Below are 211,470 nucleotides of genomic sequence, written 5' to 3' on the forward strand. Positions count from 1 at the left end.
TACTCTATACTCTATACTCTATACTCTATACTCTATACTCTATACTCTATACTCTATACTCTATACTCTATACTCTATACTCTATACTCTATACTAATACTCTTTCACGTTGTGAAAGGAAATAATTCATTTTATATTTTTTGTTTGAGATCTGCTGCTTCGGCTGAAACAATGGCCATTAGTATCATTACCTTGTGTTTCACCGTAAAACATAATCACGACAACCAATTTATTATTTTAATATTTTTGCCATCCATATTGGAAATCATTTTGCTGGAAGAAATTTAACAGGAGATCTTCAAATTTTGATAACAAATCAAATGTCAAAATTATGAAGTGACTTTTTCATCTGAACAAGGAAATAATTCCAGTGACTTTTAAACCGACCAATATTTTGGAATTAAATAACATTCTTAATAATAATTGTGTGAGTTTTTTTCTCGGTTACAGTATTTCTGTCCTCTTCTATTACTAAGTCAATTTTCAACTCCAAGACCGTACCGTAAACACCTTGTATACATAGGGTAAACATAGCTACCAAAAATTGCATTATTTTTACATTTTTTGTTCATAGTTATAAGCTTGTAAATTGTAATTTTAAAAAATTGCATTGAATTTCACGACTTGGAAATCTTTTCCCTTGAAAAAACTTCTAGAAAAGAAGGGAAATGTTTGATCCTTATTTTCTAGGTTTAAAGCATTCCGAAGTAAAATTCCGCCACGTTCGAGCAATTACTTACTCTCTAGAATGTGTCACGTAACATCAGACTTTATTCAGATTGGATTCTAAAATGGCAAGACAAAAGTGCTGTTGCCTTCAATATATTTTGTATAATTCAAATTCTTTCAAATTTTCAATAAATATTTTTTAATCAGGTATATAAACAATGTGGTATAGACCTACCTATCTGGTGACATCGATTTTTAATTTTTTTAATAAAACGATATCTAACTCACTACCGGGTAAAATACGGAAATGTCTCCTATAATTTCCGATTACAAACAATTTTCTACCTCGAAATATCCATCCATTCAAAAACATTCCTAGAATTTGTATTATCTGTTCCTGTTTAGAATCATAAAAGAGTATTTGAATATAGTTTCATGCTTGTGATTAATGCTATAGCTTATGCTTGAAACTCTTGAAAATTTGATATTACAAGAGTACTCTGTAATATCTTGCACGCTTCTTGCTAGGTTAGATAATAATGAATTCAGACAACATTAATATAGGTAAGGGTAATTTTAGGAAGTACTAAATAACGTACACAGCATTATCTGCAGCAGTTAACCAAAGTATGAGAAACGGAAACCAGACTATGCTTGTCACAGATTTATTAATGTATGAATATGTAAATTTACTGTCCTATCCTTTTTTAAGAAATATTGCTCTTATTTCTGATCAAAAATTTTTGAATTTTTTAAATTAAATTGTAATTTATTATGTGAGCATACACAAAACCTGCAAAACCTATAAATTACGATCCATTTCCCAACCTAAACCTAATATTTCAACAAATCAATTGTTAAATGAAGTTGAAATGCCATACTTTTGTGTTTTTACATGCAAGGTAATCTGATTATTATTACTTTATGATTGTGAATATACAAACACGCATTGCTTTCATTGTTTCAAATCAATATTTAATGTTAAATTAAAATAAGTTTCAGTTTGTTAATTTTTCATAAACAATACCTTCTATCTGCTATGTTCATTTAGGGAACATAAAAGTTCATTTTGAGAAATAATCTAATATTCCTCGTAATTTTATCTCTTATTATAATCTTACAAAAAACGTTTCTACTTTGTTTGAGGCCTACATTTTTATTGCCTTTAAATATTTAAAGTTTAAAGCTCCAAAATGTATTTTTATAATGTTGGAGCAATTATAAAGTTATAGGTATTTAACGACTGAAACGTTGTTAAACATTTTGGGACAACAGCTGGTTCTGAAATATTAGCATTGGACAGTTGTAATTATATTAAGGTTTTTATTTTTCATTTAAAGTTTGAACATTTTGAGCAATTGTTTTAACGTGGATAGAAAATTTATTATTGGTGTATTATTATTAATTTTATCAATTTTAATGAAATCATACGCTAACCAATAAATAACAACGATAACGTATTTTTATTTTTCTGGATCGTGAGCGGAATTGATAAAAATAGAAGCAACTTGAAATTTATAAGCTAAGATCTATTTAGCGACTACTTTGTTTTTACTACAAAAATAATTTAGCAATGGTAAAAAATATTGGCATTGTGTGCAGATAGACATTGTAAACAAAAATTTTTGTGTAAAGCTTCCCATATCAACTGAGTATTTTTAATTTTTTTTATAACGTATGTGGTACCTTATAATTTATGCTTAAAATGTAAACCTAACGTTAATACAAATTAATAATTATAGTTTCACATAAATTATTTATGTAGGTATCTAAAAAATAATATGGGTTGTGGAAACGCCATTTCTCGTGTTAGACTACTGTATATGTAGTTTCACGCACACATTTTTGAATTCTTAATATCACAGAATTAAAAAATAAAATTTTCTATTTACTCACAATTTATTAGTTTCTAAATTTAGTTAAAGATTCATAAACTAACTTGTATTTTAAATCAGAATATACATACATAGGTTTACAGTTAATTATAAAGAGGTGAGCTTCCAATTTACGCTGCTTAACCTACTCCAACCAAATTAAGGTGTAGGTAATTTCTATCGAGATCAAATAAATTAATAGTCATACGGAATATTGCTTCATATGCAACAGGAAAATTAATATTTAACCACTTTGTAAAGTAGCAGAAACTTTGGTAAAATCCAATAAAACAGTTTATTTTCCTTTTAAAATAAATAAATCAAACTGTTCAGAGACTATAAAAAAATAAAATACACATACATTTTTGGCTCAGTTTTTAGTTTATAAACAACATTAACAAATCTGCAAAATTAATAAATCAATTTGAACTTTAAATAATCGACGAGTGATAATCTCAACTTACACCATTGTTGTTTTCGCAAAATTATCTATGGTACGTAGTAACGAACTTGTTCCTTAAATAACTATGAGGCGTTCAATATTAATAATAAATATCAGTAAAAGTTGTGATTAAATTATTTAAATGCAGCGAAACTATGCCATAGATGTTGTTTACAAATAAACGCAGCGGTCTAATGCACTTAACGCCGACAGCTACTTTACGTAATAAGTGAAACATCGTTAAGCTTTCTGCTCTCTGCATCGAGTTCATTGTTGTTAAGTTTTGTAAACGTAACATGCGATTGTTGGATTTTAATACTCAATAATAAAAATTTACGGAAAAGTGTTTTTAACGCAAAAAAGGAAAAAACGCGTTTGGATACTCCCAAAGCATAATCCAAAAATTACATCCTCAGCAAATGTTTTAAATTTCACAGATTTGATATATTATACAAAAAAACATAAAAATTCTTAGAATTTGTGATGGAAAACTCGCAACTTTACGCTAGTTGATTACTTGAAATTTTATAAAAATAAGTGTCAAAAACGTGAGAGTAAATAAGTTATGACCCATTACTCACCTAATATTTAAAACACACGTTCATGTTTAAAAAATATATACAATTTAAAGTTTAAACTTGAGTTGTTGTTTACAAACGCCTTCAACTGCAGGTTGTAAGCAAGATTGCTTTAAGTTTAATTTCAAAATTTAACATAAATTTAATTTTCTCACCTCAATTCTTAACTAGTTGTCTAGACTGTTGTAAAAGTACATTTTCGCCGTGGTTTTGAATAAGTGGGATATATTACTTTTCAAAACTCAAGACCAAAAAATCTAAATTGTGCTAGTACGTAGAAAACTTACATAAACAATTGCACTTTAGAAGTCAACGAAATTGTTATTAAAGATCACGAGTATAAAACTGTTATGGTTATAAATTTTATTTTAAGTTACATAGGTGCACAATTTACAAATACGCCTTCAAATTATATTAAAAGAAACATTGCGTAGGGAAAAAGTCATCCCTATATTACTTTTATCAGATTTCTTAACAATTTAACAGAAAACACTCAACTGAACTGTTTAATGTTTTCACTATCACTTACAATAATAATAATGGGAGTAGTCAAGAAAACAACAAACTTTGAAATATTCTTTATAACTTTTAAGAAAATGTTTCATTAATAAATTAAATTTAAATATCAGTTTGAATCCAGATACTAAGATTAGTTTTCTTAATTAATTACAGTGATTGGCAATTACTTCCTGTTTTCCTAGTTCCGGAAATTTAGTTATCTTGTTTGTTGATTTTTCTTACAACAACCAATCTATTTTGGAAATCACAACACAACAGATATGTTTGCGAAGTGTGGAAGCCCTAAAACTAAGAAATGTTTGGAATACAAAGAAGTGTCTTAACAGATCAATTCGCATTAAAACGATAAGATTCCAATTTATAGATGCTTTTACAGTTTTCGTCTAAACTAAAGGCTTTTAAAAGCAAGCAAAAGAAGTGTTAACATACCTAAATACTTAAACCTTAAAGCTGAAACCATTTAGTTTTTTTACATTATAGAAACTTAATCGATAAAGTTTAGATGTTTAAAAGAACTAAAGCAAAAACGAGTGATACATTAGTCTCAAAAGACAGACAAAAACCGACTTTATTTATTTAACGATTTGTCATCAACAAAATAAAAGTTAAAATAGAAATTAAGCTATTGTCTGGCTTTTTATTCACAATTTTAATTTTAGAATCAAGACAACGTACTGCTTTGAGATTTTCTTTCTTTGTTCATTTAACAAAAATTGGTATCAACGTATCTTTGTCTAACAATAGCCTGTTAAGAATCATAAGAGCACTTATGTGATAAAGTTTGAGAACTAATACTTTCTCATCGTATTAAAGAAAAGAAAGAAAATTTGTGCATCACACGTTCAGAAACTTTTTGATTTACGAGTGTTAGATTTGAATTCAGCTTGTTCGAACTCCCAAAAATTTATTAAAATCTAATAATAATAATATAAAGTCTATATGAAAAAAATTACATATTACGTAAAATAATAATGTAGCGTTTAATAAAAACAGACAGCACGCTAAGAATGTAGTTAATATTAAACAGACTGAAACACAGTGTTATGAAAGAAATGGTTAAAAAATATTCCCCTAGTTTTATGTGAAATATTAAAATATTTAAAAATACCATATTTTAGAAGTAATGAGAAATACAATATTATTTTCTTAGTAAACGTAATAAAGTTTTCCTTTATTATGTCATTAATACCACGCAGACTTAAGATAAATAACATTTTTCTTAAAAGTTTAGCAGTTTGTAAACTGTCGCGTTAGTTCTAAACTCCCATACCAGAATCGAGATTATTTGACTAATAATAGAGAAACACACTTGTAGTCTAGATTGATGTGCTCTGTCTGCAAACAAAAGCAAAGCTGTAGGCTAATTAGAAATTAATATAATATTTTGTCTTGGGAGTGTATAAACCAACAAAACATAAAATTAAAAAAAATGCGTAAAATCATTTTCGGTTAAAATGTAAAAACTATGCTTTATTAACGTATGCGTCAAAAATGGTGGATGCGCCGGGATTAAGAATTAAAGTTATAAATCTAGTACGTCAAATATTAAAATACGAATAAAATGTTTAAGAACGAGGCAACAAAAAACTAAATTCTGAGTAACATGAGTATTGTAAAAAGCTCACCGTATACAAATGTATATCGTAATGAACTGTAAACTTTTTTGTTATAAATCTTTCGAGTCTATTTATACTATAACAATTGTTTAGCAGATTTCAAAGTTATTATTATTGTCAAAATAAATCATTTATACATTTTTAAAATAAATTTTACCTACAATAAAATTATAGTGATTTTAGTCTTTTATCTTCATTAGAGTAAAAAACGTTTTTTTTTTAGTTGTTCGTATTTATTTTTTTAAAACGTAATTTTAAAAGTGGCAAAAAATTTTAATCAAGTTAATTATTCTCCTTTTGAAACAGAAAAATGGGAAACTTAAAGAGTTACGTTTCTAATTAAATTCCCATTCTGCCTCTAATCCCTTGACAACTTCATCAAATCAAAATGCTCGTCTTATGTTAATTTTGGAAAACAGATTAAAGACATCTGGACAGAACAATATAACCGAAAATAAAATGACTTTCTCTTAAAAAGTAATCAGCTAATTGATCAATAGTAATGATTACAAACACTTATCTTTTTCAAAAATAAGATTAGATATATAAAAAATATTATGTACATATATCGTTCTGCAGTATCAATAAAAAAATGTCAACTTAGTAATAAAAAAATTACTGCAAGCTAGGTAGTAAAATCTGGATTAGTTGATTCTTTATAATATTATCAAAATTGGGTGTATACATCTACTGTTTTCCATCAATGCATCTAATAAAAAAATAAATTTTATAAACCCGGAAATGGCAGCAATAAAAGCTTGGTGTGAGCCTCACTGCTTTTTTAACGAATAAGAAATGCAAAAAAGTAAATTTGTAGAAGCCATTATGTAAGACTGAATAATAATTGTCCACTTTCATCTCAAACTTTTATATCAGTATTAAAACTGATAAGAAAAGTTTCAACTTTGCCAATATTAAAATTGAGTAATTGACGAGAAAACGCATTTATAGCAAAGTCGCAAACTACGACAATAAAACTCATGTTACACACCGTTAAACTCAAAGTAGGTCTAACAAAGTGTCTTGTAGATGATAAAATAAAATGTTGCATAAGATTATTTGACGCGGTTTATTTAAGTCTTGAGCCTTGTTTTAAAAATGAGAATTCATTAAACTTAATTGAAACAACGCGATTCTAAGTACACGATAAAATAATTTTTGCTCAATTAAAACTAAAATTTTTCCAAACAAAATAAATCTTAAGTAAAAATGTGAGAAAATTTCCCACTAAGATATTTTCTTTTATATTATTGTGCTCTATCGGGCGGAAGTTACGACAATATTTCATGAAATACACGAAGCAAGGAGGTGTGGGATTTCCTTTATGTGGCAGTGCCTCGCAAATTGTTGTAATCAAATTTTCTTACAAGTTAGAATATAATGTCGAAGTAATTCTCTTTTCATATCTAATTAAATAAAAATTTCTTTTCCAAAAGCAAATTGAATTGATTGTAATATTAAGAAGAATGAGAATTTTGAAGTGAACAAATTGTTGCTAGACTCTTGGGAAATGAAATAAACATAATTGGCTTTGTAATTCGCTGCCGAGAGTTTTAAAATATACAAAATAATAGAAAGAATTTCTATTTTTAAATCTAAAGCCATAATTATAAATACACATGGGGTTATAATAACAAAATAAGAGGTGTGCATATTTTACTCAAATGCAAAAAACACGAAAGTCCTTACTAACCTTTTGAACTTAAAGACGCGACCTAAAAAATATCGCAGGAAAGAGTTCCAATTGAAAAGACAAATTACTGGATTTATTACGCCACTGAAATGTAATGTATATTTAATATATTGTAGCAGAAACTGCTTTTAATTTGTAAAGTCTCGGGTGTCAAATACCCCAGGTTGACGCACTCTAATTAATTAAATGCAAAAAATTATATCAATTGCTTTTTTATTTTTTGTAATAAATAAATAAATAAATATGCTTACAATATTTTTCAGAATTTTGAGTGGAGTGGCAACTTTTGAAAATTTTTGCAACCAGTTGGTACTAGTATATGGGGTAGAAGTTTTTTTTTTGTTGCAATGTTTTCCTTTTTTTTTCTTTTGCCTTATGTGTTGTGGTTTTACAAAATTGTAAAATTTATTCGCAAAATAACTATTTATTTTGTTGGTCATAATTATTTTGTTTCCACCTAAGACCCAAAGCTTTTTAAATTATTGCCACAAACAAAACCATCAAAAAAATTGACACAAAATGTAATTTCAGAACATGAAAGAGCATTTACACCAGCTTAACTTAATTATTTAGCTGAAATAATAAAAAATGTGGCTTTAGTACTGTGATGTGTGCTTTTGTTTACCAGCGTTTTAATTAAAAGCGTTTTTTAAAATGAATTGTCGTTTGGTGAATTATTAATAAATTCACCGGCCTAAGGTTTGCCACAAATCATTTTTAACATACTATACACAAGTAAAGTTGTCTCAATTTTTATTTGTTCTTAAGTATTTCTTTTTTTTACTATCATGTGGCTTACGAGACTTTAAATAAAGATTTACCTTGTTTTCTCTCAAGTTCAAAAGTTATTACTAATTTATGCCAAAAACTTTAAACAAATTTCAGGAAGAAGCAGTAAAAATTTATGCTTCGTAGGATTTTTGTTAATCAGAAATTTTTAATAATGCAAACTAATTTAGTTCGCAATATTTGATAATTTACATATTCCAAAGTTGCTCTTATTTTTATTGCTGTTATGAAAATAAATAATTCCTTCTAGTGATACAATTTCAATTATGTATGTATTGAAACAATATTATACAAAAAACAAAACACTTTGTCCTCGAATGAGTGTTTTTAATTAATGTATAATAGAATAATTTAATTATAAGAAAGTATCTGTTTATATTGTGGCATCTTCTAGTAAAACCAAAGATAAATCATGTTTGATTACTGGTCGTTGTTATCTTTTTGAAGGTTACATAAAACAAAATGTCCAACTCTATAAATTACAGATTATCGAGTTACTCGCTTCAGCTTAAAATCCACGAGTGCTGGAAAGAAACAGAAGATTAAAATGTTAAAATATAATAATTTTAGAATTGCATTTTATTATTACATGTTACTTACTATAAATATTACAATAAATATGTACAAAAACGACATACCACATAAAAAGTACAGACAAATCTATTTTTTGTAATAATACAAATACCTACTTTGAACTTTTTATATAAAAAATGAAAAGCAGTATTTGGGTTAATTGAATTTTAAAATAATAAGCATGCAACACAAAATAATAATTCAGGTTTTTGAAATTTTATTTTAAAATACTGACAACGTAATGCTTATGTGAATGCAGGTTTTAAAACTTATTTCACGTTTGGACGCCTTCTTGTAAAAGTACTTGCCATAGTTAAAAACATAACTTGTTTTTAAAATAATAATACGTTAATATATTTATAAGAAACTAAGTATTTCATCTTTTTTACTCTAATCGGCAAAAATGCTCCATCAAAACATATTTTAGTACTTAACTCTTTAATATCTGCTTCGGTAACATTAATTAGTAGTAATTTGGTTTTCGGTTTACTTTCCTAACTTAAACTTTTTAGACAAGAAACTTTCTGTAGTCCAACTCGAGACGACATAAATAAGATACTTCATTACGCATTAATAATTTTTAAAAATTGTGAGTGAAAGTTGAATCAAAGTTTCTTTTAATTCAAAGAAAACTTAACACAATTTAAACACAAACAAATATTCCACTGCAAAGTTTATAAACAACAAGTTTTAGATTATGTTTATAGTTTTCTTTGTTTGTACGTTGTAATTGAAGCGTGGGCGCACATATGCAAAAGCTGCCAAAAACAAAATGTTTTTCCATATGATTTTTAAACGTACATTATTATTCCTAAAAGTAATATTATTGAACAAAAGGTTCAATTTCCAGCTAAATCGAAGTTGCAAAATTAGAAAGTGTGCAAATATTTATATCACGATGTATCATTTTTTGTTCGAAAATCGCAATATTAAAGAATATTGCATAGCACAGATGCACTAAAGTATCTTTTGTTATTACTGAATAAATCATAAAATGATTATTTCTACTGATAAATAAAGAAGAATTGCAATTTTATGCTGTGACTTTTATTTTTTTCAGTGATTAGTAGAAACAGTTTGCAAAGATGTTAAAAATTTATAGACGTATTGAATTTATGGCTCAACACAATAAATTTTATGCACTCGAGTTTAAGTCTCGTTTCATTTTAACCAACCACACAACCATACATTTTAAAAAGTGGCAGATTGAATTTGGTTCGTAAATTTTTTGTTATCAATGAATACGTTTTATTGGCTCGATAAGTACTAAAAATAAATCAGACAAATTTGAATTTTTTAGCTAAAACTGCCACGTTTTGTGATTAAACTTAAAAAATAGCTGTCTTAAAATCTAACACAAGCTTAATTAATTAAAATACGGCTTACAAACTATGATTCTAATGACAAACGCATAACTTGAAGCGAAATATAATCAGTGTTTATTAAATTTAATTTGCGTATTGTCGTCATCACGTGTCACGCTTAGGAACATTTCAAAATTTGCAAACTGAGAGAGTATGTACTGTTTTAGTAGCATGTAGTCTTGACTCTCATGCATCTGTTTCCACATGAAATTCAATCAATTATAAATTAATAAAATGAAAATAAAAAATAAGTACAAAATACTAAACAAACACCAAAAATGTGTGTATTGTTGAAACTTACCTAAAATGAACATGATCTTGTAATAACATGAGATAAGCATTCTTGACAAGAAAACGTGGGGTAAATAAAAGCATGTTAGTGTAAGTTCACCTTTGACACGGCAACTGTGCCGTCACTTTCAGAGTTTCATATCAAAAGTTACAATGTGATGTATGAAATGGAATTAGTAAGTGAGAAATCTTAGCGTTTGATCGAATGGATGGTAAGTAAATGTTAACTATACATTTAATACGATACCAATTGTATTAACTTTCTACAATATTTGTATTAAAAAAACAACTACTTTAAACAAGAATTATTAAAACACATTAATGTTTAATTTTCAATTTAATTGATTTAATTTAACTGTAAGTTCGGTGTTTTTGTACATACGTATATTTATAGTCTTCACTGTATAATAAAAAAACTTAAGATAATTATTTGTTCTAATTGTAAATGCTACATTGTTTTAAAATTGTATTATTTAAAATTCGGTTTTAAACCGAAATACTTGTACTACTTGTCCCGGCGCATCCACCATTTCGACTAACTAATTATTTTTTATAATTGTTTTATGATCATATGCTACTGCGAGTGATATTACAACAAAAACTATTATGTTTGCTCACATTATAACCATGTTAATATAAGGTTTCATCATAAAACAGCTATTAAACCGAATTTAACAGCATGATATAACATAATGCTCCATTTTTTGTTTTAAAATATAACATAATATGCTGTATCCTTTTCCATTTAAAATTCTGATTAAATTTTGCTTATACTCGTAATAAACACAAAATATTTCTATTTCTTTGTAACAATAAAAGTATAAAAGTAATGACTATAAAATTACCAATAAAATTTGATAGGAAACTACCTCAGAAAACAGGAGTCTATAATATAAAATCATTATTATTACCTTTTTCCTTATTGTAAACAATAAGTTTTTTATACCTTATGGATAGGTCAATGTATCATATTTTTTCAATTCAGCAAATCAACGAATTTTTTAAACAACGGCACAATGACGTAAGGTTTTTGCTTTACTATTATTTTTTGGAAATTTTGTCATAAGGAGGAAATTTTAATTAACTTAATCTACATTTTTATAACTAATAATTCGGGGAACATGTGAGAATTTCGTTTTAAAAAGTGAATACTTAATTACAATGTATCCAGTTTAATTAAACCAGACTTACGTTGAATTTATCGCAAATAGCCTGTAAGCTTCTGGTTTTATTAAATATTCATTTCCGTCTATTTCAAAGAACCATTAAGCTATTTGCATTGACTACATCGTTAAATTTAATAATTTGTAAATCACATTTTCCAGCACATTTATATAAAATTTTTACTTTTATTATTTTTATTATTAAATACAAACATTTTTTGTAATCAAAACAATACGTAAATGAGTAAATTATTTAAAATCAATCTTCTAAAATTTAATTAAAGAAAAAAGATTTGTGCTGTTACTGTAAAGGACAAATTACAGTTTTTTTTTGTGAGTTTGGAATGTTATAAATGCAGAAATAATTTCCTTTCCTTTTCCTTTTATAGGTACAGAATGAAAGTTCTTTGTCTTTATTATGCTTTTTCAACTGTGACAGAAACATTTGAAACAAATTTTTATTAATTTCAATATAAAGCTACATCTCTATATCTACTAAAGTAATTTGTAATTATACTGTTTTTTGTTAAAAACTGTTGAATTACTTTACTCTCGTAGTACATCTTTTACTTAGATTTCTCTTTATTTGCAAAATATGTATGTTTTCAGACAAGAAATAAATGTATTAACCAAAAAAGAAGTAAGAATTGATAAAGCAAAAAAGTGAAATTGATAAAGTGAGTACAGTACAAAAGACAACTCTTCCTATTATTATCAAAAAAAAACTTACGATTATACCTCACATCTAAAGAATGTTTAGACGTAAATAGCAAGCGACACAACATCCTGACGTTCATAAAAATATCTGTTATTTTTCAGCTAAACTTACACAGGATGTAATAAACATAAGTGAAACAAATAAAATTGTAATTTCTTAGAAGCTTTAAGGTCTTTGAGGTAAATAATCTAAATTAATTTTATATAATTTTTATACAATTTAGGTACTACACACAATGTTTGATCAACCCTGTGTAGATACAATTCCATCGCTATTCTCGGATAAATTGTGGACTGGATAAAAGTTGTCATCTGGTAGCAAAAAAACTCATTTAATACAAAACGTAAAAGTAGAAGGAGCGACATGCAACCACTTTGCTCTCGTGAGCTCTTTTATATTCATAATTGGTTTTCTCGTGTTTCCACTAGTGATTAAATCATTTTATTTTTTAATATTACTAGCTTCCACATTTTTACATTTTCAAAGTTGTTAACGGATTTGTTATCTTGACAACAAAAATCATTTTAGAATCTTGAAAATTTTGCTTTATGGCTGTTTTTTGTTGCCAACTGTACGCGACGTATAAGGTTCCTTTAATTTTTTGTGTCGGGGTAGAATGAGCTTTCATAATTTAACCACCGGTGCGAAAAGGAGCTTTTATTATTATCACATCTGTGTTTATTTTATTGGGTCAACTTAATAAACAGTGGGTTTTATAACATTTTGTCTGCCTTTCTCACTTTCATAGCACATTCGTTAAACGAATATTCCTTTTGTAAAAAAATAAAGGTTCAAAAACTAAGTAATTTTCAATATGTCTGAAAAAGTATTTCAAATGCAGCTTTTAGATGCACCATACATTTTGGAAAAAAGTACAAAAATTATAAAAATAATTACTTTTTATGTATGTAGTAATTTTGTTGCAATAATTGTTCCATGACTAAATTAAGTATTCAAAAAGCAACACTGATACCTCACAGTCATCAACCGAAATGTACGAGTATTAGACGTGACAAATACCTGACGTTTGTGTAATGAAATAACAGGGCAATTGTCACGTAATTGTCTCGTTGTTATTGAAATATCTACATCTCTCTTGTTTAATTATAAACTTGTCGACTTACATTGATGTTTACACTTTACGTTGGTAACTTAAAACTGAGATAAATCTCGCTAGAAGGTCGCAGGTAATACAATAATGGTTCTCCGTTTTGGCACAATTTTGCGTACGTCGTCAGTTTTGAGAGAAATGAGATTTGATTAATTGTTTGTCCTTCGGCTTGAAAAGAGCAGATTAATGTATATACACACAGAACATAATGTATTTAACAACCGAATTAAAGGTTTAGACATTTACGATCGCGTAAATTGTGATTTATCGTTAACGAGAGGCACTTTTTCATTCCCCTATTTATGGACAATCAATTTGCAACGCTTATTATTGAATAAAAAGTAATAGGAAAATATTTTATTTTAGCTATTTCAGTTAACAAAATGCATCAAATAATGTTGTACAAAGTGTTTATTTAAAAAAATTGCACAAAAAGGTGTAGTGGTAGGTATAATTTTTTTTAAATAACTTGCACTTTTTATGTATGGTAAGCTTTTATTTGCCATCCATCTAAAAAAATAAAAAAATGACAGAAATCTTTTGTAACACCTATTACGTAAAATGGCTTCATTTAAAATAGGTACAAAATTTTATACTTCAAAAACTTTAACACAAACACACCTATTCAATAAACACGAGCACAGATACCTAATTGAAATGAGAATTTTACTCGTAGTTTTTCTTTATAAAAGAGCATTCAGTGTTCTTTTTAGACGATTCAGTCTTTGGTAACGAATTTATACTTAACCAAAAGCAGCTTGTAATTCGTTTAGTCTGTTTGAATTGACATCATCTAGTAAATTTATTTAGAGAAAACGCATAAAGAGCACACAAATTCATTTTCAAACGCAAAAACTTTACAGCAAGCCTAGTTAGTGTTTTCCATACTTTGTACAGTTCAATCAATACACGACGAGGAGTCAACGTTATCAACTATTTTCAACTCCAGGAAAAACTCACAACAAATATTTCCCTCAAATATGTGTACAATTTAAATTGTATTTCAATTAAGTCTGTTTAATTAACTACCTATTTTAACATGTTTTACATTCCCTTTCGAATTTTAGAGATACCAGTTTGAAACAAACTTGAAAATTTACGAGAAAACTCAAAACTAAGAACTCAGGAAGTTGATAACCATCAGGATGGAAAGTAATGTTCCAAATCAAAACTTGTTGAATTTGGGGAATTAATTCAGTCGATTACGCAAGTACCTGACGTTTATCGAAAGGGCAAGGCCCAGAAATCGAAAGGAAATCAGACAACTGCTAATAAAGCTAATTGAAGCATATTATTTGCTTCAGTAGCTAGGCTTTATTAAGTATACAAAATTGTTTGAATGAAAATGTAAGGTTCTAATTCTAATTAAATATTTAGATAAACTATTTTTATTGTATGTACCCTAACTTTGTCAGTTACTGAAAATAATTAATAAAATAGATGAGATCTAAATAAAACTTTTTAATTTTCGGCTACATCAACTAAATTTGCGTCGCAACCGTCTACCTGGAATGCATCACTGTCGAGTGTCGTGCTTAAAAGCTCTGTACTGCTTATGCTCGAATATGTGTATGTGTCAAGACCCAGTTATTTGTCACACGTTTCAGGCGTTGCAAATAAATTATGTTCGCTGAAAGTCAACCCAATGGCAGTTTTTACGCAGCATTTTTTTTGTTCTAGGGGAGGAAAATGTCAGAAGTGGAAATGAACTTTACAAATAATGTATTCGGTTCTGAATTTGCTGTAAAGTCAAATGTTCAAATATCAGTTGTGGATTTCCACAATTTCACAGGAAGGTTTAACAAAACGAGACAAAATAGTTCGTCTAGTGGGGTGTTTGAAAGCGAACTAATTATACCATTATACGCCATCATATTCGTCTTGTCGATTGTTGGAAACTCTTTGGTACTTGTCACGCTGATGAGGAACAAGAGAATGAGGACTGTCACGAATGTTTATCTTCTGAATTTGGTGAGTTTTAATAAATTAAATTAATCAATAAAATTTGCGTTTTTAAAAAAAGTGACATTTAAAAATTGAGGTCTTTTTGTAGAAAATTGAGAAATTTCTGTGATACTTCTATTTTTAAATGTCTTTTAATAGAAACCTATGAAATTCATTCTTAAAAGCTTCGTTCGATTTGTAATATCAATAAAGTTTTTAACTTTACTGGCGCGGTTCCAAACTGTCAGTAACAGATTGAACTTCCTTTTGTGCAACACTGGTTCTAATGAAATAACTAAGTATCTTCCCAGACTCCCACAATTAACAGTTAACCGCTTTTCAGGCAATTTCAGATTTGCTACTTGGAGTTTTCTGCATGCCGTTTACTCTCGTGGGTCAAGTTTTACGAAATTTCATATTCGGCGCTACGATGTGCAAACTTATCCCTTATTTTCAAGGTGTCTGTCATTATCAAATTAACTGATAAAACTAATTGTTGATTTTCAGCCGTTTCAGTCTCTGTTGGTGTTTGGACACTAGTGGCGATTTCACTAGAACGTTATTTCGCAATTTGCAGGCCACTAAAGTCCCGTCGCTGGCAGACTCAATTTCATGCTTATAAAATGATTGCAGTGGTGTGGCTAGCGAGCCTTTTCTGGAGTGCCCCTGTATTAGTCGTATCTTCGCTCAAGGCGATGAAGGGTCGAGGTGGGTTTTATTGCTTCCACACAGGATGAAAACGTTTAAATTTTTCTAGGACATAAATGCAGAGAGGAGTGGCCGAGCAAAAGCAGCGAACAAATTTTTAATCTGTTCTTGGATGCGATGCTGTTGCTGATTCCAGTGCTGATCATGAGTCTTGCTTATTCGCTAATTATGACCAAACTCTGGAAAGGCCTCCGTAGAGAAATCCAACATAACAACTCTTTCCAACAACAAAGTGAGCTTATTTGTGTTACTGCAACACCTGATAGTAGAAATACCAGTTCTAGTTATTACATAAGTAGATATTTTTTTAATTAATCTTTTTTATTAATAAAGAAAATTTAATATTTGCTTTTGACTAATAAAGCTTCGCTGAATTTTAGTGGTTTCACCCTTTTTTAAGATATTTACATTTAAAACAATAAAATTTCAGTGATTATTCTTAGATTTCCATCTGTTTAATTTGTTTCCGTCATTACTGGGTTTATTTAATAATTTTCTTTAACTCTAATAAATCAAAAAAAAATTTACCTAAATCTATGTATAGCAGAATTATAATAGAAAAATAAAAAATTGACATAAATCATATCAATTCTATTGCATCAATCTAAATGAAAAAGTTCACGTTAAAAAAATGGGAAACAATCATTAAAATTTAAATTTTTCAACATTATCTTAAAAACAGGGAACAATCAGTGAAGTTTTAGCTTTTTAAAGTACTTTAGAAACAGGTATAACCACTAAAATTTAGCGAAGTTTCATTAGCCGAAGGCAAGCATTAACTCGTCTATACGCTAGTTATTAGTTAATAAAAAAGTTTAATTTTTGTAGTGATCCACCGGTCTAACAGTTCTCCAACGATAAACGGCGAAGTGAACAAAAACAATAGTCCTCAAAGTACCTCAGAACCTTCTAATATCAACCTTCTTCGCCCGACAAATCGTCTTCTTCCTCCAAGTCATAAAAAAACACAGTCACGGACCAAAAACGTAAAAAATTCGAAAAAACCCGGATCTGTAAAAATGTGGTTTATGAAAGGCATAGTCCAAGTCCGTTTACCGTCTTCGATCAAAAAAGGGTACACTTGTAATACTCAAACCAAAAGTACTTTAGTTCCACGCTGCGAACTCACAACACCATCTTCAGAACACTGTTCATACAACGAACTTTGTCCATCGAATGATGCCAGTTATGCCACTTCTTCGGTGGATGAAACCACGTATCATTTTACACGACACGCCATTAGGTCGAATTACATGGACAAAAGTATCGAAGCGAAGAAAAAAGTAAATCTATAAATTACCAAACTTCGTTTTATTAATCCGCCTGTTTCAGGTGATACGAATGTTGTTTGTGGTTGTTGCCGAATTTTTTATTTGTTGGGCGCCTTTACATATTTTAAACACTTGGTATCTTTTCTATCCAGAAGATGTGTATTTGTATGTTGGTTCTACGGGTATTTCTCTTGTACAACTTTTAGCATACATCAGCTCCTGCTGTAATCCAATCACATACTGTTTCATGAACCGAAAGTTTAGACAAGCTTTCTTAGCGATCTTCAACTGGTATAAGTGAGTACATTTCACCCCATTAAACTTAAATTTTACGTAAATATTTGACCGAGAAATTTGAAGTGAATAATTGATACGTTCAAGAATTAAATGGAATACACATTGTGTGTTGACAAATCGGCAAACACTGAAGCGTAATATTATTCATAATGAGAAACAAACTGATATTTACTTTTATACGAAAATTTGTATTGAACCATTGATATGTTTTCTTTTAACTAGTCAAGTTAGAAAATATTGTTACACCTATAATAATGTTCGCAACTAAGAGTTTCACGGTTCCCGACCTGACTAAAATAAACAATAAATGAATAAAAAAATTGCAGTAAGACGGAAATCGGGCGTTTTATCTCCTGTTTGAAATGTGATCCGCATTTTGCGCCACTTGTACACTCTTAATTGGTGCCTGTGATATTGACATATCTATTTATGTTATCGTTGTTTTTAGCGTGTGTTATTGCTGTGCCTGCATGGATTCGAATTCCCACAGAACTCGTACAAAAACAACCCAGAAGAACGGCATTCATAAAATTATTCAAAATAACTCCGACGTCTCGTGCAACGAATCTACAATATACATAGGGCGCCAAAGTACCATCGGACGATCCGGTAAGTTTGTATTTAAAACACATATTGGATTAAATTAAAATGGTTGATAGAAGTAGTCGTTTTGGAAGCTGAAGATCGTGTTTAGCAGCGGCTCAGAATACGCTTGTGTGTCATCATCAACGAGTGGGAGTCGTCTTGCTCAAGTTGTTGCAGCTGATCCAGACGATGAAACTTTTAGGTATAGGATCACTTGGGTACGACCACCCAATATGCAAAATCATTCTATAGTTGCCAATCAGAATCAACTTTATTCATAAAAGAATTTCTGCTGTGCCAAGCATTTAAGCAATATTGAAAATCGACATGATTTTGACACTGTTGTGGGCTTTTAAATCATGTTATAAAGGAAGAGTAAAACGAGTTACCTAAACATTACAATCATTTTTAAACAACGAAATTATTCAATCTGTATCGTTTTAGTTGAATCACTGTGTAATAATAAAACTATCAAAAACAAATTTATTTGTTTCCTTATAAAAAATTACTTAAAAGGTACATTTTAACTTGGTTTATAAGCCCATTTCTAAATAAGATACAGCTACATAAAAAAAAACGTTTTGCTCAATTGTTTTAAGTACAAAAGTGTTAAAATATTATTGATATCTTTTTGTTTAACAAAGGCCCGGTTTCTAGAAACATATTTAACATAGAGTATTTAACAGAGAGATATATTTCAAACCTCAGTTAAACCATGGTAACACCAATCAGATCAACACTACTATCGACAGTTAAATTTTATGTGATGTTTAATCGTACCAGAAATCGGGCCTTAATAAATAAATATCTATCTTGTAAAATATACACCAATAAGATAAGTTTTGTATGTGCAAAATGAATAAATTGTAAAAAAAAATTTTAAGTTGTTATAAAAAATTACAATTAATTATTTCAATGTAAAAATACTTGGGTTGTATTTTCTACAAATCTGTTGTTCCTTACTTGGGAATAACTTTTAAAAAAATATTATATTATAATTCAACGAGCAAATGATGATTAAAAGCTTTACCTTCGTGAATAATAGCCATTATATCCGAGTAGAATACTAGACTAAATATTTTCAATTTTTTGTAGGATTAACAAAGTTGACGGTGAAAGTTAATTAATAATAATAACAAATTGCGTTCAAACAATAGATCATACAAAGAAGAATCGTAGAATATGACTTTATATTCCACGGAGTGTCCAGATAAATTACTTATTTTGATTTATTTTTGCTATAAGTTATTTTTATATTGTAGATTAAGGGAAATATCATTGATTCTTTTCTCTCAAAATGTTTATTTGCTACAAAATGCTACATGTTTTAGCTCATTTTTGTAATGGACATCTTCAGGCAATAATTTTATGATTTACGATTCACAGTTGAGAATTAAAGTGGAATCCTAATAAAAGTAATTTTTACTTCCAAAATATTATTTTGTTTTAAATACACTCACTTTGCCGTTAATATTTTTTGTTCAAAACGTTATACGCCAGTGTTTTACTCAAAATTTGAATAATAAGTAGTTTGAGAGTAAAACTAAGTTAATAAATTTTGTGAGTTAGGCGACTCTAATTCCAAACACCTCACAATTATATTGCCATTATAAAAATGATCCGAAAGATGTAGCATTGTAGCAAATAAACATTTTGAGAGAAAAGAACCAATAATATGTCCTCTTATATAGTTTTCTCACAAAAATGGATCAATCAATAATATTTTTATATTTTTTTCAAATTATTACTGTTTCATACAATATGAGTACCTAATTATACTCGTATTTATACCTCCTAGTTGTTAAAATTTATAATTACTACAATTGTATAATCTAATAATTAGTTTTTTGGGACATGTTCATATAAATGTAAAAATCTATATTTTTATCTATATTTGATACGGAATTGATGTTTTAAAGACTGATTGTGTAAAAAAAAACTGTTAAGTATATGTGTGTATTATATTTTTTTAATTATGTAAATAAAAAACAGCTTATTGTTTGTTGTGATTATTACACATTAAACACGGTTACAAGCGCAACAAACAAAACGCTTACTTAAAAATTACATATGTATATAATAATTATGTGTCAACAAAGTCGTCCTATTAACCTTTACAAAAAGTACCGTTTCTCGATATAATAAATTGTTAAATATTTTGATGTATGATTCTTATTTCCACATATTCATAATTTTCTACACAAAAATATTGAAATCCACATTATTTACACAAAGAAATTAAACTAGCGGTTGTGAAGTAAGAATCGGAATAATCCGTCACTACTACATGACAAAATATTCGAGTTAATAAATACGTTCTCAACTTTTGATTCTGTAAAATGATATCAAAATTGTACTAATTCATAAACTACTAATCATTTTTCTAAAACTGAATTTCGGTTTGTATTTTAAGTCTAATAAAATAACAAAAATCAGATCAAACTGTCCAATAAAACAACGCAACAATTTTTTGGTCTTTTAAACGTTCATTAGATTTGTGTGAAGGTAAATAAAATTTTAACGTGTTGATTTTTGTTAAATGATTTATTCATGAAATTTATTATCAACTAGAACAAGCAGCATCAGAGCAATCGCACCAGGGATTCCAAACAAATTGAAACAGTTTAGGATCAGCATTTTCAATATCAATCATCGTCTCAATTTGTGGAACTAATCCTTGCCTGTAGTCCACCAAAGTGCGTTTAATTCTCCTCACAACACTCGGGAAAAACTTGGCTAAATCATTTTCTTCGCACGGGTCATTCGGTATATTATACAAACAGACTGCTCCACCTAGAACAAATCTTTCAACAACTGAAACCACACAAGACTGAAACACATACTTGCAGGATCACATGGGTTTCGTTTTGCTTTCGCATCAAGACATTTAAGAGTAGCAACTCGCCTTAAACCATCAAAGTCGTTTTCTGAAAGTGGATTGTAATTGATTTTTTTTGCAATGCGGCCCACAGGACTGTCGTTAATCGCTGAAGTGTTGTATTCTTGTTCGTCGATATTTTCATTGAGTGGCGCCCCGAAATAACCATTGTAACTCCCGTTCCCACTGGTACCTTATTAAACCACGTGTTTTAACAAAACGCACGAGCGAAGCGAGTATCATGCACTCACCAACAATCAATTTCCAGTAAGAGAATCGCAAAGCGGCATTTCTGGTTTTTTCATCAATGTTTAGTGGAATGTCGTTTCTGGCAGATGGTAAGTCGTAAACTAGACTAGACCACTGGTCTATTCCGTCAAGGTCTGGGTCTAAAACACTTAGATCACCGCCTACTGCAGTAAAAAGAGTCGGTAACCAGTCGGTTATGTGGATAAGGTCAGTTGAAACGCGTGACGATTGGACCAATAAAGGACTCCATATGCATGCAACTGTACGAACTCCACCCTCAAACAGAGTGTCTTTGATGCCTCGTAAGGGATAATTTGACCCCCAGTTGTGGTATGGTCCTACAGTCGGCGCTCCGTTGTCAGAAATAAAAACAATTATTGTGTTTTGCAACATGTTTTTCGCATCTAAAGCTTCGAATATGGCACCGATGCTGTCATCAAGTTTGGAAACCATTGCTACAAAACACCAAACAAAAATCTCTCTCAGCTGTCTATATATAATATTTCAACAGCAATATTCAGAAACTGCTTTTGATTTTTTTTTAATTGGATAAAAAAAACTTAACCATAAATTTGACTCTTCATTTAAGAAATAATTTAAAGTTAATTTTCTTGCGTTTTTTTTTTTAAGAAATATCTCTACAGTTGCACATATTTTAAGTCCACTTTTTTATTTTGTTATGAATGGTATTTAAATCCTTAAACCGGTTGAAAGTCTGGCTTCAGTTTTTTAAATAAAAAGACAAATTTTTGTCTTCATAACATCACTAAAATTTTATTGTCCCACAGCTGTTTTATAACTTTGTTGAAAGAAATAAATTTGAGTCTTGCTTTTCAAACAAGATTTCCAATTAGGTAATTGTTATTGTTGTTTTTAAAACAACTATAAACATGAAATAATGTATGCATTTTTTCAACACCTATTAAATAATGCTTAGTTGTTACTCTTCTAACATCATTTTCACAAATATGAATATAATTACTACTTAGATGAAATACGAGTAGTAAATTTTGTTTATTGTGGTAACTCACCTGCGTAGGTTCTTCGATTGGGATCTGGGATATGTTTAAATTTATTAATTGTTTCTTGAGGAGCTTCCAACCATTTTCCTTCATTTCCTACGTGTACGGCTAGATGAGCAATCATCATAAAAAGAGGAGAATTGACATTGTGTTTTTGGATCACGTCAACGGCGTGTTCAGCAAATAAATCCGTTGCGTATTTTCCAGCATCATTCCATGATGGTGTTGTGTCTCTTCTCAAGTCAAATCCGCTATACTCTTTATCATTAATCTAAATGGCATGATTATTAACGTTTTTAACATTTGGTGATTTTGATACCTTCCAGTTGGAGACATAATCGTAATAACTGGTGAAACCGTTGTAGAATCCGAAGAAATGGTCGAATCCTCTGAATGTTGGAGTGTCATTCCAACGGGAGTGTCCCAAATGCCATTTGCCAATAAGATAGGTGGCATATCCCATGTCCTAAATAATACAAAAATGTGATTTACAAAACAATAAAAATACAGTTTACCTTGAAATATTCAGACATAATTTTTCCTTCGGGTAAGGATCGTCCTTCAGCTGGTGTTATTGAAGGTCCTTGCAGTCCTTTAATATTTAATAAACAATTTGTTTACTTATCGTTTTATTGGATATTTTACCTAATTTCATTGGATATTTTCCTGTTAATAAAGCTGCTCTAGAGGGAGTACCAAATGATTGGCTGTAGTGACTATTGAGAATTATACCATTATATGCAAGAGCGTCAATGTTAGGTGTTGGAATCTGGTTGCTTCCGTGGAAACCCACATCATTCCAACCCTGAAAATAAAGATAAATTCAGATAACAGCAATTTTAAAATCCAATGCAATACGTGTTTTTAAAACGATAAAAAGTTGGAAGTTGCAAATAAAGAAATATACGTTGAATTTTGAAACTCTCTGTGAATAAAGTATGTACGTATAACATAACGCAGAGATTTATTTATTTCGTTCTCAAGACGTAATTTTGTTTACCTAATTGTAACAATTAAAAAATAATTGCTGCCGTGATTATTGTTATTTAAATTTATTTAGTTATTTTCTTATGCAAAACCGTGTAGGAGGTTAAGGTTAATTACAAGACAACTAGATTTAAATTCTTCGAGCGTTCTGCACTTCCGTAAAGATAGCATCATGGAATTTATTATTTTACCAGACAATTGCAAGTCAGTCTTGAAAAAAATAATGAGCTGTTATTAACATTCCAGATCTTTTTAACGGATTTTTAAAGTCCACGCTTTTTCTAGATCGACTCTTTCAAATAAAATTCGTATGTTTATTTTAATTATAATTAACTATTATAAGCTTTTAGATAAACGCAACATTTATCAAATACACTCGTAACATAATTTTGAAGCAAGAAATTTTTTGTTCAAAAAACTTTTGTTCAAAAAATTTCTTTTAGTTATAAGGAAAAAAGAAAATATTGATAAGTCAATAGAAGTATGTTATCAATATTGCTGGAAAAAGACTGGATAAAATATAAAATGACAATTTAATATTACCCAACTTTATGTTCATTTCATCCCGTCCTCCACGTCTGTTAAATAAAAGTCAAAGCGATGTTAATGTAAGACAATAACATCTAATTTTGCTTATTCTTTTTGCTTTGTAAACAAAAAAAAAATGATGATTACATAAAAATATATAAAACTAAATTCATTTCATTGCAACCGCCTTCAACATTTATTCGTTTAACAAGTACTTACAGTATCTAGCTAAATTTAACTTTGACAAAATTAAGAAAAAAGGAAATTATATTGTATAACATTTAATATACTTTGGTACGTAAATAAAAAGACCATAATCTTATACAGGGTGTTTCACACAATTTTACGAGACTTGAGTCAAATGTACGCATCCGAATATGAAAAATTCACAAAACACTAGATACAAAAAATACACATTTAATTATTTAATTTTTGGAAACCCCGTGACAGTAGTTGTCAACCTAATCACTGTTTCATTTTGGCTCCAAACCCTCTGAGAGCTGGCTTATACCTATACTACATGTATTTATGTATGTACATGTAGGTATGTACAAATAAATGTATATTTATTTCATTGTTTTTAGCCGCAAATTGAGACTTGAAGAGTTTCTTGATGTTTGTCGTGTTTCTTTAACGGTAAATAGAGACCCGGATAATATTACCGCTTTAAATAAATTAATAGATATTTTTTTATTGAATAAAATGTGAATCTCCACTGCAATTTGACTATTAGAATTAGAAAAATATGACAAATAAGAAGTGATTAAAGCTGCAAAGACGCAAGGTTCTGCTAAAATATGAAGGTGAACTATAATAATTTTATACATAAAAAAAATGGACATTTAATTTAATTTCAACAATAGCATTTGAACCTACTAATCCATCTGGTGTTGCACCTAAAAAAATTTTCTTCGTCAACAAAAGAGCCGCATGGGTCCACCTTGAAACCTGTGATTTGTTCAAACTTTGCTTTTTCTTCATTATCAGTACCCCACTGTAGAGGTTCAGGCAATTTATTAAATTTAGACACACCTACACTATATAAGATATTTTTTACAGTATTTGCTGTATTGGTTTTACATTTCATGTTTATAATTCTTCCAAAATTACTAGCTTTCTTTCTTTATCCCACTGCTTATTATTACTTTGACCAATTGTTTCAATATGAATTTTTAAAATATGGCAAGCAGCCAAATCATTCAAAAACTCACTTTTTATTATTTCATATGTTTCCATTGCCACATCTATCTATTATGTCATCAACTCATCAACCGCACCATATTCGGAATCTGCACTTTGAATACGAATTTTTCTTTTATTTAAAACATCTTCCATGATAAGAACCGCGATTTGAAAAATTTATTCTTTTCCCTCCAACAAGTTTGTTAACTACTGAATTAAATGACTCAACAGAATTATTATCGACATCGTACAAAAGACTTGAAGATAAATTTGCAACTCTTTTTAATGCCCGCATGAACAACTCAAACAAAGAACTATTTAAAAAATCAGAATATGCAACTACATTTGTTATTTGACCAACTGTTTTACAGAAATACGAAGCGCAATTGACAATTTGAATGATCACCAAAAATATGTGCGGGTCCATTTAAAATATCATTTTTCATGTTTTCTGTTTTTTGATCAATTGTACAGCTTTCAAAACAAAATATTTTCAGTTATAAGACTATTCCATAATTTTGCCGCTCATCTAAGGATTACAACTTTATATGTTTTATTCACATTTTATTGATAAAAAATGTCATATACCTAAGTTACGAGTACCATTTAAAAACAATTGCAAAACTCAAAAACAGAGCACTTTAATTTTTATTATCATTTTCTAAAGGCAAATATTAAAAAAAAAGCGAAACATTTTATGCTTCACTTGAAACGAGCAAATCTGTAATTAAAACTTCATTATTCAGATTCAGTGAAAAGAAAAGTTAATTTTTTTTTAGATTTTGTACTTTATCTTTGCTTTAAAGTCCTATCACATTGGCGGTTTTATTTATTGACAACTATATGTTACTTTGACAATTATTTTATTAATTATATAATGATAGCTTTTGTTAAAAATGACTTCGTTTTTTATCTTAAAGCTGTTTCTTTGAGTTGCTATTTATCAAAATTATGTTTTTCCCACAATTTTTTTTTGTTTTTTGCTAAAACTCATTTGTCAAAGTGAGATTATTGTCAAAAAAATAAAACCAAAATCAAGAAAAAAATGAACTTTTTTCTATTTCGATGTTAGAATAGGTCTATTCCAGCACCCAAATGACGTCATTTGCGTGCTGGAATCGCGGTAATTTAATTTTAGTGACGGCCTTTCTTCACAATTCATTTTCAAATGTGGAAATAAGAATAATTTTTATTTTTTACAGCCGCCTAAAATTATTCCACACATAAATGTCGCCAACCGTCGCAAAATTCTATAGACAAAAAAAAATTAATTTTCATTTTTTTATTTATAAAATGATATAAAGCGGCGAAATAGAAAAAATAGTATAAAGCACTTGTTGCAGAAGGTTCTTCAAGCACTCATTCGTTCCTCAACTCGCCGCTTCGCGGCTGGTTTCGGAATTTCAAATTTGTGCTTGAATAGATAGATACCTTCTGCAACTTGTACTTTAATATACTATTCTTTCTACTAAGTTAGAATCTGAATCTCTGAAATAAGAGAAACTCATCGATGGTGAAAACCTGTTTCCTTATTTTATTTCCATTTTAAGACTAAAGCGACCAGGCACCCCGTAGAGAAGGTCGGATGATTGACAGCTGCCACAGAATACAGGTCTAAAAAAAGTATGCAACTTTCAGTACACTAAATCTGAACAGTTCATTCGGTACCCTAGAGCCTAAAGTCATAAACTGCCGTTTTTCAGAAACAATTATCATTTGTTCTATAAAGAGACGGCATAAATCTGATTCTAGTTTATCTATTTTAATCACTAACTAACTAAAAACGTTGTAATTTTTAAAAGGGTGAACAAACTAGAGAAGATTATCCAATTTTTTAAAATTTATAATCGGAATACGTATTACTGATTGCATCTTACAGGCGCAGGCCTCGTAAAAATAATTTTACATAAGTAAAACACCCTGATGTATTGTATCCTGTATCTATTTTTTAATTTTTTAGGAGTTTGTAAAAGAACTATAAAAAGCAAAATGTGTAAATCAAGGATCAGTAAACAAAATTATTAAGTACAAAAATAAAATACTGTAAAGCTTTTAGATAAACCTTGTTTTATTAAAAAATCGTATCTACGACTTTCATTAAGTATTATTAGGTACATTTTTTTGTTATAGATGTTATAAATTCCACTAACAAAACGTTTTTTTTTTACAAATATAAAGAACTTTCGAGCAAATGGCGTGGCAAAACGTCGCACAAGAAATAAAGATAAATATTAAGTGTAAAATTACGATTGTTGTGCAGTTTGTGTAAAAATAAAATCTTGCTACAAAATTTTCCGTCAGAAATTTAGAACAAAAATAGAAAAAATACCGGCAACTTTACTGAACAAAAATTTGTACTTACCAAATCATCAGCAACGATGAAAACAACGTTTGGTTGCCCCGTCGCACAATGAATTTTTTGGAAAAAAACACAAAACAAAACACATCCAAAAATCAAGTTCCATCTCGATTCCAGCAACATGCCTGTAGTTGTGTGTATCTATAGAGTGGATGTTCAAAACAGGACTGAATCCGCAAATAAAACATCATCTTAATTTATACACTTTTATCTGATGATCAATTAAAGTAAGAATCAGCCACGGCCAACTTCGTTAACATGTTCAACTGCCTATGAAGTTCGTTGATTTGCGGACATTCCATTCAAGATAAACAAGTTTTTTATTGTTTTGAAACAACATCTAATATATTCTCATCTGAATAGTTAAACATTTTAGGAAACATAAAGAGACTAAAGAGATATTGCCACTAATGCCTGCAATTTTCCAAAAATTCTTTGCAAATACCAAATTATAAATAGGTACCGGCAACTAATTAAATTTTTTTAATTTTAAAATATGCGAAAAAAAATAAAGACAACATTTCTCATTAGAAGTGTTATAGTAACATCTTGCCATTACTTGGAAATACCCAATTATGTAAGGAAATGAAGGTTAAAATCTAATCCAGCGTTTTTATATCGTCACTTAAAATAATATGTTCATAGACGAGAATACAATTATATGAAAAATTAAAGAAAGTAATTCATAATTCAACGTTTTGTGATTTAATCATTAGATAAAGCTGTGACCTCAAGACGATTCATTACGAAATTGTTAATGAAAGTTTATTTTTTGTTTCAAAAATAAATAGACATTGTTTTACAATTAAGAAAATAAAAATAGTCACTTGTGATTACTTGATCAACCTTGAGAATATTAGCCAACTAAAATTTTCATTGAACCTTTCAGCAATTAATTTTAATTTTTCCATAATACATATAATAATGTCTGAACACCGTAGCAGTGAAATATTTGCTTTGTTGGCTTAGATTTTGTCCAAATAAAGTTAAAATTTTTCACAATTTTTTTGACACGGTAACTTTTTCCCTGTTCAATTTTTCAGTAAGTACTTACAATAGTTAAAATTTTAAAGATTCTATCCTGTTTTTAAAGTAAATTAAAAACGTTAAAATATCAAGGCGGCATTTCAGCCTACTTTTAAGGTTGCTTTTTGCACTAACTAAATGAAGAACACACAGTTCACTAAAGTATTAAAGTTATTTCATTACCAACAAATAATTTAGGTTTGTTTCTTTTAGAAAAGAATTACATATATGATAATTCAACAAGCGTAGAGATAAAAAGCCTATTAAATGAAAATAGAATTAATTAAAAATAAAAAACACGATGCAAGTGAAACTTTAATTATTTTATTTATCAACAATCACTCTATAAAGAGACTTTATTCCACACTTTAAATGCGTATAAAGTACCACTTTATCCACTAGTGGAATAAAGTAACTTTATTCCACTGTTAGTAACCAGCACACCGCGCAACAGCTTACTACGTTTAACCGAAAGCACATTTGGCGTGACGTTTAAATATCAGTTTAATTTTTAATTAAGTTTGGAATAATTTGGGCCTGTGATTGTGGATAAAACGTTATATTGCAGTCGTGTGTTAGTCGCGTTTTATCCACTTAAGGCTCATCATCGTAGAAGATAACGGTAAATCCTGAACTGCAGTTGTATGACGTTCTCGCGGTTAAACATTCTTGCGTGGATAAAACACTATCTAAAACACTCTTACAAAAAATAACTATTTTTTATTTTATTATTATTATTAAAGTAAATTTTTTATACACAACTAAAGCCAAGTTATCTGTGAGAATGTATTTCGGGTTGCGTGTGAAAATTGGTTAGGGTCTTTATTGTAAATGACTCGCCCTGTATTTATATTTTAGATTATTTATACTTAGCACCTGTTATTGCTTAGTAAAAGTAAATTATATAATCTCTCAGAACAAAACTTTATTTATAAAGAAAAAAATACATAGAAAGTAAATTATTGTATAAAACCAATGGAAATTAAAATTAATCAATATTAGTATTATAGTATTTAAGGCATATATTTGAATGCATATTTCTTCTCTAAAGGTTTACACAAAGGTACGACTTGTTGTTTCAGCTTAATAACCTCTTTTTCATCATCTACATCCAAGTCCTTTAATTTTTTTAACACATCACTGCATTTATCGTAAACGTCCTTGTGAGTCGCGACAAGCCCTTTTTCTTCAAAATTATACATAGCCCTAATACAGTACTTATACACAAAACCCTTAATGTCTGCAAATTGTCTGAAACGTTCATCCTCCGCCGTATTTTCCTCAGCTTCAACCACAACTTTCTTAATATCACCATCGCTTCTACTCCCTCTAGTATACACAATCTTAACATCCTTGGTCCTGTTGCTTACGGTTTCGGTAGCTTTAACAGTCAAAATTCCATTCTGATCAACAGTCATAACTACTGTCACCCCACACTGACCGGGCGGAGCTGGTGTAAGATCGGTGATCTCCAAGTGGCCCAAAAAATAATTTTTCTTTGCGTTGAGTCTTTCCCCTTCATAGATGTCGAAACTCATATTTGCTTGATTGTTATAAACTGTTACGCGTTTTGTTGTTTTGGTGACAGGGATTGGTGTATTACGCTTGATCATGAATGTCATAACATCAACAAAATCGCTAATACCCAAAGACAAAGCAGTGACATCAGTGATTTTGATTTGACTTATGGTTTGTGATGGATTTTTTGATAAAAGCGCTGCTTGAATTGCGGCTCCTTCAGCCACACATTCGTCCGGATTAATGAATTTGTTTAAAACTTTGCCGTTGAAATACGCACTGATCATTGACTGGATCTTGGGAATTCGAGTGGATCCCCCACTTAGAATAACCTCCTTAATATCGCTTTTTTTCAAATTGACTTTTTCCAAACATCTGGTCATAATATCGATGGTTTTTTGGAACAAATGTTCTGCTTTTGATTCAAACTGTCCTCGGGTGATGGGGATTTCAACAATGTTTGAATTTGGCACAAACGCGTTCAGAATGATACTTGTTTCTTCACTCTCTGAAAGCATCTTTTTCACCTCTTCACATTCATTGTTTAGTCTACGCATGTTTCGGCGATCATTTTTCGGGTTGTAGTTGTATTGACTTATTAACACTTGGCACACGTGCTCAACTAGTAAATTGTCAAAATCGTGTCCTCCCAAGTGGGTCTCACCGTCAACCCCAAGGATTGTAATATCGCTACCATTTCTTTGCAAAATGGCAACATCGAAAGTGCCCCCTCCTAAATCGTAAACAAGAGAATATCCATCGCCGTCACTACTTTTGTGTTCGTAGTAATAACTCAGAGCAGCAGCTGTTGGCTCGTTCAAGAGTTTCAACACTATAAACCCGATTGTTTTGGCTGCGGCTAAAGTCATTTCTCTTTGAGCAATATTGAAATAAGCAGGCACTGTAATCACAGCTTTGTTGATAGGGTGACCCAACTTGGCTTCAGCGTCGCTTTTAATCTTTCCTAAAATGTAAGCACATAACTCCTGAGGTGATCTTTTAAAAACTTGGGTTTTGGTTTGGACGACTACGACTGGATCGTTAGAGATGTTGGTAACTTGGAAAGGTAAATAGTTTAAATTCTTTTTGATATAAGGGTCGTCGTATTTTCGTCCTACAAGTCTTTTGATTTCTGGAAAATGAAAATAAGCGTTTTTGGAGTTTGATTTGTGGATTTTTTACCATAAATGCCGTATTCCGGTTTGACGTCAGCCATACGTTTTGCATATTGGCCGACTATGACACTGTTTTGCTCAGTGAAGAAAACATAAGACGGTGTTGTTCTTCCACCTTCTTTGTTTTCAAGTATTTTCAATTTGTTGTTGAGGTGTACACATACACATGTGTTGGTTGTTCCTAAGTCTATTCCAATCACTGTTTCACTCATGGTGGAAAATGACCTGTAATCAAAAAAATGTACTTAAAACTTTTTTTTAACCCACCAGCACATTTTGTTACAAGATACGTGCAATTGTAACATTATTTTTCATTTATTTGTCTATTTTATTTTGAGTTTTTTGATCAATTCTTATTAATATCTATTCCCCGTTTAGAAGCATTAAATTTTTTTATCAAAAGTAAAGCACTAATTATAAGTATATTACGTACTACCAAACGTAGCGAGTTACATAAAACATTCCAAAACTTTGATTAATTCATACGCTTTACTTTAATTATTAGTGGACAAAAGGTGAAAAAAATGTAATTCCTCACTGATCCTAATCAGTAAACCTAAGTTGCATGTTTTTGAAGAAAGAAATAGGTAAATAAAAATCAAATCTAATAACTGGTTGAAAAGTTGGCCATTCCCCAATTTCTGGGCTGCACTGCAAATAAATCCCCACGATATGATCCGATAATTATTTTAATTTTAATTATATCTAGGTACATAATACGTAGGTTTCCCATCTTGTTTCTTGGTCATAAAATTATAACCTATAAATCTCAGTAATCCAGGAGTGAAATTACTTAAAAAAATAGGATTATTTAAAAGAAAAATAAAATAATAAAATAAAAGAAAAAAACTTGTTTGGTACAATATTATTCTGTTATACATACCTTTTTCTGAAGATTACCTTTTTAGTTTATTATTACACAAAAACAAAGTAGATTTAATCTTATCTTTAAAGTTAACTACGTGAACATGTGTAAAAATAATAATTCAAACGTGAAAACTGGATAAATAAACAGCAACAATCGATTTTTTGGCACAAGACTTTCGGTTAACTGACAACTCTAACCTTGACAAAAAAGATAAGGAATTAGAGAAATTAAAAAAAAAACATATTTGCTTAAATGCAGTTTGAGTTCTGGGAGGTTTCTTTGACAATTTTTTGTACCTATCGTTTGTTAAGACAGAAAAACAGAAATTATTATGCATTTTACATTAATAACTGCTTTCATGTTGGCACAACTGCGCCCCCTTTGTCCTATAAAATGAGTAATTCCCCTAAAACTGACACCGATATCTGTACATAAATTAGTGTCGAGCTTACAAAACGGACGAGAATTGGATCAATTCGGAAAGGATGAGCGTCATTTCCACTGAAATAATTGCCAACACGCAAAATAGAAAAATCTTATTTAATGGAGAATAAAACCAGTACAATCAGTAAATGATAGTTTTTCTTATTAAGTAATCTCGTGGCAATTATAAAACAATACAAAAAAACAAGCGTTCTTATTTACACAAATCTGACCACTGTGAATAATTAAAATATAAATCAAGACAGATTTTCATGAATTGGTATTTTCTCCATTATCAGAGGCATAGTTATTGGAAGTTCCGTTTACGGCAAATGATGTACCCAGCCCGTACAGATGTCCAGAAAATTTAGAATCATCGATTGTATCCTCAAAAAACATTTCCTTCATTTTGAAAAACGCCATTCCGGTTAGCAGCGAATCAGATCCAGCTTGATGTTGTGGACCCACTCTTTCTAAATCTAACTGTTCTGCAACTTCTTGTAGCCCCCCTTTCAGGTTTTTACACGATTTCATCAAATACTAAAAAAAAACATGTTATTTTTTTATAAACAAGTTACCTGTGCTTATACCTTTACGTCATAAATGGCGGGGAAATACAGTTTAAGCAGTTCAAAAAATTCATTTTCATCTTGAGGCAAATGGTTGTCGGTTAAAAGTTTTATTAAATAACCAAAGTCATAACCGGAGTGAAACGACAACCATTTGATGTTATCCATAAGAACAATACCTGATGTCATGAGTAATTCAGCAAAATCTAACGGTTCTATACCTTCATCTTCGTGTTTTTTGAACTGAATTCCGGAATTTGTTAATAAATCAATGCTGTCTTGTGCATACATATCTTCCCTAAAATTTGGTTACACATCCTGAATTCATCTCAATTTCTCACTTACTGTAAATTAAATTTAAAATTGAATTGCCACGTTGTATAAGCACCCCCTGGCGTTTTCCCATTGTCATCTAAAAACGTGAGCCCCAATTGTATAATTCGCAGCAAATCCACGTTACATCTCAGCATTTGGTACTGGTAGTCTGCTGAGCTTTTAAATTCGCCAATGGGTCGTGCAACCACCCCTGGAAATTCCGTGTCCATGGCAACATAATGGTATTTCTGTACAATCTGCAACTGGTGCTTAGTACAACTTCCAGAAACTCTCAAGCATACCTTTCTTATTGTTCTAAACTCCTCTTCCAAATTGTGAGCCCATACGTCCCGAATGCCGCACTCCTCGTTGCTTGAATGGTTAATGCAACCCACAGCCGCTGGCATTGCACTTTAATATTGCGACAAAACGGGCTCTTCTACAAAAAGGAAAATTTTATAACCTCACTCACGAAAGGTTTTGGCGCAAAATAGTCGCAAATTGCGTGATTTGGATTTGACTAGTAGATTTTTACCTTTAAAATCGATCAAGAAATAATGAGAGTTTTAAATTTTAAAAAACTTCATGACTAATTCGATATTTCCAACATGCTTTTGTCAAGTTGTTTTCAACCATCCAAATAATCAAAAATGATCAAAATCGATGACGTTGTGGGTAATACAGATGTCTAAATTACCGACATTTGTCCGCGAATATTGGAAAATTTAAAAAAACTTTTTGACAGAACTAAGGCCAATTATTTATTTTTATTAATTAATCCTAGAAAACAATTGTTTCATCATCTACATCGTCTTCACGTAAATATTGATCTCTGAAAAAACTCTGATAGGCATGTTTCTGTGCAGCTGTCGCGGGAAGATAATGACCACCAGGGTGTTTTACAATCCTTGGTTCAAGAAAAGCCTCACTTAGCGTTCCACTCATTTCTGTAACATACAATTATTTAATTTTATTTACGCTTCCCGTAGCAATATTGTAACTACCAGTAGGAATGATTTTATCACTTTCTCCATATACATGTAGACTTGGCAATGTAATAGTTTCAATAAAATATTTTAAATGAGGTAAACAACCTGACTTGAAACCAGACGCCATAATCGCGAAATTAAACTTACATTTTGTTACTGAAAATTATAAGACAATTATAAATTATCGACATGTAAAATACAAACAGTGTCTTTGCTGCAAATCGCACAAAAGCCCTACAAAACAAGCTCCTTGGGAAAAGCCCAAAATTCCATCAAAAGGGCCTTCTTTCTCAAAAACCTCTTCTACAAACTTTACACTGTCTGCAAATCCAATCGCGGGTCCCCCTTTTCGTATTCCTCTGAACGTATGATCATCTCGATTGAAAAACCATCCATACTGTTCTAAAATAAGTTTATGAAAATTAGAAGTTGGTTTAAAGTGCACCAACCCTCATCTTGACTTTGGCCAATATTGATATCATCTGTTTGATTAAGGTCATCAATTAGAGTAACTTTATGAGGTGCAGTAATGTAGGTGAATTCAGCCCATTTATGTACCATTTTTCTAAAAGACCCGGTTTTTTGTTTAAAAGTTTCTGCATTTTGGCGGTATCCATGAATTGCGAGGATCTTTAATTTAGGTTTTGTGTTTGTTTCTGAGCATTTGCACGTTTTATTGACTGAATCGGTCATATCTTTCTGAAAATTAAAAAAATTAGACTGAGCGGTTTGAGATTAAATCATACAACCACACCAAAATTTCTTTTTAAAGTAGACAACGTGTTGAGTAAACACTTCATTAATTTAAAACTACTCATGTGATTTCATAATAATTTTTCTGGTGAATATTCAGGTTATTTTCCTTTTAGAGCTGGAAAGAATTCGCGAATTAGATAAGTCGAGCATATCTGTCAGACGTATATTCAACAATCGTCTTCCAAAGTCCGAATTATCACATATCCGCAGTGTCATTCGCACGAAAATACAAAAAAAAAATGTTAGGCAACTAAAAATACACCTGTTATACATGATGATTTACGAAAATAAATAAGCTTTATCAAATTTTCGACAATTACAAGGTCTCAACTTACTTTTTAAAAATTATTTGTAGAATTACCAATGCAAAAACGTTTCATTCGTATCATACCACCTTGGTCCACGAGTTTAAAAAAGCAAGTTATCCTAAGACTTTTGTCGATTTTTTAAAGAACAATTTTTTTTTGTAAAATGTGCTTTTCAGTGCAAAAATTACAGAAAATAAATGCACTTATCATAAACCATACCTAAGTATAGTAAAATACCTACACTTACTTTTGATTATATTTTTTTAACTTTTATTGATACTGATTCAAATAATACAATTGAAATTCTTTTCTAAAAATGTGTAGGTACATTTCCTACTAGTAAAATATATGAGACATAACTAAAAGTAATTTTAAGGGTAAAGTAAGAGTAAAGTAAGTGTAATGGAAACATTGTTTCTGATAGTAATGTTTTATTACGATTACAACAAACAACCAGTTTTGGGATACAAACGTTATGAGAAATGATGGATGTGCCCGAAGTATCACAGCTTAAAGCCAAAAATACCAATCTAAAAAATCTACAACTAGAAAGTCAACAAAAAAAGTTTATTGTCACAATAAGTTCAAGATTCAACTGTGTTTATTAATTATTTTAAGATTGTTTTCGGTAGGTACAAAGTGACTACATTCAACATATAAATAGAATTTGAATACATAAATATCAACGGTATTATATTTCAAACCAGCATAAAGGCTATTTATCACATTTATGGAAGTAGACACTTTGAAAGTGTGTATTTTTACGCACAATACCGGAAACAGTTGAAATAACAGTTGAAGCCCATCGAAAAAAAGTCTTTTTCAGCCATCATGCTATTTAATTTCGTTCTAAGAGATACGTATATTTTTTGATAGGCTTATAACAATCAATATTACAAATGGATTGTTAAATACAACAAACAAGAGGATGATTATTTTCGAAGGGTATGCCACATGGCGACGGGTTTTCTTAGGGCAGTTAACATTTGGTTCCAATGATTCAACGATCTGCCAGTAGCTTGAGCTCCTACTATTACATGACCTATGGCATATGCTTTTGCTGTGGGGTTAGGAGGGGCCTCGGCCACAGTCAGACGTAACTGGATTGTCTAAAAAACAGATATTTTCTAAATTATTTTATATGAATGATTTTGACAAGTGAAAAACATGAATATGGTTGAAAGCCTCTTGATCAAAATGTGAATACAAGTACAAACGCAATTAATAATGACCAATTACACGCCGCAGTCAAAATCAATACTACCTCCACCACAAACGCTGCATAAAATCAACAGGGAAGTATTTCAGTTAATTACCGATAAGGTGTGAGCAGGTACACTAAACATCATTGACTCGTTAAAAATTGGGCTTCTTTCGGCTTTCTTTGTCGACGTTTTTTTCTTGTTGATTTTTTTACTTTGTTGCATTAAATAAACCTGAAAAACAAACATGTGCAAGTTTCAGTTCTATACTTTTCACTTTACTCACTTTGACAAAAGAATCACCAGGCGAGTCGTTTTGAAACTTCAAGTTTCTCGCCTTAACAACAACGACTGTCAGTCTCTCAGCTGTAGGCAAATAGCTGAGCGAAAACATTATTTCGCCAAACTCCGTTCCCTTCTACAGTAATTAATTCAATCAAGGTTGCATTAACCGGAAATAACCCTCTGTCTTTACCTGTCCCGTGTCGGTAAGGGTGACCCATGTAGTAACCGGTTGTCGCAAACTTATGTCTCCCAGACGAATCTCTCCTTCGCCGATCAATGTGTGCGACAATAAATCCGTGCAATATACATGGAAACAAAGGGATCTCTGCGATTGCTCCCTCGGATACATCGAAAAAAGGAAGCGTTCTTTATAACTGGGACTGTTTGAACCTCGGTAAACCTTCGTCTGAATTGTCGCTTCTTTGTCGGGAAGAAGGAATACGCGAACGTAGGAATCCGACACGTTTTCAGTGCGGTTTGGACCGATCAACTCTTTGGCTTCCAGGACGTTTACCACCAAGTCGCAACATTCGCTTGAAATAAAAACCACAGAATAGAATAATAAAAAGACATAACGCTGCCCGAGCGCAGCTATACAACAATTTTTTTCTTAAAAAAATTGAATTAAATGTAGATAATTGTAATCCTTTGATCGTAGTCTTTCAATTTCAAAAAAAAAAAAAATGTAAAAATTTGATGCAGGACACAAAAACAGAAAAAATTCGAAAAATATTATTCTTGAGAAACTTCACATTTTCATAAAGTGCTTCATCAGTCATCAATTAGTTTTTTCAAAAAAGGTTTGGTTTTATACTTTTTCGTTCACCTGGTATACACAAGTACTTTGCTAGGTTTTTTAAGAATAAAATTTTGTTTTGTTTTTGAGTTATTCGATTTTTTTTGCAAGATAGCAACTTATGCAATAAATTTTTTCTTTAAAAATTGAATAAAATGTAGATAGTTGTAATTATTTGATCGTAGCCTTTTAATTTCGAAGAAAAAAATTAAAAAAAATTGATGCCGAACACAAAACAGGAAAAATTTTATTCTTGAGAAACCTCACGTTTTCATAGTGCTTTATCATTCACCAATTAGTTTTTTCAAAAAAGATTTGGTTCTATACTTTTTTGTTCACCTGGAATAAAATTTTGTTTTGTTTTTGAATTACTTGATTTTTTTCAAGATAGCTGCTTATGCAACAATTTTTTTTCTTTTAAATTAAATAAAATGTAGATACTATCTATTTCAGTTGATAGTAGAATTTGATAAACAGGGTTTTTAGCGGTTTTACCAAAGTTGTGTTGACTTTCGTAGCCATGATTTTCGATTTTATTTTTTAAAGGTGGCAATGATGTTTTTTTCTGTCACATTGAAATTAAAGGTTATGTACGATGGTTTTGGGGTTTAATAAAATTTTAAGGCACAATCACGTGCTTTATTCAAAACATCCAACAGCCGAAGCTTGTTTTTGGATGAAACATCAGTGAATAACTCAGATTACCTCCGATAAAAAAGTGTCGATCAAATTAAAAGTTGGAACACAGAACCCAAGTCCAAGAATTTTGTTCAAAACGTTGATCGAACCTCTGATATGAAAGATTTGTAAGAAGAAAAGCATCTTCTTGTTAGAATTTGTTAATCATGTCCATGGTGTTTGTGGCAGTTATCAATTTACAAATAAAACTTTTGAATGTTGCACAAAAGGTTGGTTCTTCTTAATAAATCAAAGATCGTTATTGATAATAACAAACATTTTAGCTACACCCATAGTTTTTATTAACAAAATTGTTATGAAACACCTTGCACCTTGTACAAGGGTAATGTGCCTCACAACTTATTGTTCCCAAATGAAACGCAGTTGCCTCAAGGAAACTTTTAGTGGTGCAGTGGTTTAGTTGATTAACTAAAAATCGGAAAACCCTCCAAAAATTTCGTAGATATTTGACTTATACTGGATAACAAGATTGTTTTATTACCTTTTGGTAAATTTCAAAGGTTTGTTAAGGACTAATAGTTAACCATCACAAATTTAGTTTTGTGCTTCAGTGATAGGAGTTTGTGATACAACGTGTTTTGGTGTTGGTATGTTGGAGGATTAGCATAATTATTTATTGTGACGATAGTTCTGCAGTTCATCAAATCATTTAAAAGAAATTTTTGCTCCTATGAATAAGGTCACAAGCAGGCCTATCTAGGGGGAAGCAAACCCAAGTTGATCCTTTCTTTAGTTTTGCGCAAGAACGAATATTCTTGGATAAAATTTCCAGATTCTACTGACTTTGCCTGCAAATGCTTCTATCTGAGTTGATTATATCTGATAGATTTGCAATTACCTTTTATAAGTAAATTGAAAATAAAAGTATTTTTCATATACCTTCGAGTGATTTAACCAAAATTGGAGCTCAATAAAACTCGTTCAAATACTATTCAAACACTCATGTGTTGGGTTATTTTAAATATCCAAATCAAATAGTATGTATTGTAGTCCCTTCGGTTTCCGTTAACGAGCACATTAAAATCAATTTAAATAAATAAACTCAAGATTTACTAATTAAAACACCAGCTGTTCGTGGATTGTCAATAAATGTCAAAATGCTGTCAAAAGTGATCAGTGTATTTGTCAAGGTTACTTCGTTGTGCATAAAAGTTGAGTACACTCGTAAATTGTGACCTTGAGAATTCTACTATCCAGAGAAATATAGTGTACTTAGTTGTAATCGTTTGATCGTAGCCTTTCAAGTTCGGAAAAAAATTAAAAAATTGATGTAGAACACAAAAACAGAAATAATAATTAAAAATATATATTTTTGAGAAACCACACATTTTCATAGCGCTTCATCATTCATGAATTAGTTTTTTCAAAAAAGATTGGTTCTATACTTTTTGTTCACCTGGTATACACAAGTACTTTGCTAGGTTTTCTAGACTTGTCAGGACAAACGTTTGGCGCTGCATATTGTAAAACCCAGTAAATAACAGTTTTCGAGAAGTAAATAAACATTAAACATTAATTTTGACGTTGTAACAAATAATTTGTTTGTTCCACATGATCTAATTCTCATAATTAACAAAATATGTATTTCTTGTATAGGCCCCCAAAAATAGCTGTTTTAGGAACTCATTTAAGTCTCTAAAATAAGTCTTTTCCGGACCAAAATGTCAATTTGGTTACTATGGTGGCGAAATGTTTTTAATTAGTAGGAGGTGTAAATTCGTTTTTTGGGAGCTTTAACAAAAAAATACCATACCAAAAACGTTTTTGCAAACTCATCTGCTATTCGTTTGCAACGATTCGATCGCAAAAACTATATTTTAGGGACAAAGTTAACTATGTATTTAAATATTCAAAATTAAAAAGCAATTCCGTTACGTTGACCTTATTTTTTTTGATTAAATTAAGACAGAGTTGTTAGACAATAAACAAAATTGAAAAAGTGATTAGATCATGACACACAACTACAAAAAAAGTTTTTTGTAATTCGCACCGTTAGCGAGAAATACACAGTCACTGACACACAGTTTTTGGCTAGAACAGATTTTTTTACATTTTTTCTGGATAAAGTTTTTCGACAAATTTGAATTTTTACAAAAATCGATGATATCGAAATAAATTAATAAGTGATTTTTTTGACCAGTTTGTCGTTTAATAATTATTATATGGTGACTAGAAATTAAAAAAACACAAATAAAGTTAAATCAATAAAAAAAAAACCTCAAAAACTACAACTTTTAAAATTGTAAAAGAATATTTCATACGTTGTCATATCTGTTGATGATTTGATAGTTTTCATTTTTTTGTCGTAATTAAAGCTATGAAAAGCTCTGCAACGCTGCAAAACCGTACGATTTTACTTTTTCGTAAGAATAGAACAGTCTGAATAAGCTAACGCATATCGATTAACTCTGCACGCTCTGAGAATTCTGGGAGGGAATGTTGGAAATGGCGTGTATTCTGCGACTAAATTCCCGATTGAGATCAATTTCATACTTACTTGAGAACCCTTTCGATCTGTTAGTTAGCGCAAATCTCTACAAGAATTTAATAAAGCAGAGCCAGCAGTTACTTACCTTTCGTATTCTAGTCCGATGCACAAATACCCTGTAATATTGACTTCTTCAAGATCTCCTAAGGCAACAGAAGTGTCCGAGCAGACACTATCGCAGGAGAGAGCTCTTTTCAGGGCAACCGAAACGGTTTCAACTTCTTCGACTGGAGGTTCCACTTGTTGGGTAGTGAAATGAGACGGAGTGGAAGGAGTCGGTGGTGGCGTTATATAGACAGGAAATGATGATTGAGAGGCTAATGTCGCCATGTTGACAGAAGATACTGGTCGGGGAATTGGCGAAATTGATGTCCTCTCGATCGAATCTTCGCTACTGAGGAAAAAATAATGAAAACTAAGAAAAAGAGCCTCAGCATTGCCGATAGCAATAAGTTTCAATTATAATTGATTAAATATTTACCTGTTCTGCTTTCTGGTTAAAGGGCTCTCTTTGATTGTTGGCGGAGGTGATGGTGAAGGAACAGGTGCTGGTCGAAGTGGTTGTGGAGGTATTGAGTTGTCCTCCTCATAACTATTCCATTCACCCATAAGGCTTGTGGTGGCAAGTGTGATTTTGAAATCTCTATCAACCGAATCAAATCGTTTGAAACTGCCTGTCGAATCTAAGAGGATATCCGAGTCGGAATGAACCTGAAAATTTGACTACAAATAAATATTTAGTTTAAAAAATCTTATACAAGAACTGAAATTTATAACCGTGGACAATGCACTAATGTCTCTTTATGACGGGATGAGAATTTCCGAGACTGAAATTGTAAACCAACGCTCAAACAAACTTCCGCATTTAGCATTCACTATCTGCAAACAAGCGACCTGTGTTAATCTGCTACAAGAGATTTATCCACTATAAATAATATGGTATAATTTGTTTAACAAAAGAAGGCTTAAATTTCAAATTACAAACTAACTGAATAGCTTTATTATTACGCATTATCCAGGTTCTATTTATCAAGTAGAAATTAATTGGATGTAACTCATAAAACTTTTCATTAAAACAAAATTTGTAAACACGCGATATTTGCTCTGCAATGGTAGATACAGATTTATTTATTTTCATATAAAACATCGTTTATTTTGTACTCAATGTTAAAGGGTGCTTTTATTAGCCAATTGAACTAGATAAAGTAGTCTTTTATCTTCTAGTAAAAATAAAGTAATTTTTATCTACTGCACTTTGACCAGTGTATTCATCAGCCAGACACAAGTATTTCTGGTAGGGGAGAACAAAATAAAACGAAATATTATACACGACAATAAAGATTGTTTATCTACTCGTAAAAAAGTCCATTCGTGACTTGTAAACTTAACCTTTTAACTCCTAGATAAACAATTTCTTTATCGTCTTGTATAATAAATAACTATTATACAGAGTTCATAATAGTTATTTATTCGACGAGTTTGAGTGTAAATCGGACTCTTTATTTGGATTCTTAAACCACGAATGTAACGAGTGGTTTACCATCCACGAGGTGGAATAAAGCGTCCGATTTACACTCAAACGAGTGGAATACAACATTTTATTCTTCGAATTAGAGTCAACAAGGCTTAAACATGCTTTAAATCTGTTAAAAATAATTTGACGTTTTGTATTGAGAAATGCCAAACAGTTGTCAAAACTTCCTTACACGGGAGAAAAACCGTAAATTTTGACAGTGTCGAAGAATAAACTAAATTTATTTTCTACTAGTCTATAGAATGAAAGATGATTTAAAATATGACCTTTACATAAGCATTACGACTTATTTATTATGCTTGCTGTTCACTTACCAAATATCCGTTGGCATTATAGTGCCCTTTAGATCTAGTTAGGCCGACCTTTTCTTCTCGGTTTGAACACACCCAGGCGGTAATCCACGTGAAAACATCCATTGAATAACAGAAAGCCAAAAAGACTACCAACAGTAAAATAGCCATAACTAACAAAATTAAAACGGAGATTTGTAAATTTCCCATCTGTAAACAAAAACTCCAAAATCAAACACAAGCTTTTTATTTATCTGTTAAAGTTTGAGCAAAAAGAATGTGAAATTAAAAAAAAAAGGCAAACAAGAATTTTTAAATCTAATAATATTTTAACGCAATATAAAAATAAATTATTTTTAAAAGAAAAGAATAACGACAAAGCAACTTCCATTTTAAAATTTTATGATTTAAACAGATGGACTTTGTGATTTACTGCATGTTTTATTGGACTTGGTTATTATTCCCTGCTACGCTTTATTTATTTGTTTTAAGTAAATTTTTCTAAAATATTAAACAGTATACTGCAGTTGTTTATGTACCACCAATCAATATAACAGTACAAAAATTAATTGAAATATGGTGGATGCGCCGGGATAACAACTGACCATAAAATATGATTTCTAAATATAAAACAAATGTATTTCATTAACAATGTTGTTACAATAACAAATAACAATTTATCAATTTTTTAAACCGAGAGTTTCATATAAAAAAATGGGAGTAAATAAGAGTATGCATTTGACGTTTTAAAGTAACGTTTGTCAAATTAATTTTTATTCGGAAGTAAGTAGGGCTAATCACAAGACGGTTGCTATTTATTTTTCATAAGACCCGTGTGTTTTATTGATATCATAAGACGTCTTCTAATAATAGACTGGTTGTAGACACAACAATATAAAAACATAAGTTACAACCTCTCAATACATTGTAACACTCTTCACTGCGTGGCTCGTGTCACAATGAGTGTGTTTGTAACACTTGTTTTTTAATATTTTATTTAGTTAATTGTTTGACAATTAAACTCTATTTAATTTTCATCTTTTTTATCAGAATTGCTAAATTGTTTATAATTAGAATAAACATAATTTATTTATTTTTAATAAAAATTGTAACTTTGTACAAACGTTTATCACAAATAGATTGAAAACTATTTTTACCCATTTAAGGCAAAGCAAAATTTTACGTTTTCAATGCGAGACATAAAGTAAACGTGAATTGAACATAAATCACACCAACCTGTGGTATGTAGGCCTCTATTTCTCCATATCAGTCTAATATAAGCCACAGTTTGCAATCAGGTAGAAATCCTATCATCGCATCTAAAGAATTTCAGAAATATCAACCCCATTTCACTCACACCACCATCACGTGATCACCACACAAACAATACACTGATGATATCTAGCAAAAGATCCCAATTTCCACGTAGTGCGTGCGAAACGCTGGAGTAAAACCGACACATTGAGAAGGCCTCGTGAGATTGGAAGTAGCGCAGACTCAGGGTTGGCTTTTCATTAAATAAACCTCAAACTACCAGTCTAAAACAAGTCGTTGGCATTTACATCTTTGACATTTTTGAAAACGGCTATCGAAGGTTTCATCGTTTGTACATCTTAATCGATGATTTAACTCATTCTAAAATTAGATCAACTTTAATTGGGTGATTTTAGAGAAGACGTCTCTGTGAACCGCCCCCGGATATGGCATGCGCATTTAGCTGGCCAGGCAATAATGCAGTGTTAGAAATGTGCCCTAGGTGCTTTCATAATGCAATAGTTACACAGCTAGCGTTCACAACTAGAATAAAAAGTATTCTTCGAAAAGTGGAGTAGATAGAGAGTTAGTTAAAGTAATTAAACTAAAAGATAATAATTGTCTTAAAAATCTCAACTTTTGTTCTTTTAACCGGACTTAATAAAAATTTAATCAATATTTTAGATTATTGCTTGATGAATTTGTTGACATTTTAGGATCAAAAGAAAATTATTAAAGTTTACTGATTAAAGTGTGCCTTATGAAATCCTTGTCGTAAGTAATTGCGTTTTATTTGGCACTTCAAAAAAATCGAATAATTTTTTTTTATATTATTACATATACAATAAAGCATAAAATATTCCTAGTATTTTCTGAATCACATCTAAAAATCAATACTTTCATTTTTTATGTAATTGTTTTGATATTTATAAATAATATTTTAAAATTGACCTATATGAAGAAGGTATTTTGACGTTGTTTGTGTTATGAACAAAGTGAGTTGCTTGTTAATCTGACCTTACAACTATATGGACGCACTAGATGATGGCGTTATTTAAATTAAAAAAAAAATAGAGTGCAAGTTTTTACACTATAACTCGATTCTGTTCATAACAAAAGAACCTACTAAAATAAAATTATGAAATAAAATATCTACCACATTTATTGCGTTTCAAATTGTATCATAATGATAAGAAACATGTAGACAGTCTTTAACATATCTAATATTGTAGATCGACGAATGTGGAAAAAGTTTGCAGCAGTAAATTTGGGCAGATTGTTTGAAATTATCTGCGAAAATGACTCAAATCTACACACGTCTTCAAAAGTTTTGTTTTGCAAGTGTAGCTTAAATGATAATGTTAAAATGTTTTCAGCTTCTTGTTGTACAAGATCACACAACATAATTAAAGCCATTGCTCCCACCTAAAATACATAATTATGATAAATATCAACAAAGGTGTAATAAAGTACCAAATTCCACGTGAGAAAACCAATGTTCAACATGATAATATCAAGTACTTCGAATCGATTACTATAAAATATTGTGTAATCCATATAGTTCAAAATGTGCAATGTGGTAAAGCATATGATCAAAAATATAATAAAACCAAATATATCGTTGTATATGTCCACAGTTTTTTTCAAAAAATGTACGGCCATTTTAATTTGGTGCAACATTTCTAAGGTTGACTTACAGACTTTTGTTTTTTTCTTTTTCATTAACAAATTCAATAAAAGAAGTTTTACTCCTTTATAACGTAAGAATAACATATTTGTTATGACACACAGAAAAAATATACAGAAGAATTTTAAATATAACTGTATAAACACAATGAAGTATTTTTTGATGTAATAGTCGAAACTAGTAACGTGATACCAAACTATTATTTCATAAATAGCCAAAACCAAATAAACAATATTTAGAAATAAAAATCCAAAGTAATAAGGAACTTGGTTTCCCCTTTTCGTATTGATTAGACTTTCGGTTGCTTCAAGATTTTTGATCAATTGACACCAATTTCTTTGCTTCCAGAGATTCAAAACAATTGAAGTGTAAAAATTTAAAGAGTATAAAGAAATATCTTCTAAAAAAGATATTATTATTTTTATGTGAATATACCGTAAGTTAGCATTTCTTGTATATAGTTGACACAATTACACCCACAGTTATTATTAAAAAAACGCCAAGTGTATACGTTTTTTGTAAGAGAACCATTTTTTCGTTTCTTGTCGACAATAGAGGAGTTACTCCAAGAAACTTTCCGATACTCAACAAAAGTTTTAACAGTTTCAAGCTCATTGTACTTATGTCACAAGTTTCCACAAATATATTTTTTAGAGGTTTGATAATGTGTAACTTTGTGATTGAGTAAATCAGATAATTTTACAATTATGTCATAATTTTTGTTCTATCTGATGTTTTGCTTGTCACATACAAGACTTTTATGTTAAAAAAATTCTACACATTCCAAATTTTAACTTTCAACAATAATTTTTTTAATTGAGAGTTATGAGAAATAAAAAACTTGTTTCTTACAATTGAAAAACCTGTTGCAAATGTATTCCCCTCACTTTTAAAAACAAAAATTCCAGACAATTAATTACGGACCATTTTATAAATGATTTATTAATTCGCGTATTGTAAAAAAAACAGCAAATGAAACAAAAGAATTTATAAATGCCGTTTTTTTTTGTAAAATAATGAAAAAATAAACAAACTTTTAATCTGTGAACGTTTTATTTAATAATAATATAAGAATTTAGGGATTTGTTACATTACATCAGTAGTTAAGTAATAAATTCACTATTAAAATGCAAAACAATGAAATGAATGGCACACTAAAACTTTTATGAAGCAATTGTAAATCGTAAACTCAAAGTATAAATAATAATTTTATTCAAATGAATAAAATTTTATTGTTTTCGAAACTGAATGAGAATAATAAGAAACGTAGAAACTGTGCCTAAAATGCTTAAAATCGTAGATCTTTCGATGTAGAAAAAATTTGCAGCAGTGAATTTTGGCAAATTTTTAATAAGGAAATTTGTAAATTCTTGCATTTTATAACATTGTAAATTCAAATTTCCAGCCAATCTCAGTCTTATATCGTAGGAAATTCTCACAATTTCTTCGGCTTCTTGTTCCACGAAACTACAGAGTAAAATTAGCACAAGTGCTCCCAACTAAAATTATTGTAAGAAAAAATAAAAAAAATTAACTACATACCTACTTACAAAAATCCATGTGACAATTGCTATAGAAAGAAGAACGACTTGTACCTGACTTGATTGGTCTTCTGTGTAATAAATTATGTGGTCGATGTAGTTAAGAATTTGTACGGTTGTCAAAGAGATGATTAAAAATAATGTCCAACCAAACATGGTATTATAAACATCAACAGTTTTCTTCAAGAAAAACATGTTTTTTTCAATTTTGCTTGTAAAATTTAAAACTGAGTTATTGTTTAAATGAGTATGAGATTTGCATTGTGTCATTATTATTGCTTTGAGTCCCTTATAACGAGCCAGTATCATATTTGTAACAACACACAATAAAAATATACAATAAAAATTTAAATACATTTGTAAGTACCTGATAAAATGCTGTTTCAAAAAAAGTATTCCAACAGATCGCGCCCAAAAAATATATTCGTAAGTGGCAAGAGAGAAATGAACGAGGTTTGCAATAATAAATTCCAGGTAGTAAGGAAATTTCCTCTTATTTAATTTGACAAAAATTAAGTTTTCAGTAGCTTTGAGACATTCTATTAGATCTTTCCATTGTTTACGTTTGCGTAAACCCAAAATATTTACAACGTACAGATTCAGACTGATCAAGAAAGTGTCTTCGACTAACCACACAACTTGCTTGATGAGAACAAAATCGGAGTAAAAATTCTGGATATATGAAGTAATTATTACACCAGTAATTATAAACGCAGACATTGCAAAAACGTAAAATTTATACACGCAAAGATTTTGCTTTTTTAGAGGTGGTATTATGGCTAAATATGTGCCGCCATTTAACAAAAGTGTTAGCAGTTTCGTACTCATTGTGTTAGTGTAACACTGCTGTTAAATATTATAAACAATTTTCTATAAAATTTTGAGCCTCGATAATTTAATTGATATATTTCGAAGCAAATTCATTATTTGTAACAGTTATAATATTTATTATCGTTGGATAATCTCTCGTGCCAAGCGTAAATAACACTACATGAAACATGCAATGTTATAAAAAGCCAACAAAATGTAACGAAAATATTGTTAATCTACTAAATTTAAGGTTTCTATGCCTCATAGTAAAACAAATTATTATTTTTTGTGTATATATTTAATCTAAATTTTAAAAATAATTCCATAAAAGCACTGCATTTAATTTTTATTTTATTTTATTTAACCAGAACAAACCAAATGCTCACTTAATAAGAACAACTAGGTACGTTGTCAAATGCATTTTCAGCACTACCAACAATTCTCCTGACACATGACTTAATCAAATGCACTTGAGCTTCTTTTTGTTGTCGACTAGTATTGACGTTTGCATCGATCACCTTCACTACTTCAGCAATTTTATCTTTAACGTGTTTGATAGCAGCATCAAGACAACCTCTACTTAAACCACACAGAATAATATGTTTTTCTTCCTCATAAATTGCATTCCAGACCTGTTCATTCAAAGCTAGTTTTTGTGTGGCTAAAACATTGATAATTTCTGCACGCTGATGGTCAATGCAACGTTGAAGATCGGCAATGTTTGATTCTTCCAGTTGGTGCAAAAGATGTTTTCTTGAACCACGACACTTGTGTGAAATACTGTGATCATGGTTTAACTTAGCTTTCAGGTTGTTAGATTTGTGATGAATTTCATGATATCCGTATTCGCTAGCTGCCTTGGCTGTTGAATCAACTTCTTCAGTGATTTTATTGTACTCCAAAGATGTAGCTTGGAGTTTGTCAGTGGTCAGTTTTCGTAGCCTCTTAAGCTCGGTTTCTGCATCTTCGACAGTTGCAGAAATACACAACTAAATTCATATGCTTAAACATAATTCTGTGGTATTATAATTTAAAAATTACCTGAACGGTGTATACAATCAAAAATACAAAAATTATATTTCTCATATTACTGAATTTATAAGCACAGTAAGTAGCACTTACAGTTTGATTCGAACAACGTTTTAACACCTTTTATACCTTTTATAGACTAACATTGTTTTTTGTTTTATTTATTAATTAATTTAATCAAAGTTTTAAACTGACTAAAATAAAAGGATTACGTGTAATTACTAATTAGTCAATAAATTATAAGTTAATCTTTTTGATTAGCACATATCGTTTACTCTTAATTATGATTAAAAATTTTTCAAAAATTTAAAAAAACACACTTAAAATTGTTATTAAAGTAACTTAATCCTACAAATAAAAAATTTCCAATTAATTAATGAGTTATTTGAAGCATTGATTAGAATTTAATTTATTTTTTTAATCAACTCATATCTAATGTAGCTTTAAAAAATAAAAATAAAATAATTAAAAAAACACAAGAAAAACTCATACGTGTATAAAAAAATAAAGCAAAAACGAAAATATTTTTAGCTGAAAAGAATCTTTAAATGAACACTTGTGAAATTTTGTAATTATCTAATATTCGATTTTTGGTAATTTTTTGTCAAATTATACAAATTCTAGATTTGGTTTCGTCATAAAAACTTTAAGTTGTTGTTACATACCTAAATGTTTAAATTATCTTTTGTAATTCGAATATGTGAGGTTAACTCTTTTTTAGAAGTTTGTTTTTTGTTTAATTATGTTTGAAATGTATTTCTTTATTTTGTATTTTTTTGGTTTGAACCTATTTCGTTTTTTTGCAAATTCTTTCTGGATTGTCTTTATCTGAACACCCAGTATCTTATGAATGGATGGTCTGATTCAATTTTGGTTAAAACTTTTAAAAAGCTTGTTAAAATAACTTTCATTTGATGTGCCACCAGTAGGGTAATGCTATTTAAATTTTTTAAGTTGGGGTGCGCGGTGGTTAAAAGGTTACTGGGGATGATTTAAAAATTTCGTCAAAAAATGTCCCATTCGGAAAAAAATTGACCTGTTTTGGCGATTTTGCAAAATCTTTATAGTTTCTGAGATATTCGTGTTCATTGAAACACCCTGTAATGTATCATTTATGAACTCTATAATCCGGAAGTTTTGGTAATCCGAACGGGGTCTGCCAACTTTCTGTTCGGATTATCCATACATTACTGTAATAACTAGGTATTTATCAAAACTGATTTTAGAGTATGTATTTTCATAATTAATTAACATAGGAAGTTCCACATACTGCAGAGACTCAAGAATCAGTAATAGAAAATTTTACTGAAAATACTTAATATTAATAAGACACATTACATTTTCTCAAGTTTATTTTTGTAGTCAAAAAATTGCTTAATATTCGAGGCTAACCCGTATTATAGAAACAAACATATAACCATATTATTTTTATTGACATTCTAATAAGTACAATTAGAAATAGTTTTCAGAGACAAGTCTGTATTCAATATACTTTGAAAAGCACAGGTGGTTATGATATCTAACTGCATTTCCACTTCATATAAACTAACATCAATTTCATCTTGAACAATCTCATCTAAAGAATCAATTTTATCTTTAATATTCGCAACCACACCATCCAGACACAAATAATTGGACCGACCACACACTACCATGTTCTTTTCTTCTTCATAAACCCCTTTTAAAACTTTTTGGCTAAGTGTTGACTTCATTTCAAACAATAATTGCAAACTGTTAGTCGCGTGATTTTCTACACACTTTACCAGTTCTTCGGTGTGTGTTTGTTTTATATGGTTAATGGCATTTTCACGTGATCCTTTACAATGGTGATTTGTTATTTTATCAACTCTTGTCTTAGCTAAAAATTTTTTTGCTTTTTGATTTATTTGTTTATGGCCTAGTTCTTCAGTCCAAAGGGCAGTAGAGCTAATTTCGACTGACATTCTTGAATGTTTTAAAGAGGCTTGGTGAAGGTGATCTTCTGCTGTTTCTCTAAGTTTGGTTAGTACCGTTTTCACTTCTTGTATTGTTGCACAATAACTAAGCTAACGAAAAAAGTTAGAGTAATATTGAAATTATTTTAAATAAAATTACCTGAAGAAATACTGCTAAAAACAAAAATATCAAGTCAAAGAAGCGTAAATTCATTTCTTTTGATCAATAACTTTAGTGTATACAAACATCGCGAAATCCCGTTGTTTTAAATAGTTATAATCAGTAGCCTAATACCAAAATAAATCATTAATTTAGATAATACTATCAGTGCATTGTTAGAGGATCACTAATAATTATAATCTAATAATGTAATAATAATCTATTTAGTTATCTATTAGTTAAATATTAGAAAACAAAATTTATAACTGAGCCACTCCCAAATTTTTTTTGTAAAAAATCTTGGAACAAAAAATTGTTTATTTCACCACTGTTAGTAAAAAAAAAATTAGTTCTAGTGTTAAGTAATTTTTTGATGGGTCATATTTAATATACGACTAGATGCCCAATCCAATTTACTTTGAAAACTGATCTTAGATTTTTAAAAATTGTATATTTTAAACTTAAAATGCTGCTATTTTTTGACAAAAAAAATGTAAAAAATTACTTCGGAAATAAGAACAGGAATAGTAACACCAGATAGTTCATAAATGTTCTCTTTATTGTGACAAACAATTCAGAAATAATTAGTAGTTACAAGTAGGGATTGTACTAAACACATGTTCAGCATGTGCAATACTGTTACTTGCACATGCTTTAATAACCTGAACCTGAACTTCTTTGTTATGTTCACTGATATCAAGTTCAGCATCAATCACTTTCGAAACTTCTTCAATCTTATCTTTAATATCTGCAACGGCAGCTTCAAGACACTTGCTGGATTGACCACAAACAATAATTTGCCTTTCTGCTTCATAAATCGCATCCCAAACATACTGTTGTAACGCTCGTCTTTGTCTTGAGAGAACATTAACACTTTGACTTCCCTGTTGATCGACGCAACGAATTAAATCATCAATATTTGAATTTTTCGTGTGTTCGTAAATGTGTTTTCGTGAGCCTCGACATCTGTATATTAGGGCTTTGTCAGCTTGAAGTTTCGCACTGTATTTATCTGTCTTCTTTTGAATTTCCATTTTCCCGTATTCTTTAGCGGCGAGAGCTGTAGCATCAATATCATTTGACATTCTTGTCTGGTTTAAAAACGCAGTTTCTAATTTATTTGATGTTTTTTCTCGAAGGAATTTTAATTGCGTTTCAGCATCTTCTACTGTAGCAGAAGTGCAGAACTGGAAAAGTTGGGAAAATAAAATTCAAATCTTTGAATAAACAAGATTAATATTTACCTGAATTCCAGTTGCAAGACAAAATAGCAAAGAAATATACCTCATGTTGATAGTTCTAAAGTAATAACTTTTCAATATTGATTTAAAAATTTGTTTTGTTACCAGCTTTTATAGTAACATTTCACCTTTCGTAAATCTATTAATTAAATAGGTTTTGTAATTTGATTTGATATAATTTACGAGAACTTAATGATTTATTTGTATAAATTAATTAGTTCATAATAATTTAATCCCATTAAAAAATAATTAGCTGATTAATTAATTCGCTATCGGATATTCTTGTTGTAAATCAGTAAGGATCATAAGCTTATGTTGTAATTAATCACAGAACAATACATATTTCTATACGAGTAAAACAAATTATTTAGTTTTAAATCGTACCATAGTACATATTAATATTATGAACAAGACACTAACAGAAATTATACTTTTCTCATATCTTTTGTTTCTATATTATTCAGACTAGACAACTTAACTTCAAAATCACAGGATAAATTTTATTGAAAGCACGGTATAAATCGTAACACTCATGAGTTTTATAAGACTATAAGTTTCTAATAAAAATTGGTGCGTCAATACGTTATACATTATATTTTGCATTCAAATTTTCGAACTACATTTTACAACATCGATTCAAACGATACTACCACTTTTTTGTATACGCACCCGAAAACAACTGTTTTAGGGACCCATTTAAGTCCCTAAAATGAGTTTTTTGCGGACTCACTAAAATAGTAGGTACGTAAAATAGTTAGTCTCCAAAAAGAGTTTTTTTGAACTAAAAAATAAAATTGGTTACTATGATAGCAAATTTTTTTTTAATTAATAAGAGGTGTAAATTCGTGTTTTAAAAGCTTTAACAAAAAACTGTTTTGTAACACGTAAAGCGTTTTTACGGACTCATCTGCTATTCCAGACTCGATTTCACCTCATCCGGAAACAGCAACGATTCGTCCGCAAAAATTGTTTTATGTACTTGAAACAAAAATAACATTTTTTTATAAAATTTGAAATGAGTTTCAAAGTAGAAAAACGTTACAAAAAACTGTTCAAGTTAAGTTGTCGTGGCATTTCTAGATATTATTCTTCATATAGAAATATTATTTTTGAAAAATTATCAAAATTTGCCAACCTTATATACTTATGTCAAAGTTTACATTTTGCATTTAAACCTCAAACATCTAATGAAAAATAAAATCACCAGAATTTTATTATCTCTTTTTTGGAATTTTAGTGTTAATTCTAAAAAAATATTTTAAAACACAAAAAATTAAAGATTACACAAAATGGAAGATATTTGTGTTTGTTGTGTTTCAATTTCGCCAGAAATATAAAAATTATACAGGGTGTTTACAGTCTTGGAGTTGAAAATTGACCTAGTAATTGAAGAGTACAGAAATACTGTAACCGAGAAAAAAACGCACACAATTGTGATTATCAAAAATGTTATTTAACTCCAAAATATTGGTACACGGTTTGCGGGTCACTGGAATTATTTCCTTGTTCAGATAAAATTGTATTGTTGCAACAGATTAAAAAATCGTATCCATGACAATGAAAGAGAAAAGTCACTTCATACTTTTGACACTGTCATCATTTGATTTGCTTTTACTTTAATTTTTATCAAAATTCGAAGATCTTCTGTTTAATCTCTTTCAGCGACTGGTTTCCAATAGGTTTGACTCGTTTTTCTTAATTTTTCTCCAAATTTATGACCATGTATAGCAAAACATTAAAATAATAAATTGGTTGTCGTGATTATAATTTACGGTGTAACACAAGGTAACTAACGGCCATTGTCGCAGCCGAAGCAGCAGTTCTCAAACAAATAGTGTAAAATGAATAATTTCCTTTAATATCGTGAATTTTTGTTTTATATAGCGTATTATTTTTCTTCTACCGTGAATATCATCTCATTTAAATTTCAACCTCAAGACCGTAAACACCCTGTATAAATATATGATATATGATATAATATAAAAAAATTACAACTCCTTGTATTTAAGCTATTTTTAACTAGTTTTAAAGCAAACGCCCTTCTCTTTTTCTAAGAGTTGAGCATAACACTAAAAAAAACACAGAAAAAAACATAAATATTGTACTACATACGCACACATAAACCGTTTCTACTTTATTTCATTCTATCAAATGTCATAATTAAAAGTATGATTTCTGAACAAACTGTGGGTATGTAAATACTGATTAGTTTCTTATTTTAAATTACTACTTTGTTTTAAGTAAGTATGTTGAAGTATTTAGACTTAATTAAATATGGGACACAATATAAATTACAATGTTTCTTGTTATTTTACTTTATTGTGACAGAAATACATAATACATAGTCGGATAATTAAAATTAATACATGCAAGTGGGTATAGTGCTAAGTTCATGCTCAACATTTGCAATACTCTTACTGGCACAAGATTTGATTATTTGCACTTGGACCTCCTTGTTGTGCTTACTAATTTCAACTTCCGCATCGATCACTTTCTTCACCTCATCGATTTTGTCTTCAAGATCAGCAACAGCGGCAGCAAGACATTTGCGATTTTGACCACAAACGATAATATGTTTCTCTTCTTCAAAAATAGCGTCCCAAACGTACTCGGTCAATGACAGTCGTTGAGTAGCCAAAACATTCACACTTTGACTTCCAGCGTGGTCAATACAGCGAATTAATTCGTCGATGTTTGATTGCTTCAAATGGTCAAAAATGTGGTCTCGGGAACCACGACATCTTTGTGTCAAAGCCTTGTCTGCTTTTAGTTTTGCAACGTATTTGTCAGTTTTCTTCTGAATTTCGATTTTTCCATGCTCTTTGGCAGCAAGTGCAGTGGCGTCGATTTCGTTAGACATACGGGTGTGGTCCAAGAAGGCAGACTGCAGTTTGTGAGATGTCAATTCTCGTAAACGTTGAAGTTTGGTTTCAGCATCAGTCACGGTTGTAGATCTGCAAACCTTAAGAAGAATTTTTGTGTTTGGTTTTACCTGAAATAATGAGTTCAAACCTGAAGTGCCACTAACGCAAAGCATACAATATGGAAAAAGAATTTCATCTTGGTTTATCTCTTCTCAAAGGGTACAGCAGCTACTGACTATATTTGTTTTCTCAAGGCAATTTATATTAGCTAAGAAAATCATTTAATTAATTAAGATTTGAGATTTATCTAGAGTTTTAATTAACAAAATTAAGCCAAAGATTAACACAATCCTATCAGTAATAATTGTTATTATTATTTCAAATTTAATTTTTGATATTATTTGTAGATATTACACGTAAATTTATGGCCATATTTCAATTAATTAAATTGGCAGTGAATAATTTTACATTGAAAGATTAGTTGTTTTGATTCTGATTAGTTGAATATACCAATTGTTATTGTGTTGACGCATATTCTTAAAAAAAAAACCTTTAAAAAAACTAAAAAAATATTATTATTATTTAAAAACCTTATTGATGTAGGGTGCACAAAGCTGAAAAAATAAGGGAAATGTAATTTTTCAATAGTAAACCACTCTATCGTCTAGATATAAATATAACATTCAAAAAAATTTTTTTTTTCTTAAGTTGAAAAATAAAGTTATGATGGAGGAATGGACAGTATTTTTCTCTTGCAAATGGCCTAGAAATGATTATTTTTAAAAATTAACAAACCGATTTTTGAAGACCAGAGAAGTGGGACTAAGAGGTATAAATGTTGAACGAAATAATTCTGTTGATTTTTTTATTGCTCTCTGTTTCTGGATAGATTACATAAAAATGCCCTTTCTGACTAATAAATGTATAAAAAACAACAACAAATCCTAAATTTGTAAATAATAAAAAAGGAAACAGTAACAATGATTGCAATACAATAATAGCTTATTTTATAAAACAATGTTCATTAATAAATTCGAGGAATGAAAATATATTTAACTTTTTCTGTATATTTTTCCCACGCGTAACCATACTTTTCTTTGCAAAGTTTATTATCTCTGATAGAACGATGAATCAAGAAAGGTATTTCCATTAAAGGCATTATAGCAGGCGCAGTTATTGTTAATCCGGTAAAAGAAATATACATCATAATATCTCCAAGATAATTAGGATGTCGAACGAATCCCCAGAGTCCGGAACACAGCAATTTTCCATTTTTTATTTCTGTCGGAATAAATTTCACACCTACAAAGTTTCTTCGGATATTGGGTAAAGTTAAGATATCTCTCTTACCCGGTTTCAGGACATTTACTTTAAAATTGTATTTTTGGTTATTTGCGATTCTGTATAGTAGAAAACCCACGATAAATAAAAATACTATGATTGGTATTTTCCAAGTCGCAAGCTCAGTTTTGGTCAGAAGAAAATGATAAGGAACAGTGGTTATCAAAAACGGATATATGAAATAGCCAACTGAACAAATGTATCCAAAACCTTCTTTTTGTGTTTCTAAAGAATATTCAAATGTGTATTCTGTAACTACGCCATCTAAGCAAAATATTATATGCATTATTTCGATAATAATAAAGCTTTTATTTACGACATATGATTGTAATGTCCAATTTCTTACAAATTCTCGATACAAAAAGGCACAATCCAACAAAACCTGTGACAAATAAAGTGATTAAATTTTATTAAAAAACGAAACTTACCGCAGATACTACACAAACTCTATTAACATACATCTTCAAATCAAGATAGCCGAAAAGTCGTGGTCTTACTTCTCTTCCCATAAGATAACAATAAATAGTGTCTTTTCCAATTGTTTTGGGATTTATTTCATTGAGAGGTAAGCTCAAACTGCGAACGTAACACCACAATGCAAGTAGATTTCCTAGTACTAAACTAGCTACAGCCATATGAACCAAGTGTTGAAGAAGATAATCGACAGAATTGAAACCAGAAATTTCTAACACAAAAAATACTAGCAGAGATATTATTAATGAAAAAGTTCCAGACGTTTTGTTATAATTTTCATTGAAAAATAAGGCCATCACAATTAAATAGGCTGAATAATAAAAGAACGCTAAACAATCAACAAAAATTAAAAAAAAGTTCTCTCGGGTTATAGATTTTTCTTCAAAATAAATAACACATAACGATAACGAATATAAAAGAAACCCCAAAATACTAAGTAATAATAATAGAGACTCCTTTCCGATAATTGTACTTTTTTCTAAAACCGTCATTCTCTGACACCTTATACACCTAATAAATTATAATAGATATGATATCAATGTCAAAAGGAAAGTAATTACTACATACCCTTACTTCTGGACAGATAAAATATTGCTGCTTGTAACTCTACTAAAATAAATATACTAACAAAAATAGTTTTTGAAATAATTGTTAATGTTGTTATGTTAATTAACATACCAGACCAGATTCTCCAGAACAAGATTTCATTTATGAAGAATGTTTGAAAAACACTTCGCAGACAGCACGTTTCTAACCTGCGTGATATACAAATAGACGGATTTCCTAAAACTGGAGTAAAGTCTTTTTGACTAATAGAAATTTGTTAAAAATAAAAATACGATTACAATGTTTAACTAATTAAAACGAAATATTTTAATATCCACGTTACGAGTATCTATGAAATGTAATGTTAGTTGCTTCAAAAATTTTTGAGGCTCATTATTACTCGTGGGACACCCTGTAAATATCAGCAATTCGATGATATCTCAATTTTCAGTGCAAATCCGTATTTTATTCATCTTAACATTTTTTACAATAACAAACAATTTGTTTCTCATAGCTAAAGGCAAATTTCATTTTTTCCAATACCTTATACTGATTAATACTGTGTGCTTGCATGTTGTTGAAAGTTGTTTTGGCCCATTATCAAATTCATCTAAAGGTGAGATTTTTATTACGTGTCCTTAACTGCTTCGTGCTTTTTGAAGGTTGCAGAAATAAGTAATATCGCTCCAAAAGTAATGTTTTTTCGATCTTTAATATTAAATTACAGTAACGAGGTGAGTCCTCCTATTATGAAAATTAAAAATGTTGTTTATTTTATGTTGGATCATAGAACTTTTTTTACTAATATGAAGTATTAGACTTGATGTACAATATTTGGAATGTTTACAGTCACTCCATCAGCACTGTTAAGCGTAAGACTAAAAGAGTATTCAGGGTTATTAGCGAACAGTTATAAGCAAATAGTTTTTATTTTTCAAATAATAAAAAAGTTTCTAAATATATATAAAATCAAAATCACATAGTTTCATTGTAAATTTGTTTTTTGTTAGTACGAAGATTATTACTTATTACTAATTTATTACTAATGACACTGTATAAGCTTGTTGAAACGAAAAACTTTTGATTTCAGATATGTGCATGGATTGGATCTTATTTGATAATCATGATATTATTGATCAATTTTTATTTGATTCCCCGTAAAGTAAACTCTATCTGAAGCGACACGCATATGCCAACGTCAATCATAAAAACACTTCTTATAAACAGCGGAAGATATGGCTTTCAGTTCTTTTTGCAATTTTTTTTATGTCTTTTATGGAGTCAAAACGTCTTCCTCGCAAGGCAATTTAAGTTTAAGAAATGGCAAAAGGTCATATAGGGCCATGTTAGCCAAATACGGTGCTTGATTGATGACATTTATTGAATTTTTAGCCAAAAATTTGTGCTGTGTGTGCAGACGCACTGTCTTGGTGCAAAATCCCAGAGTTGTCTTTGCACAAATCTGGCCTTTTCCAGAGAATATTTTTTACAAACATTTCACAACGGCAAAATAATTTTACTTTTAAACCTAAGTGATGATTTACAGTCACCATTTCTTTGATTTTCTTGACATTTTCCACCGTCTTTGCTGTTGACGATCGTCCAGAACGATGAAAGTCGGTAACCTCTTTTCGGCCCAATTGAAATATTTTGTACCACTCATATGCTTGTGTTTTTGACGTAAATGAGTCTCCAAAGGGTTTTTGCAAAATTTTCACTACACGAATTTTCGTTGGCAACACAAAATTTCAAGCAAATTCTCTGATCGGTAGTGGAATTCATGACAAAAATCGCAAGTCTGACTTAACCACAGGTTAGTAAAAACAATTTTAAACAAACCACTTGACTTATAGTGGTAAAATTTGGCATGGTAAGAGGAGTATGGTTGTACCAATATACCAGATAAGAATAATTTGGATATCTTCTACGTAAACTCTTTAAATCGAAAATTCTCGATACTTTTTTTACAGAGTAGTATGTTCAGATCTTCGAAACTTGTGTTTATGATAATAATTTAGAAATGTGGAGTGTATGAACACCAAAATATTCGTGCAGTTTTATTTATTGTTATTTAAATTGCAAAATGTCACTGCAGTGTATTGATGTGATTATACTAAAGACTCAACTTTTTATAAACAGAGATATAAAGCATGACAAATTGTTTTTTGTTTTGACTGTACTACTGTAGTAAGAAATTCACATAATATTTCTACACACTTTAAAGTAATAAAACTAAACTAATAGTTAAATTGCTTGTGTGTGAGTTTATGCATAATTTGGTAATCGAAAATCGAAATAAATTCTCATACTAAATAATCTATTTAGTGCTAATAACATAATATTGAATGGATGTTGACTATAATTAGTTGAAGCCTGATGCAGGGTCAAACATGTGGAAAAACCAGTCTTACAATTTTTTGCAAGCAGCAAACCGGGCACAAATTAGTTTGCGTTTGTTTTCATCGAATCAACATGCATGTCCTCAATATGATTACCTTTTTTTCAATCGGGCTGTTTTATACTGAGACCGATTCGACGTGTCGACACTCTTATATGACGTTCTGTGATAATTTGAGCGACCTTGAGAATTACAACGTTGAAAACTGGACTGAACTTGTGGTAGGAACAGAATCATATGATGACTCTCAACTTAGAACAATCGATTTTGATTCACTTTCATTGGACAGGCTGGAAAAGTTAGTTACTTTCATTATTATCGGTCAAATTCGAGATATCAAGACGTATACTTTTACCCTAGATCCGTATTTCAACAGGATGAATTATTTGCAGTTGTATGAAAATGATATTAAGCGAATAAGATTTACCACTTTTGACACAATGAAATTGACAAAGTTAAGTTTAGTGAACAACAACATTGAATATATTCATAAAGGAGCATTTTACAACTGTGAAATAAAAACTATAGATTTATCACACAATAAATTGGAGTTAATTGAAAAAGACGTGTTTTCGGAGGAGTTCTTTTACAATTCTACTATAGAAATGGTTATTAGATATAATAAAATTGAAGCAATTCAATCCGATAGTTTTCCTAGCAGCTTAGAAATACTTAATTTAGATTACAACAATATAAAAGTGTTAAATGCTGATGTTTTCGACAATCTGGATAATCTACAAGAACTAACACTCAGCCACAACCAATTAACATCATTAGGATTCATCAAAAATCTCGAAGAGCTCAAATATATTGATGTTTCCCATAATAAGATTGTGGTTTTCACTAGTCAACATTTCAACAACCTTAGTCAACTACAAGTTCTAGATCTGAGTCACAATCAACTTGCATATCCTCAAATATTCCAGAAGTTTAATATTCCCGAAAGGCATCCACCTCTGCAAATATCACTCGCTTTTAACAAATTGACACATTTAGTAATAGAAGAAAACAACTTTCGTCACCATGTAGTGTTTTTATATGGAAATCCCTGGAACTGTAAGTGTTGGCAAATGATGGAAAAATTTATGCTTGACAATAAAGTGAAAAGAAATGTGTGTGATTTAAAATTTTTCGGTAATGGTGAGGTTCCGTACTGTATTCAGTACGACCAAATTGACTGTAGAAACGGTGACTACGTCAAAAATTCGAACATTTCACAACAAGATGTACAACATTTTATGAGCGTTGTTAAAAGCAGCTTAGATAAAATAAAGTGTAGGTTAACACCTAGAATATTGTAGATTTTGCAATACATAAACAAAAACTTCACATTTGTTATCTCTAGGTTTAGTTCATAAAACTTATTAATTATCGCATGGAATCTTTTCTTAATAGCAGGAACTACGTTTTTATTTATACCAACATATGTACAAATATAATGCTTTCTGCTTATTAAGTGTGTTATTTCAATTTTTAAATTAGCAATAAAAAATGGTGGATGCACCGGGTTAATACCCAGAACTCAAAAAAAATTAATAAAAAATTTATAAGTAACAAACAAATTAAAAGAGCATATTAAGATTATGCATTTGTGTTTCTTTTCATAAATTTAATACAATCATCTAAAATACACAATTTTCTTAAAAAAAAACAAAAAAAACAAAAAACGCAGCCCTATAATGTATTTTATACTCCAATATACAAATATACATACAGAATGCGTCAGAACTCGCGCCCCAGAGAAAAATGCCATATAAGGTAAGATATCAGGAACATGGAAAAAATGTTAAAAAAATTCTATCTAAAAAAATTTCGAAGTTATGAGAGTTTAAATTTTGCACTTTGACAATATTTATTTCTGTTGGAAAAATGATTTTCCAAGTTTTTTTGCTATAAGATATTAAAAGAGGAAACAAGGGAGCTGTATCTTAAATTGTAACTTTGTTCAATGTTATTTGTGGCTTTTATTGGCAAAATTTTTGTCCCTTTACTAAATAATTGTAAAAAAACATATAGAAGATCATCAGTATCATTAAATAGATATAAAAAAATGTCAAATGTCAAAAAAATTTTACAGATAGAATTTTTTAAACATTTTTTTCATGTTCCTGGTATCTTACCTTACTTGAAAATTTTCTCTGGGGCGCGAGTTCTGGCGCACCCTGTATACTACAGTAAGCGGCAAAGTTATGGAATAATCTTATTAAAACTGAAAATATTTTGGGTGGCCAAAAAGCTCGAACAGGTCAATTTTCTTTTCAAAAAATACACAATTTTCAACTTGTTGTAAAATCTTCCCTTTTTAAATTTTTAGCCAATTTGATAAATTTTTTGATTGTTCAAACCTAAAGTGGTAACGCAAAGAATACAATATGGAAAAAAAACTTCATTTTGTTTTGTCTCTTCTCAATTACTGACTATACTTGTTTTCTTAAGACAATTTATATTAGCTGAGAAAATCATTTAAATGCTTCTTAATCTATTTGTTATGTGAGGTTAATCTAACGTTTTAATTAACAAAATTAAGCCATAGCTTAACCAAATCCTATCAATAATAATAATTATTATTATTATATCAAATTGTTGTACTTACGTTTTTAATTTTTGATATTATTAGAGAATACTACAAATAAATTTATGGTCGTGTTGCAATTGATTAACTTGCCAGTGAACAATTTTACATTAAAAGATTAGCTGTTTTGATTCTGATTAGTTAAATATACCAATTGTTGTGTTGACGTATATTCTTAAAAATTACTTTAAAAAAACAATAAATTATTATTTAAAACAAAACTGAAAATGCAATTGGTTGGAAATTATTATTTTTAAAAATAAACAAACATTTTTTGAAGTTAATTTGTTATTGCAGAAACGTAGGAATAAGAGGTGTAGATGTTGAAAAAAATAATTCTGTAGATTTTTTTACTGCTCCCTGTTTATTTGTGTCTGAATATATTACATAAAATTGCCCTCTCTGATTAATAAATGTACAAAAGACAACAACAAATCCTAAATTTGTAAATAATACAAAAGAAAACAATAACCATGATTGCAATACAATAATGGCTTATTTTATGCAACAATGTTCATTAATAGATTCGAGGAATGAAAATATATTTAACTTTTTCTGTGTATTTTTCCCACGCGTTGCCATATTTTTCTTTGCAAAGTTTATTGTCTCTGATGGAACGATGAATCAAGAAAGGTATTTGCATTAAAAGCATTATAGCAGGCGCAGTTATTGTTAATCCTGTAAAAGAAATACACATCAGAATATCTCCAAGATAATTAGGATGTCGAACGAATCCCCAGAGTCCGGAACACAGCAATTTTCTATTTTTTATTTGTGTCGGAATAAATTTCACACCTACAAAGTTTCTTCGGATATTGTGTAAAGTTATATATATATATATATATGTATATATATATATGTCTCTTACCCGGTTTCAATACATTTACTTTAAAATTGTATTTTTGATTATTGGCGATTCTGTACAGTAGATAACCAACGATAAATAAAAATACTATCATCGTTAGTTTCCAAGAGGCAAGCTCAGTTTTGGTCAGAAGAAAATGATAAGGAACAGTGGTTATCAAAAACGGATATATGAAATAGCCAACTGAACAAATGTATCCAAACCCTTCTTTTTGTATTTCTAAAGTATATTCAAATGTGTATTCTGCAATTACGCCATCTAAGCAATATATAATATGGATTACTTCGATAATAATAAAACTTTTATTCACGACATATGATTGTAATGTCCAACTTCGTACAAATTCTCGATACAAAAAGACACAATCCAACAAAACCTACAAAATAAAGTAATTTAATTCGTATATTATGTAACTAATGCTATAATCGCCACAAGTTAAAGAAGTTTATACACGTGTTACATACTATACCCTTGCTTCCAGCACAACAGCAAAAAAATTAATTAAATTTGGAATTTGTAACAACTGACTGAAAGCTAACTTCATCCTGTGACTAATACGACAGTTGCTATTAGCAACGTAACTAATACGCATATTAGTCCCGGCTTGTCAAGATGTATGTAAAAAGTCACTTAGCGTCGTGGAAACGTATACGATAATCCGTGTTTTAGATGTGAGAGTAGAAAAAAAAAACTTACCGCAGAAACTACACAAACTCTATTGACATACATCTTCAATTCAAGATAGCCAAAAAGTCGTGGTCTTACTTCTCTGCCCATAAGATAACAATAAATTGCATCTTTTCCAATCGTTTTGGGATTTATTTTATTGAGAGGTAAGCTCAAACTGCGAACGTAACACCACAGTGCAAGTAGATTTCCTAGTACTAGACTAGCTATAGTCATATGAACTAAATGTTGAAGAAGATATTCGACAGAATTAAAACCAAAAATTTCCAATACAAAAAACACTAACAGAGATATTATTAATGGAAATGTTCCAGATATTTTGCCATAATTTTCCTTGAAAAACAAAGCCATTACAATTAAATAGGCTGAATAATAAAAGAACGCAAGACAATCAACAAAAATTAAAGAAAAGTTCTTTCGGGCAATAGGTTTCTCTTGCAAATAAGTAACACATAACGATAATGAGTATATAAGAAATCCCATAATACTAAGAAATATCATTATTGACTCCTTTCCGGTAATTATACGAGTATATTTTTTTGAAATCATCATTCTCTGATATCTCAGACACCTAATAAATTATAATAGATGGCCTTAATTTTTTTTTAAGTAATTGCTACGTACCCGTTTAGCCGATAAAATATTGCTGCATTTAACTAGATTAAAATAAAACTAACACTAGTTTATAGAACAGGGAGGAGTGCTACTGGCTTATTTGTATGTCACAGTATTTCAGAGAGAAGACCCGGGTGTTCACTGGGTACATACGTATAAACTAGTACTAGGCATAGTTTTATTTTAACCTATTATTCAGGTACCTGATTAATTTATAACCGAGGTTACCAAGTCTAGTTTTTTGTTCTGTTGCGTATGCAGTGCAAATTATACTAATATTTATATAAAAATAAGAAACAACGTAAAACGTACTTAATATTTGTTCATGATCATAAAACTGTCATGTGAGCGCTACAAAATATTTTTTCAGTGTTGTTCACATTGAATAGACCATGAAAATTTATTTAAAAAAATAAAAAATAGTTTTTTAAATGTAGAAAAAATGGTGTCTCCTATACCAGAATCTCTCAACAGAGTAATAAAACTCGGTGGCGCAGAATGTTTTGTAGCAAAATCTGTTTTACACTGTAGTAGCATTGAATAAAATAACTTAAAATTTGAAGCACCCAATTTTTTTTTACAAAATAGTGGGCAACAAAGCGTATCTGACGCATTTTCAATTGTCGTAGCGCACGCTTTAATAGCAAGGATTTGTTCTTCGACTGCTTTACGGTCAACTTCGATTTCTTCGTTCACAACATCGGGTACTGCGGCCGTCTTTTCTTTAATATTTGAAATAATACCATTGAGACAAGCATCATCGGCTTGCCCACAAACAATATTTTTTTTTTCTTCATCATAAATGGTTCTGAGAACTGTATCGGTTAAACCAGAGCTTTTGGTGTAATTGAGATTTACAGCTTTTTCCGCTTGTTCATTGACGGAAGTTATCACGTCATTGACAAGTTTTTTAACTATTTTTTTACTTTGGAATTTGTCTTCAATTTTGTTCAAAGCGTTTTCTTTAGTGGCGAGGGAGACTGTGTCTACTTCCACTGACATTTTGATGTGTTCCAGAAAGCCACCATTTAGATTATCGCTAGTTTCTTTCTTAAATCATTTAGTGCTGCTTCTGCATCATCAACAAGATCGGCCTTGCAATCCTTAAGGAAATAAAATTAACTAAAATCAAAACGAATGATAATTACCTGAAGAACAAATGAAGCAACGAAGAAAAGTTTTAGCACGTTGATAAACATTTTGTCAGCTACCTCAAAAACAACTTGTAGGTCAGAACATGTTGGGTGCCTTTTATATAGCCAGTTTTAGTAAACATTGCATTATCGATTTTTTTAATACTGATTTTTATCTTTTTCTTGAGAAACAAAATACTAGTAATTTTTGTAAACTAAAATTAAACATAAAACAATATAAACATTTAATAATCTTGTTTGTGCCAGTACTTAACAATCAAAGATTTTTTGTCGATAAAATGATATTGCATTGCACCAATATGTTTATCTGATTTTTTAATAATTAAAATTAGGTCATATTTACGAGTACATAATTAATAATTTAAATTTGATTTAAAAACTTTTAAACTTTAAAAATTATCACGTTTTACAGCCGTTCTTGCTTCTTGTTTGTGCCAGTACTTAACATCAAAGATTTTTTTATACAAAAAGATATTGCATTGCACTAATATGTTTATTTCATTTTTAATAAGTAAAATTGGATCATATTTACTAGTAGATAAGTAAAAAATTTCCAAATATACCCTCAATGATAATAATATCAATAATAATTTAAATTTGATGTAAAAAGTTTTTAACTTTAAAAATTATCAATTTTGTACCAGGTCCTTGGTCAGAAAGTGAGCGTAGAAACTCTTCTTATGGCATATCTTATATTATAAGGCCACTCGCCTTGTGTGTGGTTGAAACACATGTCGTGTTAGAAATTTAAAAAAAGTTTGATAATACTGTGAAAATAACGTCCTCAGATCTAAGTAACAAGGTTGAAAATTTTACTGGTGGACAACTTGTTTTAATTCCTATAAGTTCTCCACCAGTTAATTTTCAATCCTGTTAAAAAAAGTTTAGTTTGGTGTTAAAAAAAAAAAAACGAGTTTTAATTTATGATATGCATAATTTAGTAATTACGATTTTATGATAAAAAGTTTAATTATATATGAAATAACGAATTAACACATTCTTGAAAACCATTAACGTAGGATTTTCCTTGACCATCAGCAACAGAAGTGAATTTGACTCCGCAAGTGGTAATTATAGAATGATAATACTGCATTTTGCTAGCGTCAACTTCAACAGCGTAATTAATTTTACTAAGTATTGCAGCACTGGTTCTGGAAATTTCTCCAGTAACTGCACTAAGACAGGCGTCGTCTTTACACTTTAAAACTTGTTTTTCAAATGAAAAAACTCGGGAAAGAAAGTTTCCTAACAAGATAGAACTACTAGAGCCTATGTGGTCTATAGAGGCATCTGTCTGGGTATCAACACAATCTATCAATCCCTTTATATTAACTGACGCCAAATTCTTAAGTTTAGCTTCAAAAATTTCAACACATTTGCTAACATCGACACCAGAGTCTTCAGCAGATTTTTTTATTTCTTCATATCGTGCAAGATAATTATCACTTGATGAGGAAATTACTTCAGAACCGTTGGTTCTTGTAACTTCGATCGTAGAATCTATTTTTTGGGCCATAACTGTGTATCCGGTTTTAAGAGCATCATTGAGACCATTGTTTACATTTTCTCTCAAATCATTTAATGCAGCATTCGCATCATCAATAGCACTGGATAGTACCCCAGTGGGGTTGTAGCTCTACATTAATAAACATTAATACTACAGTTGTTGTTTGTTTAAAAACTTACTTGCACCACCAGAAAAACACAAAAGAAAAATTTCGGACTCAGTGACATTTTACAAAAGAAGTAATTAGGTTTCTTCACTTACAACAAAATATATTTAAAATGTGAAATAATAAAAATCAAATTTTCTTTTATACTACGATAAGTGTGTTATCATTTTCAATGATAAGAGTTATCTATAATTCATGTTTACACTCTGTTTTAAAATCCCAAGTGAATTTTTAGGAGTTACAACACGTAAGTCACAAAGTAAAGGTATAAAAAATAGGAGTATTCAACACCGTCAAAACTGTTACGCCTATTTTTTAAATATTCAATTTTCTCTTATGATGTCATTAAGTAGAGTATATTTTTTAATCTTTCATTAACTTCATAATTTTTAAATAAATAAAGTCCTCAATCATGAGTGGTTACAAAAATTAAGCTTTATCTATAAAATATCTAATTTTTCATTTGATAAAAAATGCATTCCCTAGTAAGTATTTCAATTTTAGTACTACTACAGTTATAGTTTCAAAAAAGTTGTCAAATTTAAAACTGAATGGTCATGTACTAAAACTGGAGTAAAACAAAATTCAAAATATTTTTTGTAAAATTTAGAAAAACATGTTTGGGTCTTCTATCCAAAAACGTTGATATTGCATTCTTCAAAATGGTTTGGGAACAGCCCCATTAATGTATGTATGTACCAAATATTGACAACATTGGTTATCCGCTAAGATCTCTGGTTTTCATTTTTTAAATGACTAGTGGTCTTATAGCAAATATTTAATATATATTTTTTTTAATTTGGAGTTAATTTAATAATTTGAAGCCAACTGTAGATTTTTTTTTACACTTTTTAGACAATTTAAAATTGGTGGGACCAAAAAATAGTGTGTCACACGGCCACAATAGTATATTAAAGTACAAGTTGCAGGAGGCAAGAAAGCACAAACTTGAAATTCCGAAACGAGCCACGAAGCGGCGAGTTGAGGAACAAATGAGTGCTTGAAGAACCTTCTGCAACAAGTGCTTTATACTATTTTTTCTATTTCACCGCTTTAATTCATTTTATAAATTAAAAAACGAAAATTATTTTTTTTTTCTAGAGAATTTTGCGACGTTTGGCAACATTTATGTGTGGAATAATTTTAGGCGGCTGTAAAAAATAAAAATTATTCTTATTTTCACATTTGAGAAAGATTTGTGAAGAAAGTCCGTCACTAAAATTAAATTACCGCCAACGACTTATTCCAGCATGCAAATGACGTCATTTGGGTGCTGGAATAGACTTATTCTAACACCGAAATAGAAAAACTGTTTTACAGTGTTTGTACTTATAGGTCCTTGGGCTGACGCCTAGGCCCATAAAAAGCGAAAATGACAGTTTCTGGCCGTGTGATACAAATAACTATTCTCTCATTGCTTAATAAAAAAAACTATCAAATTGTAGAAAAAATCTTGATAAATGACATAGTTATTAGAAAAGATAAAAAAACATATTTCAATTACGTATATTTGTATATTTTTCAGAAACTACTTTAGACTAACATTTAGATCTTTACAACACAATCTTGAAAACCACTTACATAAGATTTTCCTTCAGCAACTGAAGAAAATTTTACTCCGCAAGTGTTAACTGATAACTTTTAATTAATTCTAATTCTAATTCTGCATATAAGTTGTACTCCTAGCTTCAAGCTGAAGACCGTAATTAATCTGGGTAGCAATAGCAGCGTTGGTACTAGAAATTTCTCTAGTAGCTTCCTTCGTCCCTGAACTTGTTGCTCGAATGTAAAAATAATGCCAAGAATACTTCCTATTAAAATATTGACAGTAACTTCCAAATGATATATAAAATCATCAATAATTTCAACACAATGGTTGATATTACGACCAGAATCTTCAGCAGACTTTTTAATTTCTTGATATTGTGCGAAATAATCATTACTCGTTGAAGAAATTATTTCAGAAGCGTTGGATCTTGAGACTTGAATTTTTTTAGAATCTACTTCTTGTCCCATAACTGTGTAGGCATTAAAAGTCTCACTGAGACCATAGTTCAGACTTTGTCTTAAAGCATTTAATGCAGCATTTGCATCGTCAATACACTAGATAGCTCTACATTGATAAATCACAATTAGAAATATTTTATTAATCTTGTTTCTTGTTTACCTACACTAATAACAAAATGTAAACAAAAATTTTCTACTCGATCTCATCTTTAGTATCTCCCTTTTTACTCAAGTAAGTAATTATATTAACTATTAAATAGCCAGAAATCACATTTTCTTGTTATAAAATAACAAACTCTTTATCGGTTTCAACGATAACATTTTATTCAAAAATACTTGTCTACACATTTCATGGACAATTCATAAATCAAGTGTATAATTAATAATCACAAATATACTGCTATACAAAAAGCAACAGGTTGGGGAAATATTCAAAAACACGCTATTAAACATTTTGCCATCTTCAATTCTTAAAAAAATTATTAAGTGAAAGCTTCAAACTATTGTTAAGTCTGCCATAATCTAGGTGCCAACCTGCACTTTACTTTATCTAAGCTGCCTTTAACAACATTAATAAAATTTTGTATATCATATTGAGAAATATTCGAATTTTTGACGAAGTTACCACTTCTACAGTCACTTTGGTCGTATTCAAGACAGTACGGAATCTCACCATTACCGAAAAACTTCAAATCACACGCATTTCTTTTCACTTTATTGTCAAGCATAAATTGTTCCAACATTTGCCAACACTTACAGTTCCAAGGGTTTCCGTATAAAAACACTATATGATCGCGAAAATTGTTTTCTTCTATGACTAAATGTGTCAATTTATTAAAAGCGAGTGATATTTGTACCGTCCCTTGTGGAAAATTGAACCTCTGGAAGACTTGAGGAGAAGCAATTTGATTATGGCCCAAATCCAAAACTTCTAGATTAGTAAGATTGTTCAAATGTTGACTGTAGACAACAACAATCTTGTTACGGGAAACGTCAAGCCATTTAAGTTTTGTGAGAATTATAGTGAATCCTATTGATTTTAAGTTGTTGTGGCTGAGTGTCAGTTCTCGTAGATTATCTAAATTCTCGAAGAGTGGTGCATTTAACACATTTATATTGTTGTGATCCAAATTAAGGATTTCTAAACTGCTTGGGAAACAGCCGGATTCGATTGACTCGATCTGGTTATGCCGGATTATCAGTTCTTTGGTAGAATTATACAAGTTTTTCTCTGTAAACACGTCTTTTTCAATCATTTCTAATTTGTTATGTGATAAATCTATAGTTTTTATGTGGCAGTTATAAAACACTCCTTTCTGAACATGCTCAATACTATTGTTCACCAAACTCAACTTTGTTAACGTCATAGTATCAAAAGTAGTAAATTTTAGTCGCTTTATGTCGTTTCCGAATAGTTCTAAATAGTTCAAGCGATGATAAAACCGATTTAGCGTAAATGTAAACATCTTAATCTCCTTAATTTGACGGATTATAATCAAAGTAACCAATCTTTCCATCTTGTTTAAAGGGAATGAGCCAAATTGGATTGTCCGAAGTTGGGACTCATCACCTGACTCTTTTCCGACCACAAGTTCTCTCCAATCTTCAATGTTGTAGTTGTCAAGGTCGCTCAAATCATCACAGAAAGTCATATAAGAGTCTCGACACGCCGCATCAGTCTCAAAACAGAGCAGCACGATTAAAAACAAGGTGATCGCCTTGATGATCAAGTGCTGCATGTTGTTTCAGCGAAAGAAATTCACAAACTGAACCACTTTTTGGCTTCAAACTGTTACTACTGAAAAATTATGAAACTGGTTTTTCCACAAATAGGTATGGACTGTCGGGAGAAGAGGAAATACTCGTACGTCATTTGACCCTGTTGGCGTCTTTAATTAACAGTTAATGCCATAATTTTTAGGCTGTTAAACAATTAAATACAACACTGACAAAATAGCAATTTCATAAGCAGTTATTACGTAGAGAGAGTATTTTTAATATGAATTACCTTCCCCAAACCCCATTATTTTATTTCACAATAAATAATTTCCTCCAATAACTTAACTTCTAAACTTTCACATAATTTCTTAGTTGTAAAGTTCAGTAATAACATTTTAGTAGTTATCTACAGTTTTCAAAATGAAGACTATTCACCAACCGTTTTTAACTTGGGCAAAAATATTTGCGTTTAATTCGGCTAAAACCTCCAAAACGTCGAATAAGTTTCTTTTATTTTATAATGTGACTTTAGTAGCAATGTATGTCCTAATTCTTTATTACCGATTTATCGACGATTCTGCTCAGAAGAAATTAAATTCGATGAATTCAATTGTGATGCATTTACAAATAACCAGTTACATCTTCACATTTCTGGCAAATTTAACTGCAAATTGGTTGTTTTCGAGAAAATATCTGAATTGTTTAAACAGACTAGCAACGTTGGATGACTGTTTGTACAAGTTTGGGTACCAAATCAATTACAAAAAGATCAATCGAGTCTTTTATTTGACTTTATTTTTGTCGGTTGTTTTGTTCTTGTATGTTGCTTTAGTAGACTGTATTATCACTGTCTTCTTAAATCAAAATATCTCTTTTGTCATTTGGTTATCTGTTTACGTCCCGATCACGATAAATTATTTTTCTTCTTTTTTTATTACAATGTCTCTATATTTTCTCTACGTTCGGTACTCGTATTTAAAACAGTGTTTCAAAATAAACTTGAAACATGATAGATATCCTAGGAGCGACCTCACAACTTTACAAAACATTGCTAAAATGCTGACTGGCATTATAAATATCAGCAATTCGATGATATCTCAATTTTCAATGCAAATCTGTATTTTATTCATTTTAACATTTTTTACAATAACAAACAATTTGTTTCTCGTAGCTAAAGGCAAATTTCATTTTTTCCAATACCTTATACTGATTAATACTGTGTGCTTGCATGTTGTTGAAAGTGTGTCGGTTGTTTTGGCCCATTATCAAATTCATCTAAAGGTGAGTTTTGTGTTACGTGTCCTTAACTGCTTCCTGCTTTTTGAAGGTTGCAGAAATAAGTAATATCGCTCCAAAAGTAATGTTTTTTCGATCTTTATTACCAAATCACAGTAACGAGGTGAGTGCTACTATTATGAAAATTAAAACTATTGTTCATTTTATGTTAGATTATGGAACTTTATTTACTAACACACAACATTACACTTGATGTACAAGTATTTGGAATGTTTACAGTAACTCCATCAGCACTATTAAGCGTAAGCCAAAAAGAATATTCAGGGTTATTAGCGAACAGTTATAAAGTGAATAGTTTTTTTTTTCAACATAATAAAAATGTTTGTAAATTTAAGTAAAATCACATAGTTTCATTATTAATTTGTTTTTTGTTAGTATGAAAAGTTTGGCATTGTCACTAATAACCTGTATAGGCTTGTTTATATATAAAACTTTTGATTTCAGATATGTGCATGGATTGGATCTTATTTGGTAATCATGATACAATTTACACCAGACGATGTTCATATCGATGCTTTTAATTGGATACAACGAGCTCAATCAAATTAAACAATTCGAAATCTGTGTATGTTCAAATCTTCGAAACTTGTATCTATGATAATAATTTAGAAATGTGGAGTGTATGTACACCAAAATATTCGTGCAGTTTTATTTATTGTTATTTAAATTGTAAAATACAATCAAATGTCACTGCAGTGTGTTGATGTGATTATACGATTATACTAAAGACACAACTTTTTTTAAACAGAGATGTAAAGCATGACAAATTCTTTTTTGTTTTGACTGTACTTCTGTAGTAAGAAATACACATATTTCTAAATACTTTAAAGTAATAAAACTAAACTAATAGTTAAATTGCTTGTGGGTGAGTTTATGCATAATTTGTTAATCGAAAATCGAAATAAATTCTCACACTAAATAAATCTATTTGTTGTTAATAAAATCATATTGAATGAATGTTGACTATAAGTAATTAAAGCCTGATGCAGGGTCAAACATGTGGAAAAACCAGTCCTACAATTTTTTGCAAGCAGCAAACCGGGCACAAATTAGTTTGCGTTTGTTTTCATCGAATTAACATGCATGTCCTCAATATGATTTTTTTCAATCGGGCTGTTTTATACTGAGACCGATTCGACGTGTCGACACTCTTATATGACGTTCTGTGATAATTTAAGTGACCTTGAGAATTACGACGTCAAAAATTGGACTGAACTTGTGGTAGGAACAGAGTCATATGATGACTCTCAACTTAGAACAATCGATTATGATTCACTTTCATTGGCCAGGTTGGAAAAGTTAGTTACTTTCATTATGATCGGTCAAATTCGAAACATCAAGTCGTTTACTTTTACCCTTGATCCGTATTTCCACCGGATGAATTATTTGCAATTGTATGGAAATGATATTAAACGAATAAGATCCTCTACTTTTGACTCAATGAAGTTGACAAAGTTGAGTTTAGTAAACAACAACATTGAATATATTCATAAAGGAGCATTCTATAACTGCAGAATAAAAACTATAGATTTATCACACAATAAGTTGGAGTTAATTGAAAAAGACTTGTTTTCGGAAGACTACTTTTACAATTCCACCATAGAAATGGTTATTAGACATAATAAACTTGAAGCAATTCAATCCGGATGTTTCCCAAGCAGTTTAAAAATCCTTAATTTAGATTACAACAATATAAAAGTGTTAAATGTTGATGTTTTCGACAATCTGGAGAATCTACAAGAACTAACATTCAGCCACAACCAATTAGCGTCTTTAGGGTTCATCAAAAACCTCGAAGAGCTCAAATTTATTGATGTTTCCCACAACAGGATAGTGGTTTTCATTAGTCAAGATTTCAACAACCTTACTCAACTACGAATTCTAGATCTGAGTCACAATCAACTTGCATATCCTCGAATATTCAGAAGTTCAATATTCCCGAAAGGCATCCACCTCTGCAAATATCACTCGCTTTTAACAAATTGACACATTTAGTAATAGAAGAAAACAACTTTCGTCACCATGTAGTGATTTTATATGGAAATCCCTGGAATTGTAAGTGTTGGCAAATAATGGAAAAATTTATGCTTGACAATAAAGTGAGAAGAAATGTGTGTGATTTAAAATTTTTCGGTAATGGTGAGGTTCCGTACTGTATTCAGTACGACCAAATTGACTGTAGAAACGGCGACTACGTCAAAAATTCGAACATTTCACAACAAGATGTACAACATTTTATGAGCGTTGTTAAAAGCAGCTTAGATAAAATAAAGTGTAAGTTAATACCAAATCTTGTAAATATTTTGCAATAAATAAATAAAAACAAACTACACCTTTTTTGTTATTTTTAGGTTTAGTTAATAAAACTTATCAATCATCGCACAGAATCTTTTCTTAATAGTAGCAACTATGTTTTTATTTATACCTACATAGAGGGTGATTCAAAAATGTCGAACCAACTCTCGAATAGTGATAGAAGACTTTCAACTAAGCATAAAAATGAATTCAGATTTTTGTATCAAGCTTTTTTTTGATAAAAACAGAATTGTCAATTATCATGTAGTCCCATCTTCAGTCTAAATAATGTAAAAATATTAACAATGTGTCGTAGAAAATATACAAACTTACCTAGACTGTTGTTATAAACATAAGTTTATAACGATTGTTATTAACAGCCTAGGTAAGTTTGTATATTTTCTACGACACATTGTTATTACTTTTACATTATTTAAAATGAAGATGGGACTAGATAGTGCCCGAAATATGTTTCAATATTTTTAACCAATATAATTTTTAACTTTTTTGCAAGAGGACGTTATTCCCTGTACCTCCCTTGAACTAATTTGAAAATTGGAATAACGCAATCAAGATGGATTATAATGCCCGACACATGTTTCAACATTTTTAAATTTTAACTTTTGCGTAAAAAGCCGTTATTCCCTGTACCTCCTTTAAACCACAATAACTTGCACCAATGATAAAATCCTTTTATTATTTCAAATTATCAATACGAAATGGTGGATGCGCCGGGTTAATTGCCCAGAATTCGAATAATTTTAATTAAAAAAAAAACAAACAAAGCAAAACCACATATTGAGATTATGCATTTCTGCTTCTTTTCATAAATTTAATACAATCATTTAAAATACGTGATTTTCTTTAAAAAAAATCAGCCATAAAAAAGATAAAAAATGACATGAACCATCTGTTTTCCATTTTTGGCACCAAAAATAAGCAAAATTCTTCTTAAAACATTAGCTAAATTAAAAGACAGAAACAAAAATGCTCTTGGATCTAGGAACTGTTACGAATTACTCATATATAAATTAGCAAATTTAAAAAACCGATTTTGTTCAACATTTCAATCGATTTTTTTTAATAGTGATTTCTATCTTTTTCTTGAAAAACAAAATACTTAATCTGATTTGTAATTTTTGTAAATCAAAATTAAACATGAAACAATATACATTTTTAATAATCTTGTTTGTGTCAGTACTTAACAATCAAAGATAAAAGATATTGCATTGCAACAATATGTTTATCTCATTTTTTAATAATTAAAATTAGGTCATATTTACGAGCACATACTTAAGTATAAAATTTCTAAATGTACCCTCAATGATAATAGTATTTTAAATAAAAAATAATATTTAAATTTGATTAAAAAAGTTTTAAACCTTAAGAATTATCAACGTAGGATTTCCCTTGACCAACAGCAATAGAAGTGAACTTAACTCCGCAAGTGGTTATTATCGATTCATAATACTGCATTTTACTAGCGTCAACTTGAACAACGTAATTAATTTGACTGAGTATTGCAGCACTAGTTCTGGAAATTTCTCCAGTAACTGCGCTAAAACAGGCTTCAAAACTTGTTTTTCAAACGAGAAAATTCGGGAAAGAAAGTTTCCTAGCAAGACAGAACTACTAGTGCCTATGTGGTCTGTAGAAACATCTAGCTGGGTATCGACACAATCTATCAATCCATTTATATTAGCTGACGCCAAATGATCAAGTTTGTCTTCAAAAATATAATATGTATAAATAAAATAAGCGAAATTCTTGTTAAAAGACTGAAACAGAAATGTTCTTGGATCCAAGGACTGTTACAAATTATACATACCAGTTGAATAAAAAGTATGGAACCAAACGTTTTTTGCTTAAACCATTTATTTTTTGAAAAAACTAATTGATGAGTGATAATAGTTATTTATTCGACGAGTTTGAGTGTAAATCGGATTCTTTATTTGACTGAGTGGATTTTTAAACCACGAGTGTAACGAGTGGTTTACCATATACGAGGTGGAATAAAGCGTCCGATTTACACTCAAACGAGTGGAATACAACATTTTATTCTTCGAATTAGAGTCAACAAGGCTTAAACTTGCTTTAAATCTGTTAAAAATAATTTGACGTTTTGTATTGAGAAATGCCAAACAGTTGTCAAAACTTCCTTACACGGGAGAAAAACCGTAAATTTTGTCAGTGTCGAAGAATAAAGTACTATAAAAATGTGATGATTTAACAAGAATAAATTTTTTCGAAATTACCTTTTGTTTTTGAGTTCTACAAAAAAAAATATTTTTTTAAATGGCAACCCACTATAATATCATTTTCTCATAAAAGCTATACCCTAAGGATTACAACTATCTGCTTTATATTTAATTTTTTCAAAAATTTTTTTTCACATAAATTGCAATTTTGACAAAAAAATCACTCAAAAACAAAACAAAATTTCGTTCTGAAAATACGATCTCATTTTTTATATTACTCTATTTATATTAATTATTATATTTTCTGGACGCAAATGATTAAAAATAAAACCGCTTGGTTTAGGGCACATTCATACAATCAAATCATGTTTTAAAACCAAGATATAATTTTATTGAACAGAAGAACACGCCTTGAATGAGTTTTAAAATCTATAATTTTACAAATTTTATAACGGGGATAATATTCGAACAGGACACCACAGATGTGTCGCTTATAAAAACTGTAAACAATTCCCAGAAAGACAGGTAACTGTTAAAACCTTCTTGAAGGTCGTCTTTTATGCAAACCAGTCAAGGCAGTTCTGTCGGAAGTTACGTTAACAAGCATCTGGTCAAAAAATTGCATTTTTTTAAATAACTAACAACTGTGATACCTACAGTTTCTGACAAAACCACAACTATTTTGTTTTGAACTATTTTGTTTGGATTTTAGATCCCTTAATCAGTTTCAGCCACCAGAGAACATGAGAATCTTTTCGGATACTGAACTGTATAAAAAAAAGTCTAAGGAAACAATCAAAATAAATGTTTTCGCAACATTATTTCTTTTTCTAAATTAACACTTTCAAGTTTAAAAAAAGTCTTGTCGCATGAGTATAATTACCAAAGATAAACTAACTGCCGCCTCAAGCACACCTAAGTATTTTTTTATTTTACTATAAACCGACATTTTAGCTTGGTGCGTCCCGTTATAAATGTTTAATTTAGGTAGTCGCATTAAATTTTAATTTAGTTTTTTGATGTATGGCAAGGCAAAATGAATGTGAGCTTTAAATTTCGTTTAAAAGTTTAAAGATATATTGCAAAATTAACATTCAACTTTAGGTTACATACAAGGTTGTTTATTCTATAGAAATTTTGCATTCACTGAATACAAAATGTGGACAAATTAGCAAAAATATTTTAGGTCATGAAGATCACTGTGGGAAACTCTTATACTGTAAACTCTAAATAACATCAAAAATCACCATAAGTTATTTTGAAAAGAATTTTAGTTTAAAAGTAGCTAGAAGAAAATACGTCGAACTTTGTGTAGTAGTGTAGTTATCTAGAAACTTTAGTCTACTAGCAAATGATAGGAAAGTTTGTAAAGAAATAAAATTCACTTGCCTTTCATAAAAAGTTTGCAACTTTAATAAATTAAATTAATAGCTTACAAATAAAAAAACCCATAGTCATAGAAAGGAAGCCCATTAAAAATAAACATTTTTATTGAAGTAAATACATATTCTAGACCACATATGTAATTAAATCCCTAGAAGAAAAGTATTATCACACAACTGTGATTACACAAATACCACTATTCAGTCTAAAGAACCCAAAAGTATAAAAAGAACACGAAAACAACAATACATCCAGCTGCTGCTTTCACATACATTGACTTGGTGTTTAGATAAGTTGCATCCTTCTTGTATTTCTGCGTCAACATCGAAAGATTTTGAGTTTTAGTGTCCAATTCTGCAAAGCGAAAATATTACTTATTCAATGAAAAAAAGTCAAATACCAGATAACACTGTTCCTCTCTGTAGAACATCATCAATATTTTGAACCATAATTCGTTGGACATCTTGCAACTGATTGTTAATAGTGTTTAAATTACGACGTGATCTTGAATCGGTAAAAACTTTCTTCGCTTTTTGGATGTAGGTGTCGAATTCAATAAACGTATATGGTCTAGTGACTGTGTTCACTTTTTTTCCATATTGTGCATGAAACTCCTGAGCTATATCCTCTAAATACGAGTACGCCAAGCGTTTTGAATAATTTTTTTCGCATAGCACTAAATAACAAACGTCGTACTCAATCAAGTAACTAAAAAAAACGGGATAATAGGTACATCATTTTTGTTTTATTTTAAATATACTGAAACAAGTATGGTCCAGTTTCTATCGTACATCTAGGAGGTGATTGGGGGCCTAATTTTCGAAATAACATTTTCGCTTGATTCTGGTAGTCTAAAATGCTATGACCAAACTGGAAAATCCGACCTGTGGTAAGAGAAAATCGCTTTTAATGTATGTTTTACCTGTTCATCTTCTTGCATTGTTGCCGCTAACGGGAGGCCATCAGCCACACGAGCTATCATAGTCATCAGAACCATTGTGAATTATCAAATCACAAATTTAATAAAACTAAAGTAATTGCTTTTATTGGGTTTGATGATAATTTAGGTTATTTGGTTATTTACACGTCACATTTCAAACGTCAAGTGTGACAGCATAGAACCCTACTCTACCGATAGAACGAAAACGTACTATGGCGCGTAAATGCCTCATTTCAATTTGCTTCTGGTCAAAAAACAGGAATTTTTTTGTTTATGACTATTATGAGACATTATTCATGATAAAACGTAAAATAATGTTTAACGTCTGCAAAAATATTTTACAATTATTAAAGATTATATATTTTACCAGCTAAATTTTACTTTTAAAAAATATTCCCGCGAGGTAATATGACGTGAAACGACGTCTTTAATTATATTACTCCTAGTATTATATTCATTATATTTATACATAGCAACTTACATAAAACTTCGAGCTTGACTAATTTTAAATGCAACCCAAAATCCACATTCATCTTTTGACACTTATTTAAATTTTTCTAAAAAAATCAAAAAATTCAGGGTAACGAAAAGCTGTTTTGGTTTTTAATGCTCTTATACTCTCTTTTTTATGCTTTGCTCTGTTATTTGCTCTTATACGTTAGTGCGCTTTTTCTCTCTTATTTGCTCTTATGCTCTTTCTCTTTTACTTATTAGAACATGTGCACATGTTTTAAAGCTCGCGCTCTTATGCGCCCGCCATTTTTTGACATTTATTTAAATTTGGATTAGAGAAAAATTGCTGACTCTGGGGTTCGAACCTTGGACCTACCCGTCGGAAAGCAGACCCTACACCACCATGCCACCGACATTTTCTCTGCTCAAAAATTTTTGGAAAATTTATTTCTCGCGTTTCTACAACTTTTTTTTTCTTTCTTGATTGTAGAAAAATATGATTTGTGAAACAAAATTCAGAAACGTTTTATCCTTTTTTTGTTCCAAAACTAGTTCTACAAAATAAGCAATTTAAAATAGTCAACATTTTAGACCCATAATTATAAAACATAAAATGTAATCGGTGTATTAAAGTTCTTGCAGTAGTTTTACTTGTAGTAGGTATCATTTAATTGCTGGTATTTGAACAAGTGGAAAAGATAATTAAAATAAATAATAAATTTTCAATATTGCGCTGCATTTACTCGTTTACTAGTTTTTAACAATTCAACACACTTCCATCAAAAATTATGATTATTTTCCTGAAAATTTTCATATTTGTTATCCCTCTTACCAGCTCCCAGATAAACAATGCTTGCAAAAACTTCGAAAGCTACTTCAATATCTATTTTAGCTCGGATTGTTTTTACATACCTGATAACCATTTAAGCGCCGTAAGTAATGCAATTTTTGTAACCACTGGGTACCCGGTTAGACCTTTTAGCCTGAAATAATAAAACATCATGTAGGCGTATTCGAACACCACAAAGTTACGACCGAAGATGGTTACATTTTGGGCCTTTTTCGGATTCCTCGAATTAATCCAAAAGGCGTAATTCTTTTACAACACGGTTTTGTACAAGATGCCACGTGCTGGGTGTCTCAATATAATAAATCGATAGCCTTCTGGTTCTGGAACGCCGGTTATGATGTTTGGATGACCAACAGTCGAGGCACTTTTTATTCGAAAAAACATATTAATCTAACATCCAGTGATGAAGAATTTTGGAATTTTACGTTTCACGAAATCGGATATTATGATTTAGATGCTGTTATAAAACATATTAAATTGGCAACAAATCGCTCCAAGCTAATTATTTTGGCAAATTCAATGGGTTTTACTTCTAGTCTAGTCTATGCCTCTATGAAATGTGAACAAGCCGCCGAAAACGTACAAATTTTGATTGGTTTGGCCCCGGTTTGGAGCCTGAAATATACAAAAAGTTTGCATAAATGGATCACTTTCCCCTATGTCCATTTCATACTTGTATGAAATATCTTGGTCTTAGACTCTGTTTTAGCTTTGAATGAAATTTATTATTTCAGAAAAGTGGGTTAAATCGCGTAATTAATTGGTACAGTTTTCCAGAACACGATGAATGGATGCTGTGGTCAATAAGACTGTTTAACAAAATTTTCCCTTTTAAAAAATTATATGTTTACCTTGAATCTCTATTTTATGGCTGGAGCAAAGATGAATTAGATCCTGTAAGTAAGATTTACTCCAATTTCTAATTTGTTAACTCGTTATATTAAGAGTTTTATCAATATGGTGATTGACCATTTTGGAGCTCCAAGTTCTTTGAAAAATTATGAACACATTTATCAAATTAGCAACTATGGAGAAGTCCGTATGTTTGATTATGGAAATACTAACAATTTGGTTACTTATGGATCGGAAACGCCTCCACCATATGCGTTAGAAAACGTTTCAGTGCCTATTCTTTTAATTTATGGCACAAATGATTATTTAACTCAAGCTGGTGTACGCATTTATAGTCATATGTCTAGTCAGATGTCATATGGTTTCTGATTTATTCTGTTTTAGGATATAGATGCCTTATATCAGAAACTCCCTGAAAAGGTTAAAGTTTATGAACATCAAATGGCAATTGACGGATTTTCTCATACAGATTTTTACTATGGCAAGCACAGATATGAAATGTTGTACAAAAAACTAATTGAATTTCTTGATACATTAGTATAATCATTTAAAAATGCAAAATAACATTATAATGACAATGTTGCAAGTAAAAAGAATTGTCCTTGGATCTACTAACCAATTGTTGTATATTTTTGTTTTATTTTAAAACACCAATGATAATGAAACTATTTAGTATTAAGAAAGTGGAAGAAATAAGTAATTTTTGCAGTAGACACCATTAAACTCTATTTTGGGATGCATTATTTATATTTTTTTAGGTTTGTGATTGTTTTTTGTTTCATATTTCACTCAAAATTTTTGTCATTAATGAAAAAGTATTGACATAAATATAGTTATTTATTCGACGAGTTTTAGTGTAAATCGGACGCTTTATTTGACCGAGTGGATTTTTAAACCACGAGTGTAACGAGTGCTTTATCATCCACGAGGTGGAATAAAGCGATACACTCAAACGAGTTAAATACAACATTTTATTCTTCGAATTAGACTCAAGTCACTCAACAGGGCTAAACTTGCTTTAAATCTATTAAAAATAATTTGACGTTTCGTACTGAGAAATGCCATACAGTTGTCAAAACTTCTATACACGGGAAAAAAAACCGTAAATTTTGACAGTGTCGAAGAATAAAAAAATATATTGACAAAAATAAAAGAGGATGGATTCAAATTCCCAAACACTTTGTTTAAAAGTAACATAAAGTCCAAAGCAATACTTGAGTTTTTAAATATTTAAAAATTTACTGTCGGCTCTTTTCACTAAACAGTAAACCACAATTTTTCACTTTATCTTATTAAATAATTGCATTTTCTTGAAAATTATTCATTTCCTAACGACGACAAACAATAACAATGTTGATAAAGCAGCGACAATTCTCCAATTTATTTATAGAAAGAAGGCTAGATCGTTTCAAAAGAATAATTAAGGATGAAACTAATCCAACAACTTTAGTTGTTAACAGCCCAGTATTCTTAATATTCTTCGCTGCTTACAATAAGATGAAGCTTCCTTTATTGATTTTTGCAAACATCGCAGTATGTTGTAAGTAGTTAGTAATCAAACTCAATAATTATTTTTGAAAACATTTCCATTCCAGGTGCAATTCCTGCTACCAATATTAGTTTACAAACATCCATCTTTAAAGCATTGTTTCTGAAGTTAGTCAAGGAGAAATGTTATCCAAACGCTACAGACGCAGGATTTCAACAATTTATAGTAACAAATATTATATTAATTTAAAAAATACTCAGTTTCTTATTTTAGAATCTGTCGGATAATGCGACAGAATGTTTGAAAGTAAAGGCAGAGCAAGCACCAATTTTAATTACTCCTCTCCAGGAATTCAAAGATAATGTGCAAGTTTGTGTGGAAGAGCTCGTCACGCAACTGGAAGAGTGTCTTCCAGAAGAGTTGAAAGACTGGCCACATGCGAATATAGAAATAGTTTACAGCGTGACTGATTTCTTTTACGAAAACAAGGACCAACTTCTTTGTTAGTAATAAATTTACTCAAAGCAAAATTTCTAGTCGAAATTTTAGCTACCAAATTTCGCAAATTTACGGAACATTGCATGGAAAACTTGGATAATACAGAGACTAGAGTGGAAATTGCCAAATGTTTAACAAGTGATCCATTAGAGACTACAGACACGAAGACTCTTTGCCGGTTGGTTATTTAAAATTTTATTTAATTTAAATTTTATTAAAAAAATTAAAACTTATTACAGCGGACTGGATTTAATGGAAAAATGTTGTTTGGAGCAACTGGGGAAAAGATGTCCCGCTGATGCAAGCATTAAAAAACTGGAAATTAAGTTTTTTGCAGCAATGAAAGAAACATGTGCTGAATATACAACCACTGAAAGTACCACTGATAATCTCTTGACGTTGTACCCTCGTTTAACCCCACCTAACATAAACCCTGAACTGATGTAACCCATTTTTTAACTCTTAGAAAATAATTCTTTTAAAAGTAGATATATTCACAGCCTATAACCACTGTAATCACAAAATAATAAAAAACATATCCCAGAATATTACCTTATTTAAATAGATCATAGATTAAATAAGAATAAAAAACTACACAAACTTTTCCATGTTCCCACAACATTTCTTCCTTTAATCGTTTCACCAACAAGGATGTCAAAAAGAAGTGTGCAATTATCAAACAAATATGACTTCTTATTTATTTACTGATGTCTGTAGATTTGAAAACCATTTTAATGAAACAAACTCATGTACTCGTAACAGACCGTATCACCCTAAGTAACGGTTTTTTTTTAATTTGGCGTCAAAGCCCATGAAAGTGCGATTGTGAACGATTGCGATTGTGAAGTTATTAATCTGACATTCCGCTCACAACACACTCATATCACCGGCAACTATGAAGCCAAATTGAAATAAACACCCTTTATGTATTTTATTAGGTTGTTACACGCAATATTGCACCACAAACCTCAAATTGTTATGTTAGCGTAAAAAAGGACAATAATTAATGGTATCAATTGTCCTTGAGGCAACATGGTCACGAAAAATTACAATTTTAACGAATTCTTTAAACATATAAATTAAAGTAGACAGTTTTATGTCAATAATAATCTACATAAAAGCTTCTAAGAACATATTGTGTGCTCAACAAATCCGTTTAAATATCATCTAATTATTTTGTCGTTAATTGTTACCATGCATGAATCACATGAAAAATTGTTATTTAAACTAAAACAAGATGTGTAACTAGAGCAGTTACAAGAAAAAGTATCAAACTTAATCCCGTCCTAAATTTTAAAAAAATGTTTCTCCTAGTAATTACAATCTTGAGCCTTTTAGTCTCTTTGCAGATGGCTGCAGTGGTGAACAATGAAAGTAAGTTTTTCATCTTTGAGTATTTTTCCAATGTCCCTCTAGATCTGTTTCAATATATAAATCCCACTCCTGATAACAAGTTACTTCGTGAAGATAAACATTTCTGGTACGATATTGGTAACCACTATTTGGAAAAAAACTTGAAATATGACCAAGAAAGTACGAAACGAGTGGCTAAAAACGTTGTTATTTTAATTGGAGATGGGATGGGGATTAATACCATAACAGCAACACGAATCTACAAGGGCCAAAGAAGTGGAAAAAGTGGTGAAGATCACACACTTGCTTATGATAACTTTCCCAATGTTGCTTTAGTTAAGGTAAAGTTTTAATAGCATTAAATTAACGTTTTTTTTAATAGTTTACTAACCAAAAACGGCTTTTGCATGTGGTTTTCGTAACTTAACATTAACAACTTTTAGACTTATAATGTGGATATGCAAGTGCCAGATTCTGCCGGAACTGCCACTGCTCTCTTTACAGGTATCACTTTATATAAATTTCTGTTTTTCATCTTTTTTTTAATTGTTACTAATTATTTTTATTCGCAGGTGTTAAAACCCGATATGAAGCTGTCGGTGTCGATGTTAATTGTCATAAAACAATTGCAAATCGAACAGTCTTTGAAGCAAGCAAACTCGAAGGTATTATGACTTGGGCCCAACTGTCTAATAAAAGCACTGGAATTATTACAACCACAAGAATTACTCATGCTACTCCCGCCTCAACTTATGCTCACGTTCATTTTCGAGAATGGGAGTGTGATAGTGAAATGCCTCAAGAGTTTAAACCTTTCGTCAAAGATATAGCCAGACAACTTGTTGAAGACGCGCCTGGTAACAACTTCAAGGTTTATATTGTAATTCCAGTTTTATGTTTAAATAATATCTACAAAAATTTCTAAAGGTCATATTAGGAGGAGGTTACCAGCAAATGGGTTACATTTTTGAAGATCTTAGTGATGGTGAATGTGTCAGAAATGATAAGTTGAATCTTACTCAAACGTGGATAGATAACCACAAAGGGCTTAAGGCTTCATTTGTGACAAATAATAAGCAACTTGAAAATGTTGGTGACGTGGATTACCTTCTAGGACTTTTTTACCACGATCATCTCCCATACGAATTACTGCGTAACAAGAGTCCCCAAGGCACCCCCAGCTTGTCTCAAATGACTAAAAAGGGTCTGGATATTTTGAAAAGAAGCAAAAATGGGTATGTCCTGATGGTTGAAGGTGGTCGTATCGATCATGGCCATCACGATAATTACGCAAGACTAGCATTAGAAGAAGCAGCAGAATTTGAAAAAACTGTTTCTCTAATTGTTGAAGAATGCGGACCTGATACTCTGATTCTGGTAACCGCCGACCATTCGCACGCCATGACATTGAACGGTTATAGCCGTCGAGGAAATGACATCTTAGGTAAAAACTTGATTTTTTTTCCTTTTCCCCAAATCACTTTTACAGGATATGGAATCGAGACAGAAGATGACAAACCAGCCCTCACTTTAACCTACGCCAATGGTCCCGGATTTGCTTACCACTATACTCCCAATAATTCGTCGATTTTGGGTCCTTGGCGTGATGTAAGGCAGGATCGAAACCTTCTCAATAACCCCAAATATCAACAAATGGCGACTTTTGAGATGGATGATGAGACACATGGAGGCGAAGATGTTGCTATTTTTGGGATAGGACCTGGGTCCCACCTTGTCCGAGGAGTCTTTGAGCAAAATTATGTAGCACATTTAATCAGTTATGCTGCGTGCATCGGACCTAGATCGAAAATGAATCCGCTATGTGGGAAAAACGTGGAAAGTCAAGGGGAGTTTTCAGTACTCGTTAATTTTTATTTACTGATTTCGATGTTGTTTTTCTTAAAGTATCTCAAGTGATTTTATGAGGAATTGTAAACCAATTTAAATAAAAAGTCAGTTTAAAGTTTTAAGTACAATCTTTCACATTAAGTCAATAGTCTAGACTAGACAATACGCAAAATTAAAATTAAAAGCAATACACATAAAATAACATCAAAAGTTTCTTTTCAGATCTTATATACATATGTTGGTACCTACGTTGGTAGCACTTGCAGAACTTTAGAACAACGTAGGAGAATTACTATTCTTGCTGAATTTAGTGAACTTAATAAGTATAATAAAACATTTAAAAATAATAAAATTTTACGTATAGTGCAAAAGAAAAGAACAATAAATAATAGTAAAAAACCCAAAAGTGGTAAATAAATATTACGATAGAAAGTAGTACAGTAGTACAATATAATCGCATACACTGCAAAAATCAAGTAATACAATTTTTTCAATGTGTAAATTTGTCTTTTTTTGAAAATTAAAAAAAAATTATACTCCCTTTTTGTTCCCATCTTTTCTTTACTCTTAAAAACTGTGCTTTGGTTTAAATTGTATTAGTCTGTTACAGTTCTTATGCTATAGCCCTCTTCCAGTTTGGAATTTTTTCAGTTTCAGTAAATTTTAGCATTTTTACTACTAGCCCTGACATGCTAATACCTAATTAATCCAACAAAAAACCAAAAAAATGCAAAAAGCTTATTATGTAGAATTTTTCAACAGAATAAATACGAAATTCCAGGTTTTTATTGGCAACTATTGTTATATTTTAAATTAAGCAAGAAAACATTATTTTCAATAGGTGTCCCGGATCCATTAATAAATTTTAATGGGTGCATTTGCCTCGATGCACCTCTGTAGTCAGCGCCCATGGATAAACCTGCAAAAACACAAAATTAATAAGGATGAAACATAAATCTTTCAAAAAATTTATTCTTTCAATATTATTCAACAGGTGACTCTTCAATTAAACTAATTTACGTTTAAGTTATTATATTATTATAATAAATACCTTAATTTACTGTCAATGCCACACAAATATTTTATTTATTCCGTTTGTTTCTGTTGCATCACTTAAACTTTACAAGTGAACATTGGACTAGCAAATAGGATTTTTGCTTGTATTTGATTTTAACCACCTGTAAGAGTGGAATAAAGATTAGTTTAAGAACGAAAGTCTTTAACCCATCCCTCGTATACCTATAGTAGTTATAGAAATACCTAATATTTAAATTAGAGCGGGGCTATTTATAACTTCTAATTCGCCCACACGTATTTACGTAAATTGTCATTACCAAAACCCAATTGATTATGATGGGACAAAATGGACCAAACTACACCACACTATCAGCTAATCATACAAATAAAATCTATTACTTTACGTCAATTTATCAGTCGATAGTTAGGTATACACCTACCTACCTAGTCCTCGTAATATTTTAAATAATAGAATACTCGGTGTAAAACCGAGTTGAAGTGGGCCTCAGATTCCAATTGATTTTCTACAACAGCCTTGCTTTCCTCGCAATCGTCCAACGCAGTAGCTCTCATCCGAAACATCGAAATCTCGACATGACTGCAGTGTATTTGCATTTTATCAATTACGCATTGATTCCAGGTATGTTGTGTTGAATCATGCATTAAAAGCATGGCTTATTTTCCGTTTATCAAGATTCGTTCTTTCATAAATTTTAGTTTAACCCTCGAGAGAAAAACTGTCCGATTGTAAAGCCGTGGAAACGCGATGCTGCGTAGCTTGCAGTGAAAAGCCAGGACAAAATTTTCACTGCAATCGTGAGACCAGTCACGTGCATTGTAAATAAATAATGCGGGAAAAACGGTACTTCCGACGCTGTTAATAGACCACTATTCACACGCAAATCATGCGAGATATTTCGATTGGGATACCAGACGTTGGAGTGGCCCCTGTTAAAACACGCACGTGGAAACTGTTTACACGATGACAGCAGCTGGAGATAATACCAACAAGTCTCAGTGGGCTAGGTTTTGATGGACGTTTAGTGACAATTTCACACATGAAATGATTCCGAAGTTTGATTTTAGCCTCAAGAAGAGGGTCATAATGATAGGAGGACTGCATGGGGTGAGTTTTTTTTATGTTAAGATTTATGAGCTATCCGTTTTTAAAGAGAGGTAAAGCAGAAGTAATCTCTTAATTGTTGGAGTTATAGACTTTCTAGGGCTATATAATCTTATGGCAATGTTATACCGTTTCTTGTCTTGCTCTGTTGTATGTTCTATGGGTAGCAGCTGTTCGTGATAAGAAGATAAATAAGTGATCACAGCATAGTTTGAAAGGGTAGGCAACCAGGTTTACATGTTGCGGATTTTCTGATTTATACAGGGCGAGTCATTTGAATAATACATTATCACAAATAACTTAGCTTTTTTGTGTTAGAAAAATTTCGATTATTAAATTTAAATCAAAGTAGTTGTTCATATACCATTAATTAAGTTTGACAGTGTCATCAATTCCACTTTTTTCCCCTTGAATTCAAAATGTACTCAAACGACGAAAAACTGACGTGATCTTGATAAATGGAGAATGTCACAAAAATGCTGTGGCTGAATCTGTGCCGTCAAAAGCACACTGTAGGTCGCCAATTTAAAACTGTCAAAGCTATTACAGATACAACATCTAAATTTCAAACAGAACATCAATTATCGCATAGTGGTATCTGAGAATGTATTTTGGGTTGCGTGACATGGCTCAAATCGTTGCCATTTTTATAAAGGGTTTGAACCAGGGATCAGAGAGAGAAAGATTGGAAACTTGGCGACCCTAAGTTAGTGACCTATTGGATGTAGCGCCATCTTACGTCTCAGGTGTTCATTACAATTTCGGATTTACAAAGAGTGCCATTTTCAATTTTTTTTTAGTTTGTCAGAATCTTTGACCTTGTGATTATTACATAAATATGTTTGTGTTTTTATACTAAAAAATAAGTCACGGCAATTACTGCATTGTCAAATCCTGTTATAATAATAAATTGAATAATAGCGATATCACTTTTTTTCACTTCCCACAGATTCGTCATTGTAAATAAAAATTGTAAGTATTGTGAGCATCATTTACGGATATTCGAAATTTTAGAGCACGGAAATGGCTAGAAACTGTAGATCGGAAAGATTTACTAGAAGTAAATTATACCAAACGAAATTTTCGGGTTTGCAATGATCATTTCGCTCAAGAGCAGTTGGCAGAAAATGGTTAAGATTTGTATTATTACGCGGTTCTATACCAAACATAAGTTATATAAAAAATGTGTAAGATTTTTCACATAGGTTAGTACCTATGAGTACTTTCCATACTTATTGATTTCAGAACCAGGAGAGGAAACAAATATTGAGAAGGCCATTGAAATTGATAATATTATTAATTCTGATACTAATTTCCCACTTATAATTTATAATTATAAGTTGTAATTGAGATGATTAAAAACATAGAACACATTATTAATATTGTCAGTTTATGTAATGAAGATTCGACGAATTTGTTCTTGAAAATGTTTTTAATAATGCGGAACCTGTGGGCTAGCAGATTCCAAAATAAAATTAAAGTTTCAAGTAACAATCAAATATGTATTGAAAAAAAATTTTGTTCATTAATATTAAATAAGTTTGTTTGGACTAAAATGTGTATTTCTCACTAATAAATTCATTATAATAAAAAAATACAATTCAGTAACAAGCAATACAACATTACCCTCTGTGTTTTTGAATTTGGTGCGTTTTTATTTTTTCAACTGGTTTCTGCGCCTCTGGTGAGTCAGGTGTTCATTAGATTTGAATTAGGGGTCGTTTTTTTATACAGGAGGCTTATGGCCGTTTCCGATTTTTTTCTCTCTGATCTGTGGGTATGAACATTACACGTTACAATAACTATGAAATGTATAAATACTGACACTGGTATGAGAAAATTATTCCTATGATTTTTAGGTGTTTGTGGCGTATGGGTTGTTTGAGGCTATTCGGAAAATCATCGAAGAAGAACGACCCGCGACCCAAGGAGATATTATTTATCTGTTGATACATCTTATATTCCACCTATTTCTAATAGGAACCTTAGTAGTGGGTGCTCTTTGGGTAAAATACAAGTTCCATCAGGTATTGATCTTTTTTTTTTAATTTACTGTTTCAGGGCAATGCTTTACTTCTTTTACCTTGGTTAGTAGTGAGTTGTCCTGTTTTTGCAGTTCTCTCCTATTTCATCATAATATATTCCACTTTGAGTTACGTTTCTCAGTTGTTATTCAATGTATTTTTCATAAGTAAGTACAATCAAAAATATTAAAACATTTTAAATAATACGTTGCTTTTCAGGTGTGAGTTGGTATTTATGGTTTAGCGTATGTCAGTATTTTCGACAATGTAAAAACTCAAGTCACAGAATAGAAAATAATTATAAACTATTAAGTGTTCATTAATGCCTTAAGAAGGAATCATTTTTAGATATTTCTAACCACAAATTAGACGTGCCTATACAGACTGTGATCACAGACAATACGTATTAAATAAAATATAAGTAGTTTTAGTAACATAGATTTATGCAATACACCTACTTTAAACTGATGTTTCGTTTATTCAATAAAATCAGTTTTGATGTGTTAATCCGTTTTTTATTCCACCTTATATTTAAATGCTTTTTTTAAATATTCTAAAAAAAAACTGGCCAAAACTTAGCGTTCCCAATAATGTAAAATTATTTGATTTTTCTAAGCTCGTAAAGCTGGTTGTCTATTGGCACAGATTAATGGAGTCCCTCTTCTTCTTATTCTATGGTAACCTCTAATTTGTACTACTGGTAAATTGGTATGTGAAAAATGAGAATTGAGTAATAATCAACAAATTAATGTAAAATGTCTATCACTACTGCGCCAAAAATAATTCAAGTGCCCAAAAGTTCTATAAAGTAAGCCTTTTATCTGTTTATACCTACTTACTTTCCTTTATTTCCAATTTGTTTATCCTTAGATGCATTCATGTCTTGTCTTTTTGGAACGAGTACTTCCCAAATGACCCAGAAACGTACAATTTAAGGATTACGGCTACCGGTTTGGTTATAATTCCAATCACTTTGAAGGAAAAATGTGTTAAGTTCGTTGATTTCAGATTCTGTCGTTTTTAGCGGTGCATGTTGTTTCCGAGAAACTCAGTGATTCTCGTTTTTTCGATGCAACTGGAATTTTCTTAATGTGTGGTTACATCGTGATGGTAGCATGGGTTAGCAATGAATTGTATAATGGTTTAAAAATTGTAAGTTTTTTCTGTAACGGAAGTTTGGAATAATGTAATTTTTAACGTGATTGGAGGCCGATCCGAAGCGGTACACCACGTGGATTATAGTAAAGGTGTTTGAAATTTTTTTGATAGTAGCTTCATGTGTCTATGGTATTTTTGATGGTATTTTGCCGATAATGCTCGTCTACAGTGTTGTTGTCCTGAGTAAGTAAAAAAATGGAAAACAAAGTGGGTTATTCAAGAAACATGAAACAATAATAATAGAATAATGTCGAAAAAAGGACACCATTCACACATTTCATTTTGTTGGCTTTTTAATCGTCTAAACCAAGAACTGTTTTCTTTCTTTAATAACACTTCCAACTACCTAAGAAAAGACGATTGTTCACAATGTTTTCGTTTGTAACAGAATTAAAAAAGTTTGCCTTTGCAGTGTTTGATAGTTTTTCTACTTTTATCGTCATCAAATTATGGCAAAAGCAATTGCATCAACATGGAACTTGTCTTAATATTAAAAGAAACAAGACACAGAGCATATCCTTGAGGGTATAGTAGTTGAGTGTACCTATATACTCCAGATTAACTAAATGTACGAAGTGGAAATTCTAAAAATTATTGTTTATAATTATGTTTGTACTAATGATTCTTATGTTATAATCTATGGTTATTGTCAACCTAACTAAATAAAAACCTTTTTGACACCTTTTTGTCATTTATCCTTGTCAGAATGGTACGTCTGATTGAATACAAAATATTGTTATTTACGGTTTCTGTTACATCTTTGGTAAGAGAGAAAACTTAATGGGACTTTAAAAGGTAAAAAGTAAACTTGCAGACAATTTGTTCTTTAGTAATTTCAATTGGAGGTGTTGAGATCTTCGTGGATGTAAAAAGTCTTTCTTCAAAGGATGAAGCTTCTTCTTTTAAAACACATAAACTAGTATCTTTCACAATTCTGTTCACTGCAAATATTTTAATTTTTGTCAATATGGCATACATGTCATTTCATGCTTTACGTGTAAGTGTTGAATTACTTGACCATAAGAAATTTTAAACGGGTTTTTAGGGAGAGAGGTACAACTGGTATGTTAGTTGCCATTACTTTTTATACATTGTATGTGAATTAGCGTCAGCTTTAGTCGTTTTTACCGAATTTAACGCATTTAACTATCCAATAGGAATTGCAAGTTTAGTTGCTGTACAGTTTGGTAATTTTAAATTAATTTACAATAATTGTTGTTATTTCTCTTCTCTGGTCATTTTAGTGTTGTTGTTTACAATCACCTGTTTTGCTGAGTTGATTTTTGACAGAGTTGAGCAACTAATTATCGAGGGAACTGATAGTTTACTACATAAAAGGACTGTCGCAACTGTAAGGAGACGTGCCAAAAAGCGTATGCCGTGTGTTAGAATTGATTTGCACAACACAAGTGGTGCAAGTACTTCTCGTTAAGCAAACTGATTAATAAAAATTATTATTAACATAAGTAGAAATTGTGGAATTTTATTAAAGAAACATTTGTTGTGAACGTGCGGCTACTTTAGAATACATTAATTATTTGATGAATTCAGGCAAAAACCACAAAAAAAACGGTAACGTGTTGCAGATTAAAATTTGTAGAAATATAGAACATAAATCCAGACTTCAGCTTTTATTCTGTCTAGTTTTGCTAACTGCAATAATAATTAGTGGGAAATGATGTAAAATCCAATTGGCAACAGAAGAAACATGATTTTATCTCAAACTTACATAGGTACTGATATCTAATGTATGATATTCAGCTACCCACTTTCATACTTTATTAAAAACATTTTCTGAGCTCCAATGAAAAATTTATAACTCTTGATAACAATAACTTTCTGGCGTGATATAAGCCATGAATTGATCTAGACTGTTTTGAGTCGGAAAGCGTAATTCAACAGAAAAAAAACATTAACATCACGGATACGGAGTACCACTCGATCCGGTGTAATTGCTTCGTAGGCCATTATTATGTTTTCTAATGGTATGGATTGCCTTTGTTGGTTATAGGACCAGTAAAATTTTACTGCTGTACGGCGTCGTTGTATTCTAGATTTACCAATCTTTTTGATAGATCTTCATTGCTATGGATCCATTTACATCCCACGTGGTTAATTAGGTTACGCAAATTCTTCTTCAAGTAAATTTATTTCTTTTTCATTTATTTTATCAGCTTTACATATAACTGTTCATAAAATTTATAAACTAACTTATATTCTTCAATCCTTTCTGATATTTTTAGTCTCTTATTATCTAAGATTTCTATTACCTCTGCACCAAGAGATAAACAAACTAGTGGAGGTAGAGCTAACGAAGATAATCCCGATGCACTAATTAATAATTTACTAATTAGATAATCCGATTCCAATGTTATAAAAATATATGTAACTTTCTCTGTATGCATGCATACAAGCGTTTTTGTAGATATTTTTCCATTTATAACATACTAGAGATAATATGTATATATGTAATTTTTTAATTACATTCAAATATTGAAATAACATTTGTAATGGACTTGTCTCCATTTGACCTAAAACAAAAAGCATTTCGTTTAATTTATCTTTAATTTTTTTTAGAAATAGTATTATCAGTTCTCACGAAGGGTGCGGAGCACAAGTCAAAGACGGTTCACGAGTTGGCAAAGGTGAATCTTTTCTCATTTAAACACACGGTATCTGTTTAATATAAGAATATTATATAACAAAAAAATCTTTACCTTTGTTTAGAGTATTTATTACATACTATTGTATACAGTAATGACCACATAAAACAGAATAATTGATTTGTAGTTGTGTGCTGTTCCTCGCAATATTTTTTCCGCTACTTAACAAATATTTTTTAATCTTTTCTGGTGAAGAAATTCCAAAACTGTGAAAATGTAAAATATCTTAAATATGGTTTGTTTATGTAACACACCCAATGTGAGCCATAACAATTGGATGGTCGAAAATTAATTATACCTGATTCATCTTTTCTAATTTTTTTTTGGTAACAAGTCAATAACGACAATTTTCTCATTTTTTATAATATTAGATATTTCAGTATTACTTAAGCCCTTTTTCCTATCAATTTTATTCCTTGTCCATATGAGTTCGGCTTTTTCTCCGAAGGTTATTATATATTATTTAATATAATTATTATTATATTATTATTTATTTATTATAATAATATTAACAATTATTGAAATATTATTTAGGCATGTGTTCTTACGCCCTCCCCCCAATATTCCTGATCGCACAAGCACAATTAATTGAAACATTAGAAGCCGTCATTTATACTTAAGTATTATGTCTGAAAGAGATATAAAAAATTTATATAAATTGGACATACTTTGTGTGTTGATTTGATTATCAGTTAGTAGATTCCTCGCCAGTCATATTATGTTCTCTAGTAATTATAGCTACCGTTCTTCTTAATTTTTTTTAGATAATTATGTTTCAATAGTCTGTATACCTAATCTAGAAAGGTGAATTTTATACAACAAACTCAAGCAAAATGGTTGATTATTGCTTTGAACCTTTAACTAAAAGTTAATTAAATCATTGTCTAATCTTGTTTTTAAAAACTTCAAATTTTAGATGATTATCTCAAGACACTGAGATTTATTTGTTCTGATGTATTTGAACCGAAAATTGTAAAGTTGGCTTTATGGATAGTTTTTGGAATACATTTAGTTGTAAACTTTGTAACAATTCGTGCATTATTACTGTACAACTTGACAGCAAACGAGTTCGTTCACTATGCACCTATGTTCATTGGAAGCTTTTATGTAGGTATATCTTTTGTAAAACCAGAATTGTTTAAAATCGCATGTAAATTTAGGGTCTGTTAGCAATTTTGACCATTTTATTTCGAAGTGAAATCGTTAGAGACGTGAGAAAACAGTTTAAATTTTGGACCATTGATTGTGCTGGAAGGGAAGTTCATTCGCGCATTAAATACGAAATAAGGATTACAAACATATTGTCTGTATTAAATGTTGTTATTACTCTATATGCTTCCTACTGGTATACTCACCCAATTGACGATGATAAAGAAATCTTCTATGCGTTGAGATTTTTCGAAGAGTATTGGCCACGTCAAAAGAGGGTTCTTAGCATCATTTATAGAGCAACTTTTCCATTGTTTGCTTATGTCATGATTGTGCACGCTTATCAAGTCATCTATGCCACCCAACACTTACGATTTCAAGCAATTTTATTTATTAAGTATGTTGTAAATATTGGAGAACAAAAGACAAAAATCTGTGACGAAAAGCTCTTTTATGACACCGATTATCAAAAAATTGTAGCAAAAAGGCTCAAGTTTTGCATAATAAGGCATCAAGAGTTTCTAGCGTAATTTTAACATTTTCGGTAAATATTTTTACTTAAAACTATTTCTAGGTTCCATCGATTGAAATTAAAAGAAATACGTAATTTTATAGTTACGTTTTCGATACTTGGAGGTTTACTGTTATTCAGCTTTGGCCTTCATCTTTTGATAGTAATATAAGTAAATAATTAAACGAAATGCAAAATTTTAATTTTAAAGGGCAAATTTCACTACGAGCATTACGTACGTTTTGGTGTCGGAGCATTTGCTGCTGTCTTCACATTTGGGGCTTTAATTCTAGCCGGGCAGTCAATCGAAGTTCAGGTAGATTCATTGAATAGTATCATCGAATCATTTACTTCAAAATTTGTAGGCTGCTAATGTCGTACATTCATGTAATTCAATCAAATGGTATACATTTAATGAAAAGAATAAGAGAATTTATAGACTTATGCTAATCAATATCATGCAGCCTTGTAAGCTCAAATTTTCAGAAAATCTTTCAGTTAATTACTCGTTAGGAGTTTCTGTATGTATCAAAGTTTTTAAATGTAATATTAACATTTTTTTACAGATCGTTCGTGGAATTTTTTCAATACTTTCAGTTGTAGCTAAAGTTTACTTCGACCTTTAGAACCACATTTTAAAACAAGTGCTAAGAAGTAATCTTCGAATTTAAATTAAAAAATAGTAAATAGCACCATTTTATGTAGCTAAGTCTAAATAATGTTTTTGTTCTTTTTCTTTGATAAACGTTAAAATACATACGAAAAAAAATTCAACAAATACAATCTACGCTGCTTCTGGGTTAGAAATTTAGCGTCATGTGTCTAATGATCTATTTTTAAAATACAATCATTAAACTAAATATTAAAATAATCTAGTAACAGCTGTGATAATGCAATAAATCGTTATAGACACAACAGTATCAAAGTAATTCACAAAAGAACTACATTTCCACAGGTACCAATTTTATAAATAACAAAACCAGGTAAGTTCCTAGATATGTTTTCAGTGATAGAAAAAAAATTCCTTAATTATAACAAAAAATTGTGCAGCAATTAGTATTGATCAACTTTTCTTGACTGGCTTGAACATCAATTCAATATTAATTTAAATTTCTGAACATAATATTCATGTTATATATCTTATTATTCATATATTTTGTTTAATATGTTAGTTGTCTTGTTTTATATTTGAAGTAATTATTGTTTTCATTTTGTTACTCATGCTACGAATTTTTTACTGCAATTTTTTATTAATTATTGTGGAACGTTTAGATTATTTTTTTTTAGAAAATTGAACAGAGGTTTCCAACAATTAATTATACAAATAAATATGTAAAAATTATAAATAAATCAAAATCATATTTCACTAATCCAAATTCATTAGCTTTATTAGAAACTGGTTTTAATTTATGGAAAAATTAACTCCAATTTAGATCGTTTAGGGGATAGAAAAGCGTGTATCATTGACAAATACCATTATGTTTTTTAAATTTTTTTGTCAAATTCTTATTCAATTGCTTGTACCATTGTTTTTTAAATAATTATGTGTTTGGGAAACATAATTTTCATTCATTTCTAGTATAACACACTACGCTCCGTTGCACTCATTATAAAAGTATCAGTGAACACTTTCACCTATGATGATGTTTAAATGGTGAATAATGTGAGACTGTAAAATTAAATTATTTGTCTGAATTAACATAAAACCAATTAATTTTCTTATCAAAAAGTCAATTTTGGCACTCTTGGGGTTTCCAGGCAGGTGCATGTAGTTTCACATTTTGTACCAAATTTTGTAGATGATCAATGAAGTAATGTGATGGTAAAATTATAATTGCATTGCCTTTTTTGCCACATGTTATCAGTGTTTCTTATCAAGAATGTGGTCACTATGCTCACGACCTACTCTCCAGACAAGAGAAATGCTTTTTCTTCAGCAGCTATGAGTATGACATGCGTTGTACTTTCCTCTCGCTCCCACTCACACCTTGCCTCATAAATTAAGAGAAAGACTATCTCCAGACAAATCATCTATAATCACATTACGGGGTATAGAAATGAAAGTGATCCGTGTGTTTCCTTCAGTGCCAATGTTAAGCTCTTAAGGCAAGGTCGACCAAAAAGTGCTAGTGAAACCCAAGTCAAAATGTTAAATCAAAATGTACGTTTCAAAATTTTGTGTTAGTGATTTATTTACACATTTTATATTTTGTAGATTGCAACAGTTTTTGTTTTGCTTACACTGCAAGTGGTGTTAGGAGTCGACCCTCAAGTGTACGAAAATGTGGACGAGACAATTCACTCAGAATCAAATACTAGAGTAGCACGAGATCCCTTTAATCATCCAAAGGATAGATTATACAAACCTCAAACTTTCAATTTTCAAGGAGCAATTCAACAAAATCAAAAAATGTTTCGGTACGCTAAACAACAACGTGTTGACATGCAAAATATTTTGAAAAAGGCCAAATCACAAGTCATCGACCCTGCAGTCTCTTCATCACGAAAACAAGAAAAATACAAGCTTCCGCAGGAAAAAACCAACAGGAGTAACACGACATCTCTCTATTCCATGTGGCAAAAAATCTCGCAATTATCAAGCACGAAAAAACCGGTAACGAGTCGCAAATTGAAACCTAGTAATCATTACGACGACTTTGATAGTAAAATCAAACGACAAGATAGCAACCACCTTGTATACATCAAAAATCAAAGATCTGAGCACGATTTAAACGCTTTGAATGCATTGGTAGGCCAACCTCCTAGTAACCAATTAGAAGGGTTGAAACGGCTCCTTGAATCAACCCAGTCTACGCTAGTCCTGCCTCCAATTAAAGGCCCTTTACCTACACCTGTCATCGAGCATAGTGTTGATATACCAAACCCTCGCACTCACCCAAATGTTGATCAGAATCTCTCCCTTGAAGCACTTCAATCTCAACTGGACGAAAACGCGAAAGCTCAACTAGCCAAAGCCTTAGCTGATGCTCAACAACAAGCTCTTGCCCATGTCGAAGCTCAACATCAGGCCATTGCGAAAGCTCAAGTTGAAGCCCAGAAAAAAGCTCTAGCTCAAATTGCTCTTCATAATCAAGGGATTAAAGCAGAACGACTTCCACAACCTCTACCACTTAAACAACACGTTTCACAGCCATTGCCAATTTCAGTACAACCTCTAGCCGTGCAACTGAAACAACATCAACGAAACGAAACTGCAAAAACTAAGTTAAATTCGCAGAAGATAAATCCGAAGCCTCGTGAAAACCCTAACGACTATCAACAACTCGTTTTAGAGACTCAAAGTCAAAATCAAAAAATTCTTCCTGAAGTTATTCATCAGTTAAAACTTGAAGGTGTTGATGATGTAAGTAATTTGTTAAGAAATAAGAGGGAGCTTGTAGGTAATGACACCGATTTTGATTATGATTATGATCAAGTCCTTGACAATGATAACAGCACTGTAATTTCTAACACAACTCAGCCTGAAGCTTTGCGCCGTTTCCGCAAACGGAAACGAAAACATCACAATCATAGTCCACATTATCATCCAGTTTATCATCCGATTTCTAAACATAAATTTCTTCATCCGGTGCAAGAGAAATCTAAAACAGATTTTTTAGATAGCGTAAACAAAATTTTGCCAATTAACAAAAACCACGAACCGTCCAATTACATTATCATTAATAATTCAAATGATCATTACAATAAGGGGTCTAATGTTTATGCGGGTCACAGTCATGACTCTCATCGTCCTAAATACTCGTATAAAAGGCATCGTGTACGCTCCTATCATAGGCCCAATATCAAAAAATTATTTAAGATACAGAATAAAGTTGCATTAGCATTAACGAAAGTGAACGAGCGTGTATAGTTTTCAATTATAAAATGTAGTTATTAACATAAATGACTGGTAACAATCGCGCAGATTTATCTTAATCTACGACTTTTATTTTTTAAAGCTGTACTTTCTACTTGATGTTTCATGCTTGTTTAATATTGAAAAGAAGAACAACAAAATTGTGTAAATATATGTGTTATTCTTTTTTTTATGAGAAAACGAGTGATGAAATTTGGTTTTGTTTTGTTCATATTTAATGCCATTACATTAGTTTAAACACTAAATCAGCTTTCTTATATCGTTATTAGTAAGTTTAATTTATTTTACCAAAAATGTTAAAAGATGATATTTAATTTTTTTGTTTTTTTGCTTTATTTATGTGAACAAACTGCTAAGGTTTTAAAATCTGTTTTTTCTTTAAATGGAAATTACCAAGTCAAAATTTTGGTGAAAAAATTGGTAGCAGCTTGTCTCCATAGCCACAAATTTTATTTGCTCTTTGTTTTTGTCCCTAGAAATTTTGTTAAAAAATTATGGTTATGTTTTCAAATTGACATGTTGTCAAAATTTTTACTTTTATGAATCTTGTGTGTCTGTTTGCTCTTTGAAAGCGCTATAATTGAATACCTGAGGACTGACATCATTACCTAAGTTCTAAACTTTAGACTTTAGACTCTAAAGACAGAATTAAGTGGTAATAATTTTTATAGAAACACACCGCTAGTAAGTACAATGTTGTAGACAAAAATGAGGTTCTTGCTAAAAAAACTTTAAAGAAAAAGTACGTTTATACAAAAAAAAGTTATTTAGCAAAAGATACAAGTAGGTATTATGATGATTGGCAATAAATTTTGTATAATTTATTGAAATGAGTTCAAAGTTTGTAAATCCTTCTTCAGGTTTAGTTTCAAAATTGTTACTTTTTCAACTCGTTCCTCAAAAACGATGCACAAGACACTAATTTAATTGCGTTCTTTCCGAGGTTCTTTCTCATTCATGTTTACTTTGTATTCTTGACAATTTCTTGCTAAAAATTGAGAATGTTTAGCAAACCTGCATTACAAATTGCGTCTACATTTTAACGGGGCCTTTTTCTAACTTCCTGCTTGCGAACTATTCGTTTCCAAATTTCTAAAAACGGTTAGTGGTACCGAATTTGTTTCTTTTTTGATGTTTCGTCTCTAAATTTTCTTACACGATTTTTTGTGTTGACGTTTAATGACATTGTTTTCAAATTTATTCAAAAAACTGGAACTGCCAAGTTTCTTTATTAAAATTACCATGAATGAATTTACTAGTGGTACAAACGTTAAGACTGTTTTTTAGTTTAGTTTACAGGTTTTAATAAAATTGTCTAAGTTATAACACGCTTCGAACAGTAAATATGATTTAATACACTTTTTTATATCTAGGTTTTTAACTTTGTTGGGCAAGGCATTATAAAATAATAAAACCAATTATATATAATTAATTAATTAATTAATATAATTATATAATTATAAAAATAAAAACAATTCATTTGTAAATTACGTATTTGAATAACAGCCCCAAGATATACATATGTTCAATGTTAAACAAATAAGGAGATGGGGCTTTTAAAAAAATTATTTATCCGGTACACACTTCTAAAGGGTACTGGCTTCAACAATCGTCATCTTCATTTATATACAAGTCACAAAGACAGTCGCGCATGTCACCAAATCAAACAAGCAAATCTTTACCAAACAATACTTTCTGACTCTACCACTTTACCAATAATTCCTCAATTGTTTGAACTTTCTTCCGAACAATGCCGAGATTTCTACAAGTTCAGTTTAAAAATCGACTATATTTTTCAGCATACATATGCCGCACGATACGCTTTCGGCTACAAGATCCGAGACGTCAAAATGGGTAACGAATTCGGACATGAAGAAAAACGAGAAGGAGAGAATGCCAAAGGACACTACCACGTTTTGCTACCTGATGGCCGGATGCAGAAAGTGGAATATTTTGCTGGTCCAAGCGGATATCACGCGAAAGTGACTTACGAAAATCTCGCACATCATTAATTGAGTTCGTTTACTTAACTCGAATCATAAAAGGTAAAAAAATATAGTATCTAATGTAAAATCAAATAAAAAGACTTATCTCAAGATAAGTAGCCTTTCTCTTGTTCAAAACATGATATGTGTCTGGTTTTATTTTATTAAACGTGTGTAGGTACATAAGATGCTATAGTTTGTGGAGAACCAAGTGATATTATTAAGTCTACTCATATTTATTTCAAATATTTCATTTAAATATCGTTTCACGTAAAAATGTTGTGTTAATTAATTTTGTAAAAATTTACTAAGTCCGTCTGTCGTTTGATGATTTAATAGAAAGTAGATTATAATTTGTTGAATGCAATACTCAATTAATCATCTGTAGCGTCTAGGTGTGTTTTTAATTGCTGTTATTTGTTCTATAGGCACACTAATGCAACGGATGGTACAAATGGCTTTAAGCCAATTTATTAAATAGGGATTTGTGCAATAATGTTTAGACTGAGTTAGTTAAACATTGGTTTTAGTTCTAGTATTTATGTTTGTAATTAAGATTGTATGTAATTGACCTTCTTCAAATAAATAAGTAAATTTCAACCAATATTACTTATTACTTTTATTATCAGTAGGAGAAGCTTTTCATTTCCACTCTAGGTAAGTAAGCAGTAATTTTTTTCATAAGGATAATTTCTAAATTTTACGAATTTTTAATATAAAACTACATACTTATTTATTTATTTATTTGAAACAAGATTTTTAAATTGCTAAAAATCCAATTTTAAGCACAAGCGCTCAAAATGTTACTTTTAGGCATCAGTATTCAAAAGAATCAAAAGTCAATTAAAAAAATCCGTGTCCTCTAGCTAACATAAAAATGAAGTAAAAAGTTCTATAAACAGTCCAATTATACATACAAAAAAAAAACAAGTCAAACATAAACAACCTACGCGACTTTATCCAATTCTATGATAAAATGATAATTGACACACTTCGTTCTTGGGAGCCCCCCACCTCAGAAGGTCATCATTCAAGTGCTGACTACAGTACTCCAGACCTGGCAAATTTCACTTATCACGAGATATGTTTGTTAAAACAGCAAAACTATTTCATATAACAGAATGACAGTCCAAACAACCAACTCCAAAAACGCCGAGAAGTCGAAATTTTCACAAAAGTAAGTTTTCCAATTAGATTTTCAAATGGTTCAATTAAAAATCAAACAATTTTAGATGTGTAGAGGTTAGATCATTCTATAATAAACATTTTCCCACAGACCGACGTACGTTTAATTTTAGATTACCTTTTGTCGGTTTGGTAAGAGATTGATCCAAATTTAAGTTTTTTTATTTGGTTTATATTTTTTAGATCCTTTCAGTTTTGGGATTACATTTTGTTACTTCTGAATTTGCGGTGCAATGGTATTTTCAAAGAGAAATCAACGACCTCGCCCGTTATTGTTACATTTTTGCGGCAGCGGGTGTTGGATATGAATTGTACTACGGATTAAAAATTGTTAGTTTGTTGTAGAAAATATTTTTCTTAAATTAAATAGTTTTTTAGGGAGACCGGAAGCAGTATACGCCTTGGATATTACTAAAATTCATTGAGTTATGTTTTATTTTCGCAACAATCATCTATATTTTTGTTGACAGCAGGAATCGTCTAAATCTAAAAGCAGCAGTTATTGTTTATGGCTTCATCTTACTAGGTAAGTGATAGCTGATCATTTAATATTTTAAAAAGAATTTATGACAATGGAAATAGATAGATGACAATATATTTATCTTAGGTGAATACACGCGTATTGTTTACCTTTATAGGAGACAGTTATTTATTAAATAATCCAAGGTTGATTTATAACGTCTATTGCGTCTTTTAGTTGGGCGTTTAACGTTTTTTTAATAGTTATTTTTTAAATTAAATGTTACGTGTTACATTATCTAAAATAAATTTTCAGATTTATTATCATTTTCGTTATATTGTGTTTTTAGCAGTGTTTTTTTGTTTTAGTTCTCAACGGCTTTGTTACTTACATCGTAACATCTACATCATGGAGACAATTTCATGGAAATGCACCAAAGACTAATTCCGATGAGAACATTTATGATACTTATGATGATGTTTAATAAATTGTACATAATATACATAAAACTTTTTTGTACCAATGCTTAGTATTAGAATTGTCCTTGTATACACTTGATTAATAAAGCGTTTCTTACATCATTTGTTGTTATTTGCAGATAGTGACAAGTGAGAAAACTGTAAAAAAGGTTTTGGAATAACTTTCAAAATATACAGGTTGGATTACTTAAACATAATTCATTACTTTTAAAGACGTTGCAATACTTCTTTGATCAAAATTAAACTGTTTTTGGTTATCAGTCGTTTGCTTGTCTTAGATACAATAAATAAATTTCTATTCTTTCATTGATTGAGCATCAACCCCAAGCAATAGATGATAATAAACTGTGCTGCTTTGTTATAAGAAGTATTGTCATATCTTTAAAAATAATGGAGTTATCGCTTGGGGCGTTTTTCATAATCCAGCCTGCATAAAAAACTTGAATCCTTTGCGGTACCCCAAAAAATTAATTTTTTTAACATTCTGCGTATCTGCAATAAGTAAATACCTTTAATCTTCAGTCAACTTCTAGTAATTTATTGCTTAGATTAGTGGGATATATTAGTGTTTGCTCTTTGATAACAATGTTTAAGCCAATTTAGAAACTTTTTTTGTATTTTTTTGGTTTTTAAGTTTTAATTCATGAGTTGCAGAAAAAGGGAAACGATTTGGGTGCTGGAATAGACTTGTTCTAACACCGAAATAGAAAAAATCTTTTTCACACTATGTAAATCTCTGAAAAATTTGTCAATTTTTTTTGACAGTTTACGTCTTTTTTGCACTCAAGTGTAAGTACATTCAGTAAAATAAGTATGTCCAGTGGTCGTTTAACTTTAATTTTCTGCCTTGAAGCACTATATTTGTCTCGGTGTGGTTTATACTTTATTGTTTATGTTATGTTTTCAATTCTTTACTATACAATTAGGTATAAAAAAAATAAATACTGTTTCTGCATTTTTACCATACAAGATTAAACAATAAATGTTGATATTTTTATTGCTGTTACCTTACTTAATTTAGTCTACAATTTCAATTAACTTTAAAACAAAATTTTGGAAATTAAAAATAATACTCAGGGCGTACCTACTGAAGAGCGGATTTTATGAGTCTACAGCAGACGAAAATCCAAAAAATATTTTCTTCACATGTAAGTACTATATGTGAGAAACAGTGAATTAAATTATTAATTAAATAATTAATTAATATCTATATGAGAGAACGGCTATCAAAAACATATAGAATTAAGTTGGTTTATTTACAAAGAATATATTTTTTCAACAAAATTTTAATCTGACAGTGTCATTTTGATGTCAATTTAAAATGAATCGACTGAGATTTATGTTTATTGTTTCAACAATTGCGTCTGTGGTAATAATTAAACTATTTCCTTAGTGTATTTAGTAGAAAGAATTTATAGATCACAAATGTCGCAGTAATTGCTTTTGAAATTTACGAAATTGTGTTGGACCAAAAGGTACAACAAAAAAAGCAACATGAAGAAGGTCAGTCTATTGTGGTAACTCACTTATTTATCTCCCTCTCAATGCAATTTTGCTGCAACGCTATTATCTTGATTCATATCTTCTATATAGCCTATTACGTCCTTCGAGTGAGTATTTTCATCAACTTCCCTGGTTTGTTAATTTTCTCGCCACTGTAGAGCACCAGATACAACTGGCAACTCAGTTGCCACTATTTCACCTACATCGTGCTAGAAATTGTTTCAGTGGTCTGTGTTATTGGTAAATACAGTTATTTGAAATATCCCTTGGCATTGCACCTTCTAACGGGAGTTTTATTCGGTACATTGTAAAAAACTAGTTAATTGATTGTTTAGTTATGCTTTTCTTTTTTAATTGCTGGGCGGTCGAACTTTTCGAAAACTTGGAATATAAGATTCGAGAACAAAAAGAAGCGAAGAAATTAATAGTGAAACAAGGAGGAAAAGTACAAAAAACTCCTTGTGTTAGGATTCCTTTACATGGAGGTAATGTGAATACGGGCGCAGGACCCAGCAAGACACCTCCAAAGCCTTAATTTTGTTTTTTTTTGTTGCAAAATGTGATTCCAAGAAATAGGTTTTTTGTAATGCATTTTTTTAGTACTACAATGATTTAAATAGCAACGGGCCTAAAGAATGTTTTTGAATAAAACATGTTTAGCAATTTTGTCTGTGTTTATTGTTTTTCAAATTTTTTTTGTTTGAAAAAACAAATAACAAATCTTGCCTGAGATATCGGCAAATTCGAGGGCATCATATTTACTATTCACTCTTATCAAATCACTTTTATAAGTTGAACTTCTGGGAAGCAGATTTCCCATCATGATCTCAGGGTAAACTCCGTCGCGTTTACAATCCGGTTTAGTCAGTCTTCAGCAGTCGTCTTTATACATTAACCTAAAATGTTTGCATCATTTTATGCAAAACTCGGTTTCATCATATTAGTGTCGTTACTTCAAGAATTTAACTGTGAATGCAGACAATCTTATGTAACAATATGTGACAGTTTGGAAGACATAGAAAAGCTCATTGATAAAGAAAATTTTATGGACCTCGTAGTGGGAAACGAAACTCGTCGTGCCAATCCTTTGAAAACCTACAACTTGCATAGCATCATACCTTTCAACAAGCTCATTTCGCTGACAATAATCGGCCAACTCGAACGGATTTCCCCTCTCTTCGGTAGATGCCAATTCGACTACCAATTACAAGTATTAAATTTTTACAACAATGACATTAAGAAACTCGAAAAAGGGTCATTTCCGGGCTTAAATCTCAAAAAAGTTAGTCTTGTTAATAATGACATTGAAATTCTGGAGCCTGGAATGCTGTCTACTACGTCTAAAATTGAAATAATGGACCTATCTGATAATAAAATTGAGGTAATCGAAGATTCCGTTTTTCGATATAGGCATAGAGGACCTGTAGTAACAAAGACGATCATATTGCGTAATAATAGAATTTCGTACATCCAAGCAAAAAGCCTTCCAGAAACTCTTAAAATACTTTATTTGGATGGCAACAAATTGAGGGAAATCCAGGACGATGTTATGCAACCTTTGAGCGAACTCCGGGAACTTAGTTTAAGTCGAAATCAGCTCTACAAAGTCCCCAATTTATCGAATGCTACCAAACTGGAATTTTTGAACCTTTCGTATAATAATATCGAAACAGTTGACAATTCAACTTTTCAAAATCTTTCAACAATTGGGCTTATTGATCTCAGTAATAACAAAATAAGGGAACTATCATTCTTGCCCTTCTCTTACTTGATCAAGAGGTATCGTCCATTTGTGTTATCACTTGGTTTTAATCAGTTGGTGAGCTTTGACTTTGATAACATTACGAAGACTTATGAAAATTACAAGGTTGAGTTATTTCTGTACGGAAATCCCTTTGAATGCAGAGAATTTGATAAAATTCAACTCGCGATGAAGAATTTAAAAATTAAACAAAATCAGTGTGATGTTAAATTTCACAGCGAAGGAAAAACTCCGTACTGTTTGAATTATCATTCAATATTTTCATTGTATGTTCCCGATGTTCAGAAGGAATTCCTCAAGTTAATTCAAAATAACAGGAAGTTGATTTCTTGTCATTTATATCCAGTGAATTATTTTAGCAATTTGGGCGTTGCTTGTGTTGCCTAAATTTCTGATAATAAAAATTAACACACTTGAATTTTTTTATTAAACAAAACTTCTCCTAAAAATTCAGGTCGCTTTAGGTGTTCCTAACTTGCGCTTAGAAATTAAGGAAAAGGTAAGTTAAACGTTTTGTTTATTACAAAATGCATTTCGTTTTATTTCAAGTAAAAAAGTACAAATAACAAATCTTTGGTATTATTGGCAATAACGTAAAACTGTTTAATACACTTCGCCGCAAAATTAAGGGATATAAACTAAATTTAAATATTTTGAAAAAAGTACTTTTGAATGTGGCACTACATTGTTTGATATAATCAAAAAATATTTTTTTACGTATTTATTTACTTATACTTAATTTATTTTTAACCAAATGTTCATAAAACAGAAAAGCTTACATTTTGCTAAAAAAAAATAACAAAATTTAACTACAAACAAATACTAATAACGTGTATGACCGCCTCTTGCTCTTATACAAGCTCTAATCCTTTGTGGCATGCTTTGAATTAGAGTAGCAATTTCCTCTTGTTGTATTGTGGCCCAAATTTCTTGCAATCTTAAAGAGACTCCTTGTAATGTCCTAGGAGGAAATTCAAGAGCTCTCATTTTTCTTCCTAGCTTGTCCCAGACATGTTCAATTGGATTGAGATCTGGACTTCTAGGTGGCCACTCTAAAACATTCATACCTGCGGTGGTAAGCTCTTGTCTTACAATATTTGCAATGTGTGGTCGGGCGTTGTCATGCATTAAAATAAATTCTGGACCATGTAGAGCAGTAAATGGTTCCACAATGGGGATTATATATCTATATCTTAAAGCAGTCATTGACCCTCGGTCGACGATGACAAGATTTGTGCGGTCTTCAAGAGTTATACCTCCCCATACCATAATAGAGCAGCCACCAAATGGCTCTATTTCTCGAATGTCACATTGAGAAAAACGTTCACCTGGTCTTCTCCATACTCTTACCCGACGATCATTACTAAATAGACAGAATCTGGACTCATCCGTAAATAAAACGTGTCTCCAATCATCAATTTGCCAATTCTTATACCTTCGAGCAAATTCTAATCGAGCTCTTCTGTGAGTTGCCGTTAAAACTGGGCCAGTGGCAGGGAGATATGGCTTTAGTCCAACAATACTTAGCCTTCTTCTTACAGTATCTAAGCTAACTGTGGTACCCGTAGCATGTTGAAGGTCATTTTTAAATTCTCTTGCAGTACAAAAATGTTTTCTTTTAGCATTAATTTGTAAAAGTCGGTCTTCTGCATTTGTTGTTTTACGTTTTCTACCTTGCCCTTGTTTCCTACGGTAGCTGCCAGTATCCCTACATCTTCGCCAAATTCTACTGACCACTGATTGTTGCACACCTAGTCTTTGGCCAACTTCTTGCTGAGAGTATCCTTCAACAAGCGTCATTAATTTAATGACGTCGACCTCAGATAAATGACATTGATGTCTGTTTTCATTCATGACGTGTATTTTTAGTGACGTTTCCGTGTTTTTTTGTTTGAAAAATTAATATAATACAATTGACACCTGTATGCATTTATTTTAATTTGGGTTTTTTTTGTTAAATTCGAGTTTTAGAAAGCAGAAATTTTAAAATAAATATAAGAATTAGTGAAAACAACTTATTTTATTCAATGATAAGTAAATTTATAAACAACTTTAAATCAAAACTGAAAATACAGGGTGTTTCACATAACTTTACGAGGCTTGCGCCTAATGTGCGCAAATATACAAAAATCACAGAACACTGGATACAAAAAATACACATTTAATTATTTAATTTTTGGAAACCCATGATAGTAGTTGTCAAACTAATCACTGTTTCATTGTTAGTCATTAATTTCAATTTTTCAGAAACAATTATCATTTGATATTCCTAACTTGCGCTTAGAAAACAAAGAAAAGGTAAATTAAACGTTTTGTGTATTACAAAACCCATTATGTTTTATTTCAAGTAAAAAAGTACAAAGAACAAATCTTTGGTATTATTGGCAATAACTTAAAACTGTTTATTTCAATATATACAAAAAACTATACAACTTACTTACATATTTAAGTACATACAAGTAAACATTATAACTAATAAAAAACCGAGGTCTTTTTTTGAGCCGCCATTTACAATCACTTACAAATCAGACAATTAAAAGTATAAACTAGATTAATAAATATTAAAAATATCTAAGACTGCAAACTTAAAACTAAGTTAAATTTCCTACACATTGTCTGATTGTACCGCTCCTAAACAATACACAACGTATTATCTTTGCAGACCGAAATCTGCGCTTCCTGCATAATCCTGAGTCTTGGGCCTAATGGCACTCCCATCTTCTGAAGCCTCTCTTCGCTAAGATAAGGCAGTTCGACCATTCCGACTCGCTCATTCTCGAAAACGTTTGCATATTTCTGCAAAGCACACAATGTTTTAAGCAAATTAACAAAAATTTCACGAACCTCATAGCCCAGTTTCCGTAAAAACAGTCTCAATAATGGCGGCTCATCTCCAAAAAACTTCGTCAACTTTTTGACTCTTGTAGGATTCGCCAAAGTCGGTAAATCTTTGGACGTGTTGACGGCTCTCGATGCCGACTGTGACCTCACGTTTAACATGTTGGTCTGGGTTCTCAGTGCCGCTATTTCACCTCGAATATTTTCCATTTCTTGAATCATCAAGTGTTGGGTACGCATTTCAGACGATAAATGAGCGACAGACCTGTACTTTTTTGTTAAAAAAAATGATTTTGATTCAAATGTTTTTACCTAGCTAGAGTAACAACATGCGATTCCAATCTTTGAAATCTCTTGTTAATTCCTCGTATGTCTCTGACTTTCTTTCTGTCTTCGTGTGCCCGCCGCTTGTCTCTGATTGGTCGACTGCTGACTGAACTGGAGGGTAGAGAGGACATACTGCCGTACCGCCGTTTACTGAATCTGGGATCTGAAGGCTGATATCGACCACTGTATTTTTTAACACCGAGGAGTTTAAGGACTTCTGAATACATAGTCTCCAAACCCTCCAACTGCTTTCTTATGGCTCTAGCATCGGTTGTACTTATGTCACCATCCGAGTCACTTTGACCGTCCAACATTGACTCGAGATCTAAAGATCTCGTTGTAGTTGATGTTAGATCAGTAGTATCCAAACCAAAAACTGAAACTCCACTATAGAAAAATAAAAAACATAAGAAAGACTCACTTTGTTTGCCTCTTAAAGCAGCACTGTGGTCGCTCTTCTTTGTACTTCTATGTTTCTGATTTGAATTATTGTGCCATCGTGAATTTGAGCTTGAATCACGACCTGCGTGGAGCTTTGACTTGTACCCGTCGTAGTCGGGCTTGCTACCATATGGCAAGCTAAAATAGAGAGTAATAATTGCTATAATTTTTTATTTATGCATGCTTTAGGACTGTTAACTAACTAACTTTATTTTTAGCTACTGTCAATCATAGTTTACAAGTTATATGTATTAGAGTTTCCTATATAGGAAGAATAAAAATTTCGAAATATTCTTTTGTTTTTGAGTTCTACATTTTTTTTATTATTTTAAATAGCAGCCCACCAACCATTTTTCTCGTGAAGATTATGATCTGAGGATTACAACTATCTACTTTATACATGGTGTTCAAAAAATCGCGCATTTCCTTGAAAGGGAGTAACTGGGTAGTCCCCCAGAGTACTGGAAAAATGTTTAAAAAATTCTATATGTCAAAAAATTTTGATATTTATTTTTTGACATTTGACATTTTTTTAAGTCTATTTAATGATACTGATGATCTTGTATATGTTTTTTATAATTATTTACTAAAGATACAAAAAATTTGTCAAGAAAAGCCACAAATAACACTAAACAAAATTACAATTTAGGATACAGCTTCTTTGTTTCCTCTTCTAATAGCCTATAGGAAAAAAACTTGGAAAATTATTTTTCCAACAGAAATAAATAAAAGTCGTAGTGCAAAATTTAAACTCTCATAACTTCGGAATTTTTAGAGATAGATTTTTTTAACATTTTTCTTGTTGCCTAGGGCACCGCCCGATGACACAGTGTCACGGAAGTGCGCAATTTTTTGAACATCCTGTATATAATTAAAAAAAAAATACAAATTTTGACAAAAAAATCGCATAACTCAAACACAAAACAAAGTTTCGTTCTCAAAATACAATTATGCACTTTTTATATTTAGTTTATATTAATTATTTTTTTTGAAGACAAATGATTAAAAAAAACACTTGGTTCCATACTTTATATTCACTCTGTATATACCTACCTGCTGTGTTTATATCTTGTTGAATTCCTCGGAGTCACATTGGGCGAGGACTGTTCACCGGGAGAAAGGGGCGGCAGTGGCGGAGTCATTGACGAAATACTCTCACTTAACGTGGAATTCGCAATTCCTCCACCTCCTTGCAGGGACAATTCGTGCAGTTTCGGTTCAAGAATATGCCTCAATTCATTTTCAACAATATCCACCCATTCCGAATCATGCCCCCCATGATGATCCCTGTAATGTCCTTGTAGCTGCCCCGTATCCCCTTCGCCATTCAAATCCAACCCCCCAGGCCTCCTCCCACTACTATAAGCAGCACTTCCCCTCCCTGAATCAGCATTTGAAGATGATTGCCCAGCTTTGTCATAATCCGAACTCGCAGCTGAGCCTGAGGGATTCTTCTTCCCTCTCCCTTCATCGTCTTTTGTCCTCTGTCCAACATTATAAACCCCTTCGATTTTCCCAATTTCACCTTCGAGGCGTTTCCGAGGAGTCCCCTGCAGCGCTTCTGTCACTTTACTTTCTTCCTCTTGATTCATTTCTGAACTTTTCTGTTCTTTGGAATGGTTGCGTTTGAGGAAACCCCCATCGTCGCTGTCTTTTTCCGCATCGGGAGCTGTTGAAGCCGCCGCGTCCATGATATTCCCGTGGGAGCCACGCCGGACAGGGGCTGCTTGGGGCTGAGGCCTACTGTCCGGAATTTCGGTTTTGGTTTCGTCGTCGTAGGCCAACTGGGGGTGGGAGGCGGCACGACGGGCTTCGAAACTTTTCTGACGCAGACTGTCTCGCTCGATTTGTTGGGCACTACGACGCTCCATCGCGATTGGTTGACGTCTGTCGTCTTTTTCTTTGGGGGAAAACTAATTTAAAACAAAAAAAGTAGGTAAGAAAAAAACGGAAATTTGTACTTTGTGTTTCTCAAATTAAGTTAAACTATTGTAAAAGTATACCTACTTGTGGATGGTGCTGCATTTGTACATAGTTCTGTTCCCGATTCGCGGGCGAAACGAATCTATTTCCGTTCCTTTGAGGCGTCGCTCCGTACGCATTCTGGTAATAAACTTGTTCTTCCGGTCTTGCAACAAGCATTTCTTGGCTTCTTGCTTGCACCAACTGCTGTTGGTACATCGTTTGTTGCATTTTTAACTGTTGGTTAACCTGATACTGTTGGGCTTGTAGCATTATATTATACTGATGCTGTTGATGCGAAATATTTTGGTCAATTCTAGGTTTTCCATAAATGTTTTGTTCTGTCTTTTTCTCCGGCTGTTCTTCACCTATGTTCCTTTGACTACGCCTTAATTCCTCTGCCACGTTGTTCAAACCAGGTTCCTCTGATTTTTCCTCGGTGCTGTCTTTGTTACTCTTGAACCTGCTCGAAATGATGTCTTTAATGGTGTGGTATGTTTTCGTCATACTCTTTTTGTCTTTCGTTTGTTCTTTTGCTTGTTCGATTTGTACGGTCACTTGTTGGGAATTGCTTTGGGAGAAATCTTCTTGGTAAGGGCGTGGAGTGGATTTGTTGTCGCCCCCATGCCACGACTGTCTAGGCACAGCACCGGTTGATGGATTGCCTTGTCCGTTGTAATATTCTTGAGGAGGTGGGTGGTAAGTGGCTCGGAAGACTGCGTTTTGGTCGGATTGCTGGTGTGGGGTTTGGACTATTCCCGTGTGATTCTGAAACAACCAATTATGAGAAGAACACAAACAAGCAAAATTTTACCGAATCTGTGGTGTTTAAAGCAAACTCGACCATTTTGTAACGAACCGTGAAACAATACTGAGTGTATTAAAATATACATATTCCACAGCACACTGCCATCTACATAGAATTATAAACAATTCCCGTAGATTGTATCTTTCTCGTGAAAACCCAATCGCGCAAGTGAACAAAGGTAAGAAACCTCACGGTTAGGAGAAATTCACTTGGCCTGAGCTGCTGCCTTTATAAATATAAACACATATTAGGATGCATTATGTATAAGTCGGATGTTACATCGCATTCTAATTATCTGTAGAAGTGGCGGCGGAGTGAAATTTCGACTTTTATGTAATTTTCTTGTTTGCAAAAATTTAGCAGTTATGGCTAATTAGAGCTTCTAAATCTAGCAATGTTGTTAATTGGCTGTCGACTTTTGCGGTCCACTACAAAAACGGGAAGTGATAAATTAAGATAAGTTTCAATGGAAGCGCCGAACTGAATCCATTTAAATGCAAATCGGATTAATTAACAGGATTACATCTATCGCCGATGCACTTGAGAAAAATGGCAGCAACTTTACTAAAAAAAACAGCCACTGAATTGTGTAATTTATTAAAAAGTTTGTACTAAATCCCATAATTCATATTTTACCTACACAGTTTTTCTAACAAAAAAATCAAGTAATTGTTTTGCTAAACCTCCCACTGTGATTGAAATATTATTTGAAAAATAGTAGAAATGGTTAAGGTAACAAAGTCGAATCTCCAATTCAACTTCGTTACCTTTCAAACCTTTCAATTATTACCTAATCCCCTTTATAGCGATTTTATACAATTCAAAATTCTATAATGGCTTGTTGTCATTTGTCGCAAATGAACAATTAAACACAATAAATTAACATATTAAATATAAGAGTAAGTTAAAAAAAAATCCTCACGAGATGTCCTTAATAATAGTACAGAAAAAATGAACAGGATTTAAGACTTGATATTTAGCCACAGCTAACCCACATTGCGCCAAATTTTCGTTTTGTAGAACAGCTTCATGGAACTTATCAATGTCAGTCTCCCACATACCCTGAAATCTGTAAACCCCCGGAGTGTAGTTAATGCAATAGGGGCAACGTTCATTGGCCAGAAACCCCATGTCACATTTGCCTTCATGACCGGTTAATCCCGTCTTCAGTTCATTCCATTTACTGCAATTCCAGGGATTTCCATACAGAATAAAAGTCTTATTTTGAAGTGGAAGATTTTCCAAATCTAAATATCTTAAACGATTAAAAGCTAAAGATATTGTTAAGGTCGGTTGTTTGTTGGGAACATCCAGCCATTTCAAAATAAAATGACTTGCTATAACGTTGTTGCTTAAATCCACGATTTGTAAATTTTCCATATTCTTGAATGTCCATTTCTCGACAAACTTTATCTCGTTGTGAGACATATCAAAAATGACCAATTGCTTCAAATAACTTAGATCCGGGATTTCCTTGAATTTGTTGTGGCTTAAAGTAAGTTCTTGCAGTTTGACTAAGTTACCCAAAACACCATCTTGTAAATGCCAGAGATTGTTATTATCCAAATGAAGAGAAAGAAGACTTGAAGGAAAACTCTTGGGTTCAATGTGGGTCAATTTATTGTTTCTAATTGCTATAACTTTCGTTGTCCTTGTTAATGGTAGGGAACTATATTCGATAGTTTGCAAGAAATTATCGGACAAATCCAGAGTTTCAACATCGTTATGCGTCAAAGCTTCTGCTCGGATGCTTTCGATTTTATTGTTGACAAGATTGAATGTCTTGAGTGGGATAAGTGGAAAGTGGTATCTTTCAATCCTCTTCATTTCATTTCCGTAAAGACTAAGATATTTCAAGGGACTAGATGCGTACAAGCACTCGTAGTGGTAAGTCATTTCCAGTTGATTGATTGAACCAATTATTATTAGTGTGGATAACTGGAATTTTTCCAACTTCAAAGTCTCCATTAAATTAACTGAAGACATTGCAGAATTCCTGGTTTCTGATCCTATAATTAATTCTTTGACTTTTTCGGTGTTTTTATAGTTTTTGAAGTCGCCGAAAGTGTCACATATTGTCATAAAAGATTGCCGGCATCCGGCGTTTATCATATGTGAAAAAACCACTAACAAGAAAAAAACTGACACTGATTTTGCAGATAACATTTCTATGCAGCAATAGAACTGGCACTAAAATAAAAGCTTGCAATCTTAATTTAAATAGTGTGTTTATTCGGGAATTTCCAAAGTATTGATAACCACTTATATCTTTTAACTGACCTCTTTCAGCTGAAGAAGTACTGATAGTATTCACTTAATTGTGAATTATGTACTAAATGGAAAAATATTTAAAAAATTGAAATATGGTCTGAGTATTTCTTAATTTCGTAAATGGGTCTTGTTTTGTGTGTTTAGATTATGTCAAGTTATCTTTAGATACAGGGTGAATCAAGCGTTTGTTTTAATCATTTGCCTCCAGAAAATAATAATTAATATAACTTAAAAGTAATATAAAAATGTAATCGGAGAACGAAAAAAAACATACGAAATTTTGTTTTAGTTTTGGGTTTTGCGATTTTTTTTTGTCAAAATTGCAATTTAAGTAAAAAAATTTTTTGAAAAAATTAAACATAAAGTAGATACGAATAGTTGTAATCCTTAGATCATCCAAAAAATAAATAGTTTAACCAAAAAACGTTTCGTTCCATTTTTTATTCACCTGATAAGTAATAAAAACATTCAACCTCAGTGAGGTCGATATGGACAACATTGATTTATTTATTTTTGAATAATTTAAATCAAACAAACACTAAGATTCTGCAAAACAGGTAAGTATGTTGAAAAAAGTGTAAGATCAAATAAACTAAATAATTAAATAAAAAAACAAGGTAAAACTTCTTTATTAAAAAAGAGAAAACTTTAATCTAGACACATGTAATCGAAGCCATAAGGGTGTAGTAAGTCATACAATTCGGAATGAATGTCTATGTAACACTCTGACAACAAGTCATGTTTTCGTGAAACAGCATCAAGGAAATGTTGTGTTGCAGACTTCACTTCACTATCTTTAACAAAGTCAGAAATGCAATGCGGTAAAGACCCACAACCGAATAAACTAAAATCACAAGAGACTCTTTTGATACCATGAATTATCAATAACTTTTCCACTCGCATCCATTGATTACACATCCATGGATTTCCGAATAGCATCAGATATCCTGTAGTTACATTACGGAAAACACTATCTTCAATGTTTTTTAAGTTGTTGAAAGCCAGTGAAATTGCCCACATATAGACTTTATTAACAAAAAGATTCAAAACTGGAGTGGCTGTAACTAATTTGTTGTGACTTAAATCAATCAGTCTCAAATCTTGAAGATTAGCAAATGTTGCAACTTGAATCGTTCTGATCTCATTATTTGAGAGAGCCAGTGCTTGTAAATTCTTCATCGTACTTATATTTGGAACTTCCCGTAATTGATTATGTGACAATATCAATTCCCGGATGTTTTCTGTGTTAGCAAAAACTTGTTCTTTGATCGTTGCCAAATTGTTGTAACTCAAATCAAGAAGTTCCAAGTTTACACCAAAACTTCCAGAGTGGATGAATGTAAGCTTGTTATGTTTCAAAGTAATCACTAAAAGCGATGAATAATTAAATGTTCCTTCTTCTATGGCGTTGATGTTGTTGTGGGACAAGTCGATATTCTTAACATGCAACAGTGAAAAACTCGAAGGGTACACAATTTCAATGCTATTTCGAACCAGAGATAATTTTCGTAATCCATTTGTGGCTGGGAACGAAATTCGTGTTACTTCCTTAATTATATTATTGTAAAAACTCAAATTTTCTAAATCAAAGAGACAAACATTGGCGCAGTCAGTGGAAATGGTATCTGCTATAAACTGACCTACGATTATTAAATTTTTCAAATCGTAGCGACAAAGACTGCCATAAAGGCCCTTCAAATCTAACTGCACAAGTTCTCGGGGAGCTTCAGATTTTACTAACAAATCGGTACAAATTGTTGCTTTTGCGTCCCTACATACGTTGCGTTCAAAGATATCTTCCACTTTATCACAAACAGTCATGTAGGTTTGAGCACACTCACAATTACATTTTTCAAAAATTAAAACAAACAATATTATTCGTGTAAAAGTAGACATTTTTTGTTGCTGATACGAAGTTATAAACTGAAGCAAACACTGAGTCGGTAAGCTTGACCTTTTGATTCATTGAAAAAACGGAAAAACATTACTCGATAACAACTGAACTTATCGCTATTTTAGCCAATTATAAGAAATTTAGCACGTTTTTGAGTTAGAAAATTATTTATTTCAAGAAATTTTGAAACACTTAAATTTTACGGAGGTCTGAACTGCACTAATTCTAAAACGACTTGGCTGGTTTTTGCGCTAAAAACTCATTTGCGGCATTTTAGTCAATTTCAAACAGAAGCTCATTTATCGAAGAGATTTCATCAAAGAATAAAGCAAACCACAAAACTGTGATTTTAAAACCAAATTGCGCTATTTCAGCTAATTCAGAGCATTTAGCTCGATTATTTATTTTGCCAAAATAGATCAGAAGAACATTTGAGTTTCAAGTCCGATTAGTGATATTTCAGCCAAGATTTGCTCGTTTTGGAGATAAAAACTCATAAGTTACAACAGTTTTTTGAAACCCTATTGGAAAAGAATTACCTGAATTTTTGAAGATGTTGAAAGCAGCATGACTAAAATGTTTTAAATTAAAATTCCATATAAACAGAAAGCAGTGTGTCCGTAGTTACGAAGAAGCTTGTTATCGCGTGTTCGAAATTGTACGTGAGTGTCGTACAAAAATTCCGTGAAAAGAACTCAACTTTGGTGTACAAGTGAAGCATAACAATAAGACATACCTGATCAGGGCTCAGAATCTGATGGGTTTGGCCCTGTGCCGTCCAAGCAGACATTTGTTTGGGTGGGACGTCAGGAGCGATGGCACCTTTCGTTCTTTTCTTATAATCGTGAAGAATCGGAATCTTCGAGTTCTTATCCGTACTAGACAAAATCACTTCTCTTTCAATCTAGAAAAGTCATTAATATTTTGGTTGGACTAGATCCCTGTTTTCACAAATATACAAATAAAAAAACAAAAAATAAAATATGGATAACAATAAAAAGTGTAAAAATTCTCGTAATTTCAAAATTTAGCAATTGTTTGTTTTGCAATTTTCGATATAATGTTTAGTGCTTTGTCTATCCATTTCCCTTGGGTAAATTTTATGAAATCAAGTTTAAACCCACAACTAATAATAAAAACAAATGTGCAGTTTATCAGAAAGAACGTCTAGGTTGAAACACGCTGTACCTTCCAACAGTTGAAAAACTTCAAAGCAACCAATCGTAACAATTTTCAGTAGACTACAGATCCTTTTAAATTACAATTAGGAATCACGTAAACGACCCAAGCGTCTCTTTATTCATAAAGATATTCATTTGGTTTGCGTTCAAGAAGCGTGTAGAAAAGATGAGAGTGAACGAACTCGTAAAGGTTGCTCGTGACGTCTCCGTGTGTGTGTTCCTACACACAAGTTAACGCCTCGCATTATCGTTTGCCGTTTGAACAATAACTGACATTGCAAGGATTCTATCCAAAATGACATTGAATTGTGTACAAAAACCTAGAAATTATTCCAAAAATAGAAAAAAAACAATGCCTCAGTGTTAACAAATCGATACCCAAAATTTAATAATATGAATATGAAAGTTCTTTTTCAATTATGCAACGGTTTGGTCTTAAACAGAGCAATTATATTCCAATTTAGAAATGGAAACGTAGGTTCTCAGATAAAGATGATTTGGTTTTAATTGCCGCGAGAAGGTATCCAAACGTTTAGTAACGAGCGAGTCATTTCAAAAATTTCAGATACTTTACCAGAGTTCAATTACTCATGAGAATGTTCTCATTACTTTGTCGTAATAACAATGAAAACTAACGTTGGATCTTGCCATTCGTGATATTTCGTTATTTATTTCGTTGTGGTTCGCTCTACATGTTGTTGAGTACCGTAATTTTCACAATGAACAATGTGGAAACACTCTTTCTTGTTTCTTGCGTAAATACATTACGAAAGGTGTATATGTATGTATGGAGGCACAAAAGTAGATATATACAATTAGCCAGATCTTAAAAACATGTTTTAATTTACTCAGTAGGTGGTTACATTAATATTCTAGGTACATGGCAAAAGTATGTCTTTCGAATTACATACCAAATAAGTTAGATGGATTTATAATCCTGCAACTATTTCTCGAAAAAAATCTTCTCTTTTATTTCATGATATATTCAAAGAAAGCAGCAGCAGCTTCAATTTGTAAAAGAAACCTTTCTGATTCTAAATCAATCATCATTGCACAGTTGTAACACAAAAATACGTACTAAGTACGTTTGAATTTAATGAAAAAAATTGTAGATAAAATTATTAGTATAATACGTGAGCTAGATCATTGCAGCTATTTAAAAAAAAATTGCATAAAGTTCAGTTTTCCAGAAATGTGCTTCAAGTCTATTTACAACTTACTGCTTTTCACTAGCTCCACAAATGAAAACTTACCGGAAACTTGCTAGAATGTGTGTGCAGCCCTTGTGTGGCAGGACTCGAGGTTGCTATAGGCGTATCTAATCCTGTTGCTCCTGGAATACTAGGCTCATTGTACAAAGGGTAAGGGGGCATCCTGTAAGGAGGCGGTGTAAGACAGCCTTGTTGTTGTGACGAAATAGGCTGTTGGGGTAAAGGTTTTGGGGGTGGAACCGGTTTGTAGGGCCCATAACCTTCCACCTCAACTGTAACAAAGACATGTATTATTATTTGTCAAATTTTTTGACAGATGCGAAGAAAACTCTCAATTTCGGTCACATTTTTGTTAATCTTAATTCACCCAATTGTCACATTAAAGTGCTATGAATGTAATGGTATGGCCCAATGCGAATCTGGTAAATGGAATATAACAACATGCAGAAAAAATATTGAATCATGTTTTAGTTTAATTGATTTGAAAGTAAACGGTAAGGTCTCTTTATATTGGTATAGAAATTTAGCATAACATATATTTTGATGTAGAAGTACGAAAAGGATGTAAAACTCGCGAATATAGTAATTTCAGGTGTGCAGAGATAAATACTTCTTTGGTGCATTGTACATTCTGCAGAGGAGAAAGATGTAACGTTTGTGAAAAAGATTTGTGCAATTCAAGTACAAAACAACTAGCTCAATGTCGTTTATTAACCATGACAATTTTTATAATTTGGATAACGCATTTTTAAATAGAAAATAGTTTTTCAAAATGAACACTGTGAACGTTATTTGAAGTACCCAATCTGTTTAAATGTGGAATACTAAATAAAATACACAACTTGTGAAAAATTATAAAACTAGAAAAGATGAATTCAGTCAGTATGAGATATTGTAAAAGTTTGAATGAAAGGAAGTAACAATGAATGAAGATTTTGAAAGATTAAGGTAATTAGCATTTTTTATATTTTCTCGTAAACGGTTTGCATCTATTTGCAAAACCAGCAATAAAAAACGTTAAATGATAATGGTAGACCACACAATAGTGGCCAATTAAAATGCTTTTATTCTTAGAGTCGCACACTACATGTAACCACAAAAGTTTTGGTCTATTTTTTTACACGTATACGTATACGTGTATCAACAATTTTTCTAAAACACCTAAATTTGAAGACACAAAAATTTGAATTAATTGTAATAAAATTGACATCACATGCCGAGTAAACAAAAAGTATGGAACTAAGCTTCAATTAAAAAAAAAACATCAATTTTTAATTAAGTACTATAAAATGAGATTGTTTTTTAAAAATAAAATTTCTCCTATTTTTGAGTTGTGTAAAATTTATTTATCAAATAGCAATTGACCACGAAAATTTTTCTCGATGAAGACTATAATTAGAATAAAATTCACTATCTAAAAATCAATTTTTGTTGAAAAAAGGATATGTCTTTAAAAAAATACCAGAACTCAAAAACAAATTTTATAATGTTTTAACTTCCACCATTTAATTATTTCTGAAAGTTTAACACAAAACGCTTGGTCCTACACTTTTTGCTCCCCCTGTTCCAAATCTGGTGGCGAACTGACTTGTCAAAAATGAATGAATTTTGACACTAAACATATGTTAACTATTAAAAAAAATATAATATAATAAGTAGGTACTCGTACATAAGATGAAGAATGATGAACAAAATTTTAAATTGTTAACGCATGAAAAAAATTTTCAAAAATGATATTCCTAACAATCCTTGTCTTCAAAAATTTTAGAGAAAAAAAATACGCCCATGTATTTTTTTTATCTTAACCAAGTCGGCGCACTCCAAGTGTCTTTTCTGTCAGTTCGCCCCCAGATATGGAATAAGCTCTAACACATTACGTTTTCTTGTTGTTGTCACGTAGTACACATACAGGGTAAATAAAAAGTACGGAACCAAACGTTCTTTCTTCAACTATTTGTTTAAAAAAACTAATTAATGGATAATAAAATTGATAAAGAACTAAAAAACTGTGATGTTTTATCATAGGTAATATAATATAATATAAATTTCTGAATTTTACGAAAACTTTTTTTTGTGATAGCAATTTGACGAGTTGAATTTGGAAATTTATATTGACTGAGACAAAAAAGTTTGAATTGAAATTCATACATTCATTCGATAATAAAAACGAGGTTGAGTTATATTTGATTAGATTATTTCCAAAAGCACTTAGTAGAAATTAAAAAAATTATAAATTAAAAAATTCATGTGACATTAGGACAGGAAGATAATTCACTTCATCGACAGCAGGAAGAGAAGTTTTATCGGAAAAGACTCTTATGATTGGATGACATAAAGATATCAAGATATCCTATTGGTGGAAATTGTAAATTTGACATTTGTTGGAAATAATCAAGAATAAAAATTTTTCTTCATAATTTTTATTTTTTTTTTAATGGCAACCCACTCTAAAATTTTTTTATTTTTTTTACAAAAGCTATGATCTAGGCATTATAATGTATCTATACTTTATTCAATTTTGATAGTCTTTATTTTGACAAAAAAAATCGCACAATTCCAAGACAAAACTTTTATTCTCATATCACGATCACATTTTTATAGTATTTTCATTTTTATTAACTTTTATCTCTGAAGCCAAATAATAAAAAAATCGCTTGAATCCATACTTTATATTCACCTTGTATAATATTCTTAGTTCATGTATAACAATGTTCATTTATATAATTATAAATTCATTTATATTTTATTTACACATAATCGATAAATTTAACATGAAAAGACATTGTTCACTTCCAGAACAAAACGGCTAAAACTTTTGTAATAATTACCACCATACCAAAAGCACTCGTTTTGACCACCTTCGCAACCCCTTCATTCTGTTGGATATTGGTGTCGGGCGCTGAAATCGGATTAAGCGAGTTCTGTGACCTCCTCAACTTCTCTCCTTGTTTGACTTGACGTACGGTACGACCCGTTGCCATTACATGGTGACATCTTCCGATCACGCTCGCACAACTTTCCGCGATTTTTCTACCGACCGCACCGCCACTGAACTAAGCCATTGCTGTATTGTTTTAGACGGTTTATGGTCGCGTGAAAGAGGGGGGCCCTGTCTGATCTTAGATTATTAACACAGAAAAGCGGGAAGTCGGACCTCTTTCAGTCTTATGGTTACGGTTTGCGAACAGCAAACGTCTTCGGATGGCGCAACACCGGAACCGGGGGGCAAGGGGGCCCAAACACCGGAAGACTCGAACAAATTTGGTTATGGTAGAAGGAAGAAACGAGAGATGGAAGGTGGTTGACTTTAACAACCCTTCAAGATTTAGAAACTTATTTCTTTTTTTCTAATTATCTCAAACTTTCGGAAATAAATCCTTTAGCGACTCTGCAAATATTAAACCTTTTCCCAAAAAGGACCTTTTTTATATAAAATAAACACATAAGTATTTTTTGCAAATTTAGGTTGTGGTAATAAAAATATAATTTTTGGTGGATAATAAAGAAATCATAATGCAAAAAGTAAAACAAAACTGTTATTATGTTTCAAATTTTCTTAGTACCTATTATACGAGTAACAGACACATTTACAACATTTGAATCTTTCATTTTTTTGAGTTTTTAAAGAAAACATCGTTAGGTAGTTGTGGATCATCACTATTTAAAGTAATATTTACTAACTATAGGGTGTTTCACACAACTTTACGAGGCTTGCGCCTAATATACGCACCCAAATATACAAAAGTCACAAAATGCTGGATACAAAAAATAAACATTTAATTATTTAATTTTTGGAAACACATGCAGTAGTCATACTAATTACTGTTTCATTAATAGTCATAAACTGCAGTTTTTCAGAAACAATTATCATTTGTTCTCTCAAGAGACGGCATGAACATGATTCTAGTTTATCTATCTTAATCAATAATCACTAAAAACGTTGTAATTCTTGAAAGGGTGAACAAACTAGAGAAGATTATCCAATTTTTTAAAATTTGTAATCGAGTTCGGATCGGAATATGTATTATTGATTGTATCTTACAGGCGCAAGCCTCGTAAAATTATGTAAAACACCCTGTATTTTACAAACTTTATGAGAATAATAATAATAATAATCTGAGAATTAAAATAATGTTAAAAAATAACACAAATCTGTTAAAAAAAAGAAAAAAATCCAAACAGATGTTGTAAATGCTATTTCGCGAGAAGGAACAAGAAATAATTTCTTCTATATAATGCAACAGTTAAACACAGCATTGTTCTCATTATTAGTATAACTTGTTGTAATGAGGTTACCTTTCATATCAGTTCGATTCCTTCAGATATTTATTAGCAACTTCAAGTGAAGGATTTACCGTAAAAAATCAATTATCCACCAATAATGCAAATAGACACGCGATCATCGCTGGTTTTTTCTCTCTTGTGCTTGCATGAGAACCGTTCATTTTTATTACAGCATTCTTTTTTGTTATTATAACAGACACCATTAATTATGTAAACCGTATAATAGCATATCGTAAAATTGGTATTAATCAATCTGTTGAAACTTGATACCGATTGCGTTGAAAATCACCAGAACGGTATGTTGCAGCTTTTCTGTTGAAGAATTGGACTAGCAAGCAATTAAAACAAACCTTGAGAAGTTTCCGGGACGGTTCGTTACCCGTCCTAAGTACCGCCCCTGACGCCTGAAATATTACACTAAGTATTTGTTTAATGAATTTTGCAAGTTTGTGCACTCATGCAAATGCTATCATTATAATTGTCTGGAAATTTAGAAACTTACAAGATGATTAAGATATACTAGAAAACAAAAAGATATTTTAAATTGTGTTTCTTCTTTCAGATATATTTATTTGTTTATTCACTAAATGCTATAACAATAAAAAGCAACAACTTGCCATTTAATTATTTACATAATGTATTTACTGACAACACTAGCTTTATTCAGGTTTCTCTGTGAAGATGTTTCTCGAGAGTATTGCAAATTGTTCTGCGATACATACCTACCATAAAGATGTAAATTGACTGTGTAGGCACAAACACGTGTTGTGTCTTAAGTAAACTACTACAAATAGTGATAAATAGTCAATTTCATAAGTGTACAATAAATATTAACAAGTGGAATTGCAATCAAGTTTTGTTCAGTGTAGAATAATTTTGATGCAAATGCAACGTGCTTATGTAACCATCTTTATTTTTGTAAATCATTTAAAAATTACAGAACAGACAAGAAAAAAATATACGATAAGCCAAAATATGAGAAATAAAATATTTTTGTCATTCAAAAAAGCACAGCACGTTTTTGTTATTAGAAACATCCTGTATATAAATACAAACATAAATTTTGATGCAATTTTTTCTGTTGTTTTCAAAACTTATTGAACGTAAATAAAATATTTTTGAAAACCACAGTTTGGGAAAATTTAGGTCCTGAATGGAAACGGAAAACCGTGAAAACGCTTTCCCCATTTCCTAAAAATGTGGGCTTTGCAAAGTTTTATCTATTTAGCCTTTTCCGGTTTAAAATGATTCTGTTCTAATTTCAATGCCATAATTTTCAAATTATGGCAAGAAAAATCTTTTAGAAAACATGAGAACAAAAGAAAACATAAATCATCTATTTGAATCTATCTTTATAGTCCATTATTTCTATGGTACTGCTGTGAACTTATATTTAAATCGGTAAAAACGAGGCCAAAATGTCAGAAAATCTCATAAACATGTTTTTATTGCGACAAGTCATAAATAAAACTTTGCAGTTTTTTAATTTATTTTTGAAACCATTATAAATTTAAAATTCATTGTATAACTTGAAGGCGAAGAATTTTGAACATAACATTATCTATATTAAGTCATTTAGTTAATAAATTACGACTAATTAAATGCTAATTAATTGATAAGATTATTAAAATCTTCAATTGACTACATTTTCATAATTTAAATTCGCAGTTTCGAATGAGAGTTACTATCGAAAAATAATTCGTGTTTGCTCATTCCCTTCATCTATTTAAACCGGTCAATTTTTTTCTCATTAACTAGATTGAACCGAGGTTTGTCATTATTTAACTCCGTTTCACTTTCACACTCACTCGATTTTACAGCAAGTCATTGCAATTAACACCGAATTACTGGGAATCCTGTTATATTTCTTTATCTTTGTTCCAAACGTTAAAACCGCCGCTTCAATTGGCGTCATTAGGATAAATTAGAGAGCAATTAAACCTGATATAATCTAGGTACCTCCTTGGCTAACGCCTCACTTTTTAATTAAATAAAATTTCTTTGAGAAAAACGGTGTGTTTCTAAACAATTAATCTATTTCCAGGTCATAAAATACTGCTTTTGTTTAACTGAGATCAAGTTTAGACGAGTTTAGGGTTTAGGTGACATCATTTGATGGAATCGAACGTTGGAAGGTGATTTCCAGTAGAGGACGATGTCTTCGGATTATAAGAGTTCAACCGAATATTGTTGTGTGCCCAACTGAGCGTAGTTCCTTTAAAAATTCACACGGGTTTTTGTCTACACAAAGGGCTAGTAATACCATGGTAATGTATTAACGTATTTGTAAATGGTAGTGTGTTTATTTTGGGCTTTATGGTTGTCTGGAAATTGTTTCCTTAAATATACTCAATGTAGTTAAATTCAATGAAGATTAGCACAATTGTTGTTGCATTGAAAATTCGTTGACGATCCTCAATATTCTGCAACCAACACTACACTAAACATTTTAGTAAATTCTTGTTTTCAATAAACAGCAGCTACAATTCAGAAACATTCCAAAATTCCTACACACTATCTAATTACAGCATGTTCTAATAATAGTACGTCTGGAAATTAGTAAACCAACGTTAGCAAAGCATTTAACAAAATTAATCATAACATTATATTTAAAAAAAAGCCGTTGACTTATGGTATTTCCTGCTGACTGTGTTAAGGTTGCCCATTTGTTTGTTATCTTTCTAGTAAACTACAAGAAATTGTTTTGCAGACAAACTTCCGCTACTATCATACTGTAAGCTGATACAGTATCGAACTCTTGAGTAATTTATATTTGCTGATCCTTCAATCAGTTTCAAGTGCTTTAGTAAAGACGTTGATTAATTTTGCATAATTCTCAACGCCTATCACGTGTATAAAACGACTGAATTCGTATAAATTAACATCTTCATCTTGCTCATTTTAATTAAATATTCGCTCAAAAAACATATTTTTTCCCCTCGTCGTTAATTAGTTCATCGACAACTCAATTACTGCGCAAAATTCACAAGTCCTTTTTCTTTCATTGCTTATTAGCGCAGTCACGATGAAAAATAACTCGGATATAAAGTCAAAACATCACATTATGTGCGGCTTTAACCAGCAATGGAAAGAAAAAACGAGGAAAGAGTAAATTGATGTGAAAGAACTCGACAGTGAGACTATAAAAATGCGAAAAACTTGAAACGTAACGATTCTACATTCCTGTATAACAGAGAAGCAATTTTTCTTCGAGCCAAACCAGATAACATCTTTCCGCTCGTCGATAGTTATCTTATATGGTTGTCGTTTGTTAAGAGGAACAGAGGAAGAAAAATTTGGCAATTTGTTCGATTCGTGGAGGTACATAGAAATGATGAACAAAACTTCCACTGGAATGTGTAAACGGATCCAAAAATATTTTAATATATCTTCGTGCATGTTAGTGTTAGAAAAAACTTTCATAATCAATACCAAGAATTTATAAATGATTTAGTAGAGTGAAGTATATCTGCCACATGTTCATCTGGATCCTATATAAGGTACAACTGGCCTCGAAGTAACCATTCCAAGACAGTTAATTGCATTGCGAACATATTATGAATAAACTTTCTGTTAGATTTTTAGATCATTTAAAAATAGAATAATATGGATAGAAAGTAGCTTCACAAATGATACGAACGCCAGCATAAAAAGTAAAAAAATTGTTTAAAAATTATAGGGTCAGTATTGTCCTTGTGGATCACTTTGTATTTTGCTAAACTAGTATTCAGTTGCTTTTGTAGCAGTTTTTCTTACTTCTGGGGGAGTGCACTATTCCATTTCAACAATTTTAATATCAGATTCATACATTATTTCAATTTTTTTTTGACATTTTTAAAATGTCAAAAATCAAACGCAATTTAGATGGCCTACCATGTTTGAACCTAAACTTTGTTAGAATTTTATTTTATTCAAATTTTTGACTAAAAATAATGTGATTGTGAATAAAATAGCAAACAAACCTCGGTGGTAATGGCATTTCCCCTTGTGCTTTATCCGATCTCGAGGCTGGCGCCTTTCGATCGTATACATAAGCACTTCGGGTAATGCCATATTTACCACCTAGTTTGTAATGTACTATTTCCAACAAAAATAGAGTCAAAATAAAAAACTTAAACTCCCCTAATTTCTAAAATTTTATAGAATTTTTTCTCCATGTTTCTGGTATCTTACCTTACGCATTTTTCTCTAGGGCGCAAGTTCTAAAACACCTGTATAGTATATTCACGGATTTCTTTTTGGTGCAACAATTTTTGCGCCATGTAGTATAATTATGTGTTAAAATTACAATTAACTAATGAATGGCAGTAACTTAGAGCAATTCTTAGCGGCATATTAACCGCAAGAAATATTTCAAAAAACATGCATTACAAATTAATGTAACGTTACAGTTAAGTGTATAGCATAGTTCGAAATGCTACTTCTTTGAAGTTCTAAAAGCATTTTGTCTCGCTTACCAATCATTTAAACAAAAAAACTCAAGTTATTAATTACTATTCTAAATATTTATTGTAAAAAACGTTCGTAGTCAACCAGAAAGTGATATTAAAGTAATTAATAGCTGTAATTATCATAGACAATTTTATAGTCAATTAATTTTATAACCATGCCCACACCAAGAAGATATACTTTTCTTTTTATGGCATTTTGTGTTTATTGTTCTTCTGACTTCTTGAATTTTAATCACTCTTTATGTCTGGTTTTGTTTTAAAAAGATTCAATTCTTCATTTCTTCAAAATGACTGATTAGCTCTATGGACATATTTGGGTATACCTATACTCGTTTTCATATTAGTGTGCATGGAAGTAGTCAAAGGGATCATTTTAGGGTGTCAACCATGCGAAAATTCAAACAATCCTAACCTCAATCTTCCTTAAAATTATTTTTTCAAATAAATGTGTACCCCAGGTAGCAAAAAATAAGTAAAATTAACAACATAGGTAATTAACATAGAGTAGCAAACATACGGATTACATTTTTTGTGTGATTCAGCCTTTAAATTAAAGATGCATTTAGACTTCTACAACCCTTTTGATGATCATTAATATAAAAAAGAGTATATATTTCCCATCAGATCAACACTACCTTAGTAACTATCAAACAGTTAAATTTTAACTGAGGCTTAATCGTACCAGGGCCTAAGTCACACTATGTTATTCAATTGCTTTTTTCTCTCTTCTTACTGCTTAATAAAAATTAAAAACAAATTAATAGTGTAGTTAACAGTAAGTAATGTTGAACAAAAACACGATTAGCCCGTCACATACCAAGAAGATCCAAGAAGAAGAAGTAAGTAATGTTGTTTAAGCGATATAAAACAAGCTTAACGATCTTCTTTATTACGCCATCAAGTATTATTCGGCTGTCCACAAAAAACAATTTTAAGGGTTGCAAATTTAAATTACAATACATATTTCATTAAAAATTACAAATTAATGAAAACGAAAAATAAAAGAAGACTAATGGTTGTCAAACGCAATTTTTACGAATTGGTAATTATTACAAAAAAGATATTGAATCCAAAGTTAGGTTTGAGGATTTAGTTTACATTGCACAAACTTTCAACAACAGAAAGTAAAATTTCTCACTTCCAATCCATCTCATTCCCATCACTGTCTGTCAACATATCTGGGTGTGAAACCGTGAAACACCATATAGTTTCGTAGTCCTATTATTACTTTCCAGCCCATCTAGATACCAAAAACTCCGCTCCTTTCCATCCCACAGTTCAAATAGAATTCCAAAGATGTGTCACTAACACTTGCATAATTGGTACTTGCACATATTTCTTCATCCTTCTAATTATCAACACTTACATAACCGACATCTTATCATGTTTTATGTTTATGACACTTGATTACACTGTGAGAGCGCAAATCATCTAACCGGTATTAATAATTCTTCTACAGAAAACAAAAAAAATCCCCAAACTTACCAGTACCCGCCAAGAAATGCTCCAGTTTTTTTGGTCCTATCACTAGAAAACACCACCGAAAAGTCCGGTCACGTGCCCCAACGAACAAAAGAACAACGCCGTACACAAACGTCTTTTGCACCTGGCGTTGTTCGACAGGTTGTAGCTAAAGAATTAGATAATCGGCTCTTGTCGGTTCTTGGCGGCTTTAACCGAACCGACATGGTACAAAGAAAGTGTTTGTATTCTTGTTTGTTTATCCTGTGATTCTAGAGGTGGGGAGAGGTTCATTGTTGTGGAAGGTCACTGGTGGGTTTTAATACTGGAGGAAAAATTGGGTCGATTTCGTGGAGATTTCGATGATGGGTTAGACCACAAAAAAAAATATTTTGGTGATGCCAGTAAATCACATATTTGTTATGTTTTTTCTTTCAAAATTTGAAAATACAGGGCGATTCAGATAAGATAATGAACCTGACGATCTGGCGATGCAACCCAAAAAACAAATTTCATTTACGTCTTTGATCCCATTTAAATTAGGATTTGCAAGTTGAATCCAAGTTATCATCTTATGTCACTCGATCATTAGTGCCACTCAGTTCTCGCGGAATGATAGAGAAATTTGAGAAGCCTTTTCGGTGTAAATCCAATACAAAATGTACGAAAAAATGAAACAGGTAGGCAAACAGTTTTTTATAAATCATAAATTGCACTGTCAGAACAATAAAAGATAACTTGGATTGCAAATGCAAATGCAATTAAAATTAGATCAAGACGTAAATGAAATTTGTTTTTTGGGTTGCATCGCCACAATCTCGGGCTCATTATCTTATCTGAATCACCCTGTATATTTGCAAAAACGTAAACATAGTCCCAAGTCTTTTAAAGGCAGCGCATAAATAAATATTTTTAGTTAAGTAGAATAATTATTAGCGTAAACGATAGAAGATTAAATACACTTTAATTTGATGCTTTGACATACAGGGTGTCAATTTTAAAACTTGCCATCGCCAATATCTCTAGAACTGCAAAAGTTATTGAGAATCACTCAAAACCGTGGTTCATAGGGGGAATTAAAATGGCATGGTAAATGACGCATCTCCACCCACCCTTCAAGCCACAGCCACCCCAAGTTGAAAATTTTAAATGGCACGACACTGCTACTTGTGATAGATCATTGGAAAGCTCATAACAAGAGCTTTTCAAAAATGTCATACAACAGCCTATTTGGTAAAGCCGTTTTTCCAAGTATTCAAAAACGAAAACTTTAAATTTTCATTTTTTTTATTATGATGAGGGGTGGGTGGAGGTGCGTCACTTACTATCTCATTTTGATTTCCCCTACAAACTACCAAAACGGTTTTGAGTGATTCTCAATAACTATTTCTGTTGAGAGATATTGCCGATTACTAGTTTTAAATCTGACAAAATTTTTAGCGTATGACAGTAAGATCATGGAAACTAAGAAAAAATTCAAGTTAGGTATCGGAATATTATTTTTTCTATTTTTTCTATTTTTATTTTTTCTATTTTGAGTGCTGGAATAAGTCGTTGGCGTTAATTTAATTTTAGTGGCGGACTTTCTTCACAATTCATTTTTAAATGTGAAAATAAGAATTATTTTTATTTTTTACAGCCGCCTAAAATTATTCCATATAAATGTCGCCAACATTCGCAAAATTCTCTAGAAAATAAAAAATTAAAATTTTCGTTTTTTAATTTATAAAATGATATAAAGCGGCAAAATAGAAAAAATAGTATAAAGCACTTGTTACAGAAGGTTCTTCAAGCACTCATTTGTTTCTCAACTCGCTGCTACGCGGCTCGTTTCGGAATTTCAAATTTGTACTTGAATAGATACCTTCTGCAACTTGTATTTTAATATACTATTCTACCTATATGATAAAATTCCTTTAATTTTTATAGTGGTAATTGTTAAAATAGAATAATGCAAAAGTTGATAAGTTTTGAGTAATTAACATTTTAATATTGAAAATGTAAAAGTTCTAATACTTTAGAGTTGGGTTTGTAGTTTGTGGTAATTGGTTATCAGACCATAATTCCTTGACAATAGAAAAAGGTCCTCAATGATATTTATGACGTACCTTAGGTAAATCCTTGCTCTATTGTAAAATCCCCGCTCTATCAATGCGTTAGCAGCACATCTTCCCAAACTTGACCATAAATTAGCAGAACTTCCACCTTTTCAATATTAAAATGTTTATAAAATTTCTTTTTTTTTTCAAAATTAATTTTTAAGGTCTCTTTGGCATATGTTAAAAATTTTGTACAGTGTCAAAGCATTAAATTGATTGTTTGCCTATCAAGTTTTTATTGGACCGGCTGTAAGTTTTGAGCACATTGCTAAGACATAATATCTTAAGCCAAATCTAAAATAAAGAAACATAAAAGAGAAAACACCAACATATGTTGACAATAAATAAAGTGAAACTACAATAATTAATACAAATTTTAAATAAGATTAAGGTGAAGGGGCTTTTCTCTGTAGATATTTGTTACACTCACCTTTTTCTACACAAAACTTCTAAAAAGTGTAATAAAAGACATCCATAATTGATGTAAGGGTTAAAGTTACTGTGCATACAATATTATTTCTTTAGTCTACCTCTTTTTCAATTTTCTTTTAGGCATAAAGAAAAAGTTATTTTATAAATTCTAGCGGCTTACGCTTACGTGCTATCCTTTATTTGAGTGATTTCATTCAACTTATCAACAAATTTTACATATCTTCTTATACGACTATTTATTTTTATTTTTAGTAAGTTTGCACTCTTATAATTGTGTTATTGTGGAACCATATAATTTTTTTAGTACTTACTTCCCAATATCTGATTCTTAAAGAAAAACATATTATAAATGCATACACCTTGATGTTATTTGTTTTAAATTAACATTGTGTAGTCAACCGTAAAATAGTAATATCAGCTTACCACAGTAAATTTTGTCATCACTTTTTATTCGAAAATAACACATCACATTTTAAAGCTTAGGTTTTATGGGCATATAAGTTAATCATTAGTTAATTTATGTAAACATGGAAGTAATATTAATCTAGAATACAAAGCCCGTGCAAGATTGTCAACATAATAATATTTTTTAGCAGCACGGTTCTTCACCTCCAACAAAATCAACGCCGCATTCTTTCCTAATTCCCTGCACCCAAACTCTTCTTTTAACGAAATTAAAACTTCGCCGCTACTACAATTAACAGAACCGAGTCCAATTTAGAGAACCCAAATTACCGTCACGAAAATGAAATTCTAATAAATTCCTCTTTGCTTACCTTGTGGTTTAGAAACGGCGGGTAAAGGGGTGAAAATGATGGCCGTTCTGGGTGGCAACGGTGGAGCACCGCTGTCTGCATCTCCATTCGTCTGCAGACCTTCGGAAAAATTATGGGGGCCGCGCTGTATCATTAAGACTGTCTTCTGGAACAACAGATTTACGAAAATTAATAGCAATTTGAGTGGTTGAAGGATTTACTTCTTGATTGCTGTTTAAACGATTACTTGTAATGTCAGTTATAGAAAAACATGCCTCAGATTTGATCTGCAATTTTTAAAATTTTGAAAGATGGCAGAAAATGTAAGCCAGGTCTCGGCGACTTTTGTTCACTCCCTAGTGTAAAGTACATACGTGACTTTGCACCTGAGAAGAATTAAAAACTAAGCTCAAATTTTGTTTTTAAAATATTTTGTTCGAAAAAACGAAGATTATAGTTGAATCACCAACGTTATCAACCAACGGTTTATCAAGTGGACAATTAAGTTTGACGTTTGCTGTATTGTTTGCGTTCAAAATATTTTAATGAAATTAAATTTTTTTAACGAATGTAAGGAATTCCGATATGACAGCTACTTTACACGTAGCTGGAAGAAACCTCTTGATCGCATCGACAAACTCATAGTTGTGTAATTTTGCAAGTTTTTCAGTGATAATTACGTCGGAAAATAGACCAAAACCACACTTGATTACAGGAATGTGATAGATGAAGGAGAAAATGAATGGATATAATTACGCTATCAGTTCACTAATTAGTAGTAATTTAAGTGAATTTAAATAGGTGTGGCACACGCCACTGGTGGTCGTTTAATTCGTCATTATTTAAACGACTCGACTAAGATTGAATCTCATCGTGTACAGTTCGATGACAAAACGTAATTTATCTGGATTTTGTTCTTGCTCAGACTTTAATATGGTCGGGTGGGTGGTTCAACTCTCAGAGGCGTAGTCTGTGTAATCTTGAAAATGCAATAAAAATTCTTAAAGTAGCACATTTTTGACTCGATTATTTTAATTGGCTCATTATTGTAGTTTCTATTATAATTAAGTGTCTGTCTAATTAACTATAGTGTAGGTGTGTGACCTTATAAACTGTGTTAAATAGAATAACGGTTTCATTAAAAAAACTGACAGTACAATAAATTGTGGCCGCTATTTTTCTGATGTTATTCGTATCTTGTAGTACCTTTTAATTAAGACAGATTGCAATAAATCAACTGTTTGTAGGTCACGAGAAATTTTAGCTCCAAAAATTTTGTAGGTACTGTGATCAAATGAATACAAAAATGTGTTTTTTTTCTTGTCAACTATTTCAAATTTCCTTTTCCCACACAAAAACCAACAATCTTGCTGACAACCTGACAGTAATTTAAAACACAAAAAACAAATTCCTGAAGCCAACAAATTAAAATTAAAATTTATGCAAAATGTAGCTGCCAGGGCAACTTTGTACCGATTAATCATGCAAAGTATCACTTGTGTTTTAATTTTTTTCCAAAATAATTGCGACAAATCTGCGAGCTATAAATAAATCGTAGTATTTCCGTTTCTTTAACTTAATTATCCAATTTTAAGACAGAATCTCATCTCCTAACAACTCGCACGCCAATGGCGGCTCAAGAAATATTACCTTGGCTATTGAACTGTCCACAAGCATTACAATAGTCGTAAGTCATAACGTTTGTAGCCTAGCATGCTGCGATTATACGAAACGTTTTTCAGTTGTTAGTTACCTCGGGCATACTGATGCGTGTACCGCCTCCATCTGTGCTGTTGTTGGGCGCCCTTTCGATATTTATGTTCTTCGTTTGCATCTTGAATCATTGATTAATGAAGCGGATGTCGAGGATATGATCTGAAACCATTAATTACAATCAGCATTTGCCATCAAACAGGAAAATAAATCCGACAACTAGTCACAATATCCTTACAACTTCATCATATTCTTAAGTTTTTTTATTTTATGACACGCTGTAAATTTATGTGTGTAGAAAAAAAACGATTTATAGATTATTATAAGCCAATTTGTAATTTGTTTTAATTGGTCCGTTCCTGCTAATAGCCTATTGTGAACGTGGTTTAGTTTTTTCTACTTTAATGGTGTAATTTTAAGTGGACAAAAGAGAGCAGTGAATTCTAATTTATTATGAATTCATTATTATGAAAATCTAAGTAAATTAGTACATTATTGTTGTTTCGCTACTCATTATTTTTATGTTCAATGTTCAGTTAGAAAGCTCGTAACATAGATAGCTTCCTTCCAGCAGGAAAACTGAGACCTGCAAGACTAGATGGCGCACTTGGTCCACTTTTGTAACACAAATGTGACAAACAAAAATTAAAAACTAAATTATTTTAATTCTTTCTCATATATTATGTAGAACCGAAATTTTACATTGTTAAATCATTAAATAAAAACATTAAAAAAAGCAAAATCATATTATGATAAAAACTGAAAAATTTTAATTTAATTTGCATCCAACAGGTTTCATTAGCATTTCACATAACTATGTACCATAAACTAGGATGACTGCAAAAGGACGGTAGGCGCATAATTTTTGTATGACTTTTGCCTCGCGATTTTAGATAAAGCGAAACTTATTGGATTCGAAATATTGTAGAGGCTTAGTGTCGATCAAAAAATGTGCAAATCTGAACTAGTTGAGAGGACCCTTTCAATAGAAATACCTTAAAAATTCTTCGAGTTTACGGTCGTGTAAAGCGTAACTCTCATGGTAGTAGTTTTTTACATAGTGGAACAGAAAAGAAAACTTCATACAATATTCCTGCTTCATTTTAAAAAAAAATATTCTATAAATATATTATATGCATACACGACAAATAAATAATAATATTTAAAAAAAAGCTTTCAAATATTTGTTATATTTTACTTCACAGCAAACAGAATCAATAACTTCGATATTAGAACCGCTATTAAAAGTCATGGGACAAAAATTACATTTTAATGTCTCTTACAGTAAAGTTTAAAGTTCAGTCTAAAAATCAGAGATTCAGCAAAATAAACACCAAGTGTGAGATTTATCGTCCGGTCGCACACGCCAAGCAATTTATGATCCTCGGAAAGTGTTCCTTCATCGTATTAAGTGAACAAGCTTCCGTAAATTTATAATCCCACACACTATTACAATTTTAGTTATTTCATTAATTAAATAATCCGGATTTCTTTTCCAATTAGAAATAATTTTATTATTAATTGCACGTGTCATCTAATGGCCTGAAAAATCTATATAAGTGGCGTCTGATTATTGTATATCCTGTACAACCAATTAATCGTATGATAATATTTGTCGTAGCAAATCGACTCGATTTATAATCTCCTTAGTCAAGTTTTTATAATTTGCTCTACTACTCGGTAATAGCAAAATGTAGTTAGTTTGCGCCTTGTTTATTAAAACTAAAATTACTAGGTACACAATATGCCATTCTGTCATATTCACACCTTGCCCTTTAATCGAAATTTAATAAACATTAGACTTCAAAGCCAGGTGGTAGTCTCTGTGATAGAAATGTTTAAATCGTCGTTCCTCGAGCATAAAAAATGAATAAAAAGAGGTTCCATGTTACATTATGAAAGATGAAATAAAGCGGACGACGTTAACGTCGCTAAGATAATAAAAACTGGTACAGATATAAAGGCAACCTGAAGATTTTTCACATAACTTCCAAAGCCTGAGAGAAAACAGCATATAGCAGTTTGCTGAGATATTAAATAAACGCCGTCTAATATATTGATTCTATTTATTGATTTATCAAATAGTTTTGTGTAACGAGTATGTTTTAAATAAGAGAAATACATTCTACAAACTTATACATACAGGGTGCATTTAAAAAATGTTATCTATAAAAATTTCGAAGTTTGCACTTTGACTCTATTTATTTCTGTTGGAGAAGAGGGAAGAAGTAAGCTGTATCCTAAATTGTAACTCTGTTCAATGTTATTTGTGGCTTTTATTGGCAAAATTTTTGTACCTTTATTAAATAATTGTAAAAAAAAAACACATAGAGGATCATCAGTATCATTAAAAAGGCATAAAAAATGTTAAATGTCAAAAAATAAATGTCAAAATTTTTTGACAGAGAGAATTTTTTAAACATTTTTTCCATGTTCCTGATATCTTATCTTACTTGAAATTTTTCTCTGGGGCGCGAGTTCTGGCGCACCCTGCATAGACATTGGGCATATTGTAATTACAGAATGAGTCATTTATAATAAAGGCCTTAACTGATTTTTTTTATATATTATACAGTGAGCGGCAAAATTACTTAGAAACTAAAATTGAAAATATATTTTTTCTTTTTAAATACAGAATTCTCAACTTATTAAAATTGTATGTTTGTAATTGTTATATTTGTATTTTACTTTTTGGATAATTTTTTTTTTTTTCGAAAACTATGTAATATTTAATATTTTGATATAGTCATTTCAACAATTAAAAGATCTACCAAATTGGCTAAATAAATTGAGGTTTCCTTTTAAAAAAAATGTCGATGACGTCATTACTCGAAAACCAAAAAGTGTAAAATTTTAAATCAAGTTGAAAATTGTCTATTTTTTTAAAAGAAAATTGACCTGTTCGAGCAATTTTGGCCAGAATAAAATATTTTTAGTTTTAATAAGATTATTCCATAATTTTGCCACTCACTGTATATGACTAATCCTCATCTATAGACTTAGCTTCGCTTGTGAATACCGCTTCACATTGTTTTGTATATTGTGTTGCCTATACTTTCCGGACAGCTTTTTAAACAAGGATCGAAATTCTCCGTTGCCGAAAGACCACGCTTTCGCAAGGTGGTTTTCTGCGAGCGGAAACGAACATCCGGTTAACTTTTGCTTTGCCCAAACCAGTTTCATTTATTTTCGTATGGTAATTTAGATAAAAAAGTAAAACCTTTAAATTATGAGTGAATCTTTCAACAGAATTTGTCACACGCTGTCTTTATATCTCAATTTGATTGCAAATTGTTGGCATAAATTACAAATTTCTTCCGGTGAGATGTAACGAGTCTATTTCCCATCGTAATTAACATACAGATACATTTCTCCGCATGTACTTTGATAATTTAGAGTGGAAACTGTTGATTAACAACAAACGTGCGAAGAGTGAACCTACTTTCTATTGTGTTCATGGCGATAACATGATTAAGACCGTGGAGCGGCACTGAATCTAATTTCATTGCAAGAGTGTTAATTAATTGCCAAAGGTAAGCCTTTTACCTACATGCCTGTTGATTACTGACATTAGTCAAACAGGAAGATTCTACGCCAATTTTCAGTCTCTATAAAAACTTATAAAAATAATAGCTATGGTTTCAAATTGAAAAGTTAACTGTAAAGTAATACAATTGTATGTTTCCCTTCTGAACAACGTTATATAGGACGATTCATATACTCATCTCAGTGTTTCAAATCCTCAACCGTCAACAGATAAAACACGACTGAAATTCTTCTGGTTTTTCATATTACAAAAATCGCCATTTTTAATATTCCAGAAAGTGACAAAGTACCAGTAATTGATTAATTAATTACCTACGCTTGACACAATTTGAAATTTCCGTTCGCTCCAAACCAACAATTACGCTTTTACGACCATCAGGCCTATTAAATTTTACGATAATAATTATCCCAGTGGAGATATTAAATAAGAGCGTAGTGTAATTACGATGCCTTTTAAGATGAATGTTTCTTCCTCAAAGGCATTTGGAATGCAATATATTTGAAATTTTGTAAGGTACTGACCTGTAAATAAATCAGTGACAATCCCATTTCAAAAGTTAGGAAATACTCGTAGATACATAGGACATCAGAGAGACAACAAATACCTAACTGAACTGAGAATAGCTAGTGCTAGTTAGTACTAGTGCTAGTTTTTTTTATTATAACATTATATTATAAATAATTTGCGAATCTTGGCTCTCAAATGATAATTTTTCCTACTTTTATGATTGAAAGCTTAAGTGTTAGTAATACCAACTCGGTTAAAATAACATGAAAGATGTTGGATAATCGGTTTTTGATTGCACGCTGTGTAAGAAAATAGAATGAAAATGGAACTATTCGTTTATGAGTAACATATGTGTAGTGTGATGTAGATGGATGTTACTACAATTACACTCATGTTTAACAATGACCTTTTCTTGAAAGCGTGTTGTTATTGTTCACCAACTGTTCCGATAGAACTTCATTAAAGACATAAAAGTGCATAAGCAGTGATGGATAAATGTGAAATGAACAGGATAATATAGTGAAACAACACAAAAGCATTAGAGCATTGCGACTGTTATTTTTGTTATTACATGTACAAAACAATAAGTTAAAAATAGGTCTACCTATAGTTAGTCCGCCGATGGAGCATAGATAATAACCTTAAGCTAGTCTTGAATAAAAGTATAGATATACATATACATAATTTAGACACGAAGTGTCCGCAAATACCACTATTTGGGATTTTAGTCTTTTTAGTCAAATGTCAAATGACCTACAATATTTAAAATTTTAAACACTACCAATTAATTCACACCTCTGTTCACATAATATCATAAAACAATGCTTTTTACGACTTCTTTCGTAAGTATTTATCTGAAATTATTTACGATATTGAATTTACAAGTAATAACTTGACAATTTTATGGGGTAAAAGTTGAAAGAAAACATTGCACGGCCTTGAAATTTGCATAAGAATTATACGAAATGTTCGGCCATAAATTATTTATGTCTTACAATAAAGGCATGTAAAAATTTCGTACAGTTACTTAATCACAACAAAACGAAAAAGTATATAAACGAGACATTTCCAACTGTATTTCTTATGCAGGATAACAACTCAATATTCTCGTTTTAAAAAATATGTCCTGAAGCTTTGAAACTAGAGATTGGATAGAAATAAAACCGATTAATCTTCCTCGATGTCTCCGGAAAGAATGGTTAGCTCGAAAGCACAAAATAAATATGAAGCAATTTTTCAACGCCTCTTCACTGACTCGTCATTGCTTCATTCTGATTTACGGACAAACAGACTGATTATTTTTTAGTTGTTTTATTCCTTCTTATTAAACTTATTGTTTTTTATTGTATTTATTACAATCAAAGAATAAAGAGAGCAAAAGATATAAAAATTCAATACATTTTTCTTGTTCTTCGTTCCTACAGAAGAGAAATATCGCAGTAACACGAACAGATAAAATGGTCTGTAAAAGATATGGATAAAAACAATCCAAACATCCATCTTATGCAGCCTCGATTTAACGCCATCAAATTTCTTCTCTTCAAAAATTTAAAAGAAGGCGTTTTGAAGTACTCAAAGTAAACTTTTCCAACGAAAAAAACCAAACAGATCAAGTTTTCGCATTGTTTATATATATATATATATATATATATAGTTTTATGTTTTAAAAAGGTCATGAAAAAGTATATCTGTTACAAAAAAAAATTGAGAATAAACCTACGAGACATATTATATTCGAGATATATATACGAGATCTATTATTATATTCTTCAACAGTCCTCCTACATGAGTCGAGAAAACGATAACATTATGTGCCATGAAACAGGAAATTGCAATGCACCGGATGTTACATTCTTGAATCGCAACATTTACAATAATTACCGGCTGCCAAAGCAACAATTCGCACCTCAAGCGCGATTATTAGATTTAACTGCTTCTGTCCATATCAATGTTTATCCTCTGACAGGATAAGGGAAGGACGAGAAAAACGCTTAACAAGCCATATAATCTTTTTCCTAATCGAAGACTATGCATAAATTAATTAAATATTCCATCAAAGACCGTCCATGGAGCGTGAAAGATTCCATTCTTTATCCTGTCGTATCGAAATTCCTCCTAGAGAGTGATATAAAATAAACATCCGGCAAGTAGCTAATACACGATTCGTTTTAATTGATCGCAAATCATTTTAACTGTTCTTAACTGCATGCTAATAGTAGTTCTATCGGTGCAAGTTGATTTGTTTTCTAAACTGTCTGCTTGTGGCAGAACTGTTTTTACTCCAACAGGTAATAATCGTAACCATTGCGCTTAATAACAGTATCATACTTAATGGAGACGGTTTTATTTCCTGTTGTTCGAATGAGGACTATCAGAAGCGCAGGATGTGGGAGATTGATGAGATGTCAACAACTTGTAATAACAGGAGTGCCAACCAATCTAAGATGATTTGTTCTGTTTTGTACAACGGTTGGACACCCTCGTTGAGCTTTTTCTCCTACATGTAATGACGTTAAATTATCGCTGATAACTGTTTATTTAAAGGCGCTAACTGTACAACATACAAACTTGTTGCAATGTGATAAATTAGAATGCAATGTAAAATCGTGCAATCAAAAAACAATAGATTTACATTAGATGATTTTCCAGAAATGGTTATAGAGACAATTTTTGACAAATGTAATGAATCAGTATTGTTTTTATTCCAAGTTCAAATATGGATACCACAATTTGCCAAATTTCGCTTTTGGTGATGCATTTTTACGTTATGCAGTTTAATTATTCAAAAAACTTAGATATCTTGTAAACAGCTTAACATTTAACCTTAAAGTAAGAACTAGTTTGAAAATATCATTTTAGTAAAGTAAATTACTCACTTTTCTAAAAAGTTTCTTTGTGGTTATAATAGTTTTTTTTTGTTTTAATATATCGAGAGATCCAGATAATTTGTGATCGAGTCATTCTTGGATCCAAAAATGTATGTCTGTGAAATGTCAAATAAAATGAAACGTCAAAAGGTAAAATGGCATGATCAATAAGATGATAATTTTAATAACTAAATTTATGATCTACCTTGTACGTCAGCGACTAATTCCAGCCCATTTTGCCTTACCTTTCGATTTGTCATTTTATTTGACGTTTCCTGTGCAGTTAGTTCAATAACAGACATACGTTTTCGGATTCAAGATGACTCGGTTACAAATTATTTTGATCTCTCGATACCTACTATTGCAACGTGTTTTAATTTAACGTAAGCCGAAGATCAAGTGAACGAAAAAAATAAAAGTTTTATCACACATAACTAAAATATAAAACATAAAATTTTAACAAATCAAAAATGAAAATGTAATTGTGAAAATAATTTTCATACAATTGCGTGACCTTAGTCCTTATACAAAAGATATTTTGCTCTGGCTCACTCCATTTAAAAGAATCATGAATATTGGAATTTTCTTGCTCAAACTGTATTTAAATAGAGACCTGTTTACTTCCTCGCCGATTGTAAATAAATATCTGATTTAATGTATCCTAAAATCTTTTTAATTGAGGAAACGATCACCGTTAGCTGCCCGAGACACGTCTATAAAGCACTGATTAGTCCCATTACATCGAACAATAATTTATAATAATCGCGTTTAATGAGGGGTTTTGAAACCATCATCGATGAAAAAATTATTAATAATCGGTTTAAAAATTGTACGTGCTGAAAACGAAATTTATGGGAGATTGCTGAAACAGCAATGAATGAGATAGTATGTGGTTGAAAAATATTTTTTGTAAAATATAATTTTATAGTAAGAGGATCAGGGTAAAAAGTGTGAGACTGTGGCAGGAAATGGTTGCATGGTTGGAAGCTAGCCATAATAAATCTTAATGTTTTATTGGTTAGCTTCAAGCGAAAAATGTTAAGCTCACCTTGATTTCTGTATTAAAGGTTATTGTTTTTTAAAAGTGTGACTATACATTGTAACAGTAGTTCACGATTTGTGTTTTTTCAGTATTCATATTAAAACACCTACAATCATTAACATTAAAAAAATAGTGCATAAAAAATATTTCATTGCATATACAGTTATAGATAATTAAGTAGATCTACCAGTATGCAAATTTTATTGTTTACTTAATTATTACTCAACTACCCACAGTTATGATTAAGAATTGCATTATTAAACAAACTTTTACAGATAATGCATATTTAAAAGAAAAACTTAGGGAACTACGAGTTTCTCAGTTTTAGTTTCTTTAATAACCAACTAGCAACAACTACATAATAGGTATGTACATCATTTTTAAATTTTGAAATAAATCAAGTCTGTTTTATTTGAGGTAATAAACAATTTTTAAATACGAACACGAAAATGTAGTAATTCCAGGAGGTTACTGAGATTTTACAAATTTAGGTAATATTTTAGTTGCTTGTCATCCTTTTCTTGGAAAACAAAATTCCTGTAATAAAGACAACATGTTACTCTGTTTTTGCAGAAATACATGTAATAAAAAAGCAAAAACAGCTATTTACAGTAATTTATGACCTACATTTGCGATTTTCTACTAATTTTCCTATTTTGCATGCTCCACACTAGTACACACAGTTACAAGTTTTACCTTGAACATTTGACTGCTGAAGTACGAGTATGTCTATCTATCCCCTCTTCAAATACTATTTCAAAAAATCTACAATTATTTATGTGCTTTGCTTTACTAACTAAACAGAGTGAAAAATGTTGCAAAGAGTGATAAAAACTGTGAACATAATTAGCAAATAAATTATAACAACACCTCACGAGAAAAATATGAATAGTTTTTAACAGGTATGTTCCCATCATTTTATATAAAACCAAGAGGATCTGTCTGATTCGTCCGATAAAAATCAAACATCTTTATGTTAATTAGACAGAAGTGAAAACAGCATTTTATTGGATGTCTACCAATCAATAATTTATTTATCTATAAACACTTCAAGGTTTATGTTTCTAATTAACAAAATTACCATAATGGGGGAGCCAAATAAAAAAGAATAATTATTTTCAAACTGATCAATTTGCTTTAATAACTTTATTCATAATTTAATGATCTGCAAGCAAATTAAAGCTATCGATTTGAACAGTGGGTTTTGGTAAAACTTATATTCTGTTTGAAATTCACAAATTTTGTAATTAGAATTTAATATTTAATAAACACAACTTTATAACGTTTGAAATGTATTAATTAAACTTTATTCAATTTTCAATCAATGAGTTCTGCAGCTTATCCAGACACAAAATTATGAATATCTAATTTATAGCAATATTAATTAATATTCTAAATAGTATTATAATAACATAAATGGTATTATATTATAGTAGTATACTATTAATTTTATTATAAACGGTTTATATTTTATAATCAATAAATAATTATTTGAATAAGAGGCGATTTCAAAATAAAATCACAATATTAATGGACCAACGCATTCCAAGCAGTATTAAATTTATTGTATTTTTTTTGTTATGAAATTGAATCTAAATGTATAACAAAAATCACAAACCCATAATGTTAATAGAAAAAAGAAAAAATAGTGAAGAAAGGAACAATTAAAATCAAACATTGCAAAATGCTGGACAGAAAGGATGTTCAACTGAGTTCTTCTATTTATGCAACTTCGTTCACATGTTTTTGCCTGTACAAATATGTATGTTCGTATCTAAAATTATACCAGGTGAACCAAACGATTTTTATTTTTTTTTGAAAAAACTAATTGATGAATGATAAAGTAAGTGCTACAAAAAAATCGCATAACTCAAAAACAAAACAAAATTTCGTTTTCAAAATACGATCACATTGTTTATATTACTTTAATTTATTTAATTATTATTTTCTGCAGGCAGATTTAAAAAAACCGCTTGGTTCCATTCTTAATATTCATCTTCTATGTATGTATTTCTATACTCGCCTGTATTTACAATTACTTTAAATAATTCTAAACAAAAATTCTTGACCTTACTGATTAAAACAGACAGAGTTAAATATTTAGCTTGAATGATAATATTTAGTATTTTTAGTACATATTATGTATGTGCAGTGATACTATTTTTATACCACGAGTATACTATATTACAATATATTTATTAACTCACTTTCGCTTCAACTTGGTCCAACTCAATCATTATCCTCCATGAAAAACATCCACGTTCCTTCACACATTTCACACCAAAACACGCACAACACACGCGATTCGCGCGTCAAAGTCGCTTCGTCTTATTCACTTTCCACACTTCGCCATCGGCGGCGTCTCGAGCACTACTGTGACCCCTTCTTCAGGGACCTAACATCACATCTTGGAAACGCCCCCGCTCCTACCCGACCTTGCTTCGTCTAATTCATTGAGTCTCTGGGAGCGTTTGTCTACAAACTGTGAATGGTCGCACCACGTATGTTCTCCACAAGAACGTCACGTAACGAGAAGAAGAATTGAAGAAGACACTCGAGGGATAGATTCCTTCGATTGCTAAAGACTTTTGCATGAAGAAGATGAATTCTCAAAATGATTCCACCTGAACTTGAACAAAAACGAAAATTTCACAAAGTAGGACTACGTAAATATACGCCCTCGCACTTAATCAAGAATTGTGGGTATTAAATTTAAATGTTAAAATACTTAATTGATCGTAAATTACAATAACTGCACCGATAATTTAGCAATTATTAAAATGTTTGACTCTACTTTAAATAATTTTCTAATCACTATTGCTTATATGATGGAAGTAAACCTTAAACTTTGAAATAGGATAACTACAGATACCTAATGTTATTAATTCTCTTAGTGAGCATCTAAATTATAATTGGAAATAAAACGATAATAAAAATGTTTTTGAATTTATTTTCTGATTCAGTCTAGTAAAAAGTGACGTTAAAATTTAAATAAAGAAAACCACAAGAACCAGTGAAACCAAAGAGAATACTCGTAACAGAATTGTGTTATACAAGAAAATAACTATCTAATACAATAATACAGGAATAGAAACCACAATATTTCAATGATATTGATCTATAATAATAGAATGTTGGCAAATCGGTGTAATTTAGAGGCACACAGCGTAAAAAATTTTCTGGTGGCAAATTTCTACAAATTTGATTCGACCAGCGTTCAAGTTCAAGTGAAACAAATCAAAATAGTTATTTGTAATATAAGTGTTAAAAGTGACCAGGTGATAAAATACCAACAAATTATTTTTAACATACTTGCATGCATTTATTGGAGAAGTCGTGCATTTCCAGCATGTTTCATGTTTTTAACAATTTTTTAAACCCAATTTTTAACTTACGGTCTGGTATATGCTATGCTATAGCCTATAACCGGTTTATGATATCGTAATACCTATATTAGGAAATTATGTTCCCCTGTCGTTCTTTCAAGGCTTGTAATTGGCCATTGTTTTGTAAAAGTTCAGCAATGGTTTTGTCGCGTTTTGGTGTCAATTTAATACCTATTTTCTGTTGTCAAAGACGACAAATAAAAACTGTTTCCGATAACAATGTTCCAAAGTCTGCCACTACAGAATATTTCGCACCTGAGACTGTATTTCATCATTGTTGAAACATTAATAGATGGTATAGCAAGTGCTAAATTGTTTTTAATAAAGTTACAACGTGACAATACACTAAACTGACCAAAAAACCTTCACACTATTATCGCCTATTAGCGATTATCGTTGTTCAATCAGCTTTTAAAAGCTTGATAATGCCAAATCTACAAGATGTGCTAATAAATCCAACAAACACTCTCTATCCGTCAAACATTTGCCTTTCTTCCGTGGGAAAAAGTCCACATAACAACACAGAACTCACGAAAAGAAGCAAAAGAATTGAAACGGCCTGAGGCATAGCCGAGATATGAATTTTAATCAGATTTTAAAACTCCGGCTCCTAATAATTTTGTTTGATCAAACTACTTTTAGTCACGCTACTCTCATCTTCACTCGAACAGGGAAAGGCTACGATGAAAAAAAGAACAAGTCTATATGTTGAGGTATTTTTGATCGGTTACTGCTCTTTTTATTTTATGGTATTGTTGAGGGTAATAATAAAGCACCTGCGAGAGCATTCAGGCGAGGATGCACCTGATATTTGATTGTAAAGAAGCATTGGCGGCGACAACGAACGATTTACGACTATATTGCTCTCAATTTCAACGACTTTGAACTACTTTTTTCGAGAATTCTAAATTAAAAGTACACAATGTGTAAGCTGAAACGTGGTGTATTTGTAACACGTGTAACACGTTCCTAAAACAGAAGTATAAAAATCTCGTCTTTGGATCGAATCTAAATTGTCTTCCATTCAAACTTTCGCCATCGCAAGCATCTCGAATTTCCTCTGAAGCGATGCGCTCGTTTTGCTAAAGGTATCTCGCTCATCTCACCCATTACCCATCTATACTCTGTATATTTAACATCCGATACCTCTAAAAGGGGACGAAATTGTAGTCAAACCGGAAGTAAGGCACACACTCGAGACCTGCTGCGTTGTTTCAAGCGTGGGAACTCGTAGCTGGTGCATGCATAAACAACCCGCTTATCTGAATAAGTGGTATATCCTGTAGATTTTTGGGGATTAGGGGTGTGTTAAGGTGTAACGAAATTTAAGCTTGGTGTTAGAAACGAAGTTATGTTTATTATACTTCAGACAACAAATGCGATTTTTCTCTGAATCAAGTCCATCAACATAAAAGGATATTTCGAAAGAATTGTAGAGGGTTTTTACCAAAAAGAAATATAATGATATAACCGCATTTGGTGTGCGAATGCAGCGAAGAGAAAGACGATACGCCTACGAATAACTTAATATGGATAAGGTTTTTGTGGAATTACCATAGGCCCAAATTCTATGAATATCAACACTAAAAAGTGTCCATAATATTTTTAGTTTAGCAGACAAGTTCTTAGTTATACAAAGCGAGTAAAAATGTAGAATCAACTTCTTCAAACTATTTGCTGTAATTTACAAATCATAGTGTTTCGAAAACAAACAAGGAACTGATCGCATTTTACACAAAATATTCAAATTTTTCTGAAAAATTTAGTTCTGCTTTATCTTTTTAAATAAGAGTGGTTTCACTAATTAAATATGTAGCTACCTTGCAACTTACCTGCTGTCTAATTAATGTAACAAGGGCAGACACTTGACTTAACCACATCTTAACATGTGACCCTCACAGAATCAAATGATAATCAGAACTTTGACACGTGTCTGATATTAAGCCTCTCTAAAATAATTAGCACTTGGCTTTCTGAAGGAAAATTATTCTCAGAGATTCAAACAAAAGCACCACCAGGTTTTATAATGTTTGAATTTATCTTCAATAAGTTTCGAATGAGATTAGAGAACAGCTTTTCAGCAATAAACAGGAAAATAATTGTTGAAATACATGACGTTCTTATTTATGTCTTGAGTTTACACATTTTATTTTTATTAAGCCTCGAGGAGAGCTACTTGTGGAAATTCTACCCTTATTTACTTAATCCAACGTGTCGTAACTAGCAGTAACAGAACGCGTTTCTCATTTGTCATAATGAGGACAACGGGATTGTGTGTTTTAGGCGATATTGCAGGTCTTGTATTTTCTTGATGAGGAAACAAAAAAATATTAAATAGTCTTTAAAAAAATATCATAAATTAGAAGAAATGCAGTAAATAAATTTCTATGCAGTAGAGCCAAATTTTGGCTTAGATATGGTTTGGATAATTGTCATAATTTATTTATATTCGTTTCAGTTAGAGCAAAGTTTGGAAACACAGAATTAGTTATTAATGTATAAATCGCATAAAGTTGGCACGAATTAAATTAAACTTTATAAAACATGTTAGGAGTAACCCATGGTGGTTAAAATAGAAAATAAAACAAATACACAAATACGTGTATTTATTTTTTAATAATAAAATTTTACCTTTTACAATGTAGAAAATAAAATAATACTCAAACAGGTAAAATGTGTATGATGTGGACGAAGAAATCTCAAATGCAATAAACTGATAATAGCTGAAAACATAAACATGAAGGAAGCAAGTGTAAAATCCCCACCGGTATACCACTGGTTTTACCCACCTACACACTAACACAGACATCGATTACTCGAAATTCTACTTTCCCGGCGCTTTTCGCAGGACCCTCACCTAAATATTGCACAGCTCTTAAATGATTGTTATCGATTCTGGTCCGAATATAGGCCAAATAAAGATTGCAAAAGCGGGGCCAGGTCAACCAGATAATTCATAAGAGTACGAACAAAATATTTCAGTAAATGTGACGGTTTTGTTTCCAAAAAAATTCAATATGCAGTTAAAAATGTGAAGAAGATGTCTTTAATGTAACAAAATGATGAAAGATGGTATCATGTCTCGTTTAAATTCCGGAGAATGTGGGATGAGGGATTAGGGTGGTTGAAGACGGTGAAAAAGCGGCTTCTTTGTCGGCCTTTTAAAATACGAAAATTGGAAAATATTCGAAGGATATTTTATTATAGATGCTTTTGATTTAAAGAGTGTTACGCAATAGGCTTTTTTGGCAACATTTATTTATATCATTACACAGTTTTCACAACTTTTTTGTGAATTCTAATAAATATATTTCTACAAATTTAAAAAAAATTATAAAACATTAGGTACATTAAAATTATGTAAAATTTAAGAATTTAGAGTCTTAAATTAGTAATACATGAAATCATATATCTAACATAGTTCAGTCTTTCAGCTGTCAAAAAATGAGAACAATTAAAGCAAAAAACGAAACATATTCAGAGACATTTTTTAACTTTGAACATAGCCAGTCCTATGTTGCATGCTCAGTTTAAAAAAGTACAGAGTTAGTAGATTTGGGATATAAAAATTTAAAAATATTTAGGTACATCAGTTTTAGGTATTATTATTGTTTTAGATAATAAACATAAACAAAAATTATACAAATTTGGTTTCTTAAGCAACACATGCAACATGAATGTTGTACAACCAATGATTTCTTGCCGGCTCTAAAACACACCCTGAATTTTTCAAACTGTTTTTAACCGTTTGATGAAATCGGTCAATATCCTGCTCCCACAAAGCGATAAAAGGATAACTACCAGACCTATAATTAATACAGTACGGCACTTTTCCGTTCGACAATAATTTTGAATCACATTCACTTTCATGTCCACTTAATTCCGTTTTCATTTCGTGCCAAATGTCACAATTCCACGGATTTCCGTAAAGGACTAGCGTTTTTTCGTTCAAAGAAACATCGGTTAAATTGAGCGACCTCAAACGATTTAAAGCTAATGAAATTGTCAGTTCTTGTTTGGCGGGAATTTGAAAATGTTGAAGAACAAGAGGACTGTAAATGTTATTGTTACTCAAATCCAACAACTTCAGTTTGTTCATGTTTTTAAAAATATCGTTTGGAATTGTGGTAATTGCGTTGAAGGATACATCAAAAATCACAAGTTGTGTCAGTGAATTAATTTTAGGAATTTCATTAAAACTGTTGTGACTTAAAGTAAGTTCTCTCAGGTTAGGTAAATTTGCAAAAACTTCCTCTTGGATAAGTCGGAATTTGTTCCAGTCTAGATTTAATGATTCCAGGCTTGATGGGAAGCTTCCAATTTCAACATGTGTCAATTTGTTCTTTCTAATCGTAATAATTTTGGTCTGTGACGATTGTGGTAAAGCTCCAGCTTCAATATTTTCCATAAGATTGTCCGATAAGTCTATATTTTCAATATTGTGATAAGTAAAAGCTCCACCTTTGACTGCCTCAATTTGATTATTAACTAAACTAAACTTTTTCACTCCAAACACAGGAAAGTGGTATTCTTCAATATTCTTCATCGAATTTCCATAAAAAGTAACATATTCTAAAGAACTATTTGAGAAAGTACATTCGAAAGCAAATGTTAGTTCTAAATTACTTATTGCATGTACAACATACAAATTTGTCAGTTTGTAATAGTTTTCCAAGTTAAAAACTTTCATTAAATTAACAGAAGACTTCATTGCTTGTGCGTTTTCGGATCCAATCATCAGAATGCTCAAATTTTCTTTGTCGGTGTAATTTTTTAAATCATCGAAACTATCACATATTGTCATGTAAGACTGTTTACACACACTTGTAACTCCTTGAAAACGAAAAATGTTTACAAAAAACAATACCGCGATAGTTATAAACAACATAGTTATGCGATGATCAAGTCTAAACTGGAGGATCGACTGTTACATCAACAAACCGGAATTACCCAATTGGCGATGTATACACGTCTCTAACAAGATTTACACATTTCCATAATAAATAAAAAGAGAATTACTGCTTTATTAAGATTACAACGTCATAGCTAGTCAGTGCCATAAAGTTCATCAAAGATAATACGAAGGTCAAAATTGATATAAACATAATAATTACTCATAATTTTTGTTCATATAGCATGATCATGATTCGAAGTTTTAACATCATATCATTTTTAATGTTAGTGAGTCACCAAGTTAAAAACAACTTTGCATTTATCACTCTAATTAGAAATGTATTGTTACACTTATAATTTTTATTATTAATACACAGTTTTTGAATAAAATGTAAAAAATTAGAGTGCTTTATGCAAGAAATAGGCATAGATTTCAACAATAATCATCAAATAAAATCAAGTGGGCCTTGACATAATAAAAAAATATAATAAATACATAATATCTTTACTGCTTTTTTGATTATCGTCTTGTCTTAAGCTTAACAATAATTGGCCAATACTTTTCATTACGCTTATATCAATACCTGAAAACTGAAAGATAAATTTTAATATTTTCAGTTGCCCTTGCCATTAAGGCCGCTTGAAATTTAATGATATGCAACAAAGTTGGCAATTCCGGTTCCGAGACTCATATTATGTAAATTAAAAGTCTTCTCCCGTTTCTGAATGATAACAAAAATCACATTAGAGCCAAGTTTCAGTTTCTTAGAATTTAATAACTCTGTGTAAATTAAAGACTGTAACGTTATCTTTTTATTTGGGGGGGTCAAATAACATTTTTTGAGAAGCAATTTACTCTTATTGACTTGACCGGATACTTGAGACAAGTCCAAAAGCTCTTTTATTTATCAATGTGCTTGTCGAAGGGATCGGAAAGAAGTCTGCAATTTAATACCACGTCTGGGGGTTTTTTTGATTATAAAAGTTACAGAAGCATCTGATGTTACTCTTCTTTCAACAAGGAATAATGTAAAATTCAATTTTGTATTTCTTAAAACAATTTATAATGAGTTATAAATATTTGCTTTTTGTGTTTGGAACTCTGTTTTGTAAATTTGATAACAAGCTCTTTAACATTTCATATTAAAACAGTGGCAAACTAAAAAGTATTAAAGATAAAAGAGAAATTCATACAATTTAAAAAAAAAAAGTAAAATCAATCCGGCACTAATAAAATGCAACAGCTTCTGTTTAAAAACAGTTTTTTGTAACTTTTGTCGTTGAAAAAGTAAACTTGTATCGATTCTCTGAAAGTCGGGTATATGGCGTGTGTAAGTGCTCCGAATAAATTGTCGAGAAAACCCTTGAAACTTATATAAGACAGGCTGCTAGCAAATCAGGTTGGTTATCGCCTCTTACACCTTCTTCCACGTTTCTGGTCTTCATATTCAATAAATTTTATGTTTTCACTGATTAGGGGGTGTGATCAGGAAGAAAACAAAATAACTACGTTTAATTGCGAAATATTTTTGATTTAGTCACCAAGTCAGCAAATCTTTATCTCTACTTTCCGGCAAATGGAATACCAACGAACAATTCGAGAATCAAATTAAGATTTCTCATTACAGGAATCGCACTTTGGCTCTTTTCGATTTGACATCAAACCATTGAATGGATTTACATTCATTTTACTCCTTTCGTTCCCTTTTCAAACCTGTCTCAAACAAATTTACTTCGTAGATTCCTCGCCCACACACACACACACAAGTTCGAAAATTGCCTTTTTCCATTTAATTATTTAAACCTATTTAACGTAAGAATTTGCCATCTTTAAAATTTTCGATCTATGACAACTCTTGATTTAATTTTGGTAAATGTTTTCATCAATTGATTTTGATTTGACTGCTTTTGCATCACTTCATCAATACCTACTGTAAGAGATATTATTTATAAAATAAATAATATGATTAAAGTTAAAAGAAGGTTTGTAACCACAAAGTTTGCAGCAAATGATAACTTACATGTGTACAGACTTCGAAGTTCTCAAAGGAATCATGAATATTCCAAACTTTTTGATAATTTAGTTAAGAACTGAACATTATACGTATAGAATAAAAATGAGTTATAAGGAAAGCTCTTTTTGTCAATTAGAAAACTCGGAATATTCGATATAAAAGAGCACAATAATTTTTTTACTTAATTTGGATATCAGAAACTTTGTTTTCTCTTGTTTTAAATAATGCAACCAACGATGCAACAGTTGTTTCGAAGTTATAAAACCATTTCTGTATTGATTATTTATTAAATCTTAGTGTTTTCACTAAAAACTTTTCAGGAAAGCGAAAAGCATAGAATCATCATGTAATACAACTGTAACAACTTTACATTTTTGTGAAAACTAATTTTCCTCATGAGAGCTGAAATCAAAACTGTTGAAAAATACCGCGAATGCCTCTACATTACGAAGCCGGTCCCAAACAATAACCGAATCAATATTTCACGTCCGCATCCGAAGACCCTCTTCATGAAACACGACTTCGTACCCACTGAAAACTGAAACGCGCTTGCGTTTCAGCCCTGAACGGTCGCTGATTTTCAGTTGGATCCGAGCCTAGGTCGAGATAGGCAAACCACTGAAACTTGTCATCAGTCGCGGGTTGCCTACTTGCCAACAGTGCTGTGGATTTTCAGTGATTTCAATGATTTGGATTAAGATCTGACGGTCAGTTTAATGTTGTGTAAAACAGTTCGAACCGAGGAAATGGAAGCTGATTACAGGGACGTTTCATTTGCTTTGTTCGAAACTGTACTCTTAATAATCGATACAATCAATTCGAAAATTCTTGATCACGCCGAGAAACGTTCTCAATTTTTTTAATTAAGCGCCGAAAATGTGAAAATGTGAACGAAGAGATAATTCAAATATAAAATGACGTCAGCATCGACAAACCAATTTCGTGATTAAACCACTTTTTTTAAACAGAATAAATTTAATAGTTAGCATTTTACAGGTTTTTGTAACTAAAGGTGTGCGAAATTGTAGTCATTGTTTGACGGATGTTCTGATTTATTGGGCGATAAGTTGGTTTATTTTTGTTTTATGTGGTGGACCCAAAGAGAACATTGACGTTTTAATGGCAAGGAATAAAACTGCTTAAACACCATTAACAATGACACCTGGACCAAAAGTTAGTTTTTTTTATTTTGTTAAATTTTATAAACAATAAGAACTAGATTTTTATGAATTGTGCTGCAATGGTGCAAATTCTTATGTCAACAGATGTATCAAGATAATGGGGCGGGGATAAGTTATTTTTCTTCATTGATTTTTTTTAAATAAAGTTACTACCAAAACAAATTTTTAATTATTTTGACTTAAATAGTGTCTAATTTGTCTAGGACAACCAAGTTATGTACGAGTAAATCTGAAGCTAGCGGTTTGCGTGTGTCTTATCTTTATAATAATCTATTGACATGGAAATGAAAACATAACTTATAGTTAATTGTATTTTCCGGAAAACTAGAATTAAAAAATATCCTCAAAGTAGATTTCATCCTAGCAACTTCGACTGGAACCAAATTTCCTTCTTGGGAAGAAATACGATAAAGCCGTTTTAACTTTTGGGCATAATTACCCTAAATAACTGAATTTAATTTTGAGACAATAAATAATTCTAAAATATTTATTTTTATTTTAACAACTATCAAACTATCACACAACGCTATATTTTTATTAAAAATAACATTTTTGATTTTAAACCTAATTGACTACTTATGCAACAAGTAAATTGTAATTTTTTTCATGTCCTTACTTTTAGAAAAAAACACATTAGATTTGTTTATCCATATAGTAATGTTAATAATATTTTTAACAAAATTCTGAGCAAAATTACGAACGATTATACCACTTTTAATTATTAGGTGCAATTTCCTTTTTTTTTCTTAGTTTTTATTTATTTTCAAGTGTTTATCAAACTTTGAAGTATATATTTTAATTTGTTGATAGCAGAGATACTCAAAAACTTTTAGCTAGGATATTACAATGGCAGTAAATCAGCAAAATTATTTTCATAATGATTAAAATCCATAATCAATAACCTTTAATTTCATTCATGAGCAAACATGTTAGGTGAGTGTTTTTTAATTATTGGAAACAAATAAAATAGTTTTAGAACGTCCAGCTGAAATAAAGTTAAAGGCTCCAACAAATGTACTTTAGAGCTAATGGGATAGTTTTGTAGAAATCGTAATTACAGGCTGGCTTTTTGCGGTAAACAAGACCATTAAAAGGGTCACATCCCCTCTTCCCTCTTTAGTAATTAGGACCGTGGTCTGTCACGGCCAGGTCACAACGCCAAACTTTTAATTAGAAGCTTAACTTTCAGGAAATTGAAGAAAATCTTTGATAGAAATTGAGATTAAAGAAAGGACAAAAATGTCAATCACTTTTCACAAGTCACAACTGAATTTTCCTAAAGCAAAGTCAAGCTGTTCCTAAAGCATTGTTTTTATTGTTCTCAATAACTCCAAATTTAATTTCTTGAAATGAGAAAAAAACAGTTTAATGCTACAACATTTCAACACTTTATTTCATTGAAGACGCATTTCTGTTTTTCAAAGCGAATAATCTGGATCATTCTCTTCGAAACTGAAGCAGATAAATAGGGAAATGATTGACAGCAAGCGAGATCTATTTCATCTCACGCCACTGAAATCGAGCTGAAAAAGCTGTTTTGGCTGGAACGAGATCGAGACGTAACGAAGCATCATTGCATCGAGAATTAAGCTGTGGAACTCCATTTGTACATAAATTATTTTACTGTTGCGATTTAATTGGATGAGAATGCAGAGCTTTGAAGGGTTTAGGGAAGGAATTTGGGACGCAGCTCCATGCTCTTGTGTCGTTTATTGATTTATCTTTTCCTAATCCTGTGTATCTCTCCGTCGGATTAGATTGCTTCGTCTTTGCGAGTTTTTTACGCACCAAGGATTTTTTGTGGTGGCTAGCTTATATTGCAAAAATCCCAGTTTTTCTAACTAGTAGTGAATAATTTTGGAGCTTGCTGAATCATTGTGCTTTCATCAATTTAACCTACAATAGCGAGATGCCAATAATTGAATTTTATTTATCCATGTATTATATACAATATTTACTGTATGAAATTAGAAGCCGAAATAAGAAAGCATGTTGCTCTTTGTTTCGTATTTTAAAGCAACTCATATCGATTTGTGGCTTGTAAATTTTTTACTAAAATAGTGGCAGGTTTCTGTTTGTTTCCTTGTCTCAAATATTTTGGAAATTTGTAACAACAACTCCTAAAGTTGAAAGACTTGGCCCATTTAACATAACAAATTAATTCTGGATTTTGGACAATTATAAATAAGATTTCATATATTATAACCCAAAGACTTGATATTCTTTCTGAGATAAATACATCCAAGTAAGGACATCATGTCTTTGCAATTTAAATGTCATGGTGATTAGCCTAGAGATTCAATTTCGAATATTCAAATAAACATTTGGGAAACATTATTGAATCTATATTGAGTTGGTGTGCAAAATTATTGGACACCCACTGAATGTTATAGACTGATTATAGTGCGGAATGTATACTTATTGAAGGACAGTTAAATTAGAACTGCGTGCTTTATTGAATTCATTAGTATGCAATTTGAGTTTGCCACTAAATATCTGTTGATGTTAATTGAATTGTGGTTATTGTTCAGTGAAAAACGCGTTTAAAAATCTCAATACGATTATTTGTTTTGCCTTTTTTTAAAAAATATAGCTTTAAAACTGCCAAAGGAACTCTTATCACAACCAACCAAATAATGCAGTACGGAATAAAAGAAAAGGAACTTAAATTCACACCTTGAATCTACATATCTAAGAAACATGGATTGTGAAAAAGGTTTGTAGATATTTTTAATAAAATGCGCTAGTTAATTTTCTGAAGAAATACGTATAAGTACCGCTAAAATAAATTATTTGAATTATTGAAAATAAAGTTTGTTTTTTCAAATGTAACTCAAACATTTTCAACTGTAAACTTAGTTTTATACATTGTCCATACCTACTAACAAAACAATCTGTATATTTAATTTAAGCAAAAACATTTATTTTCCCAAACTTAATACTATTTAAACCACTTCTTAGCTTGTGTCCTAGAATAATTGCTGCACAATTCGTGATTCTCGAAACATTTACGTTTATTGCTTGTAATTTAAACATTAGGTACTTTTGCATGTAAATATTACCAAACAATCAAGCATCAATCAACTTGCTCTCGTAAAACACAAAACAAATCTGTGCAGTTTAGTTTTCCCAATATTTACAACAACCTGGGGAAAATTGTTGAAGTCGTCAGTTGTTCAGACGTCATTGCTGAAGATCGATTCGGAATGTAACGATATTTTCAGTTTGTCTGTTTACATTGCGAGAGGGTCGAATTAGAAGCGGGCAATCTGTATTTATAACGGAACATGTTGATTCAATGTAAACATTATCTACGCTTCAAGTACTTGCTATGTTTGTACTAACCTTCGATAAAAATAAATTCAAACGGCTTAATTTTCAGGTAAATAAAGGAACCTGAGGAGTGTTGAAAAAAGAGGTTTTTAGTCGCTGTGAAAAGTTCTTGGTTGATATTGTAAACGTATGTCTTATTTCTCGTAAGACAGTTCAAAGACCAAAAATAAGTTATTTAATAAAAACTTTATTTAATAAAAACTTGGTTGCAGTCGTAGGAAAATTAAATTTACACAATAAAAAAGTTATTTTACGGGTTAATTCATGTCGCAATTCTATTATATTTCTAAACCCGTTCCGATTAAATTCAGGGGTAGTTTTATGCAAGACTTCAATAGAGAATATGCAGCCGACTCCGACTGGTACTCACTTGTGGCTGCGGCTTTTTAATTGCTTCGTTTTCGATGTTTGTTCAAGCTTTAAGCAATTGACATACAATAACGTAACCAACTGGTGCATTAATGGTATTGTTTGAAAACTAAATCGTCATTTTAAAGCTAGTGATTACAAACATAATTCCTATAAAATGAATTTTTAATGATTGTGTAAATCCAGATTAAATCAAAATTGCGTTTTTTTTTTCATTTATGCGTTAAAATGTCATATTAGCAGCTTTATATTTAAGGTAAAATAGAATAAAGCGTTCTGCAAGAAATGTAAGAAATCATCTTTATAAATTTTTCTGTTGGACTGAAACTGTGCTCTGCATATTAAATATCTCATTTGAATTTGTTGTTAAAAGTTTTCGCATTATGGATTCCACTACTATGCAAGGTTTATGTAATTTTCATGATAGAAAAAGTTTGCAACTACTCTACCTCCTACTCGCTAAAAAGACAATTAAAAAAACTCTCCTTGCTAAAACTTTGTTGTTTAAAATATTATTTTGATTTGTATTAATTGTCATTGCTATTATTAGATCAAAACACGAAAAAAAAATAAGTGGCGTTCAAGTACATAAAATAAAATTTATCAAATTTTAACAGATGTCTAAATACGAGTATATGAAAATTCATCTGGCGTATAAAGTACCTAATACTTATCAAAAGTAATTGAAGTTTTGAAAAGTGAAATATCTCGAAAAAAAATATTATCAGTAATTTTTGAAAGATTCTTTTATACTTTCAACTTTCAAGAGTCAATTTGTAAGCACAATACTCATGATTGACTTTCAACAGTCAATTTGTAAGCACAATATTCGTAATTTAAAAAAATAGCATTTTTGCAAGATTGAGAAAATTAGTAATTTTATACTCAAAATCAAACACAATATGTGTAGAAATTTATTGATAAAATTTCTGTTATTTCTTCTAAACTTTTCTTGAAGAGCTTATCGAAAAACAATTTAAAATCTATTATAACTGCTTTTAAATTAATGTTTACCCATTATACAAATTTTTCTTCTTTATGGTTACAATAGAGAAAAACTCCACCTAGCAAAGTGACTACATTATTCTTAATATTTTCAGAACTTCCTCTGTGACATTTATTCTTTTATCATAATTGGTAATCGATAAATATTTATTGCCTCATTTAGGTACATAACTGAATCATTCACTATACTTGTGGCTGCCCATTTATGATGATCGTCATTTTTAAAATTTAAATCATTGGCGTCATTGGTTCAATGACGTATTTTTGTTTTGTTTCACTTATCTTGTAAATCGCTCTTTGACTTGTCTTTTGACAAAGACAATAAAAATAAAAAGATTTGTATTTTACTCTGTAATAATTTCCAATCATTATCTATATTACCACAATAATGGATGTTAAGATATTTGTACAAAAATGGACTTTTTTTGAATATGCTGAACAAAGACAAACAATCATAAACGTGATGAAACTTTTTATTCGTATAACTCGAACTGTTTAGTTATTCTAAACGTGAATTAGTAAAGTTCCTAAATAAGTTCACCAATTTTCTTTCAATCGAGTACAAGTTTGCTAAAGCAAAATAGCCTCGACGTATCGATCAGAGCCGTGTTCATCATTATTGAGAATGTTTCTCGGAGGAATCCTTCCTTTATCCTTCTGAGGCCCATAAATAACAGTTGGATTCATTTCAGCTCGTTGCCTTATTAAACGAACAATAAGCAATCGATTGAAGCGTACCTACACCGTGTAAATACGTGCTAATAACACCAGTGTTGCGATGAAAAGTCGCTGTGGAAGAATCGATAAACGTGGTGCCGAGTTATAACACCTGATCCAGTGCAGTGTTTAGTGTGATTAGTGGTACAATGGGGTGCGAGTTAGGGAAATTGGCATCGAGTGGCGGTTCGGGGAATCACCGGAAACCGGACGAAAGTGCTCCACCTGCCACTGTTGATCCAAGACTACCGCTTACTGCCAAACAGAAATACAACATGCTGGCCTCGTGGAAGGGCATCAGCAGGGCTATGGAATCGACAGGAGTTTGCATGTTCTTAAAGTGAGTATAATTTTTCCCTTTTCACAGCAAAAACTGACTCCATAGACCATATTTTTTTACCTATATAATTAAGTGAATTAAGGGTTATTTATTTATATGTATAATTGCAAGTATACTAATACTACTTTAACTCTTTAATGTATGTGTACATTAGTCCACGTATACTGTGCAAAATTTTATCTACAGCAGCCAAATCTGAGAAAGAATGAATGAAGAATCTTTTTTGGAAAGAATTATAATAAACTTTAATAAGTTTCCAATTAGAAGTAGTGCTGATTTTTGCATATAATAAGTAATCTTAATATAATATAACTCTCCCACTCTATTAGTTGAAATGTTGCGATAAATAAGACTTAAAGCAACAACCGTAATAAAAGAAGAAATTATTTTTTTATTACGAAAGCACGACGATACAGAATTTTTATTTAATTAAATAGAAACATTTCCCTCTATCTACTGCTTCAATTCTTTTAGAAAATACTTGTTAACCTGCATGACAATCTGAATGATATCTCTCAACTCTTCAAAGTTCCCTGGGAAGAATTCCTTAAACCGCAATAACCCTTCAATTCCAGGACAATCCGACGGCTTCACACATGACTCCTTGGCCATCTGTTTCAAATCGTCAAAAATCCCGTAAAAAATTTTAATCATTGAGTTAAAAACGTGTTTCAGTTTAGGGAAAATCAAATCGTAGTTTTTCTCTCGTTTTAGTGCTCCTCGAATAACACATCCAATGTTGCCTTCGCAGGTGTCAAAAAGGTCTTTGTTTGTGAGGGCGACGGTGCCGACGATAGGGCCGAAGAGTCCGGGGATATTTCGTTTTACGTCGTCGATTCGTTTGTTTAGGGCTTTTATGACTAAGATGAGGTCTTTAGTAGGCTTGCTGGGACTAATAAAACGATCCAGTGTGTTTGAAAGAGACGGAACGAGGGCTTTAAGTTCGGGCAAAGGGTTGCGGCGTGGTGGAATAGGGCACTGGGTGTAAGGAACACAAGAATCCGTGTCTTCGTTGTAGAATTGATTCATGGGACATTCGCAGTTTGTAAAGGAAGAAAGGGAGATGCCAGCTCTGGGACATGGGATGCAGACTAAAAATTTTTGTGATATTTAAAAAAAAAATCCAATATTTACTTACAAGCATCGGCATTTTTTTCGAATAAAATAGCAGTTAAAAGTATTGTAATAATTAAATTTTGAAGTAACATTTTTATTTATGTTCTTGTTAACAGGGACTCGATTTGTTAACACGCACTGTTTAATTGGCAAATCAATGCTAATATTTTGTGAAAACGTGTTCAACGTCATTTTACGAGCAATTGTACAATATTAGCTTTCACGCTTATTTTTTATAAATTTAAAGTTACCAATAATTCTTGAGTAGGTAAATAATTTTTCGTTAATCTAAACAGAAGTATAAACATACTTCAAGAAACCTTTCTAAAATAGAATCAAATTTTATTTAAAAATAATACGTTTCATTTTATTTTTCAAAATGTATGTACAAAAAAAATTGTAATTTATCATGATAATACGTAATAGTTATTTATTATACAAGACGATAAAGAAATTGTTTATCTACGAGTGAAAAGGTTAAGTTTACGAGTGACGAAGTTACGAGTGGACTTTTTTCGCGAGTATAATATTATATATTATATAATTTATCGTCGTGTGTAATATTTCGTTTCATTTTGCACTCACCTATCAGAATTTCTTGAATATAAACAATAGATAAGAATTACTTTATTTCACTAGACAATAGAAGACTACTTTATTAACTGAAATTAGTTGATAAAGTATAAAGGGGAGATAAAAATGATTTTATTTCACTAGACGACAAAGGACTACTTTATCTACTGAAGTTAGTTGATAAAAGCACTCTTTAACAATGAGTACAAAATTAAAGTCTTTTAATTGTTTTATGTTTGCAAATAAAAAACCATTGAGTTGCTATTTCTTTAGAATTTTTCTATTTCGGTGTTAGAATAAGTTTATTCCAGCACCCAAATGACGTCATTTGAGTGCTTTAATAAGTCGTTAGCGTTATTTTAATTTTATTGACGGACTTTCTTCACAATTCATTTTCAAATGTGAAAATAAAAATTATTTATATTTTTCACAGCCGCCTTAGCCGCCTAAAATTATTCCACATAAATGTCGCCAACCGTCGCAAAATGCTCTACAATTAATTAATTAATTTTTGTTTTTTAATTTATAAAATGATATAAAGCGCCACAATAGAAAAAATAGTATAAAGCACTTGTTGCAGAAGATACTTTAAGCACTCAATTGTTCCTCAACTCGCCGCTACGCGGCTCGTTTCGGAATTTCAAATTTGTGCTTGAATAAAATACCTTCTGCAACTTGTACTTTAATATACCTACTATTTTCGGTCAGTGTCAGTTAACTTTTATTTTTTGATATAAATAAGAAGAAACATAGTCTTTTAATGAATTGTTAAAAAAAATAGAGACTGTTATTCCGTCCAGTCATGATTATCTAGCTTAAATTGCATTTAAAAACACTCTGTATAATATACAGGCTGTGGCATCTTTATAAAGAATAACATTTTTTTTGCAGTGTCAAAGTGTTGTTTAACTAACATTGTAGCAATAATTAGATGTAGGTATACAGAGTGCAAAAAAAACGTATTTATAGATCATTTAATGCAGATGTGCCTCAAAATATTATTCCTGAAAACTCAGTAGTTAATAACAATTAAGTAGTTATGATTTGCTATAAAATCATTTAATTCTTCAAATTAATGTTACATGTCATCACAAGAAATTAAACACCATAAAATAGTTTTCGAATCACATAGACAATGGGTACGTATATCATATTAATAAATGGAATAAAGAGTAAAAACTCTTCTATATAAATCATAAATACAGCTGATGCAATTCTTAGCAACATTCTTGATATGAATTCAAGCCTCTTCGCATATGAATGTTTGTACCACGGGATAGCTTATATTTAATAAAAAAATAATACAAAATATTAAATAAAATTATAAACAATAATATTGCTTTACCAGTTTTTTTTGATTCCTTAGTTTCGATTTTTTGAGGTTTTGTTTGAGAATTGCTTTTAGTTGTGTTTTTGTTAGATTCACCTATAATAAATTAATTAGCAATTTTTCCCAGGAGTTTAAAATTTAGTCACTGAGTACATTATTGACTTACCTTGAACATTATCAATTAAAATAATTACGATACAAACATACAAAAACCATTGTTTTAATGATAACATTTTGTCAACTTTTTTAAAAAATCGTTTTTCTCTCAAAATATGAAATCAAGGTGCGGCATTCGTCACACATAAAGAACAAATTAAGTACGAAACGTCGTTTACATCTGGAACCAATCGGTCGGATAGCCAATCTCCACGTTTCTATAAAGCGAACTCTGGATGAACTTTAACTAATCCAGATCAAAAAGCCTAAAACCATGCACGTGAAAAAGATTCTAATACCCACAATAATCGCCCTTAGCTTTGTCGGTCTTTGTTATGGTGAGTGATATGATTTGAAATTCGGCCGTTATTGGATTAATTTTAGGCCAAGATGAGCCGGCTCCTGATCCACCATCTAAGGAATCAGAGGAAAGTCCTGTTAACGACGGCGACACTCCTAAACCTGCTCCTGCTCCTGCAGGAGATGGAGATAAAGCCCCACCTAGTGACGGTAAAGGCAAAGAGGTGAAACCGGTCGCGAATGAGTCTTCAAAAGTGGCTTCTCCGATTACGCCCCCGTTGCCACCATCACCGTTTACAGTAATTCTGAAAATCATTCTTCCGGGCTTGGAAATTCCGGCACCATTGGCACCTGTTGCCTTGCTTGCTTTACTCGTGGGGTTTTTTACACCAGAGGTTAATGTCAAAGTTATTTCGTTTCTTCTGGCTGTTCACTTTTGCTCTGATATAGACCGATAGGGTCGGTGATTTGTATTTTATGGGTGAATTTAATGGAATGAAAAGAAATAAACATCAAGAATTATTTTCTTGATCATACATATTTATTGGTTTATTTATAGTACCTATTACAAATTTTAGGAATCTATTCAATTATTTAATGCAGCTCCAATCAAAATTCGTTAAATATATGCAAATTGCTTACAAATAAAAAAGTCGTAATTACAATTTGTTTGTTGTTATTTATTATTGTGCCTAAATATTAAATGAAAATAAAAAAAAAAAAATAAGAAACAAAATATTTATTTCAAACATCAAAATACGTAATAAATTGCTAAATGATTTTGGTATACGATAATATCTGTTATTTATTTCTAAAAAAAAGTATTACGTTAAATTCAACTTTAGGTACCTACATAATTTTTAATGAACATGTGAATCTTTGTATGAAAGACAAGTTGGTGTGTTAGCTAAGGACTCTGTACACTGATATAAAAAAAAAATATGAAAAAATGACAAATCTTTATAGGAGTAGAAAAAGTATTAAGTCATATATGATTCTTTTCTGCACCTTTAAATTTTAATAATTTACTTCTAAAATTATTCCTGTATTTATCTACATTTTGTTTTTTTTATTTTTATGTATTTTGATAAATTATTTTCTATTAAGAAAAATATGCGATAAAATGGTATTAACGACCGCACCTAATTTGCAACAAATCATCCAGTCACATAACTACATTATTCCAATATTTTTATTTTTTGTCTGTTGTGTTTTATTTTTTAAACAATGTAAGTCAAAATTATAAAAAAAAACTACATCAATTATATAAAATTAAAATTTTAGCAAAGTGTAAGATGCATAGGCCTCATTCCCTTGACATCAATATTTTTGAAGAAAAATTCCTCAAATTCAATCAATTCTTAAATGTCGTTCTAATTCTGTTAGAGTCCATCGCACTGCCTGTCCCAATAATAAATCTAATCATTTCTCCTGTTGTTGCTTATCTCAGATATGTAATTTTCGGTACTAAATAAATTTTCACAAATAATTCGCAAAAGTTAATTTGAAATTTCCTCAACTTCTGAATGCTACTTATTACAAACAAATACAATTACAATTTGATTGGCAATTATTTTTTAGCTCAGCTTATCACGAATATAATGTTTCAACAGGTTGTAATAAAGGTGTGCTCACGAGGATAGCAACATTTTAATAATAATTATAACAACAGCAGTGAAAGTGGAAGATTAATATCGGAGTACTTGACGTTTCAAGATTTATTTTTTATTAATGTTTTGATGAATACAAATTTAATTAACTTTGTTGATAAAGTGTGTATAAACTATTCACATTCGACTAAAATTAAAATAATAATAATGATTAAAGTACATTCAGGGTGTTTCATACTTAACTAAAATTGAAATATTTGATAGTGCAGTTGACTGTCTGAACACATTTGTTATTGTTATCATTATCCCTAACGTAGCCACCTTTACAATAACACTTTTTCTCATTTAATGCCATACAAAAGACCACTGCATAATTCTGGCACGTTTGACAATCAAATCCGCCATCTTTTATCTCTTCATTGAAGGGACAAGTCGGTGCTAAATTACGAATTAATTAACCGATTAAAATCCTAATTTCATTACTCACCTGTTTGCACCGCAATTGCAAATGCAATCAGGAAAATTAAATTTTTCACATCCATATTCGAAGAGCGACCACATAATGTTCCAGTCAATTGCTGTCAAGGTTCCAAGCTGCAAAATTACATAATTAATACAACAATATGAATAATGGGACTTCCCAGCGCGAAGAAAATTTAATATTCAAACAAATGAAATTGCAAGACCCGGATTTCAATTAAGTGAGGTTGTTGGTGTTTGCACTGTTGGAAGGTCCTTTTCTTGTAATTAATTTTCGACAACAAATATGTTCAAGTTTTTAATCTCGGGGTTGGAATCAAACTTGGGGTTTAAGCGTGTTTACACTGGGGGGAATTGATATAAACTTTAGTTAGTTATCTCCATCTGTTTGACTTGGATGTTAAATCAAAATATGTTGCTTTAGTCCTTTAGTGGAAAGGAAAATGCAGAGATGATGTTAAATATTTGCTGCAAATGATGTGTTTTATTTGTTTTAAAAAATGTGAGTATAGAGTTTAATAAAAAATACTACTTACCGATACCTACACCTTTTCCCATAATCATAATTTTTTTAAATTTTTATATCTAATACCAAAGATTTAAAAAAAGGATTCCAAAAATAAGTAAAATTTTATGTATTTAAAAGCATAAACAAAAGCAGCGTGAATAAATAAATAATCTAAAACACTTGTAGCTTTTACCTACATTCAATTTTATTTAAGTCTATCAACAATATGTCAATATTAATATCAATTTACTGTTGAAACTTTCATGAGATTAAAGATGTCTCTTAAAAATACTCTCATCAAATTTTAGAAAACTGTTATTTACCGGTAGACATATAGACATAAGTGATAACAAATAACAATAACATTAGAGAAAGACTTTTCTACAACACATTTTTCCTTTCAGCTAAATTGTTTTTGTTATCATGTTATGTCTCAGGATATTCATTCATTGATCCAGACAGAAGAAATTTTACAACATTACACTAACAGTATACCATTAGATATTTATTGTATAGAGATTGAAAAACTAAGTAATTTACTTAAATGAAATTTTTAATCGATAAAATCGAACTAAGTTGCAAATAAAACATGAAGTATTACATTGTTATATCGTTTTTACACATCAAGTGTTTCCCTCTGTTTGATTACAATCAATGTTTAGGTAATTAACTAATGAAGCGATTTTGTATACAGACAAACTAAAATTATGCTTTTATTTGAAAAGTTAAAACACTATATTATTTAAACTCAAAGCTCTTATATGGAGATCCTATAAATATTTTCACCTTCGTAAATTAAATGCAAATTTGGTTAAACAGTAAGGTGTTTATAAAAGAACGAACGTCTATGAAGAGTGGATTTTATGTTTAATGAAATATGAAAACATTTACTATACAGTATGTCCCCGGATTGAGTTTACAAGAGGAAAAAAAAATATTTTTGATTTTACGTCAATACTGCAAATTAAAAAATTTTTGCTTTACCTGAAACGAGCAAACCTGATGTAATTAAAGCTTCATTATTCTAACTCAGTAGTTAATTTTTCTCTTGATTTTGGACTTTTCTCTGCTTTTTTAGTCTTATCACATTGGCAGTTTTATTATTTTGACAATGATGTCACTTTGACAAATGATTTTACGTAAGTTAAATAACAAAAATGTTTTGAAAAACATAATTTTAATAAATAAAAACTCAAACAAACAGCTTTAAGACAAAAACCAAAGTCATTTTTTGCAAGAATTATCATTTTTTAATTAATAAAATAATTGTCAAAGTAACATACAGTTGTCTAATAAATAAAACCGCCAATGTGATAGAACTTAAAAAGCAGAGAAAAATTAAGTCGAAAATAAGGAGAAAAATTAACTTTTCAGAATAATGAAGTTTTAAGTACAGATTTACTCGTTTCAGGTGAAGCAAAAAATGTTTTTCCTTTGCAGTTTTGGCGTAAAATCAAAAAAAAATTTTTTCCTCTTGTAAACTCAACCAAAGGACATACTGTATGCCGGCGGTCCCAGCGAGTTGAAAAAGTCCATTAGTGACCTTCAAATGAAATTTAAAAAAATATATAGGACATTGCTAGATACTAATCTAGTCCATCGCCTAAAATTATTTTCAACTATACAGCGTGTTTCAAAATAAGTTACAATACACACTTGTGTTTTTTAAATGAAACACCTATGTTTTTTAGCGCTTTTGGATGTAAATTTTTATGACAATGTTTTTAAGCTAAAGTTTTCTTGGTCGATTTTGCTTAGTTTAAAAAATAAAACGGTTTTTTTGACGAAAACATGCACTTTTTAATAATTTATTACACAAAAACTAAGACATCTAGAAATATTTTTTACTACCGCAAAGAAGAAGGTAAAAACAATAAGGCTGCAACATTTTTTTCGTGTGTTGCATTTGCAAATATAAAAAAATAAAGACGTTTGTTAAAAGTTCAATAACTTAAAAAAAATTAAATGGAACACCCTATTTATTGTTTTTGCATTTAAAGGATTATTAAATTGTCTTTCTAAAATTATTTACTTTTATAATCAATAACTAAAAAGATATTTAACGTTAAACATTAAACAAAAATAATTACTATTGTTTCAATAGCCAAAAAGTGCACAGTTGCATAAGAGATGGAAAGAATATCACTTAATAATCACATTTGTGTTAAACTGAATTCATTATTCTTTATCGTTACAATAAATAAATTCGAATTTCAGTATTTATAACGACTTTTACAATTTCTGGATAAATTAACAAATAAGTGATCCGTGATGGAATTACTATGGTTGCCATAGTATCAACTCAGATGCTCAGATATTGATAGGCATTACTGCTACAATTAATATTGAATGTTAAATATTTTTTTATTTGTCAATTCTAGACATTAAAAGTTTTTTTTTTTAGTTAGGCAATTTATCAATCTATTAGATGTAAAAATAAAAAATAGGGTGTTCCATTTAAATTTTTTAAGTTATTTAACTTTTAACAAACTTCTTAATTTATTAATCTTTACAGATACAGCAAAACACTAAAAAATTGCTGCAGTTTTGCAGTTGCTGTACTTTCTTATTTGTAGAAGTAAGAAAAAAAATTGTTGTAGCTGTCTTAGTTTTTGTGTAATAAATTTTTAAAAAGAGCATGTTATCGTCAAAATAAAAACGTCTTATTTCTAAAACTAAGCGAAATCGACTAATAAAAGTATAGTGTAAATACATTGTTTTAAAAGGCTACATCCAAAAAGGCAAAGAAACATACAGTGTTTCATTAAAAAAACACAAGTTGGTATCGTAACTTATTTTTGGAACACTCTGTGCAGTTGAAAATAATTTTAGAGTATCTATCAATGTCCTATACATTTTTTTTTAAGTTTTATCAATTAGAGGTCACTAATGGACTTTTCCAACTCGCTAGGACATTCTGTATATATGTACTATAAAAGGTAGGTAAAACAATGTAAGATGCTCACAAGGATATTGTCATTGCTAACATAACATATACATAACACTCTTCCTATACGTTTCTTTGTTTGGATCAATTAAGCAATTCATTGCTAAAAATAGATTAATTTCTTATTGCGATAATAAAATTAATTAATTGTTGAACAAGATTTGGTACAATCTTACTACTTTAGTAACTGATTTTCTTGCTTTGAATAAATATGTATACAAGAACTGGCATTCTGTTTCTACTCTTGCAAATTCTAACTATAGAGAATGTGCATTCTCTTCCAACCGAAGATGTGATAAAAGGCACAAAACCGTTTATTTGTGGGTTGCACGAAGTACCAACATCCTGCGTAGAGCCTTGTCTACCCACATGTGATATCCCAAAAAGGCCCCCTTGCAGTTTTAGGTTATGCCTCGGGGGCTGCATATGTGAAGAACGGTATATCAGAGAATCCGAAAACGGCAAATGTGTACCAATTGAAAGCTGCGTAAATCCAGGTAAGAGTTAATTAGAAAATTACAATTATTCAGCGTTTTTGTAATTAGGGGAGATTAGTAGAAATTATACAAAACCATGTGGTAAAAATGAAGAAGTAACAGAGTGTGCAGATGCATGTCAAGCCACTTGCGACGTTTTGACACCACCTGGGTGTACGATGCTATGGTGTCCGAAAGGGTGTATTTGCAAAAAGGGTTATGTGAGGGAGAAAACAGGAGGAGTTTGTGTATTAAAAGAGAACTGTAAAAAATCGAATTAAAACTATTACATAACTTATAAAATTGCTAGTTAATTCGTATTTGTTTTATTAGTGAAGGTCAAAGGTTATTATATCTGACACATAACCTGATCTTGTTTGAGTTATGTACATACGAGTAATACCTATTTACAAAATAATTTTTGAGTGAATGCAATTTTTTGGAGTTGAATAAAATTACGAAGTAAAACTACGAGCAACTCGTATATTTAATCCTGTATTTGGCTCTGCGTTTATTCCTTCATATATCTCCTTTCGTAAATGTATTCTCTTCAGTGAACACATTTTTTACAAGTGGCTCCAGACTAGACGACTCCTCATCTAGATGACATAAAGACTTTATGAACTAAAACCATTTCTTGTGAAAATATTGAAAATCTGACTTTCAGAATATAACAGTAGTAAAATATTATCTATTTTTTTATGTGACATCAATGTTTTATAAGTTTTAGCCGATATTGAAAACTTGGCGGCCGTCGATGGATATTTCACGAAAGGATGAAAAACATTTTTCTTCCAATCTGTGCTTTCAATTGCATGCTTTATGTCAAAGTCAAAAAAAATCTGTAAAGCTTTTATTTTAAATCAAATGTAGAAAACGTAACGTACGAGTAAGTTAACTAATTAAGCTATTGATATTTGAATAGAACTGATTTTAAAAGACTCACAGGTAATCATTGTAAAGTATTTATGCTCTCTCAATGAAATTATAGAGCAATATAAGAAGCTTGCTTTGGCATACCTACAGATAAAAAAGTAATATAAATGCATTTGACTACCACTTTTTAAAACTGAGAGAGGATTTAGCATATTTTTATATATTTTAAAAACATGTTTCTGCACCACAAAGAATTTGCATCACATTGATAATACAGAGTGGTTATAAATGATTTTCATCTAGCCAGCTTTGGATTTTTTTGCATGTAACTTTATTTGTGCCGTTCTACTTTTTGAATGCTCTAGTTCTGTCATTAGTATCACTTATTAATTAATAATAAATTGTTGTTAATTAAACTTTCATTGTTTCAACTAACCAATAATAATTGATAATAATGTAAACTTTGGAAGAAAACAAGTTTATAAGTCTATTTTCGAAGTGGATGCTTAGTAAACGGCGATTTTTTAATTTTGAGTTAAAACAAATAGGTACTACAATTTTCGTAAAGCGGCATTTTTTATTTTACATGGAAAATTCACAGCTGGCTWGATGAAAATCATTTATAACCACTTTGTATAATATAATGTATAATATAATATAAAAACATAATGAATGAGAAAATTTATATAGATACATAGTTTGTATTGTTTCCAAATTGAAAATATCTATTTTTTCATTTTTATTTGTAGTAGTTTAGCACTGTTTAAGAACAGTGCAAATTAATACTTTTAAAATCTAAATTGGCTTTTTTAGTCTTTTAAGCTTGTTCCCTTTGCCAATTTTTGTAACTGACCAGTTTTCATTTTAGGAAATGACTTTTTATACTATTAGACTACGGTAGTTTTTAGTTAATTTTCTTTGTGTGATAGGAATTCCGAATCTGAATGTAGGTTTTTTTTTCAATTTGTTTCATGTCTCTTATTTAAGACTTGTATTTAAGAGTAATTACTATTTAAAATAAATATAAATAATGCGGCAGTTCTGAAAACATTAAAGTCATTGTTTCTTCGCATTAGGAAAATTATATCTAGATTTGAAGCAATTTAATCTCAAATCAAGACTTCCCGAAAGCAAACATAAAAAACTTTTCGAAAGTTAGTAAATTGAATCGATTCCTCATTTCTTATCGAAGATAAATTAGCAAAGTGCCGTTCCAAGCAGCCGTGTTAACAACGCTGTGTTCCCTTTGAAAAGCCAAGTGTACAAACGCCTGATTAATTGATGAAGGATTTCACGTGGAGATCTCACCACAGGTCCTATTACAACTCCCATTGTGTCGCTCGTGCTTTCAGCGAGCTTTCACTTCAATGCGCTAACATTTTGTAAAACGACCAACAATACATGATTATTTGTTTTCAAACTCCCTCTCTATTTGTTATTAAATCAAGCGGATGAAAATATTTACAATGAAAAATGATGGGAGTAATATCGTAAAGCTGTTTTAATTTCCGCGGCTCCTTATTAAAGTAGAGTGGAGTCACGTGTCAGGTATCAGTTTAGCAGGAAAGATATTAATTTTGCCATTATCTGGCTCATTATTAACTCCATTTGCAGGGCATAATCCCAAACTGCTATGCAATTAAGCACACATACTGTCAGTTGGAAGAGATTGCGTGACGATAAAAGAAAATTCAGTTATGTTTCGAGTATTAACGAAATCTAACGTTTCACGAGATTTTGTTACACAAAAGATTAAAACAAACACTATAAGAAATCTGCATATTACCTAACTTTTTATATGATGTACATACCTATGAGTTTGTCAAGCCAGAGATTAGTCCTGCCACTTTTAAATATGATAAAACTGCCACAAAATATTTAATAAGTAAATACTCAAAAAAAAAACTTTTTTGTATACGCTCCAGAAAATAGTTGTTTTAGGGAATTGTGTTTGAGTCTCTAAAATAAGTCTTTTTCGGACTCAATAAAATAGTACGTAAAATGATTATTTTAGTTACCCAATCCCCAAAAACAGTTTTTCCGGACGAAAAAGTCAATTTGGTTACTATGGTGGCGAACTTTTTTTAATGAATAGAATAGGTAAGAGGTGTGAATACATTTTATGGAAGCGATAACAAAAAATTTTTGTGTGTAAGACGTACTTAAAACGTTTTTGCCGACTCACCTGCTATTCCGGACGAGGCTTTGTAAAAACTGTATTTTAGGTACTTGTAACAAAAATAACTATTTAAAGAAATTTATTTTATTTATTCTTCGACACTGTCAAAATTTACGGTTTTTCTCCCATGTAAGGAAGTTTTGACAACTGTTTTAAGCCTTGTTGAGTCTAATTCGAAGAATAAAATGTTGTGTTCAACTCGTTTGAGTGTGAATCGGACGCTTTATTCTACCTCGTGGATGATAAACCACTCGTTACACGCGTGGTTCAAAAATCTACTCGGTGAAATAATGCACTCAAACTCGTAGAATAAATAACTATTATTTTTAGTTAATTGCAAGTATTTATTATCACAACTAGAAGCAGAGACAATAAATTGCAAGAGTTTAATAAAGGTTCAGTAAAATATGGAAGGCTTGGAAAAATTAATTGCAGTACTGTAATTAATTGCGGTATATAAAACAGAAAAACTGTGGAAGAATGTTTTAAGAGATTGGTGTAAATTTCAATGTTAAAATTAAATTTTTTTAAGATTAAATTTTGCAAAAATTTTGATTTTCTGACTGCAAACATATAGCGAAAAGGCGTTTATAGCAACACCATAATCCCCGTAAAGTAATCAACTGTTCGGAATAAATTACAGGGATTTGTTGACATTTGAGTTAATACAATCTAGCTAATATCGTAACGTCCCATTCCGCTTATGTGTTAATCAGAGAACTTCCAGGGCAATCGTGTGTTTTTAGCAACCAAGTTTGCTATAATCTCACTGTTCTAAAGCTCTATTTAATACCAACGTTAATTACACCAGCACACATTTTATGACAATAGGGTCACTTCAAATAGACATTCCCTCTTTGCATGAAAATTATAGAAAATTGCCGGATTTTCTGAATACTTTTCCTCAAGGATAGATATCTCGTAATTTTTTCATGCAGTTATTTTATTATTTTTATCAATACTTTTAGGTATATGGCGTGAAATATCATAAAATGTTTTACGATTCAATGAAAATATAAAATAAATAAAAACATCCCCACGATGTATGAAAATAAACTAAAAATGCTATTTACGTAACAAATTTTTAGGTTTTATATATTTTAATTAGCATACTTGCATACCACGTGGTCCAAGGTTTAAAAATAGAGAAAATCAAAAATAGCTACTTTTTTATATTTTGACATTGCTTTTTGTGTTGCGAAACGAGCTGAATATATATGAAAAATGTTTCAAATTCTTTAAGAAATAATCACATATCTCTACATACCTACTTTATTAAATTACAAGAGAGAAATACTTTGATAAAAATGTCTAGGAACATTACACGAAATTCACCAAAATTAAAAACATTCTGTTGTATGTTCTTATTATAACATTTATTTATGTATAATACAAAAACATTGATTTTACTCCCTGTACCTACGTATTGATTAGTTTTGTATGTTTGGCAGTTAATTTCTTGATCTTTTAAAACTTCGTTTTGCTCCACACTATTTCTTCTTAGCAAAAAATAAATTTTATATTAAGCATTTTAGAAATCGTTTGTTTACCCATTTTAGTTGTTTGTACTAATAGGTACCAATGATTCTAAAGTTACAAATAAATAAAGTTTTTATTTTAGAAACTGTTCGTAGTATTAGAATTTTGCGTTTTTGTGCTTGATTTTTTCAGTTGTCTATAATTGTATGTAAGTACAATATTTATTTTATTAAAACAAGATAAGAAAATATTTTGAACCAAAATGTAAATTATGCTTAGATAACATTCAACTGAGAGCAGAATATCAGACACTTGCTAAATTATTCCCTGCATATTAATATTGTATTACAGTGTTATTACATTCGCATAATGTTTAATTAAACTTTATTTACTTAATCTGACAAATTTCATTTTCGCAGTTGTTTGTTATGCAATGTTTTACTTAGGAAGTACTTCCACTATTTACATGTATTTTAGCTCATCTCTTCTCTAAATTATTTCCTTTCATTTTAAAAATAATAATTAAACATGAAGCAGTAATCTAAAACAATTCTCTCGAGGTGAATTAAACTACCAAAGTACAAAAGCTTAGTGCATCAGTAAAGTGCAAAATTTTGCATTGATTTTCACTCAGAGCACTTTTAAAATGCCTAAGTACACATAAAACAACACTATGCTTAAAAAATCTAAATTTTTCATAAGTTCAATTGTAACACAATAAACTGAATGTTTTCATTGAGCTTTTAGAAAAGTTGGCAAAAGTTTCCATCGAGTTTTGAATCAACAAATACAGAATATAAAGAACAGGAGTAGAACTTTCCTCTTCGATGAAAATGTTACGTGCGATGCAAAATATAGAGCTGTTTATATTCAATACAATTTTAACGTATCGTATCACCATTTGGGTGAAAACGACTGTCTAAGAAATAATCATACGCTGCTTGAAGAAAATTTAGGGGCATCACCATTGTCGTCAAACACACCCCATTTTGACCTCGGGCCAAGGGTGATGTCATTTTGACAACTGGGTGTAGCACATCTCGTAAAATGTTCATTTCGGGCTGAACAGGGATGTTGGCAGTAACAATAAAATTGGAAGATTGTTTATTTTTCTTAATATAACCAACTCCTGATAAAAATGAAACGTCGTAAATTGCGTTGGTTGTTTTTGAATTATTTATTTAAACAGGATTGTAAATTGAAGTCGCTTGTTTTTTTTTTCGGGTATAGGTAAATATTTAAAGAGACTATGAAGTAGATTGTTATTTAAATACGCGAGGTACATTTTTGGTGAGCAATAATTTTTTTATTAAATGCAAACAGTATTATTTTATATTTTATCGAAAAATCTTTGTGTTATAAGTACATAGTTTATAATATTAAGTATTGAAGAGGCCTTGAAATTAGGAGCGCTTGGGACAGTCCTCCTTCCTGACGCATTTTCGCGTTTTATCATCTAGAACGTATCCTTCTTTGCAAAAACACCCTTTGACACATTTCTTCTCACAAACTTTCACCGGTTGAGAGCAAGTTCCAGGACACAAGGATCCGCATTCGTTATAGATTTCATTTTCACCGCATTCTAAATAAATATTTAAGATAAACTACGATGATTTTTCTACTAACCTTTCTTGCAAGCAACTTCAGGAATACATTTTCCATCTTTAGTTTCTCTAATATAATAATCTTTACAAATACAACCCGTTCGGCAATATAAAGGACAAATTTTGGGTTCACTTTCGCCGCAAGTTCTGGGACAGGCGGTAGCGCAAGTACTGAAAATCTCATTTTTTTCACAAACGTGAACATCTAAAATGAAAAATTAATTGCATTGAAAACTAGGGTTTTTCAAAGTTACTTTCGCATGATTCGGGCACACAACGACCTCCTGGACCTTCCCTAATGTATCCTTTTTTGCAAAAACATCCAATAACACAATTGTCGGTGCAGATTTGCGGCGATTTGTTTTGGCAAGTGGGAGGACAAGCAGTTCCACAGGTTTTAAATTCTTCGTTTTCGGGACAAGTTTTTTCTATGAAAAATTTTTAAAGTATTGTTTTAGATTAATTTAAAGAAATACCTTGATCAGCAATGGTGTAACCCACCGCGAGAAGAACGATTGCAATTAGTTGAATCTGCATGTTGTCTATGTCTGATTCTTACAACTCTTTTAACTTAAATACTGATTTGTATAGGTTGTGTAAATTTTTATCTGCAAATATTTAAATATTTAACACTGAGCGTTCAACTTTATGACAGACAAAATGATGAATAACAAACAAAGTTACGAATAAAATCATATTTGCAAGAGAATTAAGTACTTTAATTACAAAAAAAATATTTTTATATCAACCTTATTAACTTAAGTTTAAATGACGTTTAGATTTAGATATTTATTGTGTGTTGTTTTCCAAGCAGGGAAAATTTGTTATTTGTTTCCAACTCAACAGACATGTTTACTAATTAGTAAAACATTGTTCTGGAAAGAACTTGACAACACAGGGTTTTTATTTTTTTCTGATTAAAGATTTTTGCACTCTTGAATAAACATCCCAACGGTTTACAAGATTACAAGTAAAACAAACGTTTAACTTGTTTTCATCTACTGTGGTTTTCAGGAAAACATTGAGTTAACAATTATTGAGTAGTAAATATTTAAATTAACAGGGTGATTCATTCTTGGCAAAAAGTAAAATTGTGATCTTATGTAAAATTTAACCTCATGAAATATTTTGGATCTCAAATTTTCTTTATTATTGAAAAATTTACTAAATTATTTGTGTCAAAATTAACGTTATAATGGTTATCCTCTTTTCTTATTTAAAAAATATAAATTCAAAGCAATTTTGTAGTAAATGTTTTTAAGAAAAATGCAAAAAGTGCTGTTTTGAAGATCACTTGTTTGTTCTTATGAAATAAACAGATTAATGAACCATAATTTTATCCGGGTAATAATACATAAAACGAGCACGAGGAAAGTTTTTCTTGTTATTTTTAGTCTTGCTCGAAAAAAGCAAGTAATGGTAAAGTTGTGGAGTGTGAACCATCCTTTCATGAAATCTAGTATTTAGTAAATTGTGTTGGAGCTTTTGTGGGTAGAAACTTGAAGAAAATTTCAGGCTGGGGAAAGAGCTGTAATGATATATTAAAAGTTAATGTTGACGTCTTGATTTTGTATCATGTTGAGCCGATAAAATGCTACAAAATTGTACCAATCTCGAAAAAAATCTAAAAGATTTAGGTCGAGGAACAAGATGTTACTTATATTTGTATTATTTTTTTTTAATTTTGTCAAATACGTACTTTTTTTAAAATTAGTTTTCAAACATTGAATCACTCCAATTACAAGTGTTTTAAAAAATAAATGCATAGTAGATATAATAAGCATCAAGAACGGTAAGGACATTTTACCGTTCGAAGATAATTGTTTTGTCATCACTTCACTCCTCCTCCAATTATTGTCTGAGATCGGTAAGTCCTTAATGTTCGGGATGCTAATGACATTTTTTGTGCGACTGATTTTTGTTAGTTTTTTTAATAAAATATCTAAAAAATGTTCTAGAACACCAAAATAGTATATTATAATACTAAATTATAAGCAAGCCTTTAAAACACGCACGACGGGTTTAAAAGCACAACGCGTCAGCGGGCGACCTTATATTTTCAGTAGTTCTTGTTTCATAATGAGAATTGCTACAGCTATGAATAAAACACCAAATTTAATCTAGATGGCTATTCGTCAATCAATGTCTAGGTTTCAAAGAGTAAAATTATCGGAAACTAGAATGATTAATATGTTAATGTGATTTTGTTACACCAATTTTCGGACAATATAAATTATCCTGTGAATAAGTATTACTTAGTTTTTAATAATTTATAAATAAATATTACAGGATTAGGTAATAGTGTATAGATATATAAGTTGATTGAAGTACAACGACCGCAGCGAGTGGCACAATTCGTATTACATATAACATATTATAGTGCGTTTTATTTTGAAAAAAAAAAACATAAAATGGGTAAGGGTAGATAAAATTTTGTACATTATAAGTAAGTTTAGTTATTTGAAATTGATAAAAGTTTTAACGATTTTAAAATTTCTGACCAACAATGTGTCGTGCACGCAGAGCTCCCATGGTGTTAACTCAATTAAGCATTGATGTATTTGAAAAGGTCGCCCCACTAACGACCAACTTAATTTAATTAATAATTCAGCAATTAGGTAATTTATTAATAGGCTTGCTTATGAAGAGTAGATTTCCATTCAACCTTATGTCAACAGTGGATATAGCATGGAGCTTTCTAATGGACTTGATTAATCGTTCCTCTACGTGCGAAATATTGAATTCGCATTTTCTGAATTTCACTCAAGGTTGATTAATGTCACAAGCAATGTTTGCTAATGCTATACACTATATTGAAATTGAGGTATAAACTGAATCGCCCACGTTTTCTCTCTTTAGCTATTAACACGTTACATTATAGTATGTAGTTTGCTTAGACGCTTTTCCTATCGATGTAATTCACTGTTGCTGAAAGCTATTTGCTTCGGATGGAATGGAATGAAAGTCATTTTGTAGTAATAATGTGTTTAACTTTTATGGAACTTAATCTAAAGGTTTATTTCGGCTTTTAGTCGTTATTTATAGTTTAAAATCCAAAGTACTGTCTTTTTAAAGGCTGTAGAGTCACCTTCTAGCTCAAAATTAAAACGTTTTAGTTGAAATCAACCATTACAGTTGGAGACAAAATACTTTGGTCGTCACTTTTCTGACACTTTAATGTAATTCAAGCTTTAACGTTAAAATGAATGTCAATTTCAAATTAATGACAGCTATTATATCTCTCTATCAAAAATATGTACAACTTGACAACTATGATGACTGAGAGTAGCTAAAAGTAAGGTTAACATTCCTAAAGCATGCTTTACAATTTAATGTCACTCAAGTGACATTGACGACCAAAGTATTTTGTCTCCAACTGTACATGATTAAAAAAAAACAGTATTTAACAAGGAGGTACCTAAACGTCAAAATGACAAACAATTTTTTGAATTTTGTTTTCGTTAGTGAGAAGTTTTACTTTGTTTTTTTAAACCAACAAAATTACGAGTTATAATAAACTTAAAACATTTTCTTAAACAACAGTATTAGTAATAAGAGTTGTTTTCATTAAAAAACAGTCTCTTATAGATTTTCATAGTTGAGATGTTACATGCCTTTCTGATACACTTTAAATTAATATCTATACGCACACACACACACACACACAAATATGTGTTATACAACTTTTTGTGATTGCTTTTACATTTGCATTAATGTTATTTCAAGATATATTTATGTAAAATATTTGCAAAATTATTGGTAAAAACCCAAACGTCAAACTCGTACTAATTTTACACAGAAATGCATTTATCAACGAGTTATTTATAAAACGCAGACAACTGAATACCTTTTAATTTTGTGCTGATAAATGCGTATGTTTATGTTTGACTTAATGAAATAAAATTAAATGAATATCTTCGTATTATATTCCAAAATTTGTGTTTATTATTTTTTATTAAACCTCATAAATAACGTAAACTTTAAAAACTTTATCAACAATTTTTTTCAATTCAGGATATCTATTTTTTTTAATTTCATGATTCATTTTATTATTATACCTACTTAGTATCGTGAGGCTAAATAAAACGTGGTCAAAATCTTACAGAGAATTAGAAATTATTTATACGTATTAGACATATGTACATTAGTATTGAAAAATGTTATCTTGAAAAATAAAATAATGTCCTACTTGGTACTCGTATTTTTCATGGAAGAATAACATTTTCTCCTGTATCGATCCCCTTGACTCGCCTCGTTCACTTTCTTACAATTATAAAATTAATCGTACGCTAGCATACTTTACCTATTTCTCATTATTTCTCAAATGTAGAAGCTTTTGCAAATTCCCCTTTTATGGTGGTTTGGTGTAATATACCACCTTGATAAACACACCAGTTAAAGATAATACGATTGGATAGGAGGGCAGCAAAAGTCGTAAAAAGTTTTCTAAGTGAATGGAAAAGGAGTTCTGTTTCGTTTAATGTTTTCGTGGAAATGAGAGATAATGGAGCACAAATGCAATGGTGGCCTTTAAAAATTTTAAACAAGTATCACTTGTAATAGCATTTCTTATTTAGTATTTGCTGGAAACTTGCGATATTTATAAAGTTAGCAAAGTCGAAATTTTAAAAACTTATTTATTTATGTTATTTGCAAAGTTACTAATTAGCATTTAAAACTTGTATTGCAGCTTGTTGCTTCAATAAAATTTCATTTGCAAATTTCTTTATCTTATGTTAATGTTAGTGCAAATACTGCCTGGAATCTGGAATTTGGTGCAGGTTTAAGGATAAAAAAAGATTTTGAGAAAGCTTCTTTCACACGAGTTACTTATATTAAATACAAAATATCTACATGTCAATTACGGAAATAAACCGACGAAATATTTTGTCATTTTGGTAACCGCAACAAAGCCACAACTGTTGGCTTTGTCACGTTCAGCATCATGTGCATCTACCATGAGTATCCCTGAGTCTAAATAAAAACGTGATCAAGAGTGCTGTAACACTCTAAACGTATGTATATCGATAAGATGACAAAATACACTACAGAGTGTAGATAAGCCATTGTGCTTATGTTGTCAATCAATGATGATTTGTTCAAAAAAAATGGCTTGAATCAAAATTTAACGTAAGACAGGTGTTCAAAAATACGTAAATTTGACAGATAACTGGCAGGTATTAATGCTACTATTCAAAATGTATGGAGCACTCTTGACCAGTTTTTATTTAGATATACGATATTTTTATAAATCGAAATACCGATGTTGGTCCTCCTCTTTTACACAGGCATCTCGCATCTGGCGAGACCGTTTCCACGGTAACGCCGTAGTGTATACACTCACTCACTAGGTCACTAATCGATTCGCCTGCTGCGATCTCAAAAAATCACCTGACCGGTAAGATAAATTCATGCGATAGACACAAAATTGACAAATCTGGTGTATTTGTCAAAGCAGTAATCATAATGTCAAGCCTGTAAATTACATTAGTGATTGATGCTGGGTTGTCAAAAAGTCAAAATTAGAGAATATAATTAAAACTCAAATAACATAAAATAATCTTTTGTTAAAACGTCAGTTATTGCGATGTTGTATATTTTTTATTAAAAATGATTAATTATCTTCATCGTAATTAAGAATCTTTTGAATATAATAAAACTGCTACGACAGTCTATTCATTTGTTTAGCAGGTAGCTTTGTGCAGATATTATTACAAAGCTTTAAGTTCGTGTTTTACGGAACAAGGAAACTTCCGTTTTTTTCAAAGTTTTCAGCAAAAGTGGTTTCAAAGTGATGAAAACTTTAACACAAGATTGATTTTAAGATTTCCCTTTGTGTCATCTGACCATTAAGTCTGGTATTCGACACTTCTAAAAACTTTTAATGTGTTTTTAATTGTCTCAAATGTTTGATGACAAAGATGGATGACCACCTTGAGTTAATAAACTCCAATTTTTGTGCGAAATCTAGGTCATAAAATAGTATTTTGTAAATTGTTGCTGTTATACTGTTATAACTTTGTTATGTTTAAGTAAAACTAATTTACAACTCAATTTAAATTTTTTGTGAACAAAATATCACCTTTATAATGGCGATTGAACCACCGACGTCAATTCGAGCAACTGAAAAGTAATTATGGTAATTCCAAATAAATAGTATATTAAGCATCAAGAACGGTCCCTACCGTTCGAGATGTTTACAATATGACTTTTTGCGCGATTGATTTTTCTTAGTTTTTTTAATAAAATATTTAACAAATGTTCTAGAACGCCAAAATACTATGGCAACGTTTTTGAATGCTTACCGACTTTAGCAACAATAAACAAAATACTTACCGACGAGTAAATACAACTTACTGTCCTGGAAACGGACATAGTAAACAATTGAATAGAGTCTAATCGCACAAAAAAAATATCACAGTGGAGAATTTTTTTATTTTGTTTTAGGACGTGTAATTTTCTTCGTTAAAATAAGATGATAATAAAAAATAATATGTTCCACCTATTCTCCACAAACTTGCCTTTTTTTGCTGCACACACTTTATCACTTCCTCCATTACTATGGAGCCTGGCGTTTTTTCTCTACCAACACCCATTTTCGCCAATTATCTCATTTTCTTATGGGAAAAAATCTTTGATATCTGACTAAAAGTTTTACTTCATTGTAAGAATGTGTGGCTTTGTAACATCCCTGAAGTAAAATCGAATCGGAAAAACTAGATTAAAGTTAGAAAATCACATTTTCGTGTTCTTAGCTTAGCTGTGATTCGCCGACAGCAATTATTTATACAGCAGTCCAATCAATTTGCTGGTTTACTTATGAAGTTAGCGCCAAAAACGTTCGCAAAATCAATCAGCCGAAAAGCTAATAAATTTTATCGAACGGTTATGATGTAAATTCAATGACCACGAAATCAATCAAACAATTTCTAGCAAACGTAGCCTATAAATCAATCAAAAGAGTGTTGGAAAAAGTCCAGTGATTTTAGTAAGTATCTTTCCAATTTAATTGTCTTTATCTGATCGCACCGAATTACCATAAATAAACCCCCTGAAGACAATAAAAAAGAAAATAAAAGATAACCACGAGAATTTATAGCGTCTGACAAATTCATCCTGAATACGTTGACCCTCGAGTTCAACTTCGTCCTTTGCGAACGATATGGAAAGTATCTCTTTATTCGATATCCTCTGGAATTTTATTACTTACTGTTCTATAAGAGTAATGTAGGAAAGTTTCTTTAACGTAATGAAATTGGGGTCAAAAAAAGTACAAAGAAGAGACGCTTTTAAATCAAATCGTAATTATTGATTTTCTTTCAGATTATTCGAAGAGCACGCCGAGTTGCTAACTTTATTTGAGAAATTCAAGGAGCTGAAGACGAAGGAGGATCAAGCCAGCAGTTTAGAATTGGCTGAACATGCCAGCACAGTTATGAATACGTTAGATGAAGGTATCAAAGAACTCGACAATTTGGATACTTTTTTCGAATATTTACACCAAGTTGGAGCCTCGCATAGAAGGATACCTGGGTTTAAAGTGGAATATTTCTGGGTAATAAATCTCTTTCATCTTCTCATAAAAATTAAGTCACTTTTGAGTTTTTATTAATTTGTTATTCATTTTGATCTTTAATTAATACAAATTAATTTGGTTCTGTTTTCAGAAAATCGAAAAGCCGTTCCTGACAGCCGTGGAAACAACGTTAGGAGACCGTTACACGGAAAACGTGGAAAACATCTACAAAATTACGATAAAGTTCATCATTGAAACATTGGTAAAAGGCTACGACAATGCCAACGCGCCAACGTGAAAATCATCAGACTGATACGAATTATAGCCCGTCACTGCTATATAAACCGAAAAAACTACTACAAATTATATAAAACAAAAAATATCTTTTGAGAAGCGACGGATGAGTGTGTGGATGAGACGCCGAATGCATAACAGACTTAAAAAGTGTTGTAGATATATTGTATGCTTATGTGCTTATACGCCTTCCATTTGGTATAATTCATTTTCGAGGGTTAGTTGATGTTGTTAGCAAATAATTTTTGTTAAAATTAAAGTAATACCTCACACAAGACAAAAAGTGTTTTTTGATTTTTACATATCGTGTTTCCAACATAAAAATTGTAAAGTTTAATGTTTGTTCTTATGGCAAGTGCAACTTGAATGAATTTTACAATAATAAACTTGATTGCTGCGTTACTTTAATTAAATTTATTATAGTTGTCCAAATAGGTCAATTGTGAGTCAATTTTCCAAAAAGTACCAAAATTTTATATAAAAACGACCCAGATCTAGTTCTACGAAATCCATTATTAAGTTTGTATGTCAATAGTGAGCCAATGATTATGTGGAGAGCCTTATCATTATAACATATTGTAAATATTATACAATTACTAAATCACACAATACGTTTTTATATGATAAATTATTATTAATGAATTATAAAAATGTGAACAAATTGTTAATTATTATGTATTATATTTAAGTATGACGATATTAATAAAGATGTGTATTTTGTGCTACACATTATATGTATGTACTCATAGTATATTGTAAATGTATTATTATCATGTTCACCAACAATGATCAGATTCATGTTAATCGTATAAGAAAACATTGTTATTTATGTATTATTATATATAGTTATATGTACTCAGTGTATTATTCTTCCATATTTCAAATACACTCCTTGGAAAATGGCAACCTCCAAACTTCATTACTGTGCGAAAAAAAAGTTCATTATTTAAAAAAGGAAGAGAATGTTTGAAATGTGAGCTATTTTTATCTTATCTTATTTTATACGTATACAGACATAAACCAGCTCTCATTTCCAAGACCCACCCAACACTAAATGTCATATTTAACAAAAGTAAATTAAATTATTAACAATTAAAAAAAATATGAAATTAAACATCTCAAAAATTAACAAAAAAATTAAAATTATCGTTTTGTTGACTGGTTTCAAGTAATACCTAATAATTTGTATACTTAAATATCTATTTTACATAGGCACCTAATTATTTAATTTATTTTTATTTTGTATTATTTGCAATTTTTTTTTAAGTTTTAGTCTATTATTTATCATTTTGTATAAATATAGTTATGTCAATAACAGATTAGATATCGATCCCAAGTTATGATTGTAGTTCAAGCTATCGCATTGAAGTGACAACAAAGTTTTTAACTTTAAATATAAATGGAAGACGAAGTAAGTACTGTGTAATGTAACTAATTTATCACTTTGAAGTAATAAAGTGGAAAAAAAATATCTTAATCAATTCTATTGGCAATTACTTGCATTTAAATATAGTATTTTTTTAATAACTAACCCCATTTGAAAATCTAGACAAATATAATAAGTAACTATAATTAGAATTTTTACAAAGTACTGTAATTAGCTAAACTTATTCAAAAGTATCGAACGATCAAGATAATTTGTAATCGAGTCATCTTTGGATCCGAAAACGTATGTCTGTAAAATGTCAAGTAAAATGACAAGTCGAAAGGTAGAATCGCAATATCAAAAAGGTGGTAATTATAATAACTAAATTTATAATTTACCGTCATAAAAGAACGGTCCTACTTATTATTATACGTCGGCGACTAATCCCTGCCCATTTTGCCGTTTTGCCTTACTACTTGTCATTTTATTTGACGTTTCCCGTGAAGTTAGTTCAAAAACAGACATACGTTCTTGGATGCATAGAAGACTCGATTACAAATTATCTTGATTGCTCGATATTTTCTGTTTCTTCTAGTATATCCAAGAATTCAGATAAATCAAACAAATAAAATTGCAGTTGAGCTCACAAAAATGTATACTTATGTACATACATACTTATATTTAAACGGATTTAGATAACTTTGTAAACAGATAAATACGAGCGTTCTTTTTAAAGACCCGACTGTCTTCTAAACAATTATAAATCTAAAAATTATACACAAAGGTTGCGATAAAATAGATAACTTTTCTACAGTGGTCAAAACCAGTGAATTTCTTTATTGTAAAGCAACAATAATAATAATAATAATAATAATAATAATAATAATAATAATAATAATAATAATAATAATAAAACTATCTTTAATACTTTGTTTTAAGTTTGTCTAAATCTAAATAAGTATTTGTGTTTATCAGCCAAAAATTCAATAAAAATAAATTTAGGTATCTATTTTATTTTTCAGTGCTAAAATTTGACTAACGCTTATCTGTTGTTGATAAAAGTTCAATAATTATAAATAAATATTATTTATTTATTTATTTGCGACAACTATAAAATTGCAGCAAATAGAAAAAAAGATAAATCATTTTTTCATTCAAGACACTAACTTCATTTTTAATTATTATTTCGTACAAACACACCAATTTTTCAGACTTTCCGCAAACGCAAAGGTACAACAGACAAAGGAAAAATTTACGAAGATTTAGTCGCCGCTGATTTAATTTTAAAGCTACTGACTGAAGAAATAAATGTGAATAATTTCAAACTCTCAACTAATAATGAAAAATTCGGAGATTTCGACGATGTTGTTTTAAAACTTGATACAGGCGAAATCTACGCTTTACAACTGAAGCACTCAAGTAACAGCAATAAAGCTGTTCGTGAAACTGGTTTAACAGATGGTAAAAAGTTTAACCTTAAAAAGTATTACGAATCTTTTAAACAAATCAAAGTTCCTTGTAAAGTCGTACTGTTTACTAATCGAACATGTGATATTGATAATAAAGAATTCAATTTCGACAAAAACATAAATATAAAAAGCTCGAAGTGTAATCCAATAGATCTATTAAATACTTCTGAAAACGGCAGTTGTTACACTTTTAAGATGGATCAGTTCAGTTCACAACTCGACGATTATCAAGATTTTTTCAACAATTTTTTCCTCTACTGTGAACAAGCAGACGTCGAAAAACTTAAAAGTAAAATTATATCGAGATTCCAAAAAAACATTTCTTGTAGTAAATCAGTCTGTGATCAGTACCTCCATTTTATTTCAACCTGGAGTCTTCGCGAAGGACAAAAAGAAATGTTGGACAAAACCATAATGCAACGTGTCATAGTCCTTTTTCTACTCGAACGTTGTATCCAAGCATTTGATTTTGGTCACGTCAATCAAGAAAGAAAACTTTTACAAGAAGCAATTTTTCTGTTTCGTGTTACACTCATCGAGAAAGACTGTTACGAAAAGGTTAAACAGATTTGGGGTGATTTTGACGACGAATTTGAAAACAATAAAGCAGAAGTGGGAAAACTACGAAATAAATATCAAATAAAAACATATGAAGAATTAGACAGCAATGACAAAGCAAAAATATTGTGGTTAATGGGCAAATGTCCTCTGATTATCGTTGCTAATAACGAGACGGTGAATAAGGTACTACAATTGTGCCCCAATGAAAAATTCGTTTTGCTTCTCGATCACGAAAATGTAAATAAAATAAACGCCTTCACTGTTTTCGAAAATTTATCAGACTTGGATTTAAAATCTGATATTTGTCAAAAAATTCTCCAAACGTTTTATTGCTCTATTCAAGGAAAAGAAAAAATAAGTTTAAAATGTCTCATTGCTAAAAACGAAGAGTGTCGAGAAATAGTAACCATCAGCGATTTAGTCAATATGATGGATAGTCCTCGTCTTATTGGAGAAGAAAAAGATAAAATTCCGGATCCATACATTAACAGATTTTTGACTACTAATTTAATAAACATTAAATATCTAAAAACTGTTGATAAAAACACACTCGTAGTTCTTGACTGTAGGAACAAAATTGATGAAATCAAGAATCATCTAGGAAGTTATAATTTAAAAAGAGTTTCAACATGGTTGAAAGATTCTTTGCTTTACGACCATAAAGATTCAAATCAAGTATCGCTGTTTCATTCGAGTCCAATCATAAAAAAATTTGTTACGGGGCCTGATATGTACGTAAGTGAAGACAAATGTACGCTGGAAGAATTTGAAGAAATTTGTGAAAAAAAACAAAAACAAGGAAAAATATCACCACTTCAGAGTAATCGACGATATGACTTTAGAGTGGATCAGGAGCAAAAAAAGCATCACTGCTTTAGAGCAGTTTCGAACCGGTCAAACCTCCATTGAAGAAACAAGTCTTTACGGTTTTGAGCCGGAAAATAACCTAAATTTAGTGAACGGAGATCCCGGAATAGGAAAATCTGAGTTATTGAAAAATAACAAGAATAATTCAAATCCGGGAATTCTCTGTATCTTTTTCCCTTCAAAAGATACGACTTTACTTTGTTCACAACTTGAAGCTAAAAGTGATTTGTATGAAGAATTGGTCACTTTTATTATTGATGTGAAATATCAAGCTTATTCACGTTTCGATAAAAATGTCTTAAGGTTTTTAATTGAAACTAATCAAGTGATGTACTTTTGGGATGCGTTGGACGAAATTTCGACAAAAAATATGGAGACTACCGTAAATCTTATTGAGACTTTATCAAAGAAAAGTCATTGTCAATGGGTGTCCAGTCGTTGCCATTTGAAGAGTCAGCTAGAGAAGAAATTCAACGTTCTTTCTAGAACCATAATTCAGTTTGATGAAGAAGAACAATCTCTTTATATACATAAACGTCTTGGAAATTTATATTCAAAAGAAGACATTAACGAAGTGATTGAAAAAATCCGTTCCACAGTAACTTTAATGAAGCACTACGACATTTTGGGCATTCCTTTACAAGTGTTTATGCTAACCGAGTTGTTTCTTCAAGACCAAGAAAAGTACTTTAAACTTTTAAAAAACATGTTTTCTTTAGCCGACCTCTACCATTACATCATCGAAGAAAAATTCAACGTCTATTACAAAGACAAAGCTGGTATCAATTCACCTAACGATGCTCTGAAACGAATCCTGATGTTTCACAGGAAAAACATGTACGAAAATTACGAAAAAGCTGCATTGAAGACTTCAGTTACTAAAGAAATTTTGAAACGTTTCCATATCAATTGTGACAATTTTTTAAACGAACTTGAAACAGGAGACGACAATATCGGATTGATTAAAGAAGTCACTGATAGTTTTCCTCAGTTCCATCACAATTCCTACGCTGAATATTTCGTTGCCACTTATTTTATCCAACATTACGAAGAAATACCAGAGTTGAGAAACCTTCTGTTCGAGAAAAGACATGCAAATATACGATTTTTCTTCGATTTGTTAACTGCGAAAGATTCACCCTCTCTTATTGCTGTTTTGTGCAAAAATATAGACTTGTTGAAAAAACACCAAAACGAGTTGGAACACAGCGAAGATGAAAAAGGAAGAAACGCCTTGCAACTGGCTTGTTCTTGGGGTCAGAGATATCCGATTTTAGAAGTAGAAAACAATTTCGGAACTTACGTTTTGGATAATACAAACGATGATACTCTTTGCGGTGAAACCCCTGAATATAACGAAATCTTGCAGTATCTTTTGGAACATTGTAATGTGACAGAGACTTGTAAGCTGTTTAACTTATCGTGTCTAAAATATGCAGAAGAGAGTGATTGTCTTATGACTAAATTGAAGATTCTTCTGAAACAAAACAACAAGTTTTCAAAATTGAAAAATGACAAAGAAGGGATCAGCATTCTGTACTATTGTACCAAGTTTGGCTACGACGAAGTTATCGACTTGTTTGAAGATTTACCTTTTATCAAAACAAAAGTCAATGAATTCACGTTATTACACATAGCAGTTGAATGGGATCAAGAAAAATATATAAGACGTCTCCTCCAGGTTCCAGTATATAAAAATACCATCGATGAGGAAGATAAATATGGAAGAACACCACTATATTTGGCTTGTCAGTTAGGTCTTTACAACATTGTTAAATTGTTGATCGAAAACGGAGCTAACGTTAATTACTCAACACCTCTCCATGTTTCTTGTCTTCACGCTTGTGATAACATCGTCAAATTGCTTCTTCAAGCTGGATCAAATATAAATGCCACTGACAGCTACAACATAACTCCTCTCCACATAGCTTGTTGGAACGGTCACCACACCACTGTCAAAATCCTAATTGAGAAAAATGTTGAAATAGATGTTAAAACATCCGGTGGCTGCACTTCCCTGTATGTGGCTGCAAGAAACAAGCATGACAAAGTTGTGAAATTGTTGATAAAAGCAGGCGCCGATGTTAATCTAGCACAAAGTGAAAATGTTACACCTCTTTTGATAGCATCACAAGAAGGACACGAAAAAAATGTCGAGTTGTTGATCAAAGCTCAAGCTGATGTGAATTTGGTGACTAATACTGGAGAATCACCCCTTTATGTCGCTTGCCAAAATGGTTACGAGATGATCGTTCAAATGCTTTTGAAAGCTGGAGCAAATACTGAGGTGTTTGCAGACAATGGCTGGAGTCCTGTTTTTATAGCGTGCCAGCAAGGACATGTTGGAATTGTTCGACTACTTTTCAGAACTGGGTCAAATTTCAGTATTAATGATCAAACTGGACAGACTCCTTCAATGGTGGCTTTTAAAAATGGGCACCACGAAATTGTAGAATTATTGGAAAAAAATCATTAATAAAATTATAGTTTTAACGGTACGTTTGCAGATTTTTCCGAGAAGAATTTTTAGTTGTAGCAGCAGTTTATGTCATTTACCATTTTAGAGGAAGTTTGTAGCGAATTTTTTTACTCGTGACTATTATAATTACTATGAATAACCAAGTGTTTTTTTTTCTTTTTTGCTATTTTTTTTACTCGTTATATACTACTTTTAGTGGTTAGCTCTCACCATAAGTATTTTAATTTATCTCAGACCTAATTTGCTCATAGCATTGTGTGTATTTTGTGTTTATTTGTACTTAGTATTTTTTTACTTGTGTTAGAATGCTTCTTTATACTGTCTTTTATTTTTAAATATTCTTTTGAAATTAGAGTAAATTAAATTATCAGTTAGGTACTAACAAATGAGCATAATTTTATTTTTTAAAGTTTTCAATATTAGAATTATAGAAATGCAAAAATTTGATAAATTAAATAAAAAAATTAAAATTAACAAAAAGAAGACAGGATAGAAACGCCATGACACTTCGGCAACCAACTTGGCAAGTGGCAAAATTAATGTAATTTTGCCATTTATTTTTGTATTTATTTATTGAATGATATTTTAAGCTTAACTTATTAATTAAATATATAAATATAAATAAAACTGGACTTTCTGTTAGAAAATAATATTGACACTTCTCTGTTTTGACGGCACCGGTTTCCGAAAGCGCTGTCAACGCGGCAAAAAGTTGAGGTTAGAATTAGTAACAAATTTAGATTTGTATAAGATTTGTTTATAATAAATTATGGCTTTAGACGACTTTGTAGGTCCCCATTACTTGAATTTAAACTTCAGTGACGTGAGTATAAATCATTAATTTCAAAACTTGCTACATTAAGTAAGTTCTAGGATTTTTTAAATGAAAATGCACCAACTTATTCAATTCAATTGCCCTATCCTATTCACAAGCCTTTAAAAGAAGTAAATAGTGACATAATTGATGAATTCCATCAAAATGTGAATCTTTACTCTCACAAATTATCGACTTTACAAAAAGATTTTCGTTATGCAAGGAATAAAGTAATGAATCAGACGTTCACAGACTCACATGCTACAATTACAAGAGGATTGTTAGACTTTTGTAATACTGAAAAGCCCGGAATTCAGTTCCCCTGTGATTATAACCCTTATTACACCTCTGGGTTTCTTGAATATGTTAATTTGGACAATGTGGAATATTTAATGCGTCCAGATTGTGACAATAACATACGTAATTAAAAATAACAATTTGAAAATAGTTTTGTAAGATTACATTTCTAGGTTTAACGAAATTGACGAAGCCTTGGAAAAATAGAAAAATTAATGTGGAAATTCCATTTGAAGATAACATTACTGGAATTTCAACAAGTAATGATTCAAACAATATTTTTTTATTGAGACACAAAAGTCAAATAAACTTGCTCAAAGTTACTGATCTTGATGGAGAAATAAAACAAACGAGAAAATTCAAAAAATTTCTCCTGGATTCACAAATATGTAAAACACATTTTGGTGTCGTTCGTTCTGACACAAAATTCAGATTATATGACATTGAAACTAACAAAAAAATTAATGTAGACGATAATATTGCTGATTCAGTAATTCGTTGTGGATTTGCGAATGAGACGATTATTCTTTTGGACCAGAAAAAACTTAAACTTTTTGATAAACGTTCAAATGACTTTGAAACCTTTGAACCACAATTTCAAGCTTGTAATTTTTTTTGTTCTGCTAAAGTTCACAGGGACGCACTTTATGTGGGTTCGAGACATTACTTAATACGAGCTGATCTCAGGTTTTTAAAAGAATTTGAGTTTTGTACACACTTGATGAAATACGGGCCTTGTTACATGGATTTAGTTGAAGGCTTGTTGTGTCTTTCAAGTCAAAAAGTTGAGGAAAAAGTTATGTTTAGTGGAAATCCAATTAGTAGTTTACCTTTTAAAATTCCGAGTATCACTGAAACTTTTAATGAGTGCAGATTGAAAAGGGATATATTATTGGTGCATGGAGTTAAAGAACGAGTTACGAAATCGGTTGGAGGTGTTAAAATAATTCACGAAGATAATGGTAAAAATTACTTACATGTTTTTCGTACGATTTAATACATATTTTCAGATTATTTCCTCTACAGTGTTAACACTTTAGGGGATATTTTTAAACAGAAAATTACAAACAACTCAGATTGTGATAAAACAAAACCAGTGGAGTCTTTCCACTATTGGGTGAACAAATTACCAGAAAGACCCAAACCGTTACATTTAACAAGTGTTGAGAATGCGAGTTTAGCAAGGTTTGTTTTAAACAAGGATATTGGACAAGAGAGAATGAAAAAATACGGACGAGCGACGAAAAAAACGAGTCGTTTTCTCAACCACTTCAATACTGTGTACAATAAAAAGAATTTGAGTGAGTTGGCGCAAAATTTTTTATCGGTTTGGGACGACGAAGACGAGGAGGAACGACCTGAAGTCGTTAGTGAAGTTCCCGAAGTGGCCCCCATCGATAAAGTGGCCAATTGGATCGAATCCAATTATTTCTTTTAAATTTCCCGCCGCTAATAAAATAAGGTTATGTCGATTTGTCAAGTGTCAACCTCGTGTTGGAAATTCAAAATTATTTCATAATGCCGAAAAAGAAGACTGGACAGAGAAAAAAAGCCGAAAAACAGAAACTACGACAAAAGGAAATACGAACGGCGAAGGACAATGTTACTTTAGCCCAACATCCGTCCAATGCAGCTATGGAATGTGAAAAATGCCATAGGTGAGTAGTCCGAGGTTGTCTCGGTCGATTTGGGGATCATTTGGGGGTTTTACAGGAAGCAAAAGAGTAGGGCGTTTTGCTACTTCTGTCAAAGTATACAAAGACTGCCGGTTTGTGCCCAATGCGGAAAAATTAAATGTATGCTGAAGACGGGGGATTGCGTTGTTAAACACCCAGGGGTTTACACTACAGGGACAGGAATGGTGGTAAGTGGATGAGATTGTTTTTTTAAACTGGACTGTAAAATCCACATTTGAATGAGAACCATTTTTCTGAGCCAATAATGAATTTTTTTGTACAGGGCGCGATCTGCGACTTCTGCGAAGCATGGATCTGCCACGGCCGCAAGTGTCTCCAGACTCACGCATGCACGTGCCCCCTGCAAGACGCCGTCTGTATCGAGTGCGAACGCGGAGTGTGGGACCACGGGGGTCGCCTTTTCAAATGTTCATTCTGCGACAATTTCTTATGCGAAGACGACCAATTTGAACACCAAGCGTCGTGTCAAGTGCTCGAATCGGAAAATTATAAATGCCAATCGTGCAATAAACTGGGACAATACTCGTGTCTTCGGTGCAAAACTTGCTACTGTGAAGATCACGTGAGGAGGAAAGGTTTCAAGTATGAGAAGAATAAAGCGATTCCTTGTCCCAAGTGTGGATATGACACGTCGCAAACAAAGGATCTTAGTATGTCGAGTGAGTTGTTTAAAATTTGTTAGTTTCTCTGTGATGATGATTTTTAATTCGTAGCAAGGAGTCATAAGTTTGGACGGCAGGGACAAGCGAGTTATTACGACGAAGAAGATGATGTTCAAGAGTCGTCAGGGTATGGAGATTACGTCTATAATGAGTCTGAGGAGGACGAAGATGATGATGATGATGATGATGATGACGATGATGATGAAGAATCCGAAGAAGGTACAAGTGAAGAGGAGTCGGGAAACGAGGAAAAATGAACTCTTTTCGTACGTTAGTAATTCAATACCACATATTGTAATGGCCTTTAAGCCCAAATCTATAACATGTTTTTATGATTCGATTTTTTTATTGGCTTTTTCGTTACTTACCTTAAAGCCAAACGATTTTAAACTGAAATTAATGGTGAATTGATGAAGTATTTTCGTTAATAACAATCCGGGGTAAGGCACTTGTTCTTTGCCCAATTTTCCTTTTTTTGTTAGCAAATAAATAATTCTTAAACGACTTTTTTGCTATTTCACTTATACTTAGTTACCAAACTAATTTGCATAAAAAAAAAAACAAATTAACACTGAGAATTCGAGACTCAACTCAAACTAAGCCTTAAACTTTCGTCTCCTTTAATCGATAGTTTTCGAGTTAGGAATTTTTAAAATGTAAAATCACAGGTAAAATTAACAATTATTACAGCGATTTGTCAAATGTAGTTGTCAATAATATGCCAAATTAACAATTTGAAGATGGTTAAAGCCTCAGCTAAAGCGTCTACAAAGACGTCCACTAAAACAAAAAAGGTCAGAATTCTTCTTTATTAAAACAACATAAAAATAAGTCCAACAGCAAAAAAGTACGGCTAGTCTTCCGGAAGGACAGCACGGATCGCTGAAATCAAAAATAAGCGTTTTGACCGAAGAAGACTTAACGAATTCGGCTGAAATTACAATTGATATACAAAGTTACCAAAATATTGTAGGCATTTTTTATGAAAAGTGTTACAATTTCATACTATTTTTTTAGCCACCGAGTTATCCTTCTTCTTATTTATTGACCAAATGTCAATATATGGGAAAATGTATTGGGGAAAGTACAAAATTGTTACTGACTGATGATTCGATACTAATGAGTGATCACAAATTTATAATTCGCTGTAACATTGATTCCCCCAATGGTTTAGATAAATTAGTTACCAACCCGGTGATCCGTAATAACCTAAAATTGTCCTCGCATTTCTTATCCTTACATTTTTAGTCCAAGTTTTTCAATTACCGAACACGAATTCGCGTTTATTAGAGAGCGAACACAAATTGGACATTGAAAAAGTCATTTTAGACGAAAGTTTATCATCAATTGAAAGTGCAATCAGTTTATATGAAGCACTGACGGGAGATGTGGTAGAAAAAGTTGACATTATTGCTTCACCGAGTCGCAAAAAAAATAAAGGCAAGTCGAAGAAGAAAAGCAAAGACAAATTAAGCAAGTCAAGTAAAGGAAGTAGGCAAAGTAAAGAGAAAGTTAAAAAGAAATCAAGTAAAGACAGTAAGAAATCTAAAAGTTCGTCGAAAGCATCATCGAGAAAAGAACATAGCAAAGAAAAACTTCCAAAAGCAAAAGACGACAGTCTTAAAAGCGAAACGGAAACAGGAGCTTGCGTTATAGATTTACTGCCTCTCATTTATGGTAATGCTAATACTATACAGGACGTCCCGTTTTTATTGTTACTGATCAAACAGCTATCAACTATTCACGTGTTTAAATTTGTAACAATAAAAACGGAACACCTGTATAGTCATAACATAACTGTCTCTTAAGGTAACTCCACTTTTACGGAATTTTTGCCGCTAATCGTCCCTCACACGTTTTGTGATGACCGGATGGCCAGGTATTCACACAAACCCGGAATCTCTGTAATGGTTTCAATCGATAAACCTGTAGAATTTTCTTGCACACCCGTTTTAGCAAATATAACATTAGAATCGATTTACAACATTCCCACACTCATGAATAACGAAATGGAATATCAAGTTTGTGTTGTGATGCCTTCTGTAAACCTGGTATGCCACCTGTTACGAGTTTTTTGGCCAAACCTCTAGACTCATTCTAGAAGTTTGACGAAAAAAACTTGAAGCACTCTATATATTATTCAGTTGTAACTCTTAAAGCCTCAGAAACCAGTGTTATTTAAAAATGGAACTTATACAGAAGTGGCACTACAAAAGGAGTACAAACAGTGGTCGGAAATTCCAAAAGATAATTATTTTAATAAAACAGCATACAAGTATGTTTTAATTTATAAAATACTATTGCTTGATTTTTGTGAATTTTAAGAGTGGAAAGTGATAGCAGCAGTGTTAAAAACTATGTCGACAATGTTAAGAATATAGAGGAAGCAACCAATGAGAAGAAACCAATGATAGAGTTCAACTGTATCAAAAGAAATATTTTCTTAAAAGAAGGTTTTTTCTTGTTGTATGATCACATTCGAAAGCATCGTAGAATTGTAATTGAGTTTTATGTCTTTAAAAAACAAACTGTAAGTTTTAATAATTCTTTGAAAACGCACTATTTTTTGAATATCAGGAAACCAAAAAAGAGACAAAACCGAAAGTCAAAAATAAGACGGGAACTTCTTCGTCAACAATTGACGAAGTTAAAAAAGAAAAACCAACAAGTTATCTTCACTTAATGGCCGTTGTTGATCTTTCGTCGCTTATTTTTCCTGGAGGTAGCATAAAGTGACTCAGTGTAATATATGTTGCCAATAACTATACCCAATGTACTGTAATTTATTAATTAAAAACTATAGTTATTGACAACTTAACCCACTCAATCAAATATTAAATATTTTCTTTTAAACGTCTATAGTTACCAAGCTCCGTTTAGCAACACCCTTGACCACATTTCATCACAAAGAAGCCCTCCTTTATGGTGGTTTAAAAGACTCATATTTTTTTCCTTCTCCAAAACTTGAACCAGCAGTATTACATAAAAACGAATCTAAATTGAAAGCTCCCAAAAAAGATAAAAAGTCAAAGAGCGACAAATCTAGCGCTAAATCTAAAGGAAGTAAGAAAACAAAAGAAAGTAAAAAATCTAAAGGGAGTAAAAAATCAAAAGAGAAAAAGGACAAGAAACATCCGAAAGAAGAATTAAATTTAAACGATGTAATTTTTACTATGTTAACATTTCTCGAGTCAAATTGTTACTTTAGGTGTTACCATCGGAACCCCCTCATGAAGCACCCCCCGAACCTAGTAAAAAGGTGTACAATGAGAAGGGCCAACCAACTTTTATTGTATTAGAAATTGAATTGACACAACCCCTAGTGGAAAAGACATCAGTTAGTGATTTACACGGCAGGTATACTTAATGCAAGAAAAATGTCAAGATTCATTTTATTATTATTTGTTGTCCTCAGCTTGAAGGAGTTAGTGCATGTAAAACCAGAAGTCTCAAAAATAATGCTTAACAATCAACTGGACAAAACATTATACAAAAAAATAGTAAAAGAAGTCATATTGAAAATAAATGAAACGTATTCTACCTACATCGAAAAGAAAAATCAGTGTCATTGTAAGCCAACAAAAATCACTTTCAGTTATAATTTTTAATGGAGTTTAGGTTCAAACCAAGCGGACTTTTTGACTTACATAAAACGTTCCGGGTTGTATCAAAACTTGATTTTTACTATAGGACATGTCGCTTGTTTGATTGCCCAATTTAAACTAAACAAAATCGAAAAAGTGCAGTCAATTCATGAGTATCATAATTTTTTAGAACAAATATTTATTTGGTTGATGAATGAAGTGAATCATGTTTTAAATGAAATGACGATTATAGGCAGACATGTTAAGGATTTTCCCGAGAGTTCGCTAAAGGATCTTTTGTTTTATGCTAAAGAAGCTGAAGAAATTCGCAATTCGGCTTTGGCGGAACATTATTACTTAAAGGTACGATGAATAAATGTTAATTTAATTTAGAAAAATTATTTAAAAAAACAACTTTGTTCAGAGACTGCAGTACAGTCCAAAAAATCCTGATCCATGGTTTGAATTTGCTATTTATAAAGTCGCGAAAGGGCATTACGAAAGTGCTCTGATGTGTTTACAAGAGGCTTTAAGTAGGAAACTGTATCATCGAAACAGGTGGGTATGCTTAAAAATTAATGTGGTGGCAAATTACAGAATCACCACAAACAATAAGTGTGATAAAAATTGCTTTTTTCTTTAAAAACATGAAAGGATAATTTAACACACCTTTCAGTTTGTTATTAACTGGTGTGCTCCTAGCAGAAACCAAACGTTTCAAAGAAGCCGAAATGTGTTTATTGACTTTAATGGTTCAAGAATCCCGATGGACTGAAGGTTGTGATGCTGTATATTTTTCTGTTTCACAAAGTTTTTAACACAGGCTGGGCTGTCCTCTATTTATTCTACAAAGAAATCGATAATTCGGGGGGAATGGATTTATCAAAAGAAATGGTGTTAAAGTATATGGAGGATCCTCGATCTCCGATTGACGATTTTATGAAAAACGGGGACTTAGTTTGGACATCGGAAATATGTCCTAATACTTTATATTTTAAAGCGAGCGTTATTCTTTTGAAAATGAGAGTATATTCAGTATGAGAAATTTTCTCTAATTGAACTAAAAATCATAATTTGTTGTAATAAATGTAGTGGGTGGAGAATGCATTAGCGTGTGAGCTGAAAGAGCCTGGTGTTGTTCATTATCTATTGGCTGTAATTTGTTATTACAAGAGAAATTATCAACACGCACTTGAACATTTAGAACGAGCACGTTTTTTTCATGGTTCTGTAAGTAGACACACTGCATTATTTATTTCAAAATCAAGAACATAAACTCGTCAAATAGAATTTTATATCATATATTTTAGGACTGTGCTGTTTTAAGTTTGACAGGGCATTGCTACTTTGCCATCGGCAAACAACAAGAAGCATACGAGGAGTATTCACACATTTTAGAATCGTTTCAAAGACCCGATGATATTCATCTAGTTTATTTAAACTGTGCTAAGGTTGCCCCCAATGCCCAGGAAGCAAAAAAATTATTACTCACAGCTTGTAAACATAGACCCACACCATACACATGGATGGCTTGTGGAATTGCATATTTGAAAGCATGTCTTTTATAAAAAACACTATTTCTTACAGTAACATGAATTTCAGTTGAAAGATTTTATGAGTGCCGAGGAGTGCTTTTCAGAATCAGTTTTCTTAGACAATTCTAGAGCTGATGCTTGGGGGTATTTAACATTAGCTAATTTGAAAATGCGAAGGCTCAATGAGGCTGAAACTTGTTACGCATTAGCGCTAAAGGTATAAAAAACGCAGAGAGAGTTCAACAAGTTTTATCTATCACACTTTTTTAGAATGATTTAAAAGATCAATATTTGCTAGACGAAATCAAAAATGGGTTTGAACAACTAAAATCAAAATAAGTTGTCTTTATTAATTTGTTTTGCATCAAATACATGTACAAATTCTAAGTATAAATAAAACACAAAACATTATTTAATTAATTATTGTTATATTCACAACCACTGTAGAGTAAAACGGTTTTAAATGGTGGATCATAATAGTTATTTACATTCGTGTGCGGTAACTTACATTTTACAGTGCGAAATGAATTTGAAGCACGACGCGCAGCGGAGTGCTTTAATAATTGAGCACTGTAAAATGGTTAACGCACAAGATTTGTATTAAGCTTTTTGGCCGACGTTTAAACAAAAATCTACAAAATTCAGAATTAATACAAGTAAATACGTTTGACATTAAATATCACGGTGGCTATGCACTCTAATGTCAAACAATTAAAAAAGACGCAAAAACGTCTCAGACACAAAGTTTTGTTATTGTTGTCTTGTTGGTGAATTTATGCTTCAAAATGTCGAGCGATAATAGCCCCATGTGTACCCCACCAGAAATCAGAAGTGCTGCAGGAAATGTTACAACCGAGCTATTGCCCGAAAAATCGCGAGCAAGGTATGAAGCCCAGTACAATGTGTTTATAATTATAAAGTGGTGTGAAGAAAAAAGAGTTCTAAGATTGAAAGGTTGTGTGTAGAGCGTTTTATTAAAAATGTTATCATCTTACAAACAGTTTTTTTTTATAAAAGTCTATGAAGATAATTTTGGCAGTGCGGTAAAACTGTCACTTTACACTCGTCTGTGCGTAAAATGCTCAGGCGACTGTAAATACAGTCTTTCAATAGGTGTCAATTGTACGTTAATTTGACATTTACATGTCAGGAGGCCAAAAAGATTATTTGCTTCATTTTCATTACAATAAATAATATAAATAAACAAAATTAGAATCCACAATTAATAGAAACAAGAGAAAAACTAAATGTAACAAACAAGTTCATTTAAAATAAAATGTAAAATGCTTAACAAATTATAAATGCCATTTGTTTAAAGTGTGCGATATACGTTTTCAATAACTCTACCTTTTACTCGTGTCTCACTTTATACAATTGGAAATTGTATACGTTTTTATTATTCCTCATTAATTTTCATATTTTTCATCATCTCTAGGTTTTCATCTTCATGTGCTTCTGCTTCCTTTTCACATGGCGGTACATTATCAATCGGTTCATCCCAGTTTTCATCAGTTTTGTTAGGTATTGTAACATTGACATCAGTAGGGATACTAGAACCTGAAACCTCATTTGTTTTCCTACTTCTCACTTGTCTCTGAGAGCCGCGACCTCTCCCTCGGCCCCTGCCTCTGTAACCATATCTTTGATCCGGCACATGTTTTATAGTCGGCAAAACAGTGTTTTCATCCAATTGATACGAATGTTCTCCCGTCAAAGTAGAAAACTCAACTTTAATGTTTAGAGGATTCTCAATGTCTTTGTTTTGTTTTGACTGATTGGTAGGAGGTCTCCTGTAATCTTCTTTGTTTTTATTCAAGTTCTAAATTATTGTATTAATCATTAGTGCTTGTTTAACGAAAGGTGATAATTTATTTACTTTCTTATTATAAGGCGAACTTGTGATACCCTTGTTAGGCGGTTCTTTGGTACTTTGAGGATGACTTCCTTTTGAAACTCGTGAGGAATCACCAAGAAAATCGTCTTCCTTGTTTGAACAAAATGTGTTACTCTTGAATTTGCTAATTTATTACTGACTTACTCCTTTTTCACCACGTTTACGGTCAATGATTTCTCTCAAATCTGTTACTCCTAAATGTGGATAGAAGCGGTTTTGGCCAGAGCGGGTCTGGTTTGGACGAGGAGTTCTTTTATGAGGATATTCAGCCATAATATAATTCGATAAACATTAAAATCTAAAAATAAGTTTCCAATTAAAATTTTACATGTAGGTAGGTGCCTCCAAAATACATATTATCACAGCATTGAAAGTATACTTATCGAATCATAATCACACTCATATTTTACGTGACACATAACATTATAGTTACTCATCAGTCACCTGATCAAATATTTTTATGGAACGTCTCGGGAGAAGGGAGAAGTCCAGGTGAAGGGGGCGTATGCCCACTGTCCACAAAGATAGATACAAGCAAAAATTGGAAAACATTTATTTTATTTAAAATCAGTCAGATTGAATTGAAGTAATGAAAATATGATTAGGAAACAAGGGCATGTGCAGTTGATATTTGACAGAAAAATCTAACCTAGAAAGTACTAACCTAAAGATGGCACAGTTTTTTGATTCTTTGAATTCATTGCTTTTTTGTACTTAAAATACATATGGAAAAAAGTAACTATTTTATTATTGAATTTCCTTCATTCCTAGATAATTATTAATTATTCGTTATTTTTTTCAAAACCTGGAAATTAAGTAAAATCCGAGACAGCAATAGCATTTTCTAAAGGTACTTTCAACAAATTACCCATTTTTGTTGTTTCTTCTCCATCTTCCACTTTCTATCACCTACTTTATCTCCACTTGCTCAGTGACTGTACAACATGAACCTAGTTTTCAACGTTAACCTCTGTAAATTATTTTTTGTGATCATAACATCGTCTTTAGTGATATTGGGTGTTTTGATAAATTTTTTTGAGCCATACTTGCCGGCTTTTATCAAAAAAACCTTCAGATATGGGAAATTTGCTTCTGACGAAAAATTACTCTTGGTACAAAGTGTGGAAGTTCCAAAATCATACTTCAAGCATTTCTATATTGCTGCCACGTTTGTTTTTTGTCCAATTTTTCTAAAGGAAGTTTTTGTTGTTTATGTGTTTAATCGAGAAGTTGATGATTGGTTTGAGACTTTGTTGAATTTTTCTTGTGGAAATGGAAGACTAGCAACAGGTAAAATGTTAATGTACCCAAAATCCACTCAAGATGCATTTTCCCCTTTTAAAAAAGTAATATTTTTAAATGTGACAGAACAAAAATGACATACAGGTTCACAAACATTATAAAAATATAACGGGGAAAATTCAACTTCAGTAGATTAAAAAAACATTTTTTTTCAGTTCCAGTCCATCGTGTCCTAATAGCTTCCATACTACTGAGCTTACAAATATTTCGTCGATTTTATGACACACACTTTGTATCCGTTTTTAGCGAAAATGCGATGATTAATTTAAGCCATTATATTATCGGAATGGTTTTTTACCCAGCTGTGATGTTGATTATGCTAAGTGAAGCTCCTAAATTTGCCCAAAACGGTAAAATAACGATATTCATGCAACACATTTCTTATAATTCTTAATTAATAGGTACTAACAGTGTACTCCATTTAAGCGAGATTGGAATTATTGACCTGTTTGCAATTATGTTTTTTTTGTGGGCTTGGTACCATCAGCATGTTGCCACAGTGATATTAGCGAACCTGAGAAAAAACAAAAAAGGTGACGATTAAAAAAATATATTTTTAATGATTACTGTGGATTATAGGGGATGTTGTTGATCAGGGTTACAAACTTCCTGAGGGTGACTGGTTTAATTACCTGTCTTCCCCTCATTCGACAGCAGAAATAATAATGTATACAGCCTTGACGTTGTTATTGGCTAAAAATTCGAGTTGGTTGTATGTTTATGCCTGGATTTTAAGCAATCAAGTAATTAATTTATCGTTTTTTACAATTAAAATTAATTTTTATTTACAGATCGAAACAATTCTTTTAAGTCACTGGTGGTATTTGGACCGTTTTAAAAATTTTCCCCCGAAAAGGAAGGCTCTCATTCCATTTATTTATTAATCTGTCATTCACAATGTAGTTTGTTGCAAATTAAACATTTTTTATTTATACAGTTGTGTTGTTGTATATATTATTATTGATATTTTATTAATTATTTTGATTTACATATCAAAAGCAATTACAGCAAACAAAGTGGCTTTGTAAAAAATGTTTGAAAACATTTGCAGAGCTTGTATAAACACTACCTGCTTCATTTCCATCTTCTTTAGTTGATGGAAAAATAAGAAATCCATTTTTTCACAGTGATGTGTGAAAATTTTAAATTAAATTAATGTAATAATAGCGGGAAAACAAATGATCAAACAACCAATCGTTTAACTTCGCAAAATGGCCGTCCAACGACACCTAATTGGTTAGATTAAATTCGTTGCCATAGATACATTTTTTCGTCCAATCACCTATCGCTGACACAATGAGACAATTTTTTGATTTTGATGACGTTTTAGCGATTGCAGGTTAGGTTAAAAGTCACCTTCACGTAATAATTTCTGTATAAATTGCTAAATAACAGCGAATTTTTCACACTCTATGTAATAAAAATTTGCCGACTCAAAAAACCGCACAGTGAACCTAATTACAAAGCAAACTTGTCAAACATGTCTGTGATTTTTCTTTCAAAACAAACCAAAGAGGAGTTCAAGAAGTTTTTCAGCTCTTTCGATACTGTCCTCTTTGACTGTGATGGAGTTTTATGGCTAGACAACGAACCCATTTCTGGTTCTGTCCCAGTTGTAAACAGGCTTCGCGAACTTGGTAAGAGAATATTCTTCGTTACAAATAACTCGACAAAAATGCGAAATGAATTTGCTGTTAAGGCGAAACGAATGCATTTTAATATTGAAACGGTAATCCCAAATTCCGCTTTAAGGTTTATCACTAAAATGAAATTTTAGGACGAAATCATATCAACGGCATACTTGGCAGCGGCCTATTTGAAGAACATGGGTTTTAAACAGTCAGTTTACGTAGTAGGCTCGAGGGGAATCACCCAAGAGTTGGATGCTGTTGGTATCAAGCATTACGGAGTTGGGGTAATTACCAAAGTATTCGATTCTTTCCTCTAAAAATCTGTTTTTCCAGCCAGATGTTTTGCAAAACGCTCTCGTTCATGTTATCGAAAATTTCCAAATGGAAAGTGACGTAGGTGCTGTGATTGTCGGCTATGACGAGCACTTCTCATACGTAAAAATGATGAAAGCGGCCTCTTATCTAAACAACCCAAATTGCATTTTTATTGCCACTAATACCGATGAGCGATTTCCCATGAGTACCGATTTAGTCATCCCAGGAACCGGGGCTATTGTTGCAGCGGTGGAGACGTGTGCCCAGCGCAGTCCCATCGTTGTGGGCAAACCCAATCCATACATTGTGGACGATCTCATTAAAAAATACGGAATTGTGCCCAAAAGAACACTCATGATAGGCGATCGGTTGGTGCTATAATTTCCCAGAACAAAAAAATTGACTTAATTTTTCAGTGTTAACACCGATATTTTATTGGGGACACGATGCGGTTTCCAAACCTTGTTGGTACTATCGGGGGTTACAACGTTGAAAGAAGCAGTAGCTTTGAAAGGCTCACATAGGAAGGAAGACAAAGAAATGGTGGCTGATTTCTACTTAGAGAAGTTGGGAGATATACTGCCACTTTTAGATTAAAATTTTAAAGTAGACCAATTAGACCAATTCTTAACTTATTTATTGTTACTAGGTATCTTAACTACCTCCACGCATCAGTAGATAAGAAAATGTCTGTTAACTCAGATTTAAGGACAGTGTCAAAATGCCATATAAATAATACTTTATGTTGAACTGTTTTTTCTTGTTTTTGCTTATATCACGAACGGTATCAACGCCTTCCTTTCTTTTGGAAAGTTTTGGAAATTCTTTTTGTACCATTTATGAGTACTAATTATTGAGTCAAGCTAGAATATATTTTTGTTAAAAATTGTTAACTAGACACAAAAAACATACTTGGTTGGACAACACTAGTGTATAAACACACCACCAGCTATGTTTATAACCGAGAATGACCCATAAACATGTATACATCAAAATTTCAGTAGTGCAGTGTGGTGAGGATAAGTATTTGAATAAATCACCATTTGGTAGCTTATAATTTTCTGTAACCACCGTTCCTAAAAAATGGTAATAATTGAAAATAACTGAAAATTAAATTGAAAGAGACCTTTTGAATTTCTTCGGAGATTGGCCAAAATCACTGTGGTCGTGTGTTGCCGATACCAGGCCCACAAAAATACCAAAACTGCAACTACATCAGTTATAGTTACATTAGACCAATCAAACTTATCCGGCTCTCCTTAAAATCGCAATTTAGTTTATCAAAATCAAAATAAAATAAGTGTTTCTTATTACGTGTAACAGCAAACTTAGGAGCCTCACTGACTATTATGACCATTGCACCCAAATAATAAAAAATTCCTATGATAAACTGGAAACAGAACATTGAGGCTTTTTTACTAAAGACTGACACAAAATGTGTGTCATAAAATCGCCTCCATATCTGCAAAGTCAATAACAAAACTGCAATAACGGTGTGACTTGTAGAAACTAAAAAAAAATTACTTTCGACAGACCAAATGGATGGTTCTTACCCGTAGCAACTCGTTTTGACCCACAACAAACATCCAACAAAGTGGTAAACCACTGAGAAGCATCTTGGTCCAAAGCATAAACCAGGATAATTTGGTTGATTACAACAGGGGCATACACCCAAGCGGCCACTAAATAAATGTATTTAAAATATGATTTAGGAACTTCCAAATAGCTCCATGAAACTGATGAAACTCTTTTCGAGCCGTTAACAAGTTTGCCGTACCTAATCAACTTTAATACAAAATGTGGAATGTGAAGATGCGAGTCAAGTAAATGAACAAAAAGTGAAATTAACAAGTACACCAGCGACATTGCAATAAATAACGTTTTGCACCTGTTTTCAAACATATTGTTACTTAATTATTAAATTGAAATATTAAACTATTAGTTTCCACTCATTTTAGGTATTGGAAAGTTTTCGAACACTTACAAATAACTTTAAATATATCTATTATCTAAAAACAAATAAAAAATATGTTTTACAATAATAAAACCAAATTTGATGCACGTCACATTTCCCCCACTCTCCTGGCATAAAGAGTAGAGCTGTATCTTCCTCTTATTCTATGGCTGTATCATTTAATTTATTTATGTTGTATGGAGCAGGGGTCCCTATTCGTTTCTTTTTGTGTTTTTGTTGTAAAAAATCTTTAATTGGACATTAACTTAGATGTATGATAATCTCTCACGGTGCGAAAATCGTAATATTTTGTCTACAGTGTATTTTTCAGTTGTTGTTTGTGTTAGATTTTTATACACTCCCCACAAAAATTATCGTACCACCCTCAGTTGTGATAAACCAAGCTTTGTACGGCTATGATACTTATTGTTATGTAAGATGGGGTGTAACATAATACGAAAGAATAAATAAATAATTAAAAAACTGTGTGTTAAAGTATTCTTCAACGGATTTTTAATAATGTAAAAAATTGATTGTGGACTATAACTAAATTAAATAACGGCCTGAACAACGGCTTCCATCCTATGCGGCATGTTATGCCATTCTTCCACAACTGCTTCCAACTGTTGGACAGTTCTAAAACCATTCTGCGTCCCAACACACGCTGTTGAAGGGTGTCCCATACTTGCTCGATTGGATTTAAATCAAGACTACGAGCTGGCCACCTCATAACAGGTGTCTCAGTTTCTCTGAGGTATTCTTGCACTATCCGGGCTATGTGCGGTCGAGCATTATCGTGCATATACACAAAATCTGGACCAATAAATGAGCCATGCGGGATAACATGAGGGTCTAGAATGTCTGTAATGTAACGTACAGCCGTCATAGGAGCTCCACGCATAGACACTAATTCTGTACAACCTTCCAGAGAGATAGCATCCCAAACCATTAACGAACCTCCACCGAACTGTACATTAGAAACAATGTTACATTGAAGATATCGCTCCCCAGGTCTTCTATACACCGGTATTCGTCTGTCATTTGCATAAAGACAAAATTTGGAATCGTCAGAGAACATGATGTCACCCTTCGACGGCCTTGCCTTGGTCTTCTGTCAATACTCCCAATTTCTTGGTGTCTTTGGGCCAGCCTAACAATGGTGGAATGGTTAACACCGAGGACTTTTGTCACATAATGCTGGCTACGACCGTCTTGTAGTAAAGCAAGTGCCCGGATAGCTTCATCGTGAGTCAAATGATAGCTAACACGTTGAGGAACATTCGTCATGTCAAATTTATGTTGCACAGATGACTCATCTAATGAACAATGCGATTACAATTAACCGGGAAAAATTGGTATATGCAACTTTTTCATAGATTAGAGAAAAAGTCGTCAAAAAACTCTTATCGGTGGTGGTGCCCGCAGATAAATAAATAAAAACTATTTCTACATGATGTGGACTTAGTTTGTTGCCTTTAGGTATATTTGTTTTGGAAAAATACCGATGTTTCAGGGTGGTGCGATAATTTTTGTGGGGAGTGTATTTAATTTTTTAAAAATATGTATGTTAATTTCTAAATAAAACTAGAAAATTAACTAGGATTTTATTTTAGAATGACGTTTTGGACAATAAAGGGATTAAATGAAATTGTTTCAAATAATAATTAATCTTTTTGTAATTATCTTGACGCAATTAATTTTTCATTTAACAACTCTAATGCCAAGTCACACTGTTTCAATAAACAATCATCGGTCATTTCTTCAGTACAAGGCATCTGGTTTACATTTTTATTTTCTTTATTCTGTTGAAATTCTTCACCTAATAACACGGAAATCATTGATTTGGTTGGTTTTCCTTTATCACGTCTCGTTTGCCGAGTTTTTTTCACCTTCCATTTAAAATGTCTTTGAAGATGCATTTTCAAACATTGCTAAAATACACACTTAATAAAAATTCCAACATATTTAGACATATACCTTGGTTTTTAAAATAACTTGACAGTTGGGATAAGTACATTTAAAGCTAGTTTTTGTATTATTTTTCCTATGAAAAGTCTTAATATGATGTATTAAGTTTCTTTTGTGAAAGTAGAACCTTTTACAATCTCGAAATTTGCAAGGAAAGACAAGTTTTTCATTTTCTCTCATATGAACAGCCTTATGGTCATTAAAATTGCCTTTATGGGTAAACGTCTTATCACAGACGTCACACCTAAACCCTAAAAAATAAGTATTAGGTAGCTTAAAATAATTATTGTAACACTTTTTACGTTTCCTTTCACATGTTTTTTTGTGTGCTAAAAGTAAAGACCATCTATGAAATTCCTCTTTACAATCACAGGTGTACACACGATGTGATCTCTTATGTTTATTAAGATTTTGTCCTGTGGTAAATTTCATATTACATTGGTCACAACTGCAATAGGTTTTGAAAACATTAAAAAAAAACTAATAACAATTTACCTGAATGGAGCTTCACCAGTGTGAATATACGCATGTTGCTGCAGTTGCTTTTTCCTATGAAATCCTTGATCACACTCCCCGCATTTAAACGGATATTGTGAATTGTGTTTTCGAGTGCAGTGTTTTTTTAATGAGTACTTGTTGGCTAATACGAGGCCACAACCTGGGACTTCACAAATCACCGTCTGTGACTCCTTGGGACCATGGCTAACTTTTTTGTGCCTTCGCAAATGAGAGTTGTTCGTATAGGTTTTATTACAGCCCGGTTCTTCACAAACGAAGGGACGCTGTTGGATATCGACACTGTTTATGAGTTTTGATGTTTGAAATCACTTACCTCGCCGGTATGTTTATGAGTGTGGATAATTAACTTGCTATTCTTTAAAAAAGAGGCATTACACCCTGGCTGTGTACATTTAAATGATTTTTTTGTAGGAGTCGTGTGAGAATCTGAACTTTCCATTATACTTTCTTTATATCTACTGCCGACATTATTTGTAACCTCAAAACAGTCAACACGTCAATAGCACATGGGCAAAAGCGTGAGCGCTGATTTCTGATAAACGCTAATTCTCTTAAAAGCTAATTATTGTTAAAACATGTTTTAAATTATATGTACAAAGTGATGCACAATGAATAAATCTGTTGGCAATCCTGACTGTAATTTTTAAAGGTTGCTTTTGATTAACAACAATTTATCAATCTTAAGGGGTTGTAATTGTCAAGCAAAACCGTACGTACAGGTTGGTTGCTGTGTTTCAAATTAGAAATTATTAACAAAAATACTTTCAAATCTGTTAACAACAACTTTCTGTATCACTTCGTATTATAGTTATTTAATGATTATTGGACAAACCTTTAAAGTTTAAATTTTGGTATCAGTATTGTGTCTGCTTTGTTCGTTAGAGCATCTATTTAAAAACTTTCTTTTTGAAAGTTTCCAAAAAATATAAGTTTTAAATGGAATTTGGTACATATTACCATATAATAGCTTTTCTTGAGGCTACAGCGACTAAATCAATACAGACAAGATAATATGGAATGATTAATTAAATGATTATTTAGTTGAAGATAAATGACATTGAAGAAGGTAAAAAAAAAGTGTAGGCACCTATAAACATAAAATGTTGGAATGTTTGTTTTAATAAATTAAAATATAAATAAATATTAATATAATCAACTAAAATTAAGTGAAAAATTCAGTATGTACAGGGTGCTGCATTTTGGATGTCTGAATAGGGAATCTCCGAAACTAAGAGGTTTAGCCAAAAACGAGTAATACATTCTGGGGCTCATTTTTTGAGAAAATAATATTGGTTAAAACCGCATCCCGCTATAATCTTTTGTTTTCGACTTATAGACAAAAATTGACATTTTAGCGAAATCTAAAAAAAATCATATCTTCGTTATTATAGAAGACAGATTTGAAATAAAGACATTATACAGGCACTTTTTTACGTAGAATTTAATAATGTAGTTAACAATTTTTTTCAGTTTAGTTTAGTTTAATTGTTTAGCCGTAATAAAATAAACTTGTATTTTTTTAATGGGAATCATAGATGGCTATGTCATTTTTAAAAAGCTTGTTTTTTTCTTATCTAAAAAATATATATTTATAACAAATTATTATAATACATTTTTAGCAAAAAATTATCTTTGATTTTTGTTCGCAGTTGGCCATGAAAAAATGTTGCATCTTCAACTAAAAGGATTTAAACTATATTATATTCAACCAGTGTCACTGGTGAAAGAGTTTTCTAAGTACTAAGTAATGAAAAAAATGCAAAATAAATTGTAAATCAACTTATTGGCGACTAATAACATTTCTTTGTTTTTAAACAAGCTAACATTACCATTGCAACTTCTAGTGATACATAGAGTGTTGTAAAAAAAAGCCGCTTTAATTCTTCAATAAAATATATTTTATATGACACAAAAATGACGATATGGCTATTCAAATACCCAAATTCCGTCTATGTGGGAGGTAGGATAACGTTCATCAAAAAAAATGTTTTTTGGCCTCCTGACATGTAAATGTCAAATTAACGTACAATTGACACCTATTGAAAGACTGTATTTACAGTCGCCTGAGCATTTTACGCACAGACGAGTGTAAAGTGACAGTTTTACCGCACTGCCAAAATTATCTTCATAGACTTTTATAAAAAAAAACTGTTTGTAAGATGATAACATTTTTAATAAAACGCTCTACACACAACCTTTCAATCTTAGA

At 31.1% G+C, this 211,470-nt stretch overlaps 45 protein-coding genes, 3 long non-coding RNA genes and 2 pseudogenes across 64 annotated transcripts; 23 read left to right on the forward strand and 27 right to left on the reverse strand.

The window, feature by feature from the left end:
• The first annotated feature begins 15,089 nt into the window (after nucleotides 1-15,089).
• LOC123005335 (cholecystokinin receptor type A-like) lies at nucleotides 15,090-18,984 on the forward strand. 2 transcript variants are annotated; one of them, XM_044399025.1, is made up of 8 exons: nucleotides 15,090-15,371; nucleotides 15,688-15,802; nucleotides 15,852-16,052; nucleotides 16,102-16,284; nucleotides 16,881-17,335; nucleotides 17,385-17,620; nucleotides 18,069-18,229; nucleotides 18,280-18,984. In XM_044399025.1, the coding sequence occupies exons 1-8, from the start codon at nucleotides 15,090-15,092 to the stop codon at nucleotides 18,312-18,314; spliced, it is 1,668 nt and encodes a 555-aa protein (XP_044254960.1). In that variant the 3' UTR covers nucleotides 18,315-18,984. The 2 variants fall into 2 exon arrangements, with proteins under 2 accessions (XP_044254960.1, XP_044254961.1); XM_044399026.1 differs by having other exon boundaries at nucleotides 18,283-18,984.
• Nucleotides 18,985-20,730: 1,746 nt separating this feature from the next.
• LOC123005018 (arylsulfatase B-like) lies at nucleotides 20,731-27,571 on the reverse strand. The gene is made up of 8 exons (XM_044398604.1): nucleotides 27,414-27,571; nucleotides 23,000-23,159; nucleotides 22,870-22,946; nucleotides 22,674-22,820; nucleotides 22,364-22,625; nucleotides 21,335-21,787; nucleotides 21,049-21,276; nucleotides 20,731-20,998 (listed from the first exon to the last, which is right to left on the reverse strand). The coding sequence occupies exons 1-8, from the start codon at nucleotides 27,531-27,533 to the stop codon at nucleotides 20,769-20,771; spliced, it is 1,677 nt and encodes a 558-aa protein (XP_044254539.1). The 5' UTR covers nucleotides 27,534-27,571; the 3' UTR covers nucleotides 20,731-20,768.
• A 1,775-nt stretch (nucleotides 27,572-29,346) lies between these two features.
• On the reverse strand, nucleotides 29,347-32,315 carry LOC123004940 (heat shock 70 kDa protein-like). The gene is made up of 3 exons (XM_044398484.1): nucleotides 32,013-32,315; nucleotides 31,137-31,354; nucleotides 29,347-31,086 (listed from the first exon to the last, which is right to left on the reverse strand). The coding sequence occupies exons 2-3, from the start codon at nucleotides 31,339-31,341 to the stop codon at nucleotides 29,450-29,452; spliced, it is 1,842 nt and encodes a 613-aa protein (XP_044254419.1). The 5' UTR covers nucleotides 31,342-31,354; nucleotides 32,013-32,315; the 3' UTR covers nucleotides 29,347-29,449.
• Nucleotides 32,316-32,518: 203 nt separating this feature from the next.
• LOC123004951 (CCR4-NOT transcription complex subunit 7) lies at nucleotides 32,519-33,993 on the reverse strand. The gene is made up of 5 exons (XM_044398501.1): nucleotides 33,840-33,993; nucleotides 33,607-33,743; nucleotides 33,335-33,561; nucleotides 33,011-33,287; nucleotides 32,519-32,960 (listed from the first exon to the last, which is right to left on the reverse strand). Exons 2-5 carry the CDS (start codon nucleotides 33,709-33,711, stop codon nucleotides 32,691-32,693), a joined length of 879 nt encoding a protein of 292 aa, XP_044254436.1. The 5' UTR covers nucleotides 33,712-33,743; nucleotides 33,840-33,993; the 3' UTR covers nucleotides 32,519-32,690.
• A 59-nt stretch (nucleotides 33,994-34,052) lies between these two features.
• LOC123004952 (esterase AGAP003155) lies at nucleotides 34,053-35,198 on the reverse strand. 4 transcript variants are annotated; one of them, XM_044398503.1, is made up of 5 exons: nucleotides 35,048-35,198; nucleotides 34,743-34,988; nucleotides 34,498-34,695; nucleotides 34,309-34,449; nucleotides 34,053-34,251 (listed from the first exon to the last, which is right to left on the reverse strand). In XM_044398503.1, the coding sequence occupies exons 1-5, from the start codon at nucleotides 35,109-35,111 to the stop codon at nucleotides 34,085-34,087; spliced, it is 816 nt and encodes a 271-aa protein (XP_044254438.1). In that variant the 5' UTR covers nucleotides 35,112-35,198; the 3' UTR covers nucleotides 34,053-34,084. The 4 variants fall into 4 exon arrangements, with proteins under 4 accessions (XP_044254438.1, XP_044254439.1, XP_044254437.1 ...); XM_044398504.1 differs by having other exon boundaries at nucleotides 34,743-34,992; XM_044398502.1 differs by having other exon boundaries at nucleotides 34,743-34,992; nucleotides 35,043-35,196.
• A 582-nt stretch (nucleotides 35,199-35,780) lies between these two features.
• LOC123004985 (synaptotagmin-12) lies at nucleotides 35,781-44,103 on the reverse strand. 3 transcript variants are annotated; one of them, XM_044398559.1, is made up of 8 exons: nucleotides 43,888-44,103; nucleotides 42,676-42,861; nucleotides 41,309-41,538; nucleotides 40,913-41,218; nucleotides 37,035-37,377; nucleotides 36,846-36,977; nucleotides 36,674-36,793; nucleotides 35,781-36,466 (listed from the first exon to the last, which is right to left on the reverse strand). In XM_044398559.1, exons 2-8 carry the CDS (start codon nucleotides 42,859-42,861, stop codon nucleotides 36,290-36,292), a joined length of 1,494 nt encoding a protein of 497 aa, XP_044254494.1. In that variant the 5' UTR covers nucleotides 43,888-44,103; the 3' UTR covers nucleotides 35,781-36,289. The 3 variants fall into 3 exon arrangements, with proteins under 3 accessions (XP_044254494.1, XP_044254493.1, XP_044254492.1); XM_044398558.1 differs by having other exon boundaries at nucleotides 40,913-41,221; XM_044398557.1 differs by having other exon boundaries at nucleotides 40,913-41,221; nucleotides 41,309-41,550.
• A 2,718-nt stretch (nucleotides 44,104-46,821) lies between these two features.
• LOC123005621 lies at nucleotides 46,822-47,961 on the reverse strand. Its single transcript, XM_044399454.1, has 2 exons — nucleotides 47,143-47,961; nucleotides 46,822-47,091 (listed from the first exon to the last, which is right to left on the reverse strand). Exons 1-2 carry the CDS (start codon nucleotides 47,959-47,961, stop codon nucleotides 46,822-46,824), a joined length of 1,089 nt encoding a protein of 362 aa, XP_044255389.1.
• A 309-nt stretch (nucleotides 47,962-48,270) lies between these two features.
• Nucleotides 48,271-49,123, reverse strand: LOC123005460. Its single transcript, XM_044399228.1, has 2 exons — nucleotides 48,985-49,123; nucleotides 48,271-48,932 (listed from the first exon to the last, which is right to left on the reverse strand). The coding sequence occupies exons 1-2, from the start codon at nucleotides 49,027-49,029 to the stop codon at nucleotides 48,330-48,332; spliced, it is 648 nt and encodes a 215-aa protein (XP_044255163.1). The 5' UTR covers nucleotides 49,030-49,123; the 3' UTR covers nucleotides 48,271-48,329.
• Nucleotides 49,124-50,395: 1,272 nt separating this feature from the next.
• LOC123005542 lies at nucleotides 50,396-51,176 on the reverse strand. Its single transcript, XM_044399336.1, has 2 exons — nucleotides 51,067-51,176; nucleotides 50,396-51,017 (listed from the first exon to the last, which is right to left on the reverse strand). Exons 1-2 carry the CDS (start codon nucleotides 51,118-51,120, stop codon nucleotides 50,412-50,414), a joined length of 660 nt encoding a protein of 219 aa, XP_044255271.1. The 5' UTR covers nucleotides 51,121-51,176; the 3' UTR covers nucleotides 50,396-50,411.
• Nucleotides 51,177-51,607: 431 nt separating this feature from the next.
• On the reverse strand, nucleotides 51,608-52,441 carry LOC123005479. Its single transcript, XM_044399261.1, has 2 exons — nucleotides 52,311-52,441; nucleotides 51,608-52,253 (listed from the first exon to the last, which is right to left on the reverse strand). The coding sequence occupies exons 1-2, from the start codon at nucleotides 52,353-52,355 to the stop codon at nucleotides 51,651-51,653; spliced, it is 648 nt and encodes a 215-aa protein (XP_044255196.1). The 5' UTR covers nucleotides 52,356-52,441; the 3' UTR covers nucleotides 51,608-51,650.
• Nucleotides 52,442-54,606: 2,165 nt separating this feature from the next.
• LOC123004788 lies at nucleotides 54,607-55,458 on the reverse strand. Its single transcript, XM_044398223.1, has 2 exons — nucleotides 55,320-55,458; nucleotides 54,607-55,269 (listed from the first exon to the last, which is right to left on the reverse strand). The coding sequence occupies exons 1-2, from the start codon at nucleotides 55,365-55,367 to the stop codon at nucleotides 54,667-54,669; spliced, it is 651 nt and encodes a 216-aa protein (XP_044254158.1). The 5' UTR covers nucleotides 55,368-55,458; the 3' UTR covers nucleotides 54,607-54,666.
• Nucleotides 55,459-56,022: 564 nt separating this feature from the next.
• On the reverse strand, nucleotides 56,023-60,910 carry LOC123004785 (delta(14)-sterol reductase LBR-like). The gene is made up of 4 exons (XM_044398220.1): nucleotides 57,554-60,910; nucleotides 56,941-57,496; nucleotides 56,522-56,894; nucleotides 56,023-56,473 (listed from the first exon to the last, which is right to left on the reverse strand). The coding sequence occupies exons 2-4, from the start codon at nucleotides 57,475-57,477 to the stop codon at nucleotides 56,196-56,198; spliced, it is 1,188 nt and encodes a 395-aa protein (XP_044254155.1). The 5' UTR covers nucleotides 57,478-57,496; nucleotides 57,554-60,910; the 3' UTR covers nucleotides 56,023-56,195.
• LOC123004784 (insulin-like growth factor-binding protein complex acid labile subunit) lies at nucleotides 59,980-61,431 on the forward strand. The gene has a single exon (XM_044398219.1). The coding sequence runs from the start codon at nucleotides 60,005-60,007 to the stop codon at nucleotides 61,229-61,231; it is 1,227 nt and encodes a 408-aa protein (XP_044254154.1). The 5' UTR covers nucleotides 59,980-60,004; the 3' UTR covers nucleotides 61,232-61,431.
• A 1,145-nt stretch (nucleotides 61,432-62,576) lies between these two features.
• Nucleotides 62,577-65,868, reverse strand: LOC123005182 (annotated as a pseudogene).
• Nucleotides 65,869-66,737: 869 nt separating this feature from the next.
• Nucleotides 66,738-67,641, reverse strand: LOC123004787. The gene is made up of 2 exons (XM_044398222.1): nucleotides 67,510-67,641; nucleotides 66,738-67,459 (listed from the first exon to the last, which is right to left on the reverse strand). Exons 1-2 carry the CDS (start codon nucleotides 67,555-67,557, stop codon nucleotides 66,794-66,796), a joined length of 714 nt encoding a protein of 237 aa, XP_044254157.1. The 5' UTR covers nucleotides 67,558-67,641; the 3' UTR covers nucleotides 66,738-66,793.
• Nucleotides 67,642-69,224: 1,583 nt separating this feature from the next.
• On the reverse strand, nucleotides 69,225-71,287 carry LOC123004783 (protein phosphatase 1 regulatory inhibitor subunit PPP1R7 homolog). The gene has a single exon (XM_044398218.1). The coding sequence runs from the start codon at nucleotides 71,240-71,242 to the stop codon at nucleotides 70,010-70,012; it is 1,233 nt and encodes a 410-aa protein (XP_044254153.1). The 5' UTR covers nucleotides 71,243-71,287; the 3' UTR covers nucleotides 69,225-70,009.
• A 2,314-nt stretch (nucleotides 71,288-73,601) lies between these two features.
• LOC123005186 lies at nucleotides 73,602-74,830 on the forward strand (annotated as a pseudogene).
• A 3,653-nt stretch (nucleotides 74,831-78,483) lies between these two features.
• Nucleotides 78,484-79,510, reverse strand: LOC123004790 (vesicle-trafficking protein SEC22b-B). The gene is made up of 4 exons (XM_044398224.1): nucleotides 79,317-79,510; nucleotides 79,155-79,264; nucleotides 78,795-79,102; nucleotides 78,484-78,748 (listed from the first exon to the last, which is right to left on the reverse strand). The coding sequence occupies exons 1-4, from the start codon at nucleotides 79,389-79,391 to the stop codon at nucleotides 78,600-78,602; spliced, it is 642 nt and encodes a 213-aa protein (XP_044254159.1). The 5' UTR covers nucleotides 79,392-79,510; the 3' UTR covers nucleotides 78,484-78,599.
• On the forward strand, nucleotides 79,241-84,024 carry LOC123004786. Its single transcript, XM_044398221.1, has 6 exons — nucleotides 79,241-79,283; nucleotides 82,880-83,029; nucleotides 83,085-83,203; nucleotides 83,252-83,480; nucleotides 83,528-83,654; nucleotides 83,716-84,024. Exons 1-6 carry the CDS (start codon nucleotides 79,256-79,258, stop codon nucleotides 83,921-83,923), a joined length of 861 nt encoding a protein of 286 aa, XP_044254156.1. The 5' UTR covers nucleotides 79,241-79,255; the 3' UTR covers nucleotides 83,924-84,024.
• LOC123004782 (lipase member J-like) lies at nucleotides 80,544-82,334 on the forward strand. Its single transcript, XM_044398217.1, has 5 exons — nucleotides 80,544-80,719; nucleotides 80,770-81,312; nucleotides 81,372-81,533; nucleotides 81,583-81,810; nucleotides 81,874-82,334. Exons 1-5 carry the CDS (start codon nucleotides 80,576-80,578, stop codon nucleotides 82,030-82,032), a joined length of 1,236 nt encoding a protein of 411 aa, XP_044254152.1. The 5' UTR covers nucleotides 80,544-80,575; the 3' UTR covers nucleotides 82,033-82,334.
• A 564-nt stretch (nucleotides 84,025-84,588) lies between the features above and the next one.
• On the forward strand, nucleotides 84,589-86,799 carry LOC123004776 (alkaline phosphatase 4-like). Its single transcript, XM_044398211.1, has 5 exons — nucleotides 84,589-85,170; nucleotides 85,273-85,333; nucleotides 85,402-85,700; nucleotides 85,757-86,273; nucleotides 86,319-86,799. Exons 1-5 carry the CDS (start codon nucleotides 84,778-84,780, stop codon nucleotides 86,744-86,746), a joined length of 1,698 nt encoding a protein of 565 aa, XP_044254146.1. The 5' UTR covers nucleotides 84,589-84,777; the 3' UTR covers nucleotides 86,747-86,799.
• A 441-nt stretch (nucleotides 86,800-87,240) lies between these two features.
• Nucleotides 87,241-89,048, reverse strand: LOC123004796. The gene is made up of 3 exons (XR_006412710.1): nucleotides 87,917-89,048; nucleotides 87,729-87,855; nucleotides 87,241-87,596 (listed from the first exon to the last, which is right to left on the reverse strand). It is a non-coding gene; the product is annotated as an uncharacterized LOC123004796 (long non-coding RNA).
• On the forward strand, nucleotides 88,091-91,342 carry LOC123004795. 3 transcript variants are annotated; one of them, XM_044398232.1, is made up of 5 exons: nucleotides 88,091-88,334; nucleotides 88,389-88,820; nucleotides 90,677-90,823; nucleotides 90,879-91,008; nucleotides 91,061-91,342. In XM_044398232.1, the coding sequence occupies exons 2-5, from the start codon at nucleotides 88,758-88,760 to the stop codon at nucleotides 91,162-91,164; spliced, it is 444 nt and encodes a 147-aa protein (XP_044254167.1). In that variant the 5' UTR covers nucleotides 88,091-88,334; nucleotides 88,389-88,757; the 3' UTR covers nucleotides 91,165-91,342. The 3 variants fall into 3 exon arrangements, with proteins under 3 accessions (XP_044254167.1, XP_044254166.1, XP_044254168.1); XM_044398231.1 differs by having other exon boundaries at nucleotides 88,412-88,820; XM_044398233.1 differs by having other exon boundaries at nucleotides 88,091-88,820.
• A 145-nt stretch (nucleotides 91,343-91,487) lies between these two features.
• Nucleotides 91,488-92,683, forward strand: LOC123004794. The gene is made up of 5 exons (XM_044398230.1): nucleotides 91,488-91,649; nucleotides 91,712-91,796; nucleotides 91,850-91,993; nucleotides 92,050-92,182; nucleotides 92,412-92,683. Exons 1-5 carry the CDS (start codon nucleotides 91,597-91,599, stop codon nucleotides 92,528-92,530), a joined length of 534 nt encoding a protein of 177 aa, XP_044254165.1. The 5' UTR covers nucleotides 91,488-91,596; the 3' UTR covers nucleotides 92,531-92,683.
• Nucleotides 92,684-92,705: 22 nt separating this feature from the next.
• LOC123004791 lies at nucleotides 92,706-94,340 on the forward strand. The gene is given in 3 exon segments (XM_044398225.1): nucleotides 92,706-92,996; nucleotides 93,045-93,186; nucleotides 93,244-94,340. Coding segments are annotated over 3 exon segments (621 nt in total). The 3' UTR covers nucleotides 93,432-94,340.
• A 1,400-nt stretch (nucleotides 94,341-95,740) lies between these two features.
• LOC123005187 lies at nucleotides 95,741-96,948 on the forward strand. The gene is made up of 6 exons (XM_044398839.1): nucleotides 95,741-95,769; nucleotides 95,858-96,337; nucleotides 96,386-96,485; nucleotides 96,534-96,638; nucleotides 96,688-96,843; nucleotides 96,889-96,948. The coding sequence occupies exons 1-6, from the start codon at nucleotides 95,741-95,743 to the stop codon at nucleotides 96,946-96,948; spliced, it is 930 nt and encodes a 309-aa protein (XP_044254774.1).
• Nucleotides 96,949-97,808: 860 nt separating this feature from the next.
• On the forward strand, nucleotides 97,809-102,779 carry LOC123004777. Its single transcript, XM_044398212.1, has 3 exons — nucleotides 97,809-98,483; nucleotides 98,538-99,686; nucleotides 101,999-102,779. The coding sequence occupies exons 1-3, from the start codon at nucleotides 98,469-98,471 to the stop codon at nucleotides 102,209-102,211; spliced, it is 1,377 nt and encodes a 458-aa protein (XP_044254147.1). The 5' UTR covers nucleotides 97,809-98,468; the 3' UTR covers nucleotides 102,212-102,779.
• A 402-nt stretch (nucleotides 102,780-103,181) lies between these two features.
• On the forward strand, nucleotides 103,182-104,407 carry LOC123004793. Its single transcript, XM_044398229.1, has 5 exons — nucleotides 103,182-103,361; nucleotides 103,417-103,501; nucleotides 103,553-103,699; nucleotides 103,748-103,895; nucleotides 104,198-104,407. The coding sequence occupies exons 1-5, from the start codon at nucleotides 103,306-103,308 to the stop codon at nucleotides 104,311-104,313; spliced, it is 552 nt and encodes a 183-aa protein (XP_044254164.1). The 5' UTR covers nucleotides 103,182-103,305; the 3' UTR covers nucleotides 104,314-104,407.
• A 1,199-nt stretch (nucleotides 104,408-105,606) lies between these two features.
• Nucleotides 105,607-106,434, forward strand: LOC123004792. 2 transcript variants are annotated; one of them, XM_044398228.1, is made up of 5 exons: nucleotides 105,607-105,677; nucleotides 105,727-105,811; nucleotides 105,902-105,918; nucleotides 105,970-106,111; nucleotides 106,147-106,434. In XM_044398228.1, the coding sequence occupies exons 1-5, from the start codon at nucleotides 105,630-105,632 to the stop codon at nucleotides 106,344-106,346; spliced, it is 492 nt and encodes a 163-aa protein (XP_044254163.1). In that variant the 5' UTR covers nucleotides 105,607-105,629; the 3' UTR covers nucleotides 106,347-106,434. The 2 variants fall into 2 exon arrangements, with proteins under 2 accessions (XP_044254163.1, XP_044254161.1); XM_044398226.1 differs by having other exon boundaries at nucleotides 105,727-105,918.
• Nucleotides 106,435-106,679: 245 nt separating this feature from the next.
• LOC123004780 (leucine-rich repeat-containing G-protein coupled receptor 4-like) lies at nucleotides 106,680-107,982 on the forward strand. The gene has a single exon (XM_044398214.1). It carries the CDS (start codon nucleotides 106,713-106,715, stop codon nucleotides 107,958-107,960), a length of 1,248 nt encoding a protein of 415 aa, XP_044254149.1. The 5' UTR covers nucleotides 106,680-106,712; the 3' UTR covers nucleotides 107,961-107,982.
• Nucleotides 107,983-109,799: 1,817 nt separating this feature from the next.
• On the reverse strand, nucleotides 109,800-146,042 carry LOC123004775. Of its 5 annotated transcripts, none has more exons than XM_044398207.1 (11): nucleotides 145,872-146,042; nucleotides 135,742-135,863; nucleotides 134,010-134,151; nucleotides 120,549-120,778; nucleotides 118,851-119,018; nucleotides 113,187-113,909; nucleotides 112,233-113,092; nucleotides 111,160-111,317; nucleotides 110,724-111,114; nucleotides 110,418-110,676; nucleotides 109,800-110,369 (listed from the first exon to the last, which is right to left on the reverse strand). In XM_044398207.1, the coding sequence occupies exons 2-11, from the start codon at nucleotides 135,820-135,822 to the stop codon at nucleotides 110,205-110,207; spliced, it is 3,177 nt and encodes a 1,058-aa protein (XP_044254142.1). In that variant the 5' UTR covers nucleotides 135,823-135,863; nucleotides 145,872-146,042; the 3' UTR covers nucleotides 109,800-110,204. The 5 variants fall into 5 exon arrangements, with proteins under 5 accessions (XP_044254142.1, XP_044254143.1, XP_044254141.1 ...); XM_044398206.1 differs by having other exon boundaries at nucleotides 109,801-110,369; nucleotides 134,010-134,154; nucleotides 145,872-146,041; XM_044398208.1 differs by lacking the exons at nucleotides 134,010-134,151; nucleotides 135,742-135,863; nucleotides 145,872-146,042 and adding an exon at nucleotides 123,343-123,547.
• LOC123004779 (keratocan-like) lies at nucleotides 114,003-116,468 on the reverse strand. Its single transcript, XM_044398213.1, has 2 exons — nucleotides 115,011-116,468; nucleotides 114,003-114,175 (listed from the first exon to the last, which is right to left on the reverse strand). The coding sequence occupies exons 1-2, from the start codon at nucleotides 116,113-116,115 to the stop codon at nucleotides 114,144-114,146; spliced, it is 1,137 nt and encodes a 378-aa protein (XP_044254148.1). The 5' UTR covers nucleotides 116,116-116,468; the 3' UTR covers nucleotides 114,003-114,143.
• On the reverse strand, nucleotides 116,834-118,824 carry LOC123004781 (insulin-like growth factor-binding protein complex acid labile subunit). Its single transcript, XM_044398215.1, has one exon. The coding sequence runs from the start codon at nucleotides 118,114-118,116 to the stop codon at nucleotides 116,869-116,871; it is 1,248 nt and encodes a 415-aa protein (XP_044254150.1). The 5' UTR covers nucleotides 118,117-118,824; the 3' UTR covers nucleotides 116,834-116,868.
• A 4,262-nt stretch (nucleotides 146,043-150,304) lies between the features above and the next one.
• LOC123005360 (carboxypeptidase N subunit 2-like) lies at nucleotides 150,305-152,003 on the reverse strand. Its single transcript, XM_044399069.1, has one exon. The coding sequence runs from the start codon at nucleotides 151,936-151,938 to the stop codon at nucleotides 150,706-150,708; it is 1,233 nt and encodes a 410-aa protein (XP_044255004.1). The 5' UTR covers nucleotides 151,939-152,003; the 3' UTR covers nucleotides 150,305-150,705.
• Nucleotides 152,004-154,546: 2,543 nt separating this feature from the next.
• On the forward strand, nucleotides 154,547-185,196 carry LOC123005467 (neuroglobin-like). 2 transcript variants are annotated; one of them, XM_044399245.1, is made up of 4 exons: nucleotides 154,547-154,665; nucleotides 160,539-160,903; nucleotides 183,861-184,092; nucleotides 184,205-185,196. In XM_044399245.1, exons 2-4 carry the CDS (start codon nucleotides 160,713-160,715, stop codon nucleotides 184,349-184,351), a joined length of 570 nt encoding a protein of 189 aa, XP_044255180.1. In that variant the 5' UTR covers nucleotides 154,547-154,665; nucleotides 160,539-160,712; the 3' UTR covers nucleotides 184,352-185,196. The 2 variants fall into 2 exon arrangements, with proteins under 2 accessions (XP_044255180.1, XP_044255181.1); XM_044399246.1 differs by lacking the exon at nucleotides 154,547-154,665 and adding an exon at nucleotides 157,754-157,855.
• Nucleotides 161,275-162,171, reverse strand: LOC123005465. The gene is made up of 2 exons (XM_044399243.1): nucleotides 162,042-162,171; nucleotides 161,275-161,994 (listed from the first exon to the last, which is right to left on the reverse strand). Exons 1-2 carry the CDS (start codon nucleotides 162,109-162,111, stop codon nucleotides 161,357-161,359), a joined length of 708 nt encoding a protein of 235 aa, XP_044255178.1. The 5' UTR covers nucleotides 162,112-162,171; the 3' UTR covers nucleotides 161,275-161,356.
• On the reverse strand, nucleotides 163,636-164,263 carry LOC123005470. The gene is made up of 3 exons (XR_006412748.1): nucleotides 164,089-164,263; nucleotides 163,938-164,018; nucleotides 163,636-163,872 (listed from the first exon to the last, which is right to left on the reverse strand). It is a non-coding gene; the product is annotated as an uncharacterized LOC123005470 (long non-coding RNA).
• Nucleotides 164,226-164,918, forward strand: LOC123005469. The gene is made up of 2 exons (XM_044399248.1): nucleotides 164,226-164,416; nucleotides 164,463-164,918. Exons 1-2 carry the CDS (start codon nucleotides 164,353-164,355, stop codon nucleotides 164,834-164,836), a joined length of 438 nt encoding a protein of 145 aa, XP_044255183.1. The 5' UTR covers nucleotides 164,226-164,352; the 3' UTR covers nucleotides 164,837-164,918.
• Nucleotides 166,010-166,574, reverse strand: LOC123005471. The gene is made up of 3 exons (XR_006412749.1): nucleotides 166,476-166,574; nucleotides 166,227-166,426; nucleotides 166,010-166,175 (listed from the first exon to the last, which is right to left on the reverse strand). It is a non-coding gene; the product is annotated as an uncharacterized LOC123005471 (long non-coding RNA).
• On the forward strand, nucleotides 170,135-171,068 carry LOC123005468 (serine protease inhibitor swm-1-like). Its single transcript, XM_044399247.1, has 2 exons — nucleotides 170,135-170,420; nucleotides 170,469-171,068. The coding sequence occupies exons 1-2, from the start codon at nucleotides 170,135-170,137 to the stop codon at nucleotides 170,678-170,680; spliced, it is 498 nt and encodes a 165-aa protein (XP_044255182.1). The 3' UTR covers nucleotides 170,681-171,068.
• LOC123005466 (serine protease inhibitor swm-1-like) lies at nucleotides 176,243-177,163 on the reverse strand. Its single transcript, XM_044399244.1, has 4 exons — nucleotides 177,014-177,163; nucleotides 176,792-176,965; nucleotides 176,560-176,742; nucleotides 176,243-176,515 (listed from the first exon to the last, which is right to left on the reverse strand). The coding sequence occupies exons 1-4, from the start codon at nucleotides 177,072-177,074 to the stop codon at nucleotides 176,337-176,339; spliced, it is 597 nt and encodes a 198-aa protein (XP_044255179.1). The 5' UTR covers nucleotides 177,075-177,163; the 3' UTR covers nucleotides 176,243-176,336.
• A 510-nt stretch (nucleotides 185,197-185,706) lies between the features above and the next one.
• On the forward strand, nucleotides 185,707-191,309 carry LOC123005037. The gene is given in 3 exon segments (XM_044398627.1): nucleotides 185,707-185,758; nucleotides 186,925-188,526; nucleotides 188,528-191,309. Coding segments are annotated over 3 exon segments (4,173 nt in total). The 5' UTR covers nucleotides 185,707-185,746; the 3' UTR covers nucleotides 191,087-191,309.
• A 451-nt stretch (nucleotides 191,310-191,760) lies between these two features.
• Nucleotides 191,761-193,638, forward strand: LOC123005907. Its single transcript, XM_044399968.1, has 4 exons — nucleotides 191,761-191,912; nucleotides 191,963-192,323; nucleotides 192,374-193,162; nucleotides 193,211-193,638. The coding sequence occupies exons 1-4, from the start codon at nucleotides 191,859-191,861 to the stop codon at nucleotides 193,636-193,638; spliced, it is 1,632 nt and encodes a 543-aa protein (XP_044255903.1). The 5' UTR covers nucleotides 191,761-191,858.
• Nucleotides 193,639-193,718: 80 nt separating this feature from the next.
• LOC123005909 (zinc finger protein 330 homolog) lies at nucleotides 193,719-195,066 on the forward strand. The gene is made up of 4 exons (XM_044399969.1): nucleotides 193,719-193,858; nucleotides 193,914-194,064; nucleotides 194,160-194,556; nucleotides 194,611-195,066. Exons 1-4 carry the CDS (start codon nucleotides 193,719-193,721, stop codon nucleotides 194,814-194,816), a joined length of 894 nt encoding a protein of 297 aa, XP_044255904.1. The 3' UTR covers nucleotides 194,817-195,066.
• Nucleotides 195,067-195,151: 85 nt separating this feature from the next.
• On the forward strand, nucleotides 195,152-200,090 carry LOC123005956 (cilia- and flagella-associated protein 70-like). The gene is made up of 19 exons (XM_044400056.1): nucleotides 195,152-195,353; nucleotides 195,400-195,528; nucleotides 195,577-195,760; nucleotides 195,808-196,236; nucleotides 196,369-196,610; nucleotides 196,719-196,834; nucleotides 196,885-197,089; nucleotides 197,137-197,281; nucleotides 197,422-197,720; nucleotides 197,768-197,916; nucleotides 197,975-198,129; nucleotides 198,178-198,506; nucleotides 198,568-198,701; nucleotides 198,820-198,920; nucleotides 198,967-199,178; nucleotides 199,236-199,373; nucleotides 199,454-199,696; nucleotides 199,746-199,895; nucleotides 199,949-200,090. The coding sequence occupies exons 1-19, from the start codon at nucleotides 195,300-195,302 to the stop codon at nucleotides 200,015-200,017; spliced, it is 3,483 nt and encodes a 1,160-aa protein (XP_044255991.1). The 5' UTR covers nucleotides 195,152-195,299; the 3' UTR covers nucleotides 200,018-200,090.
• On the reverse strand, nucleotides 199,994-202,930 carry LOC123005961. Of its 2 annotated transcripts, none has more exons than XM_044400064.1 (5): nucleotides 202,441-202,930; nucleotides 202,237-202,377; nucleotides 201,717-201,870; nucleotides 201,555-201,662; nucleotides 199,994-201,497 (listed from the first exon to the last, which is right to left on the reverse strand). In XM_044400064.1, the coding sequence occupies exons 3-5, from the start codon at nucleotides 201,843-201,845 to the stop codon at nucleotides 201,075-201,077; spliced, it is 660 nt and encodes a 219-aa protein (XP_044255999.1). In that variant the 5' UTR covers nucleotides 201,846-201,870; nucleotides 202,237-202,377; nucleotides 202,441-202,930; the 3' UTR covers nucleotides 199,994-201,074. The 2 variants fall into 2 exon arrangements, with proteins under 2 accessions (XP_044255999.1, XP_044255998.1); XM_044400063.1 differs by having other exon boundaries at nucleotides 201,926-202,377; nucleotides 202,441-202,929.
• On the forward strand, nucleotides 202,464-203,806 carry LOC123005959 (polyprenol reductase-like). The gene is made up of 5 exons (XM_044400060.1): nucleotides 202,464-202,862; nucleotides 203,030-203,224; nucleotides 203,276-203,407; nucleotides 203,454-203,617; nucleotides 203,666-203,806. Exons 1-5 carry the CDS (start codon nucleotides 202,517-202,519, stop codon nucleotides 203,756-203,758), a joined length of 930 nt encoding a protein of 309 aa, XP_044255995.1. The 5' UTR covers nucleotides 202,464-202,516; the 3' UTR covers nucleotides 203,759-203,806.
• Nucleotides 203,807-204,168: 362 nt separating this feature from the next.
• LOC123005960 (glycerol-3-phosphate phosphatase-like) lies at nucleotides 204,169-205,570 on the forward strand. The gene is made up of 4 exons (XM_044400061.1): nucleotides 204,169-204,603; nucleotides 204,652-204,789; nucleotides 204,839-205,188; nucleotides 205,237-205,570. The coding sequence occupies exons 1-4, from the start codon at nucleotides 204,355-204,357 to the stop codon at nucleotides 205,415-205,417; spliced, it is 918 nt and encodes a 305-aa protein (XP_044255996.1). The 5' UTR covers nucleotides 204,169-204,354; the 3' UTR covers nucleotides 205,418-205,570.
• Nucleotides 205,436-206,917, reverse strand: LOC123005958 (polyprenol reductase-like). 2 transcript variants are annotated; one of them, XM_044400058.1, is made up of 5 exons: nucleotides 206,374-206,917; nucleotides 206,135-206,329; nucleotides 205,947-206,078; nucleotides 205,733-205,896; nucleotides 205,436-205,683 (listed from the first exon to the last, which is right to left on the reverse strand). In XM_044400058.1, the coding sequence occupies exons 1-5, from the start codon at nucleotides 206,720-206,722 to the stop codon at nucleotides 205,591-205,593; spliced, it is 933 nt and encodes a 310-aa protein (XP_044255993.1). In that variant the 5' UTR covers nucleotides 206,723-206,917; the 3' UTR covers nucleotides 205,436-205,590. The 2 variants fall into 2 exon arrangements, with proteins under 2 accessions (XP_044255993.1, XP_044255994.1); XM_044400059.1 differs by having other exon boundaries at nucleotides 206,135-206,282; nucleotides 206,374-206,513.
• Nucleotides 206,918-208,361: 1,444 nt separating this feature from the next.
• Nucleotides 208,362-209,940, reverse strand: LOC123005957 (zinc finger protein 62 homolog). Its single transcript, XM_044400057.1, has 5 exons — nucleotides 209,575-209,940; nucleotides 209,238-209,524; nucleotides 209,045-209,190; nucleotides 208,752-208,993; nucleotides 208,362-208,705 (listed from the first exon to the last, which is right to left on the reverse strand). The coding sequence occupies exons 1-5, from the start codon at nucleotides 209,698-209,700 to the stop codon at nucleotides 208,454-208,456; spliced, it is 1,053 nt and encodes a 350-aa protein (XP_044255992.1). The 5' UTR covers nucleotides 209,701-209,940; the 3' UTR covers nucleotides 208,362-208,453.
• Nucleotides 209,941-211,470: the final 1,530 nt, after the last annotated feature.

Source organism: Tribolium madens, unplaced genomic scaffold (assembly GCF_015345945.1).
Source record: "Tribolium madens isolate multiple individuals breed KSU strain unplaced genomic scaffold, Tmad_KSU_1.1 Scaffold_20;HRSCAF=117;Tcas5.2_LG4, whole genome shotgun sequence".
Taxonomy (NCBI): domain Eukaryota; kingdom Metazoa; phylum Arthropoda; class Insecta; order Coleoptera; family Tenebrionidae; genus Tribolium; species Tribolium madens.

Bases quoted from the DNA above. Each gene is read 5' to 3' on its own strand.
- LOC123005335 (XM_044399025.1), top strand. From the start codon at position 15,090: ATGTCAGAAGTGGAAATGAACTTTACAAATAATGTATTCGGTTCTGAA. The intron at 15,372-15,687 runs GTGAGTTTTAAT...ACCGCTTTTCAG, and splicing joins ATGTTTATCTTCTGAATTTG to GCAATTTCAGATTTGCTACT. The intron at 15,803-15,851 runs GTGTCTGTCATT...GTTGATTTTCAG, and splicing joins ACTTATCCCTTATTTTCAAG to CCGTTTCAGTCTCTGTTGGT.
- LOC123005018 (XM_044398604.1), bottom strand. From the start codon at position 27,533: ATGTTGCTGGAATCGAGATGGAACTTGATTTTTGGATGTGTTTTGTTT. The intron at 21,788-22,363 runs GTGAGTTACCAC...GGTGTTTTGTAG, and splicing joins CAATCGAAGAACCTACGCAG to CAATGGTTTCCAAACTTGAT. The intron at 20,999-21,048 runs GTATGTGTTTCA...GATTTGTTCTAG, and splicing joins AAACCCATGTGATCCTGCAA to GTGGAGCAGTCTGTTTGTAT.
- LOC123004940 (XM_044398484.1), bottom strand. From the start codon at position 31,341: ATGAGTGAAACAGTGATTGGAATAGACTTAGGAACAACCAACACATGT. The intron at 31,087-31,136 runs GTAAAAAATCCA...TTCATTTTCCAG, and splicing joins ACCGGAATACGGCATTTATG to AAATCAAAAGACTTGTAGGA.
- LOC123004951 (XM_044398501.1), bottom strand. From the start codon at position 33,711: ATGCCAGCGGCTGTGGGTTGCATTAACCATTCAAGCAACGAGGAGTGC. The intron at 33,562-33,606 runs GTATGCTTGAGA...CACCAGTTGCAG, and splicing joins AGTTTAGAACAATAAGAAAG to ATTGTACAGAAATACCATTA. The intron at 33,288-33,334 runs GTAAGTGAGAAA...ACCAAATTTTAG, and splicing joins AATTTTAAATTTAATTTACA to GGAAGATATGTATGCACAAG.
- LOC123004952 (XM_044398502.1), bottom strand. From the start codon at position 35,111: ATGAGTAGTTTTAAATTAATGAAGTGTTTACTCAACACGTTGTCTACT. The intron at 34,696-34,742 runs GTTGGTGCACTT...AACTTATTTTAG, and splicing joins TGGCCAAAGTCAAGATGAGG to AACAGTATGGATGGTTTTTC. The intron at 34,450-34,497 runs GTTTGTATTTTA...TATAATTTTCAG, and splicing joins CGATTTGCAGCAAAGACACT to TAACAAAATGTAAGTTTAAT.
- LOC123004985 (XM_044398557.1), bottom strand. From the start codon at position 42,861: ATGGGAAATTTACAAATCTCCGTTTTAATTTTGTTAGTTATGGCTATT. The intron at 37,378-40,912 runs GTAAGTAACTGC...TTTTATTTCAAG, and splicing joins ATCGGACTAGAATACGAAAG to CGAATGTTGCGACTTGGTGG. The intron at 36,794-36,845 runs GTGAGTAAAGTG...TTTGTTTTTCAG, and splicing joins CTGGTGATTCTTTTGTCAAA to GTTTATTTAATGCAACAAAG.
- LOC123005621 (XM_044399454.1), bottom strand. From the start codon at position 47,961: ATGAGTACGAAACTGCTAACACTTTTGTTAAATGGCGGCACATATTTA. The intron at 47,092-47,142 runs GTAAGTAGGTAT...CAATAATTTTAG, and splicing joins CAATTGTCACATGGATTTTT to TTGGGAGCACTTGTGCTAAT.
- LOC123005460 (XM_044399228.1), bottom strand. From the start codon at position 49,029: ATGAGAAATATAATTTTTGTATTTTTGATTGTATACACCGTTCAG. The intron at 48,933-48,984 runs GTAATTTTTAAA...ATATGAATTTAG, and splicing joins TGATTGTATACACCGTTCAG to TTGTGTATTTCTGCAACTGT.
- LOC123005542 (XM_044399336.1), bottom strand. From the start codon at position 51,120: ATGAATTTACGCTTCTTTGACTTGATATTTTTGTTTTTAGCAGTATTT. The intron at 51,018-51,066 runs GTAATTTTATTT...TTTTTTCGTTAG, and splicing joins TTTTAGCAGTATTTCTTCAG to CTTAGTTATTGTGCAACAAT.
- LOC123005479 (XM_044399261.1), bottom strand. From the start codon at position 52,355: ATGAGGTATATTTCTTTGCTATTTTGTCTTGCAACTGGAATTCAG. The intron at 52,254-52,310 runs GTAAATATTAAT...CAACTTTTCCAG, and splicing joins GTCTTGCAACTGGAATTCAG to TTCTGCACTTCTGCTACAGT.
- LOC123004788 (XM_044398223.1), bottom strand. From the start codon at position 55,367: ATGAAATTCTTTTTCCATATTGTATGCTTTGCGTTAGTGGCACTTCAG. The intron at 55,270-55,319 runs GTTTGAACTCAT...ATTCTTCTTAAG, and splicing joins TTGCGTTAGTGGCACTTCAG to GTTTGCAGATCTACAACCGT.
- LOC123004785 (XM_044398220.1), bottom strand. From the start codon at position 57,477: ATGACGGTTTTAGAAAAAAGTACAATTATCGGAAAGGAGTCTCTATTA. The intron at 56,895-56,940 runs GTAAGTTTCGTT...TATTTGTCACAG, and splicing joins GAGTTTGTGTAGTATCTGCG to GTTTTGTTGGATTGTGCCTT. The intron at 56,474-56,521 runs GTAAGAGAGATA...GAAACTTTGTAG, and splicing joins AGTAAATGTCCTGAAACCGG to GTGTGAAATTTATTCCGACA.
- LOC123004784 (XM_044398219.1), top strand. From the start codon at position 60,005: ATGCATGTCCTCAATATGATTACCTTTTTTTCAATCGGGCTGTTTTAT.
- LOC123004787 (XM_044398222.1), bottom strand. From the start codon at position 67,557: ATGTCACTGAGTCCGAAATTTTTCTTTTGTGTTTTTCTGGTGGTGCAA. The intron at 67,460-67,509 runs GTAAGTTTTTAA...TTATTAATGTAG, and splicing joins GTGTTTTTCTGGTGGTGCAA to AGCTACAACCCCACTGGGGT.
- LOC123004783 (XM_044398218.1), bottom strand. From the start codon at position 71,242: ATGCAGCACTTGATCATCAAGGCGATCACCTTGTTTTTAATCGTGCTG.
- LOC123004786 (XM_044398221.1), top strand. From the start codon at position 79,256: ATGACCAAACTGGAAAATCCGACCTGTG. The intron at 83,030-83,084 runs GTAAGTAGTTAG...TTTCCATTCCAG, and splicing joins TGCAAACATCGCAGTATGTT to GTGCAATTCCTGCTACCAAT. The intron at 83,655-83,715 runs GTTGGTTATTTA...AACTTATTACAG, and splicing joins GACACGAAGACTCTTTGCCG to CGGACTGGATTTAATGGAAA.
- LOC123004790 (XM_044398224.1), bottom strand. From the start codon at position 79,391: ATGGTTCTGATGACTATGATAGCTCGTGTGGCTGATGGCCTCCCGTTA. The intron at 79,103-79,154 runs GTATATTTAAAA...CGTTTTTTTTAG, and splicing joins ACTGGACCATACTTGTTTCA to TTACTTGATTGAGTACGACG. The intron at 78,749-78,794 runs GTATTTGACTTT...TTCGCTTTGCAG, and splicing joins GAGAGGAACAGTGTTATCTG to AATTGGACACTAAAACTCAA.
- LOC123004782 (XM_044398217.1), top strand. From the start codon at position 80,576: ATGATTATTTTCCTGAAAATTTTCATATTTGTTATCCCTCTTACCAGC. The intron at 81,313-81,371 runs GTATGAAATATC...TTATTATTTCAG, and splicing joins CCTATGTCCATTTCATACTT to AAAAGTGGGTTAAATCGCGT. The intron at 81,534-81,582 runs GTAAGTAAGATT...CGTTATATTAAG, and splicing joins GCAAAGATGAATTAGATCCT to AGTTTTATCAATATGGTGAT.
- LOC123004776 (XM_044398211.1), top strand. From the start codon at position 84,778: ATGTTTCTCCTAGTAATTACAATCTTGAGCCTTTTAGTCTCTTTGCAG. The intron at 85,701-85,756 runs GTTTATATTGTA...AAATTTCTAAAG, and splicing joins CGCCTGGTAACAACTTCAAG to GTCATATTAGGAGGAGGTTA. The intron at 86,274-86,318 runs GTAAAAACTTGA...TCACTTTTACAG, and splicing joins TCGAGGAAATGACATCTTAG to GATATGGAATCGAGACAGAA.
- LOC123004795 (XM_044398233.1), top strand. From the start codon at position 88,758: ATGATTCCGAAGTTTGATTTTAGCCTCAAGAAGAGGGTCATAATGATA. The intron at 90,824-90,878 runs GTAAAATACAAG...TTACTGTTTCAG, and splicing joins TAGTAGTGGGTGCTCTTTGG to GGCAATGCTTTACTTCTTTT. The intron at 91,009-91,060 runs GTAAGTACAATC...GTTGCTTTTCAG, and splicing joins ATTCAATGTATTTTTCATAA to GTGTGAGTTGGTATTTATGG.
- LOC123004794 (XM_044398230.1), top strand. From the start codon at position 91,597: ATGTCTATCACTACTGCGCCAAAAATAATTCAAGTGCCCAAAAGTTCT. The intron at 91,797-91,849 runs GTTATAATTCCA...CGTTGATTTCAG, and splicing joins GGATTACGGCTACCGGTTTG to ATTCTGTCGTTTTTAGCGGT. The intron at 92,183-92,411 runs GTAAGTAAAAAA...TTGCCTTTGCAG, and splicing joins CTACAGTGTTGTTGTCCTGA to TGTTTGATAGTTTTTCTACT.
- LOC123005187 (XM_044398839.1), top strand. From the start codon at position 95,741: ATGCACCTATGTTCATTGGAAGCTTTTAT. The intron at 95,770-95,857 runs GTAGGTATATCT...TTTATTTCGAAG, and splicing joins TGTTCATTGGAAGCTTTTAT to TGAAATCGTTAGAGACGTGA. The intron at 96,639-96,687 runs GTAGATTCATTG...CAAAATTTGTAG, and splicing joins GGCAGTCAATCGAAGTTCAG to GCTGCTAATGTCGTACATTC.
- LOC123004777 (XM_044398212.1), top strand. The intron at 99,687-101,998 runs GTAAGTAATTTG...TATATTTTTCAG, and splicing joins AACTTGAAGGTGTTGATGAT to CATACATATGCCGCACGATA.
- LOC123004793 (XM_044398229.1), top strand. From the start codon at position 103,306: ATGACAGTCCAAACAACCAACTCCAAAAACGCCGAGAAGTCGAAATTT. The intron at 103,362-103,416 runs GTAAGTTTTCCA...AAACAATTTTAG, and splicing joins AAGTCGAAATTTTCACAAAA to ATGTGTAGAGGTTAGATCAT. The intron at 103,700-103,747 runs GTTAGTTTGTTG...ATAGTTTTTTAG, and splicing joins TGTACTACGGATTAAAAATT to GGAGACCGGAAGCAGTATAC.
- LOC123004792 (XM_044398226.1), top strand. From the start codon at position 105,630: ATGAATCGACTGAGATTTATGTTTATTGTTTCAACAATTGCGTCTGTG. The intron at 105,678-105,726 runs GTAATAATTAAA...AAGAATTTATAG, and splicing joins TTTCAACAATTGCGTCTGTG to ATCACAAATGTCGCAGTAAT. The intron at 105,919-105,969 runs GTGAGTATTTTC...TCGCCACTGTAG, and splicing joins TAGCCTATTACGTCCTTCGA to AGCACCAGATACAACTGGCA.
- LOC123004780 (XM_044398214.1), top strand. From the start codon at position 106,713: ATGTTTGCATCATTTTATGCAAAACTCGGTTTCATCATATTAGTGTCG.
- LOC123004779 (XM_044398213.1), bottom strand. From the start codon at position 116,115: ATGTTATCTGCAAAATCAGTGTCAGTTTTTTTCTTGTTAGTGGTTTTT. The intron at 114,176-115,010 runs GTATGTGGGAGA...ATATTTATAAAG, and splicing joins GGGGGTTTACAGATTTCAGG to GCAGCAGCTCAGGCCAAGTG.
- LOC123004781 (XM_044398215.1), bottom strand. From the start codon at position 118,116: ATGTCTACTTTTACACGAATAATATTGTTTGTTTTAATTTTTGAAAAA.
- LOC123004775 (XM_044398206.1), bottom strand. From the start codon at position 135,822: ATGCAAACGAAGAACATAAATATCGAAAGGGCGCCCAACAACAGCACA. The intron at 111,115-111,159 runs GTGAGTCTTTCT...GTGGAGTTTCAG, and splicing joins TGCTTTAAGAGGCAAACAAA to TTTTTGGTTTGGATACTACT. The intron at 110,370-110,417 runs GTTCGTGAAATT...TGTGCTTTGCAG, and splicing joins TACGGAAACTGGGCTATGAG to AAATATGCAAACGTTTTCGA.
- LOC123005360 (XM_044399069.1), bottom strand. From the start codon at position 151,938: ATGTTGTTTATAACTATCGCGGTATTGTTTTTTGTAAACATTTTTCGT.
- LOC123005467 (XM_044399245.1), top strand. From the start codon at position 160,713: ATGGGGTGCGAGTTAGGGAAATTGGCATCGAGTGGCGGTTCGGGGAAT. The intron at 160,904-183,860 runs GTGAGTATAATT...ATTTTCTTTCAG, and splicing joins GGAGTTTGCATGTTCTTAAA to ATTATTCGAAGAGCACGCCG. The intron at 184,093-184,204 runs GTAATAAATCTC...TTCTGTTTTCAG, and splicing joins TTAAAGTGGAATATTTCTGG to AAAATCGAAAAGCCGTTCCT.
- LOC123005465 (XM_044399243.1), bottom strand. From the start codon at position 162,111: ATGTTACTTCAAAATTTAATTATTACAATACTTTTAACTGCTATTTTA. The intron at 161,995-162,041 runs GTAAGTAAATAT...AAAAATTTTTAG, and splicing joins CGAAAAAAATGCCGATGCTT to TCTGCATCCCATGTCCCAGA.
- LOC123005469 (XM_044399248.1), top strand. From the start codon at position 164,353: ATGCACGTGAAAAAGATTCTAATACCCACAATAATCGCCCTTAGCTTT. The intron at 164,417-164,462 runs GTGAGTGATATG...GATTAATTTTAG, and splicing joins CTTTGTCGGTCTTTGTTATG to GCCAAGATGAGCCGGCTCCT.
- LOC123005468 (XM_044399247.1), top strand. From the start codon at position 170,135: ATGTATACAAGAACTGGCATTCTGTTTCTACTCTTGCAAATTCTAACT. The intron at 170,421-170,468 runs GTAAGAGTTAAT...TTTTGTAATTAG, and splicing joins TGAAAGCTGCGTAAATCCAG to GGGAGATTAGTAGAAATTAT.
- LOC123005466 (XM_044399244.1), bottom strand. From the start codon at position 177,074: ATGCAGATTCAACTAATTGCAATCGTTCTTCTCGCGGTGGGTTACACC. The intron at 176,966-177,013 runs GTATTTCTTTAA...AATTTTTCATAG, and splicing joins TTACACCATTGCTGATCAAG to AAAAAACTTGTCCCGAAAAC. The intron at 176,516-176,559 runs GTTAGTAGAAAA...ATATTTATTTAG, and splicing joins TGAAGTTGCTTGCAAGAAAG to AATGCGGTGAAAATGAAATC.
- LOC123005907 (XM_044399968.1), top strand. From the start codon at position 191,859: ATGGCTTTAGACGACTTTGTAGGTCCCCATTACTTGAATTTAAACTTC. The intron at 192,324-192,373 runs GTAATTAAAAAT...TTACATTTCTAG, and splicing joins AGATTGTGACAATAACATAC to GTTTAACGAAATTGACGAAG. The intron at 193,163-193,210 runs GTAAAAATTACT...ACATATTTTCAG, and splicing joins AATAATTCACGAAGATAATG to ATTATTTCCTCTACAGTGTT.
- LOC123005909 (XM_044399969.1), top strand. From the start codon at position 193,719: ATGCCGAAAAAGAAGACTGGACAGAGAAAAAAAGCCGAAAAACAGAAA. The intron at 194,065-194,159 runs GTAAGTGGATGA...TTTTTTGTACAG, and splicing joins CTACAGGGACAGGAATGGTG to GGCGCGATCTGCGACTTCTG. The intron at 194,557-194,610 runs GTGAGTTGTTTA...TTTAATTCGTAG, and splicing joins AAAGGATCTTAGTATGTCGA to CAAGGAGTCATAAGTTTGGA.
- LOC123005956 (XM_044400056.1), top strand. From the start codon at position 195,300: ATGGTTAAAGCCTCAGCTAAAGCGTCTACAAAGACGTCCACTAAAACA. The intron at 197,090-197,136 runs GTAAGTTTTAAT...TTTGAATATCAG, and splicing joins ATGTCTTTAAAAAACAAACT to GAAACCAAAAAAGAGACAAA. The intron at 198,507-198,567 runs GTACGATGAATA...AACTTTGTTCAG, and splicing joins CGGAACATTATTACTTAAAG to AGACTGCAGTACAGTCCAAA.
- LOC123005961 (XM_044400064.1), bottom strand. From the start codon at position 201,845: ATGGCTGAATATCCTCATAAAAGAACTCCTCGTCCAAACCAGACCCGC. The intron at 201,663-201,716 runs GTAAGTCAGTAA...TGTTCAAACAAG, and splicing joins GTAAACGTGGTGAAAAAGGA to GAAGACGATTTTCTTGGTGA. The intron at 201,498-201,554 runs GTAAATAAATTA...ACAATAATTTAG, and splicing joins GTTCGCCTTATAATAAGAAA to AACTTGAATAAAAACAAAGA.
- LOC123005959 (XM_044400060.1), top strand. From the start codon at position 202,517: ATGAACCTAGTTTTCAACGTTAACCTCTGTAAATTATTTTTTGTGATC. The intron at 203,408-203,453 runs GTGACGATTAAA...TGTGGATTATAG, and splicing joins CCTGAGAAAAAACAAAAAAG to GGGATGTTGTTGATCAGGGT. The intron at 203,618-203,665 runs GTAATTAATTTA...TTTTATTTACAG, and splicing joins CCTGGATTTTAAGCAATCAA to ATCGAAACAATTCTTTTAAG.
- LOC123005960 (XM_044400061.1), top strand. From the start codon at position 204,355: ATGTCTGTGATTTTTCTTTCAAAACAAACCAAAGAGGAGTTCAAGAAG. The intron at 204,604-204,651 runs GTAATCCCAAAT...ATGAAATTTTAG, and splicing joins TGCATTTTAATATTGAAACG to GACGAAATCATATCAACGGC. The intron at 204,790-204,838 runs GTAATTACCAAA...CTGTTTTTCCAG, and splicing joins TCAAGCATTACGGAGTTGGG to CCAGATGTTTTGCAAAACGC.
- LOC123005958 (XM_044400058.1), bottom strand. From the start codon at position 206,722: ATGTTTGAAAACAGGTGCAAAACGTTATTTATTGCAATGTCGCTGGTG. The intron at 206,330-206,373 runs GTAAGAACCATC...ATTTTTTTTTAG, and splicing joins GTCAAAACGAGTTGCTACGG to TTTCTACAAGTCACACCGTT. The intron at 205,684-205,732 runs GTATGTTTTTTG...AATATATTCTAG, and splicing joins CACTAGTGTTGTCCAACCAA to CTTGACTCAATAATTAGTAC.
- LOC123005957 (XM_044400057.1), bottom strand. From the start codon at position 209,700: ATGGAAAGTTCAGATTCTCACACGACTCCTACAAAAAAATCATTTAAA. The intron at 209,525-209,574 runs GTAAGTGATTTC...GATATCCAACAG, and splicing joins CTCATAAACATACCGGCGAG to CGTCCCTTCGTTTGTGAAGA. The intron at 208,994-209,044 runs GTAAAAAGTGTT...CTTATTTTTTAG, and splicing joins AAAAACATGTGAAAGGAAAC to GGTTTAGGTGTGACGTCTGT.